The sequence below is a fragment of the Pristis pectinata genome, chromosome 10 (genome assembly GCF_009764475.1).
Source record: "Pristis pectinata isolate sPriPec2 chromosome 10, sPriPec2.1.pri, whole genome shotgun sequence".
Classification (NCBI taxonomy): domain Eukaryota; kingdom Metazoa; phylum Chordata; class Chondrichthyes; order Rhinopristiformes; family Pristidae; genus Pristis; species Pristis pectinata.
This window is the reverse complement of record NC_067414.1, coordinates 63,593,015-63,881,372: the sequence shown is the minus strand read 5'-3', so window position 1 is coordinate 63,881,372 and position 288,358 is coordinate 63,593,015. Positions and strand designations below refer to the sequence as shown.

General features: G+C 39.9%; 1 protein-coding gene across 3 annotated transcripts; it reads left to right on the top strand.

The window, feature by feature from the left end:
- The first annotated feature begins 56,380 nt into the window (after positions 1–56,380).
- On the top strand, positions 56,381–287,063 carry ldah (lipid droplet associated hydrolase). 3 transcript variants are annotated; one of them, XM_052024313.1, is made up of 7 exons: positions 56,381–56,426; positions 75,220–75,384; positions 158,093–158,227; positions 204,591–204,751; positions 243,671–243,911; positions 261,966–262,048; positions 282,810–287,063. In XM_052024313.1, the coding sequence occupies exons 2-7, from the start codon at positions 75,249–75,251 to the stop codon at positions 282,999–283,001; spliced, it is 948 nt and encodes a 315-aa protein (XP_051880273.1). In that variant the 5' UTR covers positions 56,381–56,426; positions 75,220–75,248; the 3' UTR covers positions 283,002–287,063. The 3 variants fall into 3 exon arrangements, with proteins under 3 accessions (XP_051880273.1, XP_051880274.1, XP_051880275.1); XM_052024315.1 differs by lacking the exon at positions 56,381–56,426 and adding an exon at positions 80,437–80,503 and having other exon boundaries at positions 75,275–75,384; XM_052024314.1 differs by lacking the exon at positions 75,220–75,384 and having other exon boundaries at positions 56,401–56,426.
- The last annotated feature ends 1,295 nt before the right edge of the window (positions 287,064–288,358 follow it).

Genomic DNA, 288,358 nt, shown 5'->3' with positions numbered 1-288,358 from the left:
AGAAGAATATTAGAATTGGTCGGGGGTGGGGGAGCAGATGGGAGCAGGAGGCATTGTTGGGAATGTCAGAAGAATAAAATAGGTTAGTGTAGGATTAATGTAAAAATAGGTGGTTGATGGTCATTGTGGACTCGTGGGCTAAAGGACCAGTTTCCATATTGTGCTTTTCTATCACTCTCTGACTCTATAATTTTCATTCTGATCAAATAAGAAGCAAGTAAGTAAGCTTCAATTGAGTTCTATAAAATTTCTTTCACAAACATTGACGTGGTAACCAGGGCACTGTTTCTGCACTGTATGACTCTATGAGGAAGGTTTGTTTCTATGACATGACTTCAGATTCCAGCCTGTGCAGTTCAGCTCTTCCATTATCACCTGCAATTTATTTTTCATAGGAATATTAACAGGAGCATTATCATTTCCCATTATTTTCCTTGGAGGATTTTTAGCTTTAAATCATGCCCTATTATTTTGGTGTTTTTCATTCTGTTCCATTCACATTATGTGGTGTATTCCAAAGCACCTGGAAAAAGTGAAACAACTGGAAACCTCCATCCCTGTAATACCAGACACATTGATCAGATTGGAGTCACAAGAGGCTGCAGATGCTGGAATACAGAGCAAAACAAAAACTGCTGGAAGAACTGAGAGAGTCAGGCAGAATCTGCACAGGGAAATGACCAGTTGACGTCTCAGATCAGGGTCCTTAATCTGGACTGAAAGAGCAGAGGGAAGATCCACCATCACTTGCCAGCTCTTACCCCACCCTCCCCCTCACCTCTTTACACTGACTTTCTCTCCTCCATTGTTTCAGTCCCGATGAAGGTCTCAATCCGAAAAGTTGACTGTCCATTTCCCTCTACAGATGCCTCCTGACACATTGAGTTCTTCCAGCAGTTTGTTTTTTACAATGACCAGATTTTTTTGGAGATGTTTTTTGAAGAAAAAGTTGTAGAGCAATTTAAATTTTTTGTTTTTACATCTTAGCATATAAGTTACTTTATTAACCATCTATGCCAACCCTAGACTGTCCCTCAAGAGGTGATACTGCCATTTGTTAAAAAAGCACAATAAAAGATTCCAGTGGTACTTGGAGGTAATTCAAAAATTTGTTAATCTAAGCAATGAAATGAGACTGGTTCATGTTCACGAAAAGCCTAAATAATTGAAATGATTTTTGGAAGTTGGCTACTACAGCTCATAAAAAAGGGAAAACTAATTGTGTAAACAGTGACAATGGCATTACTGATATGTAGAAATACTGCAAAGTTAGCTACCCTGATTGAGTAGGCAGCTGGAGTCTCCATGGTAGAGCATAAAGAAAAACCATGTAAATATACCATGACAAAAAAAATCATTGGCCAATTTTCCAAATAAAAGGAAGTTAGACACATATTGTTGCTATATTATAACACTTGAAATGGCAATTAAACTTTCAGAATTGGGTTTGAATTTTTTTTTCCACAGGCGTATTAAGGGATCAAAAATGGAAGACAGAGATGAGGTCCAGATCAAGCATCCTTCATTCAAAGAGCAGAGTGGCTTGATGGACTGAATGATCTCATTCTATTCACATGTAAAATATATAAAAGCAAATGATATTGTTCATTGATATTCAGAAAGGTAAATATCTTTATTACATGCTAGACACTAGGTCACAGTTGCATGGCTTCAGTGGATATATAAAATATACAAAAAAGGATCACAGAATGACTACTTTAACACTTGTTCTAGTAACTGTTTTCATTATGTAGACAAGTAAAAAGGAAATATAATTTTTAAAATAATAAACCTTCTACCTATACATCAATCTGAAAAAGAACGTGTGAACCAACCTTTGGTGGGAAGTAATTTCATTCCTTGGTCGCTTAAAAAAAAAGTGTTCATGAAAAAAAAGACAAATTGTGCTTTGTGAGACAGCCAGAAGACTTGCTTATCACTTTTTCTGCTATGACAATGCTTCCAAGCGATGAGATGATGAATTTCAACATAACGTAAGCCATAACATTTCAGGTTTGAAAACACACAACAAATAATTTGACAAACCTTTTTTGCAAGTGTCCTTTTAAATTGTTATCTGCCATAAGAAAAAAATTGCATGGGATAATAAGTAACAATTCAAGCCAGGCTCTCTTCAAACATTGAGAGTTTATTATTTTAATCACTTTTCTCAAAGTAATGTGGCTGTTCAAAGTCTTCTGATCAGTGTTCCATAGACTGAAAAATCACTAAACCAAATACAGGACAGGAAGGAAAACATGAGCAGACAGTACAGTGCTGAAAAGTAGAAAAAGAGTTCTGTGTTTTACCACTTATCAAAACAGAATGCTACAAAACCTGCTGATGTTTTATTTTATTGAAAATAAATACTTAATGAGGATGACTATACAAATGACGCAGCCATTTCTACTGATTTCCCAAAACGTGTTGCTGGATCTGAAAGCTTCTCTTCTCTACAATAGAAGCAGCAGTCATCAGAGTGATGATATTTCCTGATGAATCATATATAGATTAATTAATTTATATTATAATTACCATAAGACAAACAATCAATTAATCTGAAATTATGCTAACACCTGTATTTAGCTCCATGATCTAAGCTTAAACCAGTAAAACTAGATGAAACTGGTTTACATCTCATAATTCTCTCACCACATTTCCTTCATGCAATGTGTTTTGCTTAGGTTATTAAGAAATGAGGTAAAAATAACTAATCAAAAACAAAACAGATGGCCAACACATGCCTTGAAATGACTTCTCCTGTAGTGCACACCACGGTAAACATTTTTTCTCTTGCTCCACATTCCACTCACGTTGTGCAGCTGTTGAGACTTCAGTTCATCCATAGAAAGTCTCCCCTAAACATCATGTTCATTGTAAACAGCAGTGTTGTATACTCTTTTAACCAAACGTTAGTGGCAACAGTAGCGAAAGCAAATATCAGTAATCTGGTAAACTCAAAATCCCTTTGGACACAAATACTTGACTAATGCTCATAGGGATTGCATTCCTTTCAAAAGTGACACTGTTACTTTTGTGTGTGTATGTGTGTGTCTCTGTGCATGCATGTATGCGTGTGCCTGTTTGTGTGTGTATGTGTTGCTTTTAAACACACTTTTGATGTGTAGTTTTTGGTTCAAAATGATCTAACCCTTGCATGGAGCTTGACAGCTCAGGCAGAATATTTCAAGTTTAGATCTTATGCTCACCTATTACTGAAACTTGTTCCTGACAGCAAGTAGTTTTTGACAATCCCCAGCCAGATTCCTAGATAAAGTATGAAGCAGAAATCAGGTTCCCTGGCCAAGGCAAGCGATCGCTGATAACAATGAATTTTCCTCACATTAAATCATGCCTCTTCTTACCAAATTCACAGCCGTTTTCAGCACAGACTCACTATTTTTGTCCAAGTTGAGGTACTCATGATGGAGTAGCTGCGAAGCAGTAAAGAAAAGAACAAAGACATTATCAGTCATCATTTTTTTAATATTCATTTTTGGGATCTGGGCATGACTGTTCAGCATTTATTACCCACCTCTGGTTGCCCTTGAGAAGGTGGTGACAGCTGCCCACTTTAACTTCTGGTGAACATACTCAGAAAGATACAGAACAGGATTAGGCTATTTAATCAATCAAGTTTGTACGACTATTCATCATGATCATGGTTGATCTCTAATTTAACTCCATGTCGCTCTTCCCATAAAAATCAATCAGTACGTCAGGAATTTTTCTTATAATTGTTCTTCATGTAGGCTTAAATTTAGATTTGGGATCCAGAGTGACAGCAGAATTGATTAAATGGTCAAATCCTGTTTCTGTATCCTTCTGAGTATGTTCATCAGAAGTTAAAGCAGGCAGCTTGCCACCACCTTCTCAAGGGCAACAAGAGTGATGCTGCCTGGTGATGCCCAGCTCCCAAAAGTGAATATTAAAAAAAATTATGTACTAATAACAAGGTCTTTGTTCTTGCTGTTTGTCTATTCACTTTACTGCTTAGACTTTACCCAAACTTGTTTTCACCCTGTGGTTAGAGTCTGTGATATGGAGGAGGCTTAATCAAGACTTAATATTTGACAATCAAGACTTAACATTTGACAAAATATCCTCCTGCTATATTGACCAATGTGTTTCCTTCCAAAAATATTAGCTGGTAATGAGAAAGAAAACAGTAGAAAAGTGTACTTTTAGACCAATTGGCAGGCAATATTTAATCTCCTAACATGAGTCCTACTTGGAAAATTGTTTGAGATTTTCTGGGTAATAATTCTGATGATGATTTTCTTTGGAACTGTGTATCTGATTCCATTAATTAAATCACATCTACTTTTACTACTATGGTGAGTTACTTGGCTGATTTATAGTTAGTGCTCATAGAAAATAAAGTTTTGACATTCACAACCTACCCATTTCTGCAGCAGACATACTGTTTTCCAGTTATTACCCTTGGCTCATTTCCTCACATATGTCTAGTTTCTTTACTCACCCTAAGTGTAGTTTCAGGTTCCATTGCAAATGAAGTAGAGTGAAGCATACAGAAAAGAAAACACAGTATGGATGAACATTTTGGATCAATATCCTAATCAGTTGCTTGGTATAAGCGCCACCACTTGAAGGGATTATAGACCATCAATTAGTGAAGTGGTCCCTTAACCCATGATTTTCTGTCCATTCAAATGAATTCAGAGTACTTCCTGTGAGTGCCAATCTTCTCCAGTAGTGACAAATAGAACAGCCCCATATATAGAGAATGTGTGCTCAGAAAGACATTAAGAGCAGGAATCAGACACTGGACAGTTGCACCAAAGGACTTGTGGGAATATTTAGCTAAATGATGGGGAGAGAAGTGAAGGGGATTTGGAGAGGTAGGGGTGATGATTAAGATTTGGGAATGAGGGTAGGAGAAGGCCAGGTTAAGGAAGGTTTGAAGGGGTCAGTCTGGGTGTTCCCAAACTGGAAACCATGGATGAACAGGGAGATCCACTCTCTACTGAAGTCCAGGACTGTAGCGTTCAGATCGGGTAACCCTAACCTATACAAGAAATCGAGGTACAACCTTCATAAAGCTATTAGGGATGCTAAGAGACAATACCAGTCATAAGTCGAGTCCCAGACCAGCCGCTACATGATATAGTGGGCTACAAAACATAATCGGTCAGCATCGCCGATAACAGCGCATCCCTTCCTGATGAGCTCAACGTACTCTGTGCACGTTTTGAACAGAAGGGGAATGGAATGTCACCACCCGCTCCAACAGCCTCCAATGCACCTGAACCCACAGTCACCGTTGTATACGTCAGATCAGTCTTCCAGAGAGTGAAGCCGTGGAAAGCATCTGGCCCAGATGGGGTCCCCAGCCGTGTCCTCAGATCCTGCACAGATCAGCTGGCAGGGGTATTTGCATGCATTTTTAACCTCTCCCTACTTCAGTCTGAGGTTTCTTCCTGCTTTAAGACCACTATCATCCTGGTACCAAAGAAAAATGAGGTAACATGGCTTAATGACTATTGCCCGGTGGTTCTGACATCCACCATTGTGAAGTGCTTCAAGACACTGGTCATGGCATGCATCAACTCCAGCCTCCCAGACAACCTTGACCCACTGAAATTCACCTACTGCCAAAACAGGTCTACAGCGTACGCCATCTCCCTGGCCCTACATGCATCTCTAGAGCACCTGTCCAGTAAAGATACCTATGTTAGATTATTGTTTATTGACTACAGCTCCGCCTTCAATACAATAATTCTGAGCAAACTCATCTCAAAAACATCTGGACCTGGGACTCAACACCTCCCTTTGCAACTGGATCCTTGACTTCCTGACCAACAGACCACAATCAGTAGGGATAGGCAGCAAAACCTCCGCCACAATTATCCTCAACACTGATGCCCCCTACTCTACTCCCTATACACTCAAGACTGCGTGGCCGGATTCTGCTCTAGCTCCATCTACAAGTTTTCAGATGACACCAACATAGTGGGCCAGATCTCAAATAATGACAAGCTGGAGTACAGGTGCCATGACAACAACCTTTCCCTTAATGTCAGCAAAACAAGAGAGTTGACTTCAGGAAGGGGAGGCAGTGCACACCCTTCTGTTTATATCAACGGTGCTGAGGTTTGGAGGGTTGAGAGCTTTAAGTTCCCAGGAGTGAACATCACCAATAGCCTATCCTGGTCCAACCACATAGCTGCCACAGATAACAAAGTACACCAGCGCCTCTACTTCCTCAGGAGGCTAAAGAAATTTGGCATGTCCCCTTTGACACTCACCATCTTTTAGCATGTACCATAGAAACCATCCTATGTACCATAGAAACCATCCTATCCGGATGTATCACGATTTGGTATGGCAACTACTATGCCCAAGACCACAAAAAAATGCAGAGAGTTGTTGGCACAGTTCAGCACATCATGAAAACTAGCCTCCCCTGCATGGACTCTGTCTACATTTCTCGCTGCCTTGGTAAAGAAGCCAACATAATCAAAGACCCCATCTACCTCAGACATTCTTTCTTCTCCCCCCTCCCAATGAGCAGAAGATAGAAAAACCCGAAAGCACATATCACCAGGCTCAAGGACAGCTTCTATCCTGCTGTTATAAGATTCTTGAAGGGTCCCGTAGTATGATAAGATGGATTCTTGCCCTCAATCTAATTTATTATGGCCTTGCACCTTATTGTCTGCCTGCACACCACTTTCTCTGCAGCTATTACACTTTATTCAGCATTTTGCTATTGTTTTCCCTTGTAACTACCTCAATGCACTGTTGTAATGAAATGATCTGTATGGATGGCATGCAAAACCAAGTTTTTCACTGTACCTCTGTACATGTGACAATAATAAACCAATTTACCAATTTAATGTTACCTTGAGTGCCTAAGATAAGTGTCATTGGTCCGAAGAGATATCTGGTATTGTTGTCACTCTCGAACCTCTGATTGAACTTGAACAGGTTCCAAAGATATCATCTATTTGACTTAGTTTGAGACCTGGGACATGTCTGCACTTTCAAAAGATCTAAATAGATTTTAGCTCTGACCCTCGATGAGCACGAGAACATACATAAGTAGAAACTGGAGCAGACAATCCAGCTTCTCATGCCTGCTCCTCCATTCAATATTATCATGGCTGGTCTTTTTCCTCAGTGCCACTTGCCTTCACTGAATCCAAAGCCTTTGATTCCCTTAATATCCAGAAATATACTGATCTCTGTCTTGCAGTGCCTGAACCTCCACAGCTCTACAAAGATTCATCACCTTCAGGGTGAAGAAATCTTCACATCTCAGTCCTGAATGGCTTACCTCTCACTGTAAAACAGTGATCCCTGGTTCTAGTCATCCCAGCTAGGAGAAACATTGACTTCTTTCAAGCTTGACTTTTTTGTTTCCTTTTCAATGAGATCAATTCTCATTTTTCTACATGGATTCTGCTTAATCCTTCCTCATGTAGAAACCCACCATCCCAGAAATCAAACTGATGAACTCTATCACAATTCTTTCCTTCTTTAGGTGAGGAGACCAGACCTGCAGTGCTTTAACGTCAGGGTAGACTGCTTTGACTTGGAGCAAAATAAAATGTGCACCAACACTAAAATCTACTTCAACACTGACGTAAGAAAAGCTCAAATTAGACATTTTGTAGAAAGTGCTTATTTTACGAAGTAGGACGAGTTTTGCAATGATTCTGGTGTAATCCTAACATTTACTTGGAGATATTTTTTTTAATTCCCACCTCCCCCCCCCCCCCCCCAGATGTAAACTGTGAATTCAGCTGGAAAAAAATCATTCAGCAACAGCAGGTTAGAAACTCTAATATGCAACAGACGTGATGAAAAGAAATGTTTGTGAAAATGTGACGATGGCATTCCAACAAATTAAACTTGGTGAATTATACTGAGTTAACAGCCTCTTATGTTTCAGAAGGTCAGATTTGTAAAAAACATGCAGTAAGCAGTCTTCTATGGTTTTATTTTGAGGAGCTAAAACTATTCCATTGAGTCAATAAATTGTCAAAACATTAAAGTTAGAACATTCTTGATTGTGACCTAGAAGTTCATTCTCACAACACTGAAATAAACAGCACTGTGCAGTTGAAAATAGCTTCAGCCGGGACTAAAGCAAAATTGGGCCCATTTTCAGTTCTCTTAGCACATGCTAACAAAATTCAACCCCTAACCTTTCTTTGGGATTTTCTTAGCATTGGCAACATGGTTCCAGTGTGAAATTTGCACATTAACATCAGGAATAATGCAACAACTATTTTTCGATTTCCAGTCTCACTGATTCAAAGCATCTCAGTTCTTGCTGGTCACAAAACAGCCGCCTTCTACTAACAGCAAAAAATAAGCTGCTGGTCAAGAGTTCTGGTGGAGGATCTCAACCCAAAACATTGACCATCCCTTTGCCTCCACAGGCGCACCTCAACCTGCTGGGTTCTTCCGGTGGTTTATTTTTTGCTCCAGATTCCAGAATCTGTAGTGGCTTGAGTCTCCACCTTCTATTAACAGTTTTCCCTGAAACTGATCTATTTGAAATCCCAATCACACTCACAGAACCATAGAACATAGAACAGTTCAGCACAATACAGGCCTTTCGGCCCACAATGTTGTGCTAACCTTTAAACCTCGCCCAAGACTATCAACTCCTTCCTCCCACATATCCCTCTATTTTAAATTCCTCCATATGCCTATCTAGTAATCTCTTGAATTCGACCAATGTACTTGCCTCCACCACCGCCCCAGGCAGCACATTCCATGCCCCAACCACTCTCTGGGTAAAAAACCTTCCTCTGATATCTCCCTTGAACGTCCCATCCCTTACTTTAAAGCCACGCCCTCTTGTATTGAGCATTGCTGCCCTGGGAAAGAGGCGCTGGCTGTCAACTCTACCTATTCCACTTAATATTTTGTACACCTCTATTATGTCTCCTTTCGTCCTCCTTCTCTTCAAAGAGTAAAGCCCTAGCTCCCTTAGTTTCTCCTCATAAGGCATACTCTCTAAAGCAGGCAGCATCCTGGTAAATCTCCTCTGCACCCTTTCCAACGCTTCCACACCCTTCCTATAATGAGGCGACCAGAACTAGACACAGTATTCTAAGTGTGGCTAACCAGAGTTTTATGGAGCTGCATCATTACCTCATGGCTCTTAAACTCGATCCCTCAACTTATGAAAGCTAACACCCCATTAGCTTTCGTAACTACCTGATCCACCTGTGAGGCAATTTTCAGGGATCTGTGGATGTGGACCCCCAGATCCCTCTGCTCCTCCACACTACCCAGAATCCTGCCATTAACCTTGTACTCCGCCTTGGAATTTGTCCTTCCAAAATGTACCACCTCACGCTTCTCCGGATTGAACTCCATCTGCCACTTCTCAGCCCAGCTCTGCATCCTATCAATGTCCCTCTGCAATATTTGACAATCCTCTACACTATCCACAACACCACCAACCTTTGTGTCGTCTGAAAACCTGCCAACCTCTACCCCCCTTATCCAAGTCATTAATAAAAATCACGGAAAGCCAAGGTCCCTGAACTGATTCTTGTGGGACACCACTAGTCACAGCCCTCCAATCTGAATGCATTCCCTCCACCACAACACTCTGCTTTCTACAGGCAAGCCAATTCTGAAACCACATGGCTAAGCTTCCTTGGATCCCATGCCCTTTGACCTTCTGAAGAAGCCGACCATGTGGAACCTTGTCAAACGCCTTACTAAAATCCACGTAGACCACAGCTACTGCACTATCCTCATCAATCTGTCTGGTCACCTCCTCAAAGAACACTATCAAGCTTTGCCCTTCACAAAGCCATGCTGGCTGTCCCTGATCAGACGATGATTCTCTAAATGCCCATAGATCCTATCTCTCAGAATCCTTTCCAACAGCTTCCCTACCCCAGACGTAAAGCTCACTGGTCTAGAATTCCCTGGACTATCCCTACTACCTTTTTTGAATAAGGGGACAACATTTGCCACCCTCCAATCCTCTGGTACCATTCCCATGGACAACGAGGACTCAAAGATCCTAGCCAAAGGCTCAGCAATCTCCTTCCTTGCCTCACGGAGCAGCCTGGGGAATATTCCGTCAGGCCCCAGGGACTTATCTGTCCTAATATTTTCTAATAGCTCCAACACATCCTCTCTCTTGATATCAACATGCTCTAGAACATTAACCTTACCGACACTGTCCTCAGCATCATCAAGGCCCCTCTCCTTGGTGAATACTGTAGAGAAGTATTCATTGAGGACCCCACCCATTTCCACAGCTTCCAGGCACTTCTTCCCACCTTTGTCCCTAATCGGTCCTACCTTTACTCTCGTCATCCTTCTGCTCTTCACATGTGAAAAATGCCTTGGGGTTTTCCTTAACCCTACTCGCAAGGCCTTTTCATGACCCCTTCTTGCTCTCCTCAGCCCCTTCTTAAGTTCCTTCCTTGCTGCCCTATATTCCTCAAGAGACCTATCTGATCCTTGCTGCCTAAACCTATGTATGCTGCCTTCTTCCTCCTAACCAGATGTTCCACCTCCCCTGTCAACCATGGTTCCTTCACCCTGCCATTCCTTCTCTGCCTCACTGGGATAAATTTATCCCAAACATCCTGCAAGAGATCCCTGAACAACAACCACATCTCCATAGTACATTTCCCTTCAAAAACGTCATCCCAATTCACACATGCAAGTTCTAGCCTTACAGCCTCATAATTTGCCCTTCCCCAATTAAATACTTTCCTGTCCTCTTTGCTCCTATCCTTGTCCATGACAATGCTAAATGTTAGGGAGCGGTGGTCACTGTCTCCCAAATGCTCACCCAAATGAACCGGGTCTGTCACCTGACCCGGTTCATTACCTAATACTAGATCGAATGTGGCATTCCCTCTAGTCAGCCTGTCAACATACTGTGACAGGAATCCATCCTAGACACACTTAACAAACTCTGCCCCGTCTAAACCTTTGGCACTAAGCAGGTGTTAATCAATATTTGGGAAGTTGAAGTCTCCCATGATAACAACCTGTTATTTTTGCATCTTTCCAAAATCTGCCTTCCGATCTGCTCCTCAGTATCCTTGCTGCTACCAGGGAGCCTATAGAATACTCCCAGTAAGAGTACCTGCTCCTTTCTTGTTCCTAATTTCTACCCATACTGACTCTAGAGAGGATCCTGCTACATTATCCACCCTTTCTGCTGCTGTAATAGTATCCCTGACCAGTAACACCACCCCTCCTCCTCTTCTCCCCACCTCCCTACCCCTTTTAAAACACTATAATCTGGGAATATTCAGTATCCATTCCTGCCCTGGTGACAGCCAAGTCTCTGCAAGAGCCACAATATCATAGTTCCATGTATTTATCCAAGCTCTCAGTTCATCACCCTTATTCCTGATGCTTCTTGCATTTAAGTAAATGCACCTTAGCCCATCCACCTCACTACTTCTATACCCTAAACTCTGCTCCTCCTTCTTCAAAGCCTCTCTATATGTTAGATCTGGCTTTACTCCATGCACTTCTCCACTGACCTATCCCTCCGGTTCCCATCCCCCTTGAAAACTAGTTTCATCCCCCCCGAACCACCCTAGCAAACCTGCCTGCAAGGATATTGGTCCCCCTCGAGTTCAGGTGTAACCCATCCAATCTGTTCAGGTCCCACCTTCCCCAGAAGAGATCCCAATGATCCAAAAATTTAAAACCTTGCCCCCTGCACCAACTCCTCAGCCACGCATTCATCTGCCATCTCCTCCTATTCTTACCCTCACTATCACGTGGCACTGGCACTATATTCTTCAGCCTTCTGCCTAGCTCCCTAAACTCACTTTTCAGGACCTCATCCCTCTCTCTACCTATGTCATTGGTACCAACATGACTTCTGGCTGCTCTCCCTCCTGCACAAGAATGCTGTGGACCTGATCAGAGACATCCTGGACCCTGGCACCTGGGAGGCAACATACCATCCGGGATTCTCGCTCATGTCCACAGAACCTCCTGTCTGTTCCCCTGACGATCGAGTCCCCTATCACCATTGCCCTCCTCTTCTCCTCCCTTCCCTTCTGAGCAGCAGGACCAGTTCCAGTGCCAGAGACCTGGCTACTGCCACTTGATCCCTGTAGGTCATCCCCCTCAACAGCATCCAAAGCAGAATTCCTGTTTTTGAGGGGAACAGCCTCCAGGGTCCTCTGTTCTGTCTGCCTGTTCCCTTTCTCTTTCTCTCCCCGACAGTCAGCCATCTATCGGCCTCCTGAACTCTAGAAGTACCTGCTCTAAGGGGGGTGACTGCCTTCCAATGCACAGCATCTACATAACTCTCTCCTTCCCTGATGCTTTGCAGTGTTTGAAGCTGCAATTCCAGCTCCAGCCTCAAGCACTTACTGCAGATGTTGTCACCGTGCACCACAGCAGGGTTCACTAGCTCCCACGTCATGCAGCTGCAGCACATTGTCTTGCCCTCCATCTGAACTATTTTTTCCCTACCTAGCTGTAATCTACCTAAAAGTTATAACAATAACAGTAAACCTTACCTTTACTTACCAGCTACTCACCAGTGTTGTTGCAGATGGCCTCCGCCTCTTGTGCTGAAGCCACACACTGTCCACTCCGACAATGGCCACTCCAAAATGGCCGCTCCGCTTGACACGACCTCCTTTTTATTGGCCCTTCTAAATTAGCCTGGACCTGTGAGGGACCCGCTGCTCCTTGGTCTCTCGGCTCCTGATTCACTTCCAAGTAAATGCCAAAGCCTGTTGGTTGAAGATGAGAGGGGACAAGTTTAAAAGGGACCTGAGGGTGGTGTGCATATGGAATGAGCTGCCAGAAGTGGTTGAGGCAGGTAAAATAACAACATTTAAAAGACATTTAGACAAGTACATGGATATGAAAGGTTTAGAGGGATATGGGTCAAACATGGGCAGATGAGACTGACTTAGATGGGATCCTGGATGGCATGATTCCATGTTGTATTACTCTATGATTCTAAACAGCTAATGTCTTTTGCCAAGAATTCCTGTCTTCTGTGTTGCAGAATCTCCATATCTGGGAGGAACACCTGGGGGGGTAATACTATCCAATAAAAGCTCTAGACTGCTGTCCGTGAGCCCGGGTGCACATTCACTCTCCTCTACCTCCTTGTCAGCCATTTCCAGGCAGCACAACAATTTAAAGGTTGTACCAGTGTGGTGTGTGTGTGCCCCTTTAAGGGCTGGCTGCTGTGTTTGTAGCTGCACTTCTAAGTGTCAGCAGCTGTGTAACATTGCGTTAGAGGATTTCAATGATGTGCACTGAACCAGGAGATCAGTACCATTTCACAGTGAAACCTGGCAACGCTTTTTAGTGATGATTAAAAGGTTATACTTTGGAAGATCGCAAAAGTATTAGCACTTGAGAAAACATCAGCTGGTTCAACATTCCCATATCGGATCTGAAGAAATTTTGGGTTGAAGTCTCTAAGATCTTGAATGAAATACATTACAATAGCATTTTTTGTCACCCCTTGTTTATTCAACCTGCAGAGGCCTCTGTCTTCCAAGAATTTAATTCACGGCTATATTAAAATTATTTAAAATTGTACAGTCCAAAACCAACTATAATAAAATTTAAATACATAGGGCCAATTTTTTATTTGTTGACGTTGGCATTCAAACAATCCACAGCTGGTATGGAGTCAGTGTCACTCAAAGTGTTGGCATCCATGCCAGAGCTGATAGTGTTGAGTGTAAAAATGGAAAATGCTGGAAATACTCAGCAGGCTAATCAGTATCTGTGGAGAATGAAGCTGAGTTAAAGTTTCAGGTCCATGAACTTTCATCAGAGCTCAGAAAAAGTAAAGCAAAAGCAAGTTTAGGGTCCAAATGGTCTTGACTGATATTGAGGGGCTTAAGAGTTGCTGGTGCAGTGTCAGCTGTAAAAGTGAAGAGTATTCCACTTCAGTCTTGATTTGAGGTTTGTAGATGGCGGAGAGGCCTTAGGGTGTCAATAGGAAAGTGACTTGCTGCAGGGTACAAAGCCTCTGTACTGCTTTTGTGTCTATCCTATTTTTATGGGTGATCCAGATGAGTTTCTGTTCAATGGTGACCCTCAGGATGTTGATGATTGGGGATTCACTGACACTTAGGTCACTGAATATCAAGGGTAACTGTTTAAACTCTCTTTTTGGAAATGATTATTGCCTGGCATTTCTGTGGCATGAATCAGCCTTGGCACATCAGTCATGCCTGAATATTGTCGAGGTTTTGCTAAATGCAAGCATGGACTGCTTTGTTGCTAAGGATTTGTGAATGGAATAGAACATTGTTTGTTGATGATTGCACGTTCTCATTTCTGACCTTATGATGGAAGAAAGGTCATTGATGAAGCTGCTGGAGACAAGCAAGTCAAGGACACTGCCCTAAGGAATTCCTGCAGTGATGTCCTGGGGCTAGGATGTCTGACATCCAATAAACTGAGTCATCTTCCTTTCTGCAAAGTGTTAATCATTTGCTGTATCCTGTGCACTCAGCTGTTTCTTGATATTACATGGAGTGAATTGAATTGGCTTCTCTGGTGGTGTGGATCTCAGGAGGAAGCCAAGATCGATCATCTATTCGGCTCTTTGAATTTGGTTGTGAATATTTCACCTTCTCTTCAGCACTCATATGCTGGGCAGCAACAGCATCAAGGATGGGGATGTTCTTGGAGCTTCCTCCTCCGATAAGCTGTTTAATTCCCCACTACCACTCACTATTAGATGTTCAACTCAGTGCGGAATCCAAAACCTAAGTGAAACAGGCTAAAAATTGTTGTACATTTTACAACAACTTTATGCTGCAAAAGTGATTTTCTTTGAAACCTGATCCCAAAGTCCACATAGTACAGTCCTATATGTTTGACCTAAGTGTAGGGCATGGATGATTTGATGCTACTTGTGTAAAATTGACACAGATAAAAAAATTAGCTGGCTAACAAGAAACACGAGGAATAAATGGCTCTTATTCTGTGTGGCAGGACGTAAAGAGCGGTATGTCACAGGAATTAGTGCTGGAGCCTCAACTATTTACAAGAGACATAATTCGGTTGGTTAAAAGGCACCAGAAGTATGGTTACTAAATCTGAAGATGATGTAAAGGTCAGTAAGATTGTGAGTTTTGAAGGCGGCACAGGAGGTCACAAAGGGATATGGATAGGTTAAGTGAATGGGCAAAGATCTGGCAAGTGAAGTGTTATGTGGGAATTGTGGATTTTGGTAGGGAAAATTAAAAGAACAAGAATAGTATCTACATGATTGCAGAACCCTGAAATACAGTGGGATCAGGGTTTCCTTGTGTATTATTTGCAAAAGAATAATTACATGTACAGCAAGTACTTAGGAAAGCTAACAAAATGGTAGCATTTATTGCTAGAGCAACTGAATACAAAGGTAGAGAGGCTGTTCTTCAGACATTGGTGAGTACTGTGCACAATCATGGTCTCCTTACTTAAGGAAGGACATTAATGCATTGGAAGCAATTCCAATGAGGTTTACTAGATTAATATTTGGAATTGGGAGGTTGTCTTTTGAAGAAAGGTTGGATAGACCAGGTTTGTGTCCTCTAGAGTTTAGAAGAGATTGAGAATTGAAAAATAGGGTGGATGTAGAAAGGATGTTTCCTCTTGAGAGATAATCTAGAACTAGGGATCATTGTTTAAAAAAATAAGAGATTGGACATATAAGGGATGGATAAGCTAAAATGTATTCTCTCAGAGGATGGTGAGCCTTCAGAACTCTCTTCCTTAAATAATGACGGAAGAAGGAATTCGAACATTTTTAACGATGAGGTGGAAAGATAGTTGAAAAACGAGGGTGACAAGTTAGCATGGGTAGACAGGAATGCAGATTTCAGGTTGCAATCAGATCAACGATGACTTTACAAAATGGCAGTACAGATCTGAGGAGCCAAGGCGGCTACTCCTGCTCCTGATTCATATGTCAAATCCTTCAACACATTATTAGCCCACAAAAGCTGCAAGCCTTTCATACTGAAGCAGGTTTTTACTGGAATTGAGGCCAGCTTTGGCACAAGTTAAAGAAAGCCAACCCCTGCCTTGGACTCCAAAGCATCATTCTTCTTGCAGGTGGGTTCTGGTGTTTGCTCCAATATCTAGCCCTACCATATATAAAATATGTGGTGATCCCCCACTCCCATCCAACATCCTGCTCCAGGGACAGAACCTGATCACATGTCTAACCTCTGATATTCAGAGGTCCCTGATGCCTGATGCTCCCTTCCCTTCAAGCCTGATACCCCATAACCCAATGATTGATGGTTAATTAGCTCTTCCACCAACACCCCTTACATCTAAATACTCAGTGCTCCCTTCAGCCAATTCTCCTGAATCTTAGCTCCAGGATTGATCCTCTCTACCTCTCCTTGGTGTTTTCTCTTGCCAGCATCAACCTCTTCACATCCCCTGCCCCATTCCTTTGACTTCCTCCAATAGTGGAGCCAGCAGAAGGAAGAGCTTTAGGTGCCCAACATGTGCAAAGTCTGTTCTCTTTTGCTTGACCCCTTGCATCATGTGCCCTCAAGTTTCATGTAAGGTTCCTGCACTAAACTGGCATGGGCACCTCACAGAGTGGCACTTCAACACATCTTTCCTGTTGCCGAAGAACTTCTAGCTTGAGGTGACGTTCCTTGAGCTTATATTGAATATCATTGGAACAGCATAGGAGACCAGAGCAGTTAGAGTGGAATACATTGGTAAATTAAAGCGATGGTCAACTGGAAACTGGGGATCATAACTGCATGCTGAATGAAAGTATTCTGCAAAGTAACCTTACAGTCTAAGTTTAGTCTCTTCAATGAAGAGGGGAATTGCATCATGAGCAGTGAATACAATGTACTAAGTTAAGAATACAATTAAATGGCTGCTTCATCCTGAAATTATGCTTAGTCTATAGGTTGTTGGAAGGAAGGAAATAAAAGGGAAGACATTGCATCTAGAGTGGTTTCACAGAAGTATGTTATGGGAGGAGGAGGATTGCTATTCGTAATGGAGGGGTGAAAAAGAATATTCCCCAAAAAATGGCGTATTCTAAATACTGAAAGGGGAGTTGGTGATAAGTATGCCAGGATAGCGGAGGCTGATCCATTCAATATCGAGGCCAGTGGGATGCAAATTCAGGAAAAGGGCTGTGATGTCATTGCAAAACACATTAAGATACAATAATATCTACGTCAAGTATGAGAGAGGTTAATTTGCCAGGCACATGACAACCTAAATCCACAATACAAACAGAAAATGCTGAAAAAATTTAACAGGTCAGGCAGCACTAGCGGAGAGAGAAACAGGATAAATGTTTCAGATCAATAGCCTCTTGTCAGAACTGTGAAAGGCTAGAAAATAAAACAAGTATAATATAGCAGAGAAAGGGGGGAAAGGTGGTGAGAATTAAGGGGAAGGTCCATGATAGCATGTAGGCCAGGAAAGATTGAATGACACAATAACGTTACGGTCGGCTGAAAGAGGGTGGGCAAGGAGGAAGGAAAAGAAATATGCTTCTGAGATAGCTGAGGGTAAATCTGCAAGGGATGCTGTTCTCACCTGACAGCGCAGGGTAGTGGTGTTCCCATGGATAGGATAGACACGGAAAGGATGTTTCTCTTGTGAGAGAATCTAGAATTAGGAGTCACTTTTTAAAAGTAAGTTGTCACCCACTGAAGGCAGAAAGGAGGCAAGCTATTTTTTTTCTCTCAGATGCTTGTGAGTCTTTGAAACTCTTCCTCAAAGAGTGGTATAAGCAGTCTTTGAACATTTTTAAAGTGGAGATAGATAGATACTTGATAATCAAGGGGTGAAAGATTACCATGGGTACATGGGAATGCAGAGTTGAGAACACAGTGAGATCATCCGTGATCTTATTATGTGGCGGAGCTCAAGGGGCCAAGTGGTCTCCTCCTGCTCCTAATTCATATGTTTGTATGTATGTTCCTGCAGTCCTAAATGAGCGAGGCCACACATTTAGGAGGTGTTGTGAAAGAAGTTTTGGACAGTAATTGCACTATATTTTGTAAATGATAGACACTGTAGCCAAAATGCACAATGGTGGACAGAGTGAATGTGCTGGATCGAGCAACTTTCAGCCTGCTGTTTGTGGTTGACCCCTGCACTTCTCCCACTGCTGCACTTACTTTCTCCAGTTCCTGTGGGATCAATCATCCTTAAAGCCAGGCTGCTGTAGCTTTTGCATAATTTTTAAGCATCTATAATTATTAAGGACATTTACAACCTCTTCAAATAGATTGAAGTCATTAAAGAAAATATTTGAAAGACAATAAAAGAAAATCACACTTGATTTGTGACTGTGACAGTTAAAAGGCATTGCAGTGCCAATATGCAAGTCACTCGCCACAGGATACCCAGCCTCCCACCTGTCCCAAAATACTTATGTTGTTTGTCTTTTAAATTTCAGGTCAATGAGGACCCATAGGATGTTGATAGTGGGAGAATCAGTGATGGTAAAGCAGTTGACTGTCAAGGATAGCTGTTGGACCCCTTCTATTGGAAGTGCATATTGCTTGGCATTCATGTAGTGCCACTTATTAGCTCATACCTGAATATCGTCTATGTCTTGCTGCATGCAGGCATGGATTGCTTCATTTTCTGAGGCGGTGCAATCAGTAAATATCAAATCTTATGGTAGAAGGAAGGTCACTGATGAAGCAACTGAAATTGATCAGATCCAGGACACTGCCCTGAGGAATTCCTTTAACCATGTCCTACAATTGTATTAACTGACACATGACCATCTTTGTATGACAGATGAATCTAACCAGTTGAGAGTTTTCTTTGTAATTCCCATTGACTTCATTTTTTAGTAAGTGCACTTGATAGTCTGCTGATTTTGCTAATGATGGGGCAATAACTAACCTATTTAGATTTGTCGCAATTTTAGCACAGCACCTTTCACACTGTCGAGTAGATGCCAATGCTGTAAATGTACTGAAGTAGCCTGACTTGAAGCACAACCTTTTCTGAAACATGTCTTTAACACTAAGGACACCAAGTATTGATGGCATATGAATGGAAACCACATACACCTGAATGTGATTGTTGAATCTACAGAGATATAAGGTTTGAGTAAGAGACTGAGTTATTTTACTTCCAATTTTTATTAGTGTTTATAAAATAAAAACATAAAGAGCTGGAAATACTCAGCAGGTCAGGTAGCATCTACAGGTCAATAATCTTTCTTCAGAATTGGAAAGGTGAGAAAACAAATACATTTTAAGTGGCAGAGAGGGGGAGGGATAGAAAGAACAAAGGGAATGCTGTGATAGGGTGGAAAGCAAACTTGTCCAGGTACACAATGTTTTCAATGCTAGCTAATTAATAGATGAATGTTAGAGAGAGAGGGCAAAGAAAAACAAAAGAACATTTTGGAAATGTGAGATGTAGAACCCCGCAATCCTGGAAATCTGAAACAAAGAGAGTGTCAGAAATCAGGTAGTATCTGTGGCGAAGGAAAAGCTGAATTAATGTTACAGGTGAACAACCCTATATCAGAACTTGTCCATTTTGACACAAGCAGGAAAGGCTGGTCATCTGAGATTGTTGAGTTCAATATTGAGATCCTAGAGCTGCAATGTGCCCAGAGAAAAATTATGGTACTGTTCCTTCAATTTACATTGGGCTTCACTGAAGCCAAACCCAGAGAGGTCAGAGTGGGAATGGAATAGAGGATTAGAGTGCCAGGTAACTGGAACTTCAGGGTTAGCCCTGCAGATTGAATAGAATTGTTCTGTATTTGTTCCCTTGAATGTTGAGGGGACTATATCATGAACACCAAATGCAATATACTAAGTTCAAAGAATTGCATTTGAATTGCTGCTTCAGCTGGAAGAACTGTTTTGGTTCTCTGGATGGCGACTGGCCTGTGAGCATTTCCTGCATTTTCTGCTGTTTTCAGATTTACAACATCAATGAATTTTGCTTGTAAATTAATGTTTAATTTTTTTTAGTCTTCTAAGGTGCTATAAATTTTGTTTTAGAAATACCTTACAAGATTTTTACGTTATTAATTATTTAAATAGATATGACTCACTTTTGATGACTCTGTCAGCCCATTTACTCTAAGCTACCTTGACAGCTGCTGAGATCTTGAAAGGTGCCAGATTAATTCAAGCCACTCTTTGTTTCAAATTAACGAAGATATACCTTATAGATTGAGTAAAAGTACAAAAACACCAAAAGGCCATTTCAGGAGTTTAGGTGTTGTCTCATGATGGTTCGTATAACCTACATCCTACCAATGAAATAATATTTGCAAAGGCAAACATTTAATTTGGCACATCTTAAAATGTCTCCCTTGTTTGTCCCCAAGTCGTAGGAGATCACTCATTCATTTTACTTTCATCCTTCAAACAGTTCTGGCGTCTTGTTTGGCAAGGGCATAAAGTTTTTCTGTACCTCTTCCAGCAGAAATACTTTTCCCATATTTCTACTTGCAGGCAAAATCTTTTTAGTTTTTCACTGTTATATTCCTTAAAGCTACTCTCTTCCTGTTTCATTGCAAGCAATACCATTCACTAAGGGTTGGTGCATCACTGGACAACATCTGTGCCCCCCCCCCAATCAAGCAATCATACACATAGCTATGTTCCCTGTGATCGCTATGCTCACTCCTCGATGCTGCCTGTGCCTGATCTTCTTATGCAGGGACCACATATAGCAGAGAGGAAGGGTGTGCATTACAAAATTCAGCAATCCAGCATCTGTTTCTTCTTGAAAACTCACCCATGCCACAGAGGGCAATCTCCAAATCTAGCAACATCACAAAAACCAGGGTTTATGAATAACATACCCGTCAAACACGCTCCAATTCAAGCTCTAACAATGTACTTCCTTAAAGTCAAAAGCACTTCACACTGATGTAAAGATGCCAGTAAAACTGCAGTTTCATTACACTGCTCTGTTTTTCCTTTTGACACTTGCTACAGAAACTCTTAGTGCCTGGCATTAAACACAATATCTAATTTGAATTTCAAACAAACTAATTTCCATCCAAAGGATGACAGTAGCCCAAGTGACACTTAAAGACTTAGATTTGCTTGTTGCAGAAGAAAATTTCCGTGACAAACCATATGCAATATCAAAGGCTTTGGAATCAGAAATATCAAGTCAAATGACACATTAGGACTCTAAAGAGCCACCTTGAGAGCAGAAACGAACAGTAAAGTTACAATTTTGTGATAGGCAGATTTATTATTATCACTTCATGGCTTATGTAGTTGACTACAACATCCCATGATTTGGAAGAAGGAAAATCATCTACTATCAGTATTCAGGAATCTGTCTTATCCCCTTACCTGATGAAAATGTTGCATGGAAGTAAGTTAAGACTGAACCTTATTTTCACTGCCTTTAACTCTGGGAGATATTCACCTGGTTTCACTGTCACTTGGCATGAAGCAGTGGAATGGTCAGACAGGGCCAAGATAAACTTAATTGTTCCAAAAGGTAGGACATTTCAGGTAAAAACAGAAAATGCTGGAAATATCGGCAGGTCAGGTGGCATCTTTGGAAAGAGAAACAATTAATGTTTCAGGTCTGGGAACCTTCAAAGAAGAAAAACAAGTTTGTTATTAGCAGGAGAGAAGATAGGTAGAACAAAGGGAATACCTCTGGTAGGATGAGTCCAAATGGATTAATGAATACAGTCACAAGCATAGCATTCTTCTTTGTCTATGTAATATGTTTTGAGTTGCGGGACAATGTGGCACAACAGCAAGCCAAGCAACACAAATTTAACAAGAAAAACTCAGGCAAAGTTATGATGGGCAGAAATGGACAGTTCTAATACAGACAGAAAGAAAAAGTGAATTACCTAAAGTTGAAGAATTCGATATTGAATCCAGAAGATGGCAATATGCCCAGATGGAAGTTGAAGCATTGTTTTAGGCCTCTGTTGCCCAACTAACTACCCCACTCTCTATTCCCACTCTGGCATCAGGCACACTGGTGATTACTTTATATGGGCTCCTTTTCCCTCAGGCCTCAAAAAGAGGCCAGCTTCCTCTTTTGTTCTCATTGCCACACGACAGAATTGATCTGGCCAGCTACCTATAGGTCCCCAGGGACACTTGTGTAAACAAGATCTGGCCATTAAGTTCAGGTTGTGCTGTCGCCAATTTCTCCTGAAGCACCAGCTGTCTTGAATTCATGGGATTGGACCCATCTGTGCCCTTTTTAAAGTTGGAGTTTCGAAGTCAAGGCTTCAAGAAGGTGAATGTCCAGTTGGATAAGATGCTAGGGGTGATTTCCCTCTGTCCTTCTATGCAATTATACCCTGCAGTCAGCAACTTCAGGAAATAATGGCACAAGAGAGGATTGTCTGAAAAATAAGGAAAAACTACAATTCAGTTGCTCCAACTACTGTTTGCACCCCAATCAAGATTATTCTCCAGCAGCCGAAGAAAGTAAGTTACCATGAATTTATATTTCATTATTTAATTACCATTTTTACACTCTCCACTGGCAAATCAAGCAAAAAATATTGCCCTCCTCTTTAAAAAGCATCGAGACATATATCAGAAACATATTGAAAGAGCGCCTCTTTTAGGTGACAAGCTTTGGTAATTCAAATCCCTGGGAGTTGCAGTTATTATAGCAACATGAAAAAATTTAATTTAAAAAAAATACTTATGATATTTAGCATATCTATTTTTCAAAAAGTCAATATCATGGCCAAATCACCATTAAATTAGTAGAGTTATAAACATGGCGGAACCTTCCAATAGATCCACCCAGAGACACAAGCCTAATTTATGCCAGTATTGGTTCCTCAAGGAGTTGAACACTATGTATTCTGTAATGAGATTCAATCATAAGTATCACCCCCTGTACCATTACATTCCCTCACACACCATCCCCGAGACATTTAAAAGTATGCACAGAAGTAGGCCAACAGGAGATCTGGTTAAACTCTTACCACTAATCACCAGAGGTCACATCCCTCATCAAATCTGCAGACTTCAATTGTAATTTAAAACATAGTACACCCCGTGGCTCCAGCTGTACATGACAGGCACCAAACATTTGGCTCAACTAAAATATTACTGGAATAATTGTGTTTGTTGCTTTGTGTAGTAACATTGCAACCAGGCTGTTCTTGAATTCATTTGTAATGTTACCAAAATACAGCTCCTCCCCACTTTGAGTTTTCATTCAGGGAACAAACCCTGTCAAATAAATGTGACCAAAATTGGCTCCAGTGAAGCCACTTCAGTTGAAAATGTACTTGTGGATCCACTCTTCACACTGTGAGATAACACAAGGGAATCCTTATCACCTTTGAAGACCAAACATTAAATACAACTGCATCAGGTTTTTCAGACATAAGTCAGTTCTCTGTGAAGCTGCATACCACTTCATATATCAGCTTTTCAATAAGGACATGTTATTAGTCTGCTAGCAAAACAGTTGAAAATGGTATGGCATCTACCCAACTGAAGAATGTTTCTTTTTAGGCTTATATAATCTGTTTGAATGTATTCTTCTGATATTAAATCTCTTGCAGGTTGCTTAAATAAATAGTGCTTTAATAGTAAAAAGTCTGACCTATGGTCTGTTGAACATTCTTTCCATTTTTTTGTGCACACAGTATCAAGTATTTTCTCTTGGCTTCTTTCCATCTTTTACACCTGCATGCTAACTCAGTAAAACACATGAACCATAAAAGATATAATGTCGATTCACTGAATGCAAACTGTGGTGGACAGTGGGGGTGTGTGCAGTGATCAGGAGGTCAGCGTTGGTCGCAGGGAGAGGAGGGAAGCCGTGCCTTCTTCTTCTCCTTTGAAGTACATTTAAAAAGTGAATGGCTTATTCTGCAACAGACATCCTGCAACCTTAGAGAGTGCTTGTCAAACATGACATTATGGAGTACAGTAACATGAAGTAAAGGATGTTAAAACTGCTGTGCATAATGAGCAAGTTCAGCTTTATTCACCATTTGCCAAAAGAAATCAATGTGGCAAAATATATTTAAAAATACTGTTTCTTCATTATATCTAATGCATTGGCTTATGAACATCACATTTAATTAACACACTGGTTAGCTAATTTTATTGTTTGGAAATATTTCCCCTTTCTCTGTGGAGTACAGCTTGTGCTCTTTTTTTTGAAAAGAACATAATTAAAAGTACAACTGGCAAAAAAAGTACTTTATTTCTTGGCTTATGATTCAAAAATTCCACCTAATTTTCAAAAATCCCTGCATCAAAACTAAATTCCAAATAAACTCTTTCTGATGTCACATGGTACAGTTTGTAATAACCAACAGGCATGCCTGTTGTTCTTTATTCTCATCGATAAATCATCATTCCATACCATAGGAGATACACTCAGTGAAGAGAACACGTAACATTGCTACAAACAATCTGCTGGAAGAACTCAATGCGTCAAGCAGCATTCGTGGGAGGAAAGGAATCGTTGAAGTTTCAGGTTGAAACCCTGCATCAGGATTGAGAGTGGAGAGGCGAGATGGCCAGCGTAAAGAAGAGAAGGGGAGCAGTGAGAAAGGAGTCTGAGGTGATTGGTGGACTGAGGAAGGGTGTAAGATGACCAGCAGGTTATGCCAGATTAGGGGGGCAGGGGAGCAAGGGTGGAATTGTGTGAATTGTGTGACCGTATTAAGGTCCCTGGATGGTCATCATTCACCCTATGAGCCGCCACATCCAGCATATCATCCTTCATCACTTCCGCCAGCTGTAACGAGATCTCACCACCTGCCACATCTTCCCCTCTCTCTCCCTATCCACCTTCCACAGGGACCACTTCCTCCGCAACTCCCTGGTCTGTTCATCCCTCCCTGACCCCTGGCACCTTCCCCTGCCCTCTCAGTAGATGTAATACTTGTCCTTACACCTCCTCCCTCACCACCTGCCAGGGACCTAAACAGCCCTTCCAGGTGAGGCAAAGGTTCACGTGCACCTCTTCCAACCTTGTCTACTGCACTTGGTGCTCCCGATGTGGCCTCCTCTACATCGGCGAGACCAAGCACAGAATGGGCGACTGTTTCACAGAGTACCTATGCTTTGTCTGCAATAGCCATCCCGAGCTTCCAGTTACAGACCACTTCAACTCCCCTTCCCATTCCCACACTGACCTGTCCATCTTCAGCCTTCTCTACTGTCAGGATGAAGCCCGACACAAACTAGAGGAGCAACACCTCGTATTTCTCCTGGGTAGTCTACAACCTAATGGCATGAATATTGAGTTTTCCAATTTTGGATGACCCTTTCTTTCCCCCCTTTCCTCCCACCCCTTCCCTCCCCTTCCTTCTAATCCTCTTCTGGTCCTCCCATTTTTGTCCCCTTTCCCTGTCCTGGTGCCACTACACACATCTCCTTTACTTATCAGAATCGAGCACTGGTAGCCTTTGTGTTCCTGCTTATCTCCCTCCAGCAACTGTCTCCAATATTCACACTCCCCTCCCCCCACCTTGCTCCATCTGTTTTTTTCCTCTTTCCTCTCTCTCTTTGTTTGCCTCCATCTATTACTCACCCGCCACTGTCTCCCAATTCCACCCCTGCTCCCCCCCACCCCGCCTGACACAACCTGCCTGTCACTTTACACCCCTCCTCAGTCCACCAATCACCTCAGACTCCTTTCTCACCACTCCCCTTTATACTGAGCCTCTCACCTCCCCACTCTCAGTCCTGATGCAGGGTTTTGACCCGAAACATTGATAATTCCTTACCTCCCACAGATGCTGCTCAACCTGCTGAGTTCTTCCAGCAGCTTGTTAGTTGCTCCAGATTCCAGCATCTGCAGTCTCTTGTGCCTCTATGGAATATGTACTCTCATCTTGAAAGTACTGCAGTCCCAACTGACTATTTTTAACGTGCTGGACCAATTAACGAAAAAGAAAATATGAAACCTAAGTCAAAACTTTAACAATATTCAAGGGATATATTGACCTATGTGCTAAAAATATCTTCTCTTGAACCCTCATATCCTTTCTTTTCTTTTCCAATCTTTTTATTAAATTTCAAATTAATAAACATTAGTAATTATACACATGATACAAAGAGATCAGGATTACAATAATAACAGTTAACATATACAGACACAAAGAGTAAGATATATAATCTGAACCTCCCAATCTCTTGATAATTGAACATGAAAAAGATTTAAAAAGAAATTTGATCGTATGAAAAAACAAAATTAAAAAAAAATAACAAAACAAAAGAAGTGGTAATAATAAACAAAAAACTAACCAAGAACTAAACAAAAGCTGGGCTGTCGTATTTCTTCGGTTAAAAGCATTATTATGTCATTAACTCCGCTCCTCTATATTCGAATAGAAAGTTATTGAAAAGGATTTCGAAAAGGTCAACGTACATCATATGAAAATGCTGGATAAATGGGCTCCAAGTTTCTTCAAATTTAACCGAAGGATCAATAGTACCACTTCTAATTTTTTCTAAGTTTAAACATGTTATCGTTTGGGAAAGAATCCTCATATCCTACAGGAAGATTTTCCTGCAAGAAAAGAAGCATTTTTTTTCACTCACATGAGATGGGACTGTTTTCTCTTATAGTTAAGAGAGTCCCCTATTCTCCCCTCCTCCCCCCCCCCCCCCACCCCCACCACCTATTTAACGATCCTTTATGATTTCTCTAACTTGGTTAAGAGAATACTTTATACATCTCTATAAGATCACTCCTCATTATCCTATGCTCCAGTGAAAAAAGTCCCAACCTGCTCAACCTCTCTCCATAACTCAGTCCCTCAAACCCTAGCAATATCCTCATAAATCTCTTCTGCACCCTTTCCAGCTTAATGGCATCTTTAAGCAGGATGACCAAAACTGGACAGAACATTCCAAATACAGCCTCACCAATATCTTGTACAACTGCAACATAACATCCCAGCTTCTATATCACTGCCCTGATTGATGAAAGCCAGCATGCCAGAAGCCTTCTTCACCACCCTGTCAACCTGCAACGCCACTTTCAGGGAACCATGTACTTGTACTCCGAGGTTCCTCAGTTCTATAATACTCACTAGGGCCCTACCGTTCACTGTGGAAGTCCTACCTTCATTTGTCTTCCCAAACTGCAACACCTTGCAGTTATCTGAATTAAATTCCATTTGCCATTCCTTTGCCCACTTACCCAGCTGATCAAGTTCCCTCTGTAAATCCTGATAACGACCATCACTGTCAACACCACCACCTATTTTAGTGTCATCTGCAAACTTACTGACCATGCCTTGCATATTCTCATTCAAATCATTGATATAGGTGATAAATAGCAATGGGCCTACCACCAAGCCCTGGAGAGCACCACTAGTCACAGGCCTCCAGTCTGAAAAACAATCTTCCATCATCACCCTGTGCTTCCTACCATGAAGCCAATTGTGTATCCAATTAACTAGCGCTCCCTGGATCCCATGCGATCTAACTTTCCATAGCGGCCTACCATGCGGAACCTAATCAAAGGTCTTACTGAAGTCCATATAGACTACATCTACAGCCCTGCCCTCATCGACCTCCTTGGTTACTTCTTCAAGAAACTCAATCAAATTTGTGAGACATGATCTCTCATGCACAAAGCCGTGCTGACTATCCCTAATCAACTCCTGCCTTTTCAAGTGCTTATGTATCTTATTCCTCAGAATCCTCTCTAGTAACTTACCTATCACAGATGTTAGACTTACTGATCTAAAGTTCCCAGGTTTTTCTTTGCAGCCTTTCTTAAATAAAGGTGCAACATTAGCCACCCTCCTGTCTTCCAGCAATTTACCCGTTGCTAACGATTATGCATATATCTCAGCCAGGGCTCCTGCAATTTCTTTTCTAGCTTCCCACTTGATACCCATAATGAAAATAAAGAATTCACAGAGTGACCACCAGCAAGCAAAGGTTAGGCAGCCTTTGGCCAGTTATAGCCTTCCACTCAAGCCGTGGAGAGGAAATTTGAGAAATCTCATCGATGGAGGAAGTTCTTCTATGATCATCCTTATAGGACTTGGAGAACCACTTCTACTCCATTAGACCCTTAATAAGAAAGTTTCAGACAGAAGTGGCAGGTTTCCTCTGCCTTCAGGACTGCTTCCAACTAATAGAAAAGCAATAAAGTCTTCCCCAGGCCAAGGCAATTTGCATCATGGTTCTTTTGATGTAATGAGACATCAACTTGAATATACTTATACAGCTCATGTTAGCTTTAGATAGGGACTTCTCCTGCCTGATAAACCCTGCAAGTTAAATAAGAAATGATCAAGGTCTGAAGGGTGAACATCCGGCTTGTTTTAAACTACACATCCACACAGTCTCCTACTCGGAATGTAGGGCTAAAATAGATTGCAATGTTGTTCCTGAATCTGGGAAATTGTAAAAGATTTAGCCAAAGTGATTTGGCTCCTAATTTTCTCTTCTCTCAGTGTATGGAAAATGCCTCTCCCTTCCTCCTGGGCTTCGACAGTGAAAACTCAGTGCAAAATTGACTGCAGGAAATGAGATGGATGTTTATCCTTACAGAAATCTTTTGAACTGCTCTCCAGCTGGACAAAAACAAAATCACCAGGTTCTGGCACAAATTTTCACTTTATCCATCAAACAAGTATAATTTCCTATTCCTGTGTCTGTGCCATTACTGGAGTTAACTGCTATTTGTACTTGTCCTGTGTTACATGCCATCAATGTTATTTAGATGTAGTTTGTTCTAGGAGGACGATGAACAGCCTCTGCCATAAGTCAAAGCTGCTATCGCTGATTTAATCATGATGTTATTTTGTGTTGCAACTTGCTGAAAGTGCAAGATAAGATTGCACCAAATTAAAGCCAAACACATGGGGCCTAACATTTATTACTACATAGAAGGAGGCCACACAGCACCACTGAGTCCATGCTGATTTCCAGCAGAACAATCCACATGCCCTCTTTCTGTTCCCCTGCAGCTCTGCAACCTATTGTCTCTCACATTCCCAACAACTTCCCCTTTTGATTATTTTACCTGCATCAGGGGCAGTTTATAGCCAATAAACTACCTGCATACCTTTGGGATGTATGAGGAAACCAGAGCATCTGGAAGAGACTCACATGGTCACAGGAAGAAACTACAAACTCCACAAAGTCAGCACCCAAGATCAGGATCAAACGTGGGTCCCCGGAACTGTTACACAGCAGCACTATCTGATATGCAACCATGCCACTCTGGTGAGTGAATAGTTCAAGCATCTGCATGTCTTCTTGACCCAGATTGACGGACTCAGTAATAAACCACATTAGGACTGGGCATGAGGAATAAATTAGAGAATTTAATACTTATCAGACCATTAAATAAATGGCCAAGGCTTTCTGTGATAATCCTAATGTGTATTAAGAGCACAAAAACAGTAACTTCATAACATTCAATGCATTTTAGTAATGAGCCAGACAGTCATGTCCTTTTCACTAGTTAATAGTGAAGCAACATACCTCAGAAAGTAGCTTTTAGATTGCTGCATGCCTTATCTCCTTGCCTGACACTGTTAAGCACTGTTAAATTCGTTGTTATTTTGACAGAAAGTGGCTTTTCCTGATATTCATCAATGAGTTGGAATGGGCCTCTAGGGCACAATTTCAAACTTTTCAGATAACATTAGCATTATAGTTAGTAGCGAAGGAGGGAGTGATAGGCTTCAGGAAGACAAAGACTGATGAGATGGGTAGACAGGTGGCAGATAAAGTTTATGCAGAGAAGTGCAATATGATATATTTTGGTAGGAAGAATGACGAGAGGAAACATAATGTAAAAGACTGCAATAATAGAAAGACGTGCAAATATCTTCATAGATGTAAACGTCACATACAAAAGCAATAAGGTTACATTGAGGCTCTATAAAACACACTTCCAGCTACAAGTGGCAAACTTCATTCCAGCCATTTAATTCACTTCTATTTCAGGTTCTGTTGTAGACAGGATTCTTCAGATAGCAGCTAACCTTCCCCACTTTTTTCCCCTCCTCTCCTGAATATACTGATTTGTCACAAGCAATAGCAACTCTTGGGGACAATATTGTCTTTATCATCTGTACAATGTACATTATCTCATCAGAATGCAAGCAAAAAAATCAAGTAAAAACACCTGGGGAGAGTTTAAACTAGAATTGTTGGGGGGTGGGACCCGTACTGGAGAGACTGGGGAAGAGGTGTTTGGTTCTCAAATAGAGGAGGCTGGGAGTAAGTACCATAGGCAGGTGATAGAGAAGGGACGTGTTCAGACAGGCTTGAGATGTGTCTATTTTAACGCAAGGAGTGTTGTGAACAAGGCGGATGAGTTTAGAGCTTGGGTCGATACTTGGAGCTATGATGTGGTGGCCATTACAGAGACTTGGATGGCTCCGGGGCTGGAATGGTTATTCAAGTGCCGGGTTTTAGATGTTTCAGGAAGGACAGGGAGGGAGGCAAGAGAGGTGGGGGAGTGGCACTGTTGATCAGAGATAGTGTCACGGCTGCGGAAAAGGTGGACCTTGTGGAGAGATTGTCTACGGAGTCTCGGTGGGCGGAGGTTAGGAACAGGAAGGGGTCGATAACTGTGCTGGGTGTTTTTTATAGGCTGCCCAATAGTGACAGGGTTATTGAGGAGCAGATAGGGAAGCAGATCCTAGAAAGGTGTGAGAATAACAAAGTCGTTGTGATGGGGGATTTTAATTTCCCAAACATCAATTGGCATCTCCAGACAGTGAGGGGTTTAGGTGGGGTGGAGTTTGTTAGGTGTGTTCAGGAAGGGTTCTTGACACAGTATGTAGATAGACCTACAAGAGGAGAGGCTGTGCTTGATTTGATATTGGGAAATGAACCTGGTCAGGTGTCAGATCTCTCAGTGGGTGAACATTTTGGTGATAGTGATCATAATTCTATCTCCTTTACGATAGCACTGGAGAGAGATAGGAACAGACAGACTAGAAAGGTGTTTACTTGGAGTAAAGGGAATTATGAGGCTCTCAGGCAGGAAATTGGAAGATTAAATTGGGAACAGATGTTCTCTGGGAAAAGTATGGAAGATATGTGGCAAATATTCAGGGGGTATTTGTGTGGAGTTCTGCATAGACATGTTCCGATGAGACAGGGGAGTCATGATAGGATACAGGAACCGTGGTGTACAAAGGCTATAATAAATCTAGTCAAAAGGAAAAGAAAAGCATACAAAAGGTACAGAGAGCTAGGTAATGTTAGAGATCTGGAGGAGTACAAGGCTAAAAGGAAGGAACTTAAGAAAGAGATTAGGAGAGCCAGAAGGGGACATGAGAAGGCCTAGGCGGCAGGATTAAGGAAAACCCCAAGGTGTTCTACAAATATGTGAAGAGTAAGAGGATGAGATGCGAAAGGATAGGGCCTATCAAGTGCAGCAGTGGGAAAGTGTGTATGGATCCAGAAGGAATAGCGGAGGTACTTAATGAATACTTTACGTCAGTATTCACCACAGAAAAAGATCTGGGGGATTGTGGTGGGAACTTGCAGCGGCCTGAAAAGCTTGAGCATGTAGATATTAAAAAAGAGGTGGTGCTGAAACTTTTGGAAAGCATCAAGTTAGATAAGTCGCCAGGACAGGATGAGATGTACCCCAGGTTGCTGTGGGAGGCAAGGGAGGAGATTGCAGAGCCTCTGAGGATGATCTTTGCATCGTCGATGGAGACGGGAGAGGTTCCGGAAGATTGGAGGGTTGCGGATGTTGTTCCCTTATTGAAGAATGGGAGTAGGGATAGCCCAGGGAATTATAGACCGGTGAGTCTCACCTCAGTGGTTGGTAAGCTGATGGAGAAGATCCTAAGAGGCAGGATTTATGAACATTTGGAGAGGTATAATATGATTAGGAATAGTCAGCATGGCTTTGTCAAGGGCAAGTCCTGTCTTACGAGCCTGATTGAATTTTTTGAGGATGTGACTATGCACATCGATGAAGGGAGAGCAGTAGATGTAGTGTATATGGATTTCAGCAAGGCATTTGATAAGGTACCCCATGCGAGGCTTACAGAGAAGGTGAGGAGACATGGGATCCAAGGGGACATTGCAGTGTAGATCCAGAACTGGCTGGCCCACAGAAGGCAAAGAGTGGTTGTTGAAGGGTCATATTCTGAGTGGAGGTCGGTGACCGGTGGTTTACCTCAGGGATCTGTACTGGGACCCTTACTCTTTGTGATTTTTATAAACGACCTGGATGAGGAAGTGGAGGGGTGGGTTAGTAAGTTTGCAGATGACACGAAGGTTGAGGGTGTTGTAGATAGTTTGGAGGGCTGTCAGAGGTTACAGAGGGACGTAGATAGGATGCAGAGTTGGGCTGAGAAGTGGCAGATGCAGTTCAACCCAGATAAGTGTGAAGTGGTTCATTTTGGTAGGTCAAATATGTTGGCGGAATATAGTATTAATGGTAGGACTCTTGGCAGTGTGGAAGATCAGAGGGATCTTGGGGTCCGAGTCCATAGGACGCTCAAAGCGGCTGACTCTGTGGTTAAGAAGGCATATGGTGTATTGTCCTTCATCAATCGGGGAATTGAATTTAGGAGCCGTGAGGTATTGTTGCAGCTATATAAGTCCCTGGTCAGACCCCACTTGGAGTATTGTGCTCAGTTCTGGTCGCCTCACTACAAGAAAGATGTGAAAGCCATAGAGAGGGTGCAGAGGAGATTTACAAGGATGTTGCCTGGAATGCGGAGCATGCCTTATGAAAGCAGGTTGAGGGAACTGGGCCTTTTCTCCTTGGAGAGATGGAGGATGAGGGGGGACCTAATAGAGGTGTATAAGATGATGAGAGGTATTGATAGGGTAGATAGTCAGAGGCTTTTCCCCAGAGCTGAATTGGTGGCCACAAGAGGACATAGGTTTAAGGTGCTGGGGAGAAGATATAGAGGAGATGTCAGGGGTAAGTTTTTTACTCAGAGAGTGGTGAGTGCATGGAATGGGCTGCCGGAAATGGTGGTGGAGGCGAATACGATAGGGTCTTTCAAGAGACTGTTAGATAGGTACATGGAGCTGAGTAAAATAGAGGGCTATGGGTAAGCCTAGTCATTTCTAGCGTAGGGACATGTTTGGCACAGCTTTGTGGCCAAAGGGCCTGAATTGTGCTGTAGTTTTTCTATGTTCTTGGATTCTTTTCCAATAAACAGATGGAGAGATCAATTCATTCTTTTCACTCTGAGTAATGTCATTGACCATCCAGACTACTTTGTCTGAGTAATTATATATCTTTTATAAACCATACCTTTAACAATGAAATTCCAAAGCCATCTCTGGCTTATTACATATTGATTGATTTGATTGCAAACAGTGAGCCACCACATTTCCTATAAAGTGGTCTTCTGTTTTATACAGCCACTACTTTAGTTCCTCACAAATGGAACTACAGAGGCTTAAAAATAAGTTCTGCTTTTGAAATTATGGGAGAATGGGGCATTCACCTGAGACACTATTTTAGCAGAGACATTACTTTATTCATCTGAGGCAGGAAACAGTGTCAAGCAGAATTTCAAATGAATGTACAGAGTAATTATTCTTTAAAAAACTGCAGTTTCAAAATCTTTATCATATTATGATAGGTTCAATTGAACTGCACATTAAAAGCCACTGGGTAGAAATTAATATGTGCACCTATTTTACATCTTTGGGGTGTAAAATAGGTGCAAGGTAAACCAATTTACCAATGAGATGTCTTGTGCCCAATTTGTACAGCAATAAGACAGTTCTAAATTTGTAAAGTCTTTTCAGTCTGCATCCAAACAATTGCCCAAAATTTCAATTTGCCCAAATTATGTAAATTAGATTAACAGTTATTGGAAGGCACCCTTCCCTAAATTCATGGATAATCAACTCATTCCTCAGCCCAATCCAGGCCTGCATCCACCGCCCCCTAAGATTTACCTAAAGGCTGGGAGGTCACCCATCAATGATGTCTTAATTCCAGCGAATTGCATGTGGAACGTGACAGCTGATGCCCTGTGTGTAAAAGAAGGTTGAGAAGAAACATCAGTGAATCCTTGGATCTCCTAGATGTTTTGTTTGCTCTCTGAGTACCAATCCTAGTTCAAATGCAGGCCAAACACTTAGTCATAAGCTTTCCTGTCCTGTCTTTCAGTCTCTCCAAATTCTCCCATTATGTTAAATCAAGAATCCTGTTCTGACATCCATCCATTAGTAGACACCAAATGTCCAAGAGCTCCACTGATGAAAGTACTTGCACTCAGAGACCAAAAGCAAGTGCATTCTGATAAGATCCAGTGCATCTTCTGTATCTTTACATTCACAACCTCCCCACAACAGACTATAATGCACGGCTACGTCCTTGGAGCAAGAATATTAATAAAACAAAAGAGAATAACAGACATGAAAAAGACTTATAGAGAATGTAACAACTCAAAATAATCTGATCTCCATCTCAGATATCCAAAACTTGCTTCCAAGTGGTCTGAAACCCTGCTTGACCTCCAGATAAGCAATTCTTCACAAAGACACTGCAAGAGTTCAATGAGCAATAACATTTTTTGTCAGCTCAGTAAGGCTAATGTAAACAGACTATTAAATTTCATGTCCAAGTCACTATTCACAGCATGACAGGTGCCAAATGAAATAGGATGAATTGAACTTTAATATATCTAATATTTCAAAAAAGATGACACTTGTTAAGTTTGGTCTGCCAATGGCTGCAATGGTAGCATTGACTGCCCATCACATGTGTCATTGGAATACTAATGATGACCAAGTGATGATGAACAAACAACATTTATGCTTTTGTTGGGGTGATGAGTTACTTGAAAGTGATGGTGTTATCAAGGCTTTGTTGCTCTTGATAACTAAAGTCACAGAGGGAGGGAGGTGTTGAAGTAACCTATGCGAGTTGCTACAGTGGATCCTGTAGAACAACGCCACAGATGTACATGCTCTAAACCTATGACTTCATTCTGGTCCAAGTTCTTTAACCTGGAACTAGCTTTCTAACTGGTCCCTAAATATTGAAATAAGCCCTGATTTTTTTCTTGGTGTGTGAAGTAGAGGTTAAGTTAGATATGATTTCACTTGTATGCATGTTCCGGGTCAATTTCTCATTCAGATGACCAGCTGATGGGTGGCAGCACAACAATGTGCAGTATTTTGACTTAGAAATAGGATTTCAAAAGGGAATTGGGGGGGGGGGGGTGGGGAGGGGGAAGAATCATGCCCATCTTGGGGTCCAAATCCATACCTCCCTGAAAGTGGCAACACAAGTAGATTGAGTGGTAAAGAAGGCATATGGCATGTGTGTCTTCATCGCTAGAGGCATAGAGTATAAGAGTCAGGAAGTCATGTTGCAGTTGTATAAAATATTGGTTAGGCCGCACTTAGAGTATTGCACCTAGTTCTGGTTGCCCCATTACAGGAAGGATGTGAAGGCTTTGGAGAAGGTTCAGAAGAGGATTACCCAGATGTTGCCTAGATTAGAGGGTATTAGCTTGGACAAACTTGGATTATTTTTTCTGGAGCGTCGGAGGCTGAACGGAGACCTGATAGAAGTATATAAAATAATGAGAGGCATAGATAGGGTAGACAGCCACAATCTTTTTCCCAAGGTTGAAATATTGAATACTAGCAGGCATAGCTTTAAAGGTGAGGGGGGAAACTTTAAAGGGTATGTACAGGGCAAGCTTTTTTTTTCACACAGAGAGTGGTAGATGCCTGGAATGGGCTGCAAGGGGTGGTAGTGGAAGCAGATATGATAGTGGCGTACAAGAAGCTTTTAGATAGGTGCATGAATGTGCAGGGATCATATACAGGCAGAAGAGATTAGCTTAGTTTAGCCTCATGCTCGGCACGGACATCATAGGCTGAAGGGCCTGTTCTGCGCTACACTGTTCTATGTTGTAAGGAATCATTCTTGCCCCTCCTGGCCACATAAGTAAAGTTTGGAAAGAAGAATGTACTTTTACATCTGGCCCTGATTCTTCTTTTTGTTTTGGTCACAATGGCTTTCTTGCTCAGCACCCAATTATATTCTCAGAACCCCACCTATGTATTTAAATAACAATTCCATTTTGTCCATCTATCTTCATCAGAAGAGTGGTTTAATAAAAAGTGGACTGTTGGATCAGTGTGTGATATCAGCAATGAATCTCTCAGGCAAATTTTGCCTGGGTTTTTAAGAGTCACCCAGCTGGGCATGGTTAAATTTGTCCCTGTAATCTCTGCTTTAATCACAAGGTCTGTAATACATTCCATAACCTCAAAATCTTCTGAGCAGAAATGTATATCCTACTCACTGTTCTAAATCCCCTAAATTTAAATCCCTTATATCATGTCCTCTCATTTCAAACTCCTCATTTACTGCAAAGATCCAGATTTTGTCTACCCTGCCCCAGTTCTTCTCTTTTAACATCCTCTAATGCTTACGTTATCGAACAAATAAGTTTCTGCCAAATCAATTTATGTACTCAAATCTGCTCCAACACCCCTGGTGTGTGGAGAGTTGATGGGAATGTGACAGAGAATAGATTACAAGGAAATAAGTGAGGGAATGGGACTGATGGGAATCCCTGAGAGCTGGCATAGACTCGATGGGCAGAATGATCTCCTTCTGTGTTGTAAACAGACATATGAATGTAATAAGAGCAGCAGAAACTGGGGTTGTATTATAAGTATAACTGGAACTTGATTAATTGCTTCCCATGTAATTGGATAACTTCTTTCAAGTCAAGGTATTAGTCTCCCACCTCCATCAGAACAGTAAATGTTCTCTGTTGCACAAACTAAATATTCTATGTCCCTCATGAAATTTGGATTTTATTCCTATTGGGCTTTTTGAGAAAGCCACCAAGAAACTTTGATCAGTTATGCAGAAAAAAAATTGATTATTGATTTTCCACTTATTTCTAATGTATCCTTTGTACTTCAAATCATTATTTGTTTGTTTTAACTTAGTTTTTAAGGAAGCAATTCATAATAAGTCCTTACAAATGCAAACTTGAAAGGACCATCCATGGCTTTCAAGGATTTGGTGGTCATGCATTTGGTCATTTAATTTTTTTATATATTCAAGGGTTATTGATTTCTACTTAATATCCTTATTTTATCTGCCTTGTGATAGCACCATAGCATTATTTAATTCCTATTGGAAACCAAGTAGCTTCTCACTGACAAATTGTGCCAATAATCTCAATTCCATGAAATAAAGTTGCATCAAGGACACTTTCTGCAATAGTTCAAAAGCTAAATCATGCAGAAAATGCCGGAAATACTCAGCAGGTAGGAGAAAGAATACTTAAGGTTGATGACCTTTCATCAGATCCAAGAAAAGTTAAAGATAAAAATAATTCTAAGTTGAGGAGAAAGGGAGTGAGGCAGAGACTGCAGAAGGGAAGGTCAAGTTCAGATTCAGATTCAGATTAGTTTATTGTCATATACACCAGGGTGCAATGAAATTCCTTGCTTGCATGAAGCTCACAGAGTAAACAGTGTACATGGTAATAATAAATACAACAATAAATACAGCGAAAGAGGCTGCAGAAGGTTGTAGGCTCAGTCAGCTCCATCATGGACACAACCCTTCCTGCCATCGAGGATATCTTCAAGAGGTGGTGCCTCAAGAAGGCCGCATCAATCATTAAGGACCCTCACCACTCAGGACACGTCCTCTTTGCATTACTACCATCGGGGAGGAGGTACAGGAGCCTGAAGACCTACACTCAATGTTTTAGGAACAGCTTCTTCCCCTCCACTATCAGATTTCTGAACAGTCCATGAACCCATGAACATTACCTCCTTATTCCTCTTTTGCACTATTTATTTATTTTTGCAAGTTATAGTAATTTTTATGTCTTGCACTGTACTGCTGCCGCAAAACAACAAATTTCACAACATATGTCAGTGATAATAAACCTGATTCTGACAACGGAATGGTGCAAAGTATAGCAATGCAAATGAAGGTAGTGTAAAAAGAAATGCTGAAGTGACAATAATGGAAGAGGTAGAATTAGGGGTTTGAGAACATGGCAGCTCCACCAGGAAGGGGATGTGAAAGAGATGATTGGTTCAGAAGTCTGATAGCAGTGGGGAAGAAGCTGTTCTTGAGTCTGGTTGTCTGGGCTTTCAACTTCCTGATTCTTCTCCTAGAAGGTAGAGGAAAGAAAAGGGAATGGTGAGGTCTGTGACATTGTGGAGAGGAGAGATTGACTGACATCACTTAGTGGTGGCTGAAAGTGGGGTAGTAAGGAGAAGTCAATGAAAAAGATAGATTTGGAGGTGTAAATGGGTGAAAAATTAATAAAAGTCGAAACTACCAGAAGAAGAGAAAAAGAAAATGAAAGCTGGAATGTGACATACAAGGCTGTTTATCTGAAATTGTTAAATGCAATGTTAATTATCATTAATGGATTGTATTTCATAGATCGCCAATCAGAATGACAATGCCTAAAGTCATTGAGTCAAACAGTACAGAAACAAGTCCTTTGGCCCACTGGATCTATGCCAACCATCAAGCAACCATCGATACTAAACCCATTTTTCCCCATATCCCATCAACCCCTCCCTTATTCTACCACTTGCCAACACACTGTGGGTAATTTACAGTTGCCAATCAACCTACCAATCCACAAGAATTTGGGATGTGGGAGAAAACCAGAGCGCCCAGGGGAAACGAGTACCAACAAAGGGAGAACACATGAACAACACCAGAAGTCAGGATTGAACACAGGTTTCTGAAGCTGTGAGGCAACAGTTCTGCTAGCTGCACTCACTTATTTCCTTTCAAAACAGTTTTGTAATTATTATCCCATCTCCAAATTTCTTGATAACCTGCTGAATCCTGCCTTGTGAATCTTTTACACCCAGCATGCATATATAACCGAAACACACAATTTTCACTGAACCCAATTATTCCGATTATAATTGCTTGTTCTTGCCATTATCCCTTTGGAAGTAAGTTATAAAATCAGAGATATTTCAGTGTGATACGGGGCTGTTTACTTGATCATTTCTGAGCCATATTAGTTTCTCTCTTCTCCCATTTCTTTTTCATCTGCTGTCATTCAAAATTGCTTTGCTTCTTTTCTACTTCCCTTTCAAGGGTTCCTGAAAATCGATCTTATTAAATCTATCTGCTGCCTATCACATTTTTTTCAAGTAAGCCTCCTGGTCTTTGCAGTCTCTCCTGACTTCATGTCTGTACAACTCAACCCACTTAAACTCCAATCTGATGATGTCCTCCCACTGATCAGCCTGATATCCTGTTTAACCCAATATCTTTCCCAATCACCAGTACCCAATCCCAAAGAACCCATTTATGGTCATTGTTAGAACCTCCATCCTTCCAGCATTCCCAGCCAAAACCTGCTACCTCCCTGACACCCCATAATATCTAGTCTGTATTCATTACCGCTTGATATTCCTCTTCTTTTAAATTGTTACATTCAATGCCAAATACCCTCCCTTTTCAAATCTCTTTCCAGAACGTGTAGAAAAATGGAAGCTTTCACCTCTACACACATTTTCTTTACTCCTGATGGCTGCCAAAAGCAATTCAGGGTGTTGCCTAAATCATTTCCAGTTTTGTGTAAAATGTGCAGTCATCTCAAATCTAAGTGGAGTTTGTTTTATTTCTATTTTTCCTCTTGTTTTTACCCAAACAAAGCTCTTTTGTTTACTTTCTCCCATTCTACAGTGTTTCTCAATTTGTTCAACACTTTGATCTCACTTCTAACGCCAAGTTTTTTTTATTGCTTTTAACTTGTTTCAACATTCTTTTTTATCCAAAATTAGTGAAAAGAATTACTCTTGCAAACAACATGAAATACGGCAGTTCAACCACTCCTAATAAACTACAGGTACAAATTTCTGTTCAAATCCAGACTGCCTTCCACCAACAATTAGGCATTACACTGTCAGGCTAAGATTGTTGTGGAGATGTCTCTAAGTTTGTATGAAAAACTGTCACACTGGCAAAGTTGAAAAAAATAGTCATTTCATTCTATTGGTGATCATTTTTATTTGTATTACCTGTCCATTCATTATTAAAGATGCATTCTTTCTAGAAGAGCAATCATCAGCTACAGTTCAGTGGTCACACTCTTGCCTGCATCGGAAGGTTGAGGGCACAAAGTACTTCTTATAATAGTGGACTTCATTAAAATACAAAGATTATAAAATGTGCTAAATGTGTGACTTCCCTTTTTTTAAGAGGACACTTAGAGTTAACTTGGTGCTTTCAGGCTTTGACCAATCTCATTCTTTCAGCATGTTATGACAGGACCCAAAGTGAAGGATGTTCATTCTTTATCATTGCAGAATGGTGTGTGGTGCAGGAAACCTTTTAGAAGCAATGGTTGCTACTAGTTAATAGTTAATGATCAATATTTTGATTGATCCTTTAACTTAAAATGTTCCTGCAACTTGTGGATTTTCATTGGCAGATCAATTGTTTTATGGTACTGAGAAACTGAAAATCCACTTATATTTCCAAGCAGATGTTTCACCTTCTTTGTTATCTCATCCATTGTCACTATTGGAAGCCTTCTTAATTTTCTGTCACCTTCAATCTATCTATTTTTCTCCTGCAATTATTTTCACCACAGATTCATTGTAGTTAGACAATAGATTTGAACAATAATGCCATCGTTTACAATCAGCGTTAAAGAGATAAATGTGTAAATTAGTGCCTTTACACTTAGTAACAATGGCTAGTTAGTAAGATACTATCTTTTAACATCCACAAAGTAGATATCACCTACTTTGTGTCTTTCCATGGTCCTTCATGTTTTATATTATTTGATTGCAGTGCCTTCATTGTTCATTTAGTAACATCTGGTTTTCATTGGCCTTTCTTTATTCTGGCCAGATTTTCTGAAATTTGTTTTTCACTACAGGTCTAATTGATGTTTTGTTCAAATCAACAACTTATTTAGCTGAGTTCTAGCAGATTTGTGTAACTTAGGGAGGCATCTGAAAACAATGAGAATCAGTCAGAAGAGAACACAAATACCACTTATGAAAATAGACATTTTATATTTTTTAATTGCACCACTTTTACTCTTTTTTGTGGCCAAGCAGCATGAAACAATTGACGAAAGCACCTAGGGAGTAGACGATGAAATACAGAAAGCTTTGCTGAAGGGATGGCTAGCAAAGTACAAATCACATTAATGATCTGGTTTGTAATAAGTGATCGACATATCTCAAATTCATGTATGAAAATATTGTGGAACTTAGGGTCACCACACCGAAAGAAACCACTGAAATGCTTCACTGAAGTACTTCTCTGGGTCATAAGACATGGAGGTTTATTTGTGACTTATCATGTCCATGAAACCAAAAGTTTTCATTTGCTGACATAAGTGCGAAAGGGAGCTATTTCATTTTAACTGCTTTCCCACTGCTTTTCTGATAACCACAGGGTGTGTCATTCCAGTCTTTCTAAAAATATGAATGAAAAACACTATGATACTGGAGGAACTCAGCAGGCCAGGCAGCATCTGTGGAGAAAAACAGACGGTCAAAGTTTTGGGTCAGGACCCTTCTTCAGGACTGAAGATAGGAAAAGGGGAAGCCCAATGTATAGGAGGGAAAAGCAGAGCAGTGATAGGTGGACAAAAGAGGGGAGGCAGGGTGGGCAGTGATAGGTAGTGATAGGTAGATGCAGTTAAGAAATGGTGATGGGCAGTTGTGGGGGAGGAGGAGAGAGCAGATCCACTGGGGGATGGGTCAAAGGTAAGGAGGAAAAGGGGTGTAGAAGAAAGAGAGATAGGCTAGGAAAGGGAAGAAAAGAAGAGGCATGGTTGGGGGTGGGGGGAGAGGGTCTGTGGGGATTACTTAAAGTGGGAGAATTCAATGTTCATGCTGTTGGGCTGCAAGGTTCCAAGATGGAAAATGAGGTGTTGTTCCTCCAGTTTGCGCTTGGAATTCTCCTGGCAGTGGAGGAGGCCGAGGACTGACATATCTATGATACTGTGGGAGGGGAAGTTGAAGCAACTGGCAGTGGGGAGATGCAGATCATGGTGACGGATCAGGTGTTCTGCAAAACCGTCACCTAGTTTGCATTTGGTCTCACCGATAGAGGAGGCCACACTTGGAGCACTGAATGCAATAGATGATATTAAGGGAGGTGCAGGTGAATCTCTGTCTCACCTGAAAGGACTGTTTGGGTCCCTGGATGGAGGTGATGGAAGTGGTGCAGGGGCAGGTGTTACACCTATGGCAGGGGCAATGGAAAGTTCTTGGGGTGGGAGTGGGATGGGTGGGGGGAAAGGAGTGAACTAGGGATTCGTGGAGAGAGCCATTCCCGTGAAAGGTAGAAAGGGGTGGGGAGGGGAAGATATCACATGGCTGTGGAACCGAGTCTGAGTGAGTACATGGTCAAGGAGCTGGACACCACTTCTGCCATCTCCAACGGGACCCCACTACGAAGCATATTTTCCCCTCCCCACCCCTTTTCCAATCTTCAGTCCTAAAGAAGGGTTCTGACCCAACACATTGACCGCTTGCTTTTCTCCACGGATACTGCCTGGCCTGTTGAGTTCCTCCCATGTTTTTCATCCAGATTCTGGCATCTGCAGTCCTTTCTTTCTCTAGTATTACCCTTCCAAAAATATGTTTGCTTGAAGCAACAGATTGACGATCAGGGTACAGAGAGGAACTCCTGGGGTAAAGGTTCAACAAATGACTGAATTGTATTCAAATTCTCAAGAACCCTCTTAACAAGCCTCTCACTGAATTGTAAGGAAAATAGAAAATGCTCGGAAAACTCATCAGATCAGGCAGCAACTGTGGAAAGAGAAAGAGTTAACATTTCAGGTCGAAGACCTTTCATCAGACCTGAGAAAGAGAGAAAGCAAGTTGGTCTAGGTGTCACAGAGGGTAGGGGATGGTAATGGGAGTAGACGATGAAACACAGAAAGCTTTGCTAAAGGGATGACTAGCATAGTGCAAATCACATTAATGATCAGGTTTGCAATAAATGATTGACATGTCTCAAATTCATATGTGAAAAAAATTTGGAATTTAGGGTCATCAAATGCTTCTCTGGGTCAAAGGACACGGAGGTTTATTTGTGACTTATCATGTCCGTGAAACCAAAAGTTTTCATTTGTGCAAAAGGGAGCTGTTAGTCTAGGTATCAGAGACGGTTGGGGGTGGTAATGGGTGGAACAAAGGGAAACTGTAATAGGTTGAAATGACATTGACATTAAATGGACAGTTAAGCTACTTTGTCTGTGTAATGTGTTGGTCATGTTATGAAGTCTGGGTAAGGTTGTACAGTATGGCCTATTGGGACATGTTGAACAGGCCAGAATATACAAATGAAAGAATAAAAAAGAGAGGAATGGCAAGTATTCAACACATCAGAGTGGGAGTGAGATAGTGAACTGAAGTCTCACTCCCACTCTGACATCTCTGCCTGTGGCCTCCTGCACTGTTACAATGAGACCCAATGTAAGTTCAAGCAACAACACTTCATTTTTCATCTGGGAATGTTGCAGCATGCAGGGGTCAATATTGCATTCTCTGACTTCTGATAACTTGCTCTCTCTTTCTGTTTGTATCAGGACTGACCATTTGTGCTTGCCATTCCTCTCTCCCATTCTTTTCTTTCAGCTCTATATTCTGGCCTGCCAGGCATGTCCCAGTGTGCCAGACTATACAATATCACCCAGACTTCACAACATTAGCAACATGTTACACAGACACTGGAGCTTAACTGTCCATTCAATGGCAACATTATTTCACCCTTTTACAGACATGCCCTTGGCTCCACCCATTACCCTGCTACACCCTCTGCCCTACCTCGACAAACTTGCTTTCTCTCTTTCTCAATTCTGATGAAGGGTCTTCGACCTGAAATGTTTCTCTTTCCAAAGTTGCTGCCTGACCTGCTGAATTTTTCCAGCATTTTCTGTTTTTATTTCAATTTCCAGCATCTGCTATGTTTTTGATTGTCATTGACTCTCAATCTGTTGCTTCTGATGTGGTAAGAGCAGGAAGTTTAAATAGTGTTTTTTTTTCCACCTGTACAATAAATTACTTTCAGACGTTGATATTTGCACACAAGATCCTATAATCTGCTTTGAGGTGAACAGCCCATTTAATACTTCTGGTTCAGGGAGGAATGCTGTCATGATAACATACTACTCTGCTTTGAAAAATGCTACCAAAAGAGGCAAAAGGGATCTCTGAAAGCATGTTACCCTGAGAATCAGAAGGACAAGATTGGACTCTATTTCTTGGCTTTATGAGAGCCCTTAGAGGTCCAGCTTGGCATTTGTGGTGAGCATGCACTGCTGTGAGCTGAATCATGCTGGATGACATTATGGATGCACTGAATGTCCATCAGAGGTATGCAGAGCATACAGATCATGATACCAACCTGCATGAAATAGTGATTTTATATAACACCGCCATTTCGAACCTCATTGATCCAGCTAACACCAACTCTTAATCTTGTACAGATGCAGTGAGACTCTACAGCAGGAAGGAAATACGTGCTATTTAAAGGGATTATCCACCACTCACTCCTTGTTTGCCTATTAATTTCTTCCGGACATTGCTTCGATTTTACAAATCCTTGGTGTTTTTTAAAGTTGATTTAAGTTGCAAACTTGACAGAGAGTGTTGTGAACAGTGTTAAAGGATTTTGTTTTGTCTTCAGGATTTTTCCACATACCAATTGTTTGTAGACATCATGTAGTAAACATACATAGTGACAGGGAAAATAAGCAGGGTAGTCCTGACTGTGGGTGAAGAGAGGAGGAGGAGGAAAAGGAGAAGACATTGGTTCAAAGCATACATAGGGTATTTAAGGAGTAATTCTTCTGCTTAAAATTCAATGAGGAAAACTCTATTAAAAGTTTCTGCTTCAATAAGGACATCCTCACTAAGATATTAGTTTCTCCTCCAATAACAACTGCAGCCTTAGAGGATGAGGAAGGGCACTTTGTCAATGGCTGTGAAGATTACTGTGATCATCAATTTTTATGCCAAGATCTTTCCAATTGTTTAGAGTGATTCAAAGTATGCCAACCATCATTGGATTCAAAGACAACTGGCTTCATCTACTTTCCTCTTGCCCGAGACCAGCGAGCAGGTGGAGAAAGATAGTGGATTCATGATAATTCCTTGCAACCCAGGGTGTGGTTTCATTATTTCCAATAAAAATTTCTTCTGTTTTTATCTCTTTGGGGTGCACATTTATTTTTGATAGTTTTAGAAGCTCTTAATATGTTTTATGTATATATCAATAATTTATCTTCACTTTATTAGTTTTCTATTATTCTTTACTGCTTCCTAAAAATCTGCCATTTCTTGGGCTCCTAGCAAACATTAAAAATTTTCTTTTAGTCATATTTAAACATCCTTAGTCAGCCACTCGGGGATCAATTTTCTTGAGGATTTATTATCTTTCAAATGTATATTTTTTGAGAATTTTGAACTGCCTGCCATTGCTTATTTACCAGCATAGTGTACAATCTAAATTATCAATCTACCATAGTCAATATACCACCATACCTACCTGATCAGCTATAATTAAATTCAAGACACCAGCTGACAAATGAGCTGTGTCTTTGTGCTGCAATCAAAACTCTTTGTACCACTCTTTGTAAAGGATCGCTTACTTTGACATTACAAACTAACCATGGTCTCATTACACAAGATAAGTCAAAGTCAAAGTTGAGTTTATTGTCATATGCACAAGTACATGTATGCACAGGTGCAATGAAAAACTTACTTGCAGCAGCATCACAGACACATAGCATTCACAAGAAAAACATAAATTAAACATAAATTACATACATTTTTGACAAGATAAAAAGCACAATTAGAACAAAAAAAAAGTCCATTTTAGTGCAAAGTGATCTGAGTGGTCATGGTGTTGCCAAACTGCAGTGGTGATTTGGGTTTTGCCGGTTGGTTCAAGAACTGAATGATTGAAGGGAAGTAGCTGTTCATAAACCTGGTAGTGTGGGACATCAGGCTTCTGTACCTTCTGCCCGCTGGTAGCTGCAAAAAGATGGCATAGCCCGGATGGTGAGGATCTTTGGTGATGGATGTTGCCTTCTTGAGGCAGCACCTCCCGTAGGAACTGCCACTGGTGGGGAGGGATGTGCCTGTTATGTAATGGGCAGAGTCCAATACGCTCTGCAGCTTCTTATATTCCTGTGCATTCGAATTGCTGTACCAGACCATGATGCAACCAGTCAGGATACTTTCAACAGTACATCTGTAGAAATTTGTGAGAGTGTTAGATGACAAACCAAACCTCATTAACCTCCTAAGAAAGTAAAGATGCTGACGTGCTTTCCTTATGATTGTATCTATGTGCTGGGCCCAGGACAGGTCATCCGACATGTTAATGCCCAGGAATTTAAAGCTGCTGACTCTCTTCACCGCCGATCCCCCAGTGTAGACTGGCGCATGTTTACCCTCCTTCCTCTTCCTGAAGTCAACAATCAGCTCTTTAGTTTTGCTGATGTTGAGCAATAGGTTGTCATTGCAGCAACACTCAACCAGGTGTCGTGTCTCACTCCAGTAAGCTGACTCATTGCCACCTGTGACTCGTCCAACAACAGTAGTGTCATCGGCAAATTTGAAGATGGCATTGGAGTTGTGTTCAGCCACACACATAAGGTCTAAGATACTCTGTCCCACATCTGGTTCCATGACGTATAGTTCCAGGAAATGTTCCAGTTGCATTCTCTGAACTCATTCTCCCAATTACTTCTGCCAATTTGATTTGCCCAGTCTGCATGAAGATTGAATTCTTCCATAATTATTTCATAATCTTTGTTACAATTTTTTTCCTGTGTCTTGATTAATTCTCTCTCTACTTGTTCACTAAAAATGTTAACGATAGCATCAAACTTGAAGGAAAAGCAGAAAATTGTGAATAGACTTGTGTTGGTCAGAAGACTGAACAGAACCTAAAAAATGGCAAAGAATAACTGAAAGATTAATAAGGAAGGTAAAATTGGAGTATGAGTTAAAACCAGTCAGAATATATCCCTCATGATTTTATAAACCTCTGTAAGATCACCCCTCATTCTCCTACGCTCCAAGGAATAAAGACTTAGCCTGGCCAACCTCTCCCTATATGTCAGGCCCTCTAGTCCTGGCAACATCCTCGTGAATCTTTTTTGCACTCTTTCCAGTTTAACCCTGTTTTTCTATAAGAGGGTGACCAAAACTCTACACAGTCAATGCTAATAAAGCTGATTCTGATTCAGTACTCCAAGTGTGGCCTCACCAGCGACTTATACAACTGCAACATAATGTCCTAACTCCAATACTCAATGCCCTGACTGATGAAGGCCAGCATGCTAAACGCCTCTTTCACCACCCTGTCTATCGGTGATGCCACTTTCAACAAACTATGCAATTGTACTCCTAGGTCCCTCTGTCCCATTACACTCCCTAGTCCCCTACCATTCCTAGTATAAGTCTTATGCTGGTTTGACTTTCCAAAATGCATCTCCTCACACTTCTGTGTATTGAAATCCATTTGCCACTCCTTGACCCACTCCCCTAACTGATCAAGATCCCCTTGTAATCTATGATAACTTTCTTTACGTACTATCTAAATGATCAGAGATTGTAGAGCTCTGACATGCAGACAAATCTGAGTATCCTGGTCTGTGATTCACAAAAGGCTAATATGCAAGTATAGCAAGAAATCAGGAAAGCCAACAAAATGGTATTGTTTCTTGCTTGTGGAACTGAATACAAAAGTTAAGAGGTTATGCTTCAGTTGTGAAGAGCATCGGAGAATACACATCTGGAGTACTGTGTACAGTATTGGTCAGTACTGAATGGACAGGTTGTCTTGAGACAGAATTGGACAGGCTAGCTTGTATCCTCTAGAGTTTAGAAGGGTATAAGAGGACTTGATTGAAACAGAAATATCCCAAAGGATCTTATTAGGGTGCACGTGGAAAGGAGGCTTCCTTTTGCGGGAAATTCTAGAACTGGAGACCACTGTTTAAAAATAATGGATCACCCATTTAAGAAAGAGATGAAGCATAATGCATTCTCTCACAGGGTTGTGAGTCTGTCAAACTCTCTTCTTCATAATGCGGTGGAAACAGAGACTCTGAATATTTTTTAAGGCAGAGAGAGGGAGATGCTTGATAAGCAAGTGGGTGGCAGGTTATGTGGATAGACAGAAGTGCAGAATTGGGGTTATAATCAGATCAGCCATGACCTTTTTTCATAGTGGAGCAGCTTGAGGGATGAAGTGGCCGACTCTTACTCCTGATTAATATTTCTGTAGTTGCTGTTAGCGTACCTGTAAGCCACTCCAAACAGCACTGTTTCACTTTTCTCACCCACACTGTTTTTACTTATTAAGCAAATGGGTGAAAGTTTATCTGGGGGAAGCAAGAATGTGGAATTAACATTACGATCAGATTGGCCATGATCACATGAAGTGGTAGAGCAGGATCAAGGGGCCAAGTAGCCTACTCCTGCTCCTAATTTGTATATTCATATGTACTTCCTGTTCTTCTAAACTAAGATCATTCCATGAGTGCCCTAATCCAGTTCTTTATAATCAGAGCAATTCCATTCCAGCCCCCAACTGTCCTCTCCATTGTTCTGTCTTTTCTAAACATTAAATACCTTGACTATTTCACTCCCAGCCATGGTCACCATGAAACCATGTTGTTGTAATTGCTTTTAAGTCAAACCCATTTGTCTATTTGTGCCATAAATTAATTTATTTTGTTACAACTGTTTTCTGCATTCAGATACAATGCCTTTAATTTTAACTTGTAGGCATTTAAAAAAATGGAGGGCTCTCTTTTACTGATATACTACCATCAATGAGCTCTGTCCCTTGCTGCGTTCTGCTTATCATTACCCAAAATGCTACTTTGTGCTTTGGCCTTGACCTTTCTCTAACCCATACCCTGCCCCCACTTTATTAGTTCAAAGCTGTGTCTACAGCAATAGTTATCCATTCTGTCAGAACATAGACCCCAGCCTGGTTAAGTGAATTGTGTTGCAATTAAGTAGCTCTCTCTTCCTTCTGTTCTGGTGCTCGTGTCCCATGGGATAAAACTCCTTTCTCTGATAATACTCTAAACTTTGCTGTTAATACTCTAATCCATTTAAACATGCCAATTTGCATATGGGTCAGGTAACAGAATATTACACCAGAGGTTCTGTGTTTTACTTCGATCTCTTGCTTCCTAAAGTCTCCCAGCACAACCTCACTCCTACTTGTCCCTCTCTACAATGTGGACCACAACAAATGTAATGTCCCGCAGCAAAAAACAAACTCCTGGAGGAACTCAGTGGGTCAAGCAGCATCGGTCGGGAAAAAGGAATTGTCGATATTTTGGGTCAAGACCCTGCATCGGGTCTGAGGCTGGAAAGAGGAGATAGCCAGTATAAAGAGGAGAGCAGAGGAAGGGTTGAGACAGGGGCTGGTAAGTAATAGGTGGACCCAGGAGGAGTGAGGGATGATGGGCAGCCTCTGTCTCCATCTTCACCCTCCATTTTTTTTCCTTGTCTACTTCCACCTCTCACCCAACACCTCTGTCTCCCAACTCCACCCCTCCCCTTCCCTTACTTGGCTCTTACTGCCCATTACCCCTCACCCCTGCTTGGTCCACTTATCACCTTGTCTCACCCCTCCCCCTCTCCTCTTTATATTGGCTATCTCTCCTCTCCCCTCTGAGTCTTGATGCAGGGTCTCGACCTGAATCATTGACAATTCCTTTCCCCTCAGAAATGCTGCTTGAGTTCCTCCAGATTTTCTTTTGTTCGAGAGTCCAGCACTGGCAGTCTCTTGTATCTCTAAATGTATTATTCCCCGGCCCTCCTGTTTCCACTCCAGGAGATGTTCTTAACTCTGACACCTGACAGGCAACATTGCCTTCTGGACTCACCACTCTACCAGTGTTTTGTTCTTTTTCTGCCTTTACTCCTGAATGCAATACTGCATTATGGTGCAATGCTCATCATTCCTGCAGTATTTGTTCACATCAGTTCATCAGTTTCTCACCTTTTATCTGTTGGGCTAGGCCAAAGGCTGAGGCTCCTATGTCACGACTTCCTAGATCCCCATACCCGCCTGTCACACAATTACATTCCTCACTCCCTGAGTTCTGCCCAAATCTAGATTATTACTGAACCTAAGGGGTCTGACTGTCTCCAGGAACAAGCTGTACAGGATTCCCTAATGCCTTGTGATGTTTGGCACTCCAACTCCAGTTCAGCAACTCTGAGCCAAAGTTGCTCAAGATACAAATGTTTATTACAGATGTGGTTGCTGGGGATCTCATTCATCTCCATCAACTCCCACATGCTGCAACTACAACACAGCTGCCCTGCATCCTCATCAAAGCTCGATTTATACTAGTTGATGTTCAAATACACTTGATATTTATTATTTTTTTCTCTAAGCAGTTTACTAAAAGTTAATTAGGCTTCATTATTTATTATTCTAAGTCTACTTTAAGTATTTTCTGCTCTGATTGGAGGAAGACTGCTGACTTTCAGAGCAGCCTGCTGATGGCCTTAGAGTTTGACCTTTATCCGCTCTAGGCCTAGAAGGCTTGGCTGAGACTACATCATCTGAGTCTGGCCGGCATCGCTCTGGGATTGGCTGGCTAGCCTGCAACATCAAGGACTTTGTTAGTATGGGATTGGTGGGGTCATAAATATTTTCATTCTGTTAGAGGACTCCATGGAGCCACTGAAGATGATGCCTCAGCAATCCTGGTTACTGCTGGATTGCTGCAAACTTCTTTGCAAAGAGATTTCAGAGGTACGCTTTCATTTGATCTTACAGTTGTTGGATGCTTCTGATCAGGTCACTGCATTTGTGCTGCAGTGGAACCTGCATCAATGGCCATCAGCTGCAGCATACTGTCTGGATCATGGTTTAGTACCGTGAGACTCAATCTCTTCCCTTGCTTCCCGTAATAACCTTGGATATATCCCATCCGGCCCCAGTGACTTATCTATCCGAGTGTTTTTCAATATTTCCAGCACATCCTCTTTCTTCAAGATGATATGCTCTAGAGTATTAGACTGTTGTATGCCTTCCTCACAAACGTCAAGGTCTCTCTCACTTATGAATATTGAAGCAAAGTATTCATTAAGGACCTCCCCTACCTCTTCTGACTCCAGGCACATTTCGTCTTTTATCCCTGATCGGTCCTACTCTCACTCTAGTCATCTTCCCATTCTTCACATACGTGTAGAACATCTTGGGGTTTTCCTTAACACTACTCACCAAGACCTTCTCATGTGCCCTTCTAGCTCTCCAAAGTCCATTCTTAAGCTCCCTCCTGGCTACCTTGTAACTCTCCAGAGCCCTGTCTGATCATTGCTTTCTAAACCTTAGGTAAGCTTCTTTCTTCCTCTTGACAAGATATTCTGTCTCTTGTCAACCACAGTTCCTTTACTGTACTATCCTTACCCTGCCTCAACGGAACAAAACTATCCAGAAGCCCATGCAAATACTCCCTAAACAACTTCCACATTTCCATTATGCACTTCCCCAAGAACATCTGTTCCCAATTTACGCTCCCAAGTTCCTGCCTAAGAGCATCATAATTCCTCCTCCCCCAATTAAATACTTTCCCATATTGTCTGCTCCTATCCCTCTCCAAGGCTGTGATAAAGGTCAAGGAGTTATGGTCACTGTCTCCAAAATGCTCTCCCACTGAGATCTGAAACCTGATCAGGCTCATTGCCTAGTACCAGGTCCAGTATGGCCTTTCCTTTATAACCTATATAACCTTTATATAGATCTGTATATCCTTTTTCTTTATACCTTCTATATTTTTCTGACTTTGCTTCTGTATTGATAACCTTTAATCCGCCATATATTTTTTGGCTCAGTTTAAATTCTCTGCTCATTCAAGGAATATTTCTATATTTTGTGTAAAATACTCTATCTGATCCCAGATGAACATGTTTCCTATTGTCTTTGTGGGTTTTCTAAACTAATTTTCTTAACCATTTATCTGGGCTTTGTTTTTTTTTATATCATCGAAAATCTCTTTTTTTCCCTGATCAAATACCTTTATCTATCACCAGTACTCATCTTTTTTCAACTCCTACATATCCAGTTTTGTTGCATTAAGAGTGGAACAACTTTGAAGCTACACGTCATACCATATAAAATTTAGGGCCAAGTATATATGTGGCTGGTAGGAGTATAGTTCCTGAACATGCCCACTGCTTTCATTTTCAAAAGATACCAGCATAAATAATGTATTTCCTAAAGAAAAAGTTTGCTTAGGTCATGTTGTGATTCTAAAATTCTAATCAACTGTAGCCTGATAGACAGCTTCAACGTGGCTTGAGTTTGGTTTTCTCACCATTTCTGTGACATATTCTTAGCTATTATTCTCTGCTAACTTTGTGTTGCTTTATTTTGAAGAAGTTGCTAAGAACATCTCTGACAAGATTCCAAACTATTCCTTAAACTCCCTAAATACTGGTGTTTGCACTGACAGAAAAGTGATTGAGACTTTTTGACTTAATGAAAGAATGTTCCTGTCATCTTGACAAACCTCGCAATGCATTGCAATATTGTCCACTTAAGTATGTAGCATTACTTTAGCATAATGTATCCTGCAGAATATTACTATCAGGCATGGCAGAAAGCCAGGTGTGAGCTGTGGAAAGATCAAACATGGAAGGAAAATGCCTAGGAATAATAGATGATCTTTCCTAAGTTCAGTTATGTTTGATTACGTCACCAGTAACAGATGTAGATCAGGGATAAAAAGACCAGAACAACCTGGATTGAGTGTCTCTTTAACAGTCAGAATGTCAGACATCAGTGATGCAGTATATTTCTGGATGAGGTCTGATGGAGTTATTAGATATGTCAATCAAAAGTAAATAACAGAGCTTTATGAACACTGCACAATAAGAGCATTTATTTTGACAAACATAATGCCCCTTGTTGAAAATAATTTTAAGCTTTCATCATTAGATATTAATACAAAAATATAAATAGGTGTTGGGTCAGATACTAGAGAGAAAGAAAAGCAAACAAGATGAATTGACCTTAGCACTAATTAAAGTATTTCTTTGTGTTATGATACATGTATCCCTGAATATTTACTGCTACAAGTCTGTTGTAATTTTGCAGCATATAATCGAACCATTCCCTTTTACAGCGATTGCAAACAACGCCTGCAAACAAACTTTCAAGTCCTTTGCCAGAAGTTGCACACCAGAATGAAAGATGTACTCCTCGAAATTCACAGGAATAAAAATCTAAGTGCCCCTGGAAAAACACACTGAATTGAAGCAGTGCTAAGCTTGCCCTGGTACCATAGGTGTAAAGTTTTATGTGCAAGAAAATGTGCCCTTTGGAAGCATCAATTTCCCTCTATACGTTCAATTTCTTCAGGATTGCATACTTGCTGAAGTAATCTGGCTTTGATTGATGTCACACCTCCATCCCTTAAGGGGAAAGTGACAACTGAATACAACCACTGCTGGACGTCAAATGCAGGTTGTGATCTTCTGCACGAAGGATGGCACCTCATGTTGCTGGCAGAGATGGAAGTTTGCATCACAATTCATGCATGCTGCCCTTGAATTCTTAGGTAAAGCTGTCCTGAAAATTCGGGGTCCTAGGATTTATATCCCACTTGCAGCTCAAGATAAAGCAATCATGAGAGGAAGACGGCTGCCCTGAGGGCTGGGTCCAAGTACTGTAATAAATGTAATAACCTCCCTAGTGTGGTTAAAGTCAGTGAAGGCAGCATAAGATTCTATCTACCAGCACTAACACTACCATGCTCACATATACACCACTGCTTCAATGTTCATGCATATATCTCATGCCCCCCATTCACATACAACGATGATAACTATTTCATATTGATATATCGGTTTATTATTGTCACATGTACCAAGATACCATGAAAAGCTTTTGTTTTGCATATCATCCAGACAGATCATGTCATATATAATTACATCGAGGTAGTAAAAAGAGAGTAGAATGCAAAATATAGTATTGCAGTAATAGAGAAAGTACAGTGCAGGTAGACAAATAAAGTGCAAGGGCCATGATGAGCTAGGTTGGGAGATAGGTTGGGTGATCAAGAGTTCATTTTTAATGTATGAGAGGTCTGTTCATGAGTCTGATAATAGTGGGGTAGAAGCTGTCCTTGAGACTAGTGGTATGTGTTCTCAGGCTTTTGTATCATTTGCCTGACAGGAGAGGGGAGAATAGAGAATGACTGGGGTGGGAGGGGTTGTTGATTATGTTGGCTGCTTTCCTGAGGCAGCAGGAAATGTAGACAGAGTCAATAGAGGGGAGGCTGCTTTTTGTGATGGACCTTGCTGTGTTCACAACTTCCTGCAATTTCTTGCGGTCTTGGGCAGAGCAGTTGCCATACCAAGATGTGATGTGTCCGAATAGGATGCTTTGTATAGTGCATTTATAAAAAACGGTAAGAGTCATCGGGGACAGGCTGAATTTTCTTAACCTTCTGAGGAAGTAGAGGAGCTGATGTGCTTCCTTGGTCATAGTGTCCACGTGACTGGACCAGGACAAATTGTTTGAGATATTTACACCTACGAATTTGAAGCTCTCAACCACCTCAACCTCAGCACCATTAATACAGATAGGAGCGTGTACTCTGCCCTGCTTCCTGAAGTCAATGACCAGCTCCTTCATTTTGCTGATGTTGAGGGAAAGGTTGTTGTCTTGACACCATGTCATTAGGCTATCTTTTTCCTGTAGTCTGTCTCATCATCTCCCAAGGTGATGCAGGAGCATGGTGACTCTTTGCGAGATGGCTTCAGGATATGCACATACGCTGAACCACATTCATCTCCGCCCTCTCTCTTGCAGGGAAGTATAAATTTTAGAGCCATGGTGTGTGAGTGAATGTGGTAGTGCTTGTTTTAGAAGATGGGATTTGAAGCTATTTCTTTTTCCTAAACCATAAAAGTGAAATCATTAAATTTTGTGGTATTGAAACCCAATTGACCAATACAAAAAAACCTTGCTTCACAAGTCACAATGTGTGAGGCATCTGCATTTCAGGAAAGATATCCTCACTAAAATCTGCTGCCTACTATTCCAATAATTCCACTTCAGATAAGGATAAGAGCAGCACTGCAAGTGGCTTTCAAGGTGACTGTGAACTTGTATACACCAGAATCCTTCAAAGCTTGAGTTGGAGAGGTTTGCAATATCTCACAGTTTGCTGTCTGCAATACAAAACTGATGTCAGTGGTACCTTCTTATCGAAGACAACTAAATATGTTTCATTCTCTATTACCAAAGCACTGCTGACAGAGAGAGCACATGGATTCATGAGGTGCACTTCTTCTGGTGCAAGATGCCATTGACTGCACACAAGTCACTTTGCAGCTGCTGAATGTCAACTCAAAGATTAACGGCAGCCAAAAAGAGGGAAGGGACTGAGTGGTCCAGAAATTCACAACACTGATGCTGAAGGTAAGTTTACCCAGAGTAGGCGAAATTACATCTTGCTAGTGCCCACTGGGAAATTCAGCCCATGACTTTCTACCAGGATTTCTGTTAGCACAAAAAACATATTTCCAGCATAAAACTCCCTTAACTGACATCAACAATACAGCAATGTGCAATTTTTCAGAGTGACTTTCAAAATTACAGGTCTGAGACATTTCTTGTTTACACACAGAACAAACAGTTTTATTTTTAATCAATGTCATTTCTCCTTGAGTGGGTGCTATTTAATGGGCCAGCACTCAAACTATAATCTTTGCCGGGCTTCTCTAATGCAACCTATACCATCACTGCCTACTCTGCACACTATTCACGCTGAAGAGTGTGCCTTCTTTACACCTCTGCAGTCAGAACTTACTTCAAATGGGTATTTGTCTTCACTTAACACATGTAGGATGGGCCAATGGCATCAGCGCTATCACAGCACCTCTGAGGACAACATTGGAGGATACACAGAACGTCTTAAGGGTTACACACTTGGAGTTTATCAGAAACCAACTTCTTATCTGGGTACCTCTGAAAGGCCATGGCTAAGAAGGCCAGTTTTCCTTGATGAGATCAGCCATCTCCTGCACCCTCAAATTCAGACTCACCCATATGACTGGACTCAGAGTCGAAGTCAAGGTCACTGTGGCTCTAGCCTCCTAGCCTCAGGGTCATGCAGGTCACTGCCACTAACTTCTGGCGTATCTCACCAAAAAAGGATGGTTTCGTTCAGCACAGGCGATTCAATGCTCGGTGGGCTTTCTCAGATAATCATGCTATTTTAAAAAGATATACGCGTTACTTTAAATAATATGGACAGTACCCTTTTGTGGAAATTGTCTCAAACCAAGAAGTGACGGGAGTTTCGGAGGGAATTGCTGCTGAAAGACAAATGATAATTTGGTTGTTCTGGTCCCGGCGAAATTCTTGTGTTTCGCTCAAGAGCAGCGGGCGGAACCTTCGGACGAGAGCAGGAGGGTGGGGGAAGGAGAGAGACGACGGAGCGGACTGACTGGCCACCGGAAGAGGTAAAAGAGAGAGAATAGAGGAGGGGGATTGAAAAGTGGAGAGGGGAGGGTCGGAGGGGAGGGGGAGGAGAGGGGAGGAGAGGGGAGGAGAGGGAGAGAGGGAGGAGGGAGAGAGAGAGAGAGGGAGAGGGAGAGGGGAGGGGGGAGGAGGGAGAGAGAGGGAGAGGGGAGGGGGGAGGAGGGAGAGAGAGGGAGAGGGGAGGGGGGAGGAGGGAGAGAGAGGGAGAGGGGAGGGGGGAGGAGGGAGAGAGAGGGAGAGGGGAGGGGGGAGGGGGGAGAGGGAGGGAGAGGGGAGGGGGGAGGAGGGAGAGAGAGGGAGAGGGGAGGGGGGAGGAGGGAGAGAGAGGGAGAGTGGGAGGAGGGAGAGAGGGAGGGAAAGGGGAGGGGGGAGGAGGACGGGAGAGAGGGAGGGAGGGAGAGGGGAGGGGGGAGGAGGGAGAGAGAGGAGGGGGAGGAGGGAGAGGGGAGGGGGGGAGGAGGGAGAGGGGAGGGGGGGAGGAGGGAGAGGGGAGGGGGGGAGGAGGGAGAGGGGAGGGGGGGAGGAGGGGGAGGGGGGGAGGAGGGAGAGGGGAGGGGGGGAGGAGGGAGAGGGGAGGGGGGGAGGAGGGAGAGGGGAGGGGGGGAGGAGGGAGAGGGGAGGGGGGGAGGAGGGAGAGGGGAGGGGGGAGGAGGGAGAGGGGAGGGGGGAGGAGGGAGAGGGGAGGGGGGGAGGAGGGAGGGGGGGGAGGAGGGAGGAGGGAGGGGGGAGGGGGGAGGAGGGAGGGGGGAGAGGGGAGGGAGAGGGGAGGGGGGAGGGAGAGGGGAGGGGAGGGGAGGGGAGGGGGAGGGAGAGGGGAGGGGGGAGGGAGAGGGGAGGGGTGGGGGGGAGAGGGGGGTGGGGTGGGGGGGAGAGGGGGGAGGGGAGGGGGGATGGGGAGGGGAGGGGGGGAGGAGGGGGGGGAGAGGGGGGAGGAGGGGGGGAGGGGGGGAGGAGGGGAGGGGAGGGGAGGGGGGGAGGAGAGGGGGGGGGAGGAGAGGGGGGAGGGGAGAGAGGGGAGGGAGAGGGAAGGGTTGGAGGGGAGGAAAAGAAAGTGCAAGGTTTAAGGGGCACAGAAGAGAGTGGGGATAGAGGAGGGGTTAAAGGCAAGTGAGGGGGAATGGGGGAGGTGGAAGAGTGGATCAGGGAGGGAAGGGAGAGGGAAATGTCAAGGAAGTGGAGGAGAGGGAAGGGATGAGGGAGGGGGATAATGGGAAGTGCAGCAGATCATATGGAGCTGGAGGATGGAAGTGGTGGAGAAAGAAAGGGAGGGAGGGATGAGGGGAAAGTGAGAGATGGGAATAAAAATGGAGAGAGGATGGCGACAAGGTTATGGGGAGCAGGAAGAAGTTGAAAAGAGGCAGACGAGATGGAAACAGGCAGGTGTGGAAGGAGTTGAAGAAACGATGGGCAAGGGGAAGAGTTAAATGAAAAGAGAGGCAAGGTTGAGGGAGTGAAAGAGAAGGGACTGGGGCTGAGTGGGTGTAACTGGAGAGGGAGGGTGTAGAGGAAGTATAGTTGAGGCAGTTGGGTGCTCATAAATATGGGAAAGTGAAAGTGGAATAGGATCAAAGTGCAGTGAGGCGACATGTATGGAGAGAGGGATGATTTAGAAATATTTTGCTGATGGAATGTTGGAGAGGGTAGTGAAAGGGACACCAGTGGGGAAAAAAAAAGGAGACAGAGAGGGTTGGCATGACCATGACATAGCCAATAAGGGTGTTAATGTTCATTGTTCCAGCATTTCAGGGATGCTGCTGTGCGTTTATCATAATTATTGTTTGAAATTATTGAGAAGACTACAGATAAATAAACTGGCATGTTATTTTAATAACTATAATGTTGTAGTGTCACTAATAATTTAGAAAATCAAATTATGTCATAATGTTCATACTTTAGAATTAATGTTCAAATAATCATTAATACAGCTTTTAAGATCCATTTACCATTACGTGTTGGCTTTTTAAGTGGGAGATCTGGCTCATACTGCTCTCTGATCCATGATCATTAAAATCATTGAATTATACCATTTTGGTTTAATTAATTTTGCTTTGATTTCTGTGCAATTATGAAAAGAGAATATAGTCAGACATTAAAAAGCACTGTTGTGATGTGTTTATAAGACATCATTCCCACACTGTCCAAAATGTTTATGTAAGCACTGGTGTATTATCAGGGACAGCGTTTTGATAACCAGTATTGTTTCCATAATCACACATGACTAATTGAATATAATGTGACAACATCCAAAGTTATGTGATGAACCCAAGAATACTTTCAATGGTATCTTGATGAAAATTCTCTTTATGGTGTCTGAGGAGTCAGCACAGTGCCCAAGGCATCGCAATTTAGATCAATCTTTTTTAGAAAATGCTAGAAACACTGAGCAGGTGAGGTAGCATCTGTGGAAAGAGAAACAGTTAACATTTCAGACCTGGGACCATTCATAAGGACTTGGAAAAACAGAATACAACTTAGTTTTCAATAGCAGAGAAGGTGGGAAGGAGATGGTGGAACAAAGGGATTATCTCTGATAGGATCAGGACAAATGGCTTAATGTGGCAGTTAGGTCTATATAATGTGTTGCTAATGGTAAAGCTGTAGGAGATGCCCAGCAGGCCAGGTGGTCCAAGCAGGGAAAAAAAGAAACACTGAGTCAAAATGATGATAGGCAGAAATGGCCAGACAGAAAGAAAGAAAGAGTTACCTAAAGTTAGAGAATTTGATATTGACTCCAGAAGACTGGTGTGCCTAGATGGAAGATGAAGTGTTGTTCCTCGGGCTTGTGTTGGGCCTCGATCTAACAGTGCAGGTGGTCACAGACAGAATGGTCAGAATGGGATTGTGAATTAAATGGCAGCAACTGGAAGCTGAGAGTCACTCCTGCGGATTGAATACAGGTGCTTTGCAAAGGACTCTTTCTGCATTTGGTATTTCCAATGTCAAGGAGACTACATTGTGAACACTGAGTGCAGTATGCTGGTTTGGAAGAAATGCAAGTGAATTGCTGTTTCACTTGTAAAGACTGTCTTGGTCCCTGGATGGTGTGAGGGGAAGAGGTGCAAGGACAGGTGTTGCATCTGCTACTGTTGCATGCGGAAGTGCTATAAGACAGGAAGTGGTAGTTGGGGTCAGAAGAGCAGACCAGGGAGTCGCGAAAGGAGCGATCTCTTCGAAATGATGAAAGGGGAGCGGAATATGTGTGTGGTGGTGGAACCTTATTGTAGCTGACAGAAATTTTGGAGGATGGTCCATTGAATGTGGAGGTGGAAGGTAAGGACAAGAGGAAATCTGTTCTTGCTCTGTCCAAGAGGAGAGGGGTGAGAGCAGAAGTGCGAGTAATAGATGAGCTGTGGTCAAGGCCTCTGCCCGTAATGGTAGAGGGTAAACCATGGTTCAGAAAGAAGGAAGACATTTCAAAGACACCCGTGCAGAATCTCTCATTATTGGAGCAAATGCAACAGAGAAGAAGGAACTAGGTTAATGGAACAGAGTCCTTATATGAGGCAGGGTGGGAGGAAGGAGAGTGAAGATAGCTGTGGGAGCCTTTGGGCTTGTAAGCAATGTTTGTGGCTATCCTGTCCTCTGAGTTGGCGAAGGAGAGATCCAGAAATGGATGAGAGTCAGGGATGGACCATGTGAAAGTGAGGTCAGGGTAGAATTTAGCAGCAGAAGCGATGAAATATTTGAGTTCTGTCTGAGTGTATGAAGGAGCACCAAATATTCTTCAGTGTATCAAAGAAAGAGTTGTTTGAGGAGGATTGAAACAAAGACTGTTCCATGTATCCAACAAAAAGACAGGCATATGTTGGGGCTGTGTGAATGTCCATAGCTACACCTTTGATCTGGAGAAAAGAATGGAGTTGAAGGAGAAGTTGTACAATGTGAGGACAAGTTCAGCCAGGTGGATGAGTGTATTGGTGGAGGGGGACTGGTTGGGCCTCTGTTCAAGGGAGAAGTGGAAGGCCCCCAGACCTTCCCGATACGGGGTGGATGTGTGGAAGGATGTCCATGGTGAAGATGAACTAGTTGGGATCAGAGAATTAGAAACACTTTGAGTGGTGGACAGCATCTGTGACGTCCCTGATGTTTTTTTTTCAGTTTTTGGGATCTGGGTGATTATTGCCCCACCCCAATTGTACTTCAACTGTAGCTTACCAGGCTCTTTCAGAGCCAATCACATTGATGGGTCTGGAGTCACATGTAGGCCACGTAGGGGTCACAATGGCAAATTACTAAGAAATGAAATGGCAAAGTATTTGACAGTTTGTAGACTTTTGAAAACGACTGGGAAATATACCAAAATCAGTATGCACAGCATTATTCAGTGATGCACATGGGAAAAAAGCCAGTAAAATATTTAAGTAAAAAATAATGAAATGGATGCCTGAATCTATGAAGCCAAGATATAAGTCACAGTGGAATGGAGTATTCATGTGAGGGTGCAAGGTGAGACGTGACTACTTGAGCAAGATCAGACAAAGGTCAGTTGGATATCTGCAGCAAACATTTGCACAAGCTTCATTATGAAGAGGATGGAAACTAGGAATCTGGGTTTTAGTGCCAGATGGACTGAGGCAGGGTCAAGGGTGGATAGTTTTGTGATGGAAAGTATGGGGGGGTCAGTTGCTCAATGGAGTCAAATAAAGTATTTGACAACCAAAATTGCAACTGCAGGGTTTGACACTTGGCAATGTAACATGGAAACAGTGCTCCAGATGTTACCCTCAAAGTTGCTTCTTGACTTTTAAATAGCATTAAACCAGCATTATGGTTCACCCTGGTGCAGTCTATGAAAACCCCATAATGAGCACGATCCTCAACTGATTGGTCACAGAGCAGCATTCTCAGACTTCCCTGTGGAACTCCACGCTGTGTCAGTTCCAGTGCGACATTCTTCATTGATTTATTGCAATATCTGGCAGCTGCTGGCATTTAGCTTTACAGCTGCAACATTAGCTCCAAGCACTCAAAGGGTCATCTCACAAAACAAAGCAGCACACTGCCAGCCAGATTGAATGGATGCTGCAGCTATGGGAAGAGAGTTGGGGAGTGCTCCCTTGGAGTTAGAAGGATCTAGACATGCAGTTGAGGAATATTGCCTGCAGAAGGCCTGTGCAAGGAAACCAAATGCATCCTTCAGGACTGTAAACAGGTGTTCCTGGCAGGAAGTTGTCAGTGAGATATTTGTAAGAGGTGATGCTACTTGAATGGAGTCTGCATTTTGAGCAAGCCTGCAGTGCAGGTAAATGTCAGGGTCTTCTCTGCCTGTACCTGTGGGCTAAAGGAAAGGAAATGGAGATTTTTCTCCTTAAGTATGACATTTGGAGTTCAGGAACAAGCAACAAACTTACATGCTTGGCCAAGATCAACCTGGAATGATCCTGAGGCTAAGAGGTTGAGAGTGGCTGTGACCCTGACTTCTGAGGGCAAGGCAGTCAAATAACATTGTGAGACTGTGCCTGATGTCACAGGAGATCAGATTTCTCAACAAGGACAAAATTAATGCAGTTTGAATCTTATTCCTTTAAATACCACACTTTGAGTGGGATTAATAAAGCCTGGTCATTCTGTGATCAAGTAAGAACCATCAGCTTTCAGACCAGTACAGTTGAAAATCTCACTGGAGACAAGTTTTACATCTACCACTGCTGTTTTTGTCAATGGGATAAGTTTTAGACTGGATTAAAAATGTTGGGGAAAATAACAATCCCCCTGAATGATCAAGGATTAAATTTTCTTAGTGGGTGCTATAATGTTACTTTCCTCTATTTTAAGCCAATTTTCAACTGCACAGTCCATTTTAGTTTGAGTTGCATAAAGACATTTTTAGGCCTCAGTGTTATATATTGTGGGCTGGCGATGATCGCTTGGGTCTTCCTCGCTGTTTTAACTCATGGATATTGTGACTCTTTCATGACTTTATGTTCAGACAAAGAACCAGAACTAAGTGGAGGTGTTGGGAGAGGAAGAGCTGAGGGGCACAGCACCTGAGGAAAGGAAACCAGTTAAAATGTTAGCACTCTTTCAACCACAGGGCCTGTGTCCTTAACTTTATTGTACAGTATTTGCATCTTAAGAATTTGTTGTCTTCACTAGATGTTCTTAAAGGACAAGGTTCAAGAGATCATAAATTTTTATAATCCTGCATTAAGATTCAAGACCAGATTGCTTCTTAAATTTACAAGTAATTAACTGGAAAAATTAACTTGATTTCCAACCATACTTCATCCAGTCAGGTTCTTTTACAGAAATTTTCCTTAAAGGACTTGCTCTTGGGTTGTTTATATTTAATGATATCTTGACAATGTGACTTGTGCTCCTCAATAAAATTCCACACCACAGATAACTTGATGAGTTTGTCAGTACTCATAATCTGATCAATGGAATTTTTGTGGACAGATAGGGAACTCTTTCTAGTTGAACAACACCCAGTTTTCCATTATCTGACTAGTTTTCCATTATCTGACTAGTTTTCGTGTTAAATATCTCCTGAGAAAGTATTCTGGCATTTTCGAAGTTGATGAAACAGCTTTCTACATAGCAGTGGAAAAAATAAGTATATTGCAAGTACAAAGGAGAGAATATTTGCCCTTGATTCTTGCACAGTTGGGCAATCCAAACCTTAAGGGGATTTTGGATTTTTTTTTAATGCAAGGGGCAGAATTTAGTTTAGTTTCTCATTTTACTCCACTCTGATTCCTGAGATTGCTGTTTCTTTTCTCTCTGCTGTGTGAAGTTGGTGGAAAGTTTTCAGCAGAAGGGAGTGGGATGGAGGAAGAGTTTAAAAACTTGCACAGCACTGAAAATTTAAAATCTTTTTAAGGGAGGAATGAACTAGCTCATTCAGTAAATTTTGTAATGTAACAATTGCTGCAGGTTCTAAAGGACAAGTGCATGGTATTGATTTGGAACACAGAGTCACTAAATTAGATTGAACCTTATTGTTCTGTCTGCTATGTGGATAGTGCCACCTGCTGTTACAGCACCTCTAGCATCCTAAAACCACTCACTGGCTTTAATATGTAATAGATTAATAGCTAGAAACAATCAGAACTTGGTAGACGAGATCAGGAAAAAAAGTGATAAATCCCAGATTCAGATGTATAAAATCTTGGTCAGGTGTAAAGTAAAACTTTTCACAGTTTTATTCTCATAAATGCAGTGTCATATAGTTTTGAGTGTCTGTAATGTTGATTTTGTAAGATAAAGAAAACAGTTTGAAAATTACTTAGAAAAAATGTCATGCTGCAGCAGATTATGGTGTTAACATTTCTCCAGCAGTTGTCATGGTATTGAATGTGGCACAGGGAATGGTTATCTCAGTTTGAGGTTAACTCAGTGAAGAGCAGTTTAAGCCTCCCCAAACATCCAAACCATAGCTCAGGCAAGTGGGTTCATCTTACAGAATTTGTGAAAAAAAAATTTAATCTCAAGAGAAAATGACAGTAGTTTATTCATGCTTTCTAATGAGTGAAATAAAACTTTATATTGCCACTAATCAAGCATTATATTTGTTTCATTTGTTTTGAAGGAATTTTTAATTTAAGCAGTTTAAATTAAATAGGTTAAATTAGTTTTCAAATTAAGTTACGTTAAGTTTTATGTGCTAATGAAGGCCATTCTTATTTGCATAAGATCATGGCAATTTACTCTTTAAGCAATACCTTTTGTTTAATTATAAATTTCCCAAGCTATCTTTGACATACTGTATCTTTGTACAGTATGTTATCCAAAGAAGAAATGTCGAATCAAATGAGGCAACCACAAAAATAAATTTGCACAATTATCATATGGAATAACATAATTAAACAAAAACTGTGTTGGGATCTGTACTCAGAGGAATGAATTCCATCATTCAAACTCCTGTTTGTAAAAGCATAACTAGAGAATGTGGATTAATCAGTATCTTATTATTTCAAATGTATATATATTTTCTTTGATAATTTTTAAAATATCATGCACCAATGTTACTGCTGAAACTTTCTGGGAGAAATTACTGAGCCTGAGTAGAGGGAACTGAATTGACATGTGGTTGAAATGACAAGATCATCAAACCAGTCTGGGTCGACATCTGTTTCTGGTTTGTTAATTTGGCTCCCTCATACGGTTGGACTGGATAATTCCTCAAAGCATTTGCTGGCTGTAATATTATCAGTACCATTCCTCCTCCTCCGTTCGTCGCCCACCCCTCCCCCCCCCAAGGATGACAAACCCGCTTCCTTAACCTTTTAAAAATTTGCCTCAAAATTAGATTGTTGACACATGTGGGCAGAATTTCCTGTAGTATCAGCTTTGGAAAGTTACACCTGCAGTTATGCTAATTTCTTCATTTTTGCCAGTATCCACTTGTACTCAGATTTTTTGGCTAATATTTTAACATGTACTGGAATTTAAACATGGAGATAAACAAAATGTTAAACCTATATGCAGGGCACGTTGTCGAGTGGTGAGCAGACCAAAAAGTGTTGCATGATTTGCCTCTTACCTCATTTGAAGTTCTCTGGTCTGATAGAGTATCCCTATTTCACTCTATCACCTTTTAATCTGCCAGGTCGAGGGTAGTTGATGTCTTAGAGGTCATCACACTTCTGCTCTCACAGTAAGTTGCCCTATCACCCTGATGCCTACATTGACTTTATTACCAAGGACTCAGAGTTGTGGCTGCCTTATCTCAGTCTGCTCTCTCCTGCTTGTTTGGCTGGCAATGGCTTTCCAGATGTCTAGATGTCTGGTGGTGCTATTCCTGTGTGGATGTACAAGCTGTTGGTTTAAAGAAGTGTGATATATGTCAATGCAGCCATTCACCATTAAATCTATTGATATGGATGGAACGTTTCGATATTTACCATTCAGCCTGTTGAGATTATGCCAACTCTCAAAGCACTCCCATCAGTCCCTTTTCCCAACTAACCATCCTGCAATCTATTCTGTCTCACGTGCCCATCAACTGCCCTGTGATTCTCCTGCTACCCATCTCCTTTAGGGAGTCAGTCAACCTTACAGCATGTCTTTGGGATTTGGGTGGAAACTGAAGCACCTCAGGGAAACCCATGCAGTCATGGTAAGAACATACAAATTTCCTAAAGACAGTACCTGAGGTCAAGGTCGAACATGCGTGTCCCATATGACAGTTCTGCCACCCCCATACAAGACAAGCATACTTGGGGCAGTCTTCATACTGAGTTTTCCTGTTGTTAGGGCACTTACTTTCCTTCTCATTTTCTCTTTGTGGTTCTTAAAAAAAATCCATGACCTAGGGTCACTCTAAGGTAAACTGTGTTTGCACATGAGGCAAATGGCAAATGTTCCAGTTGATATTTAGCTCTTTATTTACACTCTGACTGAGCAAAATAGTGGAGGCTGACCTATGTCTTGGTTGTTGTGGATTAGTTGCATTAGCTTGGCAGGTAAAGCTGTTAATAGCAAAGTCCTTTCCTTAAACTGCATTTGCCAGATTGACAGTGTGGATGAAGCTGACAAGTGCATCAAGTCAAGCACGATTGTGGCGACAAAGTTAGAGCAAGCTGAAATGGAACAAATCCATCAAGCATATGAAGGCTAGCAAGGCAGCAGGCCTGGATAACATCCATACTAAACGGATAAAGAAATTCAGCAGTAACAAGAAACCAGCTGTTAAGACTATTTAACTTCTTCATACGGACAAACAGTATTCTCATGTTTTGTATTCAGGTGGATTGGTTGATCATTTGTGGATATATTTTAAAGGATGCTAATACACTTCCTTGTGGTGCACTGTTCTGTTGCAGGTGCCAATGGCTGGACTTTTCCCAGTTTAGCATGGAAGCACCAGTTTGATCAGCTCTCGATTGCATGATCTGCCGGTGCTCCTTCTTCATGTCATAAATTTGCTAAAGCAGTGTTTGATGACTAGCTGTGTGGGTGATGCCGAGAAATTGATGAAAGTATCGTAACTACTTTCATTTCTTAAAAAAATATTGTTTCAGGTGACATTCAACATAATGTATGACTCATTTGGTTGGACACCAGCTTGTTTAAGGATAAATTCTTCTTCCAAAATGGGAGATCTGAGATGCAGAAGTGAGGAAGTTTGGGTCTGAGGAATCCTCACCTGGCTTCAGCAATTGTGACATTGTATTTTTAGATCTTCATCTATATTAATATGTCATTTCTTAGTAATTGAACAGTCTCAGAAGCTGATCCCTCATTGCTGCATGAGTTTCTTCATCTGTTTAGTGTTGATGCATCCAGGTCTGCAGCTTTGTCAGTCTTCATGTTCAGGACAGCTGTTACCAATTCAGCTGTTGTAACTTGTCACCAAAGCTGTTCTTTCCTTGATGTACTTGTTGCAATTTATTTTTGTGCTCTTTGTTAGTTGATTTACTTTTTGGAGATGCCTGTGTGCTACTTAGTTAATTGATACATTGTACAGTAGTAATGTTCTGCTTTCTGTGGGTTTTTGCACAGTCCCTTGGTTGTTGACCAAGTTTGTTGTACATAATGTTTGCTTTTCCAATTAAATCCTGACTTGCATTGTTGATTGGCAATGTAATGGCAGGCTCCTTCTTCTGAAGTTTCCTCTGTGAAGTAGTTGATCCAAATATAATTGTTGTAGATGGTGTCCAGGTCAGATAATATGTGGTTCGTTGAGTAAACCTGTGGGATGCGTCTTCCGGCACTACAGCTTTTGCATAACATTGGCAAGCAGTTCATAATTTTCTAGGTTAGTTTAATGCTTCAGTGAAACCTGCAGTGAATTCATGCCATTTGAAATTGAAGCTAAAAAAAGCTGAAGTTTTGTTGTTAGAGCTGGTTAGATGTGAATTTCAGTGGGATGACATTGAAGTTAGGAGTTTGGGTCATGACTATCTGATAGATTGGCACTGTAAAGCTGTTATTGACAAATCAGGTCAGGATTCTGGTGTCCAGTGTTGTTTATTGAAGAAGCTTGAGCTCATTAGGCTGGATCAGTTGGTTTGCCTTTGGGCAGGTACTCACCAATTCTACTAAATATTGCATGTGCATTTGGCACAGTGTCTGTTAGAGTCACCACTGACAGTTTAAGTTTTGTTTATGTGTCATTGTGTGTTGATTAGATGAATTACATAGCGCATAGAACATTACAGCACAGTACAGGTCCTTCAGCCCACAATATTGTGCCAACGTTTCATCCTGCTCTAAGATCTATCTAACCCTTCCCTCCCACATAGCCCTCCATTTGTCTATCATTCATATGTCTATCTAAGAGTCTCTTATATGTCCTTAATGTATCTGCCTCCACAACCTCAACCACAATTCCACGCACCCACCACTCTCTGTGTAAAACACTTACCCCTGATATCCCCCTTATATCTTCCTCCAATCACCTTAAAATTATGCCCCCTCATATTAGCCATTGTCACCCTGGGAAAAAGTCTCTGACTATCTACTCGATCTATGCCTCTTATCATCTTGTACACCTCTATCAAGTCACCTCTCATCCTCTTTCTCTCCAAAGAGAAAAGTCCTAGCTTGCTCAACCTATCCTCATAAGACATGCTCTCCAATCCAGGCAGCCTCCTGGTAAATCTCCTCTGCACCCTCTCTAAAGCTTCCACATCCTTCCTGTAATGAGGCGACCAGAACTGAACACAATACTCCAAATGTGGTCTAACCAGAGTTCTATAGAGCTGCAACATTACCTTGCGGCTCTTAAACTCAATATCCCGACTAATGAAGGCCAACACTCTATACAACTTCTTAACAACCCTATCGACCTACGCGGCAACCTTGAGGGATCTATGGACGTGGACCCCATTCTTCCACACTGCGAAGAGTTCTGCCATTAACCTTGTATTCTGCCTTCAAATTCAATCTCCCGAAGTGTATCATTTCACACTTTTCCGGGTTGAACTCAAATTTCATTTTGAGTGTTTTGTGAGGACTGAATTTGTTGATATTTCTTTGACGTTAACTTTCAGGATCTCAATGTCATTTACAAGTCATTCATGTTGTCTTGATGGCACATCTGATTTTACAAAGGCTGCTTGGCAGTCAGCATCTTCATCCCAGGCATACAATCTTGAGGCAAGTTTAGTTCTTAATGGTTTACGTGGTATACAGAGCAGGATTTGGAGTCAGAAAGAACCCCAAGATGGTGATGTGATTCCTCTTTATGTCACCCTCTTGTCATTCTTGCCCCTCGGACATAGTAGCATCAAGTCTCTTCTAGGTTATACTTTCTTCCTTTTTCATAAAAAAAAAGCTGTCTGATGTTCACCAAACCAAAGCAAAAATTGAGGAAATTCAAATGCAAATTGCACTCCGGACACATTGGGCTTCGGAATCTTTGCACTAGTTTGAAAACATTGTGTTAGGAAACAGCTCCACCTTGAAACCTGAGTGATCCGACATGATTAAATTAATCACCATTGAGAGTTGCTGCTTATTGGACCTATTTGCAGATTTTCGAGAAGGTTCCTTAAACTGCAGCTACTTCAGGTGCAAGGATATTGTAAATAGCTTAGCATAACACTATTACAGTGCCAGCGACCCAGGTTCAATTCCCACCAATGTCCATAAGGAGTTTGTACGTTCTCTCTGTGTGTCTGCGTAGGTTTCCTCTGGATGCTCTGGTTTCCTCCCACATTCCAAAGACGTACAGGTTAGGAACTGTGGGCATGTTATGTTGGCGCCGGAAGAGTGGTGACACTTGCGGGCTGCCCCAGCACATTCTCAGTAATGCAAAAGGGTGCATTTCATTGTGTGTTGCGACATACAGTACATGTGACGAATAAATAAATATCTTAAAAATATTAAAACGAAATCTGCAAAGAATTGCTTATTAATTTTATAGACTAGATTAAGTAATTTCATTGTGTTAAAATAAAGTTTGCATACGGATGGTGGAGTAGAAATTCTGATTAAAAATCCTTTTCATTGCCCAAGACCTCTATGTCACTGTGCAGTAAGCACTTGCTGGTCATTGATCATTTTAGACAGTGGTTGAAGTTGGAGCTGCTTTAGCAGCAGCACCAGTTTTGTATTGCCAGCTGATGGATGACTGAGAGTCCTAATTTCTACCACCATAGTAGAATATGAATGGATATACTAATATAGGGATCAATTTCCTGCCAGTATGTTTTAAATATCTTGAGAACAAATTGACAAGGAAGCACTCCCAGTCTCTTACCATTATTTAACCCTGCTTTTCACTTATAAAATGTCCATATGGTTCACACCAAAAGATAAATTGAAGACATCAACCTGACTCTGGAGTTATTATTGTCATTTTCGTGTTCCTGCAAACTAAAAATTATGAAAGTAGTAGTACTTAAGCAATCAAGGCTTTCTTTTAAAATTTGCTTCACTTCAAGAGAGAATTTATTATTCATGAATGATTTAACCATCTGCACCAGAGCATGGAACACTTTTGTTTTGATTTTGTTAGATATTTGGCAGGATGACCGTAAAAGTGCTTTCATTTGACAACATATTTCATGACTGGATTAAATCAGAGTACAAACAGCTTTTGCGACTGGGGTTCTATTCAAGACAGGAAATTGTAAAATACATTGGAAATTATAATTAAGAAGGCTTCCTATTCATTGACTCATTGATAAGGCTGCAGTAAAAATAAACTTTTATTTCAAGGTACAGCCTTTCTTCTGCATTTCTGTCGTAAATAGAAGCAATGACAGAGATGCATGTGGGATATATATTTTTTAAAATAATGAACCAGCTATTGAAAGAGGCTAATACAAGGGCATGCTTGTTTGTCATTCCATACTACTAGCTTTGAGATATTTCAAGCTAATTATCTATTACTGAATGAATAAAGAGATTCTGTTATTGGATTTGCTTTGCTACACATTTGGCTTTATTTCTTAAAGCGAAATGTGTCATTCTCTTGAATTATGCATTAAACAGGTTCTTGCTATCAGGGACAGTTAAAAATTGAAGAACTTTTTTAAAACACTAAATGGCAGCCCTGTTGGACAGTTTGCTTTTGCCCCACCCAGGCTAAGGAACAAAACTGATAAATTCTCCGAAATATGTTGATCATTTTTAATTACTGATTTAAAGGATGTTTATAAGACAATAAGCTAACCAACTACAGTTCTCCAATTCCTCTCATCTGCTCCCCTTTTTTATTTCTCCTCCATGTCAAAGTCATTAGTTAATACCCAGATATGTTTCCACATATGGATGTATCTAAATTTGCTATTTGGTTTCCTGTCATGCACCATCAGGACCCAGCACTTCACTCACCCACTGAACTAATAATTACACCCTCTATCTTTGAATGTTCATAAGTGTAGAGATTGTGAAATCTCTTTAAGAAGAAAAAGGAAATGCTGGAAAACACTCACTAGTTTGGGCAGCATCTGTGGAAAGAGAAATAGTTAATAGCCAGAAACTCTCACCTATTTATACTGTGTGAATGCCATCTTGAAAGATTTTCCTCATACAGTAAAATTTGAAATAAGCAGAAGTGTTTTGACATGCTTGTCCCTTCTTTCCATTTGGGTTGCTGAACTGTATTTAACATAAGCAGGAAATTAGTTATAATGTGATCCACATTACAATTTTTTTTAATGCAACTGCCTTACAAATTTCAGACTGATGAGAGATTGTTGCCTTTATTTGTTTTTATGTAGCACCACTGGAATTGGGAGAACATCCATTCCACATGAGTGGATCCTGGTACTAAGTCAAGTGAGCACAAAGAATTTTATTCCGGTTCGCAGTACACAGGAGCACACACTAAAAATTGCTTACATTTTTGCAGTTACAGCTCCAACTTGATATAAATTGAACTCAGTAAGGGTGCTTGTATTTAACAGAAAAAACCAATCTATTATTGATGATCACCCAAAACATTTTAGATGGGGTTTTCTCTTTCAAATACTTTGAATACATAGCACCATCTTGGACAAAACTTCATATGTTTAAAGAATATATAACAAAATTGCATGCTAGTTTACCTATTTCAAATGCCAATTTAAATGCAATAACTTTAATTAATGTGAGGAATAAGGAACTTATTCTTATAATCCAATGGCCAAGACACTTATAGGAAAAGGGACTAAAAGACAAGCTCTAATTTTTTTTTATGTTACACAAGGAATATCATGCACTTAATATAGTCAAAGAGACACAGAGAATGTTTCAGATATGACATTCTTTGTTGGAACATTCTGAAGGAGGGTCTTGGATCTGAAACACTCAACTGTTTCTATTTCCACAGATGCTGCCTGCCCTGCTGAGTCTTTCCAACAGTTTTTTAATATTAATTTACTATAGTGATTATAAGTTATAATGTGCCATTTTATCTTTAGTAATTTTATGTTTCTTTCCTCAAATAGCCACATTTCAAGAAAACTTGTTAACTAATGAACTTTAGATGCACGTACACAATTCAGAACTTTGATATTGTGGCAGATAAAATCTGGAACATCAATTTAAAACAGGGTTCTTACCATTTACAAAATATTTGCTTAATTCTTCAAATTTAAAACATAGAGTTCTCAACTAGTTGATGCCATGCCCATTCAACAAGCATGGGGTTCCAGTAGGGTTAGGGTAAGCTTCCAAGAGAGGAAGTGTTGTTGCAAGCACATGGCATAGACATTCTGCCTTTGTCAGACAGAGGATGGAGAAAATACCGGTGCCATTGTAACAGGTTAAGGGACCAAGGGACAGTTTCTGTTTGTTACACTGGCTCATAAGCAGTATCTGAATTTGCTGCTGCTTCTTCAAGGCACCAAGTCACTAAATTAAAGATTTTTCAGTTGAAGGGTAACAGTCAGAAATTTGGAATAGAACCATGCACTTCAACATTGGGGTTGTTTAAGCTGCAAGTGTCAACTCCAGTAGCCACTACATACTGTTCAGTACAAAAGATATTCATTTGTGCCTCCTGGGCAACCAAGGTGACAGGCAGTCACATTTGGAACAAAATCCTAAGATTAACAACTTTCCCAATTGCAGCTGCCTTTCCTTCACTACATTGAACACCATCTGCATTTTATCAGCAGTGAGTAGGCATTACCAAGATATCCTTCGAAGGAAAGATTTTCTTTATTGATACTTGAACATATGGAGAAGCATCAGAAGAGTCAGATAATAAGGTATTTCATTGCAAACACCTGTTCTCGCCACTATTAGGCTGGTTTAGATTCCATGTGGCAACAATTTCTGTATTATATTTCTTAGAGGGGAAATAGCCATTATCAAACACCATATTATTCCATCACAGGTCTTGCTGAAATTCATTAACTAACCACCACAGCAGAAATTATAGATGGCTACCATAGTAAGGTCCCTAATAATTTACCCTAACTTAAGTGCTTATGGTTTTGCTTGTCAGATTTGTTTCAGTGAATGTTTTTTGCCAGTAGCAGGTTATGTGCGGAGTGATCTGGGGCAACATGGGGGATGTTTAAGAAAAAGAAAAAGCAAAGAAAAATGTAAAGAAAAAGCAAATTGATTTTCAAATGGAAGGAAATTTGAAAAAGAACTCTTTGTCAGGAATAGAATTTAATTTGTTGTCAGATAGAAATAACTGTTTGGAAAAGTGGGTTTGGATTGTAGTCAGATCAAAAGAAGTCAAGTTTATTGACATATGCAGAACTACAGCGTGGTACATTCGCGATGAAAAACCTGCTTGCCGCAGCATCACAGGCATGTAGGTTCAGACAACATACAGAACATATGCAGAAATTATACCAGATAATGAAGGGGAAAAAAGGCTGTGCCTGTTGTGAGCAGACTTGAAGGGTCACTGTAACCCTACTTGGATATGGAAGCATGTTTTCAAAGATGTAGATTCCATACATCGCTGGATTTAGCTTACCATCTCTTAGATAGTCCTTCTGATAATTTTCTTGAGCCTTTTCACAGGGGAGCTCATTTGGTTCCTAAGACTCGAGAGATAAGAAAAGTTCGTCCATAGAAGGGGAACAACAGTAGCTGTAGATTACTCATGGCATTCAACAGTATGGTTTCCCCATTAACAACAATCACACATTTTTACAGTACCTTTAACCTAGAAAATATCTCAGGGTGCTTCATGGATGGTTGGTCAGCCAAATGTTGACAAAGGAGGAAATATAGGAAGGAGTGGTAAAAGTTTGGATTAAGAGAAACATACTTTATGACTCTCATCAAAATGATGTGAATGACCGATGAAGTTGTTGTTAATAAGGGTGGAATAAAAGTTTATGTCAAAAGTTATTATAGGAGAAATGCTCAGTTCTTCAGGGTTTTAGACTGGGTAGTTAGAGATGATGAAGAGCAAGACCATATGAGGGTTTGAACACCAGAATGTGAATTTTAAATTGAAAGCTTTTGGGATCTGGGGTTAATGTATGTCAGTAAACACAGGATGCTGGATGTGCAGGCTAGGATATAGGCATCACAGAGTTGGACACCCTCAAATTTCTAGAGATGAAAGATGACGGTGAACTATGGTAGAACTGACCAGGAGAGATATGACCATCAAGTCTGAAAGTATCAGTAGATTGGACAAGAGTTGGTTTTGGCAGTGAATTGTCTGAGGCATGTACAAAATGGTTAGTGCTATGGAGTGGTATTATGTAGTCTTTGCAATAGAGAGGTATGAGGACAGAAAGTCAAATTGCATTAACGTAAAATGACAATCTGATTCAGCCTGAGACATCAACTGGAAAGAGAGGTGAAATTAATAGTAAAGGAACAGATGTTTGAGGGTGAAGTGAGCTAAATATTATGGCTTTGGTCTCCTCTGCATTGATGCCTATTGAGGGAGTGCTTGTTTCAAACAGTGCCATCCTCTGGTCTTTTTTCATGGAGTGCAATCAGGAAAACACAATCATTTCATTATGATTTATCACAGATGGTGAAAGACTGTACTAGGAATTCTTTTGGATTAAGGTTCAGTGGTAGGCATTTCTTATCCATTCTTCTTTGATTTCCAGTTGGGATGCTCTGAATATGTCTGAAGTTCCAGGGGAAAATCTAGCCTGGTATGCCTTTCAACTGTGCATGTAAAAAGAACCAGCCTTCTGCACTGCCTCTAGCGAAATTAAGGGTAGTGGGCATTAATATTACTAATAATACAATGTTTCAATTTACTGTCACAAACATGAGCATTCCAATATACTACAGGTGCATGCTTTTCTGATCATTTTTGGGCTTCAAAGTATTCTCCATAATCTAGTCATGGAAAGACTGATAGTAATTGAAAAATATTTGTGTAACTATGAAGGAAACCTGAATTGTTTTGTAACTACATGACCTAAAGGACAGGGAGAAAGATTTTTCAGATTATTTGATGATTGTGTATTTCTTAAAAATTTTAAGTGCATGGTAACGAGTCGATCAACAAACTTGACCTCTGAATTATTTCATTGCTAGTGTTTGATTTAGTGTTCAGAATTATTGCAGGATCCCATGAGGAAACAGCTCTAATATTTACCTTGCTTTGTTGTTCTCATTGTTTCATCGCCAGTGAAATAAAATCAATGTTGCTGCAGCTATTATCATTTTTAAAATTCTTCAGTTGGCTTGCACTTCTGTTGTGGTAGCAATCTTCACACAGCTGTGCAATTTGGGCAGCTTTAAGCTTTGAACCTAAGTTTGCTGTCCAATTCAGAGCTGCGCCATCCATTGGGTGATTGGAAGTCTGCCTGCATCCTTTGGGTTTCATGCAGTTGCAATACGTGCTACCTCTAGGCTGCAGAATATTAGATGTGACTTGAAAATCTTAACAAAAGTTAACTATTCACTCGAGCTTTTCCCAGCATTGATGTTGATTGCATGTTTTTGTGATAGGTATAATTTTGCTTTGTTCTGTTTCCACCATGGAGGAAGAACCCCAGGAAGAATTCCTCTATTGCAATGGGGCTGCTACTCAGCTGTTAAAATTGGGATCCCTTGATTGTTGGTCGAATGACGAATCAAATACTTCCTCCAAGGTGTTATTCCTGATTATCCCAGGTAAGGATCCAATGTATTAGGTTTTCAAAAACAAGCAAAAGAAATTCAGAGGTGTTTTCAAATCCTGAATATTGGAACAAAATAGAAGCAATAGGCCCAGATATTTTGCAAAGATGCTCTTCAGATTAATCACAAGTTTAACAATTTCCAGATAACATAGCAGTATCCTAATGGCATGAATGATGTATAATGGACAAAGTAAGTAATGAATTTCTGTTCTATATAAGTGTGTGCTTAATTCTGATGATACAGATTATTCAGCTGAAATTGTTCAGAAATGAGATTGCCAAACAAATATGAGAATACCTGATAGTAGATTTTGTTTCTTTAAGCCTTCCCTATGGTTTGGTAATTAAAAGGGATATGTTGCATTTATTACCCAATATCCTGGGTAGTAGTTATCAAAAAGGTATTTGTTCTTGATTCTTAGCATCTTGCATTTCACTCATTTTAGTTAATTTATATACTCGAATTGAAATTATTTTGTGTTATTATATTCCTAATCCAATGAAAATTACAGTAATGAGAGAAACCATTTATCCTGCCTTAGTTTGTCAATCTGGAAAGTTATGATGCCTGCAATGTTGCTCTCTTTGGCTGATGGTTTCATGGATTTACAGTCATATGTAAAATGCAGAAATTGAATTTTCAAAGATGATAACAGCATTGAGAGTTTATAATTAGTAGGACAGCTTGAATAGGTTAGGACTCCTTACTCTGGAGGAGAAAAGACTGAGAGGTTAACTCTTCAAAACTGGTGGAGGTGAAGCAGATGTTTCTACATCAACAGGTTCAAAACTTGGGTCATAAATATATTATTGTCATCACTAAATCCAGCGGGGAATTCTGGAGCAACTTCCTTACCCAGAAAGTGTTGAAAATGTTGAATTTGCTATTACAGGGGGTAAATAAAGCAAAGAGTATAGATTAATTTAAGAGGAAGCTTGGTATGAGCATGAAAAATGAATTACATCTTGGCAATATAAGACGAAGGTTAGAGGAGCTCATTTGAAGCATAAACACAGGCATAGCCTTGTTAAGCCAGATGTGCCATAAATTCTAAGTAATACATTACATGATATGGCTGCTGTGGCTTCAATCTTTGATTGGCTGGAAATCAGCAATTGCTGAACTCCACATCCTTTCATGAATCTAGAAAATTAACAACTTTTATTCACACTTTAGTTTTATCCATGTAAGCACAATTTGCTGTGACCATGTCCATGTAAATGAATGGATGTGGATATCCAACATTGGAATGTATTTGAAGGCTGCAAGATACATTTTGGGCTTTTGAAAAAAACAAATGAGAATATTCATGTGTTAGTCAAGGAACATCTTTATTACATTTGCCATTTAGCAGACAGTGCTAATGAGTCACCTGAAATTCCTAGTGTTTTTACTGGTTCTCATTTGGTTCTGAATGCAGTATTTCTCAACCTTAATTACACAAGTGCCAGGAGAACACCTATTCATTTTTATCCATTCATATAGATTTTCATAAGTCAGGAATGGTTGTTGTCTGTTGTGGAACTGATGCTGCCCTGTATTTTGGGATTGGATCAAATCATACTTTGTCTTTTTGAGAATGGAATAATTTATTGCAATACTGTGGCCAGTTTATGGATGCCAGGCATGATATTTACTGAAAGTGCAGCTGAATTCCTAGGCTCTATTCCAGAAATTCCATCCAAACGTAACAGATCAGTCAGCTGAAGGAGAACTATGTGTCTTCAAAAGCCTGATCTTGGAGAAGCTCTTGGCCCAAATGGTTTAAAGAGCTTGGGTTATTAAGTCCCCTCTGAGACATAAGCTGCTTCCCTTAACAAGTAATGTGCCTGTCCACAAGAGGAAATCAATCAGACCAAAAACTCCAGAGTGCTGTCAAATGTTTTGGATTATTGTAACAGGCTAAGAAATGTATTTTTAAATGTCTTTAATATGAGCTGGAAGCTGAATCTAGAAAAATGATGGAATATCAGAAAGCTTGCCTATTTTGAGGGTCAAGACATTGATTTTAACCTAATATTGTAGCACACCCCACATTACACTTGAAAATTTTAATATTTCAAATGACTGATTCTTAACGATAAGCATTACAATGGACCCCTGTATAACTTCATTTAAACTCCCAGTTGTTCAATGATTGCACAATTAATTTTTTTGGAAAATAATGGAAACAGTTGCAATTGTGGTAATTATGTGACTTTTGTTCAATAATAACTTCCAGAATGCAAGCAGTTTTTTGGTGATGGCATATACTGTAAAAGTCTGAAGTCGATTTTTATTTTCAGAATTTTGAGTTTTGGGGTCCAATGTACATTTTAGTCTAAAATGAACAATAATTATTACAAGTAATTAGAAAATACATGCACTTCCTTCCTTATGACAGCTACAACCTATTTGCCAATTGTGTAACTTTATTATTTTGTATCAAATACTGACATTTCATTAAAGTTGTGGACAGTTAAAATGTTTTTGATAGTCAAAGTGTTTGTTGTTTTATATTTTACAGTAATTGTAGAGGTACAAATGAATGGAAATCACTGTTCATCTGTCATAATTCAGTTCATGAATGTAATTTACAACATTCATGATCAGATTTTAACTAGAGCTGTAAGAAATTTTACTTTGGCTGTGATTTTTATGTTTTCCAGTAACCCATTTTCCAATCTTACTTTTGTTTGGGCCAGCTATGATGTATTACTTCACTGGGAGTCATTTTGAATCATAATGATGGCCAAAGCTCTGAAGCTTTGTAGTTCCACTTGGATGAAGATACGAAGCTAAAATATTGGCGTTGCTACAACTTTAATTTTAACTAAACTTTGTCCTGTGGGATAGTAAATTCCTTTAAAACATGATAATGCTGGAATTGTCCTTGTATTTAAAAACATAATTGCATAATTTCCATTTGTCAAGGCTCAGAAAGTGCTTGACAGGGACTTGCTTTATTATGTTGAATTTTAACCTTAGAACTGGGATTAAGATATGAATCTATAAACTGGTAAAATCTGTAAGGCTTGCAGATTACAGTTCAACTCAATGCATGGTCAAAAGGTTCTGTAACAATGTGAGACATTTTAACAAGAACACTTATCAAGTACATTTGCTCTTTATGTAGCTTTAATTCAATTAATTCACAACTCCACAATTGAATATTGCAGGGAATGGAGGGATATGGATCGTGTACAGACAGAAGAGATTTAGTTTAATTTGGCATTGTGTTCGGCACAGACATCGTGGGCCGAAGGGCCTGTTCCTGTGCTGTACTGTTCAATGTTTTATGTTCTATCTGGCCTTGACATTACCCCATTTCCAAATAAAATTCATTCCTTTGCTTGATTACCAATTTGGAGCAGATTACATGATCAAAGAGACTTGTCAAATAATGTACTTCCTTTATGGTGATATAGAATCATTGCAGCTTAATGGTTTGCTTCCATCTATACAACTATGTTATATCAAACAAAATGGGAAATTAATTTTCCTTCTGGATTATTGAGGATTATTAAAGTAGCTAGTAAATTGCCCTTTGTGGCAATGATTGCTACGAGAACATTCTAGCCTTTGGATAAATGATTGAATTTCTTACATTTTATGTATCTACAGGTAGAGTGTTAACCTATCCTGTTCACTTAACTCTAATTTTAAGCAGTTTCCTGAAGGAAAGTTAGCTAAATTAATCTTACTGTCAATTAGAAGCAATTTTTATTATTGTTAAAGCTTCCTAGATTGGCAGATTTTTGAATTTTTCCATAATGTTCATAAACTCAAAAAAGGTAAAAAAAAATAACCATGTTTCTTTCTTTGTATATATTTTAAAGACTGACTTGTTAGCGTTTTGCAAAGTCTGATGTCAGGATTGTGATCCTTTCAAAATTTGTACATGAAAGCACATCTGCATATCCAGTTCCAAATGATGATTTTCAGAACAGGTAGCAAAATATTAAAAGATGATGTCCTCCTAAGAAGCTCCAGCTGCTCCATGGGGAACAGCTGGCATTTCCCTACGTAAGTGGCAGGAATTCCCATGCAAGCATGTGTGTATCTCAGTGTTCTGAACTTCTTGAGATGTGCTTGCCAACTGTTTCCTGATTGCACTCATCCATCCGGTGATGGAGCATGAGTTTCCTGCAGTTCCCCAACAGATATAGTGGTAAATCAATCCACTGAGTGTATGTCACGTTGGACTCAATGGAGGTTCATGGACTCCATCCTATTCAATGGAGAAGATTGGCTGCAAAAGGGATCAGTGAGCTTTTGGCAGTTTTTAGGTTAGTGAGATGATTTAATTTTTGATTGTCCTGAATGATCTTGAATGTTTCTGAATATCTGAGCTATTCACAAACATTCCAATTTGTTGATAATTTAAACATTTGCCTTAGTCTGGAGATATGGCTTAACTGGCTATCGGTTCTTTCAGCATTTATGTATGGCTTATCCTGGCCCTGCATGTTATGCTATTTCAATCTGAAGGGTCCTGGTTTGCTTTGGACCCAGTCGTCAAAGTTGAAGTTCACTTTATTGAAGAAGCTATCTCAAACTTTTGGTTATAATATATGCTGATGTAAGTGAATTTCGAGCCTGGGTGGGTTGCCATTGCCAGAAGAATCTGTGCCTTTAATGCGTGTCATCTTTATAAGCCCGAATATAAGATGTTTTGTGATGGTTGAGGGTTCAAATGTTTTTTGTTGTGATCTTAATCTAAGATAATATAGAATCAAGAATAATTCTTCTACGTGTACCTTGTTGGCCATCAAATTACTTATCTGCAAATATGGTTACTCGTTGGACTGATATGCTACAACCACCCAGTTTCAGCAATGCACTAGTGCACTACACTCTGACGGTGCAGTGTTTCAGATAATTCTACTTTGCAGTGCATCATAAGATGTGAATTGGTGTACTGAACACCAGGAAGAATGGTCAAGGAGGAAAGAGTGTTATGTTTGCATTTTGAGGGTAATTGTTATCCTTAGCAAGAGCATTCTGGTGTCCAAAAGTGGATTTAGAAAACCTAATTTGATATATGAATGTTTTCTTCCATAGATTTGCATCAATCTATTGGATAAAAGTCCAGTTAATGTCCAAAAAAATGGGAAAAACTTCAGAACAGGTTTTTGATTTTATAATCCTACTTTGTGCCTTAGTGTTTTGTAAATGTGTGCCAACTTTTCTTTTTGATTCCATTAACCGGGATCATGCTCAACCATACAACAAGTGACCACCTGTTTCAGTATTTAATCAGTACAGTTTTCAGTCCTTTTCCAAACGAACATTCATTAGCTGTTTTTAAGGGTCAAATCTGAGATGGGATTGACTTTTTTTTAAATGCCAAATTTTGACTCCCCCATATTTGCTTATTTGGGGGATTTTTATTGCCAGTCTCTGGGCTTGTTAGCTTCATAGTCATATTCTTCAGCGCAGTGGGTAAAGATATGTTATATATTTATATTTTATAAAAATTATACCTGCATAATTTTTCCTGTTACTTTTCAGACCAATATTTAGTTGATACAGCTGATTTTGTGATTTAGTTTCTCAAATGATGTTGGTGTTTTTGTTTCAACCATCTTTCTTCCTCTTCCTCCCCCTTCCCTCTGCCCCCCACTCAGTTTCTTTTATTAGAATTGCATTATTATTTTATTTTAGGTGGGTGAAGTAAGAATGTATGGGAGTTATTATTTATGATGATTGCCATATTGTAAAGGGGCACTGGAGATGTTGCAGGGAAGAGGTACAAGAATTGTATCAATAAGCTTTTATTTTTCAGGAAATGATGTTCAAGTTGATTCTCTTTTCACTTGAGAAAGGAAGGTTGAAGGGTGACATTATAGATGTCTTTACAATTATGAAAACCAAAAAACTGCAGATGCTGGACATCTGAATGAAAAACAGAAAATGCTGACAACAATGAGCCTGACCTGCTCAGTGTTCTCAGCATATTCTGTTTCTGTTTCTTTAAAATCATGATGAGTTTGATAGAGTGGATAGAGATAAAATGTTTCCTCCTTCGGAGAAGAGCATGTCTAATATAACATAACCACCAAGCAATCCAATAGCAAACTCAGAAACAACTTCTTTATTCCAAGAAATGGTGACAATGTGGAAATCAGTACCACAGAGAGTGGTTCAATTTAAGGGGAGGCAGGACAACTATATGAGGGAGAAGGGAATGGAGAGTTATGCTGATTGATTTAGGTGAGGAAAGGCTTGAGGGGAGCATAAATGCTGGCATGGTTTTTTTCTCTCATGTATGTCCTATGCCATCAATGGTAAACAGCAAATTTAATTATTGTTATTTCTAAAGCAGCATAGTTTACACTCATAGAAAACTGGTCACATAAAATGTGATGTTTTGTTGTAATTTATGTGGTACAATTTACCTTGCTTGGCTTTTGACTGTCCAGTTGTGTCATCAAAACAATATCATATTGTGAGACATCTCAAATTTTGTATTTTCAGGATTGTATTCTCTGAACCTGTTTTCCTTGGATTCTTGTGAACAACTGGAGAGTTGATTTATTAAGTGGCCTTGTCCAATGATTGGCAATAAATTGAGCAAGATCAACCAGAAATTGGGCTGATGTTCCTCATGTAATATCTCCACTCAGTTTTTCAATATTAAGACTGAGGGACATCAAATGATACCTGGAAGCATGTAGGTCAATTATCTAACGGACCTGGTGCATCCCATGTTGAACTACTTGTGTCTCCGACCTGCTGAGTTCCTCCAGCACTTTTTATGTATTGCTGTGTTGAAATCTGTGGTGTTTGTAGTGATATAATACTGGCTTATATATTGGTCTGTATAAAGTGCCTTGAAGGTATATAGCATGAGCTAGGTAGGCAGATATTCATCCTTCTTTTTCTGTTTCTTTGCTATTGACAGCTAAGGAGCTTTGACCCAGTTGTTTAAGCGCTGCCATTTTCCAACTACCATTAATGCAAAAGCACAATACGTTTCCTAAAGTGAAACATTTACTTATTTCCAGTCAGCAATCCTTTGCAGCAATGAAAAAGGGCAGCCTCTAAGGATATCAGTTAAATATACAGTATGTAGATGAGGTATTTTTATCCCCCTTGATAATAATTGAGTAGACCATGCCAGGTTGAAACATCACATACCTGCATTGATCTGGAAGTATCTTGAGAAACATTCGAGTTAAGGATTCAAAACATTGATGATGTGCTGCATGCTTCGCAACTTTGCCCTTCAGAGGAATATCATCAGGAATGTCATTTGATGCGGCAGAAAGCCACCAAGAAGAGCAATTTGAAGAGGATCATACATTGCACTGCTTTTATGGTTCTATCTGCCTAATGTTTATAGCGTTCACACTGTTAGAATCAGCACTGCTTTAAATCCTCCATGCAGCTCGCAAATCTGTATGGCATCTGGTTAAACACTATTCAAACGTTTGAAAACATCCTTGAAACACGACTACTACATTGTAGCCAGATTGTTATTAAATGTGCCTTTGTCAGCACCAGATGTTTGCTTCTGAGGTACTGCTCCTTGGTGATGGTATCATATGTGTGCCCATCCTCATGCTTTACCTGGCTGCTTCCTCAACAGTAGAAATGTCTGGTCCCTTCTGTGTATGCATTATGGTTTCTTGACGCTGAAGATGCAATTATATATTGTGAATGAGTCCTGAGCTGGACAAGCTAATACAGTGATGATCTGCCATGCTTGGAACTTTAGTGGTGCCGAACTGGAAGATTTTGGGGAGAGTGTGGGGACCAGGTCCCCCGTGAGTCTCGAGGAGCAAGAGAAACATTACCTTGTCAGCCACACATGAAATATAGTGTATTAATAGAGTCTTCCTGTATCTATTTCCTCAACAATACAGATCGTTCTTATGTGTTTTTCCATCTTGAGGGGAAGGTAGAAGAGTTAGCATACCACCTATGTATATCCCAGCCTTTTCATGCTGTTGAGCACTCTCTCTCAGTGCCTACTGTTTGCTCTAACAGCAAAAGTACTAACACTAATGCTGTTATTTGAAGCTCTGTCTCACTGGTTCTCTCCAAAGCTCATTGAAACTGGAAATGAGAACTATTCCCCAGCAGAACCTCAGATGTTCACATCAGCAGCTTAAGTGTCCATGGAATATGACTATTGGCCTGTAATGTTTTGATTGCAGTTGTACTTGGAGTTGTTACTTGTCCACAGTGGATGATGATTTTGGCAGCCTTTGCGCAAACAGTTATAATACTTCTTCACTTGAGTCACTATCTCCATCACACTGTCTGGAATGAGCTGCAATACTTTCGCCAGTGTTTAATAATGCTCAGAAACTGTGAGTTCCAGAGTACCATGCTCATCACACAGGATGAAAGATTTCTTCAATGATGGGGCAGCCTCAAAGGGTCATACACCTGGCCTATTACTGCAAGTTTCATTCTCTGTTTTGCTTAGAAAGTAAGATATATAAGAACTTTTAAACTTGAATGCTATTCAGTGCTGCAGTTCTTTGTGGTATCTGTAACTGGTGGTGAGCATTCTGTTCCGTTCTCAGTACATTTGAGGACTGCATCCTAAATGTGAGAACTGCAACTGGATTTTACTGTAGAAATTCTACATTGAACAGCATGAGCAGTTTTTTTTCTGAGAACAATAAAAACTCATTTAAAATCATTCTGGCATTATTTTGGGCAAAACCCGAGGGCAGAAAAATGCAAATGGAAGAGATAAATATCCAGGAAATTACCAATTAGGTAGCTAAATAGGAACATAGGAATAAGAATTTTATTTTGAAAATTATATTACTTTTAAAGAAAATAGATTTATTTCTTCAAAGTTTGTTATTAGTGTTGCAATAATATTCAATCTTTTAAGTTGATTGTCAGGATTTTACAAGAGATTTGGAAACAAAATAATGATTTGAGAAATAGTGGCAATAAGGGAAGATGTATGATTGTGCTACCAAAAGGCCAGCACAGGCACAGGTGGCTGAACAGCCTCCATTATTACTGTGGGTGACAATGATTCTATTAAATATACTAACTGCCTGGCCTTGATGCTCCTTCATTTTTTATTTGTGCATAATCTAACTGTGCCAAGACAGTGAAATTTGACTAAAGTACATGTGAAGAATGTGTAGTCCTAGTTGGAATGGATTTTAATGCTCTCTTGTTAATAATAATCGTTAAAAGTGCCTTCTCCTTAATATAGTCCTCGTGAGTCTGCTTTCTATATTCCTTGCCCCCTGTACTTTTTTGACATTCCTCTTGTTCCATCAATCTTAATCTGGTAGTGTAGCTGATTTGTTAACTTCAAATATACACATTTAAAATCTGAAATGTTACCCATTCCTTACTTATAGTTGGTCACCTCCAAACAGCAGCCTACCAGCAACAGGATAGTGCCAATCAAATTTATGACTTCCCTGCAGTCAACTTAAAGTATAAGCAAGGTGAGATTATTAAGTAAAACTACCCTGAAGTAAAAACAGACAATGCTGGAAATTCTTATTAAGTGAGGAATATGTCAGGACCTTAAAGTGTTAACTCTGTTCTTCTTCTGGCTTTTGAGTATTTGCAACATCTTCTGTTTTTATTTCATATTTCCAGCATTCACTTTTTTTTATTGTATAGCTGTAGAGCACTGACGATCTTCGTTCAGAAAGGAGATTTCCATCATCTGTATTACCTGCTTAAAGAAAGGGTTGAATTTGTATTTACACTCTTAGCATTTTCTAGGTTCTTCACAACCAACATTTTCAGGTGTGTTCATTGTTGTAATGTGGAAAACACAGGAAGACAACTTATGTATAAAAAGTTCCCAGAAGCAGTAATACAGTAATGTTGTTTTATTGATAAATATTGAATAAGTATTGCCAGAGGAGGTGGTAGAGGCAGGGTATGATGACAACATTTAAAATACATTGGATAGGTACATGGAGAGGAAAGGTTTAGAGGAATATAAGACCAAATGCAGACAAATGGGACTAATTCAGGAAGGCAATTTGGTCAGCATGGATAAGTTGGGCCGAAGGGCCTGTTTCCATGCTGTATGATTCTATGAACAGGATGCTGAGGATAACTCCCCCATTCTTCTTCGCAATAATGTTATTGGAATGTTTTATATCCACTCAAGCAGCATGATGAGGCCTCAATTTAGTGATTTATCTGACCCTTCTGTATTGGACTGAGGTGCCAATCTAGCTTCAAGGGGTCAGACTTGAATGCAGAACCAATAATATATTTGATTTCAGAATATCATCTTTATTCGTTATGCTCTGTAGGTTGTACGCTTGGTTAAGCCAGACTGCCATTTCACATCAGTATAGATAGTCTGCATTTTTATGATGAAGATTATTTTTCATCTGTCCTAAATGCCACCTCTAATATATTATTTGGCAGATCATAATTCAATATCACGTCATCTTAATAATTTGTTAATTTTCCAAGTGTCTTGAAATCATCAAAAATAATGCCTTTCTTTCTGTGGATAGCTAAGGGTTATCTCCTTAACAGTGGGATTCCTGAGTCAGAAAATTGAGAGCTCAACACCTGTTTCAGGATCTTGAGTTCATAACCTAGGTGGCATTCCAATTCAGTAATGGTGAAGTGCGGCATCACGGGAGGTGTCAAGTTTCTGATCAGCTGTTAAACCAAGGTCCTAGCTGTCCTGTTGGGTAGATGTAAAACATTTCATAGTTACTATCTGAAAAAGTGTTGTGATCATCATTTACCTCTCAACTAATATCATTCGGGAAGATTGTCCTAGACCTAGCCTGCTGGCTCAACTTGTTGCCCACAATCCTCATCCACTTGGAGTTGCTCTTTCTGGAAACTGACATTTGGACAAGCTGACCCCATGTACCTGATATGTTGTTCACAAAGTGGAATAGGCTCTGAATGGCAGGTTAGCCACTCCTGTTGTTGTTAAAGACTTTCTAACAGTTTGTAATTGTCTGCGTCAATTGGAGGCATTTGGAAACTATTCAAGTTGATTTAAAAAAACAAAATAATAAACCAACTAAAATTAAGACAATAATAATTAAAAGCATATTAAAGCACTAATAAATAATTAAAATAATATAAAGTAAGTAAAGCACTCACATTTAGTTTAAGGATCAGCAATCCTGTTCATCTGAATGGCTTTCCAATCTGAACACCAATCTTTCAGCGTATAACATTAAAAGTGAAATATAAAATGTATGTTATCCCTCTCTTCAGCAAGTCAGTGCCCTGCTGCTGCCCTCATGGTGGAACAGGCATTCAGATGCACTGACATCTGACCTTGAATATACCTCAGACCACTGTATTTGATCATGCATGTGTGGAAGTCCAAGATGTTCTGAGAGGAGAATGGCTAATTGTGGAGGCACTGTCAATCAGAATCAGGTTTATTATCACTGACATATGTCGTGAAATTTGTTGTTTTGTGGCAGCAATACAGTGCAAGACATAAACATTACAATAAATTACAAAAATAAATAAATAGTGCAAAAGAGGAATAACGAAGTATTGTTCCTGGGTTTATGGACTATTCAGAACCATTACCTGGTCGGCATCACGTGCTGTTTGTGATACTTTGCTGTGCTATCATGCTTTCCTTAATAATAATGACGATGATGATTGCAATTCAAAAGAAGATCTTACTTCCCTATAAAACACTTGTGATTGTAAGTGATATTATGCAAAATGAGTCATTCATGTTCTGCAAAAAAAATATATTTGCATATATCCATTTTATCCAATGATATATTTTTTTCTTTCTTGCTAAATCTAATATTTTGGTCATCTTAATGAGAAGCAAAATTTTCCTTATGTTGTGATTAATTTCTAATACTTGAGAATTCAAGTAATTATTTTTGGTGATTTGCTAATTTTAGTGTTTTTGAAGATTATTTGAAATTTTAAAGAGCTAGTATTTGATTGAAGTGGACATAATACACTTTTGATGTCTCAGAGTAAATATTATTACATTCTATCAATGTCTTGCAGACATTCAGTTAATGATCAATTTATTTCATACTACCAGCTTAAAATATTGTACATTACTGAATTCTAACACTGAGCTTACGTGGTCATAGTGCAATGACCAGCTACGTTCCTTTGAAGTAAATCATTGTCTTGTGCAGGCATTTCTCAGCTGTATGATATGGCAAATAAGTTATCAATGGGTCTACATGAGGTTGCATTTCTGATCCTTTGGTATCCCATTTTTTTCCTCAAGTCCCCAAGGTTCATGCTTGTAATTTATACTGTCAGGTTAATTTTAAATTATTGCCATGTAAGTTCTGTTAAACATTTTTTGAGAGACATGTCATGCCCAGCTGCTCTCTATATTTTAAACAACCTGCTGTTCAAGGCATGCACTTGATTTCCAACTGTTCACTTTTATCTACGTTATTAAATAGTCCTAAGTAGAACAGTAAATTATAAGTATAAATATTACTATCCATAAGATTTTAAATATATCCACATTGTTTAACTGTAACCAGAGAGGATGTCTTTTTTAAACCCTTAAACTGTGTTAGGATTTATGGCTTTAATAACAGCTTCAATATTTTAATAAATTCCACTTAAATATAAATGCTGCAATGCCAAGAGAGCATGCTTAAATCTAGCCAATTGTAAAAACCCGTGAAAATAGAACACTGCTGTGAACTGCCAAATGTAACTGAACTTATAATAAATGTGTTCAAATATGTTGTATGTCATTGGCAGTGGTTTCCTTAATGTTGTTTTGTCACTGACACAAATAGCCTGATGGCAATATTTACTGTATGTCACCAGCAGAATAGAGTTCTGAGGCAAGACCACCCTGTGGACTTTAAACTATAACCAATTCTCATCAATTTTATGATGAGGTTTGTCCCATCAGTTTTGCTGTATTTCATAATGCTTCATGATTTCTGTGCTGAACAGGAATACTGAGACACTATGCACTAATGTTGCAATTACATTAATCATGTATTAAGTGATTTTGCTGTAATTCTGTTTATGGTCAAATTTATCCCAACTGGACAAGGAAATTCACATGCCACTTTGGAGCAGGTCATTTTGAATATCAACTGGCAGATGGCGCTATTTCAAAACTGGAGGAGAACTTGCTTTTTATGTTCTGAATCCAAATTAATGCCATGAAATGTTATTATGATATAAAACATTTTCAGTGTTTTCATTGTAAGTTGGTAATTGAAGAATTACCACAGTTTAAGAAGAGGATTGGGATGAAGACATTTATTTGACAGTTCATCGAATATTCTTCATTACATGCAGTTATATCATAAAAGAACTGAAATACAACAATTCAACATAATGCTAGCTATTCTAAAATTTGTTTAGTTGATCTGCAACTTTTAATTTCATATAACTCTATCTTTGCCTTTCTTTCATGTATGTGTATATGGGAATTGAGCCACTAGCCTTAGCATATGTTTTAGTGGGTGGCTGGATTGTGTTGAGGGCAGATAGTGGTGGTGCTGCTGGAGTACCAAGAAAGGAAGTGATACATATTACTGTATGTAACACTATTAACAGTGTTACAATCTGCTGATTGTATTTGTTGTAATTTGTTGATTTCCTTAGCTTGGTATACATAGTCTGTGTGACAGGCAGACCAATAAATCAGAACACAAATTATTTAAGGAAAGGCACTTGTTTTGGAGAGAGCCAATGAACAAAAAAAAGTATTTTTGTCTTGTTAACTTTGTGGTTTTATATATAAGCAGTTTTTTAAGCTAATTACTATGGTATATAATTTGAAGCAAAAGGAGGAGAACTGCTTTTTAAGATTTAAGTACTGATTCTTCAGCTGAGGTAACAGGAGATTTCTTGCAGTTTGCCTATTGATCTAGGGCTGGGGCTCTGCATGGAGAAATCATTCAATATTTCCATTATTGAATGCTTTTCATTGGCTGCAGCAGAATTTTTTATATATTTGAGGACTAGTTAAGAGCTGAGATGGACTTTTGAATTCTTATCACCTACATTCCATCCATGGATCAAAGCTTTCCAACAGGCACATTCCACTTTCACACTCAGGAAATGTCCATTTGCATTAGCCATGGAGTGTTGGCAATGACAAAACTATGCCCCAGAATGGAATTGATACCTTCATAAAAGGACAAGAAATCATCATGATTGTTGATTGAGTATACTTCTCAATCACACAATACCATAATGAATTTCTGTCTTAAATCTCATCTCTAATATGCTTAATTTGAAATAAAGGGGAATGATGTGTAATTTTATTCTTTACAAACTCCTTTATATTTTAAGGGAATGTGAAGGGTAATTATTTTATGAGGAGTTGTTTTCTTTACCACTCTTTGGTCATGCAAGAATATTTAGTTGCATTTGGTGATAGTGGAGCGAATATTTATTGAAGTGTTCAGGTTGGGTTTTAAGTTCACTTTAAAATGAGGAAATATTAGTTTTTAACTTTTCACTCCTTTCCATTTGCTTTAGCAGGATCATTTTGCAAAAATGAAAGCAGGTGCAGAATAATCTAGTTTTAAAGGCTGAATTTTTATAGATTTGAATCTCTTTTCCATTGTAACAAAAAAAATCTCAAAGTTAGCAATACGACAATGAAGTGACAAACAGATGGAGGTTCCACTATCAGCTTTATTTTAAATTGGCCCAGTACTGTGAACACTATTAGCAAAATGATTACTCCCATCCTGCTCATTTACCTGCCCAAATTTCCTTATCCCACTGTTGGGATTGCTGGCAATCCTTTTGTGATGAAAGTACACTTTCTTTGGGATTCTGCATTTGCTTCTTGAAATGTATAACTAACACAAAGCCATCTGACGTTAAGTGGCACGGGCAGGATTGGCTTGTCTTTGCTGGCAGTAAATTCATTTTCAGATTTTCGCAACCATTTCACAGGATGTCAAGTTACAATGTATTCGTGTCAAGCAATGACTGGTAAAATTGGGACATACTGGTCACAGTTTGCAAGAAGTGTTCTCAGTGATAGCAATAATCCTTTGTACATTGTATTTATGCAAGACACAGAACACAATAAATAGCACAAGGACAGTGCGTAGTGCAGACTGTTGTGGCACAGATTCAAAATCTAACATCCCTGAATTCTCAAGGAGCAGGTTGGGCTGTATAGTATAGAGAAAAATACTGAGATAATGTTACGGATGAACAACCTGCAACAGATCTGGCGACTTATGATAAAAAGGGAGAAGTTGTAGAATTCAATCTTGAGTCTGGAAGGCTGTAATGTGCTCAGATGGAAGATGAGCTCCTCAAGCTTACATTGAGCCTCATTATAAGTGCAGGGGGCAACAGATAGATAGATCATTGTGGAGGATTAAACCGGCAGGCAAGAGGAAGCTCAGGGTCATCCCCATGGACCGAGCTCAGGTGTTCCACTAAGCAGTCACCCAATCTGCATTGGTTTCTCCGATGTAGAGGAGACCACGTTTTGAGCACCAAGTACAGTAGACCAGATTGGAAGAAGAGCAAGTGAATTGTTGCTTCCCCTGGAAGGACTTGTGGAGTCCATGGGTGGTGAGAAAGGAAAAGATAAAAGAATAAGTGTTACATCATAGAAGCAGAGAGGTCAGAGAGCTCACAGTTACAGTAAGCATAACTGCTGAATTAACTTAGCTATTGTTAAGAGATATGCTAGGTTAAATTGTTTTTGTTTGAAAGGATTAGTTTATGCAAGTTTTCTTGGTAGATAGTACAGATAGATACAAGGATAAATACACTTAAATGAAATCCTCAGTCATAGTCCTTTACAGGAGCAACTTCCATTTATGTATTGATTCAGATTTTGCCAGCAGTTTCCCTTGTATGTGCCGATCAGTTTGAGTTAGCTGCGCATGTGCTCGTCAACTTGAAAGTTCTGAGCTTTCTGAAAGCCGTACGCCAGCGAATTTCTATGTCTGCTTTGCTGTTGCTCTTTAGGGAGCCCAGCAAGGCAGCACAACATTGTGGCAGTTCTCCACTGCACACGGTGGGGAATCTAGTGCAGGAAGAGCGTCTCCATTAATCTAAATGCAGAGGCGTAGCCCCAAGAGGCTAATAGTTAGTATTAGTTATTTGCCATTTTTGGAGTGTCTGAACGTATCTGAATGCTTTTAGTTTAAGTGCATTTGTTTTGCTTTTTAATTTTTAATAGTTTGAATATTTTAGTAGTTTCTGAATGTTTTTGAATGTTTGTGAATGTCAGAAATATCTTGAACCAGTGTTTTGATAGTTTTGACAGCTGGCAATGTCAAGGCATGTAGCGTAACTCACAGTAACAGTGTTTCTAAGCATTTTTGTGGACTGGTTGTTCTGGCCCAATGATTATGCAGGGTCTCACTGCAATGTGTGGAGCTGGTTTCATTCAGAAAACTTCCCTCTTGAGATCCACACTAGGTAAGTACAGACCAAGTGCATAAAACAACAACATATGCAAGTAGTTTACCACTGCGTGCACATTCTGGACCAGTAACTTGAGCAGAGTATAATGTTCCAAGGTGTTTGACAGAAGTGTTAACAAACAAAAATTAATGTCAAACCACCTGAGGGAAAATTAGGGCAGGTGACAATAAGCTTCATCAAGGAACTTTTTTAAAGGAGGAATGATGGATGGTGAGGTAGAAATGTTTAGGAAGGGAATTCAAAAGTTTTGGGTCTTGGCAGCTGAGGAGAGATTAAAATTTGGGGATGCTGAAGTGGCCAGAATTTGTGGAGTGCAGGTATCTCAGAAAGATGGAGGATATTACAAGGATAGGGAAGGCAAAATCATGGAGAGGTTGAAGAATTCTGCTAATTGTATGTAAATGCACTTTGCAATTAAGGACATGTTGAGCAAAGTTTTGGATGACCTCAGTTTTTAAGGGAGCAGAAGAGGGAGGTCAACCAAGGATCTGTTGGGATAATCAAGTCTTTTGGTAATGAAGGTGCTGATGAGAGGTTTCAGCAACAAATGAGTTAAGACAGGGGCAGAGCTGGGTGAAGTTGCCGAGGTGGAAGTAAGTAATATTAGTGTTGGCATGGATATGTCGTAAGGAGTTTGGCTTAGGGTTGAGTAAAGTGCTGAGACCGTGAGCTGTCTTGCAGTGGGGGTGGGCTTCAAGTTCAGAAAAGCTATTGTCATAAAGGGGGATGGAATCAACAGGGAATGGTGATAGTGATGAGGGCCAAAGATGAAGACAGCTCACTACCATTTGAGGGCACTTGGGGATAGCAGCTTTTGAGTGTTGGCTCCATCTTTTAAGTGCAAAGAACATTTTTTTTAGCAGCTGCTATAAACCTTTTCTTGGTTTTTAGCTCAAATTGATAACTCTCCTAAGCCCCATGCATATCATAGGCTGATATATTAGGTGTGCTGTATATCAAGGAAACCACATTTTGGTTAAAACATTGTCAAACTGAAGTCTTGTCTGCCTGTTATCCTGGTGTAGATGGATGTAAAAAAAATCCCATAACAGTAATTATGCACAAAATTCTTCTGATATTGTGACCAACATTTTTCCTTCAGACTACCCCACCCCATAACCAGAGGTGTTTGCAGTTTCTACTTGAATGTGATTTTCTTTCAGGAATATAGAACATAGAAAAATAGAAGCTGGATAGGCTATTTTGGCCTGCTCTGCCATTACATACGATCATAGCTGATCCAATTTCTCAGCACTATATTCCAGCTCCCTCATCACTCACCTGTCACATCTGTCTTCTTCCTTCTTAGATATATCCACTGCCTTCTGTAGAGAGAATTTCACAGATTCTCCAAAATTTGAGTGAAAAAATTTCCTCTTATCTTAGACCTAAATATCTCCCCCTTATTTTGGCATAATCCCCTTCTAATTATTGCATTCAATAAGGTTTCTGTGATATTTTATGCCAATTCTAAAATCAATATGAATTAAACACCAACTAATTGCACTTATTTGTAGCCCTTTGATGCATCTCTAAATATGAAGATTAACTTATTAACTCATGGTCAATGAAAGATTTTAAGAACTTACCAAGGATCAGAATCAGGTTTATTATCACTGTCTTATATGACATGAAATTTGTTGCTTTGCAGCAGTAGTACAGTGCAAAGACATTAAAAAAAACTATAAATTACAAAATAAATAAATAGTGCCAAAAGGAAGGAATAATGAGGTAGTGTTCATGGACTGTTCAGAAATCTGATGGTAGATGGGAAGAAGCTGTTTCTGAATCATTGAGTGTGTGTCTTCAGGCTCCTGTACCTCTTCTCTGATGGTAGTAACGAGAAAAGGACATGTACTAGATGGTGAGGGTACTTAATGATGGATACCGCCTTCTTGAGGCACCACCTCTGAAGATATCATTGACGGTGGGGAAGATTGTGCCCATGATAGAGCTGGCTGAGTCCACAAGCCATTGCAGCCTCTTGCGATCCTGTGCACTGGAGGCTTCATACCAGGCGGTGATGCAACCAGTCAGAATGCTCTCCACCGTACATCTATAGAAATTTGCAAGAGTCTTTGGTGACATACCAAATCTCCACAAACTCCTAATGAAGTAGAACTGCTGGCGTGCCTTCTTCGTGATTGCATCATTGTGTTGGGCCCAGGACAGATCCTTGGAGATGTTGAAACCCAGGAACTTAAAGCTGCTCACCCTTTCCACTGCTGACCCCTCAATGAGGACTGATGCGTGTTCTCCTGACTTCCACTTCCTGAAGTCAAGGATATGACAACTGAATGCCAATATAGCTGAAAAATAATTGAACGTTTATAAGTTACATTTTATGCAATTAAAAATAGGTTTATTCAGAGATGGTAGATTAACCTGATTTATATTTTTTTAATATTATACAATTAATAAAACATAACAGATTACCAGTCTTAAATAAATCAAGGTATATTTTCAAAGATTTTTCTTTGAAACAGCCTCCAACAATGCTCGATCATGACAAATTCAACAATATTGAAATATGTTAGAGGGGAAACTGTGGGAAGAAGTTTGGGGAATGGATTACCCATTTGGGCATAATTTTGGGTAATGTTTTAATCCAGCATTCTCATTTGTGCCCTGAGTATAAATACTGCCCAACTAATCAATCATTAATTTTTAAAACTCTCCAGTTCCCATTGTTGTGTCTTCATTTGATTATTTTTTTGTTAAAGGAATGCTAAGTATATGATATACTGAGAATGCCATGTTTACTAACAAGTAAAAATTAAATGTTTGGCCTACCTTTTTACAAACCTTCGGGCTTCTGCATGCTACATAAAAGTAAATAGCTAAACCCACATGATCTGGAAGTCCATGGGTTAGAGTGATCTACCTGGATTCTTATCACAATTGATTTGACGGAATGGATTTTCTCCTTCTTCATGTGTGCTTTATTTTTAAAGGAATTACGTGGACATGTTTTGTGGGAAAGGCAAAGATTCTATTGCTGCATATGCATTGTGTTTTGGATAAAACAAATACCTCTTACAGTGATTATAGGCTTTAATGTGAAATCAGCCAACATATATTGCAATGGTTTTCAAAATATGTTGAGTATCCAGATGAAGCCCACTTAACTGTATGCAATTTTTTTGAGTTATAAAGATAATAAAAGGATTCTTTTTAAATGAAGGTCTTGAAAATGACTGCAATAGAATAGAATTTGGTACTGTAGGTGATAAAGCAGTCAGTGGATCTATAGTTTTTGTTTTGAAAATGAGAGTAAGCTTGTGTTTATTTCATGCCTTTTAAACTGCTGCATTGTCCCAAAGCATTGTGTAGCCAACAAATCATCTCTGAAATGTAGTCACTTTTATATTATCGGCAATTAATCTGCAAGTGACAAACATAGTGTTTGGAGTGCTTCCAGTCTGATTTTCTCTGCTGAACTAATTATTAAAAAAAGGTAATTAAAATGCTTTTAAGTATCTACATTTTATAAAGTGTTGAGCAGTAGTATATTCCATTATCTTTACTTTTTAATCTGTTTATTTAATTTATGTATTAGCTATAACTACTAGCTCCCTCAGAAGGCATTTCCTCACACAACAGTAAGAAGAGTAAAAGAACATGGTTTTTAAAAAAGGCATTGTGTTTTGAGAAATTTGTAGCATTGAGAGTTCCACTTTATCTGTAAAATTAACCCAACAACAAAATAAGTAGCCATATCAATCAAGTCTGGCAAGTAAACAAATATTGAACAGTTTCAATTTCTTTCCAAGTCCTTATTTTGTAAATTATGAACACACCAAACTATTGTAGCCTGAACAATAAGTCAGATTGGACAAATCATTCTCACAAATTAGTGGGGATTATATAATTACGCTAAAATTAACTGTACAGTAGGCAATTTCATCTTGGCTTCATTCTAGCAATCAGCTTAAAAAAGAGTTCATTTATAACTTCAGATTGACAGAGAGAATGAATAGCAAGGCCTCACGATCTCTTAGTACACATAAATTGACATTTTGTTCAATAATGTCAATCTTTAACAAGAAAGTCTAGTAATAATTTGCTGTCAGGGATACTGATAATCATGATATGTTAGGCTGCACCTGCAGTATACGTCAGTCCTAAGGTACTTCAGGCCAGATCAGGGTCAGAGCTGCAGGGGGGGATCTGGTTAATGTTCATGGAATGGACTTGCAAAAAAAAAGTTAGAAAATTTATGTAGGAGCTGCTTTGTGTGTGGAAGTTTCTACTTCAAAAGGCAAAGAATAGGATTCTTTCTTGCCAGGTTCAGCAATTTGGAGGAGTAAAAGCAAAATCATTCTTGGTGATCTCATGTTCAATCACACTGAGAAAATGTTCGTCTTCATGTTTTTAATTCTTCTTCCAAATTTTCTAGTTTCTAAGAGCATATTGTTTATCTTAATTTAGTTTAAAATTCTCTTCAGCTTTAGGTTTTGATAAGAATATTTCAGCAGTTTATCTATTGCTATCTAATCTGCTTTCATGCAATGGTTGCAAAAAATTGGTTTATGTTTTATACTGTTTTAAAAGGTATTTGAAGAAAATAAGAATAAATGGCTTTTATCCAAATGATTGTTTACTTCCTGTTGGTTTTCAGATAGTTTAATTTTACCATGTTGTTTGACAGAAGCCTGTTAAATATTATTGAAACCATTTAATTCCCATTATAATAATGAAAAATTAGTGCCTGGTATAAATGTACAACTAGATAACATAATGTGATCTGAAATGTTTGCATAATTCATTTCCTTAGAAGTTCTAAGTTCTGAACATGTAGATAATTTAAAAAGATACACCTGGCTAGAGTCTCTTAATGCTGTTGAATTATGGAAAGATTTTTATTGCTGTTCAGCATTAGATAATAAGGAATGGCAAAATACTGTGTTATGAAAAGATTTTATCATACCGTTTGTTACAAATTCTGGAAAAAAAGTTAAATTATTGTATACTACCAGAGCTGATTTTCATAGCCTTCCTTGAAATCTAATCCAAAGGATGAATAAAGAAAGAAAACTATGAACACCATAAATACACTTAATCCAAAATCAAATTATTTTTTCCCATCAAGTGTTGAGTTATCTGTGAGCAAAAATCAGAGAGATAAATCTTAGTAGGACGGGATCAGCAGCTGGCGCAACTATAAACTACTGCCATTCACCAGCATAAATAGAAGGCTTCAGCACATGCGTATCCAACAAAGAGGTCCTGAACTTGCTGACAGATTCCAAACAGTTGGAGTCGACATGGTCCCCAACAGCAGAGCACAAACTTGCTGAGATTTCCCCACCACTCACCTTGGGGAATCTGCTCATCGATCTGGTGTTAGGTCAGACCTGGCACACGATCCATGCACCCACTAATTTCAAAGAAGATTTCACAACTCTGAGGAAGACAGTAAAGAATCAGATAAGTTGCAGTTTTTTAAATTATTTGTAATGCTTTTTTTTAATCATTGAAGGGTGCTTTTGGTTGACTTAATGAGTTTATTTGAGTTTTAAATATTTTGTTTTGTTTATTTCATTTTTGGTAGATTTTTAAAACTTCTGAGTGTCAAATTTCCTCTGCAGTTTTATTGTCAGTGTTTGTTCTAGCCCACTTATATTTTGAGAGGCCCTGTTGTCAAATAGGGGTTCACTGTTCCTGACCAGCAGATTAGACATTATGGATCTGACCTAGTGTGGGACCCAATCTCAATTGCCTGAGTTATTTCCATATCCCTCTAGCCTTACTCATTCAAGTAACTGTCCAGATGCCTCTTATGTCATTGCTGTTCCTGCCTCAACCACCTCTTCACTCCAGATACCAACTACCCCTTGTGTGAAAAATTTACCCGTCAAATCCCCTTTAAACCTCCTCTCTGTCACCTTAAACCTATGTACTCTAGCTTTAGACACTCTGGCTTATCCCTGCTGCCCTTCTTAAAGAAAAGGCACAACATTAGCTATCCTCCACCTGGTACCTCACTTGTGGCTAACAATACAAAATTCTCTGCCATGGTCCCAGCAATCTCCCCTCATGAGTATATTTAGAGCAGAGGAGATCTCCTCCTGTGAATCTCCTCTTTTCATTGAGTACTAGAATCTTAGCTGCAGATTTATTTTTAAAACTTCCTTGCATCTGACAATAACATTTGGGACTAAGACCAATTTTCTCGTTGAGCTAATCATTTCAATAAAATAATAAAGTTAAGAAAATCTTATTTACTACATCTATGCTCCAAGTTAAATTTGAAAATTCCATACTGGAAAAAAAACCATCGTGTATGCCGTTGTATAATTCCATTAGTGGAAGAGTGAAAACATGGTTGCACTTTAAAAAAGCTTCTCTTCATCCTATCCTATTCCTTTATCTCTTGGAAGATTCAAGCTGTTTTGGTGCATGCAAGTGGATGTGTGGAAGGGAAAGGACAGGAGTGGATTGAGTAGAGTCTGGTGGGAATACCAGTTTTATTTTCAACCAGTGTGAAGTGACATGCAATAAAAGGAGCAATGATAATGTGGAATTTGCTGTATCACTTTTACACCATTATTCATCGTTCTGCTACAGGGAAAGTCAGATGTTTTAATTAGGGGATAAACTAACCCTTTGTCAAATACAATTACTTCATTTAAACAGAGTGTATAGTGGCAAAGCGAACTGAAAAGCCTGATTATTGCAATGAGTCTTCTATTTGCCATAATTCTTATGGGATAAAATATTACATGAGGCAGCATCCTTTCAGACTTGCTGATATAAATGATCCTCACTGCTGAGAAAAGATAAGATCAAATTATGTTTTCTTATTTTGCCATTATTATCATTCTTTAACCGAGGACGTTGATGTACTACATGTGTAAAACCAGCATTTTGGGATCTTAATTATTTTTCAATTGTCATTAGTTTGGGAATTACAGATGTAGAGAAAAGGGGAGTCCTATTTTGTTGTAGCTAGTTTACTTTTTCTTGATGGTGCATTTTCCATTGATCTTCCTCTGGAAAATTGTCAGATGTATCACAGCATGAAAAAAGTTTGTAATCTAATGTTTCAAATAAAGTTGCATAGTTGTCCATGTATCATTTTGCCAACAGGAAACTTCTTATTCAAATGACTTCATATTATTCAAATGACTTTATCAAAAGGAACTATCATAGTATGGCCAGGTTTTATTACCTTGTCTCTACTAATTTTGTACCTGTGTCTTCTGTAAGAATCTTTTTTTTACTTCAACAATTGCTATAGGCTTTCAAAATGATTTGCATTAGATTTACAAAAAGAATTTGCAAATTTTAAATTTTCAATAGATTGTTCACTTTTTTCATAATTTGATGAAAACACCATGCTTTGAACTAACCAGTAAAATGAAAAAGCTAGTAAAGAGTATCTAACACTTCTACTCATGCTAAGAACTACTGTATTATTATGGTTCAATACAGTCTCGTTACCAATAGCTATTACAACTTGGCCTTTGCTTTTCGTCTGCCACTTGAACTGACTGAACTGACATGGATTTTCAGTGGTATTTGATACTTTGACCTGTTGCTCTCTTTAAGGCTTAGAAAGTAAACACCTCTTTCCTTGATTGAATAAAATACCATTAAGGCCTAATAATTTGTCTGGGTCACCATGCAGGCTACATAGTTTCAGTTCATTGTTTTTCCAGCATAAACATTTTCTATTTAGGGTTACTTGAGAAAACTGTCTATAGTATACAAGTTGAAATTTTAAGCCACAAACACTTAAACAAAACAGATTTTTCAGAACAAAATTTTCAAGCTTTGTTCTCCAAAATAAAAGTTTAATTAAGTCAACGATGTGTTGAATCTTATCCATTCAGCTCTCATGGTTAACGTGTATTAAGCATTTCAGTTTCTGAGCATGATTAATGTACTGCAGTCTTCAACGACTTTGTGGGAATTTTCAGAATTTATCGTGTAGCTGCTGAACTAAGTCAATATCTAAGTGAAAGTAGAGGTACTGCCAGAATTGCTTTGTTCAAATGAAGGAATAGTTGAGTGTAGTTCTTTCCAAACAAGATTTTTATCTTTTGTGATTTAGCATAGATTGAAATTGTAAATCCTCTTGACTGAAACTACATTTAAGCTGGTATCTTTGTTCTCTCTCTATGTCTGTAATTGCAGGGTACAATATATGGATCCCAGATCTCTCTTTGCTATTGTTAAGGTTGTCACAGAAAATATTTTTGCAACCAAAATATACTGCACTTAGGACATTTTGTTAGGTAGTTTAATCATTATTGTGTGACCTAATACATAGAAAATTTGCAAACCATTAGTTGATTATCTCCTTCTGAATAATTTTTTGTTAATACCAGCAAACTTGTGTCTAACCCAAGAAAAGATTATTCATTCATGTGAGGAAAAAATTGGCCTGTGGTATTGTTTCTGTGGAATTATGTGTGAAAAGTTAAACAGAGAATTAGAATTTTTTTGAAGGAAGAAAATATAGAAGCTCTCTTGTATTTGTACTGCAATCTTTAACAACATTTGCATTTTTTTCATTTGAGAAAACAAACTTGTGTAAATATACATTGTAATGATTAAGAAAAAGAGTTTTCAAATTTCCATGTTGATTTACCTTTTGAGTTCCAGAAACAAACAAAAATTTGAACCTTGCAAAATGTTACAGGATTTCAGGGTTAGTTCATGACAGTTCTGTTTCCATTGGGATACAAATAGGACAAAGCGGATTATTTTATGGAGACTGGGAGTTAAACTGATATTTGGGTTAATTGCACTTTTATGGGGTGAGAAAAGAATGTTGGCTCAGATTTTACAGTACTAATGAGAATGAAACTATTGCTATTCACCATCAATATTCTATGAAACTGACAGCAATTTCAGAACATTTGCACATGCTTAGTCTAAGAGAGAAATCCCAAAGTTGCTGTCAGTGATTCAGCATTCCTCCACAAGTTGCACCGTTTGCAACCTTCTCCAGTGGATTGACGTGAACTAAAGCTATTTGCAAGTTTGCCTTACTGTAAGATGATCTGAAAACTTAAAGTTTATTGCATTTGGTCTAAGTGAATTTTTATTGGTGTGCAAAGCTATAAATACTGTTTAGCAAATTCTCTGGCTCAAAAGGTCTAATTTTTATGTAGATTTATTGTAATTTCTTCACACAAATATTTCAGAAGGTAATATCTTTTTAAAACAAATTAAAAAGTTTGTTTTTTCAAATTCTACCTCAATCATATGTAGATCTGCCCACCTTTATTTTGCACTCCTTCACGTTTTGCTACTGTGGTTGGCTGCTCAGCTGGTTTAATGGTATTGAAGCTGCTGGACATCAGGATTCCACAGAATTGACTGGGTCATTTGGCGTATTATGCCAATGCCAGTTCTTCAGAAAAGTTACCAATTATTCCCATTCTCCTGTTCTTTCCCCATGGTTGTGCATTTTTTTTTCCTTTTCAAACATTTATTCAGTTCCCCTTTGAAAGTTGCTGTTGAATTTGCTTTCACCGTCCGTTCAGGCAGCAAATTCCAGATGATAACTCAATAGAAGTGAAAAAAGGAAAGTCATTGGAAATCTTAGATTCAAAACAAAAATGAAAAATTTGGGTGTACACACTGAGAAGCTGTCTGAAGGGAAAGTAAAACAATGTTCTATTTTGAAATCTCGCATCTGAACTGTCAAATATTTCTTGTAAATATTGATAACTGTTGCACTTCAATATTTTTACATCTGCCTTGCTATTATATAACCAGATATAAGTAAAAAATTATGAAATAAAGCTGTATATTTTGAAATTAATTTCCATATGCTGTTGTTGGATAGTAATTTTCAAACTGGCCCTTGAACAAAATTTGCAAATGATGCTTTTTCACATGGGACATCTACAAACATACATTTCAACGAATTGATTGTTGTAATACCAGTAAATCTGTGGTTGGTCATGTTTGTATAATAAGCTATAGACCTGATTCTGTTTGTGAATTATTTACTTTAATACTCAAACAATTGAAATCTTGATGATTGAAAAGAAATCTGAGCTAATGGAGTCAAAATGACTCGAGGATCTCTGAAAAATGAAGCATTCTTTAAGATGCTTATGCACGTCTGCTTTAAGTATAGCTTTCAACCTTTTCCAGATGTAATGTGGACACCATAACTATCTGCTTAGCACTTTAGTAGAGAATGATGTCAATCCTTTTGTTTCACGAGCAGTAATGACAACTTTTAGGATCTTCTTATCGCCACCAATAATTGGTCTCTGTGACCATTGATTTGGATAACTGTGAATATTTTGTATGGTTTCTGCACTAAATCTCAGAAAGCTAATAGCATTTGGAAATTTTGAGCTGCAAGAGTTACCATTTTTAAGGATTTAATTCACAACCTATGCTGAACAGTCTCCTAAAAATATTAGTAACCATGCTGTTAGAGGGAAGAGTGTAGTTTATTTTTTTTTCCCAGCTTTCTTCCTCTCTTGAATGGAGGTTCTCTTACCTTGCTCAGATAGCAAGCTATCAGTGTTGAAGTATGATGTCACAGGAGTAGTAGGTAGGTGTTTGTAGATATTTCTTCCCAATCTTTTCTGATTGGCCAAGATATTTGAATAAGGACATAATAGTACAGCTAAGGAATGCAAGTTTAAAATAATTACATCCAAACTAATTACATTGAACAATGTTGACTGGGCAGACAGTGTTTAGATGAATAAGTGATGATATTATTGAAACATATAAGATCCTTAGAAGGCATGGCAAAGTAGGCACTAAGATGATTTCACGAAGGGAGGAGTCTCGAATGAGGGGACATTCTTACAAGGTAAGGGGGCAGCCATTTAAAAGTGCATAGAAGTTTTTGTTAACAGAGTGTGATGAATCTCTGGAATTCTCAACCCTCGAGAGTTCTGGATGCTAGATGACTGGGGGTTTTTAAAGAGGAAGTAGATAATTTTTCTGAAAGATCAGGATTTGAGGGGCATGTGGAAATGGTTCAGAAGACGAGATGAGGCAGACAGTGTTCAGGGCCAGATGGCCAACTCCTTCTGCTATTTTGTGTGTGCTCTTGTGTGCATTAGTATTGTACCATAGAACACCATACCCTAGTGTTACAGGAGAAAACTGTTGGAGGATTGTCATGGTACAAAAACTGACTGAGCCAAAGAACACCCTATTAGGAATAAAAGCTTGACCTAAACAGTAAATTTTAATGAAAGCCCAAAAGGAGGAGAGAAAGGAGGATCAAAATGAGGAGAAGTTGAGTTTTGGAGAGGGAATTCCAGAGTTCAGGGCCTGGACAACTGAAGGCACAGCTACATGCAGTGGGACAAAAGGAGTGGGTGTGCAAAAGAAACTTGGTTGCAGGAACACAGGTTTCTGGTAGGGTTTTGGGTGTGGAGGTTACCTAGATAGAGAGAGGCAAGACTTGGACAGAATTTAAATACAAACATGAACATATAAAATTTGAGACCATGAGAAATTGGATAATCTTAGCATTGTGTCATATAAAAGGCTGCAGGCTAAAAGAAGTGGCAGAATGGGATTAATGGAAGTGGGCAGAAATATCCTTTTCTGTGATCTTAGAGAGGCTAAGTGGTATGCAAAGGTTGATAAGTTAGTTGTTAATAAGGCTTCTAAAGTTTATATGGAGGGAAGAGATTATGATGGATTTGACAGTGAGATAAGAGGAAAGAGAACATGATTTGGGAAGGAGGATGAAATAATCAAGGGCGAAGATTCATCCAATGCACAAGTTAAAAGATACCTGAGTTGATACCCTTTGTGGAGTGCTGGGGTGCAGTTGGGATGGCTTGGAGTTGGAAATAGCAGCGAATGAGAACTTTAAATGTGAGACAAAGGACCAAGATAAGTTGCTTGAAGGAAGAGAAGGTACCTGAGGATTGACAGGTCAGAGCGAGATGCAGTTTGGTGATAAGGGACTTAATGTTCTAAACTTTAAACTTTATGTATATAGCACAGTAACAGGCCCTTCCGGCCCAATAAGCCCACGTCACCCAATTACACCCATGTTAACCTACTAACCTGTATGTCTTTGGAATGTGGGAGGAAACCAGAGCACCCGGAAGAAACCTACGCAGTCATGGGGAGAATGTACAAACTCCTTACAGCCAGCAGCGGGAATTGAACCCTGATCACTGGTGCTGTAATAGCATTACGCTAACGGTGGTGAACAATATGGTGAAGTGGGTAAATCTCAGGAAGTAGGCAAGTTTCTGTTAAAGCCAAGGTGGGAATGCAGTCATCCACTTCAAGTTCATAGATAGCGACTAAGTGGGAGATTGTTAATCTTCAAGATGAATCTGGAAGGAGGGAGTGGGTGGGGTTAAGTGATATAGTAGGAAATGAGTTGGTAAGGGAACTGATGAGATTGACTTAAAGTCAGTCTGTGGAGCAACAACCGAACAATGCTTGCAAATTGATATAGAATTCAACTTGCATTGACATGGCAAAGATTCAGAGAGATATTATTTGTCATTTGGTTGTATTTGGGACAAGCACCATTCAGTTTTAAAAAATCAAAAATACTGAAATTAAAGGCAAAACTGCTTAAAATATTCAGCAAGTCAGGCAGCATCTGTAGTAAATAAAACAGTTAATGTTTCAGATTGGGTATGGTTTGTTTCAAATTGGGAGGCCTTCCAGTTTTGTTTATCATCACTGTTTTGATTAGATGAATCTTACATTCGTTCTTTCTTGCAAAAATTCCTGGATTGATGCTAATTGGTAGGTATTCATGCAGTCTTTACGGCAATGCCCATTGACCTTATTGGATTTCATTGTTGAAACTGAGCTCATTTGGAATTTCCTTTGCAGCAGTAAAATACATTTTTTTTTTACACATGTCATATTTGATTTAATGCTGATTTTCCAGCAGTCATGAATTTGGGAATCAAGAATTTAATGAGAATGGGAAACTGAGGTAATTAATATCTGTAAAGTTAAAGTACTTGAAGAATTTATAGAAATAAAAGTCAGCAAATGCCCTGGACCAGTTTGCCTATATTCTAGAGTTGGCAAAGAGGTCACTCCCAGAGGTAGTAGGTGTTCCTAACTTACAACATTTTCAAGTTTCTGAAGCAGTCCTAGTGAATTGGAAGGTAGTAAATGTAACTCTTATAGTCAGGCAACAAGTGAGAGGGAAACATAGGGAACTATAGATCTGTTAAATCTGTCATCAGGTGTTGGGAAAATGCTGGAATGCATTATTGAGCATATGGTAACAGGGCATTTAGAAAATTAAATGATTAGACAGAGTCAGCATGGTTTGGTGAAACGGAAATTGTGTTTGACAAATCTAATAGCTTTTTGAGGATATGATTAGCAGGGTAGATAAGGGGGAACCAATGCATGTGGTACATCTGGATTTTCAAAAGAGATTTGAGAAGGTGACACATGAAACATGGTTACATAAAATAGGGCTCTTGAGTTCAGGGTAATGTGCCAGCATAATGCAGAGAATCAGAATAAACAAGCCATTTTCAGGTTGGCAGACTCTTACTGATTGGATGTCTCAAGGATCAGCATAAGGGCCTTCACTATTTACAGTCCATTAATGACTTGGATGAAAGAGTCAAATGTAATTAATTTTGCTGCAGATGCAATATTTGTAGGGAATTAAACTTTCAGCAGAATAAAGAATCTCTAAGAGGATTAAGTGAGTGGTGGCAAATGGATTATAATGGGAAAATGTGTGCGTTATAAATTTGAATGAGCTACATGGAGATCAGATCTGTAGATAAAACAGGTCTTCATCACAACAAGCAGGCATGCAGAGGAAACATGGAGGAACAATCTCTTGCAAGAATGTCTGGGAGAACCTGTGGGAAAAACCTCTCCAAATTCAAAGTACATCAATGTTTTACACCCTTTAAGCACAGAGATAACAACAGGTGATTAAATACAGTTTTAATTGTTACAATTACAGAGTTTGCTTCAGTATTTTGGATGTATACCAGTGGTTCTGTAAAATTGCTTGTTTACAATGGGAGCACATCTCCAGTGACAAGACCACTTTTGAGTATTTGAACACCTTTAATGGGAATTCGGACATACAAAACAGCTGACTTTTACCAATATATTTAGGGATGGCTCTCTGGATGTCCAAATGCCCCAAATAGTGAGTGAGAGAACACATATGTCTATGACCATGTGTTAAGTAGCAAGGTAGGCAGTCTGGACCTCTCCTTAATCTCATCATGGGGGTTTCAATGTAGACTGGTAACATAGATATTTATCTGTCACTTCCATTTGTGATTGGCAATCATGCAAAGCTCAGGACGTCCCATGCCTAATAGCTGGTTTCAATGCCCTTGTAGTATCGATGGTCGATAGCTCTTGTAGTCACATTACAGATAACCCATGTGGTACAGCCGTTGGGCAATGGAAATTCGCCCTTACAAAATTCACAAATCACTACCCCAACCCAAATCCTCACGACCCAAAAATTTGAGCTACAGAATAAAATTAACTGACATGGAATTTATGTGATAAAAAATAAATACAAAATTTATTTTTCTTCAACTTGCATTTCTTGACGGATGCATGGATGGCGTGGCTTTGCATGAGAGAAAATCACAATACTGGCAGTTCTCTAGGAACACAATCCCCCTCCCTCCCCCACCCATCTGTACTTAACAAAGTATCCTCATACAAGTGTCAGTAGAAGAGATTGTCTTGTCAGTTTCCAAAGCATATCTCTTAAGTGGCCTTCCACTGTGAGCCAATAGCCTGTTCTCTCCACAGGCAGTGCTGTTCATTCATGCAGCTATCCTGGTGACTTCAATACTAATTATTGCTTGTAGGAATTTATTGGAAAGAGTTTGCAGGTTGATTGTTGTTTGTATTAATAACTGCTACCTCATAACTCCTGATTAAAATTGCTTTCCTTCTAATAGAGGGGTCATTCACTTTGGTAGGAAGAATAAGAAAAACAATATCTTTTAAATGGTAAATGGTGATGTTCAGTGGTATTTGGTATCCTTGTAGACACACAAAAAAAATCATGTCGAGTCAATGAGCAACAAGGAAATCAAATTAACTTCATTGCAATTGAACTGAAAGGGAATAAAAATGTTGCTGCAATTATACACAACTTTTGGGATTTCCACCTGGACTACAGTGTACACTTCTGGTCTCCTTATGTCAAGAAGGATGCATTTGCCATAGAAATGGGGAAAGGAAGGTACACGAGGTTGAAACCGGTTATGGGGGTTGTTCTATTAACAGAGAATGATCGGGATGGGTCTTTTTTTAGGATGGATGTTCAAAGAATGAGAGGTGATGTCTTTGAAGCATAGCCAGTTCAGAGATTGCTAAGCATATGGCTCAAGGGCCAAGAACTAGGAGACAGTCTCGGGTGAAAGCCAGCCATTAGTCATTAGTTTATTGTCATATACGCTTGGATGCAATTAAATTCCTTGCTTGTGTGAGGCTCACAGGGCAAACAGCATACATGGTAAAAATAATAAATACAACAATAAATAAAATGACAAGCACAAAACAACAGAATGGTGGAACGGTTGTAGTGCACTCCTAAGTAGTGCAAAAAGAATTGCTGAAGTGACAATAACAGAATAACCGAGAGAGATAGAATTAAGAGTCCAAGAATGTGACAGCACTACCAGGGAAGAGATGTGAAAGAGGAAATTAGTTCAGAAGTCTGATAGCAGTGGGGAAGAAAGTCAAAGTCGAGTTTATTGTCATATGCACAAGTACGTGCATACACAGGTGCAATGAAAAACAACTTGCAGTAGCATCACAGGCACATAGCATCATATAAGCAGCATTCACAAGAAAAACATACTAGACATAAATTAAACAACTTTTACAAGAAAAAAACACAATTAGAACATAAAACAAAACAAAGTCCATTTTAGTGCAAAGTGATCATAGTGTTTATAGTGTTGCTAAACTGCAGTGATTAGGGTTTTGCAGTTTTACGGTTGAAGCGAAGTAGCTGTTCTTGAACCTGGTGGTGTGGGACTGCAGGCTTCTGTACTTCCTGCCTGATAGTAGCTGTGAAAAGATGGCATGGCCTGAATGGTGGAAATCTTTAATGATGGACGTTGCCTTCTTGAGACAGTGCCTCCTGTAGATACTACCGATGGTTGGGAGCGATGTGCCTGTGATATAGTGGGCAGAGTCCACTACTCTCTGCAATTTCTTACATTCCTGTGCATTCGAATTGGTGTACCAGACCATGATGCAACCAATCAGGATACCATCAACAGTACATCTGTAGAAGTTTGTTAGCGGGGGATGGGGGAGGCACCTTGGTGGAACTTTGTTTTCATAGGGTTATAGGGTCGTGCTCAAAACGGGCGTAGAAGGCATTGAGCTCATCCAGTAGAGATTTGTCATTGCCAGAGATCACTCCTGATTTCAGCTTTAGCCCATCATGGTATTCAGGCCCTGCCACAGTTGCCTGGTATCCGCCTGATTGAATTGAGCCTCTAGCTTGCTCTGATATTTTCTCTTGGCATCGCTGATGGATTTACAGAGCTAATACTTAGCTTTCTTGTCCAGTGCGGGGTCATCCCTCCTGAAAGTCTTGGATCTGAACTTTAGCCGAGAGTGGATCTCTCTGTTCATCCAATGTTTCTGGTTATGATAGACCCTAACTGTCTTCTTTGGAACACAATTGTCAACACATTTCTTAATAAAACTATTGACGGCTGAGGTATACTCATTTAGGTTGGATGAAGTGGTCTTGAACATATTCCAGTCCACCAACTCAACGCAGTCCTGAAGTCGACCCTTAGCCTCCTCAGACTGTAATACTCTTTTCATTGGTGTCTCGCGCTTCAATCTTTATCTGTAAACCACCAAGAGCAGCAGCAGCAGATGATGACTGGCTGAAATGAGGGCCAGGGATGAGGCGATAAGCATGTTTAATGGCGGTGTAGCAGTGACCTAGAGTGTTAACCTCCCCCATGTGGGGCAGGAGACATGCTGGTGGTAGTTAGGGACTCCTGAAGTTTGTTTGATTGAAGTCCCCAGCGATCATGAATAGGGCATCAGAGGCTGCTGTCACAAGAGAGTTGACGGCCGATTATAATTCGTCCAGTGCCACCTTGACGTTGCCTTGAGGTGATATGCAGTTGATAAAAGGGATGGCATTTTATGAATAAGTATTCCAGGCCTGGAAAGCAGAATTAAGCTAAGTCCAATGCATCAGTGCACCACGAAGCATTGATCATAAAGCAAATGCTGCTGTCTTTCTCTTTGCCTGAAGATATCATGCGGTCCATTTAGAATCTTTGAAATTCCATACATCAGAAAGCTGTGGTGGATCCATTTTGAGTGTACTTGAGGTCATAATCTCTAGACTTTTGGATATAATCAAGGGATATGGAGATTGGGTGTGGAAGTAGATTAAAGATCAATGATTAGCCATGATTATTGAATGGAGGAGCAGGCTTAAGGATATATAGCCTAGATCTTCTGAATTCGTGTTTTTGTGATGATGCCCATCCACAATGACATCCATAAAATTTGTTCCCTCTCAATCAGTAGAATATAAGAGGAAGAACAGACCAGTTACACCATCCTTGGGTAGACCCAAGGTGTTCGTACAGGCGATGCCCAATATATCTGCTTTGCTGGTATTGGTTTACTTCATTATTCTGACGTAGGAGGACCTATTTCAACCTACTGGCCCATGACAGCTCCCAAAAGAGCAATATTATTAGTCCCATTCTCCCTCCTATTTAAACCCTGCAACTTATTCTGTCTCACATGTCCATCAAATACCATTTATCCTTTTGTCACTTCATCTGCACCAAAGGATAATTTGCATTAGCCAAATAACTTACCAGCACATATTTGAGATGATTGAGAAAACTGGAGCACCTAACAGAAACTCCACACAACAGCACCTGAGGTCGGAATGGAAGCCAGAGACTGTGAGGCAGCAAAGCCACAGTGCTGCCCGAAGCTGAGGGAGAAAGATTGGCCAGGAACCTGTGGATTTGCTTGCTTATCTTTGAAATGTTCCAACAGATGTTTTAAACAGCAGAGACATAGCTTTGGGTCAACATTTCATCTGAAAGACAGAGCCTCCAGTGACGCAGCACCAAAATGCCCTCTTAAACGATGTATTCAAATTTGTGGTAGGACTTGATCCCAGAAGATTCTGCCTCAGGGGTGGAAGAACTATCACTACACCACACATTCCATCTTGTAATCAGCAGCACAGAGATTACCCCACCTGGTGAGGCATATAGAACATAGAACAGTGCAGCACAGGAACAGGCCCTTTGGCCCACGATGTTGTGCTGAACAAATTAAGCTAATAATGCCCAGTTATACTAATTGCTTCTGTGTGCACATGGTCCATATCCCTCCATTCTCTGCACATTCATGTGCCGATCTGAGAGCCTCTTAAACACCTTACAACCTTACAGCGCCAGCAACCCAGGTTCAATTCCGGCCGCTGTCTGTAAGGAGTTTGTACGTTCTCCACGTGACTGCATGGGTTTCCTCCAGGTGCTCGGGTTTCCTCCCACATTCCAAAGACATAGAGGTTGGGAAGTTGTGGGCATGCTATGTTGGCGACGGAAGCGTGGCGACACTTGCAGGCTGCCCCCAGAACACTCTACGCAAAAAGATGCATTTCACTGTGCGTTTTGATGTACATGTGACTGATAAAGATATCTATTGTTTCTGCCTCCACTACCATCTCCGGCAGTGCATTCCAGGCAGCTACCACTCTCTGTGTAAAAGAAACTTGCCCAGCACATCTCCTTTGAACTTTACCCCTCTCACCTTAAATGCACACCCTCATATGGCATGCGTGAGTACAAATAGGTGCAGTGCAAATGACAGCGCAGGTGATGACTGCAGGACAACTGAGTCGCCTCCAAGCTTCATTGAGCAGGGAGGAAATGTTGACTTTATATCTGTATTGAGTAGTAAACGCACATAGAGTTGCACAGAGTAGTTGAAAGGCTGCCAAGCAGTTGCCCTGTAGTGTGAATCATGGATACTTCATTTTCCGGCTTGTGTTGTGTTTTGTCGTGGGGGTTCAGAACTTTGCAGTTTACTGTGAAACATCTGGTCTCCATATATGCTGCAGCTACACTCAAGCTTCAGGGCCTAAAAATTGCTCCATGCTGGGGTATGTTTGGCATTAAACCAGCATAGTGGGTCACCTCAATGCTGTTTGTCGAAGTTACATAAAAAACCAGAACTCTAAATGTGAAGCGCATGGTATTGTCGGGTTTCCCTGCACTGAACCTGATATTGTTGGCTTCACCCTGGTGTTTCCTCTTGATGTACTGTAAGTTCACGCAGTTATTCCAGTACAAAACAGCAGGTGTAGGCTTTGTTGTCAGCTCTTCAAGGGAGATAAAACTTTACAAGCAGCATTCCCCCAGGTACAATGGAGAGATGTTAATGAATGAATGGATGTTGAAATCATGGGAGGTAGTGAGAGAATGCTCCCATGAGATCAGAGGAAACTGGAGAGTTTGGTGAAGAACAGTGTCCACAAGAGGATGCCCCTCACATTGCTGTTTGTGCATGTGAAGGTGATGGGATACAGAGTTTGTCCAAGCTTAACAGGCATTCCTGGCAGGAAATTGAAGATATGAGTGCAGCTTATGAATGGAGAAACCTATGGGCTGAAGGAAAAGAGGATGACCTTTTCTTTCCATAAGGATAGAACTTGGGTGACTTCACTAATTCCCAGTGATGAGCAGCTATTGTGACAGCAGCCTGGAATAATCCTGAAGCAAGGAAGCTGAGGTTGTCATGACCCTGGTCAAGGGAGACTTATGAAGGTTTATCTGAGACCATCTCGTTGAGAACAAAGAATTTCTTTGCATGCTGGCCCTTTAAATAGCTTGTTTTCAGGGGAAAGTGTAAGTACGAGTGAGTGGAAAGAACTTGTCATTTTTCAGACAAGTGAGACTGAAAATCTTGGAGGATTGTGTGCAGTTTTGTTCTTCTTACCTCAGAAAGATGCTTGCCATAGAAGGACTGCAGTAAGGAATATCAGCTGATGCCTTGGATAGCAGGACTGTTTTATGAGGAGAAATTGGGTCAACTGTGCCTATATTCAGTAACATTTAGAAGACTAAGAGAAGATTTCAGTGAAATGCACATGATTCTCACAGAGCTCAACAAGCTGGGTGCAGGGAGGATATGTTCCTGGGATGAGAAGCAGAGGACCAGGGCCACATTCTTACAATGTAGGACAAGATGGTTAGGACCAAGATGAGGAGAAATTTCTTCATTCAGAGTGTGGTGAACCTGTGGAATTCTTTACCATAGCAATAGAGACCGAGTCACTGAATATCTTTAAGAAGAAAATAAATTTCTAGACACAAGAGCCATGTAGGGTATGAGAAGAGAACATAAACACAAAAGTGGGATAGCAATAGACACAATCAAATTGAATGGCAGAGCAGGCTCAATGGTCTTTGTATTTTTCTGTGTTCCTATGGTCTAAATAATGACAGTTCTAATGAAAAAAATGACCTTTCTAATTGTAACGTCTCACTACAGATGAATTTTACATGTTGCATGACCATTTACATTACTTGCAGCAAAAAATCTGGTTGGAAGAACAAAATCCCAGTGAAAAATGAGGAGCAGAATGTCCTGACTGTCACTAATGCACTCACTTCTGCACCCTCTCTGGCTTAGTCCCAGTAATTTCCACAATTACTTTTGTTGGAATGTGTGAGCAAATTTCTAAACCCAGGAGTAACCAGCCAAGAGCATCTTTGTGGGGTGTATCTTGTGCGGTTGGTAAATAATTCATCTTTTCACACTGGCATTTTGAAAGGCGAAGATCAAAGACAATTGCAATGCCTCCACCTCTTCTACTGTCTCCGCCTCCCTCAACTCCAATTAGTCATTGAGACTGATTATGTCTCTCAGATGATTTTCTCCTTTCTCTTCCCCTATTGATCCAAACTTCTAAAGTTACCCAAGTTGCAAAATCAACAATTTGTACTTATTGAAAATTTAAATAATAAAATGCCTCAAAACATATTACCTTGGCTGCAGACTCTCAGCTTGTTCTTGATTAATTCTAAACCCCCACCCCCAACTCTCCATCCTTATCTACCCAATTAAATCTATTTCATGCCCACTTGACCCAGTTCACACTGAAATATTGATCACCCAGCCTCTTTTCCTGCCTCATTAGTTGATGTTGTTATTGCTTAGCATTCTCTCTACTTAGATTATAGCCTCTTCTAAATATGCACTATGCCTCCTCCTCTGAATAGAAAACAACTTCCATCCTTGAAGGCTATTGAGCCAGCTGTAACTTCTCTTTCCCCTCCTGTTCTTGAATCTTATTATTTGTAGAGTTTCATAGAGTTGTACAGCATGGAAACATGTCCTTTGACCCAACTCATCCACGCTGACCAAGATGCCTATCTATACTAATTCCATTTGCCTGTGTTTGGCCCATATCCCACTAAACCTTTTATGTCCATGCACCTGTCCAAATGTCTTTTAATAGTTGTAATTGTATCTGCCTCTACCACCTCCTCTGGCAGCTCATTCCATATATGCACCACAATCTGTGTGATAAAGTTGCTCCTCAGATCCCCTTTAAATCTTTCCCCTGTCACCTTAAACCTATGCCCTCTAGTTTTAGACCCTCCCCCCCCCCCCCACTGGGAAAAAGACAAACTATCTACCCTATCTGTGCCCCTCATAATTTTATAAACCTCTTTAAGGTCACCCCTCAGCCTGTATTGCTCCAGGGAAAATAATCCCAGCCTATCCAATTGCTCTTTATAATTCAAGCCTGCTAGTCCAGGGTACATTCCTGTGACTCTTTTCTGCACCCTCTCTAGCTTAATCACATTCTTCCTATAGTGTGGTGACCTGAACTTCACACAGTACTCCAAGTGTAGCCTAACCAACAATTTGTAAAACTGTACAACTCCTACAGTATACTCAATGCCTTGGCCGATGAAGGCAGGCATATTATACACCTTCTTCACCACTCTGCCTGCGTGTGTCACCACATTTCAAAGAACTATGTACTTGTACCCCAAGGTCTCACTGTCCAATTACACTTCCCCAGGCCATGCCATTCACTGTGTGCTGCCTGGTTTAACTTCCCGAAATGCATCACCTCACACTTGTCTGAGTTGAATTCTATCAGCCATTCCATTTCCCACTTTCCCTGTTGATCCAGATCCTGACAACATTCTTCACTGTCTACTACACCACTAATTTTGGTGTTATCTGCAAACTTACTAATCATGCCACCTACATTCTCTTCGAAATCATTAATATATATGATGAACAATAAAGGGCCCAGCACCCATCCCTGTGGCATACTGCTGGTTACAGGTCTCCAATATGAATTGCAACCTTCCACTACCACACTCTGCCTCCTACCACCAAGCCAATTTTGTATCCAATTTGCTATCTTACCCTGGATCTCATATATTCTAACCTTCCAGACCAGCCTACCATGCGGGACCTCTTGTTGCCTCCCAAATTCATGGCCACCTTTCCTGGAACTCGTATCACTCCTTCCTGTGTCTTTTCAAAAAGCAGACCATCTCTTTTCAAAGTCAATAATGGGATCTAATGTGCTATTAAGTCATATAACATATGACCTACATAGTCACCATCATGGTGGACGCCATCTCCCTGCCCCTGCACTCACCTCTGGACATCATCTTGACTACAGCTCCGCCGTCAATACTATAATTCCAAGCAAACTCATCTCCAAACTCCTAGATCTGGGACTCAACACCTCCCTTTGCAACTGGATCCTTGACTTCCCGACCAACAGACTGCAATCAGTAAGGATAGGCAGCAACACCTCCGGCAACACCTCAACAGTAGTGCCCCACAAGGCTGCGTCCTCAGCCCCCTACTCTGCTCCCTATACACTCACGACTGCATGGCCAGATTCTGCACTAACTCCATCTCCATGTTTGCAGATGACACAACCATAGTGGACCAAATCTCAAATAATGAGTCAGAGGACAGGAAGTAAATAGAGAGCCTAGTAGCATGGCGTCACGACACCAAGCTTTTCCTCAATGTCAGCAAAACATAAGAGCTGGTCATTGACTTCAGGAAAGGGGGTGGTGCACACACTGCTGTTTACATCAACAGTGCTGAGCTGGAGAGGGTTGAGAGCTTCAAGTTCCTGGGAGTGAACATCACTAATATAGACGTGATGGCCAAGATAGCACACCAGCACCTCTCCTTCTTCAGGAGGCTAAAGAAATTGACCCTCACCAACTTTTATCGATGCACCATAGAAAGCATCTTATCTGGATGCATCACGGCTTGGTATGGCAGCTGCTCTACCCGAGACTACAAGAAACTACAGAGAGTTGTGGACACAGCTCAGCACATCACAGAAACCAGCCTCCCCTATATGGACTCTGTCTACACTTCTCGCTGCCTCGGTAAAGCAGCCAGCATAAGCAAAGACCCCACCCACCCCAGACATTCTCTCTTCTCCCCCATCCCATCAGGCAGAAGATACAAAAGCCTTAAAGCACGTACCATCAGCCTCAAGGACAGCTTCTATCCCACTGTTGTAAGACTATTGAACAGTCCACTAGTGCGATAATATCTCTTGACTTCACAACCTTGTTATGGCCTTGCACCTTATTGCCTGCCTGCACTGCACTTTCTCTGTAACTGTAATACTTTATTCTGCATTCTGTTATTGTCTTCCCTTGTACTACCTTGAAGTACTGATGTGATGAAACGATCTCTATGGATGGCATGCAAAACAAAGTTTTTCACCTTATCTTGGCACATGTGACAATAATAAACCAATTTACCAATTCATCAATTATGGCAAAGATAATCGCTCTCCTCCTAATTTTGCCTGCAGGTTTTGAGATGTCATCCTTCTCCTCTACATGCAAATGTATTCTCTGGATATATTCAAATCTAATTAGTTGTACCCAGTGAATCAGCTTTAATGGCCTCCCTTTTCACACTCACAGCATTTTTTCTGATGTCCTCCGTGGAACGTTTTGTTTCAATGCTGCCCAATTTTCCACATGCTGTGATTGTTTTTTTAATGTTTTCATGGATAGTTGTGTAATGCATGACTCCCTCCAACAAGGAACATCAACTACAACAACAAAAAAAAGCCTTTTCATTTTGACTGCTGGCAGTTATTGGAAAGATAACGCCTTTTCTTTTGACAACAAGGGCATAGTGTCTTTATCAGAACCAGTAGATGCTGGAAGTACTCAGCAAATCAGCGGAACCAGTACTATTCTGATGAAGGATCCTTGACCTGAAACTGTTTCCCTGCCCACTTGTGCTGCCTGACCTGCTGAGTGATTCCATCACTTTTTGCTTTTCTCTCGGATTTCCAGTATGGTGAATGTCTTTTTTGTTACTTTAACATGATTGCAAATAGAGTTGAGGAAGAGGGGCATCAGTAGCAACAGCAGTAATAGCCCAGCTGGCCAGCCACCGACACCAGCACTTGGTGGCTGGCCAGCTGCAATTTCTGGGCATGGTATCCTGCTTGTTGCTGTTATGAAAAGCATGTGCAAGATTACTCCATAGCAGCCTAGGATGCACATAATGCAAATAGGTTAAAGGCAGTAATGACATTCACAGAGGTGGAGTGTGCCCAGTAGGTAGCAGGTCTTCTGACAAAAGGCTGCAAATATATTGTATTTATCTGAGAATCACAGTCTCCTCGCAAAAATCCCATAAGTTCAGACCCCACGAAGAGTGAATAAGGCCTTCTATAAGCAGGTCCGCACCAAGTGCTGCTGCCAGTGGCTTGCCAGCTGGGCTATTGCTGTTGTTATTGATACTCTTCTTCCTCAACTCTATTTGCAACCATGTTAAAGTAACAAAAAAGACTTTCACCATTGACTCTAAGTTTATATTTAGAATATATATGTAAAATAATGTCAGGAATAAAAACACTTCCCAGCTCAACTCTCCTTTAGAAATCCAAAAATTGCAATAATAAACAGATATTTATGATCTTATTACAAGTGAGCTGTCTCTTTAAGTACTCCCTTCAAACACTCTTACAATCCAGTCCCATTGGGTTTTACCCAACAATGTGAGGATTAATGATTTCTTAATTAAAATAATGCCAGGTTCCAAATATTACATGACCATATTTTTTATGTGTTTGTCAGGCACGTTTCAGTTCCTGCTGTGCAGTTAAAATGGTCGTTGATCCAAAAGCAGCAAGAACTTGGCTTTACCTTGGCAGGTCGCTTGATATTAAGCTCTGCCCTAATCATGCAATGTGGGTCTCCCTGGTGTCTGATTGACCTGGGCTATATTGCACCTTTTCATTTAATAATAGACTACTTCAACTAGGTCTTTGTGCTTTCTCTTTCCCAATCACTAATTTACAAAATTCAGTGACATCTTCTAAGATATATTTTGTCCACCATTTTCTTCCATTTCTGCAAAATTGCTTCCATTTTGTAATGCATTTTATTCATTATTTTTTCAATTTACTTAAATATTAAATGAAATAATTTTAGATACTCATTGTACTCAGTTTTCCAAAAACAGAAGTTGGATTCATTTTTAAAACCGGATGCAAGGTATTGTTTTTGATTAATTCCATTTTTGGTGTAGTATAGCACAGAATGATATGAAACAAAGTAAAATCACAGCAAGTAATGCATAGACTATATGAATTGAACCACAATTCTTCATTCATGCATTGAAAAGCAGTGCCCATTGGGCCAAAAATAAATTACTGAGCAGATCTTACACAGCTGCTCCACAATGAAATACAGATGCTTGGATAAAATCAAGTAATTTTCTACAAAGACTACTTTAAAACTATTTAACAGTTCTAAGCTAAAATGTTTGCCCAGTTGGTGGCCTATGATGACTAACACATTAAAATCAAAGCCCAACCTTAGGTCTTTTGCTATTCCATCTCCTACTTCTTATGAAAATGGTCATAATCCAAGACTCTCCTAGATTTACTTAGTTGTTACATATATCCTGGTCCGGTATGACAATTCGAATGCATGGGAATGTAAGAAGCTGCACAGAGTAGTGGACTCTGCCCAATACATCACGGATACTTCCCTCCCCACCATTCGTATTGTCTGCAAGAGGCACTGCCTCAAGAAGGCAACATCTATCATCAAAGATCCCCACCATCAGGGCCATGCCATCTTTTCGCAACTACCATCGGGCAGGAGGTACAGAAGTCTGAAGTCCCGCACCACCAGGTTCAAGAACAACTACTTCCCTTCAACCATTCGGTTCTTGTACCAACCAGCAAAACCCTAATCACTATAGTTTAGCAACACTATGACCACTTTGCACTAAAATGAACTGTATTTTTTTGTTCTAATTGTGTTCTTTCTTGTAAAAATTGTGTATAATTTATTGTAATTTATGCTTTTCTTGTGAATGCTGCGTATATGATTCTATGTGCCTGTGATGCTGCTGCAAGTAAGTTTTTTATTGCACCTATGCATGCATGTACTTGTGCATATGACAATAAATTGACTTTCAGACTTTAAAATAAAGGTTTGTGCTGCAATGTATTATAAAACTGCAAATAGTCTTCAGGTGATGCTGACATCATAAATCATGAGTGAAGCTTGAGCAGTATATCTTGAGTAAGTCATCAGCACCTCAAGGTTGTGCTACAGTGCATAATTCTCAGAAACCCAGCTGTTGTTTGATATTATGTCTTCTGCCATGGCACCTCATTCTCGGAGCCTCTGCAGAAGAAGGGTAGGGGAGGTGGAACACTCATTCCAGCTAAATGGTTCTTCTAAAGTTGTTGTGGGAGTAGTGGATGTGGGAAACAAGTGGATTTGTTAAGGTTAGATGGCACTGAGACTAACCTCATGTTGGATAAGTACAGCATCCATCTTAAGAAGTAATTTCATTTTTAGATAACAAAGAAAATTTCTATCAAACTCCAGAAAACTGAGTAACATGAAAATCAGGTCACCAGTGGTTTTGCAGGATATTCGGCCTTGTGCATAACTCAATATAATCCAGGAAACTTGTGTTAGGTGATGTTTTGCATGATGAAAGATATGTAGAATGTTCCAGCCAATGTATTTCAGAAATAGCACAACAAATTGAGAAAGTTCCCACATTAACAGTATTTTGGCAGAAACCAAAGTAAATAATGTACATGTGAATTTCCTCCAAACCATAACTCACAAAACCTTATACCATAATTCTAATGAAACTTGCCAGGAAATTCCAAATCCATAAGCAACCTTTAAAATTTTTGATTTACTAGTGTTTGGAATTGGCTGTCAAAGTTCTATTGAATGCCATTGCGTTGCATTCGCAGAGACCAAGGTTAACACTTAGGGCATTTTCAAACGCTACTCTGTTATTTATTTTTAAAATTGCTTGTTTTCTTTTGGTGATGGAATCTCCTTTAGTCTTGTGTCGTGATGCGAACTTTAATGGATTAACAACATGCCTTCACGTGTATAGCCTTGAACAGCTCACTAATTCTCACCCAGGCTCATTCCTCTAAGAAGCCCATTACCTAATCATATAATCCCCTCTTGACTAAGCTCCTCACCATTCAATTACTACTGTTTGGTCCAATACTCACTAACATCATCAATCACTCCATTTTTTCAGCTATTATTTTTCTTCCCTCGCTACATTTAATAACTGCTGTCACCACTCCTTTCCTGACAAACTTAATTTAATTCCTGTATTCCCATTTTGACTCCATTTCCAGCCTTCCCTTCCTCTCTAAGGTCTCCAGATGTGCCATCATCACCAAATACCACATGTAATAGACCTCGTCAAAATCTCTTTCTTTTTATTTCCATCCCATTCAAAACTTTGAGACCAACTGATCTAAGTTATCAATGATATCAGTCTTGATTGCAACAGCTTCAAGTAATTCCGTATGCTCCTCAATCTTTTTTATTGTTACCATCTCTCCACTGTCGTCTGTCCCCAAGGCTTTTATCCAACACTTCTACCAATCATTATGGGTGTGTTGCTTATTCTTCCAGGCATCATAGCACTTTGGAACATCTTGAGGTCAACAAATATGCTGAGTCTCCTTGTCACCTTCATCCCAGCATGCATTCTCCATGTTCCTAATTCTAGTTCCAATTTGCACATCCTGTTATCTATTATATAGGGCCATGATGTTACCCTCTGAAACTCTAATCTCAAATTCTTTCCCACAAAAATCATAGGATTTCCAAACGTCTCTTTTAATTTGTTTACTTTTGTTGTTTCCTCTTTCTCTTCCTGTGTTTGCTCAGGTTATCTATTAAACCTTGCTTTCATACACCTTCGACAAGGTGACTAGACAATCTATTTCAGTGATGTAGGTTCAGGGATAAGTAATGGACAGTAGTTTTTCTGCTCTTTAAGTAGTGTCGTGGAATCATTAATCTCTACCCACGAAGACCAATGGACATTGGTTTATTGGATTACTGTAAATCTGTTGCAAAGTGACTAATAAAGTTAATGTACATGATGCATCTGCATTAAAGTCTAATTTAGTATGTGCACTACTTCTCTTTTTAGCCTTGACATTGTTGTGCCCTTTATGGTGGTGCCATTTTCACCTCAATTTCTTGACAATCTTTGTAAAAAGTCTAAAATTTAAAAATTGTAACAATGTTGTAATTTGAAATTTGTCTTCCATGCATAAAGGCTATTGTGTGAATACTTCATCCATTGCTTTATATTTTCAAGTGTGGCAAGGTAATGTTTCTGACTGTACTGGTAAATTGTAACATGCACTAATCAGAAAGTAAACAATAATTCATCTGGTTGACATTGGCAGATACATTTATAGTAAAGTGCAAACATTGACTTCCACAAAGATAAGATCATATTTACTTTTGGAAAGAGAATTCGTTCCTGTTTATACAACGATAAATTTTCAACCATTTGCTTGCATTCATCAGCCAAGTTGCTACTGGGCTTAGAACTTGTGGATTCTGCAGAAATCCAGCTAACAACTTACAGTTTAGGACTAGCCTCCAATAAATTTTGATTAAAATTCACAAAGGTGCTCTACACTATCAGGTTCACTTTTAAGATTTTCACAAAGCACCTGATTTTCTCAGTTATCAGCTTAATTCCCTTGCTACATAGAATAATTTTAAAAGGTGGTTGCCAGGGGTCAGTCTTCTTTGTGGGTTTTTAGACCTTCATGATTGCCCCAGAGTATCCAGAAATTAATATAAAAATATATATTGCTGCAGGAAGCAACCAACAGAAAAATCAAAAAGTTGTCAACATTTCTTATTTTCTTAAAATGCTTTGTTTATTAGTTATAAAATTGTTGTGAATGCATTACTATCATGCATCATCTCATTGAGCAATGAATTCTGTTTATTCGCCAACTGGCACAGGAAGTTGATGCCTTGTGAGAATTTGTCTGTTGCTTTATCATTAGTGGAAACATTTGCAATTTGAGGTCGGGGTGATGAAATTGACATGAATACATCCAGCTGGACTGGCAACCCAACTTATCTGATTATCTTTGGCAAAAAAGGGAGCAAGAACACAAGTAAAATGGCCATCTGTGCTAATTATCCAAGCATTCTGTGACATTTCTGTGATTTAAATTCAAAATTATGGAAGGCAATTGAGAGAATATTCCCTGAAATTCACCTCTTTAACCGGAAAATGTGAATATCACATCAAAATGATGCAACACTCAGAGTCACGCAGCAGAAAAGCAGCCCCTTCGGCCCAACTGGTCCATGCCAACCAAGATTCCCATCGAAGCTCGTCCCATTTGCCCACTTTTGGCCCATATCCCCCTAAACCTTTCCTATCCATGTATCTGTCCAAGTGTCTTTAAAAGTTGTTAATGTTCCTCCCTCAACCACTTCCTTTGGCAGCTTATTCCATATACTGACCACTCTCTGGGTGAAAAAGTTGCCCTTCCGATTCCTGTTAAATCTCTCCCCTCTCACCTTAAACCTGTATCCTCTAGTTCTTGATTCCCCAACCCTGGGAAAAAGACTGTGTGCATTCACCCTATCTATGCCCCTCATGATTTTATACACCCTGCATATATTCTGTAAGATCACCCCTCATTCTCCTATGCTCCAATGAATAAAATCCCAGTCTGCTCAACCTCTCTCCATAACTCAGTCCCTCGAATACCAGAAACATCCTCGTAAATTTCCTCTGCACGCTTTGCAGCTTAATGACATCTTTCCTATAGCAGGGTAACCAAAATTGAACACAATATTCCAAATGCGGCCTCACCAATGTCCTGTACAACTACAACACAGCATCCCAACTTCTATACTCAATGCCCTGACTGATGAAGGCCAGCGTGCCAAAAGCCTTCTTCACCACCCTGTCTACCTGTGATGATTTAACAATGTCGTTTTATTTTTGCAACATCAGACATAGGAACAGAATTAGGCTATTCGGCCCATCGAGTCTACTCCGCCTTTGGATCATGGCTGATTTATTTTTCCCTCTATAACCCCATTCTCCTGCCTTTTCCCTGTGACCTTTGATGCCCTTACTCATCAAGAACCTATTAGCCTCTGCTTTAAATATACCCAATGACTTGGCCTCCACAGCCGTCTGTGGCAATGACTTTCACAGATTCACCACCCTCTGCCCAGAGAAATTCCTCCTCATCTCTGTTCTGAAGGGACATCCTTCTATTCTAAGGCTGTGCCCACTACTGGAAACATCCTCTCCATGTCCACTCTATCCAGGCCTTTCAATATTCCATAGGTTTCAATGAGAACCCCCCTCATCCTTCTAAACTCCAGCGAGTACAGGCTAGGGCCATGAAACGTTCCTCATATGTTAACCCTTCCATTCCCAGGGTCATTCTTGTAAACCTCCTCTGGACCCTCTCCAATGCCAGCACATCCTTAGATATGGGGCCCAAAACTGCTCACGATACTCCAAATGTGGTCTGACCGATGCCTTATAAAGCCTCAGCATTACATCCTTGCTTTTATATTCTAGTCCTCGTGTACCATATAACACGTACCATATATGCTGGAGTCTTGTTTGCTAAGAGATTGTAGGCTTTACAATTGTATGCAGTTTTATTTGAAATCTAAAACACATCTTTCAATCATCATGGTAGCAATTTATCTTATGGAAATAAGGCAGTAAATGGTCAGTGCTGTCAACGTTTTTCATACCTGCTAATGCTAATGATTTTCTAGCAGGTAAGAAAGCTCTTTTGCTGAGTTGACCAGCAACAATTCCTGCAACAACTGGACCTTTGCTGACTGAGCAGCTAAGCAACAGAGTAGGGAGTGCCAGAGGGACACACAATGGGCACAACCTATGCAGTTGGGTTTATATGCTGTGTGTCCTTGACACTTCTGAAATCCAGTGTCTTAGGAGACTCGGATTGTATCATCAGGCAGTGATGAGCATCTGAAGACTTCCAGAGAATATCCTTAAAATTGGTGCAATGTAAGTGGATCTGAGGACTGTTTGACAAGGTAAGTTTGAGAGAGCAGCATTGGTGGGGGAGGGTGGTGTTGGGATCTTACATGTATCAGGATGTCGATGAATGTAGTACTGGACTCCCCTTTCTTGATCTTGCTAAGACATTAAATTCCTTTCTGTACTGCATTGAAAATTATGCCAGATCACCTGTTAGGGCCTCACTTTAATGTTTCATCCAGAAGGCTTCATCTGCCATTTTGTACCTTTTCTTGTCCTGCAAAGAAGTGCCACCTTGGACTATGTGCATAATCCTTGAGTGGAGTCCAAACCTCAATGTTGAGTCCTACTAACTGAGCCAAGTTGTTAAACCTTTGATTAATAACTAATGATGAGAGATCTTCCCATACTGGAAAATGACGTTCAGCAGAGTTACCATTTGCCAATCTACACCGTTGGCAGGGAAGGCTTTTTAATATATCTGCAAAAAGTTATTGCCTAGAAGTCATGCAAATTTATGAAGCTTGTCAACGAGTGAGCTTCAAGTGGTCCTTCAGACCTACTCCTGAAGGATTTAAGTATAAGCCCTTTTTTTTCTTTCATATGAATTCACAGCAGAGTCTATCGTTGCATTAAAAAAATAGGAATTGAGTATTTCCGTTCAAAATAAGGCATTTCATACATCATTTTATTTGATGACAAAACATAATTATGAAGAGTAATCTATACATCACTGAACATTATTTTAACAACTGCCTTGGAGTCCTGGATCATTTTTCAGAATGGGAAAGTAGTACTGCACCCATTCATGTTTTATATAAACAATACCTGAAAAACTTTATAAACATTATTTGGAACATTAACTCTCTTTCCACTGATACTGTCTGACCTGCTATGTGTTGCCAGCTTTTTTATTTTTATTTCAGATTTACAGCATCAGCAGTTTTTGATTCCCATTGATGTTTTATCTAGACTTCCTGATTAATATATGTGATATTCCGATTGGATTTAAGTTGCTTTAGGATAAACAATATGCTTTGTCTGTATTGAGTATGATTGTGAGTTCGAATTATTGTTTGGAGCGAATATAAAATCTCTTCAGAAAAAAAGTTGCAGAGAAATTCACTCCCAGTTGGTAATGTGAAACATTACACAGTTGTGTCAGTATGTTGTACTTAACCTCTGAAATTCGTTCGATTATCCAGTGTCAACAATAAGCTCCATTAGTATCCTGATGCCACAGCTTTATTTATTCACCAGCTCTATTGATTGCTCCACAGTCCTGATTTGTTTTGTTTTTATGTTTGGCATTCAGTGTTGGAAGAGCTGAAATTTGCTCCAACTAATTATCAGGATGACTGCGGCTGTTGTATCTGGTCCATACTGGAAACTCTGTTCTCTGGCAAACTGTTTCAAGCCCTGGAAGGTGTCTGAAGCCAAACTAGATCACTTGCAAATTGAATTGGTGTTGTGTTTCATTATGTAATGGGCTCCCAAGCACAATACTACTCCATCACCAAAACTGGTTACTTCTACCTCACCAATGTCACCTGACTCCTAAGCTGGCTCAGCTCATTTCCTTCCAAATTTCTCATAGAACTTCCATTTCAAAGCTAAGCTGGCCACACTTCTCCCCCGGCATAAAGTTCCACTCACTTAAAACTTTACTCTGCCCTAATTTGTACCAAGTCTTATTTCCATCACCTCTGTGTTTGCTTGCCTACAATGCTCTGGCAGCACCTTAGTTTTTAAATCACCACCTTTGTTTTCATGGTCTTGTCCCTTTCAGTCTCCTACAAACTTTTGAGTTACTTGCATTTTCCAATTCTAACATCTTACAATTATGAAGTGTTACACTATTGGCAGATTACCTTAGCCCTAACTTCTGTAATTCCCTCCCTAAACCTCTGTCTTTCTGTCTGACCCTCCTTTAAGGTGCTGCTTTTAACCAAATGTTTATCTGATTTGGTGCACAAAATGCTTTTATTGATAATGCCTTTGTTAAGTCCTTGGCATGTTTTGCTAGGTTGAAGATACCTTATAAGTGCAAGTTCTTCACATTGAGTTGTGGTACTGGAGATTCTACTTAGCTTTGCTTTGCTCTGCGCTCAGTTTTCCTGGAGTGTGTATTTCAGGGTATATCACCTTGGTCAGACTTGTTTATGCACTTTCCAATTTCTAATTTGTTTTGCCCCTTAAATTGCTGGAACTGATATTGGTGCAGCAAGGATGATAGAGTATCTGGGAATTCATTGAATGGCAAATTCAATAGGGGAGGAGAGGAGTGTACCAAAGAGGAAGATCTGTAATGCATGGAAGATATGATTAAGTGACAAAGGATAACAAAGTATTCACTTCCAGGCAATAACTTTTTGAAGATATATTAAACAAAGCCCAGTGAGGGTGAAAATGCAGATCTGAAATTACTAAAGGTATTCAGAAGGAATGCTGGAAATCTGAAATGAAAATCCTGAAAATGCTCAATATGTGAAATTTTTGAACTCTATATCAATTCCAGAACATTGATGTGTCTAGTCAGAAATTGAGGTGCTTATCCTTAAGCTTATATTGAAATACATTGAAGCAGTGTACATGGCTGAGAATGGAGATGTCAGAGTAGGAATAAGAGAGAGAATTAAAGTGGTGCTTGAATGGAAGCTCAGGGTCATTCTTGCAGACTGAATAGAAGTGTTGTGCAAATTGGTTACCCAACTTTTGTCTCCTCAGTATGGAAATGACCATATTGTAAGCAATGAAAATTGTACATAAATTGAAAGCAAAAATCACTGCTTTACAAGGAAATAGAGTGTGGATCCTGGATAGCAGAGGAGGTATAAAAAAAGTGTGTCTTCTGCAGTTACACAGGATTGTACTCCAGGAAGGTGAATGGTTATTGGTGGAATAATTTAGAGAGAATAGGCAGTAGTGATTCCTTTGGAATTCTGGAAGAGGAGGGCAAGATATGTTTGGTGGTGGCATCACTTTGGAATGCCAAGTGCAGATGGAGAGTAGGAAACCACGTGGTGCATGGTGGGTAGTTTGCTAGATTCTGCATTTATATTACATTTCCCCTGTCCACCTTCTTCTCTCACCTTGAACGACTGCAGGAAGTAGCAATGTGAGTTCAGTGTAGGTATTAGTTTATGAGGTGCCATCTGAAAGGAAGCAATCGTAGAGCTCATCTTTTCGAGATGATTAGTAATTTGAGCCATAGATTAAGGAACTTTGCCTTTAAAAGAGAAGATAGTTTAGATTTGTGATTGGTGCTATTTTAATGACTAGCTTTAGTATTAAATAATGGGTTAATTCTGGATAAGATTAGCACTGATGAAAAGATCTAAGTGAATGAAATGGGCACCATTCAGTTTCTATTATGAGATATTTATTTCTGGCATTAATCCACTAAGTTTATACTTTGAATCATCTGGATGAATATTTCATTAACTTGTGGGTTTCCTTTTATCATTTTTACAATTTTTATTTTTCGTAACCTCTTACATTTTTCCTTTCCAAAATATTCAGTCAGATTGTGAGTTGGAATCTGATGCATTTATTTCAGAGGATAAAAATGTTGACCCATGTTCAGCTATGCTACTGTTATTGTCTTTGTCATGAGGTACAAATTCCAGGGGTATAAATTACTTTCATATCATAAAGAATGTACTCTGCAAACAAATGACACTAAAAGTAAATTGACTTTAAAAAATGATTCTTGTATTTGCGAGTGCATATCATAATATAGCAGAATTTTGTCGCTAATTCAAAATGCTGAAATATTCCCGTGTCCATTGTCAATCCGGTCTGGGTATTCTTCACCTTCCTTCATTTCTGCTGGCTCTTGGTTACATTCATACTAATCTCAAAACTGTAATCCTGCTCCAACATCATAACAGTGGCAATACCTTTCTTCTGATACATCAAATCTTTTTTTTGATGCAACACTTTGCCAATTGTTTGTAGGCTCCTATGCTCCTTTCTCTATATTAGTGCAGTTGGAAAGTACACTAATTGGTGGAAGTAGTGAAGTGATGCATATCCAAGAAATGGTGTATCAAAAGGGCTCAGGAGCAGAGGATGTCCCTGCTGAAGTTATGAATCTTGGTGGAGAGAAGCTTCACTAACAAAGTCTCAGTCTCACCTCCCAAATCTGAGAAGAGTAATGCCATAATTATGACCATCTTCAAGAAAGGAGACATATCCAATTGTCATAACTACAGAATGGTCTTCTTGTAGTCTATCACAAGGAAAGTCATTGCAAGAGTCCTCCTCAATCACCTCTTCCCTCCAGTGGGCAAAAGTTCATTGTGGATTCCATCCATCTAGAATTTATGTGATCTTCATCATATAACAACTCCAAGAGAAATGCAAGGATTAGTCTCAATCACATGACCTTTATTTGACCCATAGAAGCCCTTGACTCCATAAATCATGAGGTACTGTGGCATATCATTCTTAAATTTGCCTTCCCTCAGAAATTCAACTCCATCTTGGATCTGCTACGGATGGCATGCAAGTTATATTCTTAACCACCAGGTCCACAACTGACCCAGTCTCAGGGCAAGGCTTTATCAGCATCACAATACTTTTCTCGACTATCAATCCTATTGCAATTCCAAAAAGCTTCCTGCTGGAGTTGAACTAATCTATAGAATTAATAGAACCAAAGTCACTCCAACTCTGTCACTGAAATGCAATATCCATTTTTTCAGAGGCTGTGCTCCAAGTCCTTATCAACTTGTTCACTAAAGTGTAAAAGAGGATGGACCTTCCACTGAACATCTGCAAAACTAAGGCTCTCGACTAACCTCTCCCCACCACACAGCAACACTCCCCAGCCCTGCCCCTCCCCCTCCCCATGATAAAGGCTCACATTGAGACCCAGGAAAACACTAGGCATTTGCAATGCCTTAGGAGCTACCTTTCAGAAAAGGCAGACATTAGTGATGAAATTCATCATTGTCTATGGCATACCAGCAGAGCTTTGGCTGTCTGGAGGAAACTGTTTGAAGATTAAGAACTCAAACCAGCCACAAAGCTTATGTCTACTCCACAGCAGTGATCCCTGCCTTCCTAGATGCTTCTGAGACATGGACTACCCACAACAGACACCAGCACTGGAGAAGTATCTTCAATGCTGTCTCTTCAAAATTCTCCAAATCCACTAATAGGATAAGCAAACCAACATCACCATCCTCTCCCAAGCCATCAACCCGAACATTGAAGCTGTGGTTATGCAGAGTCAACTCAATTGGGCGGACAACATCTCCTTCATAGTTGACACCAGACTCCCACAGTACATAAAATACTTCAAGTTCCATTACGCCAAGAGATTACTGGATGGGCAGAGGAAATAATTCAAGGATGTTCTCAAAGTCTCCTTGAAAAGGTTTAACATCCTCATTGATTTGTGGAAATACTCGACCCATAATTGCTGAAGATGTATAAGAAGCTTCTGGTTTGACACTGAGAACCTCAAGCCTCTTCATTGGGAGCATTAAGCAGCCCATCATAAACAGCAACATGGTTGCGACACTGCCGACCCCATCTGGCTTCTCAATGTTGGCAGGTCCCACTTTGGCCTCATCAACCACTTCAGAACCCACAGAACTGAAATGAACCAAGCCATCTCAATTCCAAGGGACTGTCTAAGAAGAAAATCCAGCAAAAATGTGGCAATGCGCAACCATTGGACTGAGCTAATGATGCTATTGGCAACTGGAAATCAGACTCCTTCTCCGTCCCATCAACTAAGTCATGAAACTGGGTTAAAACACCATTATGAGTTACAGCTACTGTTCATCTGCTTCCTGCACACATAAGTTAGGGATCCTATTTGCTCCCCTCATTTATGACATCAGTTACAAAGATCAGGAGTAACAGCGCAGCCCCCACTGGAAATCCCACCAACTGATGTTAATGACCCAACCACAGTTCTTTCTGTGGTAAATATTTGGCTGTCTCAAAAGCAGCCCAGACCCATTGCGCAGTATGAGATTTTTGGCCCAAGAAAATTCAACAACCATGAATGCCAGCTATTAAAGGGTAACATTGTTTTTATTTCAATTCTCTAGAGTTAATGCACATACCTGCCTTAAACAGAGGTAGCCACATAAGTCTGAAAGCTTTGATTTTCCATGCATTATTCATGTGCAGCACAATTAATTATCAAAGTCATTGTTCACCTGAATACTGTGGCTTTTGAAGTTGAAGGAAATTACAAATATAATGTTTAAAATTCTCCTTTAAATAACATGCAATTTTGCAACATTCTATCAATTATGCTCCACACAATGTTAATTTCTATTCCAGATAAAGTTCAACATACTGGAGTTATTAGTTTGCCTAGATATTCAGTTTAGCCTCTTCATCTACAAAAAAATTGACGTAAGGTACTTTAGTTTGTTTTAGAATCCCAGCTTTGGTCCTAGCAGTTAGTAATGATGTATTATGTAGTATTGAAAGTTCTGTGACTAAGAAGGTCCCAAGATTGCTCAGGTGGAATTGTAAATGCTAAATTACTTGATCTCTGGCAGTGGTGATGAAAGGACACTGGAGCTGGGGTCTGAACCCACATGCCATGGACAAGAGAAGGTAGCCGAAGGTGCAGTACTTGATCATTATTCAGTAACCCTTGCTGGAAATGCGTGGTTGCCATTTATGGATGGACAGTGATAATTGACTATTTTGCTGGTGTTCCTCAATACTGCAGTTTAGGTTCCCAAAAGAAGAATGGGTATTTTACACAAAGGATGTTGGTTTGAATATTACTCCAGCATCTATTGTTGCTATTGGAAAAACGATGCAATGGAAAAATAAGAGGAATATTTAAGGAGATAATACCACTTTTGGTAACGGTTTACTTTAAACATTACAGGATTGTCTGGTGAAAGCTTGAGGGAAATAGAGGAATGTAGACAGGTGATGAAACAATTACAGTTATTCAATTTTAGACATGTTTTTAAATAAAGTCCATAGGGTGCTGAGTGATTATCATCAGTTATAGTAAAGCCACTAAATTCTTTTGAACTCAGAAATCAAGCTATTTTAATGTGTTTGTTTTATGTTGTACAGTTGTGTCCTTTTAGTGACTTTTGTCAAAAAATAAGGCAAGCCTTCACCACTGAAGAATTTCTGCTGTGGAATGCAGAAGAGATTCTGATTCAGTATACGATTTTAGCTAAAAGGAGAGGTTATATAAATATTTGAAAATAAGGATCACAGTTCTAGCCAGTCTATCCATTTAGAAACTAAAGTGTCAAAATGAAGATTTTTAAGCTTTTAAGTTTGATACTGTAGTTGGTTTTGCATGACATAAATCCACAGCAATGTGCATTCCAGTAAGGCTGATCTGCTTTTGAAACTTCACCAATTGCAGAATAACCTGTACTGCATTGCTCTGGTTTCACTGTATTTTTTCTGCTGTCAGATAAACCTTTGAGTAATTTAAAAAAAAACTAGGCTGCTGTGGTTTAGTTAAAGGTTTTGCATCATTTCATATCAGACAAAGGTTGGCTGTCTGCAAATTGATCCCAGTCGAATTCTACGTAATGTACTTCCTTTATTTTGTTCTTGTGCTTTTGGTAAAGTTCTTTCATTACTAAACATCAAATTCTTCTCCTTATATTGTCTCTTTTTGGCCTAAGTGTCATCATATTTCAGTTTTTATCCAATAGGGAGGATAGTGTGAATCACAGATTTGTCCAAAGTTGTGGTCAGAGTGGTCAATAAATGGATGGTTAGTTATTACTTGCTGGGACAATGTGCAAGCTCTAACTTTTTCAAGACACATTCCTGGAATATTTTCTAATGGATCTTTGCTGCACTTTGTCTCTTGTTTTCATATCTTTTGTGGTTGCTTAAGACACTTTAAAACTTCCAATTCTCTCTGAGATCTTGTTCAATGAAAGGGAACTTGCCATCAGGATCAATCTGGAATGTTTAGTACAAGTGTCTGGACGAAACAACTTCATGGGGTTCTCTTGAGTTTGCCAGGGTTGCAGATGCTTGGGGCCAAAGACATAGCTTCTGGGGTGGGGAAATGACAGCTAGTGCACAATTCTCTACCATAATTTATTGCTACACAGAACAGTTTTGTTTTAAATATTATCCTATTCACCTGAATTAGGTCCGCATCATTCTAAGCCTTGCCTATTTAAGTGTCTTTCTTAATGCCTCTCAAACATAGTAATTGTATCTGATTCCACCACCTTCTCTGGCAGCATGTTACAGATATCAACCACTCTCTGTGTAAAAAAAATCTTTCGCCTCAAATCCTCTTTAAAACTTCTTCCTGTCACCTTAAACTTATGTCCTCTTATTTTTGATACCCCAACCTTGGAAAAAAAGATTCTATCTACCCTGTCTATGCCTCTCATAATCTTATATACCTCTGTCAGATTACACCTCAGCCTCCTTCACTCCAGGGAAAACAAGCCTAGCCTATCCAATCTATCCCCATAAGTCCTCCAATCCAGGCAGCATCGCAGGGAATCTCCACTGCACTTTCTCCAACACAATCACATCCTTCCTGCAGTGTGGCAACCGAAACAGCACATGATATTCCATTGCATCATTTGTTTGAGTGGTACTGTCTCTCTTTGCATTCTGAAGAAGAGTACACACAACAGCAATGGTGCACTGGTGGTGGGGGGAATTAAAGTTCAGGCTGGTGTATTAGGTGCCAACCAAGCAAACTGCTTTGTCCTTGCATGGTGTTGTGGTTCTTGAGTGTTGTTGGTGAAGATGGTAAGACTTATTCTATTTCCCATGTCTTGGTGCCCCAAGATTCTGGTGGTGGGCCACCTTGAATCATTGTAGTTTGTGGGCAGATGATACTGGCTGATGCAGATAGGAAGAATGAAAAGAGACAATGAACAGTATAACTGAAAAGGAGATGCAGGAACAGACACACTGGATATATGTGTATAAAACTTTCAGGATGGTAGTCCAGATTGCAAAAGTAATTTTTAAGACATGTCTTTGGGATCCTGGTCTTTATAACTGGAGGCAGAGTACAAAAACTCGGATGCTATGGAGATTTGTATCCAGTTCAAGTCACCACATTTTTGGAAGCCAGTGGAGTTCTTAAGGAAGTTTCAAAGTAGATTTACTCAAATGATTCCAGGAATGAGGCAGTTAAACAGGAGGGTATGGGGACTCTGGAATTATTCTGCTTATAGCAGAGAAAACTGAAACGAAATGTAAAGGCGATGTTCAAAATAATGGTTTCAGATGGAGTAGATAAAGAGAAAGTGTCCCCTTTCTGGAAGCAATGAAAATCAGAAGGGACAAATGCAGTGACCAGTAAATCCGATGATTTGGCATAAATCTTTAGATGTGGCAATTGTAATGATTAATGTTGAGTTTGTTGACAAGGTTGCTAATACAGCTTGATCCTGCGTGCAGTTTGAGCTTCTCTAGTGTAACTGGAGCTGTTCTTATCATATGAGTGTTAAGTCTACCATAACATTCCTGAGCTGAACCAGGCAGAAGATGGAAAGCTTTGAAGGTTCAGGAAATGAACAACTTGAGATAATTCATAATTGTTGCTTTGCACTTGTGGGTGGCCTGGTTAATTTTTCATTCCCTGGATGTTGATGATGGAATCTTATTGATAAATATATCATCTGGGATGATTCAACAGAGTGAAAGAAACATTGTCCTTGTGGCAGGGACATATCCATATCTAACAACTCCAGAAAAACTATAGATTGGTCATTTTCAGGATCCATGCAGTGCTGGTGAGGCCAACAATTCTTACCCATCCTAATTACCGCGAGAAGGTGATTGTGAGCTGTTTTCTCAAACTGCTATACTCCCACAGTGATGTTTGCATGGTGAGTTCCAAGATTTGAGAGGAGCTGCAACAACAGCCTCCCGCTCAACATCAGTAAAACTAAAGAGCTGATTGTTGACATCAGGAAGTGGAAGGAGGGCAAACTTTTGCCAGTCTACATTGAGGGATCGGCAGTGGAGAGAGTCAGCAGCTTTAAATTCCTGGGCATTAACATATCAGATGACCTGTCCTGGGCCCAGCATATAGATGCAGTCATAAGGAAGGCATGCCAGCATCGTTATTTTCTTAGGAGGTTCGGCTTGTCAACGAACACTCCAACAAACTTCGACAGATGTACTGTTGAAAGTATCCTGACTGGTTGTATCATGGTCTGGTACGACAATTCGAATGTGCAAGAATGTAAGGAGCTGCAGAGTAGTGGACTCTGCCCAATACATCACAGATATATCCCTCCCCACCATTGGTAGTATCTATAGGAGGCGCTGCCTCAAGAAGGCAACATCCATCATCAAAGATCCTCATCATTCGGGCCATGCCATCTTCTCGCAGCTACCGTCGAGCAGGAGATGCAGAAGCCTGAAGTCCTGCACCACCAGGTTCAAGAACAGCTACTTCCCTTCAATCATTCGGTTTTTTGAACCAACCGGCACAACTCTAATCACTACAATTTAGCAACACTGATCACTTTGCGCTAAAATAAACTTTATTTTTTGTTCTAATTGTGTTCTTTCTTGTAAAAATTATGTAAAATTTAAGTCCAATTTATGTTTTCCTTGTGAATGCTGCTTATATGATGCTTTGTGCCTGTGATGCTGCTCCAGGTAAGTTTTTCATTGCACCTGTGCATTCATGTACTTGTGCACATGACAATAAACTCAACTTTGATTTTGACTTTGAGCAATGATGAATGATTGGCAATACCTTTCCAGGTCAGAATGGAGTGAGACTTGGGGGAAGACAGCAGTGTTCCCATATGACAGTTACCCTTGACAGTTGTGTTTGTGGAATTGGGAGTCGCTGTTGGAATAGCCTAGGAGAGTAGCAGGTTGTAGGTTATACATACTGCAACCACTGTGCTCCAGTAGTAGCGGGAATAAATGTGGTGGATGGAGTGCCATTCAAGGTGGCTGCTTTGTCTGGATAATGTTGAACTTCTTCTGAGTTGTTGGCACTGCACTCACCCAGGCATGTGGAGAGTGTTCCATCATACTGTTGTCATGTGTCTTGTACTTGATGTAAAGGTCTTGGGGAATCAGGAAGTGAGTCACTCACCACAGGAGACCAAGACTGTGACCTCCACGTGGGTGCCTGGTCCCCTGGAGTTTCCAGTCAAGTGATGACTGCGCAGATGATGGTTGGGGACTCCAAGTTGGTTATCCCATTGAACATCTAGAGTAGATGGTTAGACTCTCTCTTTTTAAGGATAGTCATTGCTTGGCACTTCTGTAGTGTGAAGATTAATTACCACTTATCAGTCCATGCCTGTGTGTTGTCCAGGTCTTGTAGCATGCAGTCACAGACTGCTTCATTAACCATGGATTTGCAAATAATCAGAGAACACCCCCACTTTTGATCTCATTATGAAAGAAAGGTCATTGATGAAGCAGCAGACTTGCCTTGAGGAATTCATGCAGTTGTGTCCGGGAGCTGGGATGACTGAACTCTGACAACAATAATCAACTTCCTTTGTCTAAGGTATGACTCCAATCACTGGGGTGTTATTTTTTGAAGCTTATTAAATTCATTTTTATCAGTGGACTTTGATGCCACCTTAGCAGGAGGTAGGGGTTACCCGAAAATGGAAAATTCAGTGTTCATACCATTGGGTTGTAGACTACCCAGGTGGAATATGAGATGTAACAAACAATCTGCTGGAGGAACTCAGCAGGTAGAGCAGTGTCTTTGGGAGGAAATATGAGGAGTTGTTCCTCTGGTTTGCGTTAGGCCTCACCCTGGCAGTGGAGAAGGCCAACAATGGACAGGTCGGTGTAGGTGTGGTAATGGGAAGGGGAGTTTAAATGGAATGCAATGGGGAGCTGGGGATAGCCATTGAGGACAGAGCACAAGTGCTCTGCAAGTCATGTGCCAAGTCTGCGCTTGGTCTCACTGACAAAGTGAATGTTAGGAAGAATCCAAAGAGATTTTATAAGTATAAGGTAAAAAGAGTAACTAGAGAGAGAACAGGGCCCCTCAAAGACCAAAGTGGACATGTTTGCGTGGAGCCACAGAATATGGGTATTTCCCATCTCCTGCGAGAATGAATATTTCTCCTCTTTTTTTACCATGGAGAAGGACATGAAGACTTTGGAATTTGAGATAGTTAATGGGGATGTCTTGGGGATGGTCCACATTACAGCAGAGGAGGTACTTAAAGCATATGAAGGTAGATAAATCTCCAGCACCGGATCAGATATATCCAAGAACACTGTGGGAAGCTGGAGAAAAAATAGCGGGAGCCCTGGCTGAGGTGTGTATATCTCTACATCTATCTATCTATATATCTGTATATATATATATAAAATTCTTAATTCTTAGCAACGTGTGAAGTGCCAGAGGAGGGTGGTTAATGCTGGTGCCTTTATTTCACAAGGGTTGCAAAAAAAACTGGGAACTATAGACCAGTAAACCTAACATCTGTGGCAGGTAAATTACTCAAGGGGATTCGAAGGGATACGATATACAAGCATTTGGAAAAATAGGTTGATTAGGGAGAGTCGGCATGGCTTTTTGCGTGGGAGATCATGTCTCACAAATTTGATTGAGTTTTTTGAAGAAATAACCAAGAAGCTTGATGAGGGCAGGGCAGTATACGTAGTCCATATGGACTTCGGTAAGTCCTTTGATAAGGTTCTGCATAGTAGGCTACTATAGAAAGTTAGATGGCATGGGATCCAGGGAGAGCTAGCTAATTGGATGCACAATTGGCTTGATGGTAGAAAGCAGAGGATCATGGTGGAAGATTGTTTTTTGGACTGGAGGCCCGTGACTAGTACTGTTCCCTAATGGTCAGTGCAAGGCCCATTGCTTTTTGTCATCTCTATCAATGATTTGGATGAGAATATACAAGGCACGGTTAGAAATTTTGCAAATGATATTAAAATAGGTGGTGTCATTGATAGTGAAGATGGTTACTGGGATTTACAGAGGGATCTTAATCAGCTGGGTAAGTGGGCCAAGGAATGGCAAATGGGGTTTAATTCGGATAAGTGTGAGGTGTTGTATTTTGGGAGGACAAATGAAGGTAGTGAACAGTAGGGCCCTGGGGAGTGTTGTAGAACAGAGGGACATGCAAACATTTTAGGGGGGCTTAACAGGGTAGATGTTTCCCCTGGCTGGCATGTCCAGTACCAAGGTCTCAGTCTTAATAAATGGGTTCCACTTTTCAAAAATGAAATGAAACTTCCTGTATAATTCAACAAGATCTTCTCTTACTCGTCTAGGGAATATAAGCCCACGCTGGTTAATTAAGACAGTATACCACATCCCAAAATCAATCTGGTGAACCTTTGTTGCATTTCCTCTGTTACAAGTATATCTTTTCTGAGGTAGGAAGACTGCACCCCTACATTATATATCAGTTTCAGTCTCACCAGTGCCCTATATAATTGTAGTTTAATATCTTTATTCTTGCACTCAGATTCTTTTGCAATTAAAGCCTATGTGCAACTTACCTTCTCATTTGCTCACTGTATCTATAATGTTCCATTGAACACTTTCTATCTCTAAACATTTTAGAAAAAATCCTGTGCTTCACTCTTTTTTTCTACCAAAGTGGATGACCCCACATTTTTCCATCTACCAAATCCTCACCCATTCACTTTGTCTATCTATAGTCCTCCTGAAGCCCCTCTCTATCTTCCTCATAATTATCACTGCCACCCAGCAGTCTCATCAGCAAACCGGGATATATTACACAGGTCCCCTCATCCAAATCATTGGTAGCAATTCTGAACAGGTGGGTCAAGCACCAGTCCCTGCAGCACCCCACTTGAGACAGTCTCCCAGTTCAACCTATTGTCCATTAACCAATTTTCAATCCAGACCAGTTGCTTGCCCCATACCATGTTCCCTAAATTTGTTTAATAATCTCTTGTGCAGTACATCATTGAAGGCTTTCGGAAATTCAAGTATGCCACATCCTCTGGAATGCCCTTATCTACTCTGTTAGTTATAAATCCACAAACGCCAGTAAATTTCATAAGTTTGTACTGACTCTACCCAAGCCTATAAAATATGTTCTTAAATTCACTGTTGCTGTTTCCTTAATAATAGACTTTAGCATTTTCGTACAACAGATGTCAGGCTAACTGTAGAATCATGGAATCATAGAATCAAAGAACAGTACGGCACAATACAGGCCCTTCAGCCCACAATGTTGTGCCGACCTTTAAACCTCGCCTAAGACTACTTAACCTCTACCTCCCCCATATCCCCCTATTTTAAATTCCTCCATATGCTGATCTAACAATCTCTTGAATTTGACCAATGTACCTGCCTCCACCACCACCCCAGACAGCGCAGTCCATGCCCCAACCACTCTCTGGGTAAAAGATTTTCCTCTGATATCTCCCTTGAACTTCCCACCCATTAGTTTAAATCCATGCCCTCTTGTATTGAGCATTGGTGCCCTGGGAAAGAGGCACTTGCTGTCTACTCTATCTATTCCCCTTAATATCTTGTACACCTCTATCACGTCTCCCCTTATCCTCCTCCTCTCCAAAGAGTAAAGCCCTAGCTCCCTTCAACTCTCCTCATAATCCATACTCTCCAAACCAGGCAGCATCCTGGTAAATCTCCTCTGCACCCTTTCCAACACTTCCACATCCTTCTTATAACGAGGCGACCAGAACTGGACACAGTACTCTAAGTGTGGTCTAAACAGAGTTTTATGGAGCTGCATCATAACCTCGCGGCTCCTAAACTCGATCCCATGACTTATGAATGTTAACACCCCATATGCTTTCTTAACTACCCTATCCACCTGCAAGGTAACTTTCAGTGATCTGTGGATATGAACCCCCCAGATCCCTCTGCTCCTCCACACTACCCAGAATCCTGCCATTTACCTTGTACTCTGCCTGGGAGTTTGTCCTTCCAAAGTGTACCACCTCACGCTTCTCTGGATTGAATTCCATCTGCCACTTCTCAGCCCATCTCTGCATCCTATCAATGTCCCTCTGCAATCTTCGACGATCCCCTACACTATCCACAACGCCACCAACCTTTGTGTCGTCTGCAAACTTGCCAACCCACCCTTCTACCCCCTCATCCAAGTCATTAATAAAAATCATGAAAAGCAGAGGTCCCAGAACCAATCCTTGCAGGATACCACTAGTCACAGCCCTCCAATCTGAATGCAGTCCCTCTACCCAACTCTCTGCTTTTCTACAGGGCAAGCCAATTCTGAATTCACATGGCCAAGCTCCCCTGGATCCCATGCCCCCTGACATTCTGAAGAAGCCCACCATGTGGAACCTTGTCAAATACCTTACTAAAATCCATGTAGACCACATCTACTACCACTACCCTCATCAATCTGTCTGGTCACCTCCTCAAAGAACACTATCAGGCTTGTGAGACATGATCTGCCCTTCACAAAGCCATGCTGGCTGTCCCTGATCAGACCATGATTCTCTAACTGCCCAAAGATCCTATCTCTTAGAATCCTTTCCAACAGCTTGCCCACCACAGACGTAAGGCTCACTGGTCTATAATTCCTTGGATTATCCCTACTACCTTTTTTGAATAAGGGGACAACATTTGCCACCCTCCAATCCTCCAGTACCATTCCCGTGGACAATGAGGACTCAAAGATCCCGGCCAATGGTTCAGCAATCTCCTCCCTCACCTCTCACAGCAGCCTGGGGAATATTCCATCAGGCCCCAGGGACTTATCTGTCCTAATATTTTCTAATAGCTCCAACACATCCTCTCTCTTGATATCAACGTGCTCTAGAACATTAACCTTACCAACACTGTCCTCAGCATCATCAAGGCCCCTCTCCTTGGTGAATTCTGAAGAGAAGTATTCATTGAGGACCTCACCCACTTCCACAGCTTCCAGGCACATCTTCCCATCTTTGTCTCTAATCAGTCCTACCTTTACTCTCGTCATCCTTCTGCTCTTCACGTAAGTGAAAAGTGCCTTGGGATTTTCCTTAACCCTACTCGCCAAGGCCTTTTCATGACCCCTTCTTGCCCTCCTCAGCCCCTTCTTAAGTTCCTTCCTTGCTGCCCTATATTCCTCATGAGCCCTATCTGATCCTTGCTGCCTACACCTTATGTATGCTGCCTTCTTCCTCCTAAATAGATGTTCCACCTCTCTTGTCAACCATGGTTCCTTCACCCTGCCATTCCTTCTCTGCCTCACCAGGACAAATTTATCCCTAACATCCTGCAAGAGATCCCTGAACAACAACCACATCTCCATAGTACATTTCCCTTCAAAAATGTCATCCCAATTTACACTCGCAAGTTCTAGCTTTATAGCATCATAATTTGCCCTTCCCCAATTAAATATTTTCCTGTCCTCTTTGCTCCTATCCTTGTCCATGACAATGCTAAATGTTATGGAGCGATGGTCACTATCCCCCAAATGCTCACCCACTGATAGATCTGTCACCTGACCCGGTTCATGATGATCTAATATGACATTCCCTCTAGTCGGCTTGTCAACATACTGTGACAGAAATCCGTCCTGGACACACTTAACAAACTCTGCCCCGTCTAAACCTTTGGTACTAAGCAGGTGCCAATCAGTATTTGGGAAGTTGAAGTCTCCCATGATAACAACCATGTTATTCTTTCACCTTTCCAAAATCTGCCTCCCAATCTGCTCCTCAGTATCCTTGCTGCTACCACGGGGGCCTATAGAAATCTCCCAGTAGAGCAACTGCTCCTTTCTTGTTCCTAACTTCCACCCATACTGACTGTAGAGAGGATCCTGCTACATTATCCACCCTTTCTGCTGCTGTAATAGTATCCCTGACCAGTAACGCCACCCCTCCTCCTCTTCTCCTTCCCTCCCTATCCCTTTTAAAACACTGAAATCCGGGAATATTCAGTATCCATTCCTGCCCTGGTGGCAGCCAAGTCTCTGCAACCATGTATTTATCCAAGCTCTCAGTTCATCACCCTTATTCCTGATGCTTATTACATTTAAGTAAGTGCACCTTAGCCCATCCACTCTACTACTTTTATACCCTATACTCTGCTTCTCCTTCCTCAAAGCCTCTCTATATGTTCTGTAGTTCCGTAGTTTCCTATTTTCCTTCCCTTCCCTTCTTAAATAGTGGTTTATGTTTGTTGTCTTCCTAGTCGTAAGAACCATTTTACAATCTATGGAATTTTAGAAGGTAACAATAAGTGCTTCCACTATCTCCGTCACCCACATCTTTAAAGGTGTCACAATGTAGTCATCAGGTCCTGGAAATTTATTAAATTTCAATCCAATTAATATTGGTATCGGTATTGGTTTATTATTGTCACTTGTACTGAGGTACAGTGAAGAACCTGTCTTGCATACTGTTCATACAGATCAATTCATTACACAGTGCAGATACATTGAGTTAGTACAGAGTGCATTGAGGTAGTACAGGTAAAAACAATAATAGAGTACAGAGTAAAGTGTCACAGCTGTCCTGCACAATGTCAATTTCAAAACTATCATGAAGAATGTCTTCTACCACATTTGAGAAATTCAAGGACCAATTAAATCAAGTTTAAAAAATCCACAACAAATCACAACGGAGAGACTCTTTAAATCTGCATATGTTGTGTTGCATCAACCACTTGTCAAATGTAACAATTAAGATATATGCTTGATGTACTTTATACTCCCCTTCAATATGGCCAGACATACCCCAGAATTGCTTTGACATTACCAGGCTAAACCGGCTGTCAAAACTTTTAAAGCACTTTGGATGTCAATCAACATTGGACATTCAAAGATGTTGATAAATAAACAAACGTGATAAATATGATTAATTAATGATAATTAATCAACCATCAAAAATTAAATTAAAAAAGAAATTGAGAGTTTTGAGAAGAATTTAAAAGAATTTGAAGACATTTAAACAAGTAATTTATGTTAATTAAATGATTTTAAAACAAACTTTGTTAATTTAAAAATGCAAATCACCTTAAAATTTCCTATCCCCCTTAGAATCATTTCTCTCCATTGAAATGACCAGTCACAGATCTTAAAACAGGTTTTGTTGGACCTTTTCCCAGCAGTTGCTTTAGGAAGCTGACGTTCCACAAGGGACTTCATGTGGTGTCCAAACCTGGGTGCAATTGAAATGACAGCGGTAAGAAAATGTCCAGAGATTTGGGACATGTATTGGTATTTCTTTATTATTGTCGCTTGTTACCGAGGTACAGTGAAGAACCTGTCTTGCATACCGTTCGTACAGATCAATTCTTCGCACAGTGCTTTGAGGTAGTACAGGGTAAAAACAATAACAGAATACAGAGTAAAGTGTCACAGCTACAGAGCAAGTGCAGTGCAGGTAGACCAAAAGGTGCAAGGTCATAACAAGGTAGATTGTGAGGTCAAGAATCCATCTCATCGTATAAGGGAACCGTTCAATAGTCTTATCACAGTGGAATAGAAGCTGTCCTGGAGCCTGGTGGTATGTGCCCTCAGGCTGCTGTATCTTCTGGCTGATGGGAAAGGAGAGAACAGAGAATGACCTGGGTGGGTGGGGTCTTTGATTATGCTGGCTGCTTCACCAAGCCAGCAAGAAATATAGACAGAGTCCATGGCGGGTAGGCTGGTTTCCGTGTTGCGCCTATACCTCTCACTGCCTTGGTGAAGCAGCCAGATATCCCTAGTACTACAGTTTTTACTCATGCTAATTTCTTTCAGCTCCTCATTCACTCGGAACCTGTTGTTCTCTGCTATTTCTGGAAAATGTTTTATGTTAATGTGAAGACTGACACAACATATTTGTTTAATTTCTCTGCCATAGAATCCATCCCTTTTTATACAACAGGAATAATTCTATAACAACAGACAACTGAAAATCGTGATTTCTTTCAACTTCATTTCTGACCACTAGATCAGGGAACTAGAACTAAGGATAACTTGTAAAAGTCAGGAATGAGATGAGAAGATTCCATGGACGTAGCTGAAAGAAGTTTCAGCTTCTGGCTTCAGCAGCATCGTTTACATTTGCCACATGGAGAGCTGCCTGCCAAATAGCCAATAAAATCGTCCAATGTAGGTGGTTATCAGCACCATCAAGCTCACTGTTTCTGTTTAAATTTCATCTTCCATTCAGGGCTTCATTACCATCCCTCCCGCAATTCCAAGATTTAACAGGACCAATGAATTGTTAGAATTGTGCCTGGTGGAAAGTACCCACCAGTTTCCATATAAGCCTCTCATAGAATTGGTTAACCTTTTTAAATACATGGGCCCCCCTAACAATAACAAAGCCTTAGCAGCAGATCTCCTTAGTGCACATCATTCTTTGCTCTCATGCAGTTATCATGCCATTTGATTATATGTTCAGTCTCTGGCTATAGTGTTTCTCATGTCAGCTGTTCCCTTATTACAGATGTTTAGTTTCACCTCTGCTCCAGTTCACTGCAGAAGGCATTAATCCTTATAGACTTCTTAACTGAGGAAACTGAGTTCATTCTGTAATCATTAAACATTTTATGTCTGCAGTTACAAAACTGAAAATTAGTAGGTGATAGTTAGAAATTTTATGGTAGGTTATTGATAGAAAATGAAAAATTGTATTTTCCTTCAGATTAATTTTGGTTTTTCCATTATTGTATTTTTGTTTGGGCTTTGGCTGCTTCAACGTGCTGCACTGCATTCCTGACCTGAGCAGGTTTAAAAGGTGACCTACTTTTTTGGTTTTTGCCACCTTGAAGCTGCCATTAAAGTGGTGTAAAATGACCCGCTTGACATTATTTGGCTTTCTTTCACATAGCCATTATCTTGCTTTTACAGCAGTGCTCAGTGTAAAAAAAATCTGCAATGTTAGGAATTGTAGCCACAAGCCAGTATCCTGCAACTGCACTGTGTAGTATGCTGACATATCGACACCCAATTTGCTGGGCTTGGCTGCAAGGCTTTTAGTCAATCTTAATGTAACTCTGTGTGTGTATTCACATGTTCTTAGTTGATTTAGTGCTTGCTATCTTGTTACTTGATACTTAAGATGGAACTTATGAATTAGAACTAAAGTAAATTACAGGTCCTCACCAAATCAAAACTTTATGAAATTGAACACACTGATCATGATGAAATCAACATAGATGGCATCTTGCTCAGCTGATACATGTTAATGGTGTCTTTAGACTATCCTACTGTAATGGAAATATAGGTTGTAAGTCTCAATTATGACACTTTCATATAAGTGTGGATGCAGGTCAAGTGTGTGCAGTGGTGTGAAATCTGTAATATTACTAAATCGATCATAAGCCTGAACTGCTGTACATAGCCAACACAGCATTCTTTATAATAGTGTTCATGGATAATGTTGCTTTTGAAATGTATATTTTCAACATTTTGGCGGTAGGTAAAATATTTAGAGCTAAGTTCCTTTTGCTCATAGTCATTTTATTAGTTCACCAGCAATGTTTACATTTGCCACACGGGGAGCTGTCATATAATGGTGACTTACTCTTTTGTTCAGAAAGTCATACTTGTGTATATTTCTTGGCAAATCTAATGGAACAGAAGAAACAGTATACTCAAGACAGCTAGGATTCCCCGATACATACAGGAATATCCTTCGCCAAAGGCAGATGGAAAAGATCATATAGAAATGTAAGCTTGAAAAGTAGGAACTATTAATGCATACGTGAGGCAATTGAAAAATTGGGGCTGTGGTTCTGATACCCTAGTAATTATGGTGCAAGGTTAATAACCCAGAGGTAGCAAGTCTGACTATGACAATCTTGAAATTGAATAAATCTGTTCACTTATAGGATATCGTCAGAAATTGACCAACTTCTGCCATTTCATTGTTGGAGAGCCACAGCTGGTCTGATCTGTATGTGAATCCTGTCCATTATCTTTTACACCCTCAAACTAACGAGAGTTAGGTTAACACAGACTTGCCACTGTCACCACAATCCAAGAATAAGCTGTTTTTTTATTTGTCTCACTTCCCTTCTCAACAGCAGCAACATGTATTAATATAGTAACTTTAATTAACTAAAACATTCCAAGGCGACTTCATAGGAATGTTATCAAGCAAAATTTCACACCAAGCCACAGAGACGGGTTGGGTTACTATGTAAATTGGCATAGATTCAATGGGCTGAATAGCCTCCTTCTAGGTCATGAGGAAATATGGTAGGAAACAACTTTTCTAAAACACAAGAGCTAAGGCGACGTAAAAAAAATTGGGCTATATTAATGATGTTAGACAATGAACATAGGCTGTCTCAGATTTGGCAAGATATGAGGTCAGGCCATCACTAGAGAAATGGACTGGGACATTGCAGTTAGGGAACGGACAGAGTTTGAAGTCAATGTTTACCAATATTTAGTCAGAGGAAATTTCTGCTCATTTAATACTGGATGGTGAACACACAGACAATGCAAGACTAAAGGGATCAAGAAGCAATGTCACCAGGATAGAACTGGACACTGAGGCTGTTTTGGATCATCACCAAAGTGAAAACTAGGACAGAGTCATGAGACACAGCCTCTTTGGGGACATCAGAGGTAATGATGTGAGAACAGGAAGAGAAACCTTTCCAGGTAATTTATGGCTGCAGCCAGATAGACAGGATTGGGAAAAGATGATTGCTGTCCCATCCAGCTAGATGACTGAAAGGGGGAACGGAGGAGGGTGGTCAATTGCTGTAAAGTCCAAAAACAGCTTGAGAAGGACAGAGCATTGTTTACTATTGTCATGATCACTGGGTGTCATCTGTGACTTTGTACAAAAACAGAATTTTTGGCAGAAACCAGATTGGAAGGATTCAGACATGGAGATTTGGAAAAGGAGAGGTAAAAGGTTCCTGATAAAAGAAAGCCTTAAACAATATCTGCTAACATGGAGGCCAAAAAGGCACATTGGATGATCAGCAATTTGACAGGAATAGGATCTCGTTGGAAAACAAAAGTTAGAGAGAACATGAGAGGAGATGAAGAAACTAGAAAAAAGACATGAAGACAGGGTTAAACTGTAATGAACTTTGGAGTAGGTTTGACGCATTTGGGAATAGGCAGCGAGAAAAGCAGCAAAGGCAGCTGGTTGAATGGTTTGAAACAAGCTGGCAAATATATCTATTGGCTCATTGCACATTTGGAAGTCAGGGTGGGGAAGACAAGGGAGTAACAGTTTATTTCTCCTCTTCTGATATTTCAGATTTCATTCCTCTCTTCCTCAAATTTTAAATCTCTCAGATTTTCTTATGATGTAGAAGATCATTTGGCCCAGCAAGTCCATGCCGGCTCTCAGAGCATTCCCATTGGTCCCATTCCCCTATTTAGTTCTTTGTAACCTATTCTCTCTCACATACCATCAACATCCACTGAGTCTCCTACCTCCTACTGCATTGGAGGCACTTTACAAGAGCCAATTGACCTAACAACAAGCACATCTTTGGGATATGAGAGAAAAACATAGCATTTGGGGGAAACCCACATGGCCACAGGAAGAATATGCAATCTCGACACAGGCAGCACCCAAGGCTACTTTTGAACACAGGTCACTGGAGGTATGCAGTAGCATCACTAACTACTGCACCAGTGTGATATCTTCTCCTTTTGTTGTTCGCTGGCCTTTCCCATCCTCTTTCAGCCATCACCCTCGCCATGTGTAACTCAATCCCTCCTTGTATTCACCCTATCGCAGACTTTCTCTTTGATTCTTTCCACCCCTTCTCCCTTTTTCTGCAACTTTAAACCTGTTTTCTTTCTAACGTTTTTGAGTCTGATGAAAGGCCATTGACCTGTTGTTGCCTGATCTACTCAGTATTTCTAGCATTTTCTGTTTTTCAGTTTAAAATTTTGTTGGTGAATTTAAGAAACCCTGCAATGAAGAAAAGGGTGACAGTTATCATTGCAATTCAGTATCATTCTGGATTAGTGAGCAGCTGTGACAGACAGAAACAAGACCCAACTGTTTATGTTGTCTAACTATACCTACTGATGATCATATAAACCAGTTGCCCACTGTATCTCTTCAAGTTTGATAACCAGGATAAGAGAGGAAAATGGTTTTAATAACTAGGGCATCAATATTTTAGGTGAGAGTTTAGCTGATTTGGCTGGTAATTGCAGAAACACTGTAGTGAATGGAGAGCTAAAGGCCGGAAAATTGAGATTTTTAAAGAACATTTGTAAAAACATAATTTTTTTTTTAACTTGGGAGAAGGCACCAAGCAAAGACATGGTTGCAGAGGGGAAGGGGAAAATTGATGGAGAGGTACATAATGCAGTGATCTGAGATGGCCTTATCTCTGCCATGCATTAAGGGAGTAATAATAGATGACATGGTCCAGAGGATGTCCATGACCATGGATAGGGAAGTCTGTGTGCAGGGAAAGATCAAGAGAATATTACAGTGATTTCAGAGGAGAGCAGGGCTGGAGATAGAAATTGGAGGACGAGAAGTTCCTCAGTGGAGAAGTTGAGGGAGGAGTGACATTGTCTTGCTGTGAATTGGTATGAAACTTGGTTATATAATTCAGAATGAAGTGTTTAGTTGAGAGTGGGAAGGGTGAAACTGGATGCAATACTCAACCAATACTCAGTACAGGGAGAGTATTAGAGTAGGGGAACAGTCAAAGGTATGATTTGTTGGTAAAAGCTGCACTGCTGCTGTGATGGTCTCGATGGGGAAAGTGTGGAAAGGTATAGCCAGGAAAGGAGAAATCATTCAGGAGGAGGTATTATTGCTGCTCAGTGTATTGATGGAGTGATCCACAATAAATTCATGAATGGTAATGGATTATTCTCTGGAAAACAAAAAAGACGTACTGGAGTGTTGGTAGAATCCAGTTGCTTAGAATTACAGTAGAGTTGCTTCAGATGAAAAAGAGGTAGGCTTGGAGTAACCCCAGGAGATGTACTGCATGGAAAGGCCGACAAGTAGATCCTGAAAACTGCAAGTATTTTCTGGTGTTGGACACAGTACATTATAACAAAGAACATAGAACATAGAACAGTACAGTACAGGTACTGGCCCTTTAGCCGATAATGTCTGTGCCAACTATGATGACAAATTAAACTAATCCCATCTGCCTGCACATGGTCTATATCCCTCCATTCCCTGCCTGTTTATGTGCTTGTCTAAATGCCTCTTAAATGTTGTTATCATATCTGCTTCCACCACCTCCGCGTTCCAGGCACCTACCACACTCTGTGTAAAACAAAACTTGCCTTTTAAATCTCCTTTACACTTTCCCCTTCTCACATTAAAGCTATGCCCTCAAGTATTTGACATTTCTAACCTGGGAAAAAGACTATCTACCCTGAACAAATGCATTCTGACACTTACTGGTCTTACAAAAACAAAATTTATCAGTTTGGGTTACTATCATGTTTCTCTCTTTTTTCCCTTAACATCTCCCTTTTACAGCCTTTTTATGTTCTTTGTTTCAAGTGAAGTGTGCTGGTGACATGCTATGAGATAATGGAGAAATAGCCATCGAGGAGATTTGCAGTAGTGGCTTGAAGGACAACTACAGAGTGCAGGTCTTAGTGGCTCCTTCCCAGTACTCAGGCTTGTCCACATATCTCAGTCCTATGTGCCCCTATCACTTGGTTTTCTAGCTATTCTTTCTCTCCTACCACCCACTTTCTGCCATTGCCTATACCTCCTTTCCTTCAAAATAGCAACTCAATTTATATGGATTTTTCATTACCACAAGTGCAGAATTAGAAAATCAACTATTTTCTGTTTACATAGTGGTTTTGACTTGCCACTTTTAGGTCAAAGCACACTACAAACAAAACTACCATATAGCTTAAGTCCACATTTCTAAGTATTCTTCAAAGCATCACACTAATACCTTTTGCATATGCCCCAGAAGATCAACTCATCCATTAAACAGTTACATACAAATTGTATTCCCCAAATGAAATTAGTTCTCATCTTTTCTTTGCACTGTTGTGACTCACTGACCAGCCTTTCATAATGATAACACTCTTAAATTGCACTTTACAATGCTGGTGGCCAGCAAACATGCTTCACAAACCTGCTGCCTATGATTGTGGCCACTCCATAGCGTTGGATTGCCTTTATGCTGCCAGTACTTGCCATAGGTTTGAAATACTTGCTGTGTTATTTTGGCACCTCACTCAAGATACTAAGTGGAACTGATAGGGTAGATTGAGAGAAACAATTTCCACTGGTTGGAGAATTTAGGACTGCAGGTCATTATCAAAATAATTAAATCCAGATCTTTAAGGAGTGAAGTTAGGAAACTTTTGAACATTCAGAGGACGGTGGGTTTATAATATTTACCGGTAAGTAAGGAGAAAATTAAGAGTTAAACTTAGCCAAGAACATTCCGTTTCTAATTGCTAGAAAATCTTAGTAATGGATTCCACCTGAAAATAATGGATGTCACTGCATAATGGATGTCACTGGGCATGTGCATGACTTCAGCAAGGTACAGTTTGGTTCTTAGAATAAACTAACCATGTGCTCCAAAATAAGCAGGAAGTCCTGTGAATTCAGTCTTATGCAGCCCGTGAATCATTTCTGAAGAGGGATCTTAAAACAGTGTTCAGGAAAGCTAAACTTGAAACATTCTTCAGATTCAAAGATATGATAATTTAGAAAAAAAATTAACTTGATGCATTTTTGTTTCTATTAGCAATTGATAGCTACTGAGTCACTAATCTTCATATTTGGACTTGCGCAGTTGAGCATAGCTGGCTTTTTCTACAACCAAGGAGGCATTACAGATAAACATGATTAAAGAAGTACTCAGGAGGTTAGGAAGCATTTGTGCAGACAGAAAAACAGATAATGACGTTTTTTTGAGAGTTATTACATAGAACAGAGAACAGTACAGCACAGGAACAGTCCCTTCAGCCAACTGTGTTTGTACTGAACATGATGCCAAATTAAACTAATCCCTTCTGCCTGTACATAAACCATATCCCTCCATTCTATGCATATTCATGTACCTATCTAAAAGCCTCTTTAATGCCAGTATTGTATCTGCGTTCCCTGACAGCATGTTCCAGGCACCCACAACTCTGTGTAAAAAAAAACCTTGCCCTGCACATCTCCTTTAAACTTTCCCCCTCTCACCTTAAATGCATGTCCTCTAGTATTTGACATTTCTACCCTCAGAAAAAGGTCTGAACGCGGAGGTGGTGGAAGCAGATATGATAACAACATTTAAGAGGCATTTAGACAAGCACATAAACAGGCAGGGAATGGAGGGATATAGACCATGTGCAGGCAGATGGGATTAGTTAAATTTGTCATCATATTCGGCACAGACATTATCGGCTAAAGGGCCAGTTCCTGTGCTGTACTGTTCTATGTTCTTTGTTATAATGTACTGTGTCCAACACCAGAAAATACTTGCTGTCTACCCAATTTATGCCTATCATAATTTTACAAGTTTCCATCAGGTCTCCCCTCAGCCTCCGACACTCAAGGGAAAACAATACAAGTTTGTCCAACCTCTCCTTACAACTACTACCCTCTGGTCTGGATAGCATCCTGGTGAACCTCTTCTGCACTCACTGCAAAGCCTCCACATCCCTTCTGTAATGGGACGACTAGAACGGCACACACTATTGTTCATGTGAAAGGTCTTTGGAGTATCGTTTCTGTTTCACTCTCCAAAGTTCAGCCTGATTTGCTGATTTTATCTAATTTTTTTTGGTTTTATTTGTGATTTACAGCATCTGCAGTATTTTGCTGTTTTAGTAATTATTTTTCCCCTGATATCCACACATGCTTACCTCCAAAGAATTTTTTAAACTTTTATTTACAGTGTGGTAACAGGCCCTTCCGGCCCAATGAGTCCACGCCGCCCATTTTAAACCCAAATTAACCTACCCGTACATCTTTTGGAATGTGGGAGGAAACCGGAGCACCCAGAGGAAACCCACGCAGACACGGGAGAACGTACAAACTCCTTACAGACAGCGACAGGAATCGAACCCCGATCGCTGGTGCTGTAATAGCATTGTGCTAACTGCTACGCTACCGTGCCATCCATATTTACTTCCATTCCCCCACCCCACCCTTAGCATGGGAAAAGAGACAAATTGCAGTACCCAAGTGCCTCAGATGATAGCAGAGACTGTAGATAAAGATTGGATCAGTCTTGGGTCCTACAGGGATCTTTTATTCCCTCAACTTGTGAGTGCAATTATAACACAGTTTGTATTTTTTAAATTTCTTTGTTGTATTTGGTACTTTATGTTCTCAGAGGTTTTATGTGGAGTTTGATTTGGCAATTACTCAGCTGCACAAGAACCACTAGCCATCTTTAGTGAAAGCAAGTAAAACGGAGATTTTATTTTAAACTAAAAAATAGGCAAACTAAACCTTTACAGGTCAGCACCATGGCAAAAGAGAGAGAGAGAGAGAGAGATGTATTGTGCTGTCATTTCCATTTGTCAGTGACATGTAAATTGGTACTAATTAACAGTATTGTACTGCTTTATTTATTAAATTTCATTTTAAAATCTTTATCAGTGGTGAGCATGATAATACAAAGATTTCAGTGGTTGCCAGCTTCAGAGCTTCAGGGTAATTCATCATTTTAATGTGTTTAAACCAAGCTTCTAGGTTACAATAATAGTTTGTCACAACTGCAACTTTTGAATTTTTCTTTCAGGAACCACTGACCCTCACCTGTGTTTCTTTTATTTAATGTTAATTATCTTTCCAAAAATTTAAATAAATTGTTTTCCTGACTTTTTCCCTCAGTTTTGAATGAGATGATTGCATAGACAGCCTATTTGTCCAGAAATTAGATCCACTTATGTTGATTTTGTTTTGTGCATTTTGTGCCAGTTTTGAAGTGTTTGCACCCACTTCCTATAGAAATCCCACCCATTAAGAAATTGGACCTAGTACTTTCTGTTGCATTTCACCCTGATGCAGGTTTCATCCCCCCCCTCCCCTGTCCATTCGTATCTTCCATGTCCGATGGCATCATCAATATACATTGCATGTTTTAATTAGTTAATAATAGAAAATGAATGAAAAGGTTGCCACTGATGACCTACTTTCTCCTTCACCTCCATGGCAACTGCCTGATGCGGATGTTTCACAAAGTAGCTGCAGCATCATTCACATGAAGACCCACAGCAAGTCAAAATGGTTCAGCAGCTGCCATACGGTCATAGAATACTACAGCACAGAAACAGCTCCTTCGGCCTACCTAGTCCATGCCAACCTAATCTTCTGCCTCGTCCCATTTACCTGCACCCGTATCAATTCCCTCCAATCCCCTCCCATCCATGTACCTATCCAAACCTCTCTTAAATGTTACAATTGCACCTATCAGCTCGTTCCACACTCGCACCACCCTCTGAGTGAAGAAGTTCCCCCTCAGATTCCCCTAAAATATTTCACCTTAACCCGAAACCTATGTCCTCTAGTTCTAGTCTCACCCAACCTTTGGAGGAAAAGCCTGCATGGATTCACTATATCTCTACCCCTCATAATTTTGTATACCTGCACACAATACACAGAACTCCACACAATACTCCAAATTGCGCCTCACCAACGTCTTGTACAACTTCAACATAACATGCCAACTCCTGTACTCAATGCACAAATTTATGAAGGCCAAAGTGCCAAAAGCTCTCTTTATGACCCTGTCTACCTGTGACAGCACCTTCAAGGAACTATGGATCTGTATCCCCAGGTCCCTTTGTACTACCGCACACCTCATAGCCCTACCAATCGCTGTATAATTTGTTCTCCTAAAGTGCAGCACCTCGCACTTGTCTGCATTAAATTCCATCTGCCATTTTTCAGCCCATTTTCTGAGCTGATCAGGATCACGCTGTAAGCTTAGACGGCCTTCCTCGCTATCCAGTACGCCCCCAATCTTGGTGTCATCCACAAATGTGCTGATCCAGTTGACCACATTATCATCTAAATCATTACTATAGATGATAAACAACAATGGGCCCAGCTCCAATCCCTGCAGCACACCACTAGTCACAGGCCTCCAGTCAGAGAGACAACCATCTACTACCTCTCTCTGCCTTCTCCCACTAAGCCAATGTTAAATCCAATTGGCTACCTCATTCTGAATGCCAAGCGACTGTTCTCTTTTACCGTGTCTGCCAGAGCAACCTCGTGTTTTTGTTTTGCCCTTCTGTTTTCTCTCTTGTGATTTCTTGCGTTTCTTATACTCCTAAAGTGACTCATTTTATCCCAACTCCCTATACCTGATATGCACTACCTTTTTCTTTACTAGGGCCTCAATATCCCTCGATAACCAAGGTTTCCTAAACCTGTTAGCATTGCCTTTTGTTCTAACAGGAACATACAGGTTCTGTACTCTCAATATTTCACTTTTGAAAGCCTCCCACTTACCAAGCATTTCTTTGCCAGAAAACAACCTATCCCAATCCATGCCTCCCAGATCCCTACTGATGCCATCAAAATTGGCTTTACACCAATTTAGAATTTCAACCCAAGAACCAGTCCTATCCTTCTCCATAATTATCTTGAAAATAATGGAATTATGATCACTAGATCCAAAGTGTTCCCCTACACACACTTCTGTCACCTGCCCTGTCTCGTTCTCTAAGAAGGGATCCAATATTGTGCTCTCTCTAGTTGGGACCTCTACATATTGATTAAGGAAACTTTCCTGAACACATTTGACAAACTTTATCCCATCCGATCCCTTTACAGTCTTGGAGTCCCAGTCAACATGTGGAAAGTTAAAATCACCTACCATCACAACCTTTTTTCTTGCAACTGTCTGCTATCTCTCTACAAATTTGTTCCTCTAAATCCCACTGACTGTTGGGAGGTCTCTGATATAGACCCATTAACGTGGTCATCCCTTTCTTATTCCTCATTTCCACTCATACTGCCTCAGTGGACGAGCCCTCCAGTATGTCCTCTCTGAGCACTGCTGTGATATTTTCCCTGATGAGTAATGGCACCCCTACCCCTTTAGTACCTCTCTCTCTATCATGTCTAAAACATCGGAACCCCGGAACATTGAGCTGCCTGTCTCACTAATGGCTACAACATCATAATTCCACATGCCGATCCATGCTGTAAGTTCCTGTGCCATCTTTGAAACATGCATGTCAAGTTTTATTGCTTTAAAATTGGAGCACACCACAACGCCACAATAATGATTCCTTAAAGCAAGGATGTTCCCATTGCACAATTTTATTTGTGACTTCCACTTTGGCATTAATTCTATATACAGCCTTCATTTAGTGCGCCTCAAAAATATTTTAAGTTCCAAACAACTGTGTTATTTGATGGACTATAATTAAATGTAAATTGATAAGCCTGCTCCAAATCAGCAAATAGGTAAATGAAAATCAAATTGAACTTAAGTTTTTAGCAAAGAAAAGTCAAATAAAATGGAATTTTGATTCACTGTTATGATAAAGGTGCTTAGCCCCCTTCCTGTAGTGACTAATAGAAACTGGAAAGTAATTTGATCTCTCACCAGTACTCTGTTCCTCTGCATCTGTCAGAGCTGAACAGCTAAGCAAATCTGTCCATATGTTGATTTCCAACCCTAACCATCAGACCTGTGAGCCATCAAAATTGTTCTCTGAATGCCAACTCCACCCATCCCCAAATTACACATATAATATCAGGGCAGCCACACCCAGCAACTCCACCTGCAACTCTAATCTCAGTGGAGCTGTTGATTTGGAGGCCTGAGCAGACTAATGTTACTTGCTATACATTGTGCTCATATTGCCCAAACACATTTCCAGAAATTCATGAAACTTGTGTGCAGAAATTCTTGTTGATAATTGATAAAGAAGGATAATTAGACTCTGGGTAATGACTGAAGAGAGCACAAACCAGGATTTATATGAAAAATATAAAATTGTATACAAATTGTATCACTGCTATCATAACTCACACCTGTGGATCTTAATCACTGTAAGATGATAAAACATCTGTTTACAACCTTTTCAAGAACTTATTATTAAAATCACACATCAGTTCACATGTACCGTAATTAGATGTAAAATTTCCACTATCCCACCCAAACAGGCTTAAACTTCAACCTCAGCACTTCTCATTGTTTCTCATGTGACATCTTGCAGATTTCTATAGGAGGAGCTCTGCACTTAATAGATTGAGTCTGCCAATTAATTTTGAATTGTTGGACAATGTAACTGAATGTCCAAATCCATTCTACTCTTTCAGCTCCAGCAGCTTGATTTATGTAAGAATACTAGAAAAACTAGATCAACAGTCACAGTGTTTCACTCTTAAATTTAATAATATCTTTAATGCAATAAACTTTCTCATGGCTTTGCACAAGAATGTAAGCTTCAGAGGGTATACTCTAAATGGAAGAACACATGGATACCAACATGGGAAGTGGGTGCTGCATAAGAGTCCAGAGTTTGGGGAAGATTTATTTCTAAGAAGGTTACATAGATGGAGGAGGTTAGAGAGAAAAAAAAGGGGTGGGAGGAGGGTGGAAGAGGTGAGGCCATGGTTGTACTTGAACACAGGATGTTTATTGAAAAATTAAGAGATTGGTCAACAGAGAGTTAGTTTAGATCAAGGGTAAATGAGTCGGGTTTGATGTGTGAGAAATTAATGTTCCTACACGTAGATATTCAGTGATTTATGTCTAAGAACACGTAGGTCCACTCAATATCAGCCAGACCTTACTGCTTGCAACTTCAGAATCCCAACCGGTCCCTTACTGTTATTGTCTATCATCTTCATCTTCATCAATTTCCTGGTCACCTGCTGCTGAATTGTGAGGTCTACCCAGGCTTAGACTTTCAGCAAGTCGATAAAGTCCTTGCTTTAATCCTGCCATCAGATTTCTCAACGGTCCATGAATCCATGAACACTACTTCGTTATTCCTCTTTTGCACCATTTATTTATTTTTGTAATATGATAATTTTTATATCTTTATGTCATGCACTCTACTGCTGCCACAAAACAACAAATTTCATGACATATGTCAGTGATAATAAACCTGATTCTGATTCTGATTCTGAAATGGCTGGAGTATTTACGGACATATTCAACCTCTCGCTTCTACGGTCTGAGGTTCCCACCTGCTTCAAAAAGGCATCTATTGTACCAGTGCCCAAGAATAGCGTGGTGACCTGCCTAAAGGACTACCATCAGGTAGTGCTTGCGTCAACCGTAATGAAGTGCGTCGATAGGTTGGTTTTGGCACGAATCAACTCCTGCCTCAGAAATGAGCTGGATCTGCTTCATTTTGTTTACTGCCACAACAGGTCAACAACAGATATGATTTCTTTGGCTGTTCACTCTGCTCTGGACCATCTGGACAACAGGAACTCATACATCAGTATGCTGTTCCTCGACTGCAGCTCAGTGTTCAACACAATCATCCCATGAAAACTAATCATCAAACTTCAAGACCTGGGCCTCTCTACCTTCCTCTGCAACTGAATACTTGACTTCCTCAATGGCAGACCTCAAACAGTGTGGAATGGTAACAACATCTCTTCGCTGACCATCAACACAGGTGTACCTCAAGGCTCCATGCTTAGCCCCCTGCTCTACCCTCTATACACACATGACTGAGTGGCTAAACACAGCTCCAATACCACATACAAATTCATCGATGACACCACTGTTGTTGGATGGATCACGGGTGGTGATGAGTCAGCTTACCAGAGCGAGATAGGACATCTGGTTGAGCGATGCCACAACAACAACCTCTCAGTCAGCATCAATAAAACTAAAGAGCTGATTGTTGACTTCAGGAAGGGGAAGGAGGGTGAATATGTGCCAGTCTACATTGGGAGATCGGCAGTGGAGAGAGTCAGCAGCTTTAAATTCCTGGGCATTAACATATTGGATGACCTGTCCTGGACCCTCCAATCACAAGGAAAGCACGCAAGTGTCCTTACTTTCTTAGGAGGTTAAGGAGGTTCAGCTTGTCCCTGAACGCTCCAACAAACTTCAGCAGGTGTGCTGTTGAAAGTGACCTGACTGGTTGCATCATAGTCTGGTATGGCAATTCAAATGCGCAAGAACGTAAGAAGCTGCAGAGAGTAGTGGACTCAGCCCAATACATCATTGACACATCCCTCCCCACCAGTGGCAGTACCTACAGGAGGTGCTGCCTCAAGAAGGCAGCATCCATCACCAAAGATCCCCACCATCCAGGCCATGCCATCTTTTCGCAGCTACCATCGGGCAGGAGGTACAGAAGCCTGAAGTCCCACACCACCAGGTTCAAGAACAGCTACTTCCTTTCAACCATTCGGTTCTTGACAACTGACAAAACCATGATCACTACAGTTTAGCAACACTCACCACTTTGATCACTTTGCACTAAAATGCACTTTTTTTTTGTTCTGATTGTGTTCTTTCTTGTAAAAATTGTGTTTAATTTATGTTTATGTTTTTCTTGTGAATGCTGCTTATATGATGCGATGTGCCCGTGATGCTGCTGCAAGCAAGTTTTTCATTGCGCCTGTGCATTCATGTACTTGTGCATATGACAATAACCTCGACTTTGACTTTGTACCAATCAATCATAGCAAAAGTTTTTTTCTTTTCAAATTCTTTTGTAAGTCCAGGAATTGCCTTTAATCTAAGAAACTGACAGACGACTAACAAGGAATTTCTGCATAAAACATTATTCCCTTGAATATATTGTCTACCCTAAACTACAGTATTCCCTTTCACTTCAACCTGCAACCCAACACCCCAACTTGAAAGGACTTTAGCACCATGGCCAGTTACCCACCCATCCTGCAGGCACTGCTCTATTACGCAAGACTGAGGATACATAAGCTTAATACTGTTCATCAAGTATAATAAATAACATTTAGCATATTGGTTAAACAGACAATAACTAATTGTGTTTTCTCTTCAAGAATAGAAAATGGGCATCTTTCTGAGCAGGAGCATCTAAGGATGAGCTTTGAGTAAGGAAAAGACTCCCTCAGACATGCAATTAAGGCTCTCATCTCCTGGTCCGAATTTGTGTGTAATTCTGGTAACAGAATAGTGGTGTGTGAAAATCTATAACAAACCTCCATTGGACTGGATATACTGCATTGTAACTAAGTTTGTTCAGCATTGTTCTCAATCTATTTTAATGCAGCAGTCATCATTTTCACCCATCCTGTGCTGGTAGTATTGACTCAAGTGAAAACAGCCTAACTGGCACCTAACCCAGTTGGTGTTTGTTAGATGACCTAAGGAATTTTGACTTTTTTCTCCACTTGAGGTGATGTGGTCTTAACAAGTGGCATTGATGAGAAGCTTGTGTATCTTGCTGTTATAGCTAATTGACATTCAGAGGTGGATTTCTAAATGCAAGTGTTAACCAAGCTGCTCCCAGAGTTGCTTTAGGATGCATATACTTTATTTTTTTGGAAATGGGACATAATATGCAATATGTATTTTCAAAAAAAATACATGCTACATTTCTACAATATTTTAAATCTACAAAATAAAAAAATTGTGATTGTTATGCCTATCATATAAGTTAAGTGTATTTGAAGTGCAAAAGGTGCAACAGAGATTAAATTATTTTTTCTGCTTAGAGAGCATATAGGATCTGGAATTCACTATTTTTGGAGGTGGTGGAAATGGAATCAGTCAATGCCTTGTAAAGGAAATTGGATGGGCACAGAAGAAAGAATAATTTGCAGTCTTATGGGGAAAGAGATGCAGAACTAGATTGACGGGATTACTCTGCTCGGAGCCAGAATAGATTTGATGGGATCTTTCTATCAGTAACAACTCTGTGATTCAGTGCTATTAATCTTATGAACTATGATAATTCAGATAAAAGGCTATTCTTTTCATATTTTAGACTTCAATTGTTTTGAATATGCTGATACAAGATAAATATGCTGTTATTTGTTTCAAAATTACACATTTTATATTTTGCTGATTTCCTGCAGGATACTTAACTTCTTACTTAATCATCAATTTCTCCCTCCATTGCATGGTTTATGATTCCAAAACTGAATATGTAGCCTGTTACCTTCCATTTTAACACATTTTTCTAATAAGCTTGTTGTCTTTTGTGTATTTCCACAGGGAATCCAGGAATTGTTTGTTACTATAAAATCTTCATGAAAATTTTACACAAGATCCTGATTCAGAAGTATCCCATCTGGGCCATAAGCCACGCAGGCCATTGTGTTCCTCCAGAAGGCATGGAGATGATGGAAGGTATTGTACATGGTTTGGAGTCCTTTAAAAAAAAGTCATCTTCTTTCTTGTCCCACTTAGTTACATATAATTCCCTGAACAAATGCACCTTCTGCACATGGTCTTTTTATTGTAAATTACATATTTTATGAAATTACAAGTATAATTTATCTACAGTAGAAATTTACTTGAAGTCCTTTATGTAAAGCTTGAAAAATAATTTGCAAAGCCACTCCATACTTGTACCAAGTGATGTTCTACTCTGCAGATAACTAATCATCATTTTCAAGTTTTGTAATGTCATATTAGACAGGGTTTGGTTCTAATCGTTCAATTGGATATTTAAAGCGAAGCTATCCAATGAGACATTTCAATCTGTACTTGGGCGAGGAGCCTGTGGAATTTCCTGCAGAGGCTGGAAATCTGGATACATTGGCTGCAAACTGAAATTGGCTCAAGGAGATTTGTAATGAATTATGTGAACTTCATTATTTGATTCTGTTTTAATTTTCATATTCTGTATGAAATACCATATGCTTGCTATTTCTTAATCATACCAGTCATAAATGTGCACTCAGTTTGTAAATATTGGAGTGAATTGAAGAGAATGTTTTCTCTGCAACACTGACCTTTCACTACTTTTTCTGGGAACTTAAAACACTTATTTAAGTTTCTTGTGCTCTAACAGAGGTATTGCCCTTAAAAAAATCATAGCCAGCAATTTACCATTGTGACTAAAATGGAAGTTTTCAAAATTGGGAAGTACAGTAGCACTTGTACCTTGTCTGAATCTGTAATGCATCAAACTCCAATATAGAAATAAAAACAGAAAATGCTGAAAATACTCAGCAGGTCAAACAGCAACTGTAAAGGGGGAAGCATGATTAATATTTCATATTGATGATTCTTCATCAGAACACTCATTGTGATGGAGGGTCATTGCCCTGAAACATTAACTCTGTTTCTTTCCCCACAAATCCTACCTGACCTGCTGAGAATTTCCGGCATTTTCTGTTTTCCTTTCTGATCTCCGGATCTGAAGTTTTTTTTAATGTTTTTGAACTCCATTAAAATGTTACTTTACTGTTAAGCAGGTTGCAACTACTGACACTTAAACCTTTGACTTGTTGAGGTGTTGGCTAAGATGTTGAACTCACCTTGTTGCCATATTTTTTATATTCTGACTGTGCACTACAGACTAACAAGTTAACTGGAATTATGATGAATGAAGAGTATCCCCACCTGGTTTTCATCCAGAAGTAATACACTATGCATAGTCCTATCCTACAGTGTAATATGCTTAAGGCGTTTTTATGGCATTTTTTTGTGCAGAAAGACCTTGCCTAAACCTCTTCTAGATTAAGATAATTATGCCCAGATGTATAAGGTAGATGTAGAACTGGTTTTGCTGAACTGACTGAATGCAGTGCTGCAGTTCATTGTAAGGAGAGAAGGAATGGGCTCAGTTAATATATGAAACACATGTTCAGCAATAAAGATGGCAAATGCAAACAGTGAGCCATTTATTACCTTCTTCTTGTGACACATTACTCAACTGAAAGGAAAAAGTGGTAGCTGAGGAACAAATGGTCCTGAATGATTTAAATGGGGTCAAGTCGGGAAGGTTGAGAGGATGATCTGCAAGACGAGCCTTAACCCCATTAGTCAGACCAAACACACAGAGACAGTGTAATTGAGGTCTGTGAATAACATATGACAGTGCTACCTTAGTCTTCCCTAGATTTACTTGTTGCCATGAATACGGTTTTGATATGCTGCTGTTACTCATTTAAAGATGTAAGGATTGTGCTGAAGTCTTGAAACTGTGGTTTGAAGAAATTAATAATAGATATAGTTTTGGGCTATAAAGATATTGGCCTACAAAATGGTTCATTCCTGAATTTCACCTTCAAGTGTCCAGTGTGGTATGTTTCATCACAGCAAATCAGTCCGTCAGCTTCAACTACATTTGTGGCTCCAGAAGTAATCAGCTCCGGGGTCTAGAATGAGATTGCAAATGAGTGAAATTCAGAGGGGTGAATCACAAAAAGTTAGTTGGCAATAGAACAAGTAATTATGAAGGCAAATAGCATGTTGGTCTTTATTGCAAAGGAATTGGAGTTTAGAATAGGGAGGTTTTGTTGAAGCGGTACACGGTGTTGGTGAGGCCATACCTGCAATACTGCATACAGTTTGGGTTCCCTTATCTATATAAGGATATAGTAGCATTGGAGGCAGTCCAAAGATTCACCCACCTAGTTGCTGGGATGGGAAGGTTGTCCTTTCAAGAGAGGCTTGACAGTTTGTGTTGGTATTCCTTGGAGTTTAGAAGAATGAAGGATGACCTTATTCAAGCATACGAGATGCTAAGGAGGCTTGACAGGGGTTGATGTTGAGATGCTTCCAATAGTGAGGAAGTCACAGACAAGGGTATATAGCTATAAAGGGGCCAGCCATTTAAAACTGAGCTGTGTAGAATTTTCTTTCTCTCATATGGTAGTGAATCTCTGGAATTCTCTGCCCATGAAAGTGGTGGAGGCCAGATCATTAAAAAAAAATTAAGGATGCCACGATAGTGTAGCGGTTAGCGTAACGCTATTACAGCGCCAGCGACCCGGGTTCAATTCCCGCCGCTGTCTGTAAGGAGTTTGTACGTTCTCCCCGTGTCTGCATGGGTTTCCTCCGGGTGCTCCCGTTTCCTCCCACATTCTAAAGACGTACAGGTTAGGAAGTTGTGGGCATGCTATTGTTGGCGCCGGAAGCGTGGCGACGCATGGCCAAGAACATTCTACGCAAAGATGCATTTCACTGTGTGTTTCAATGTACATGTGACTAATAAAGAAATCTTATCATTAGAAGTATTTAAGGTGGAGAAAGAGAAATACAGGGACTCCCCGGGTTATGAATGAACTGACTTACAGAAATCCAACTGTAGGGAAATTCTCCCATACACTTTAAAGGATTTTTCAAGCTAGTAATAATAATAATAAAATGTTTCATGGTATTCATTATGACTAGATATAGTATAGATTCCATTAGTTTAATTATGGGTAATGTTAGGGCGATTATTGAATGAAATGAAAGAATTATAGCAAATGTAGATAGGGAGATACTATATGGGTTCTGACTTACAGAGAAATCGGCAGTTCCCAGAAGTGGAGGCCTTATGTAACTTGGGGACTGCCTGTATTTGAAAGATCGAGGGATTGAGGGTTATGGGGAACAGGCACAGAAGAAGAGTTGAGGCTGGCATACCTCGGGCATAATCATATTGAAAGGTGGGACAGGTTTGAGGGGCTGAGTGGCCTACTCCTGCTTCTATGTTCTTGTGTTCTTACACAAAATGCTGGAGGAACTCAGCAGGTCAGGCAGCATCTATGGAGGGAAATAAACAGTCGACGTTTCAGGTCGAGACCCTTCATCAGGACTGGAAAGGAAGAGGGCAGAAGCCAGAATAAGTAGGTTGGGGGAGGGGAAGGAGCACAGACTGGCTGATGATAGGTGAGTCCAGGTGAGAAGGGGAAGGTGGGTGGGGCAAGAATGAAAGAGAGTGATGTAAGAAGTTGAGAGGTGATAGGTAGAAAATGCAAAGGGGTGAAGAAGATGAAATCCAATAGGAGAAGACAGTAGACCATGGAATAAAGGGAAGGAGGTGGGGAATAGATGGGCAGGTCATGAGGGCAAGGGAGGAGGGAAAGAGAAGGGCTGAGGGAGCAACAGGAATGAGGGAAAACCAAGGGGGGGAAGAGGGGGGGGGTTACCAGAAGTTAGAGAAATCAATGTTGAGGCCGTCAGGTTGGAGACTCCCAAGGTGGAATATGAGGTGTTACTCCTCCAGCCTGCATCTGGCCTCAACGTGGCAGTAGAGGAGGCTGTGGATACACATGTCATTATGGGGGTGGGATGTGGAATTGAAGTGGCGGGCCACTGGAAGATCCTTGCTTTTGCGGCTGACGGAGCGAAAGTTCTCGACGAAGCGGTCACTCAATCTGCATTGGGTCTCACCGATGCAGAGGAGGCCACACCGGGAGCACCGGATGCAATAAATGATACCCTTGGATTCACAGGTGAAGCAGTGCCTCACCTGGAAGGATTGTCTGGGGCCCTGAATAGTGCTGAGGGAGGAGGTGTAGGGAGAGGTGTAGCACTTTGCACAGTTGCAGGGATAAATGCTGGGAGGGTCATTGGTGGGGAGGGATCAGTGGACAAGGGAATTACAGAAAGCACAATCCCTGCAGAAAGCAGAGGAGGGGAAGGGGAAAATGTGCCTGGTGGTGGGATCCCATTGGAGGTGGCAGTGCCATGTTGAGGCCAGATGCAGGTTGAAGTAGCAACACCTCTTATTCCGCCTTGGTAGTCTCCAACCTGACGGCCTCAACACCAATTTCTCTAACTTCTGGTAACCTCTCCCCTCTTTCTCCCCCTTTTTCCCCCCTTTGTTTTCCCTCATTCCTGTGGCCCCCTCACCACTTCTCTTTCCCCTTCACTGCCCTCATGATCTGCCCATCCATTCCCCACTTCCCTTTATTCCATGATCTACTGTTCTCTCCAACTGGATTCCTTCTTCTTCAGCCCTTTGCCTCTTTTACCTATCACCTCTCAGCTTCTTACATCTCCCCCCTCCCCCACCCACCTACCTTCCCCCTCTCACCTGGACTCACCTATCACTGGCCAGCTTGTGCTCCTCCCCCTCCCCCAACCTTCTTATTCTGGCTTCTGCCCTTCCTTTCCGGTCCTGATGAAGGATCTCGACCCGAAATGTCGGCTGTTTATTTCCCTCCATAGATGCTGCCTGACCTGCTGAGGTCCTCCAGCATTTTGTGTGTGCTGCACCAGATTGCAGCATCTGAAGAATCTCTTATGTCTCTCTTGTGTTCTTATGTTCTTGCCGCGAAGAACCACCAACTAGGTTGACTACCAAGGGTCTATGCTGATTCTATAGTGAAGAAAATAAAAAGAGTTTAGTGGAGTTTTTATGTGGATCTTTAAAAATCATAGGCTTGGCTTCTTCGTGCCTGAAGAAACTGATCATGGCATGTAAGGTGAACCGCATGTTGGGTCCATTGGTGCTAATTTCATGTCTTTTACAAGCCAATCGTTTGGTCTTCCTGAGGTGTTCAGAACAGATTTGGATATAACTAACATTGGAGAAGGCTAGAGTTAGTTGGATAGGATTGTCCTGTCACATGCAAAAAAAAATTAGCACTCCATGTTTCACACTTTTTGTTTTGTATGACCAGATTTAGTCAGGTTAAAGATTTTCCGGAATCGTCAAGACTGAGATGGAAATAAAGATGGATGCCTAAAAGCTGGACCTATAGCTGGAGATTTTATGCATTATTTACAAATAGGAGCTGTTTTGCCCATGTTAGCTTCTGCTAGTGGTCATTTTAAAATGAAGTAAGGAACAAGATTAACAAATAACCTAGAAAGAGGCATAGAATATCTTGACCCTTTCATTAATCACTATTGTTGTTTTCAAAATTGTGTCAAAAGATTGTAGAATTTTCAAAACACCTTTCCTTTTAGTTTATATGCCAGGGACAAGGTTTAATAACTAGTTAGCTGCTTTCATAAAGATTATAGATTAAGATAAAGGTAGTTACAGAGCAGAAATTCTTGCATTAGCACTATAAATCTTAGAAATATCTCAGAGTATGTTCTATTTTTTAAAGTACAATGGTTACATATACAAATTTGGCAACCGTGCATCAAATGTGGCAAAAAGCACAGCAAGAAGATGAGTTACCAATTATTCTGTCACATGATAATGTTCATGTTATGCCTGGTGATTTTTAACAACCACCTGAATAGCCAAGATAGGTTTATCACTGTGATTAAAAATCAGTGATGCTGGAGATCTGAATTAAAGACAAAAAATGATGAACACCTGATGAAGGGTCTCTGACCTGAAATGTTAACTCTGTTTCTCCTTCCATGGATGCAGCCTAACTTTCTGAGTGTTTCTATAATTTCCTTTTATTTAGATTTTTTACTGTCATCTCTGAAGAATGACACTTTTGATGAGATTGCAGTTCTGCAGCACAGCACTGTAGGGTCACCATAAATTCCTGGATTTTTGTTTAGTTGAGATGGTAGCAATTCTTTCATTGTGCTGGAAGGTTATAGGTTCAAGAAACCTTCCGCAAATAAGTAAAATGATACTCTACTGAAATCAGAGGGATAGCTACATTGTCAGAGGTGCCTATTGTTGGATGAGATGTAAAATCAAGGCCTTGTTTCAATAAAAGACCTCAGCTTATGATTAAACGAGCAGCAAGTAACTTACCTTGTGTCCAGGCCAGCATTTCCCTCTTCTACCAACACCACCAGATTTGCTTACATCATGAGTGTAACTATACTTAAGAAGTTATTCTTTGGACAAATATTACTCGACATATGGTGAAGATGTGAGAGGTGCTTTGTAATCTCATGTTCTTGATCTGGATTTATAAGCACAATTTTCAAATCCAAGTCATTGATTAACGATGGAAATTAGGGTTTTGTTCATATTGCAAAATGTTAAGATCCGGAATACATTGTCTGAAAGTAAAGTGGAAGTACAGCAAATTCAAAAGTAACCATTAACTGGGAATTAAATCTAAGCCTAAAAAGTGCAAATTTATAGAGCCATGTGGAAGCAAATAGGGGAGTGGCTATGACTGGCACTTTCAAAAGTGTAAGCAGAAAAGATAGTTTGAATGGCTTCCTTCTATGAAGTAATGTTCTTTGAGCACCTTTAAGTCATTAGCCTATAGTGTTAACTCTGTTTCTTTCTTAAGAGATGCTGTTATTTTCAGGACTTTCGAGATTTATTTCAAATTTCCATGAGATAGTTGATGCATTAACATGCAAGTTTCTTTTTCTGTATTGCCTTAGAGTTAAGGCGTTATATTGATTTAAACAAGGCAGTCTTTTAATTTAATGAATATGTTGCCGAAACCAAAATTCCCAAATAAAAAATCTTATATTTCTATAAAACACTTGCACTTGCAATGTGTATTTCAATGAGATCACCCCTCATCATTGTTACACCCAGTGCAGCAATACCATCTTTCATTTGAATGGAGAAGAATGACTGCAAGAGAGCAAGATAACTATCCCGTCAGATAGAATTTTTTGAATTAGTTGAGTTTGGTTAAATCATTTTAATTATTTCTAAATGTCCTGAAGTATTTTCTCTGTTTTTTCTTTTCTTGTGGGTTGGACTTAAATAGACAGTTATATGCAAATGAACCTATCACCATGCAGCGTTTACAATTGTGGATTGAGCTGACACTAAGCAGCAAGTTGACACTGAGGGTCCACAATAGTGATGTTCATACTTTTATATTGCTTCTATGGCAGACATGGACAGTTCACCTCTGATAGGAAATTCTGAGCAGTAATTTTGTTCTCGACTCGTGACTATTGAACGGTCTCCTTGTATAATAAGATGGACTCTTGACCTCACAATCTACCTCGTTGTGGCCTTGCACCTTATTGTCTGCCTGCACTGCACTTTCTCTGTAACTGTAACACTTTATTTTGCATTCTGTTATTGCTTTCCCTTGTACTACCTTAATGCACTGTTGTAGTGAAATGATCTGTATGGATGGCATGCAAAACAAAGTTTTTCACTGTATCTCAGTACATGTGACAATAATAAACCAATTTACCAATTTATCAAATTTTAAGTCATTATCTTTTACTCTTGGGAGTTCCAGGTATTTAAATGTGGAGTAGATTTTATTTGGCAAGGTGCAGAAAGAGGATGGTAAACTTTTAAGAGAACCTTAAAAAGTCCAATTGGGTACATGTTACTTCTGATCTGTTGATTGATTACAGTTGAATTACTTTAATACATAATGAAAGTCTGCAGAAAACATTGCAGATAATGAGAATTCTTTCAATGCATTGAATTATCTAAATACTTACCATAGTGTTATTATTTTGAGTAAAAAAAACTCTACCATATTCCACATTTTGTTCAGAATTTTTCTGAAATTCCCAAGATATCTCTGTTTCAGAGTAACACGATTTGAATTGAAAAGAGGATGACTTTCTTGATTTCCAAATGCTTATCCAGAAAAGACATACAAATAGGAATACTTGTGTCTGATCGCTGTTCTCAGTTAAGTAGAATAGGAAAATACAAAATTGTATTCATTTAACACCTTTTTTTAACCTCAAGGTGTCCCAAAACACATTCAAGCCAATTTCCTGAAATGTAGTCTCTGTTGTAAATTAAGAAATGCAGAAGCCAGTTTGCACATGGCAAAGCCTCCTAAGCAACAAACTGATGCTGATTGATCAGATAATCTGTTTTATTGTCTTGCTTAAGAGCTAAGTATTAGGAAAAATATTGGTGGAGAACACTACTGCTGTTCTTTATAATTGTTCCAGAGATCTTTTATATATACCCCTGTGAGCAGATGGGGCGAAGTTTAAAATCTCATCCCACACTGCCATTGATGCAGCGATGCGTCATTACTTCACTGGAGTTCTAGCCCAGATATTTAGCTGAAGTTTCTGGAGCAGGACTGTTACCATGAATTTGAGGGGAGAAATTTAACTAGGGTTTCCGTTCTTGTTCACTGTCCCCTACTGAAAGAGTTATTGGGTGTTGATGGAATTGGGCTGCAACATGATGCCCCCATGACCAAGTAACCAGCAGAGACTCAACGTCTTGGCTCGTAGATGAAAAAAGGAGTCAAGACGGTATATGTTTCTGTCTGCTGGAGGATAACAGTGGAACTGAAGCCAGGCAGGGGAGCCAGTGCTGTCAGGAAAGGAGCAAAGGAAGAAATTTGGTGAAGAAAAATAATGAACAGTATTTTCTTAGCATATAATAGTTCTATATGAATTACGGATTATTTGCTTTTCCTTAAAATTGCACAAATACAAACCAGTGTGTTATTGTATCTCCTGCACTCCAATTTCAGAACATAAGCAATTTATTGAATTGCCCTTAAGATTACAGACATGTGCAGGTATTCTAAGAGTGACATTTTCCTAACAAATGGTTTTATTATACCATGAATTCAAAACAAAATAATTAAAATCTAAGTACAACGTGAGCAACAGAACTTGTTTTTACAGTTAATGCCGGAAGTTGCTGACAAAGCGCTATTTTCAGTTTGGTTGATTTGTTTTCTGTTACAATATTTTCCTTTCATAATATGGTTATTAACTGTTTTTCTATGCTGGATACTTATTGACAAAATGGGTGTTTTTGTGCCTACTACCTTAACAAATTAGTTTGATACATGCTAATAATAGGTTTAAGCAAAGATATTTTAACTTGAACCACTGAAAAAACTACGAGCTGAGGGCAGTTGTTGAAATTATTTTCTTACATCTCTTTCAATGTAGAAACATGCATGCTTTCCCAGCTCAGTGTTTTTGATTACAAAAAATGTTTTAAGAGGAAAAATAGGAGGAATGGTGTGCACTTGCCAATGTAAATATAAACTTTAAAAAGGTGTGTAGTTAAATGTAGAATTTTCAATTATTTGACCCATGTGATAAAGAGTGTTGAATGAAATCAAGTGGCACTTTCATGTTGGAAGGTCTAGAATGTTAATAGCCTGGAGTACCAGCTGATTAACACAGTATGTCTAAATTCTCCTGTTATTCTTTTGCAACTGTGGTGGTGGGTGGAGGTCTAAGCAGGGTCAGAGGGAGGAGGGAAATGCAGCTGGAACAAAAAAAGTGCCACTGCACTGTTTTAATGAATCAAAATGTAGTTATTACTAGTACATTTACTCGTGTAATAAATTAACATTCCAAGTGACACTTGGAATGTTAAGAGGTGTTAATGACAGAGGTGAAAAGACATCTGTTAATTGAGTTGTATTTTTCATGCCAATGGGTTTTCAAGGGTAAAGGAGCAGTGCCTTGCTGAGTGACCAAATGGCTGAAACATTGTCATGTCAGATTTTTAAGACCTTACAAAAAAAAACTTGACATTGAATTACATACATACTTAACATTCTTTTTATTTTCTTTTGGGCCACATTTAAGAATGCTCTTCCTTTGAAACAAAACATATTTTGATGTTTTTAGGTCAACTACCAATGGGCAAAGTTGATTTTTATCTATACTAGGCTGTGCAATTTTTCCTAAAGTTCCAAAATCCTGTCATATATTTTCTGCGGAATTGGAAATAGATGTCTCATAGTACTCAAGGTTCAATTCTCCCTACTTTGAAGAAAAGTTCTTGCTGAAGACTGGTGAAAGACATGTTTCTTTTTTTAGAATGTATGAATCCTAACTGTAATTATTTTCTTTCTTTTTGTTCAGTACTATTTGTTTTCAAGGATCCTTGGTTTTATTTTTCATCCTAAAGCAGCCCAGTTTCTCATTCTTTATCTGTTTACATCTTCAGTTTTTAGGCTGAAACGTTGACTGCTGATAGTTTTTTTTGTGGAGAGTGTTATGTTGAAGCTTATGAGTAGAGAAACAACTATAACCTTGTCAGATGTACACATTCCCCAGCAGGTCATTGAATAGCAATCAATGGTTGCATTGCCGGACAATATTGTTTCTTTCCCTTTCATTGTTGGGGCTTTGAGGCCACAGGGGCACTAGACCCAGCATGGTGCCATTCTTGTTGCTGCACCTGACATTGGTTAACTCCATATAGAATATTGAATTGGGAACATCCCTGGCCTGCATAGCTCAGTATTATTTAGGGTGGCACACTATCAGCTGAGTTATTGGTGGCGATAAGTTTGTTTTCTTAACAGCAAAGCCTGCTAAGCCATGCACAGTAAGCTGAAATTTAAATGTTTGCTTTAGGAACCACAATATACCATTGAGGAGTATGAAGGTTTTGCATTCGAAAAAACTTTTAGATGGTGTCACCAACAATAAATATGTTACAATTATCTCAGAGGCACTTATGTACAAATATATATAGTTAGTTATAGCAACTCAAATATTGCATTATGTCATATAAAAGAATCAGCCTTGTTTACTTGCTGAGAAATTTACACTGCATTTATTATTATGGTAAATTGACTTTTGCAGGAAAAGGAATAGTAGAGCCAAAAACAAGATCTTTTCTGATCTAGAATAAGCAAATTTGAATTTAAGCTTTTACCAATGATTATAAGAATCACATACAAAAGAGTGTCCAAAATGTGATCTGAAGATATACCTGGCATAACAACCTATGTTGATCCAATTTGTTGTTACTTTTTTCTTTGCAAGCTTGTGTTTCCTGCAAAATTACATCTTGAAATCTGGCTAATGATGGTCCAGGATTTAGTAACTTTTACAAATCTCTATTTATTGGCTAATCTAGAATTTGTACCAGTTTGTTCATATTAGGGTGATTCCTTCCACTGCTCTTTACAGTTCCTCAGTTGGAAAGATTAGGTACTCTCAGACAAGCAGATTAAAACCAATGTTAGTTGCAGATAATCTCTTAGAAGTCATAATTCAATATAAAATTAATTTAGAAATGTATAGCTTAAGGACAGCAAACATAAATTTGTTAAAGGCTATTGTATTCAACATTTTTTTAATATAGCATTTTGAAGAGGTGAAGGTGAAAGGGAATGCAATAAATGAAACATATATGCACTTCCATAGAGTCATAGAGTCACACAGCACTGAAATGGGCCCTACAACCCACCAAGTCCATGCCAGTCATCAGACACCCATCTTCACCAATCCTATGTTCATCCCATTTTATTCTCCCACAGCAGTCAAGCAAAGAAGACTCAGTGTTTAGCATTCTCACCTCCTTTTATGTAAAGAAATTTGTTGGTCGTTTGAGATTCAACCTTACCCAGGAATAATAAATGTCATGTATATTTAATATTTGTAACGATTTTTTGAATCGTTTACCAGCTGATAGATTTAAAAATGTAGTGAAAGTTATTATATCTGAGTAGACAATTACAGAAGTCTTCTCTGACATGTGTTGGAATGATGTTTGTAATATATTGTAATTGATGCGAATTAAAACAATTTATATTGTACAAATGCAATTTCTGCATCAAAGCATGGATTTTAAATCCAAATAATTATATGACAAGTAAGATACTCAGTGTTCTCTACCTAACTTTGTAAAAGTAATTGTTCTGAATTACCCTGGGGTAAAACTGATGCAGTAGTTTCTACTTGAGAAATACTTGACTACACCTTAAATGATTGTTCTCTGTTCTGAGATCAAATTGAAATGAACAGGAATTAGTCTTCACCTAACAACTGTAAAGTGTTGTATAGGAAGTGTTATAATCCCCTAAAATGTGGTTACTGACCTTCACTCAAGAACCCTTTGCTGTTAATGTAGCATGAGTTGAACCTACCTCAGTCAAACAAAGTGACTAGGTTAACAAGACCTGTAAAACAGTACAGTGGTTTTACAGTCTTAAGGAGCTCAGGCGTGAAAGTTTGTGACCCTGAACTTTTAAATGGAATGCTCCCAGCATAAATAACTTTGTGGCAGGTTTTCTGAGACCACTGTGAATAATGTAGGTAACTGTTAACTTTTGCAGCCTTTCTTTTAATTAACTGCCACAATTTACTGCATGGATTCTTGTATTTGTGGGGTGATAATCTAGTATCTAGAAGATATTTTATACATATCTGAGGAATACCACTTTTCTGCCTTGTTTAAGAAACATTCACCAGCTCTCAAAGTGAGATGAGAGTGCTATTTTAGTTTTCAGTATGCTAACAGAAGTGTGCCTGGTATTGCTCTGCATTCTAATCAGTTGAAAGTGCTTTCATCTTTCAAAACTAACTAAATCATATTTAGCAAAAATAGGTGAATCAATTTGGATCTTGAAACCACTAAAATTCAAAGCTGATCAAAATGTTCTCACAATTAACTTACTATTCCCTCCAAAGTCCACTTCAAAATTAGAAATTGTTAGTTTGAAATGCTACCTTTGACATTTTACTCTTAATGCAAGTGCTCTATTTGTGTAATTGTCCACTCTGTTACAAATGCTGCTGCAGATATCAATAGTGATTTCTGCTGTCCTTTAAAATTGGAATTTTGGCAGTAACATTCACCTTATTACATTTATAACTAAACTGCAGATCTGATTTTTATCAACTATTTGTAAATTTTCTAAATGGCCTTCAATCATGGAGCTAGAAATTTCCAGTAGCTCTATAATCCACTTAAAAGAAACTAATCAGATTTATGGCCAAAGAGCTGCTTGCATGATGGAGCAGAGTAAAAACAGATCTGATAGCCATTGAAGTAACTCAACAAATCATGAAGTAAATGGCCGTGTGAGTAACTATTTCTTTGCTTTGCATGTCTTTTGAAAATGTATAGCAAGCAATTTATACAGCAGTTTATACTGTAAATCTGCAGAGTGCAGGACAAAATATATTTGTTAAAATATTTGTGTTTTTTTCAAACATTTTAATCAAAGGTCAAATTCTGAATTGATTTTGTTTCCTCAAATGAATTCAGTTCCGAAGAGTAAAATTTCAGATAATAGTCAACCAAAAGTATTTAAAATTAAACTGAGTCAAAAGACACCATGAGCATTATTGAAGCATCTGAGTTTTCTATGTTTTTAATCAACAGAAAGGAAAGAAAACTGGCATATCCTCAATACATCCCAAAATGTTGCCCAGTCACTAATTTATATTTGGCAGCCAATTTACGTACAGAAACAGCCGGCAATTGAGTCAAATGATTGCATAATATGTTTTGGGAGCATTGGGTAAAGATAAGCATTGCCCAAGATCCTGGGAGAACACTTCTCCCAGGACTTTGAATAAAACTATAATGTCTTTTACATCCATCTAAAATGATTATCATTGCAAATTTGAGGTAATATCCACTGATTGAAATATGTTTGGTATCCAAATTATAACTGATTATTTTGTTAATTCTTCTTTCAAGCTGCAAGAACAAAAATTTCATAAGATTTTTACACTGTTCTTAAGAAGTTGGTTTGCATAACTCCATGTTTTTATCATGAAGCAAATTCCTGTGAAAAAAAACTTGAATGAAAATTGGGGCTTTATTTCAAAGGTCATGGTCTGCCATTTGTGCACAACTGTGAACATTTAGGCCGCTGTGCAAATTTGAATGCCACTTCCAGGTTTTAAAGTTTAAAGGTTTAGAAAGTTTAAGGTTGAAACATTACATTACTGTAGTTAGTACACCATTTTTGGCTTCCCACCTATAATTTCTAGTGAAAAGAGATTTATTCCAGCATTGGACTCCATTAATATTTGCTGACTTTGTGTTTAGTTCTATTTTTAAAAAAACTTTATTTTCACCCTTTGTAAGATTCAGGGGTTGTACTTATCTCATTCCTCATGAGAATTTTTCTGATTATGAGTGGTCAGGGTTTGAGGGTGCAGGAGTGTGCTTCAGAGAGTAATGAGGCTCACGAAAAGGATGAGACTGGCATAACCACAAACAAGGATTGCCTGTTGAACAGGCAGCAGTCAGAAAGGTGACCTGAATGATAGATACTATTCAGGTTATGTGGGTGGACCACAGATATAGGGAAAGTACCAACCAATATCTAAGCACAAAAACATGGCCTACAGAGAAAATTATAGATACCAGAGCCAAAGTTCTCAATTGAAGCAAAAAACTGCAGATCCTGAAAATTCACAACAAAAGACAGGCTTGTTTTCTCACTTGAAACTTCTACGTTATCTTGTGTATTTTTTTGTCCATGTTCTCACTTTCTAACTGCTCCCATTCACTCATTGAGCAGATAACCTTATTTACAGCTTATCCCCATGGTCACCTCAGTTTTACCCTATCAGAGACATTCCCCCACTTTCGATGCAGCTTAACAAGCTTCTTTTCTCTCCTCCCCAGTTCTGGTGAAGGGTCTTAGACCTGAAACATTAACTTAACTTTGTTACGGCCTGATCTGCTGAGTATTTCTAGAATATTTTGGTTTCTCGCTTCGCAATTGAAATCTCCTTCCCTGAAAATGTAAACTCTGTTTCTCTCCTTTTCTATGCTGAGTGCTTCCTATGTTCTCTTTGTGTTCCAAAGTTCTCAGTGACTGATAATTCCTCCATGTTGAGGATTAACTTCAGAAAGCTTGTATACCAAAAAAAATTTGGAGAGAATGGAGAGGTTATCAGATGGTTTTCCTTCACCAACATATGGCAAGATGATTACATGTTATTTTTATTCATTCCTCCAGAAGGATTCTGTGAGATTTCCTGTTGTTACTTGCATCATTTGAGGGTTTTCTCTACTGTATCTGGAAATACATTGAAACCATTGTCTGATCTTGCTATATCTTCAAAATCTTCCTTCCCCCTTTTGTAGCAGAATTTAGTAGAGGTTGTTTTACAACTTCTTTTACTTTTAATATGTTTGTTTTATAAGGAAAATAATTGAGTCATTAGATTTTTCCTACACTCACAAACATTAGAAGAATATAAGTGAATGCATAACAGAAAATTGAGTCCAGAGGCACCATTGCTTAATCCTGTGATACCTTGCCAATGCCTGAAAGACTTATAAACGGCCAAGGGTCAGTATTGTTATAAGATCAAGAAGATAACATTGGAAACTATAGTTGGACTATACAACTACTTGGTTTTGTGGATCTCTCTGCAAGAATTCTAATATTTACTTCGGATCTTAATAGCAACAAGTGTGTAGAATGAAATGGTCGTTTATTCTGGCATAAGTGGTGCACCTCATATGGGGTGATAATATACGTTTGTGGCCTTTTAACTAGACATTTAGTCAGCTTTGGATCAGAATAAATTTGTTTCATTTTTGTGGTGAAAGTGCTGAAAAAACTGGCCATAGCAGTATCAAAACTGGTGAATCTACTGGTAAAATATAAATCTTTGGCCGTAGCAATTTCATTCGGCTCCCGTCCTAAGATAAACTGTGTTTCCCAGTTTATTTGATCATAAGTTCGATATAACAATTGGAGGTTTAATTCTTGAACTTATCATAAAAGTTTTTGAAGCAAATGCTGTGTTTGAATGTATTTTCTGAGCAATAAGGGTGATATTTTTGGAGGTTTATGTGAAACGTTGGAAACCAAAATTGACATCTAACCTGTCTGGTTTAAGGATAGACTCACTTGAAATTCTGCAGTGGATTAGATCCAGAATTTTGTTCCTGGGGATCAATTTCAGCCTTTTGCCCTGTGACATAGGTATGCTCAGTAGCTGACACATTGCTTCTAATTACACACAGATGGCTATGTTTAAAAGGTACCTAAGAATGTGACTCTCAAGAAAGCACAGAGAGCAAATTTAGAGTTGTTACTTTTGTGTCCCACACCTGAAGCTAATTCATTACTGTGCGTATTTCTTGTAAACAGACAAATGTTGATGATTTGATTCATAAATCTGCAATTTGACAAAGTACACAACATTAAGTTAAATATAAATTTTAATAAAGAACAAGGTTTTATGACAAACAAAAAAATATTATAAGTATGGTTGTTCAGAATTTCACATAAGGTAAACTCAGAAAGATGTTTCAGTCTAAGAGATTAGACTATTATTTTTCTTCTCAGATACTGAAAGGGCTATTCTTTCTTCCTATCAGTTTTGCTTTAGTATTATGCTCAGATTTGTTCCAACATCATACATATATTAAAACAATGAGACTTCTGTGTACTTGTGTTACAACCTTCCGTAAACTACAAGCAGACAAATACCATTTACTAATCTGATAAGAGTAGTATATTTGATGGTTTAATTTTTATGGCCAGTTCAACATTTTGTTTAATTTAACATTAGTAAGATCACAGCTGGTGTATTAAGCAATTTTGAGCTTCACATTATGCAAAGTGTCCAGACAATATAGAAAGGGTATGTTGCATAATTGGCACTGTTTTCAGTAGAACTGGGAAAATTATGTAATAATGTGAAAGAGGTGTTTAAAATATTAAAGGGGTGGGTGAACAGGTAGACGCAAACTATCTCCCATGAATTTGTGGTTTAGAATGAGGAGGGTGTGGATACAAGATAAAGTGTGAGAGATTTAGAACAGAGAGTAAAAGAACATACAGGGTTGAATGACTGCGGAAAACATTACTGGAATGACGAAGGGTGTGTGTTTATATAATGTTTTTCGTTATCTCAGGATTTCCAGAAGTAGTTCATAGCCAATGAAATTCTTGTGAAGCATTGATATTGTTACTAAGAAATGAGAAGTGCAGCAGTCAAATTACACACAACAGTGAATAATAGTGACCAGGTAATCTCTTTTATGTATTGTTGGTTGAGAGATAAATCTGGCCCAGAAGTCTAGAAAAGCTCCACTTCTTTAATTAGTCCCATGGTACTTTTTGCAGTCACTAGAATTCAACCAAAACACAACATCTCTGTGGGTGCAGCACTCACTCAGTTCTGCTTTGAATTGATGGCCTTGGTTACGTGCTCTGGAGTTGAGTGCCTTTCTAATTCAGAGATAAGAATATTGCCAATAGGCCAAGGATGACACTTAGCTATTGAAACAGAATCAATGATAGCTTATTGGAATAGGTTAGATCAGCAAATGTATAGGCAGACTACTTAAAAAGATTTGTAATTAGCAAGCAAAAAATTTGAACTTCTGCTGCCAGGAAAGATGAACACTGTTATGCAATAGGCAGACTAAATGTCTTGCTTCCATGTTGCTCTTCTTATCAGATTCCTGCTCCAAATAGTTCAAAGGAGAACAAAAAATGCCAGAAGCATTCAACAGGCCAAGAAGGGAATCATGAAGAAGGGAAGACCATTGTCACTTCATGTCCTGGATCTTCCATCAGAACTGGAAAAGTGTGAAAATGCATTATGTCCAGTCTGATGGAGGGACCTTGACCTGAGACATTGACTCTGCTTTTCTCCCTACTGATGCTGCTTTACCCACCGAGTGTTTCCAGCATGTTTTGGATTTCCAGCACCTGAAGTTTCTTTGCTTCAAAAAGTTGAATATTGCTGACATGGTCCAATGTAATATTATTTTCTGGAAGTATACTTTATCACAATCTGTTTATCTTCAGACAAAAGCAGGTTTTCTTCCTCTTTATGTAAAATTTAGCAGTATAACTAAAAGATTTATGTCAGCATCAAATTTAACAACAAGTGCAAACCAGGCTGATGTGAAAGCTTTGGGCATCTTGAAGGGGAAGCCATCAATATATTTGTCTTTACTGGTACCCATGCATTGTTTGTATGTCACTTGCTTGGGCTTTGTTAATGACACCTTTATTAGAAGAGAAATTTGAATTCTATTTCCATTGATAATATACTTTTCTTAAAAATGATGTATAAGGTTCTTTTCTGATTCGTTTGGCTGTTATTTTTGCCCCAGTTGATATCTGAGTAAACCTAAATTTTTATTTATCACACCGGCCCAAAATTTGCTGTAAAATTAACAGGCTGATGGTGCAAGATACTACTTAGCATCAAATACAGCAGCAACTTAAACAGAATTTGCAGTTATTAATATTGATGAAACATTATTCTTCACTTTGCCTCATGCAAATGATTCTTACCGTCTGATTCACAAAGCAAATACTTCAAGTGGCATAAAGTTCCTGTGTTTGCACTGTAGACAAGAAGTAAACTTGTCTGAATATTTAAGTTAAGTCACCTAATCTATGTCCCCACTTAAAGATTTCATAAGTATTGATTTAATTTAATTATTATGAGATATTGGAAGTGTTACTCTGACATTGAGATTAACTGCAATAAGTGTGGAGATCTATAATTGTTGCAGATTTTTAAAACAGATCTTTTGAAATAAAAGATAATCTACTTTCTGGGCTCCCCACCACCCCGCCCCTCACCTCTCCTCTCCCACTTAATTCCGTCTATTTTTTATCTTTTCTGTGTCTCATTGACATTGAAATCACCCATTTCCCTTTCATTCTTTGTGCTGTTAGTTTTAGAATCTTTTAAATTGATTAGTTAAGGATGTAAGCAGTTGCATGGCCTGCTCTCTCACTCCCATATATCTTTATCTCTTGTTGCATCATTACCAGCTCACACCTCTTGTGATTTAGAGTCAAAGAGCCATTGATTCATACAGCATAGAAACAGGCCCTTCAGCCCACTCCATCCACATAGACCTTTTTGCCCAGTTACACTAATCCCATTTGCCTGCATTCGATCTGTATCTTTCTATGCTTTGCCTATTCTAAATGTCTCTAAATGTAGTAATTGTGTCTGATTCCACTATCTTCCCTGGGAGCTTGTTCCACATATCAACCATTCTCAATCCAGTCAACATCCTGATGAGTTTCTCCAGTGCAGTCACTTCCTTCCCAGAGTATGGCAACACAATGCTCCAAGTGCGATCTAACCAGTGTTTTGTAAAATTGCAACATAGCCTCCCAGCTTTTATATTCTGAGCCCTGACCAATGAAGGCAAGCATGCCATATACGTTCTTCACCACCCTATCTACATATGTTGCTGGTTTCACAAAATGATGGACTTGAACCCCAAAGTTCCTCTGTTCATCAACATTCCTTAAAGCCCTACCAATTATTGTCTGTGTGCTACCCCTATTTGACTTCCCAAAATACATCATCTCGCACTTGTCAGGATCAAATTCTGTCTGCCGATGCTCCGACCAATGACCTGTAACCTTAGACAACCTTCCTCGCTATCCACAACACTCACTAATCATACCTCCTACATTTGCATCCAAGTCATTAAGATACATCACAAACAACAAGGGTCCCAGCACCAATCCCTGTGGTGCACCACCGGTCACAGGCTTCCAATCCAAAAAGCATTCTTCCACCACTACCCTCTGCCTCCTATCGCCAGCATAGTTTGGATCCCATTGACCAGCTCACCTTGGATCCTATGTCCCTTAACATTCTGGATCAGTTTACCATGTGGGAATATGTCAAATCACTTACTTAAAGTCCATGGAGACAACATTTCCTGCCCTGCCTTCGTCAGTGTTCTTCAAGTTTGCTTTTGATTCACTTTCCACTTTTGAATATTAAATTTCCTTTGAACTGGGAACACGAAAAAAAGTCCCTATTTTTACAGAAGGAGGACAGAAGTAAAGCTGCACCCTTGTAATGCCTCCAGTCCCTGGCATTGATTTCAGTCAGAAGATTTGATTGTAGATTGCTTTAAGTAATGTAATTGCTTATATTGTGGCCAATCCAACATAATGCAAATGGCCTTTACTACAGTACACTGTGGTCTGAAATCCAAAATATATGATGTGAAAAGTAAGAACAGAGCAACACCTGCACCAGCATGGTGTTTTTAACATTTTACGTTATTCCAAGGAGCTTCATAAAAGTAATTGTGGGGAGAAAATGTTCAGCACTCAACAGGGATTGGGAAAGGAGCTGCATGAAGGCATAATTTCAAGGTCAGATTTTGAGGAAGTTTGTAAGGTGTGTATGTGTGTGTGTGTGTGTGTGTATGTATCACAAAACATGTTTGTCATCAATAATTGGATATAGAAGGAAAATAATGGTGAATTTAGAAAGTAAATTTGTGAAATGGGATAGAAGGATGGAGATTTTTGCAACAAGCCCATGGAAATATTTGCAAGTGGTAAAAGGATTTTGAAATAGTAGCACAGGAAATAAGCCATTGAAAGGTCATCAAATCTGATTAATAGGTGAACAGCACATGGTAGACTATGCTTTGTAAACAGGAAAGTCCCAAATAAGTTGGAATTTGTATAACATGAAAGTTGGAAGACCAGCAAGAAGACCTTTGGAGAAGATGAATAACAAACATTTGGATAAGAGTTTTGATGACAAGATAAACATGAATGCAGGCAATAATCTGTGGCTGGATGTGGCACTTGCTCCCAGTAGAGAAGTAAATTGGTGTTTGAATTCAGTTTATGTTTGAGCAGGTGTCTGAGATTGCACCTATTGTGTTCATTTTGAGCGAAGACTTCATTTCTGGGATTTTAAAGGAAGCAGGTAAGCTCATTGCAAATGTTCAATCTATGATCTTCCTAAGGGAAGGGTGAAAAACACTCTGATGCTGGAGGAACTCATAATCTTCCTAAAGCTGTTTTGATTCAGGAACAGTTCCTTTGTACTTAAGACAGTGCATATCACTCTGCTATTTCAGGAACATGAGAATGAGAAACCAGGAAATTATAGACCAGTTGGCTGACATCCCATATCAGGAAATTACTAGAATCTATGTTAACTTTAAAGTGATTATTTTAAAAGTTTTCAACAATTTAGAGAGAGCCAATATAGATTTGTCATGGGTAGATGATTTAAGGTGAGATTGATTCAAGTTTTTGACAAGGCGACTATTGTAGTATACATTGGATTTCATGTATGTGCTCTCAGTAGCCATTTGATAATGACTCTCACCAAGGACAGTTCCCTAAAAGTTGAAATTCACCAAATTAAAAGCAAATTGTTGGCTTGATTGGGAAATCAGTTGAGCAGCAGAGTACAAGATTATGGGTAATCGGCTCCAAATGGTAGGCTTTGTCTGGCATTGTTTCACAATGGTATGTGTTGGAACTACGTTTATTCTGCAGGTTATTAAATATTGAATTATTGGAAAGCCATGTATCACAGTTTTCAAATGTTATAAAGAAGGCAGCATTACAAACAGTGTAGGTGAGAAGCATAATCTATGACACATGATTTGATTAAATTGAAATTCACTTTTGATATTTAATTATTATGAGATATTGAAAGTATTGCAAATAGCCAAAAATCTGTAGTGATAGAATTCAGACGCATATAATTGCAGATGCTCAACTATGGAGCAACAAACAAGATGCTGGAGGAACTCAGCAGGTCAGGCAGCATCTGTTGAGGGGAATGGACAGTCAACGTTTCGGGTCAAAACCCTTCATCTGGACTAGAATTCATTGCAGATAAATGTGAGGTATTTCACTTTAGACTAAAAAGATAGGAAAGAGTACTTACTAAATAGTGAAAAGCTGGGAACAGAGCAAGTTCAAAAGACTTGGCATACCATGTACATGGATTGTTAAACTGTCATACACAGGTAGTGAAAATAATCAAAAAGGCACATGGAATGTTGGCCTTGGAATTAAAAATCATGCTACAATCATACACGGACCTGGTTAGACGACAGCTGTGCTTCAATTGCACCTCATCTCAAGCATGATATATTGGCCTTTGAATGAGCACAGAATTGGATTGTCAGAATAATACATGGATTCAAATGTTAAGCTATTGGGAGAGACTGCACATACTAGGATTTCATTTGCTGGAATGTGGAAGGGTAAGGTGTTATTTTATTGAAATTTTTGGACGATTGCAGAAATAGAGGACAAATTCTTTGATTGGGCTGTCTAAGAATAGGTAGTAAGGTCTAAAATTTAAGAGTCACACCTTTCAGTAAAGTTAGCAGATGTTTTTACATGCAGTGAGTGGCAGAATTTTGGTGTATTGTTCCAGAAGTGGCAATTGATATCTGGTCTTTTGCTAATTTTAAATCAGATTGATGGGCCTTTATTAACCAAACATATTAAGGAATATGGGGAAAAACTATAGAGTTCAGTCATAGATCTACCATGATCTTATTGATTGCTTGAACAGGCTCAGGAGACTAAGTGGTCTAATCCTCTCAAATATGTCTATTCCTAACGAGAGCACAATTGCTTCAGACTTTTCCGTAACTAATTGGAGGCAGCTTTGGCTCATGTACAACTTGATTTCAAACAGGCAGCTATTGTGGAGTTTAGGGTGGCAATAAGGAGGGAAAGCTGGGGGTTTCAGTGTGATGATGGAAGCTGATTTGATGCGTATGGACACCAGAATGAAGTTATCCATTTCAATTAAAACAGTTGTGCTCTGTTTACAGGCAGTTACTAGACTATTGTTCTTTGTTCTCTGTGACTAATTTGGTAAATAGATTTCCTGAATTCAGATAAGGTGCTTAGTTTTGATTTGGCCATGTAACACTAACAATGTATGAGTCATTTTGAACTTGCAACAAGATTAATTGAAACTCATAACATGATTGCAGACTACCTATCTGCTGAAAGGTTTATGACCAGGAAACCCAGGGGTCAGATGAGAACCACTGATGAGGTTTCCAACTAACAAATTAGTCAACCATGTTTATGGTTGTAAAAACTGCTGACTCATAAAAGCAGGTTAATTGAGGTATTTTGAATGTGTATATAGGTATATTTGGTGGTTGGAAGGGGGTGAATTGGGTGTTGATAATTATCAATTTGACTTAAAGGGTTTCTCTTAAATACCTGGAACTCCAGCAGTAATTTTAAGTACAAAACAGCAGCATATTTCCTTAGAAAAGGGATTGTTTTAAAAAATCTGCCCCAATAATAACTTCCTCTTAAACCATCAATGATCATATAATAATGAGATGAAATGGAATAGCAGTTTTATCAGCTATAATCTAATTTATAAACTGTTCAGTTATTCAGAATGTTTCACCCATTTAATTGCAATTTAGTAAATATGAACAGTAATATGAAGAAGGCTGTTAGACATAATCATATAGTTCCTAATGAATAGATTAGTAGTGCAGAAAGAATGCAGATTGGCATGCTTTTTTACATAGCACACTGAAAACAGAAATAAAAATTAATGCAATATTTATTGCCAGCCACTAGATGTCACCTGCCCATTTTGCAACTATGAGACCAGAAAGTTCAGTGCAACATCGCAGCATCTCACTGTACTCCATTTTGAGTCTGGCCATGTCCTACGTTGGATTCATAAACTGAGTGGATTGCCGGTTTCAGGATCTTGAACTTAACTATGATAGAGCATGGATTAATTTGATTCCAAAAGTTAATGAACTAATAAGAGAAATTGCTTCTAGAGGAACTAATTGAATGGGGAAAGAAAGAAAGGAAGATTGTCACTTTTCACACCTTGATATGTCTCAAAACACTTCATACTCAATGAAGTACTTTTTGACATACAGTTAGTTTTGTAATGTAGAACTTTGAATTTGATGGCTAAAGAAGAAACCTATCAATTACCTAGTATGCTGTTGTAATATTCACTGACAGTAACAAGCAAATCATCTATCTTTCTTCCCCAAATGCAGTATTTGAATTTCTGGCACATGCTCCCCATCACAAAGCCCGCCTATTCCTACTCAGTACCATCAGCCTGCTCACCCCTTCCCTCACTTGGTGATGCCTTTGTTACTTGCATACAGTATTTCACTATTCCAATGTAGTATTAGCCAGCTTTTCATATTCCACCATCTGTAATTTCCAGCTCACCCACTACCTCACTATCTGTAACCAACCACTTCTAAAGTCCTGCTCACCTGTGACTTCACTAATGTACAAGTGTTTACCTAGTGCTCCCATTTTAAAATTCTCGCTGCATTTTGCCCTCACCGTCCCTCGTTCTATGAGCTTTCCCAGTCCTACAGTGGCTACCATCCACCATTCCAAATTCTCTATTACTCCAAAAAGCCATAGCTAAGTTCCCCTTCCCCTTCTCCATGATTGTGGCTGGATCTTCAGATATATAATGTTTAAGTTACCAAATTCTTCCACCTCAGCACCTTTCCCTTTCATTTCTCCTTTTGAATGCTCCTGAAAATCTACCTCTTTGGATTAAGTCTTCATCCATTCTAAAATCACCTTGGCTCAATGTCTATTTGTGGATAATTACACATCTGTATATAATTGACATGTTTTTCATTGTTAAAAAGTGCTGTTTGATGCTAGTTGCAGCATCCATTGTAATGTGCTGAACTTGTATGAATTATTTTTATCTGCCACTATTCAGCATCCCTATATATTTGTTCAGTTCGTCTATATCTTCTGAGTTGTCACACCTCATTCTACCTTTCGCTGAGTCACATGTTAATTAGGAATGCAAATAGTCCCAAAATGGAGCATTGGACCAGCCCATTCTGATTCCAATTACCATAACTTAGACCAATCCTTCTAATGAACAGCAGCATATTCATAAACCTGCCTGAACCTCCTCAGTGTTGAACTTCTTGAGTTAGAGCTACAGTTATCCAGACAAGTGAGAGGTATTCCATCACATTGCTGACTCATGCCTTGTCGATGGTAGATTTTGAAGAGTCATGAGGTGAGACATGAGCTGTGGAATAACTAACCGCTGACCCGTTGTGGTGGCCAATATACCTTTATGGCTGATCCAGTCAAGTTGTTAATCAGTGGTAGCACCAAGGATGTTTTTTTCTCTGTTAAGCAACTCTTATCCACACTGGTATATTACTTTCAAATCCATGTTCAACAACTTCCTATTGGGATCTTATAGAAAGCCCTCTGAAAATCCAAGCACATTACATCCAATGATTCCCCCTCATTCACTCTACTAGATACATCTTTAAACTCATGTAGGTTAGTCAAAGGTAATTTCCCTTTCATACATCCATGTTGATTCTGTTCAATGATATTGTTATTTTCTAAGTGTCTTGATGGCACATTCTTTATTGTAGATTCCACCAATTTCTCTACTGCTGTTGTCAAACTGCCAGGCCAGTAGTTTACTATTTCCTCTCTTCTTTATTAAATAACGGGAACATGTTTGCTATCCTCCAATCTGTAGGAATTGTTCCAACATCTGTAGTATTTGGAAAATGATAACCACAGCATTCACTGTGGATATAACCATCTCCTTCAGAAGTCCTGGACACAGATCGAGTCTTTGGGATTTATCGGTTTTCAGGCTCATGATCCTCTCTCGTAGTTTTTGTTTGGGTCAAGGTCACGGCCTTGAAAGCTCCTGCAGCAATGTTCTGGGCCCAAGAAGATTGACCTTCAAGAACCACATCCATATTCCTTAGTGCTAGCTGTGACCCCAGTGGGGCACTTTTCATTTCTCCCTTGAGGTACTTATCCAAGATATTTTTCCTATTTCTCGAATCTTAGTTTTTGTTTATTGGTTTTGAGTCACGACTGTTTAATTTGAACATGTCAGTTTTGGGAAAATGTTTATACTGTACAGTCAACCTATTGCCTTTAAGTATATTCTGAGTCATTTATTGCTGAAGCATTGTCGTGGGACCTTCAACCATCTGTTTACCTTTGATTTTGCCTCCTTGCATAACTACTGTACTGACTTCTGGACTCAAGTATTTCTGATTTCCAGACTGCTTAAAGCCTCATCTTTCTGTGATCGTTGTCTCTAGGGGAGCTAATGTACGAGTTTTCTGAGTCTTTTATGAATCCCAGGGAAGATGAAAACAATATTGTGTGTCCCTTCTTTGATGTACTATGTCAAGAAATTTTATTGACTCTAAATCAATTGGGTTTTCCCAATTTACATTGAACAGTTTGGAATTTACCATTAAAATAACATCCATGTTCTCATATATCCTCATATTTGTTCATTTGTCCTCCTTATGAAGTTGGTGGTCTGATTCATACTAATGCTGATGTTTGAGCATAGTGCAACAGATGGTAAAAAGCCTTTCTGCTTTGAATCTTTTCTATGCACTAATCGGAAAAGTGAAAGGAAACTCCAAGAATGAGAGTTTATCGCTTTATAATTGATGGAATGTGCCATATATTGTAAGAGTCAGGATTTCCAGTATTTATATTTGAATTTTTGAATCCCTAATTATCCCAGGAGTCTATCCTGGCTACTTTTATCAGCCATGAATTCTTTTTGAAAGGAATGTTTCTTGCTCCCCATAGATCCTAAGCTGCTTACAGTATTTTTCCAAAGATCAGATGCCTCTGAAACAGCATACTTGTTAGGTTAAAGTAATGAGCTCTTGGAATCAAAAGAGATGGGCTTTTCAGCATGTGAAAAAAAAATTGGAGATTTAAACCACTGCTCTTGTGAATATCAATCCTTGTGTTTAAATTTGCATGTCTTTTATATATTGTCTATTACTATAACCAATTAAAAAACTTTAAATTTTACCCAATTGACTGTACAAAATGATTTAAAAACACTTCAAAAGTATAAATGTAGGTTGTTGGGAAATTAAGGTTGCTACAAGTGTGTTTTACTGTAGATGCATGGGCATATCGCATATGGACATTTTGTTGTGCCTTTGCTGCTTTTCAAACTTGAGATTTGCCTTCAAAATCAAGACTGCTTACAACAAAGTATAGCACCCGGGATCAAAGATAGATGTCACTTGGGATCAAAGGGAAAACCTGAAATTGTGTCTGAAACAATAGATAATAGTTATAGTTGACAGAGCTTCAGCACATGACTGCAGTTGTTCCTTCGGACAATATCACTCACCCAACCATCTCCAATGGTTGAACACGTTAATATCATCATAACACAAGAATAGGGCAGTGGCAATTATACAATCTTTCATTTCCTTTCACTTCTGCAAGAATGAAGAACCAGAACCAGATGATAGCCAGGCTTGGGCTTACAAATTAAAGATAACATTCATATCACACAAGCATTATATATTTACCATCTCAAAAGAAGAGAAAGACCAGCCAATATGCCTTCACCTTCAGTTTCACCACTATCACCAATTTCCCCACAATCAATACTTTGGAGCAGATTAAAAGCTGAATGAATTCAGTCTTATCAACACAGTATCAACAGCACCAAGGCAGAGACAGAGTGCTATGGGATAAATGGTTCATCTTTTTATCTCCCACAGAAAGTAATGAAATAATTACCACTTGCCTAGATGTGTGCAGTTGAAAAAATTCTCTGAGCTCTTCATCCACAGCAAAGCAGTTTTCCCAGTCATTAGATTCAGTAAGCAATCCATCCATCAACAAAAGACTGTATGTTTACATTCTGCAGAGTGCACTGCCGTTATTTGCTGGATCTTTTTTGCAACTCCCTTTCCTGGAAACTCCACCACTGAGTGAGTGACTGTACCAATTACCTCAAATTATCCTTAAAGTCACTAACTGTCCAACTTGAAAATATATCATTGTAGTTTATTGCAGCTAGATAAATTTCCTGGACTTCCTTATTTCACACCATTTTTGGAGTGCCATAATGATCGGCACAATTTGGCAATAAATGGAACAAATAAAATAAATCAGCCCAGAAATTGATTGGTGCTGGGGGAGGCACGCTGATGGGTCATTGTTCAAAAAGTAAATGACAGCAGAATTCATTAGCACCCAAGGTGTCGATGCTGAAGAATGTTCTTAAGCTCATTACTTCACATCCCAACTCAGACCTCAAGGCTTTCTTCTCTGTAGCCTTCCCAGACAACGACCAGGCATAGGTCTTGGACTTAACTAATATTTTCAGTCTGGTGCTCTAAATTGGGACCATAGCCAAGGACCTGACTGGGGAGTTGGATCATTCAGGGAGTCAATGAGGGGGACTCTCAGTTGAGGACAGGCTTTAGAATTACAGTTGGGTAGTCAGGTGATTGTGTCAAGGGATATAATGGAGGTGGTGATTGGGATTAGTAGGCAGGTGCGTCAGTATGGTGATAGAGGATGCAAATCTTCCAGGCAATGTGGGAAATATACACCTTCCCTGTGCATATGATAAGGAAATCATGTTATTTAATATCCTGCTGTTACAACTTTTGCTCAGTCTTCACCAGATATTCTAATTCTGTTATGTTCTATGTCATCTAGGATGCCCATAAGTGGACCTCTTGGCTTCTGTCAGCTGGAGTATAGCAGCTTAATCCAAAGATTTTAGTACATTGGATATACTGTATACCACAATCTTGCACATGTTGCCACTTACAGAGGTGTTAAAGGACAGCTGAGGATGATGAAATTTTAAAATATCCAACTGCATTGCTTCATATCAATAAATGATACCTAATCTTGATTAAATCAGTTTGGTGAAGTTGGTTGAAGGATAAGCATAGGCCAATAAATGAGATGAATTCTGCCTCTTTTCATGAAATAACAAATTGCAGTCTTTCATATCTGCTGCAGCAGGCAGACAAAGCTTTGTCTTATCTGAGAAACAGCACCAAATACAGTGCTCCACAGTCTCTGAGTATGACACTGCAGTTTCAAACTGGATTGAGATATGATCCAACGATCTTCTGACTCAAGCAAGGGTGCCATCACTGAGCAAAAACAAATATTTACCAATATATACTCTTTCAAAGCACCCTCATAATCTGTTGTTTAAAATTCCATTTTGTCTGGCCCTAATTAGCCTACGTTTCTCCAATTGAACAATTTTCCTTCTATACTTTAAAGTTGAGCAATTGACCAACAACTGAGGTGCAACCAACAGAGTTTCCTTTCCTTTTGTCACTGTCTATTTTAAAGAATTTCCCATATAGCCCTCCATTGTAGTTATTCTTTCATAGAATTTTGGACATTCATTGCCAGGATTCCAAGACTAAAGATAATTCAATTGCTTCTGAAGAACCTTTCACAAGCTTTTCATTGTTTTCCATTGCATACTAATTTTTTTATGGTTTCATTAACTTCTCTAATCTTTCTTGCCAATTCCCATGTTTGATGGGAAACCTCAGAACACAAGATTGACAAGAGCTACTGCCAGCCGCTTTGGACAATGTTTGTCTCATGATAAGGACAGCTACTAAACTCAAGTATAAATCTGTGCAGTTACATAAAAGATATTGCTTTTCCATTCCTCCTCACTGATGCCAAACGCTGACAACTTTGGTGCCTTTTACCAAACTTAAACGTATATACATTGTCTGTTGTGAAATGTGCCAAATTGCATTCTGATGCTTTCAGCAAGAGACACAGTTAGGACCCATCTGCATGGCAGCTGGAAAGCCAGTGGGTTGCCATATTAGATAGAAGGTACTAACATTTATTGTGTATTTACCATGGCAGGAACCAAGTAACTATTGCTTCAGACATGCATCAGGACCTGGCATCTGATTTACTTTGTAATAGTGGATCTCATCTGAAGCATACAATTCTGGAGCTTCTTGCCACCGTTGTTGAAAGGTGTTCCCTGTAATCTGGGCATGGAACCCTGCATTCAAACCGTGTTCAAAAGCTTGCACTGTTGGCTTCCAGAGAGGTCACTCCTGCTGAAGTTCTTCACTTCAAATTGATGGCACTGTTGTCCGTTAGGAAATAGCTCATGACAGAAGGATATCCATTAAGATATAGTTTGTGTTTGATTTGCAACATAGGCAAGTTGCCTTCTTAAATGTGGTGACATAATAGAATTCCTGATTTTACTTGCATTTGATTTGGGTGGATGTCACACATCTGAGCTGTTACTTTGACTATATGTTGCAGGAATATTCTTGATTCTCTTGTAAAATTGCTCTCAATACTTCAACTGCATTAAAAGAAAAAATAATTTGTTATGTAAGTTATTTTGCAAAAACAATGAGGGTGTTTTAGAATGTTTTTCTTTTAATGGCATTAAATTTGGGACTGATAAGTAACCTAAATTCATTTTCAGCAATGGCTGATCAAGCTAACAGTAATGGTATGTTCTTTTGCTGTTCTAAAAAACTTTAAACAATTCACCTCTCAACTAAATAATATTACTGATCATATGTGTAATTTCCTTACCTCCAGTCTCACACTACATCTGCATATTATTGGATTGATCTAATGTCTGCCTCCCACAGAATAGAGTATATCCCCATGTTACAGAGGGGATGTGTCCCTAGAAAACCATCCATGTTGTGATTTTCTGTATTACAAAACCTTGACAAAATTTGTCGTTTCTTTCACATTTTGTGTTACTTAGTTATTTTTTTCTTACATAAATTCCATAAGAGCAAATTTTTATTCCGTATCTCAAATTTTTTGGCAGTGAATCGTGAATTCCTTGGAGCGAATTTCTGTTTCTCGAACTGCCGTAATGTGGGGAGTACACTCTATCCAGAATTTAAGTGCACTCTGTTATCAGTCCTATTTTATCAGCTCAATCCTAGCAAAAAGATTCATGTGTCATTGGCTCCTGGTGAGAATTCATAATTGAGGTTAACAAGCTATGCAGATTTTTCCACCAATGGGTGGAAAATATTGAAGGATTCAACTATCTGCAGGATCATTCCTGAATTCTTGATGTATATTCCCAATGCAAGAAACTCAGCAAATTTATGATATTAACCTTCTAATTCAGTGCTAGATTTTTGAAATTTTTTGATTTATTCCTCTGGTATAATTGCTTTTGTTATTTTGATCCTTAATATCTGCATCTGTCAAGCAATTGATATTACTTTAGTTTGCTATAGAAGCTTAGTCCTGACTGTTCTCCTTCTGTATGATTTGGCACTTATTGAATGCTTCAAGCATGCTTGTCATTCTCATATTTCTATTAAAATATTACCTTGCAATCCCACATGATGCCCGCATCAGTTTGCAAAATCTTAAACTTACTTTTTCTTTGTTCATTATATCTGTGAGCTCATGGCTTGAACAGCTAAATGTCATATTATTGAAAAGAAATACTAATTGCTGTTTGCCAGCTTTTCCAGAAACAGCTCCTTCCAATCACTTGCAAACTTTCTTCTTTCTTCTGTGCGTTCCCTTTCCAGTCATCATCTTGCAATTGAAAGACTGTCCCTTATTGCTTCAGTCTCTCAATTAATTAATTCATTCAAGGGATATGGATATCACTAGCTATGCTGGTATTTATTGTACATGCTTAATTGCCCTGAAATAAGGAGGCAGTTAAGAGTCAACCATGATAGAAGGTCTGGAGTTGCATATGTGGTAGACCGGGTGGTAAGGCAAATTTAGTGAACCAAATGAGATTTTACAACAATTCAGTAATTTTATGGTTACTATTACTGAGGCTAAACTGTTTATTTTAGGTTCCAGGGGTATTTAATTTCTTGAATTTCAATTCCCCAGCTGTTATGGTGGGATTTGAATTCCCTCTTCCTCTGGATCAATGGTCCAGATTTGTGACCGCTAGTCTGGTAATTTAACTACTGTGCTGATGCGATGGCTCAACTCTATTTTGAATTTTATTTCTGAGTTCTCCAGAATTCCTCCTATTTCCATTACTTTCCTTGTTATGCCAATAATTTCCCTCAAGTACCACTGAATCTAATCCACTTTTTTTTCCTGAACATTTGAACCTACTTTCAGCAATTTCCTTTTCATCATATGTTCTGTGGTGATGAAGTAGTTGAAACACAACATCCAGATCTTTTCCCTGGCCTTTGATGAAGTACTGAATCATTTTTTACACAATTTCAGAAACAATTTCTTCATATTTCTCACTCTTACTTTTTACAGACTACATCTTGCTATCGATACTGTTGACCTCAATTTTGTCGTCTGATCCCAAACCACAATTAGATGTCCTATATATCTCCACTGTTAAAAGAGCCTCACCAAGTTCAGATTCCTCTTTTGTGCCAAATATTTTTGCTTCAAATAGCCACTTCCAAGAGTATATCAAAGGAACAATGTGGCTAAAATGGAATAGCAATCCTAGAACACAGTTGAATCACTTTAATGACCTAATATTACTTAATTCAACGTGCAATTCAGTGTGTTGCACAACTTTTTTTTGTTCCATTTTTGCCACATTGTCAATGTGAGCCTTAAGTTTCTTATCTGCTCTACATTGGTCTCTGACAAATTGAAATAAAAGTTTTGCATTACTTCAGACAATCATGAAGATGACCAAAATGTCATTGGTACCAGGGTAAGGACACAACAGTTACAACATTGAAATCAATATCAGTATCTAATTTAACAAGCACAATAATATTTATGATAAAAATGTACAGTTATATCTTCTAATATCTTATCCTTACAAATTTGTTCTTTGATCATGTTCTATGTTGATATGTGAACGTATGTTATATTATAAATTTAATCAAAGTTACAAGAGGCAATCAATCTATATTTGAAGTCCTTCTGAGATACAATTTTTAGTTGTAACTATCCTGAAATATACTGTAAACATTCTCTGTGGGTGCAATGTATGCAAGTAGATTTTGGCAATATTTTGACTTTTCTGGTTCATAGTTAGCGACAATACCAAATGTATAACAAATGTTAGCTTAAAAGTTATTGCTGCCCACAACAAAACCTTCGCCAAGACTAGTGGATGTGACCAGCATCTATTTTGCCAAAAACACTTTATCCATAACAGAAGAGTAGAGTCACATTGGTTCCTCTGTGAGGCATACTGGAAAGAAATTGACCACATATCCTCAGGGAGATGACTGACTCCACGGCTGTATTCCACACTTGAGCTGCTTTGGCATTTTTCAGATCATGCATGGACAGCCTCACAGCAATATGTCCTTATGATGAAAATGATCCTAGTGAAAGGGAGGAATGTCTGATACGAAGGACGATTTGGGTCTTCAACAAAATGAGTAACTCCTCTTTTCAAGGGAAGCTCAATATGAGTACAAGTTAGGGTACTTGCACACAATAGCAATAATTGCCCATTTCTACATGATGCCGGTATTGAAGGTCTGTGCTTGGCATCTTGTGAAAACATGATAGTGACAGGATTGAGCTAACATCAGTGGAACTATCTTAGCTTTGAAGAATCAGAATCAGGTTTGTTATCACTGACATATGTCATGAAATTTGTTGTTTTGCGGCAGCAGTACAGTGCAAGACATAAAGACATAAACTTACTATAAGTTACAAAAATAAATGGTGCAGAAGAGGAATAACGAGGTAGTGTTCATAGGTTCATGGACCATTCAGAAATCTAATGGCAGAGGGGAAGAAGCTGTTCCTGAAATATTGAGTGCGGGTCTTCAGGCTCCTGTACCTCCTCCCCAATGGTAGTAACATGAAGAGGCCATGTCCCAGATGGTAAGGGTCTTTAATGATGGATGCTGCTTTTTTGAGGCACCGCCTCTTGAAGATGTCCTCAATGGCGGGGAGGGTGGTGCCCGTGATGGAGCTGGCTGAGTCCTCAACCCTCTGCAGCCTCTTCTGATCCTGCACATTGGAGCCTCCATACCAGGCAGTGATGCAACCAGTCAGAATCCTCTCCACTGTACATCTGTAGAAATTTGCAAGAGTCTTTGGTGGCATACCAAATCTCCTCAAACTCCTAATGAAGTAGAGCTGCTGGCGTGCCTTCTTTGTGATTGCATCAATGTGTTGGGCCCAAGATAGATCCTCTGAGATGTAGATGCCCAGGAATTTGAAGCTGGTCACCCTTTCCATCACTGACCCCTCAATGAAGACTGGTGTGTGTTCTCGCGACTTCCCCTTCCTGAAGTCCACAATCAATTCCTTGGTCTTGCCGACGTTGAGTGCGAGGTTGTTGTTGTGACACCACTCAACCAGCTGATCTATCTCACTCCTGTACACTTCCTTATTGCCATCTGAGATTCTGCCAACAACAGTGGTGTCATCGGCAAATTTATAGATGACGTTTGAGCTGTGCTTAGCCACACAGTCATGAATGTAGAGAGAGTAGAGCAGTGGGCTAAGCACACATCCTTGAGGTGCACCTATGTTGATTGCCAGTGAGGAGGAGGTGTTACTACCAATCCACACTGACTGTGGTCTCCTGATAATGAAGTCGAGGATCCAGTTGCAGAGAGAGGTCCTGAGGCCCAGGTTTTGAAGCTTGTTGATTAGTACTGAGGGGATGATGGTGTTGAATGCCAATCGATAAACAGCAGCCTGACATATGTTTTGCTGTTGTCTAGGTGCTCCAAATCCAAGTGGAGAGCCAGTGAGATTGCTTCCGCTGCAGACCTGTTGTGGCAGTGGGCAAATTGCAGCAGGTCCAGGTCCTTACTCAGGCAGGAGTTGTCAAATGTCAGGTTTCTGAGGTTTGCCAATTTGAGAAGTTCCCATGGAAACTTCCTGCAGAGCCTATATGATCTTTTCTATTATGTTGTGGGAATTATTGCAAGATTAAAGTAGATGTCACCCACCACATGGAAAACTAATTGGAGAAAGGTATATCTGATTAAATGACAACAGCAGAACTTTAAGATAAACTTACAGTTTTCTCCAGTTGCAGCAGGGGGGAGGAGCCAGTTTTTTTTCAAAGTTGTGTGATTGGCTAAGTGTGTGGCAACTCAGCCAATAAAAGGAAGGCAGGGTAAAATGGAGTGGCCATTGTGAGAGTGGGCCAGTGTAGGAGTGGGAATCTGAAGCTTTGGCTTAGTTAAATAAAAAGACATCAAATTATAACTAATTAAATGAAGTAGGGATGCAGGATCAGGTGATGTGTTGTAGGTGCATGATGTAGGAGCGAGTGGACGCCTTTGTGGTTCCTGGTGACCACATCTGCAGCAAGTATTGGTTGCTCGAGGAACTCAGGCTCAAAGTTGATAACCTCCAGTCTGAGCTTCAAACACTGCGACGCATCAGGGAGGGGAAGAGTTACCTGGACACTGTGTTTCAGGAGGCAGTCACACCCATTAGATTAACTGCTTCAAATTTGGTCTGTGGTCAAGGACAAGAGGGTGTGATTGTGAGTGAGGGAGGTAGGGGGACCCAAGAGGTAGTGCTGGAGGATCGTCAGCCCTTGAGCTTGTCCAACAGGTCTGAGATTCTTGCTCCTTGTGTGGATGAGAGTGGGGGCTGTAGGAAGGATGAGCAACTGAACTGTGGCACCATGGTTCAGGGAGCCATTCAAGAGGGGCAGAGAAGAGAAATGTAGTTGTGATTGGGGATAGTATAGTTAGGGGAATAGACACTATTCTCTGTCGCGAGGGTCGAGAGACCCGAAGGCTGTGGTGCCTGCCTGGTGCCCGGGTTCAGGACATCTCATCTGACCTGCAAAGGAATTTGGAATGGGAGGGGAAAGATCCAGTTGTTGTGGTCCATGTGGGTACCAACGACGTAGGTAGAACAAGGAAAGAGGATCTGCTGAGGGAATTTGAGCAGCTACGGACTAAATTGAAAAAGCAAAACCAAAAAGGTAATAATCTCCGGATTGGTACCTGAGCCGTGTGCAAATCAGCACAGGATAAATAAGATCAGAGAGTCAAATGCCTGGCTCAAAGATTGGTGTGGGAGAAGTAGGCTTGAATTCGTGGGATATTGGCACCAGTATTGGGGAAGGAGGGAGCTGTTCCAATGGGACAGGCTCCACCTGAACCACACTGGGACCAGGGTCCTGGCAAATCACATAACTAGGTCTGTAGATAAGGCTTTAAACTAAATAGTAAGGGGTGGGTTCAACAGATTGGAAGAGTATGGATAAAGTGAAAGTTGGTCAGACCACATTTGGAGTATTTTGAGCAGTTTTGGGCCCCATATCTAAGGAAGGATGTGCTGGCATTGGAGAGGGTCCAGAGGAGGTTTACAAGAAAGATCCTGGGAATTAAAGGGTTAATGTATGAGGAGCATTTGATGGCTCTGGGCCTGTACTCACTGGAGTTTAGAAGGATGAGAGGGGATCTCATTGAAACCTACCGAATATTGAAAGGCCTGGATAGAGTGGATGTGGAGAGGATGTTTCCAGCAGTGGGAGAGTCCAGGACCAGAGGGCACAGCCTCAGAATAGAAGGACATCCCTTTAGAACAGAGATGAGGAGCAATTTTGTCAGCCAGAGGGTGGTGAATCTGTGGAATTCATTGCCACAGGAGGCCATAGAGGCCAAGTCATTGGGTATATTTAAAGCGGAGGTTGAAAGGTTCTTGATGAGTCAAAGGTTATGGGGACAAGGCAGGAGAATGGGGTTGAAAGGGAAAAATACATCAGCCATGATTGAATGGCAGACCAGACTCAAAGGGTCGAATGGCCTAGTTCTGCTCCTATGTCTTATGGTCTAATATTGTAAGCCTGCGGTTTAATGTTTAACACAATAGACAAAGTTCCTTTTAAATTGTCTTATTTTTATCTCAACTGAAACATGTTAGTCAATGTGCCACTGTTATAGAGTGATAATGGTTCCATCAAATCTTATCAAACCCCAAGTTTTGATATATTACTGTTCTGAATTGGTGAACTCTTTGTGATCCTGTCAAAATCCCAACATATTAGGAAAAGCTTAAAAATGCTTCTCTCAACGAGGACTTAGAACAGAGATTGGAATGGAATGTGTGCATTAATATGTGTGTATCGGCAAAAATCCATTAAGATTGAATCAATTCAAAGTCATTTCTTGCTATAAAATTGCCATGTGTGCTATGCCAGATCAGTGTCTCACAAAAGTTAAAGAATTTTCAAGAGATTCAGTCACTCCATGCTTAACTGTAGACTGCAATAATTTCAAGATGCTGGTGCCTTGAGTTTTGATATCACCCACTTTTGCAACTCTTCAACATCATTGCTTTTCGCACTAGCGGCAGGTCAGGTCTCACTCTAAAAATCACGAGGTTGGTCAGAAACAAGTTTGAAACTGCACTAGTGTGGTTTATACCCAGAAAGAAAGTTTAAAATGGGATCTGCACACTCCTGATAGAACTGCACTTAACTTAGCGCAGCTGCCAACATTTTGCTGAACAGCAATCAGGGAAAGGTGTCAGCACTTACAGGCCCACACCCCACAGCAGCCAGATGAGAGGAGAGAGACTTCCATGCCTTTCTGGGAAGATATAGAAGTCCTGGTCAATTAAATATATTTCAAGGTGAAGATCCTGATTTTGGTAAGTAGTGCTGGGGATGCAGTGGATATTCCAAGTAACTCACCAGGCCCACCACTGGAAGAATCTGACGGGAAAGAGTCGTCTCCTTACTTGGGCAATGTTAGAAGTCAAAGTGAGATATATATCCATGAAAACATTTTTCTCCCATTCAGATGCAAGCACACACTCACCCTGTAAGCTTAAAAAAAACTGCTACTCCATCCACACCCTTCACGTGTCACCATCATCTCCTGCACCACCATCCCCAACCTCACCACATTGAACTTCAGTCCCCTGTACCTCCACACAGAACTCAGGTTTCCATAGGTAGGCAGAGCCGCCAATGAAAACTTCTTTCAATGTTGTTTACCTCCCTGATTTATTATAACAAAAAAAAATCACAGAATAGAAAGGGGGCCATCCACAGGGGAACAAATGTCTTGTAAGAGTAGCACTTCTCCAAACACAACCATCCTCCTCCTCCTCCTCCTCCTCCTCCTGGACAAAGGGGCCTCAGTGCAATCCACTTGAGCAAAATTATGATCACTACATCCCCTTTGATTTGATCAATGGTAGACACTGTCATATAAAGCTGCATCACCATAAAGGTATTTTGGCTCAGCTTACCAGGGCAACCACCTGTTTTTCTTTGCAGAACATCAGGGGAGGCTTCCTATTTCCCTTTCCTCAGAACACAACCATTCAGAATAGGAGATATAGGAGGGGGATTATGATGATAATGAACAATGATCAAAGTGGGCAATTGCATCTAACATGTCCTAACACCATCCAGAGCCTGGCACTACAGGGGATGAGCAAACTAGGTTAGGGGGATGCACGTTTGTAGTGAGATCTACCAGCACCTGTAGAATGCAGTCTGACCCAAGAGGTGAGAAACCTGGTGCAGGAGTTTGCTGGAGGGCAGATATGCTACTACTCAGAGGACTTGGAGGAGAATCATAATTAGGATACTTTCATGATGTCTGATATGGATGCAGAATGAGATGGCTAGCCTGCTTGGTCAAATGATGAAGATGATAAAAAAAACAGGAGTCCATCCTCATGCCCTCACAGGAACTCATAGAGTCGGGAGACTATGACCTCCATTCTTTAGGTCATGTGCATTTCTCCACAAGAGCTCAGCCACCATCATGTCACATACTGCTTACTAATGCGGGTGATAGCTGCTGTTAAGACATTGACCGAGGCCAATTTTCTATGCTGTCTCACAGTATTCCATAAAATGGTCTGATTTCTGCCATGTGGGAGCAGCTTGGAGCTTTTATGGAACAACAGCTTGCCAGCATGGAACAGTGTGCTTCCCTCATTGAACAGAGAGATGCCATTGGTGAGCAGGTCATTTTTTCCCATTGAACTGCGCAGTCCCATTTGTAAGCAGTTTGCTGCATTTGGTGGACACTGGCATGCAACCCATGACTGCCCTGCTGTTCTCCAGGTGGGAAGGGATGCTATGTGTGAGTAGCTGGCTCTTCCTTGTGAACAGAGCAGCTTCACATCAGCAGGTCGCTCATCTACATTGGCAGGGAGATGCCATGCAATAGTATCTTGTTCTTTAGGAGCAGAGATGTGCCACATAGAAAAGAAATGCCTGTTTCATGCACAGAGATTTACGGACCACACCCACTCCTATAGCTCTTCATCAGGAGCAGAATCCTACTCAGATTACACAAAGAGCGGACCCTCTGGATAAGAGCCCATGAGCCAGAGCAGCCATGGGTCTGGAGGTTGAAATAATGGTACTAAAGGTCATGATGGTAATAATGGAAATAAAGGTCATTGTGCCATTTTGTACCCAGCTCTCTGAGAGGTTGCCTGGTGTGCAGGATCATAATATAGCTGTTCCCCTCACAAAGGCACCAATTCACCTTGCATCCTCTCAGGCAACAGGCTCAGCCATGTCCCAGAGTGAGATACCTCAGGCTGCTCCTTCAGTTCCGGGCCAGCAGTCTGAAACTGGCCTATCTAACAGCTAGAGCAAGGGCTTCTTGTGGGTCAACAAGGGCACAAGGTGAGAGGAAGCAGCCTTCCAGCAGCCAGACTGCAGCCACACAGTCTGGATGAATTCATTCCTCTGAGAGTAAAGAGTCCGAGTGACATCCAAAGCTGTGATGAGCAGCAAGTTAAAAAGTATGGCATATAGTTGCAGCTAGTATGGCCTGGAATGACCCAGTGACCAGGAAATTGACAATCACTTTGTCACCTTGGCTTCAGTGCATGAGCAAGAACCTGGCTTAAGGTCATCCTACAAATTCCATGTATCTTTGTAACGACTGCCTTGGAAAACCTGAACTTGCACATGCATTGTTCGTCAGACAGGTGCATGAAGGCTCTGTGGGAATACACTCTTTGCAGGTGGGCACATCTTTGCCTCCTGTCCAGAGAGGTCTGCGACCGTCCTTAAGTAATCCGTCATTGTCTGTCCCAATGGAGTGCTGCCAACAGTGCCACCACTGTGGAGGACATTGAATGAGAACCTCAGCAGCAAAGTACTGTAAAAAGGACTCGGTGCTAGTTATCGCACACTCTGTGAATTTCGGAAGGTGTTTGAGTGGACTGCAGTCAGTTGTCACGCTGTCCAGTGAGGTCTCCCAATGTCAGCAGAGTGTATCTTTAATACCAAGATAAGCAATAACTGAGTGTGATGTGCTTTTAGGTCATACCTTGACTTCTGAATAACTATCACGTGAATAGTGTTGATATTAGGAATGCAACTGATGTTGGGTAAAGATCAGGCTCACTGCCATGTATTGTGGCTGGGTGCCCAGTCCAATTTATTGATTACCCAAAAAAGATTACTGGTGCAATTTACTCCAGGTAATTTTTGAATCACATAATAAGCTTAAGTTCATGTGCATTTGCTTTATCATAAATGCTATCTTTCAAGTATGTTCTGCTTCAGTTTCTCAGTCTTTGAATCGTATAAATTTATGGTAATCTTTCATATCCTATGGTTTCAATTTCTCTGAGAGATAGCTAGATGTTGACTTTTCCTCAAGCACATTAAAGCAGTGCTGGCTATCCAATTTCTAGGCTCAGATGCTGTGCTAACTGACCTGCAGTTCCTTGATTTCCCCCTCTCACATTTCATTAACAAGGGAGAGATGTGTACAGTTTTCCAGTCTGCTACTTGCACAGTGATCATGTAGATTGTATTTTTTGAGAAATTACCACTTGGCACCATTATGGATGTGCCTCTAATCTTGTCATTTGAAAGGAATCAGGAAAGGTCACCATTTATAGCTATCTCTCAAAGAAAGTAAAACCACAGGGCATGAGAGATTAATCTGTGTGATTCAAAGATTGAGAATCTGAAGTAGAAAATACTTGAAATATAAAATTTATGATAAAGCAAATGTACATAAATTTAAGATTATTATTTAATAAATAGTTTATCTCTAAAATTAGGCAAATATATTATGAGCTATGAATTCAGCTTACACATAATAGGGCTTGAAGTTAATTAGGTCTGTTTCCTCAGCTAGGATCCCAAGGAATTTTAACTTCTTACAAACTTATGACCGAGCATGTGTGTATTTAAGTTGTAATTGCAACATGCAGAATGCACAATAAACAAAGTCAATGGGCAGATAGGTTTTACAAAAAGTAAAAATAATAATTATGAGACAAGTGAAGCGAGATGAGTAACATCAACAATATAATGGAAACTTCTTTGCTCTATTTCTCTTTTCCTCTATTTATTGGGCCTAAGCTGGTTGGGAAATGTGCAGAACAGCTTTCATTTAACACCCTCGCCCCATAACTGTCTTGAAGTTCGGGACTCACAGGCAATCACGAAGAACCAAACCTGGTGACCCCTCTTTGCTGGGAACTTCCAGGCTGTCTTTTGATATTGGACTCCTCCAATGATGGAGTGTGAGTTTGCTACAACTCCCCAGTATTTACACTGGGTAATCTGCTAGATAAAGATGCCTTAAATTCAATCTGATACAACAAGTTCATTCATTCAATTAGATACTCACATGATTTACACTTTCCTGGGAGCTGAATATACAGCAAATCCAAAACGTTTCGACTGCAAGTGCTTTCCTGCAGTTGATGTAGAACTTATTGAGTCAATTGCAGAATTTTAGCATTTTAATTGTGTATTGGAATAAATTTGCTGATGGTGAGAATAGAATTTTCAAACGCAGTATGTTGAACACAAGTCAAAGCAGAATATGCAGAACAGTTCTCAATTTTTATCTCCGGAGATATATTTTTCTTTTGAAAAGAGACAATGAGGCAGGTGTTCACTTTGTTGAAAAATTGAATTTACCCAGCATTTTCACTGCTCACTGCAGGTATGATGCAAGTCTAACAATACATCCTCTCCCAGAGGGGTGATGACATTTTGCTAATGAGTGAATTTAGTTCAAAGGTTTCTCCACAAAGAAGGGGGACTCTCTTTTGAGAATGCTGAGCGACTGAATTTATTGCATTAGTGAAAACAACCTATTTTACTATGTTATGAAGTCGTGTGAAAACTAGGATGAGGAATATGCCATCCAGATCTATTAACCTAATCTGCCATTCAATTAGATCAGACTAATCTGTATCTTAATTATTTTAAATTATATTGGTCAAAGACATAATCATCAATGTCTTAATGTCAGAAAAATCTATCAAGTGAATTATAATGGTCTTACTTATGAACCAGAGGAAATGCCCATGTAAAGAATGCATATTACTCAAAAACAATTTGTGGTAATCACATTGCCTGTAATGCTGACATAAGGAGAATGGCAGTGGATAACTTGAGTGATGAAATCATGTTTAAGTTATTTATAACATTACTCCAGAGAATCCATCTAATAAACTTTTTTTCTGGATTAAATTTGTCATACATTCAGAAACGTTAGAAAAAAATCACTAAGATCTGGACCAACATTAAATATCTACTCGCTAAAGAAAAAAGTTCTATCATCAAACAAATTACTTCCATCTGAAGAAAAACATTTTTGTTAATACACTTTGCTGAACCTGTTCACTGAACAATTTAGAGAGTTTTGGATGTATGGTTGTTGTCAGTAACTGCTGTGAGATTTGTGCTGCCAAATTTAAGCTGTATTTTAGCTCTTAAATACTTGCTGTCAGTTAATAGTCAATCCCTAGGTCTGCATTTTGTCAGGAGATTACTTTGTTTTACTATCTTTGTTCTGATGGATGGTCATTGGTTCAAATGATTGCATTCCCTGGAGAGAACAAAAAAAAATCTTGTTATTCAGTGACTATGGCTAATGTAGTTACTGAATCAATTAATTGTTTACAAGTATTTTTTGTTTGGTTAATTGCATTGTACATTTGAAAATAATTGGTACAAAATACATATACACTATCAAAATAATTTTCCCATGACTATTCCAATGTTCTGGTAGTTTTAGTTTGTTTGTTGGAACCAATTGTACATTACTTCCTCTTAAATAGTGTGTAGTTTATAGGTTAATGGTTCAATGGAAATCCCTGTTTTGTAGAAGATTGCTGAAAGTAACTTTACCTGGTTGTTAAATGTAAGCAAGACTGTCCATATGAAATGACAAATAGAGCATGCATGCCAACTGTACAACATGCTCTAAAGAAAAGATCTATCTACATAATGTGACAATTCTTATATTTATACAAGTATGTAGTGACCATTGATAAAAGTGTTCCATTACCTAGTAGTTTGCTCAGATCAAACTTTATAATTCCTATATTTTAGGTTATGCTGTATCACTCATGGTATGGGTTAACTTTTGCTCATGTTGATTAGTTTGGACCAGGACACTGGGGGAGCTCTTTGCTCTGATCTGGTAAAGCCACAAATGACATGAATCACGAGACAGCTAGGGATTTGACATAACAGAGTGGATGTTCACTTAGTGGGCTTCTGACTTATGGCATGCCATCTGACTGTCCAGTAGACCAGGTAAAAGGTCATATCTATTTTGAGGCACAAGAGATTCTGCAGATGCTGGGATCTGGAGCAACACACACAAAATGCTGGAGGAATTCAGCAGGTCAGGCAGCATCTATGGAGGGAAATAAACAGATGACATTTCAGGTTGAGGCCCTTCATCTGGACTGGTAAGGAAGAGGGCAGAAGCCAGAATAAAAAGATTGGGAGAGGGGGAGGAGTACATGCGGGCAGGTGATAGGTGAGTTCAGGTGAGAAGCCAAGTTCAATTTTTCCATTTAGTTGGTGAGTTGAAAGAGTAAACAGGAACCAGCACTCTCCTGAAATAGCATACAAAACCCTGTCAACCTTACAGAGCCCTAATTTGCATTTTAGTTGAGCCTGTGATCTTTTGCAGTCATAACAACATTGGTAAGTCATAACTTTCAGGACACTGCCTTTCCATTCCATTAAATCATGAGAATTCTACCCAAATATCTACCCAATATCTAAAACATTTGTTGACCTCTGCATTGAATATACTCAACAACAAAGCCTCTGCTGCTCCCTAGAGTAGAGAATTCCAAAGATTCATTAAACTCTGCATGAAGTAATTTTTGCTCATCTCTACCCTGAATGGCCTACCTCCTTATTCTGAGATGTGATCCTGGTTCCAGATACCCCAACTAGGGAAACATCATCATCCATGTACCTACCCAGTCAAGCTCCTCATGAATCTCATATGCTTCAATGAGATAACCTTTTCTTCTTCTAAAATTATTATATAAAATCATCAGAGGCATACACAGGGTAGATTGTCAGAGTCTTTTTTCCCTGTGTGCACAGAGAGTTAGGTGCCTAGAATACACTGCCAGGGAAGGCAGTGGAAGCAGATACAATAGCAACATTTAAGAGGCATTTAGACAGGCACATACAGAGGCAGAGAATGGAGGGATATAGACCATGTGCAGGCAGATGGGATTAGTTCAATTTGGCATCGTGGTTGACACAGATATCATGGACCGAAGGGACTATTCCTATGCTGAACTGTTCTGCGTTCTATCAGCCCATTCTGCTCGATTTCTCCTCTTATCCCAGAGCTTCACTGCTTTACCTCCATCGTAAGTATATCCTTCCTTAGCTAGAGAGTTCAGACTTGTTCCAGATGAGACTTGTCAAGGAGCTCTATAATTGAAGCAGCATGTCCCTACTCTTGTACTCAAATCCAGTTGGGATAAAGCCAAAATACCATCTGCCTTCCTAATTGCTTTCTGTACCTGCATGATCATTTTCAGTGATTTGTGTATAAGAACACCCATGCCCATCTGGACCACACTTTTCAACCTCTTATCATTTAAAAAATACTCTGCCTTTCTTATTTTTTGTGCATTTTTGACAGTATATTCCATCAGCCATGGCCTCAGCCATTCACTGGACTTGTTTCTGTCCTCCAAACAGTCTGTGCTGCTATCCTCCTTTGTATCCTAAGCAAACTTGTACATGTTACACTTGATCCCCTCATCAAAATCATTAACATGGATTGTGAAAAGCTGAGACCCACACTCCCTACTTCTAAGCCAAAACCAATCCACTTATTCCTATTTTGTTTTCTGTCTGTCTAACCAAACCTCAGTTCATGTTTGTGAATTATCCTCAACGCCGTGTGCTCTTATTTTGTTTAATAACAAACATTACTTTCCCTTAAACAAATCCATGTTGGTTATGCCTAGTCCTGTTATTATTTTTGAAATGGTCGGTTTCTATTTCCTTAATAACAGATTCCAGAACTTTCCCTATTAGATTCAAACTAACTGGTCTATAGCTCCCCTGTTTTCTCTCCCTGTCCTTTCTTAAATAGAGAGGTGACATTTGCTACCTTTCATCTTTGGGTCTATTGTAGAATCGATGATATTATGGAAGTTGATGACAAATGGATCTCTCTTGTTTTCTGTCTTTCCCAATTCTGACGATGAGTCTTTGACCTGAAATGTTAACCCTGTTTCTCATTTTACAGGTGCTGCCGATCTGCTAAGTATTTCCAGCATTTTCTGCATTTTTATTTTAATTTCTTGGAACTTGTGTGAAATTTGGCCATGGGATTCACAACCCCCTCCTGTATTTTTGGCCTCCTTGGGAATTAACCATTACTCGAGATTATGGGGCCAAGACATAACAATGCACGGAATCCAAGATGGTCTCTTTTCCTAACCTCCATAAAGAAGCATACATGCAAAAAATGCTGAAAATTCACCCACTTCAAGCCAGACAAAATGACTTTGTGGAATGACATCTCACCAGATAACTCCCAATAACAGAGTGGAGGAAAGAAAATAGGTCATTAATGAGGAATCAAGCATTATAGTGATAGGGCAGGAAAATGGCATTGACACAGAAAACCAGGCATGGTCTAGCAGAGCAGGCTAGAGGTGCTGAATGCCCACCTCCTTCTCTTGTTTTGCTTGTATTAGAACAATGCCTCCAGAAAGATTATTCTTTTCTAAGTGTCATTAATCTCATGCATCATTTTGGATTAATATTTATTGCCTTGCTTGGGGAGTACTTGATTCTTCAGTATTAGTTTTGACATTCAAATTTTGCATCAGTAGGATTATCGGATATTTAACATCATAAAGATCCCAGTTCAGAAATAATCACATGAAAATTTATTTCTGTGCTATTGCAGTCACTTAGATAATTTCCTGGGATAAGATTTTCCATAAATATTAACTGATCTACAACTGAATGGGGCAGATTTGCATCCTGGTGAATTGTAAGTCATCTGTGGTAAATAGGAAGTTTAATGGGCTGCTCATTGCAGTCTTGCAATCTTTATATTACTGAACAGCTTTACGTGTAACCTGATTAAAGTTTTAATATAATAATTCACTTACGTCTTAATACATTTAGTTATTTAAAGAGTGAACCTTAATTTATTCAATAACTTTCATTTTTATCTACTTCTAGTCAAGTCTTATGCTCCACTTATTCCAAACTGCTACAGAGCCAATCTCAGGTTATGTTTGTGTGCTTCTGATTTTAATTAAGTTTGTATTGGCAACTCTTATTTTTAATTCATATTGGAGAAAGTTGAGGTTGTGTTATAATAAGCTGTACAATATAATAATGCTGTCACTGGTGTGTATTTTTAACATGGCAAGTTTAGTTAGTTTATTGATTTTTTTTCTTGCAGATATCAAGCTGGAGGATATCTTTGGACTGAATGGACAAATAGCACATAAATTAGCTTTTCTCAGGAAAAAAGTGCCAAAGGATATCAAGCTTGTGCTGATTGGCCATTCTATTGGCTGCCATATGATACTTGAAATGATGAAACAAGAACCAGAATTACAGGTGAAGTGTTTTGATTGGATGATTGCACATAGCTAATGTAGATCATTTTTAGACTGTACACTTGTAAGATATTACCAGTCAAGGTTTGAGAAATGTGTGCACAATCTGGCCTGCTGTGTGCTCTTTTTTAAAAAAAATGAATTTAGTCATCATTATTCCAATAGTTTATGAAAATATTAATATGTTGTGCTAAAGGCATTTTGTTACATATGTAGAGAACTGATGGTGCAATACATGGTCTCAAGAAAAGCCTACAGCTCATATATTCAATCAGCATTGTAACAATCACTCTGCACAGCAAACAAATGATCTGAATTGAATATGAACAGATCAGATTTTGATTTCCCTCAAGTCAAGTCTCACCACACGAAATACCTCAGTTGAGGCAGCAAACAACGCACTCGATTCCTTGGCTTCTACTGATGTCATTATCAGGAAAACTTGGCACAGACCACTTTTTAGATCAGCAAATGAAATGGAAATGTCATAACATAACTGAAGACAAGAACCATGTAAGAAGAGTAGGATTTCTGTTGAATTTAAATGTAATGTAGTATTTTTACCATTTTGTTCCTATTATAATAGCCATAGTTTGGACCTTTCATCTGAGTCACAATGTTTTACTTACTTTTTATGATTTTTTTGCCCAAAGCTCACCAAGTATGTATTATTTTTGGCCCTTTTGCATCTATATCTATTGCTGCTTAACGCTCAATTCTGTTTTAAAATTTAATAGAACTGCCACACAGCCTCCTGTTGATGCTGTTCCCCACTGGACCAATTTCTTCAGCTGTGGGTATGCAATAAGAAATTAAACTGTTGGGCCATGTTGCCTAAAGACAGAATACCAATTTGCATCAAAGAAGCATCTGTTTTTCTTTATTAAGGAGATAGCCTAGAAGTCAGCTTGCTTGTCCTCTCCTTAACAAAATCATAAATATTTCAGGTCAGTTCAGAAAATGACCCAAAGGCTGTTGAATCAGCATAACTTACTGAATAGGACATTTAGGACATGTGGTTGAAGTTGCTTGTATCATCTCGTAGAATTGGTAAATTGGTTTATTATTGTCATATGAACCGAGGTACAGTGAAAAGCTCATCTTGCATTATGTTCATACAAGGTAAGCAATAACAGAACGCAGAATAAAATGTTACTGTTACAGAGAAAGTGCAGTGCTGGTAGAGACTAAGGTGCAAGGTCATAACAAGGTAGGTTGTGAAGTAAAGAGTCCATCTTATCACACTAGGGAACCATTCAATAGTCTTATAACAGTGGGATAGAAGCTGTCCTTGAGCCTGGTTGAAGCAAGCACATTGGGTCACTTGTACTGTAAAAGGAAGCAATGCTGTTCCTTGTTTTGCCACTACTCAAAAGAATAAGGTTTGAAAACCCTATGAATCTCTAAGTAAAAATCACTTGATATAATTTATGCAGTATATCTAAGAAGGTGGCTAACAATTACATTGTTGTTTGCAGAGATGAAAGTGCAATACTTGGTATATTTTGCTCTTAGCCTGTTTTCATCCGCAATGATTTAGTGCAAAGGTGTTCACATTGATCTTTGTGAACCATATATTAACCCCAACCCTTGGCAATGAGATTCCAGAGCTTAGACAATCAGTTGTATTTGCACTTATGTTTCTAGTTGGTTAGTTTGAAATTTGTGGTTCAGGAAGAGTGGCAATTATTGGTGGAACTGTTAACATCAGAATATGTAAAAAGCAAGTTAGTCAATATATGAATAAAATCTGTACATGTGGTTCTTGATGTCACTGATGTTCTTTGTGTAAAAGGAGAGGCAATGTGACATTTATAGATGTGGATTATCGTTTAAATTGGGGTCTGTGCTAATTGTATCTGATCGTGTATTCATAAGACCCACTTACCTTTCATCCTACTAAGTTTAAAACTGGAACCTAAAAATTGTGCATCAGCGTGTGAAAATTTGCTGGAGTGTAAGCAGACAGTGGAGGGACAGAAAATTGGAATGCAACCAGATAATACCAAGTTCCAGCCTTTATTTCTGGCTTAAAGAGGGTTTGGAGCATAGTTGGCACGTTTCATCTTCAGCCACCCATCCTGGTGTGGTGGGGTCTACGGCAGAGCTAGTAGGATTCCAGGCTTCTCTGAAAATCCAGCCACTCATCCCTTCTACTCATCTAAAAATAAGTAACCCAACAGGACAATATGTAGACCTTGCACATTGTGTACACATGATAATTGATCCAAAAAATATTTTTTGCTGGCAAGGGAGCAAACTTTTACATCTGAAATATTTAGCAGCCAATATCAGCTCTTTCCCTTTCTCTTCCCTGACCCTCCAAACAAGGGGACTACAGGTGCTTCCTGAAATTCACTTGGTTATAATTCAAATAACACTTTACTTAAGTTGTAGGATGAGCTTGTGGCAAATACAGATGGATGTGAAAAAGTCCCTCCCTACTTCATTTCCAGCAGCATAGCATGGGTTCTTGTCACTTCCAAAGAAATGTGGAATTAACTTCCTTCTATAATAGGTCAGAAGTTTATAACAGAAGCAGCCAAAATGAATAACGTTTCTGTTTCAGAGGCTGGAGAACCAATTATCAACAGTCAACTCTGATCCAGGTAATTTAGCTAATTAATTCACAAAAGTACTTATATTTTTTACAATTTATGGTGCTATCACTTCCAGTGCTGAAAAAGTTGAATGCATTTCCTATGCATTTAAAGTCTCATCACTATGCCCCATCTTAACTTTGGAATGAATTACTGTTATATTGTACGCTCAGTTTAACCATCTAAAGGAAAAGAAGGCAAATAATGCAAAGAGCTAAGATGAAGGAATGAGGCCTAGAAATACAATCACATAGCATTGTTTATTTCAGCAATAGACAATTGAAAATGTACTTACCATTGGAATGAAAAGCATGCTAGACCTTTCTGGATTTCTGCATCAATCTTCTCTGTCCAGCAATCCGACTGATCAGGGATTTTCCTACCACCCCTCCACCTGGCAAATTATTGTTGATCCGAATCCAACCATAGGACCCATTGGCCATTGGCACACAGCTGCACTGACTGTATAGTGCCTCAGTTAGGACATTTAAGTATTTCCAGGAGTGAGTGTGTACCTTATTTCTTTCAATGTCATTTCTCACCAAATGTGGTTCGTCTTAAATTACCCATGAACCTTAACAAATTTCCTTGTAACATTTATACCAAGGCAAGAGAAAATGTTGGAGGAATTATCATTCTGGGTGGAGGGATGGGGGTGTATGAATGTGGTGGATATTTGTTACCTCATGCCAAAATGGTAGTATGAAAGCAAACCCTATCATGCATTAGCTCTTTTGTTAATCTTTATGATTTGCACACAATGAAAAACATTTAGAAAACCCTTTGGCAAAGTGTCAAAACAATGTTACTCGAGTCAATCCTGAAACAAAGGCTTTCAGTGAACATTTCAAATTGGAAACATACTTCTATTTTAAAGGGACAGTATTGCTTTTGTCCATCTATATACTGGCTAAACTTCTCTTCTGTATCAAATACCGAAACTCAAACCTCACAATTATTATGTTGCACTGCTTTTCATTTAAACCATAGCTTTGCATGAGCTGTCATCGTTGTAGTAATGTACAAATTACTTAGTGATGTTCAGATTTATTTGAAACCAACTCAATGAATTTATGTTGAACTTCAGGGTAAGTTGGAAATCCTATTGTGTGGATGTTTTTTTCTAAGTTTTAAATAGGACATCCTGATGGTAAGCCAACAGAAATACTGGCCGAAAATCTTGACTGTATAGCACTGTTATATGAACACATAAGGTGCCAGTTTTGTTCCAAAATAGTGAATGATGTACATGCAGATTTATAATGTAAGTAGCTGTGGTCAATATATTGGGAAGGAAGCTGTTGCGTGCAACACTCTCGCATACCAAGTGCATAAAAAGTAGGCAGATCGCTAGCAGGATGTGAGCAATGCCAAACTGGATCTCAGTGATGCAACTGTATGGAGCATGTACCATTTAACATTGCTTTCTCTGTGTACTGTTTAAAGGGCTAGTCAATTGCTTGCTGATCACTTTGCAAAGTGTTTGCTGGAGGAATGTACCACCTATTGTTTCTCCAGACCTTGTTGCAATTTATAGTCTACTGTGAAGAAGCATTGAACATCTTCACTTAAAGGCTTTAGCCAATCTCCATTGCTCCCAGTCATGGAGCACAGCCTTTTTTGGGAGAATGAGGAGATGCACACAGAAAAGGGCAACTTGCTGAAAGAGAGGATGAATGGTGAAGCAGAGAGGGAAAGGGTCTCTAACAGGATGTCCAATCTAGCAAAGGGCTTAAGCGAACACATCTCTTAAGTGTAAGGAGGAGATTCTATCCAAAATATCTCGCAAATTAATTACAGAACCAAGTCAAAACCATATTGCTAACACTATTAAGGCAGCCATCATTTTTACACTCCTAGCTTTCTACTGGATGGAGCAAAATATATAATTGGATTAGAAAGGCCATTGACTTTGTTTACTCCCAGAAAATGGAATTTATTTCATCTTCCCTTGACAGAAAGCAGCAGGAGGCTCAAGCACATAGACTAGTGAGGATTGTGAGCTTCCCTATATGGAAGAGTGCCATTGGCTGCATGAATATTGCATCGAAAGTGCCTCGTGTGAATCTGGAGATGCCCCCCATCTACTAACTGAGTTCATCTGATACATTACCATACCCAGGACATCAAGATGACCACTGTCCATTATCTAGGAGGCAGTCTCAATGCTTTAATTTTTGCACTGGTCTGCTGTGCCCTCTATCTTAGAGTCACCATGCAAAACTAAAAGGTGGTGTTGAGAGACAGGGATTATTCTCTGACCACCTGGCTCTTGACTCCAGTGCAGAATGCAAGCACAAGACAAAATGCATGTAACAAAAGCCAATCTATCACCTGCACTCTGAGAGAACAAACCATTTGTACTGCTGAGTGACACTTCTGCTGCTGGGAAGCTCTAGAAAAGCCATGAGTATACAGCAAGATGGATCTCATTTGCTCGCTTACCTCTACCTTTCATAACTACCGCATGTCTTGAAATGGGTTACAGATTACTTTTGAAATATAGCCACTGTTGTAATGCTAGAATTTCATCTTTTAATGATGCTTCAGTGAGTGCTGTACCCCCTCAGTTTTAGACTGGAGTGCCAGCCTGGATATTGACCTCTGATCTTAGTAATTAGTCCTGAACCTACAACCTTAAAAACAAGAGTATCAGCAACTGAGCCATGGCTGATACTGAAATAAGCTGGTGGAAAGGTAGGAGAAGAGGACAGACCTTAATGAAATTTAGCTCATATTATGATCAATAACTTCAGTGTTGTATAAAGCCTTTATCCACAATATATTAAGTAATATAACCTATTCATTATAGAAATGTTGACTTGCAATAAACTTCTAGAGAAGTGTCCATCTCTACCACATTGGAGAAATGTTCCTGGGTTCTTGGAGTTTTCTAAGCCCATGACTAGGAAGCATTATAAAATTTCTAATCATTAATTGAAACGTATCTCTTTATCCCATGAATGCAAGAGTTCAGTGTAGCCAGAAATCAATTTTTGCATCAGCCCAAAAATTTTGTGTGCCATTTATCCTGACTGGATTTTTTTTTCATTGCCTCTTAACACAGTTCCTTATTTCTGCACAAACAAATGCAGAGGTAACTGAGACCTGCTGAACCAACATTGTTGGAGTGTGCACTAATCTATAGACTTTGCTCTCAAGGTCTTGCTGTGCCTTAATCAACCACCAGAGTAAATATTGCAGTCAGTTACTTCCATCTGTATCTTGTTACTGAGCTGCTTTTCATAGAAAATAAATCACTGATGTTGAGTTCAAGCCAGTATCATTGTACTCTTAACAGTTTATTTTAAAACGGAAACACTCTTGAATGAAATATGGATATTCAACAAAATTTGTAACCACATTATTGTTTTTGTTTCATTTACAAATGTTACCATATTATTTATGTACAATTGTGTTCATTTGAATATAATGCTGAAAACTAACATTTTTTTTATTTTTATTTTCATTCTTGTTTATTCCGTAAAAATATTTTTGATTTCACCAACTTAAAATCTATCATTTTACTTCTCCAAGCATCTTGAGTTTCAGATGGAAATGTTGGCTCAGATTATGCTGACGTTATGTTGACATGAGCCTGCCACCCACAATCACCACCCATGGTCACCCCACGCCTGAACTTACCTGATCCAGATGTGCACAGCCCATCTTGTTGGCCCTCGTGCCCCAGAGCCTAACAATGGGACTCTGAGAGCAGGAGAACTTCAAATATTGCAGTGCAGAAGTTTTGCACCAGCCTCCTTCAAATCTCACCTAACAACTTTGACAATCAGTAATGCCCACCTCATCTGGGGAATCTCAGCAAGACAAGGTAGTGCTGCTGGACACCAATTGGGAGAGCAGAGTGAGACATATTGATACATAAAATACCAATTAATGATGAGTAAGTTCAGGACAACCACATTACACCAGCAAATTCCAGATCATTAATTAGTAATTATATCTGATGGGCTTGATCATTAGCAAAACAAAATGAAAGGCCAAGTGTCTTGCAGTATACCATTGTAAAAAAAGATGTGGCAGTTAGTGCTGAACTGAAAGGTAACCCCACAGAGTATTTGAGGTTTGGTTTCAATCTTGATTAGTTAACATGGTCGGGGAGGAATGATTTGGACTCTGTCAAGCCTTCTTTGCAGTACACCAATTGTGGGCCATGAATTCTGTATGAATGAAGTATGCTGTCTGCCTATTTGGAAATGAGACACCTGCCCAAAGAACTTTAGGATACAAGAATGTCTGGATCCAGGTCATAATGTCTATATTTAAGACTGGTGTGACAGCTCATCACTGCTAGGCAATGCAGGGCCAATGCATTCTTTACTCTGTATTTATAGGTTTTCAGCAACCTGACCCATGGTCCTTAAAGCAATGCCACCCACAAAAAAAAGTCATTTTTATACTTGAGAAACAAAGGACTGCAGATTCTGGAATCTAGATGAAAAGCACTATGAAGCTGGAGGAACTCAGCGGGCCAGGCAGCACTCGTGGAGAAAAGCAGGCAGTCAATGTTTTGGGTCAGGACCCTTCTTCAGGACTGAAGATAGGAAAAGGGGAAGACCAATATATCGGAGGGAAAAGCAGAGCAGTGAAAGGTGGACCATAGAGGGGAGGCAGGGTGCGCACAAGGTGGTGATAGGTAGAACCAGGGTAAGATATAGTGATAGGCAGGTGTGGGGGAGGTGAGGAGAGCAGATCCACTGGGGGATGGGTCAAAGGTAAGAGGAGAAAGGAAAAAACAAAAAGAGATAGGCTAGGAAAGGGAAGAATAGAGAAGCATGGTGGGGGAGGGAAGGTGTGTGGGGATTACTTAAAGTGGGAAAATTGAACATTTTCTCCCACTTTAAGTAATCCCCACACCCCTTCCCCACACATCCCCAACCATCTTCCCTTTCCTAGCCTACCTCTCTTCTTTCTACCTCTTGCTTTTCCTTTCTCTCCTTACCTTTGACCCATCCCCGGGTGGATCTGCTCTCCCCTCCTCCCCGTGCCTATCACTATCTCTTACTTGCATCTACCTATCACTACCTTGTGCACACCTTGCCTCCCCTCTTTGGTCCACCTTTCACTGCTCTGCTTTTCCCTCCGATATATTGGGCTTCCCCTTTTCTTATCTTCAGTCCTGAAGAAGGGTCCTGACCCGAAATATTGACAGCCTGCTTTTCTCCTCGGATTCTGCCTGGCCTGCTGAGTTCCTCCAGCATCATAGTCTTTTTCATTTTTATACTTTCCCTTCTGTATATTCAGGAGGAGCAGATCCTCCCCACACAACCCTTCTCCCAAGACGTGTTTTTTTCAGGCCAACTCAGTGTCAAACTGGAGACATTTTCCATTGACTGTATGAACAGGAGGCACAACTGGCACCACAGCTCACCAGTTTTATGCAGATGAGACTTGGGGTCCATTACCCCATGAACTTCAAACCAATGTCTTCAAGTGCATGTTGCAACTACAAAGCTTGTATCAAGCATATTTCCTGCATTCCTTCAATTTCATGGCCAATATATTGAACAAAATTATAATCATTTTGTTTAAAAAATTGTGTCAAGAAGAATATGAGAACAACTTGAAATAATTGACAGTGCCCAATGCAAATTCCCTCCTTAATGTGAAGATAATGATAAGCCGAATCAAACCTATCGATCATGCATATATTTCATCCACTAACACAGCTGAAAGTTTCATCGTCTGATTCTAAACAATTCTATTATTTGTTCGTGAAGATACTGACTTAATTTAGCCTCATGTCTTAGAATACCATTGTCCAACCTGACCATAAATCTCAAGGTTGCCAGCAAATATTTAAAATCGGTGTTGGATCCTCTTTCATGTTATTTTTGCATGAGTATTAGGTGATCCAGGACAAGAATTTATTGTTTGTTAATTTATTGGTTTAATTATTAATTTACCATGCATTAATCATAGTCAAAGCCCTCACTATTTGGTTTATAATTGCAATTCTTACTCTTGCCTGCCAATTCATTGAGCTAATATACCATTAATTTCATATGCATTTACGATATTCTTTAAAATCCTCAAATAAAGAATCAAATGCCTTCCAAATTTACAAGTATTTTATACATATAGGGTAATTTAAATTCACTGGTTTAGATTGACAGGACCTGAGCATTTCTTTTCATGTGACTAATTGCTTCCATAATCAAGTTTACCTCCCTCTTATTTTCTTCAGGTAAGCATCAATATTCAGTTAAAAAGCTCCACTGCTGCACGTGCCCAAGGCACAATTACTGTGAGTAAGATGAATAAGGTGCAATACCAAGCATAAATTTGTGAATACTGCTGAGAACAGCATTCTACCCCCCTTTTCTACCAAAGAATATATTTGTAGTGGAATACCTACTTACCACAAATGTAAGTTATCAGTAAATTATTTTCAAAAGCATGGTGCAGTTTGTGTCGAAGTGAGTTCAGATATTTTGGTGAATTTTCTGTCACAAGTTCTCAAATTTAAAACAGCTCATGCATCAAAGTTGTTGACAGCAGATAACCCAAAAATCATAAGCAATCCTGCAGATGTTTTTAATAAAGATTTGTACAGTCTCTCTGTGTCAGTGAAAGGAGAACAGTATTCATTGTGATGAAGTCCGTCATTGGTCACTGAGTTTGTTCTAGTTGAGGCCTGCTGTTTGTCTGGTTTAGTGTTTTGTGCGGCTCTAATCAAAAATTGCAAGAAAGGCAATGGGAAGGGTGATGATTTATTAACCAGTTTTCAACTCAACTGCCTTAAACCAGTATGCATTATCGGTATCCTATTTCATATTGATGGATGTAAGAAGATGAATTGTGGCTATGTTCTGTGGAGGGAATAAGTATGTGTTTCAGAAGGAAGTCAATATAAAATATTGCAACAGACAATTTTCATTTCTGTTTGGTGTTATTCCTGATCTGTTTAATACCTTGAGTACTTCCCAGAGCAAACATATTTCAGTGATTATTTTAAACAAGGTGTTTGAGATTTGAATCTGTTTTGGCCAGTTTATACTTTATGAATTGAGTAGCATTCTGTTCTTTATTGTTGTATTCTTTATGACTGATCCTGTGGGCAGACTTAATGTAGCAGTCATATGAACAAGGTTGCTAAGTGTGAAAGGCAGACAGAGTAAGGTAATAGACATGGCTCATTGCCAAGATTTATTGGGTGCAAAAATTGATTCAGTCGCAGCCGTTTGGGGGGCTGAGAATGTCCTTTTGGGATCAACATGATATTCAATTCTACTGCATATCAAGCTGTCAACATGCATAGAATGCAAGTAGCCAATGTCCTCTGGAAGTATGAAGATCAAGTAGATACCACATGAGTGCTGTTATTTTGGAGTTCAGAGCTCCAACTGGTGTCCTCTCTTAACCTTGGACAACTGAACACACATCAAGCATAACAAACATCCCACCAGTGCTACCTAAAAGGATCATTAACTTCTATTGGTTTAGTTGCTAGTTGATTTCTTTTGCTGTGGGTACAATTCTACAAGGGTTTGGTGCTTTCTACAGTTGTTTTAAGTTACACACGTCCACAGAGAGTTATGCGGCACTTGTTGAAGGAATTTGCTGATTTCAAAGATTCTGCATAAAACAGTTTCTTCCATACATGAATGAACTAGGCCTTTTCCTTGAAATGGAGCATGACTGGGAGAATACATGATAAACTACTAGAAAATTGGAGAGTAGGAGGGGAAAGGATACAGTAGCAGAAATAACCCCCATCAACCTGGCCTAACTATAAAAAATCTACTTTATAATGATATAACCTGAATTTACAACTAACAGGCCTTCACTTTCTTCCATCCTTCTGTCCGGGTTAAAACATCCTATTTAGATCATCTGAGAGCAACTTTAAAGTCAATGAAGTATTTTGTTGAAGCGTAGTGACGGGTGTACTGTAAGAAACACGGCAAACAGGTTGTATGTAACAACCTTCCACAAACAACAATGTCATAATAACCAGATAATCTGTTTTATAATTGATAATTGAGGGAGAAATATTGACCAGTCCATCAGAGATAACTCCTCTGTTCCTCCTCAAAATAGTGCCATAGGATCTTTTAAATCCACCTGTGAGACCAGACAAGAACTTGGTCCAGCATGGCTAATGGTGTAATGAAAATGTGCCATCTACCACAGAATGAACATTCCAATCCAAATTTCTAATTGAAATCATGCCATTTTGCATAAAAATGCAAAATGATCACCCTTGTGCATTCACTTGATTGCATATCATCCTTGTGCTTTTGATTGAACTAATGCTTTCCCAACCAGAAGCTCTGAATGAACCAGGAGATTCGCAATCTGCTGAGGGCTAGATCTGTGACATTTACAGCTGGTGACCCAGAGGCATTTTAGAAGTCCAGGTATGACCTCTGGAAGATCATTGCAGGCGCAAGGAGGCAATTTCAGACTAAACTGGAATCACAGATGGATGCTCGACAGCTGTGGCAGGGCTTACACAATATTACTCCCTACAAGGCGAGATCAGGTAGCTTAAGTGGCAATGATCCAACATTCCCGGATGAGCTAAATGCCTTTTAAGCATGCTTTGATAGAGAGAACTATGACAAACCGACATGAGCCCCACATCCCCAGTTGACCCTGTAGTCTCAGTGTCTGAGGCCGACGCCTGGGCATCCTTCAAGAGGGTGACACCACGAAAAGCATCTGGTCCAGATGGCGTACCTGGCCAAGTACTAAAGATCTATGAGGACCAACTGGCTGGAATATTTACAGATATCTGCGGTCTTTGGTTCCCACCTGCTTCAAATAGACATCTATTGTGCAGTGCCCAAGAAGAGTGTGGTGACCTGCCTCAATGACTACCATCTGGTAGCACTTACATCAGCCACAATGAGTTCCTTCGAGAGGTTGGTTATGGCACAAATCAACTCTTGCCTTAGAAGTGTCCTGGATTTGCATCAATTTGCCTACCGCCACAACAGGTCAACAGCAGATGCAATTTCTCTGGCTCTTCACTCTGCTCTGGACAACAAAAACCGATACATTAGGCTAATGTTCATTGACTACAACTTGGCGTTCAACACAATCGTCCCATACAAACTTATCATCAAGCTTCAAGACCTGGGCCTCTCTACCTCCCTATGCAACTGGATCCTCAACTTCCTCATTGGCAGACCTCAGTGAGGATTGGTAACAACATCTCCTCCTCGCTGACCATCAACCCAGGCACACCTCAAGACTACGTGCTTAGCCCCCTGCTCTACTCTTTATACACACATGACTGTGTGGCTAAGCATAGCTCCAATGCCATATACAAATTCGCCAACGACACCACTGTTGTTGGACGAATCACGAGTGGTAATGAATCAGCATATGGGAGCGAGATAGGATACTTGATTGAGTGGTACCCCAACAACAACCTTTCTCTCAGCATCAGCAAAACTAGAGAGCTGATTGTTGACCAGAAAGGGGAAGGATGATGAACATGCGCCAATCTACATTGGTGGATCGGCCGTGGAGAGGGTCAGCAGCCTTAAATTCTTGGGCATTAACATGTCGAATGATCTGTCCTGGGCCCAGCGCATAGTTGTAATCACAAGGAAGGTGCACCAGCATCTCTACTTTCTTAGAAGGTTAAGGAACTTTGACATGTCACCGAACACTCCAACAGACTTCTAGAGATGTACTGTTGAAAGTATCCTGACTGGTTGCATCATGATCTGGTACGGCAATTCAAACGCACAGGAACCTAAGAAGCTGCAGAGAGTAGCGGACTCAGCCCAATACATCACGGGCACATCCCTCCTCACCATCAAGAGTATCTACATGAGGCACTGCCTGAAGAAGGCAACATTTATCATCAAAGTTCCCCACCATCTGGGCCATGCCATCTACTTGCAACTACCATCGGGCTACAGAAGCCTGAAGTCCTACACCACCAGGTTCAAGAACAGCAATTCAATTATTTGGTTCTTGAATCAATCTGCATAACCCTAATCACTTCCTCAGGAGAGCAGCACGATGACTGCTTTGCACTACAATGAACTTTGTTTTCTTTTGTTCTAATTGTGTTCTTTCTTGTATAATTTCTATAATTTATGTTTAATTAATGTTGTTCTTGTGAATATTGTGTCTTTAATACTATGTGCCTGTGATGCTGCTGCAAGTAAGTTTTTCATTGCACCTGTGCATACATGTACTTGTGCATGTGAGAATAAACTCAAGTTTTTTACTTTTTGTCTCTTACACGGTGTGATCCAATTAATTGTAGCTAGGCATATGTGAGCCTGCCAATTTTCAGTGGAGAAATTTACTATGCCATTTGAGGATACCTTGAACAACTCAGGGCCTAAATAGCTTCAGGTTAGAACTCACCATCTTGCGATAGCTGGCAGAAATCTGGACTGGCTAGCTGACATGTAACAACAATGATAGTAGTGGAGAAGCAGGAATGTGAACACCAGTGTTGGTCTCCTGAGAAGGGACAGCAGATTTGTACTCTGCGAAAACTTGACACTCCCACAAGGCAACACCCATCTAATCCTACTGATTTGTTGGGTGCGGTTTAGCAGTATGCTGTAATACACATTACAAAACACCCCATTGAATGCTATTTTCCATTGTCAAGCAGACAGTTGTTTGAGCAATGTCTGCTCAATAAGTGACAGCAAGCACACTTCAATGAGTGAAGCCTGAGGTTATGTAGCAGCAAGCTAACTCTCTTAGACTTCTGCTGAAACTGTCAGCCTTCCTGAAGGTTGTGCTATAAAAGGTTGTGCCTTCTTGAAGGCATGTGCTATAAAAGAACAGGCATATCAACCATGCACCATAATTGGGTCTACAAGTGTGCTAATGGAGTTGCTCATCATTTCCTTGGAGCCATTTCCTTGCTAGGCAAGGAAATGGCTCCAAGCCCTGCACAAAGCGCTGTATGATGATGCTGTCAGTATCTTCTATGATACTTAATACTGAATACAAACTGACTGGCACACTTTGTGAAGCACCATGGATTCCATCGAGTGTGCACATCCGCTGCTTTCTGATCTCTGCTCCCTCAAAGTCTCTGCAGCAAAACCCATGCACAATTTTGCCTTTCTGGGAGCAACATCCATGTTCCCTGCCCTGAGTTATGACTGCAAGTCTGAAGTCAAGTGACAAAGTATCTTTGTCTTCACTATTCTTCACAGCCTGGCTAAGGTTCACATTTTGAGTATCTGAAAGGAAAAAAGCACAAAGGTGAGATAGGAATGAGGGAATGGAGCCAAAAGTGCATGTTTGCATTATCTACAAACTAAGTCAAAAGGTGTTGTGGGATTCAGAAGAAGTGGGCTGTTAGGAGGAGGATGGATACAGTCATCTTCAGTTGCTTAAGTTTTGCTGCAGGCCAAGGGCTCAACAATTTCCATTCCAGTAATGGCCGGCACTGTCTCCAAACATGCCGATATTCCTTTCCTGACTGGTTACCTCGCATTACCTCTGGTTGTTCACTGTCATCTCCTGCAAGATAGAGAGCAGTATGCCAGTCAATAACAATGCAATCTCCTTGGATAATGTGACTTTTGTGGTTGAATAAGTAAGTGTGCATAAGATGCAGTTGTGAGCCTTGCAACATGTGTAAGTGCAGTTTGGAGTATGTGAATAATTGCTCAAGCTTCTTAGATGATGAATAACATGGCTTAGTTGATTTGAGCAGTGCCTGGTGGTGCAGTTGGTAGTATATAACATTTGATGATTTATTCATTAACTCTAACCACATTGAATTTTTTGTGATACTTCATCTAAGTCCTCAGGTCTAGACTCCTAGCATTGACCTGCAGATCTGTCTGCTCCCATTGCCTTCTGGGAGTATGCCTAGAAGGCCTTATATCCCCTTGTGGGGAGATCTCCTGCTCACCACCTTTTCCAACAAGGCCTTTGGTGCAGCTCCGAAACGTCTTGGAAACTGCTCTTTCCCACATTTTACCATTGTTTACTATTTTTACAGGTCAGATTTGCTTTCTGTGCAACTGCCAGCACCTGCTGCACCACAATGCAGCTCCTCTTTCAGGGGTGCAGATAAACTTTATGAAGTGCAGGCTGGCTTGAAGAAGTTGCAATTCTGGACTACCTGCTCATTAGAATGACTATGCAGCCAGCAGTAACAACATTGTTCATTGGATCTGCACAGCAAACATGCCAGTTAGAAGTTGGCACACTGCCTGCATCTCAGTTAACAGTCTTGGATTAATTGTGCATCACAATCTGGGTGCCAATTTTTGAGGGCTAACTAATTTACTCCCACTGTTTCCAAAGTAAATATATTGGCAATTGCATCAAAGACTGCTTCAGCACTGTAAATCTTTAATTCTTTGCAGACAAATGTGGCTTATGTGAAATGTAGCACCAAAATCTTTTGCCATCTGAGCTTTTTTGGGACCTAAAATCAAAGAATTTTCTTTCTCTAGTCTGGAAATTTGAATAGAAATCATCTCAGATGATTTCCTGACTGCAGCAAATTTTATCCATCTACTCCTTATCCTCTGCAACGTTCTTCCTGAATTTACAACTACCCTTCCTCTGAGCTGCCAGGTCACAATTTAAATATTTAAATGAGTCCCATTTCAAACTTTTACTCTCAGAATACAATAAGTTATAAAGTGAGACTTACAAAGAACAGCTGTTTGTCAAAATGAGCTATAACAGGCCAAAGTGAAGAAGTTTTGATTCTGAAGACTTGAGGATTTTAAACCGTGATTGTTGCAGTCAGAAATTACTTTTCAGAGAAGTGTGTTTAGTTTTGGCATTTATAGCCTTATGTTAGCTTCTGACCAGCTGCGAAGGTGTGAATCCATTATAGCATGGCCAGGGTGAAATAAGGCCATTCAGCAAAAGTGGGTTGCTGAATTTCCCAAGACTCCCAGCTGTTATTGGACAGCAGATAGAAGATACCTGGTGGTATCACTCTCTTCAAGTGGAGGAATTGGTTTTTAAGGTTTTGCAGTTATAATCTGATATGCCTAGTTTGTCCCTCTGCTTTAATAATTTGCCTTGTGGGGAGGTTATTGTGCATCTTTTAGTTTCAAAGGGTGAAATGTATTGTAGTGCCCTTCCCTTATTTTGCCTGATCAAATTATTTAATATTCTTGCGTTACTGATATGCAGTTCCAGTGCCACCTCCAGTCACATATTTGCAACTTCCTCCATTGGCAGTGTAACAGTTTGTTTCTGCTATTAGTCTCCTTGAAGTGGGATGTGAGTAGGGGGAGGAGGTTGGGTAGGGTGATGGTTTGAAATAGTGTCTTTGATTGTCCCTTCTTTGACAGCCTATATCAGATCATACAACAGAAGGTAATGCGACTTAGTCACACTAGCCCAGTGTAGCCATCCGGCAGTGCCTTGAGTAATCCAAATGTTTCACATCTTTGCTTGCTACCCTCCCAGTCTGTTGCCACAAATTTTCAGCCAGATGAAGGTTTTAGTGTCTGAACTCAAATTTCCAAGCACCTACATTGCATGTTATGGCTGTTTTACATGAGCTACTCTGGATATCCTCCAATAAATATGTAATGCACATCATCCTGCCAGATTCTGCTCTGTAGAGCATCGATGGCACCTCTCCAGCTCCATTGGCACGAATCCGGTGCAACTTACCATGTGGAATTTTAGAGTTGATATGCTTAGTGCAGTATCTGAATTTGGCATTTTCTAATAAAATATTATGACAGGCAAAGCTGCTTTGTATTAACTATAGATGGCAGTATGACATGATTGCATGGAATACACCTGGACCAAATAATATCTATAATGAAATGCTCACACCTTCCAGTCCTTTGAAGGAATTTCAGGCATCCTGCTTTTCACCATCTTAGGGTTACATACAGTCAATTTCAAAAAGCATTATTTTCAAATACTGGGGTCTTTAATTCAGTGCAACATTAATTTGAAGATTTAGGATTACAGTTTAAGCATGAAATGAGAGAACAGGTTTTGTTGTGATACACTGCCTTCCCAATTCACTGTAGCATCAGTGAAGGCTCTGTTGGAAGCACCCTTCCCTCTTTGACAGAAGGTTGTGGGTTTAAGTCCCACTCCAGAGATTTGTGCAAAAGAAATTTAGGTTGATGCTTCAGTGCAAAGCTAAAGGAATCCTTTGCATGAGACATTAGTTCAACATCTGCTCTTTCCAGTGGACATGAGCTACCCCATGTTGAAATGTTAAAGAGCAGGATGGTCAGCCTGGTGCTCAATCAGCATCAACAGAGAAACATTATCAGCCCACTGTCATGTGGTAGTTTATAAGAGTGTACGGTTTGCGAATTGACTGCCTCATTTCTTCCAGAAAACATTGACAGTGCTTCAAAATAAATGTACTTGATGGGCTGTAAAGTGCTTTAAGACACCCTAGGGTTATTAAAGGTATTATAGAATTACAAAACTTTTCATTTTATTGTTACTTCCATATAGATGTTGCAGTAAACTCAGATCTAGTTAAGTCTGAAGTTAGTTCTATGATACATCTCCATTCAAGTTCAGACTTTCATTGTAACAGTGCCGAATTCCATGTGTGCCTGCTGAGTTAACAAAGCATCATTATCATTTGGCACTGGGCTATCTCTGTCTAAAACATTATGTGCACTCCCTCTGCAAAAAGATCAACTCTCAGAAATACTGGAACATTCAAAACAAATTCCTTAAAATACTTTTCACATTGATAGAGTAGAATCAATTGTGCAAATTCTTTATCATTTTGTTTATCTGACATATTTATCTAGAAATATCAATTGCTCCATTGCAAGTATGGCAGTCTCACAGCTGCACTTAAAGTTTTACTGCCACTCTTAGAACCATAGAACAAAACGGCACAATACAGGCCCTTCGGCCCACCATGTTGTGCTGCCCTTCAAACCACACCTAAGACTATCTAACCCCTTCCTCCCACATATCCCTCTAACTTAAATTCCTCCATATGCTTATCTAACAATCTCTTGAACTTGTCCAATGTATCAGCCTCCACCACCACCCCAGGCAGCGCATTCCATGCACCAACCACTCTCTGGGTGAAAAACCTCCCTCTGATATCACCCTTGAACTTCCCACCCAATACCTTAAAGCCAAGTCCTCTTGTTTTGAGCATTGGCGCCCTAGGAAAGAGGCGCTGGCTGTCCACTCTATCTATTCCTCTCAATATCTTGTATACCTCTATCATGTCTCCCCTCATCCTCCTTCTCCTCAGTGAGAACAGCCCTAGCTCCTTTAGTCTCCTCATAATCCGTACTCTCTAATCCAGGCAGCATCCTGGTAAATCTCCTCTGCACCCTTTCCAACGCCTCCACATCCTTCCCATAATGAGGTGACCAGAACTGGACACAGTACTCTAAGTGTGGCCTAACCAGAGTTTTGTAAAGCTGCATCATCACTTCGTGGCTCTTAAACTCGATCCCCCAACTTATGAAAGCTAACATCCCATAAGCTTTCTTAACTACCCTATCCACCTGCGAGGTAACTTTCAGTGATCTGTGGATATGAACCCCTAGATCCCTCTGCTCCCCTACACTGCCCAGAATCCTGCCATTTACCTAGTACTCCGCCTTGGAGTTTGTCCTTCCAAAGTGTACTACCTCACACTTCTCTGGATTGAACTCAATCTGCCACTTCTCAGCCCAGCTCTGCATCCTATCAATATCCCTCTGCAAGCTTCGACAGCCTCCACACTATCCACAACACCACCGATCTTTGTGTCATCTGCAAACTTGCCAACCCAGCCTTCCACCCCCTCATCTAAGTCGTTAATAAATATCACAAAAAGTAGAGGTCCCAGAACCGATCCCTGTGGGACCCCACTAGTCACAGCCCTCCAATCCAAATGCACTCCGTCCACCACAACCCTCTGCTTTCTACGGGCAAGCCAATTTTGAATCCACACAGCCGAGCTTCCCCGGATCCCTTGGCCTCTGACCTTCTGAAGAAGCCTACCATGCAGAACTCTTGTTAGTTATTTATTTTTGCAAAGTTACCTGCAACCTCACCTGTTTAATCTTACGAAAGAAAGTTATCAGTAAAAGTTCCATGATCCACAAAAAGGATATGGTAGTGCAATCATGTTCATAGACCAGTACTGTAGAGGCCTGTAATAATGATCCAATGTAGTGAGTTCAGATCTTTGCATGCATTCTTCTGATATTCTGTGGATGAGGAAAAGATTTTTGTACTGACAACCCACATCAAAAAGTCTGCTTGAATCTAAATCACGTACTCTTTAATAGAGTTATGATGATTTATAAAATGTCCTTTCCATCTTTATCCAGTGAAAATAAGTTCAAAACTCACCACACAGATTAAAGCTCCAAGACAAGAAATGTAGTTTTCATTTTCCCTCCAGTCCATGAATGTAATTTTTAATGGAATTCCTCATCAATTGGCACAACTTACAGTGTAACAGAACAAAAAGGACCAACTCCAGCCATCAGCTTTCTAAAAAAGACAACTACAGTCAGGAGGAATTGTGTGAAACTTTGCCACTGTTTCTCCTTCTACTCTTTTGGGTTGAAGCAAAATTTTGAGGGACAACTACATCAGTTCTTTGCCTCTAATACACTATCATTAATTAAATTTCTACAAAAAATAAAACAATTGAAGATCAGAGATTGTTATGTGGATTGTGAAGTCTGATTTTCCTTTCTGTTCTGCGATACATCTGACACACTAATTCATAGACATAAATGGACATGATTATTACGTCCAGCACATGAATGATGCCAGTTTTGCAATTTTCATTGATGCCTGCATCATAGGTCACGCATGTAGAAGAAGTACCTTGCCGTTTTCATGAATTTCAAGACTGGCTTCACTCTTAAGATTGGTGCCACATTTATTGTCCAACTCTTTTTATTTATGTGGTCTGCCTGCTGATTCTCAGGAAGTTTGAATATGCTGATGACCTGGTGTTAACTACAGAAGATAAGACTAAAAGTGATAAAGAACAAATTGATGTTGGATCTGTCAATAACTGCAGAGTATTTCTGCAAGGGGAGATTGCAGCCCGATCCGGCTAAATTGATTGTTTCAGCCTTTCACCTCAAAACCGCAAACCCATGTTCATCTCAACCTAACCTTCTGTGGCAAAAAATACAAAGTAATCCAAGTCCAACCTATGTAGATGAGACACTCAACTAAGTCTTGGCCTTTCTTAACCATCTTTGAAAAATAACTGCAAAGCTCAGTTGATGGGGGAACATGGTGTGGAACCTGTCAAAGTAAGCTTGGCCATGTACTGTTCCCTGTCTGGGGTGCTTGCATTACTACCAGATTTGTGAATGTCCAGTTAAATTCCACAATGCATCCTCTCATTGGAAAAGTATATCATTCATAGCCTTCCATATTTGATGCAATGTGGGGAAACCAGGAGGCTTTACTGTTGGATCACCAGTGACAGGCAATATTGCTCCTCCAGAGATTCATCACAGCGAGGCTGCATTTAGCAAGGTTGCCTGCATGAGTGATTTAACTAATTTCCTTACTCACTGTTTGGTCTGATGGAGAGCTTTGTACTCTCACCCATGAGGAACACAGCACTGCAGCAGTTTGGAGGGAAGTATAGAATGAAACCACCATCCGAAATAAACATCTAATTTCTGACCCAACAATAGAACCACTTTGCATAAAATATGGAAGGCTATAAATCATATATGAATGGAATATGACCTCTCTGGTCACAATGCCCAAATCCTGACTCCGAAATGGAGCGTAATTCCCTTCATCCTTTCCAGCTGTAAATCCTGAAAGTTCCTATCCAACAGCATTGTGGAAATATCTTCGTCATAAGGAATAGCAGTTCAAGAAGATGGCTTACCCCTACCTCCTTAAGAGCAATTAGAGATGGAGGTTAAATGCTGAGAGATGAATAAATAAAACAAAATGGCGTATCAGGAGACCTGCAGAGTGTAATTGCATCAATACTGATTAAACTGTTGACTGCATAACAAAACCCTGCCCTCTATACAAATTTGACAGTCACGTTATGAAACATACACTCTTCTCCCAGAGCATTAGACTGCTTAACTGTAAGTGACATAACTGCTATCTCTTAAACTGGATTTCTAGTTGTTCCAAATCAGCCATACAAAGAAGGAGACTTTCACAGTACCTGTGAGACTATCTCCTCACTACCTGTAGGAAACCTGCCAGACTAGATCCCAACATTGTACTGGGAACCCAACTCCACCTCCTTACTGATCAATCACACTCCTTGACCACAGATCACACACCAACAACCAATCCTAGCAGCTTTCCTCATCCAGATTTCTCCAAATTTCTCTTGTACTAATTACTCCTGACTGATATCTTTTCTCCTGACTGCTTTTAAAACAATCTTACCATTTATTTATCCCAGCATATATCAGATTTCATTATGGAACTGAGAAGCTAAATAGTTAGAATTGAAGAGACTTTACAGTAATCACTGTTTATTCATTCTAAACTATTTTAACATGGATGATCAGCTGTTAAAGCACAAAGAGAAAACCTGCATAATTTTCAACTGAAATATATTTAAGGTATTCCTGATGAACTGATTATTTCTCCACCCATCTACTGAATTGAGGCTATGGTGTCTGATGAAATGGGAGAACTGGTTTTGTTGTGACACACTGCCTTCCCAAACCACTGTAGCAACATTGCCTTCCCAGTCCACTGAAGAACTGTCATATGAATTATGTCACTTATCACTTATCAAGCTGAACTCGCTTTAAAACAAAATGTGAGACTTTGTGTTTCTTGTGCGTTCAGATCTGCCATATAAAATCATATGTAGGACTTATACAGTGAATGGTAACACCCTGGGAGTGTTGTGGAACTGAGGGACCTAGGAGTACAGGTATAAAGTTCACTCAAAGTGACTTCACAGATAGACAGGATGGTGAAGAAGGAGTTTGGCGTTCCGGCCTTCATCAGTCAGGGCATTGCGTATAGGAGTTAGGATGTTATGTTGCAGTTGTACAAGATGTTGGTGAGGTCACACCTGGAGTATTGTGTACAGTTTTGGTCACCTTGTTATAAGAAGGATGTCATTAAGCTGGAAAGAGTACAAAGAGGATTTAGGAGAATGTTGCCAGGACTCAAGGGCCTGAGTTGCAGGGAGAGGTTGGGCAGGCTAGGACTTTATTCCTTAGAGCATAGGACACTAAGGGGTGACCTTATAGAGGTGAATAAAATCATGAGGGTCATAGATAGGGTGAATGCCCACAGTTTTTTTCCCAGGGAATGGAACCAAAAATTAGAGAGCATAGGTTGAAGGTGAGAGGGGAAAAATTTTAAATGGACCTGAGTGACATCTTTTCCAGGCAGAGGGTGGTGTGTATATGGAACGAGCTGCCAGAGAAAGTAGTTTAGGCAGGTACAATAACAACGTTTAAGAGACATTTGGATAAGTATATGGATAGGGAAGGTTTGGAGGTATACAGGTCAAACACAGACAAATGGGATTAACTTAGGTGGTCACCTTGATTGACATAAATGAGTTGGGCTGAAGGCCCTATTTCTGTGCTGTATTACTCTTTGTGTATAGATATTTCTCATAAATCATTAGTTTCTTTGAAATTATGTAGATCTGGCACTTAGATTTGGTTATTTTCTGGAATAAAGGAGTAAGCGAGTTGTGGAAGTGAAGATCCAATTAATGATTTTGTCGTTATTAATTCCCAAGCCTTTTGAAGATCTCTATAACTTTTTAACTTGCTTGTAACACGAGGACCTCAAGGAGGGTTCCTCTCAAAGATCTAACTATCTTGGTGGCAAAAATTTTCCCTTTCTGATATCAGTTGCTGTTGGGTATTAGGAGTCCCTGGCATAGTAGCAATGATGAACATTAAAGAAACCAGACAACAGGAACTCCTTAAGAATTATCTAAGTGCCAAGTAAGAGCATATTTTAACTTAGTTATGCATCTTCTGCATTAATAATACTGAAAGGATAACAAGTGATGGGTGGTGGAAACAGGGTCAATTAAAGTTCTGAAAAGGAAATTAGATACACACTTAAGGGAAAGTAATTTGTAGGTCTATGGGGTAAAAGCTGGAGAATGGGATTGACAAGATTGAGTGATATAAGAAGTTGGCCTGAGCTCAATGGGCCAAATGGGTTCCTTCGGTCATAATAATTCATTGATTTAGAGGAACAAAATTTCCACAGATTTAATGCACCAAGTGTAGCCATGTGTATTGGTGACATCCTCACATGCCAACAATTGTTTTAAATAGAAGCAGAAAATGCTGGAAACCTCTCAGCAAATCAGGCAACATCTATGAACTCTCCACAGATGCTGCCTGATCTGCTGAGTATTCCCAGCATATTTCAGACTTAAGGCATCAGCAGTATTTTGCCTGTCATTTTAAAGTATTTATAATTTCTCTGTTACTTGTGGCTTAACATTCAGTTTGCATGCAGAATTTTCATTTTCTTGCACTCTTTATTCTCAATTTCTTTGCATTTCATTTTTTTCTGTTTTCTTTCTAAACCTCCTTAAAAGTGATACTACTTATCCCTGTTTTGTCAGTGCAGATGAAACATTGCAAGAATTCAATTTGCCAAAGTGAGTGCACACATACACCACTTAGACTTACTTGACATTTCTTGCCCCAAATGAAACCAAATCGACATATTTAAAAGTTATTTTGAAGCCTAGTTTCAACTAGGCAGGCCAGTAATTATATGTAATATCAGCAAATACGTTTTAAAGACCAGTTCAATGATTACTTCAGTAATCTTTAACCTAAAAAAAGATGCTATTAACAGTTGAGAAGAAATTTTAGCTCTAATCACTGCCATGATCTGTTGGAACTTCATTGAAGAAAGATGGATGTCCTACAGTTTTGGTCTCCTTCCTGTGGAAGGAATTACTTGCTTTGGAGGAAGTTTGAGGAAGGTTCGCCAGATTGATTTCTAGGATGTAGGGTTTGTATCATGACAAAGCCTGTATTCCCAAGAAATCAGAAGAATGAGAGGTGACCACATTAAAATATAGATAATTTTTAAGGAGGATTAGCAAGGCAGATGCTGGGATGATGTTAATCACTGCCACATAGGGGGAATCGCAGTCTCAAACTAAGGGATTGACTATTTAGGGATGAAATGAAGAGAAAATTCTTTTCACATTGAGATGTAAATCCTTGGAATTCTCTATGCCAGATATCTATAAATGTTCACCGGTTGAGTATATTTCAAGGCAAGGACCTACCAGATTCATGAAATCGAGGAGAGCAGTGATCTGGCAGGAATTCAGGTTCAGAGTCAGATTAGTTTATTGTCATATACATCAGGGTACGATGAACTTCCTTGCTCATGTGAAGCTCAGAGTAAACAGTGTACATGATAATAATAAATAGAACATTAAATACAGCAATGAGCACAAAAACAATGACAGAAAGGTGCAAAGAAATATAGTAGTGCAAACTGAGGTAATTCAAAAACTAATGCTAAAGTAAATGTAGAAATGAGGTCGCCACAAGCATACCGAAAGGCTTATTTTTATAGACTTCTTATGTTCCTTCTTTATCACATTGGTAACACTTTTGGGATTTTTAGCCTCTTTTAAGAGTCTTGAATCTGAGTTGTCTTTTTAATTGTTTACTGTTAAATTAAATATTAGTGTTATTTCTTCTCAGAGAGCAAAATATTTATCTTTGCCCAGTTCTAAAGCACAAGACTTAAGAAACAGGAGCGGGAGTAGGCCATTCAACCCTTGGCCTGCTCCATCATTCAATAAGATCATGGTTGATCTAACATTCCTTGATCACTTTCCCACCCTATTCCAATGATCCTTGATTAAAATTCTATCTCGCGGCTTTGAATATATTCAAGAATTCAGCCTCCACTGCTTTCTCAGGCATGGAATTTCAAAGACTCGCAACCCTTTCAGAGAAGAAATACTTTCGTCATCTCAAATGGGAGTCCCCTTATTCGGGGACTCTGGTGCCTTATCCCAGTCTCTCCACAAAGACAAACATCCTCCAATATTTACCCTATCGAGCTCCTAAGAATCTTACATGTTTTAATAAAATTGCCTCTCCTAATCTGTATTGAGTACAGACCCAACCTTTTGAACTTTTCCTCATAAGACAAGGGATCATCCTAGTGAACCTTCTTTGAATTCATCTAATGATAATATATCTTCCCTCAAATAAGGGGACCAAAGCTGCACACAACCCCTCAATGTGATTTCAACAATGCCTTGTACAACTGAGCTAGGATTTCCTTACTCTTATACTTCAACCCCTCCCCAAAATAGAAGCCAGTATTCCGTTAGCATTCCTGATTTCCTGTTGCACCTGTATGCTAGTTTTCAGTGCTTCATGCACAAGGGCCCCCAAATCTCTCTGTGATTCAGGTTTCTGTTCTAATACATTCTTCCTTCCAAAGTGAGCAACTTCACATTTTCCCATATCATCAAAGTCAAAGTCGAGATTATTATCATATGCACAAATACATGTATGCATAGGAGCAATGCAAAACTTACTTGCAGCAGACACATTTACAAGAAAAAACATAAATGAAGCATAAATTATACAAAATTATTTAAAAAAAAGGCACACAGTCAGAAGAAAAATAAAGTGGTGCAAAGTGGTTATGTGTTGCTATACTGAAGGTTGTGCAGGTTGGTTCAAGAACCGAATGGTTGAAGGGAAGTAGCTGTTCTTGAACCTGGTAGTGTGGGACTTCAGGCTTCTGTACCTTCTGCCGGGTGATAGCTGCAAGAAGATGGCATGGCCTGGTTAGTGGAGATCTTTGATGATAGATGTTGCCTTCTTGAGGCAACACCTCATGTAGATACCACCGATGGTGGGGAGGGATATGCCAGTGATGTATTGGGCAGAGTCCACTTCTCTCTGCAGCTTCTTGTGTTCCTGTGCATTTGAATTGCAATTCCAGACCATGATGCAACCAGTCAGGATACTTTCAACAGTACATCTGTCGAAGTTTGTGAGAGTGTTCAGTGAGAAGCTGAACCTCCTTAAGCTTCTAAGAAAGTAAAGCGCGCTTTCCTTGCATCCATATTTCATCTGCCAATTTTTTGCCCACTCACTTAACCTAACAATATTTCTCTGTAAATTTTTTTGGATCCTTCTCACAACTTGTCTTCCCCTAGCACCTCTCCATTTTATATAATCCGTAAATTTGGCTGAAGAACATACACTTCCTTCATCTAAAATCATTAATATACATTATAAACAGCTACCACCCCAGCAGTGACCCCAGTAGCACCCCACTAATTACAGGTTGCCAACCTAAAAATGACACCCTTCTCCCTATACACTGCTCCTTGCTAGTTAGATGAGATGATGTTTGTTCATTTTTCCACCAGCACAGGAACATATAGGACATATGTAAAGGGTGGGGAGAAGAGAATCCGCACAGCGTAGTATGTTCAAATCAGCAGCAACACCCTCTGTAATTTTCATTCAGTCAGAAAATGCATAAAATCCTTATTTTTTTACTTTCATATTTTCCATTCATTTATTAGAAAGATCCACACTTGCTGGAAACATACTGTAAATTCAAAACCAAATTCCATGCTGACCTTATGATGAAATGTTGTGTGAGCGTGTTGAAGGCAAATGTATATCATTTAGTTCTTGTAAAGATAAGACAAACATACACCTGGCATTCATGTCTTGAACCTTAAAAGGGAAGAAAACCTTAATGAAAGCAGCAATCAAAGTTAAATTGCTATTGGTCCTTGTTCCACCTAGTGACAACATTTGGTATAATCCCCATCAGCAAAATTGAACATAGCTGTCCTATATTTGCTACAACAACAACAATTTTATGATAAATTTTGATTCAAAATAATATTACAAAGCATGACAATCACACTAGAAATGAAAATCGAGAAAGGTATGTGCAGCACAAATGAACTAATATTGCCCATCTATCATCTAAAATCAAAATTAATCCTCTTAAATGTTTAGTTCCTGTGCGATGTACATGTCTTCCACCAGACCAAAATTGTGGTTTCACTTACTATCAGGTATCAAAAACAGACCCTTTGAAATCGGTAGAGAGGACAAATTTAGTTTCAGTTTTGGAAATTAAATAATTGAAGAAAATGCTTGGAGGAAGATTATAATGTCTGGATAAAAATATTTTTTTTAGTTTCTGAGTTTTCATATTATTTTAAAATACAGCCCTCTTTGTTCACAGGTTTTCCATTCATTTTAACACAATTTCTGCTTTGTAAACATTGGGCAGCAAACCAGGTTCTCCCTTAAGGGGCAAGCCAACATTAGAGTGAAAAGTGTGATTAAATTTGGTAGCTCACAAAAATGGATGCAGGCATCACAATAAGGGATCTATTTCTGGCAAAGAGGCAGCACACCACCTTGTGCAATGAGGGGCCAACATCAGTTATAGCTGGCTTAGAGCAAGGCTTGAGTACCTTGAGGGAACTGCATTATAGCTGCAATAGTGTGGGCAGCTGTCCAGGAAGTGAATCTGACCAGGAAACAGTAAAGGATGGCACAATGTGAGAGCAAGTGGTTTTCACCAAGGTATTCAAACTGGAGGCCTTGGTAGTAGTGACAGAGTGGAGAAAAGGTGCCCTGTATCTGCAGAGGGCCCTCCATACATATACTCAGAAGGCAATGGGAGATGATAGCTCTGACATTTAATGCCACTAGTCAAATTTAAAGGGCCTGGATCCACTGTTGCAAGAATTTCAACAACCTCTTAGAAGAGGTCGAGGTCAGCAAATGGATGTCCAAATGTCATATCCTACCAACTGCACTAATGGACTGGTACTACTCAACTTACCTCAGCCCTTTCACCCAGGACTTGTATAAAATGTCTGTATGGTTCACCTCACTGCCCTGCAGGTAACACTGTTCAAATGTCGTATCCACATTTTACAGCTTGCACATACAGCCAGCTATTCAGCCATGACATCCAATCAGCTAAATAGACATCAGGAGATGCTTTCCTCTGCCACAGAGGGAAGAATGGTGCACAACCTGAGACAACAAGAGTAAACCAAAAGAGGATAGACACACCTGCATGCTTTAATCATCCAGGGGAGATCATTATTAGGATAGGAATTACTGATTTCATGGCCAACAGCTGTGTTGGATCAGTTGAAGACAGTTTCCTCACTCCCTCCTGGCCCAGTGATCTCTTCTGCTTTCCAAACTGCAGGTTATTAAAAATGCATCTTCTACTCCCTACCCCATTTCCCTGCAACTGTCCTCAACAAATCTTATCCTTATGCCTCTCTCCTTTCAGAAAACTAAGAAATGTAAGTTGGCCATTTGCAACAACAGGAAGACAGACTCACTTAATTTCACACCTGCAATTGTCAGATACTGGCAGTGAGTGTAATTTAGAGGATAGATTGCAGATGGCAACTGCATATGCTTAGATACCAACCACAAGTGGGTTGCAGCAAGAGAACAAGAGCACTGCAGGTGCTTGTCCAGGTTGCACACCAGTTTTTTTTTACATAACTTAGCTAATGCCTTTTTGAAGGGTTAGGCTACAGAAGAATGTTGATAGGCATACACAATAAAATTCATGGTGCTCTGGGAAATATGTCCTAAAAAAGTCTGCATTCATTGTCAAGAAGCAAGGACTCCAGCACCAACTTGGCACAGGGCATTGCACGGAGGCTATATTTTCCTGCATGGATGCAGTGCCAGCTTTGTTTCAACACTTGCAAATCAAATAATTATTCACCATCTGATGGCCAATGTCTTAGCTTCTGTTGCAGCATAAGGTTTAAGTGCTGCAGTGGAGGGTCAGACTGCTCTCATGCAAGCCAGCTTGCTACCATCACAGCCACGTTTAATAGTGCACAAGGGATTAGCAGCTGTCCCTCTCCTCCAAAAGAATACTGGGATCAATGAAGCATTGGCCCAAGGAGCTTGTAGAAAATGGCACAGATCAGACCAAACACCAACATTTATAAAAATGTCACTTTGCAATGGCATGGCCCCTTGCTATGGTTCTCAGTCACACTCAGAATGATAACTTTTGCATTTATTAATCTTGGAGCTTTTAATAAGTCCCTAATAGGACCAATGCCTCGTCTCAGCAGTTCCAGTGTATATAGAGGGTTTTTTGGACACTTTGTCAAGCTGTTGATTGAATACTGTTTAAGCTGGACAAGGGAATCGACACTCAAATGGTTTGAGTTTTCCTAAGCAATTTGGCCAGATTGAAATTCTAGCTCATCTTCAGATTCTGCACTAAACTACAATCTCTGCAGCCGTGCAAGTGAATTTCATTACTCTACAGTTTTGTTTTATTTTTAGGTGGCCTCTGATCCATGCAGAACTAAAAAGCAAAATGCTGCTCTGTGTTTTATTGAGGATGATCTGTGAGTCCATGCCATAAAGCTCTGAAGAAACCTTGCAAACAATGGGGAAAAGACTATTCCCAACACCCACAGACCCACCTTCCCCCAATAAATCTAATGTACTTTCGTCATTTGGAAAGCTAAATGTTAAAGCACTTGAAGATGCCCAGACACAAGACTAGAGACAGTAACCAATCCGTTCACGGGAGGTTGGTGGCTGTGCAAATATTTTGAGGCAGCATGTCTTAATTTTAATCTTTTTTTTAAAACTACTATTGCCTGGAGTTTCAGAGGTGTTGGGTAACCAAACAGGTAAATGGAAATGGACTCCATATGGCCCAGGAAGAACAGGAACATTTTCCTCCTAGCCCAGTCATCTTAACTAAATTTCCCACCAGGGCATCCCCATAAATATTACCTTCCAGCTGCGCTCTGGGTCCCATCCCAGATGCCATCTCTAACTCAATGAACTCTGACTCTCAAGTCTCTGACTGCTTTCAATCTCTCACTGATGCTCCCCATCCACCCATCTCTTCCTTCTACTTCCTGACCCCTCCCAATCTCTGCCTTCAGTCTCTCCCAACCCCCATGCAATCACTTCCAAACGTCTAAATATTGTAATCAGTCCCCCTCAACCCACTCACTATCTGAACCCCCAGCACTCCCAAACTTAACCGTTCTTTGGTGCGGTCCGTTCTGCAATTAGGTAGCAAATAAGGATAACATTCAGACAGGTATTTCGTTAAAACTCCAAGTCATTGAACACAAATTTCCAAGTTTCCTGGATATTTACTCCTCCCAAAGTTGAGAAATCTTGCCTCAATAAATCTTGTGCCCATTTTGTTGATGCAATGTAAATTGATTTCTGATGGGCAAAATATACTGAGGACATAAAATCAGAAAGTACACTTGTTTATCTATAAACATCGCCACAGAACAATAATGAACAGTGATCTAATTTTCACCTCTGGATTTTTGATGATTTCACTTGAAAGGTTACTGTCATTCCTGTTAAATTAAATTTAGCTCGCAAGAGATTAATGCTGCAGACCATCTGCTTGCTGATACATGTGGTTTAGGTTTAAAGTGGTGCTTCACAACTTTTCTGGGGGGAGGTCTGATTCAACAATCTGAATCACTTCTGAAGACCACATGTGCTAGCACACTATCTGGATGCATCATGGTTTGGTATGGCAACTGCTCTGCCAGGACTGCAAGAAAATGCAGAGAGTTGTGGACACAGCCCAGCACATCACAGAAACCAGCCTCCCCTCCAGAACTCCGTCTATACCTCTCACTGCCTTGGTGAAGCAGCCAGCATAATCAAAGACACCACCCACGTGGGTCATTCTCTCTTCTCCCTCCTCCCATCAGGCAGAAGATACAGGAGCCTGAGGGCACATACCGCCAAGCTCAAGAACAGCTTCTGTCTCACTGTTATAAGACCATTGAATGGTTCCCTTATACGATGAGATGGACTCTTGACCTCACAATCTAACTTGTTATGACCTTGCACCTTATGGTCTACCTGCACTGCACTTCCTCTGTAGCTGTGACACTTTACTCTGTATTCTGTTATTGTTTTTACCCTGTACTACCTCAATGCACTGTGTGATGAATTGATCTGTACCAACAGTATGCAAGACAGGTTCTTCACTGTACCTCGGTACAAGTGACAATAATAAATAAATACCAATACATGTCCCAAATCTCCTGACATATTATTACTGCTGTCATTTCAATTGCACCCAGGTTTGGACACCACATGAAGTCCCTTGTGGAATATCAGCTTCCTAAAGCAACTGCTGGGAAAAGGTCCAACAAAACCTGTTTCAAGATCTGTGACTCTGGTCATTTCAATGGACAGGAATGATTCTAAGGGGGATAGGAAATTTTAAGGTGATTTGCATTTTTAAATTAACAAAGTTTATTTTAAAATCATTTAATTAACATAAATTACTTATTTAAATGTTTTCAAACTCTTTTAAATTCTTATCAAAACTCTCAATTTCTTTTTTAATTTAATTTTCAATGGTTGATTAATTATCATTAATTAATCATATTTATCACGTTTGTTTATTTATCAACATCTTTGAATGTCCAATGTTGACTGACATCCAAAGTGTTTTAAAAGTTTTGACAACCGGTTTAGCCTGGTAATGTCAAAGCAATTCTGGGGTATGTCTGGCCATATTGAAGGGGAGTATAAAGTACATCAAGCATATATCTTAATTGTTACATTTGACAAGTGGTTGATGCAACACAACATATGCAGATTTAAAGAGTCTCTCCGTTGTGATTTGTTGTGGATTTTTTAACCTTGATTTAATTGGTCCTTGAATTTCTCAAATGTGGTATAAAGACATTCTTCATGATAGTTTTGAAATTGACATTGTGCAGGATGTGCTAATTCAAAACCATCTTCTTGGGCCAAGTGCTGCTGTAACTGAGCTGGTGTGAGAGAGCAGCAAGCACACGCCACTCACTGAGGTCACATAGACCACAGTCCCACTGCTGTATATAATCATCTTAGACAAACTGGTGAATGAAGAATTGCACCCTAACTTTCACTTCAGCTTGAAAAATTAAAGTCTTTTCGACAGTCCTATAAGTATTCACGTCCATGTTAATAGCATGGCCCCATCCAGTTGTGTCAGTAGAGTTAGTTACAGCAACCCCATATCCAAGAAGAATAGCAGCTCATTTAACAGTACCAATCCCCAGGCGCAGGGAGTTGAAAGAGGGTCATTGGTCAATACGCAGTTTCCTACCTAGCTAGGAAACAAAGGAGATAATAATAATTTTCAGATTGAAAGATCTAGAACAGATTAACAAGGAGATGGTTGTCCTTGAGGTTATACTGACCATGTTCAGAAGGATTATAAGCATGTACTTATTGAGCCCAATAACAGAAACAATAGTGCTGGGTCGGTCAACTTAGCCCTTGCCATCTGATAGCCCCAAGCTAATGGCACAGTTGCATTAAATCTTTGTGGCCATACACCGCCTAAGTCTGGCATCACTGCCTCAGTTATTTCACAAGGCCAGAGCGGGGCATGAGCAGCAACTAGGCTGGAAATAAGCTGGAATTCATTGTATTTGTTATTCTCATTGCTCCACTTTTTAGTGGAATAAATCAAATTGTCAATTTATATTTGTCCCCATCTCAGTGAAATGTTCATCACTTCACCCACAGGAAGGGTGGAGAAGCACACATGTGGTTTTACAGTATCCAGAGAAATGATGGGTAAGTGCCCTGACCTCAGCAATGCTGCTTGTAGGTTTTTGTGAACAGTCTGAAAGAAATTTTGATTAATGTGACATTCTGTCAAATTGGACTGCAGTTCACCATTAAGTATATCATTATGCTGTCTTTGAAAAATGTAAAGGATTTTTATTGGTATATAATAGGTATGAACTACATCAAGCATATATCTTAACTGTTACATTTGACAAGTGGTTGATGCAACACAACATATGCAGATTTAAAGAGTCTCTCCGTTGTGATTTGTTATGGATTTTTTAAACTTGATTTAATTAGTCCTTGAATTTCTCAAATGTGGTATAAAGACATTCTTCATGATAGTTTTGAAATTGACAAGTGTGGTTTAGCAGAAATCAAAAAAAAATCAAAATTATTCTGGCTTCTGCCCTCTTCTTTTCCAGTCCTGATGAAGGGTCTGTTCCCTAAACATCGACTGTTTATTTCCCTCCATAGCTGCTGCCTGACTTGCTGAGTTCCTCCAGCACTTTTTGTGTACTTCCCCAGTTATCATTGCTCAGATGTTTTGATTTCTTTCTCTAACTGTGTTGGTGCTGGTGGGCCACTTTTACTTTTCATTATATGAACGTTTCAGTGTCTCTGCAAAAACTTAAAAATGTTACACTGAATTTGAAGTTGTTTACCCACCAAATCTTGGAGAAGCTTCATGAGATTTAGTTCACTAGTTCCTGAACATGGATGTAGGGATTCCCTTGCACAATTAACCTATGCCCATTGATTAAAATGCAGGCAGCATAATGCCTTTGTGGTGCCAGTTTATTAGAATGATTGCTGTGTTGCAATATCCTTCACATGAATGCTTCAGTAGGGGGCCCAAGAGTGATGCTTTCTAGATTTTCTGAAGCCAGCCTGCACTGCTTAAACCAAGTCTGTAGCTTTCAAAGGGGAGTCACGTTATTCTTGATCAGGCATTGTGCAAGAAGTGAATCTGAACTTGAAAACAATGCAAAAGGTATAATGTGTGTGAGCATCTGGAGCTTCAAATTTTTCAGGCACTGCACTGGGGGTCTTGGTGGAGAAGGAAGGAGAAGTTTCCTGTAATCACAGGAAAGCCCCCGGATACATGGTCACAAGGCAATGAGACCAGATGCCTGTGGAGATCAGTGCCAAGAATCATGCCGTGAGGAGCTGGATGAAGTGCCAATAGTTCAGTATTCACACATAACAGGTCAAAATCAGTCTCCAACAATCTCTATCAATCGAGACCTATACCTAACATAGTTATGTTTTATCCCACCCTCACAAACAATGCTGTGGCAAGGCTCAGGTCCATACCTCACAACCTGCACACTCCACCAACCATTTATAGGTTGCAAGGGGCCTGGCAATGCACTTCCCTTTCTCCTGCAAAGCAAAGTAGTGCACAAAGTAGCTGGTAAGGCACAGGCAGGTTTATATTTCCAAGCCCTCATGGAGGATATAGAGTCAAAAAGCCATACAGCATGAAAGCAGGTACTTCAGCCCACCCTGACAGTGCTAGCCTTCAAGCACCTACCTATAACCAATTGCATTTCCCAGCACTCACCTGTAGCCTTCAATGCCATGGCATTTCAGGTGCTCATCTGAATACCTACTAAATGTTATGAGAGTTCCTGCCTGCATCACCTTCTCAGGCAGTATGTTCCAGATTTCAACCACCCTCTGGATGAAAAAGTTCCTTCTCAAACCTCCTCAAAATCTCCTACCCCTTATCTATGCTCTCTGTTAATAGAGATCTCTGCTAAAGGAAAAAGTTTCTTACTACCTATCATACTGTATCTATGCCCCTCCTAATTTTATATACTTCACTGAAGACAAACTGCACCCTTGTCTACTCCAAAACAAAACATTTACTCTCTCATAGCCGAAACAGTCCATCCCAGATGAATCCTGGTGAATCTCCTCTGCACCTCTTCCAGTGCAATCGTCTCCTTCTAGTAGTATGGTGACCAGAACTTCACTCAGTACTCCCTGCTGTGACCTAACTAATGTCTTATATAGTTATACAGTAATTTCCCTGCTTTTTTATTCTATGTCCTGGCTATGAAAGCAAGTATCCTGTAGGTATCTATCTGTGCTGCTACCTTCACGGATCCTCTGTACTTCTAAGGGTCCTACCATTCATTGTGTATATCCTAGCCTTGCTACTCCTCCCAAAATGTAATGCCTCACACTTAATAGCAGATTAAATTCCATCTGCCATTTCTCTGTCTATCTTACCGAATGATCAACTGGTTGTCCTCAACATTAGTGTCCCACAACTCTACGCCCTATACACTCATGACTGCGTTGCCAGATTCTGCTCTAACTCCATCTGCAAGTTTGCAGATGACACCAACGTAGTGGGCCGAATCTCAAATAACAATGAGTCAGAGTATAGGAAGGAGATAGAGAGCCTAGTGACATGGTGTCATGACAACAACCTTGCCCTCACTGTTAGCAAAACTACAGATCTAGTCATTGACTTCAGGAAGGAGAGCAGTGCACATGCTGCTGTTTAAATCAATGGTGCTGAGGTTGAGAGGGTTGAAAACTTGGTTCCTAGGAGTGAACATCACCAGTAGCGTCTCCTGGTCCAACCACATAGACGCTGTGGTCAAGAAAGCACAATAGTACCTCTCCTTCCTCAGGAAGCTAAAGAAATTTGGCAAGTCCCCTTTGACCCTCACCAATTTTTATCAATGCACCATAGAAAGCATCACAACTTGATATGACAACTGCTCTGTCTGAGAGCGCAAGAAACTGCAAAGGGTTGTGGACACAGCTCAGTATATCACGGAAACCAGCCTCCCCTCCATGGACTCTGTCTACACTTTTCGCTGCCTCGGTAAAGCAGCCAACATAATCAAAGATCCCACCCACCCTGGACATTCTCTTTTCTGTCCCCTCCTATCGGGCAGAAGATACAAAAGCCTGAAAGCATGTACCAGCAGTCTCAAGGACAGCTCCCCTAGTAAGATAAAATGGACTCTTGACCTCACAATCTACCTCATCATGGCCTTGAACCTTATTGTCTACCTGCACTGCACTTCCTCTGTAACTGTAGCACTTTATTCTGCATTCTGTTATTGTTTTCCCTTGTACTACCTCAATGTAATATTGTAATGAAATGATCTATGTGGGTGGCATGCAAAACAAAGTTTTCACTGTATCTCGGTACATGTGACAATAGTAAACCAATTTACCAATTTAGTCAAAGACTACCTTCTTCACTAATCCATATCATCACCAATCTTCAGTCATCTGCGAACATACCTCCTGCATTCACATCCAGGTCATTGATGTATATAACAAAAAGCAAGGTACACCATTGGCCACAGGCATCCAATCACAAAAACAACCCTCAACCATTACACCCTGCCTCCTATCACCAAGCCAATTTTTGGTCCAATTTGCTACATTGTCCAAGATTCCATGGGCTCCTATCTTTTTGACCAGTCCCCCATGCGGGATCTTGTCAAAGGCCTTGGTGAAGTCCATGTAGACTACATCAACTGCAATACCCTCATCAACACACTTAGTCACCTCCTCAAAAAAATTAGTCAGACAAGACTTCTCCTCAGCAAAGCCATGCTGACTATCCTTGATCAATCCCTGCCTCTCCTGTCCCTCAGAATTTTTCCCAATTATTTCCCCTTACCAACTTTTAATTACCTGGCTTCTCCCTGCTGCTCTTCTTGGTTAACTGTACCACAATCACTGTCCTCCAGTCATTATATGGCATTTGTCCTATGGCCAGAGAAGATTTTGAAATGATTATCAGAGTCCCAGCAATCTCCATCCTTACCACCAATAGCAGCCTGTGATCCAGACCCTGGGGATTGGTGGATATGATGGAATGGGGATATCGTGCCAAGCATTAAAGGAACAGCTATCGCTAATGCTGTGACCAGTGATGAAGCTGAAATGTCTCACATGACAGCATCTTTGTTTATAACTGTCATCTCACACCCCATCTTCTCTTCACATTCGCATCTGAATTACAGAGCATCTCTTGCTTCCCACTCTCAGTACACCAAACACTTGCAAGACTGTATCAGCAGTCAAAAGAACTTGATCAGCAACTGACCAACACATTATTGATGATTCTTTAAACAGTGTTGCTGCTTAATGTGTGTCCAGTTATACAAGGTAACTGAGAGTGATGGCTGGAAAATTGAAACACAGTAAGTTGCTGGTCATGCTATACAAATCAGCATTATGTATTGACACCATGATCTGCCTCATCCACATATATCAGTGTTACTTTCACAGGCCTTAATACTTTCACCAAGATGGCATCCAGTGTAATTTGCAACAGAATTGTGTGTGTGTGTTTGTGTGTGTGTGTGTGTGTGTGTGTGTCTCTCTCTCTCTGTGTATGTGTTCTCAAACAGTGGTTGCTACCAAGCCAAGATTGTTGCTTATCAACTCATCAATCCCTGGAGTCCTTTTAAAATTCTGCACCTAAACAACTTTCTGCTGTTCAAGAATAAGATGATATCTGTCAGATTCTGACCAATTTTGTTAATTTTCTTATACTGGCTCAGGGTATTTGATTTTGTTTGTGAGGAAAAAATGGCTTGCACAGTGGATGCACAGTCTGTAATGGGCTACCTGCAATTTCACTAACTTAGCGATTTCCCCAGGTTCAATACTCATATCCAGCTCTCCATCTTTTGGATTTTTAAAATAGTTAGACTTCCTTAGGATAATGAATTTCTGTCAGTAACCTGTACTCGAGCTCTTTGATCTGTTATCTTGACATCCTGCATTTGGTGAAATAATGGTTTCCACCTCCAATCATTTTCTGGAAACCACGCCTACTTCAGATTAACTCCATAAACCCTGACATGCAGACTTCACAATTTAACTCATTCTGTATCCAGTGATCAGTGGATCCAACTGCCATAAGTGGGACAGTAACAGCCTAAAAATGGTTTCTCACCGGCTCACTTATGGTACTGTGACAGCTGTGGACAGGGACCTTGGATAGCCAGTTGTAGCATCTGTCAGTTTCAGTCAGGTAGTCACTAGAGGTGTGCAAATCTGGATCCCATAAGGTACAAACCACCCAAAATGCACCATTAAGATATAAATAGACCTCGTGTGCATGGTATGTGCTCCTTCTATCTATACTGATGTTCAGCAATATATCCACCTAATCCAAGAGTGATAAGTGACTGCTAAGTGCACTTCTCAGAGGGGCAGCTAGTATAAGTGGGCTGGAGCTGTCTGACAGTATGCTTTAATATAACACCAATTTTCCTCCTTTTATTATTTTTCCCTCCTTTTAATGTTTTTTCTGTCACCTTGATATCTCAGATCACGGAGAGAATATGTATATTTGTCCCTTCCATGATGTCTCCTACTCCTCTGTTTCTTACCACACTTTCAGGATCTCAATTTCCCTTTTCTTTTGCTTTGTCTCTGCCCTTTCAAGTTGATGGAGGCTATTCAGCCAGGACCCCAGACTGGTAATGGGGAACAAGAAAGATCTGGCCAAGCCTGCAGATGGACATTGGAAACAGGAGAGGAACTTGACTCAGAAAATATTTCAATGAGAGCAGCAAAAGGTACTTCAATAACATGGGCAGGAAGAGAGATTGGCCTAGCAGATTGCTTCACTCATTTACAGGCTCCCTAGAAACTTCAGTAATTTGAAAGAATTACATTGTATATTGTAGATATTTAGAAAATTAATGAAAATGCAAAATATTCCAGAGAGGGTTCTGTTGGCTCCTGTCAGAGGCAAAAGTTCCCATTTCATTGAGCATCATTCAGGTGGTGTAAAGACTAATCAATGATGGAAATGTCTGGCAAGAACTCGGAAGCCTCCAACCTCTCTGTGTATGGGGAGATATAATTTAAGTCCATTGTGCAGGTGAGGCAGCCAGACATTATCATGGCCATGTCATGTGACAGAGTTTTACTTCTTAGAAGTATAGAAAGTAAGGAAGGAAGTGCTAGGAAGATTTTCCATGACTGTTTGATGAATAAGTAATTATTAGAGCTACTTCCTCTCCTTTAATCTTTTCAACAATTTTACAGATATGTAGAGTTGTTCCCTCAGAACGAAGCACGTTCAACATATTCTGCAAACCTATACTTATCATACATCACAATCGTTTGAAGTAGGTAATCTTTGCCTCCAAGTGAATTGAAGCAAAATTGAGGGAACAGTTAGTACAATTCATCTATCTTTAAGAACATACATGACCATAAGAAATAGAAGCAGGAAAAGGCCACTCGGCCCCTTGACCTGCTCTGCCATTCAGTAAGATCATGGCTGATCTTTCACATGATTTCTTGTCCTAACCCCATATCCCACAATTCCCTTAATATCCAAAAATTTCATAGTACTTATTGAATAATGGAAGCTTATGATTATTTCACAATGAACCAATTACTTTTCTGGCACTTGCTTTAAACAGAAGATGTAGCTGATTGCAATGCTATTAAAATTTATTTGGAAAACATAAAAAAGAATGATCCAGTGTTTCTGCGCATTGTCTCCTGTGGCAGTTCAATACCTCCTAAATTAGTAAGTTATGAACCATTTTTCTTTGGAATTTGACAACAGCTTTCAGTGTTACCAAGCTACCAGTTTATCTAGTTCAGGCATTTCAAGCAGCCTGTAATTATGTGCAAAGGTTATTAATGTACCTGACAAACCTCACTTCACTTCAAAAGAAGGGGGGAAACAAGGGCATGGTTCCAGAATTTGATAGTGCCAGAGGCTTTACTTATTTGTGTTTTCTCTCACTGGTTCCGCAGGTTCTGAAAGCGATATTACTTTTTCCAACAATTGAACGCATGGCTGAGTCACCGCAAGGCAAGCTTATGACACCAGTACTTCAGAATCTTCGCTTCCTGATATATGTTCCGATCTACTTCCTTTCATTTTTGCCAGAAAGTATCAAGGCCTCATTGGTGAAGTGGGCGCTGCAGGGTTTGCAACCACTAGATGAAGCTACTGTCTCCGCTTCTCTTAATCTCTTCAGTGTCGATTGTGCAGGTGAGATGAATCACCCCCTCCCAACCATTTTCACCTTTAACATTCAACTTCCCTGGTTTTGAACAGATTTATGCATTTTCTAAGGAAATCAGCTGCATAATCCGCTCAAAAGGATCTTTTCTACCTGTGAAACCTTGTTTATCCATAGTTCACATCATACAACATTCACATTATTGAAGTACACAAAAGAAATACATTGCATAGATCTGGTTATATCGTACATGTAAACAAAATGACAACGCCGTTCTATTTAGTCACTATTACAACAAAGCTCAGAACAAGAAGCAACAAGAGTCCTTTCCTGTCTTAACTAGCCAGTCTATTGAGTAGACTGGCTATTTTTTTATAAAAATGCTAAGATCCTATTGGAATGGAGTGTAAAACAACATTTCTGAAAACTGTAGACACTTTAATATTACCAAGTAATGGCAGTATATGCTGTAATACTGATAAAGATTCATGTGAATTTCTGGATTCTTTCAGACTGAGTTATAAAATGTGTACCACAGTAAATTATTTGGCTCCATATCTAAAGACATGAGATTTAAATTTGAATTTCATCATGGCAGCTGAGAAATTTAAGTTCATGTAACCTGAAATAAAAATCTGGGATCAGTAACGATGACCACAAAACTCAAAGATTGTGAACAAAAGCTCATCTGGTTCATCAATGTTTTTCAGGGACAGAATCTTCCATGTTTACCCCATCTGGCCTATATGTGTTTTTGGACCCAAACTATGTAGTTGTCCTCTGAAGTAGTCTGCAGACCACACAATTCAGGGGCAATTACAAATGGGCAGTACATGCTGGCTTTGTCATAAATGAATATAACCATTTATGAAAGCTCCCACATTAGTTTGGACTGGAAAGGAACTTTAAGATAGATGATGCTTCATTTTCACCCATACTTCAATGTGAAAATTGACAGAAAATAAAATGCTTTGACTATTTTGGATTCTTTGTAACATTTTAAAATGGGCTGCTGATGGTAGCATATTTATGAAGGGCAAAGCTAACTCTTCTGATGGCAGTGTGGATAAATGAGACTGGGACATTGGTCCCAGAGATACTTCACTGACTTAATCTTGGTTCTGGTCCCAGGGTTAATTACATGGAAAATGCAAGCTTCCTGGCCTTCATTTTTGACTGCTGCCATTATGAGTTTGAATCTGTGCTTTATTACAGCTGCTATTAGCACTTAAGTATGAACACAAGGGAACAATAATCAGTCTAAGATTTTGAGAGAATAAGTACCAGGAAACAGAGGAATAAGATACAGATAATGTTTTGGATGAATTACAGATGATGGAAGTCAGCTCAGTCAAGTCTAGAGGTGAGAAATCCATGGATAAGGGTTTCAGTAAAAGAAGAATTGAGGATTTGTTGGGACTACAAACAAACACATCTTTATCTCCTGTTTCATTTCACTTGTAGGAACATAGGAACTGGATTAGAGTCATTTCGCCCATCAAACCTGATGGGTCAAGAGTCCATCTTATTGTACTAGAGGACCATTCAATAGTCTTATAACAGTGGGATGGAAGCTGTCCTTGAGCCTGGTGGTATGTGCTTTCAAGCTTTTGTGTCTTGTTCACCCCTCCTATTGGGCAAAAGATACAAAAGCCTGAAAGCATGTACCACCAGGCTCAAGAACAGCTTCTACCACACTGTTATAAGACTATTAAACGGTTACCTAGAACGATAAGATGGACTCTTGACCTCACACTCTACCTCGTTATGACCTTACATCTTATTGTCTACCTGCACTGCACTTTTTCTGTAACTGTAACACTTTATTCTGCATTCTTTTATTGTTTTCCCTTGTACTACCTCAATGCACTGTGGTAATGAAATGATCTTTATGGATGGCAAGCAAAACAAAGTTTTTCACTGTACTGTGGTACATGTGATGATAATAAACCAATTTACCTGATGGTGGCTGATCAGTGAACTTGCTCAATGTACCCTTTCCGTATATCCCTTAATAGTTTTGGTTATCAAAAAGTCATCAATTTCAGATTTTAAATTAATAATTCACCCAATAATTATTGCTGTTTGTGGAAGATAGTTCCAAATTTCCACCATGCTGTGCATGTAGAAGAGTTTCTTAACTTCACTCCTGAAAGATCTGGCTCTAATTTTTTAGGCTGCCCTCTAAGTCTGAGACTCCCAAAGCAATGGAAATATTTTTCTCTTTATCTGCCCCATCATTCCCCTTGATACCCTGTAAGTTTCAATCAAATTTACACTTAACTTTCTAAATACTACGGAGTGCACCTCTCCTCATAATCCAATCCCTGAGTGCAGGTCTCTTTTTGGTTAATCTGTGCTGGACTCCCTTCAGAGTCCATGTATCCTTCCAATGTTGTGTTGCCCAGAAGTGCTCACAAAACTCAAGGATTCCAGCCATCCTAGATCATGTCTCAGTGAAGTTGCCAATTGGTACTCTTTCTTGGGTAGTTTTATTTGAGCCAAAGTTTCAATCGTGGAAAGTAATGCACCTGTGAAAATACATTAAAAATGTTAAAAATATTTTTACTTGTATATTCATCAGAGTAAATTCTATAAAGAAATCATAAAACAATACATATAGTTTGTTTCTCATGAATATTTTCTAATCACATTCACATTCAACTAAGCAATCCGCCTCCTCTAGACTTGTTCATTCCAGTGAAATTTTTACCAAAAATAACCACAACAAATCCTAATCTCAAAATGAGCTAAATCGTGCTGTCAAGTGCCATAGTCAAAGAATATTTCAAAAATAGATTTGGAAAATAGATTTGGTACACTTCTCGCCCTACAGTAAGGTTTTTAACCTTTCCCACTTCAACAGTATACTCTATTGAGTATTCATTAAGCTCATCTGTTAACTTGCTGGTCAAGCAAGTTTATAAAGGTGGAGATCATCACTTCAGCTACGTGACAGTTCTACTCAACCTACACTAAATTCTCCACTTGGCATAAGAAGGCTTTTGCCTTTAGCATAGGTATTATGTCACCTCTTACCTCTGTCTTCTAAAATAAAGTACTAATATCAATGGAACAAAGGTAATTTAAAAAGACTGTTCAAATATAGGATGATGTTATTCCCTGTGTCACATTCTCATGAGAACATTGAAGGGGAACTTGGACCATATTGGCCTGGGGCTGCCCTGCTTTAAGAACACCCGTGACAGCAGTGCCAGATGGGACAACTGCGTGATGAAAATTACTTACCTATACTCTTGTGCATTCCCCCCCCCCATTGAACAAAAATGACAGTGTACTGCCCCTTTACATTTGATCTCCCAAAGTGCAGCACCTCACATTTGGCCAGATTAAACTCCATTTACCATTTCTGTGCCCATATCATTGTTTAAGACTGAGAGGGCAGCACAAAGGGAGGTTCTCCTGGAACCCTAAACAAAGCTACATAGTCGTTTCTGTGGAGTACTGAAATGACACAACATACAATTGGTTGCATTGATGTCTTACTATTTACCTGCACATGTTACAGGTATATACGTGTGGTTGCTTGGTGAGGCCAAGGTAGGGCTCGGTCATGATACAGTCACACTCCTTTCCAAAACTTGCTGCCCATACTTAGCTAACCTATTGGTAGCTAGCAACCCAGGACTGGAATTCCAGAAAAGAGTCAAAACATCAGTGAGGAAATCAATCCAAATATAATGGAAAGTCCTGAAGTATTAAACCATCGAAGAATTACTGTGAACAATTTGCATGGATTGTATTATGGCAGGTATAATCTCTCATCTTTTCCAACCACTGTGTTATGGAGTATAAAGTATAAACCAGATACTTTCATGTTGGGGAGAAAGACAGCCTTGGGTTCAAGGGACAGCTCTGAGATCCTTTCTCAGTAGCTGGCTTGTGTGGCATTGAACCTGCTTTCCTAGCTTCAGGTGAATGATTATGTTGGTACAACTTTGCTAGTGAAACAGAATCGTATCTTCAAAATTAGTTTCGTTACCAGACAGTTCACTATATTTCTGTATCGATTTAAAACTGGTGAAGATCAGCTAAGTTTTTCACAATTTGTTTCCTGATTTCTGCACAAGATATTTGTTGTTATGCATTTAGTATCCAATAATAGAATGCAGAGGAAAAGAATGAATTTTTTACATATGGATGCATTTAGTAATGGTAGTTTATTGCAAGAATGGGCACTTCTAATTTGCCAGAACTTTCTCATGCATTAAATAATATGCACAAGCTAAAAATGTCTGTGCAAATAATGACATCTGATCCATTCAAATGTAAGTTTCCATCACAGTATTACCCAATTATATCAAGAAAATTCATGAAACACAGTGAGCTCCAAGATATGAAATCCTTCACCTAACTTGAAGTCATGATTTCCCGCATGATAACATCATTGCTATCCTGTTTCGCATTTCCTGTCTGGATAAATTTAATAAGAGTGTAAGATGTTATCAGAATATTCCAATATGTGGTCCAGAAATTACCAGTAATATATGCTATTTATGTTGCTGAATTTGACAGATTATACAATAAAACTTAGAGGAAGAACTGGGAAACAAATTTCTGGGTTACTTGCCTGGTGCTTGTGCATTATTTTTGGTTAAATAATAAACTGGTATTTAAGTAACATTGGTCTGACTCTCAGGATATGTGCTTCAGCTATGGAATTGCTTTTGAAGTGTAATCACTGTTGATTTTCAACCAAACCTGCCAGCCAATTTGCAAAGAGGTGGGTGCTTCAGACAGCAATGCTATAAATTGCCACTTTTTAAAGGTGACAATTCAGGGATGAACGTTGGCCAGGCAACCAAGAGAACACAGCTGTCTTCAAATTGTACCCGAGTAGGTTCAGCTTAATATCTTGTCCTGAAAATAGTTCCTCTGACAAAGCGGCTTTCCCTCAATAGTGCAAAATAAGGTTGATTTTGTGTTAGCTCCCTGGGGTAGAACTTGAACCCATGACCTTCTGTCTCATAGGCAAGAATGTTGCCACTGGGCTCAAGCTGATACATAAATTTTAAGCCAACAAATGTTGTCACATCTCCTCATAGCACAACATTTATTAGTAAATTGTGTAGATTTATTTTCATCCTGTACTTTGCTGCTAAATTTTCCCTTGCCTTGTTTGAACCCTACTGAGTCCATTAAAAGAACAGCTTTAAGCATTTCAGAACATAAATTTAAGATTTTGAGCAGCAGGCTAGGAAGAGAAATCCCAGCCCCCCAGAACACCACTTGAAGCTGTCAGCGCATCATCCACTGAAACTGCAGGGTTTTGATAGCACTTTTCTCGTTAAAAGCTTTTTAGGGGCTTGATGACCTGGTGTCCTGACACAGACTTTAATATGTTTCCTCAGTGCAGGTGCAATGATCACAAACAGCAGAAGGAATGCTTGTCTGGGCTGTGGACCTTGCAATCGATCTCATTCCTTTGCTCTTTGATTCTTATCTCTCATCTGTGGCTAGTTAGTTGCATGGAATGCTATGTAAGATAATGTGAATTATCTTACCACACACCAATTTAGCTGTTTAGAGCCTGGCAGGAGTCAAAAAATGTAACAAGATTTTATCCCAAGATTTCTCACTGCTCTACCTTAAACTTTTTTGGGCACTGGGAGTCTTACTCCAGTTTTCAAATACATTAACTTTTTTTGAACATCAGTAAATTGATGAAGTACATTTCTGAATGTCATGAAGTAGAACTGGAAAAATGTATTGAAGTGCAAAGAATTCACTCTTTAACCAACAATCTTTAGCATTCAAAATATATTTTTTTACCCTCTCTACTCAGCTTTGGTTCTACAGTGGATTCATTAAATGACTCTTTACTTATGACAATTTTATACCGAAGTGCAGAATTATACACGTTAATATGCGCTTCCTTTCCTGTAAAAATGATCAGCAAAGGCACAGAGGAAGGAGGAGAGATAGAAGTGCAAAGTTTTATTTTCATGATAATACTTATAATGAAAAGGAAAGTTCGTTGGCTATAACACAAGATGATATCAACTTCTTTCCTTTCATATATGCACATGCAAGGTTGAGATTTCCTCTCTTACTTCTCTTTGCTAAAGGTTGCATGAAAAACCTGGAGGAAATTCAGCCCACCCCCTCCCCTCAAACTCTTGGCCCATGGAGCGAAAAATCAACTTCATCAGACAATGACATTTTCAAAACAAAACTGCAGATGCTGGAAATCTGAAATAAAAGCAGAAAACGCAGGAAGCACTCAGCAGGGGCTGGAAGTGTTGTCTGACCTGCTGAGTGTTTCCAGCATTTTGTGTTTTTATTTCAACTTCATCAGACACTATATTTGAGGACTGTGCTGGCAAGGGCAAAAAGGTTAATGCTGGGACTGGAAGCATATTTAATACAGAGTCAGGTAGAAGACTGAATTCTTCTTTTATTTGCAAGACCTGTTCATTCCAACTAATGCAAGGCCCCTCTGACCCTCTGGCTGATTGGGGCTTGCACCTCATTGCTATGGCCATTTCTCCTCCCCATTTGTGAATTATGGTACCGCAGTAATATCTCTAAACATCTGGAACTTGGAACAGTACAGCACAAGAACAGGCCTATTGGCCCACGATGTCTGCGCCGAACACAATGCTGAATTAAACTATATGTCTTCTGCCTGTACGTGATCCATATCCCACCATTCCCTGCATATTCATGTGCCTACCTAAGAGCCTCTGAAACGCCACTATTTTATCTCCTTCCACTACTACCCCTGGTAGCATGGGGTAGTAGTGGAAGCAGATCTACCACTCTGTGTAAAATAAGCTTGCCCTGCACATCTCCTTCAAACTTTCACCCCTCACCTTAAATGCTTGCCCTCTGGTATTTGACATTTCTACCCTAGGAAAAAGATTCTGACTGTCTACCCCATCTATACTTCTCATAATTTTATTAACTTCAATCAGGTGTCCTCTCAGCCTCTGCACTCCAGGGAAACAACCCAAGTCTGTCCACAACAGAACTGCCCTACATCTCCGCATTGCACTTAGCTGTACTTCAGTGGCCAGAGACGGGATACAAGCCACTATGAGCCAACATGGTCAGGAACTCAACCAGCACAGGACATTTAATCTAGGCCCACAAAACAATAGGAAAACTTATCTTAAAGTATTTTCATAATGAAACACTTTCAGCTAGTCCTTGTGTGTCATTCTGTGTTGTTCTTCTGTGTTCGAAACTACACCAGGCCTCTGGATTCACCCTGCATCAATAATACCATATCACAGCACATCCGTTCTGCAAATTGTTCACAGTAACCTTATCGAGTAGAGATTAAAAGCTAGTAATAGTAGGATCTCCAACCATTTTCCACACCTAAACCACACCATTGCCATTCCTTGCCATGGTTTTTTCTCTGTTGTACAAATGTATCCTCCAAGCAGATACATGTGACTGAAACATTGCAAGTTTAACTGGCACCAACAAAAGCACACAGCACTTATCTGTCACTGTTTTCTAAATGAATGCAGCATCTTCAGAATAATCTTCTCGTGATGTTTAGATGGTTCAGCGTAAAACTATTTTGGGTTATGAAAATACAGTTTGTGGCATGAATATTTGAAGTGGCTATTTGGCATTGAATAATATATTTCGACTGCTTTTCATCATTAATTTTCTTCCAAACCTATGTCCAGACGTAGTAGAGCCTGGAAACTGCAGTAATATTAACAGCAATCTGCTCCCAAATTTGATCAACAGCTCATTTTCAAGGGGTGTGTCCATCTGTCCAGAACAGAATTGCCCTACTTCCCCATATTCCATGGATAAGCATCCTTAATACATGATTGTCAAATCTGATTAATGTTGCTGAACTAGCCAATATTCTATGGGAAAACAGTTGAGGAAACACCTTCTCTCTTAGAGCCTGCACTAATGCAAAGGTGTAAATAATTGCTGCCCAATCTGCTGAGTGTTCCTGCATTTTCTATTTTTATTTCAGATTTCCAGCATCTGCAGATTTTTGATTTTCAGTTTTGAAGTTTAGTCGCACTTTTGATGTGGGATTTTATGCATAAATTCGTATCAACAACAGTATGTCAATACCCCAGTATTTTTTTGTGACGTTGATATATTCAAGATGAGCCAATTCCAACAATCGCCTATTGTTGGTCTTTTCCACTTTTACAGTTAGTATTTGTTTCTTTGTTTTGTTCGTGGATGAGAGAAGCCAAAATATCCTTTGGGCCTCTGCCAACTTGCAGGCACCAGTATTAAATCAGTGGGCCTATTAAATTCTTTTTAATAATTCCTTACTTATATTTCATGTAATTGGATTGGCTTACTCTGTCCTTTGCAAACTTCCACAAGCCCAATGTTCTTTACCAATGTAGGGGATATTCCCACAGAAATATTCTGGTGACACAGAAATATTCTGGTGACACTTTATAATCAATGCAGGGATAAAAACACAAAGCAGAGCTGCAAAAAACCACCCTTGATACTGAAATAAACATCATGCTGGAGATGATGCTTGCATATGAGTTAATAACAAGCTTTCTTCACCCGTATCAAGGATAGTTTTCACATGACAATGTGATAGGTGTAACTGGTTGTGTTTCCTCATTCCAGGGCTGCCAGTGAGTCTGTTTTCTATAATTTGTGCAAATATTTTGTTCAAATATAATCTTGGCTCAGTTAGCTGTGCATCTGTCCTTTGAGTCAGAAGTTGTGGATTTAATTTTCACTCCAACTTTTGAACACTAAATTGAGGTTGACATTTCATGTACTGAGGGAATGCTGCATTGCTGGAGATATTTTTGCAATGTGATGCTACACTAAAGCCCTGTCTAGCTATCAGGTAAGGATAAGAGATCCCCCTGCCATGTTTGAAGAAAAGTAAGGGTATTCTCCAGTGGTCTAACCAACATTTAACTTTTATTCTATTCCAGCAAAAAGACTACAAGGCCCTTCATCTTATACACTACGCTTGAGAGTAACTGTGCACAAATTTGCCGCCTTATTTGCCAACATAGAGAAAAAAACTGCAAAACTAATTAATCAGATGTGCAGTGCTTGAGGATATTTGGTGAATGTAATAATTGCAAGTTCATTTACATTCTTTAGCAAAGGTATTTTAACCATTTTCACTTTCTTGCCTTCCATTTCCTAAACATTGCAACCAATACATATTTTATCTCTATCCAAGGAAGCACTATATTTAAAACAGAACCTAAGTTGAAATGGTTCATTGATTAAAGCAACATTAATTTATGGCAGAAATATTGCTAATTTTAGAGTTATGCAGTGAAAATTATTTACATTGCAGTTTATTTTCTCTATATTTGGTATAATTCATATTATTTGTCATCTACTTTTCTCTGTTTTCAAATGCAAATAATCATAGAGTTGTAGAGCACAGAAATGGGCCCTTCAGCCCATAATGCCCATGCTGACCTTTTTGCCCATCTACACTAATTCCATTTGCCTGCATTAGGACCATATTACATAGAGACTGACCTTTCAGCCTATCATCTTTCCAGCTCTCAGATCATTCGCATTAGTCCCATTCCCTCACTTACTTTCTGTAATCTATTTTCTTTCATATGCCCATAACACTAAAGGGGAATTTTACCAAAGGCCATTAACCTTCCAATAGATCTTGGGGATGTAAGAGGAAACTGGAGCACCCACGAGAACATAGACATCCCACACAGAGAGCACCCAAGGTCAGGATTGAACCCTGGAGCCAGAGTGAAAGACAGCAGCTCTAACTGTTGCATCTCCTATTCATTGGTTTCGTATTTCTGCTGTTCCTTTGATTTTCTTTTCTCTAACAATGTTTTTCTTTCGATGTTGTTTCTCCCAAATTTCTAAATAATTCCTTGAGCTACATGCTGTTTTTTAAAACATTACTTAAGACTGCTTGAAGTGGTTTTAAATGCTTCTGTTTATTATGGACATTTAAGAACAGTTCCAAGGCCTTTGATAAAGGTGAGCTTTCATAAGACCAACTGGGCACTGCAAGGATGCAGCCTTGGGGATTCCAACTTGTGACCCCAATGCTTCAAGGGAGGATCCTTGCACATGGCCAGCCCTCCATATTTAGAACAATGTAGTATATAGGGGCAGGTGCTAAAGGCAGCAAGTTCAGGTGGTGGGCTAGATCCAAGAAATCCAGCCCATTTCAGGTGAGTGACCTTTCTTATGAAACCTGAAACATGAAACATTCACCCTGCTTTGCTCCCCATATTAATATTTTTTCAATTTTGTTTTTTGAATCATAGAGTGGTACTACACAAAAACAGGCCATTTGGCTAACCACATCCACACTGATCATTGCAGCCATCTATACTAATCCCATTTACCCACATTAAGTCTATAGCCTTCTAAAACTGACAAATCTGGATTGTGAGGGACAATGCTAAAGTGTGATAAGGGTCAAGTACAGCAGAATATTTTAGCTTAAAATGTTTCCATTTCAGATCTGCCAACACATATAAATAGAGAAAATGCCAGGGTATTGAACAGCTTTACTCTCTGACTGTTTCAAGTATTACTTCTCGGAAATAATTCTCCATTCAGAGCCTGAATGGTTCACATCTGTAAACGATATTGACTGTGAGGTCAACTGCAAATAATATTTTTTCTGCATGAATATCACCGCATATAAATGGTTATTTGTTTAGAAATATTTCCAGAACAAAATAAAACCATCTTTATTGCTGTAACTTTTAAGGAAGCTTGTTTACTTCCTGTGATCACTTCCAAGAAGTTAGTCTTCCCAGAGAAAAAGAGGAAATGCTGGGAATACTCAGCAGCTCTGGTGGGCAGGACAGATGTGGAGCCTTCACCAAAATATCAGCTAAACCTTAAACAAGTGTGGTAATAATTTGTGTCTCCAGCATATACCAGGTTGATGTGGCATGTGCCTCAACCTTTAAAACAGGCGGCAAAAAGAGCAATCTATTTTTTTTCAATTTTCACAACTTGAGGACAGATCTTCAATTAGGAGAGCAAGAAATCTATCCTGCTTGAAGACAGCGTGCAGCCCGATAAAAAAGGAGGTAGTCTTTTAAAAAGTGGAGAATGACTAATTGATGCAACAGGCAACATGCCTGTTGCCTGAAGGTCTCCAAATACTTCACACCCATGTAGATGCTTATAAAGTAAGTGAACAAGAAAAAGAAAATCCTCTTCCCCTCCACTGTCCCATGCTAATTTATCCACCAGTAATGGGAAGCAGTGACTGAGCAACTCAATGACAGCAGTTTTTGTCGAAAGTCCTGTGTCTAGTGCAAGAAGAAATTAAACATTTTGACTTGGTGAGAGTTCACTTACATTTTGTCAGTCTTATTATATCTCCTTGTGACTCATTTTTGTTTACCCCAATGCTAGCAGTTTGTTAATCTTCTTGCTTCCTACATTCACTACAAATGTAACTGTCATTTCACTGCACATCATCCTTGCATTCATGCGATTAACAACCCACAAGAGTTCTTCCATCTTGCTGCCCTTGCTGCCATTCTTGCTGCTTCTTCTAGTCATCATTCACACCATGGTAACCTTCCTCCCGTGACTTTAAAAGGGACTCAAACTTACCCATGGAGTTGTCATCCAACCAAAGGGTGACATCATGAACACAATGATGCCCCACAATCCTACTAACACTGTGTTCAGATAGCAAAACCACTGGCAGAGACAATGCATGTAACAGTGAAGTTGATCAAGTTGGAGGTGGTTTCCAGTAGTGGTTGGGAGTATCTCCTCAACGTCCCAATCCATAGATCTCTCCCATGAATATACGCTCAACAGGGCAACTTTCTGTATCACTAATCACTTGTTGTTAACCCTTGCAACTACTTGTGATCTCTCCATTCCCTCCATCATCCACTCCCATGATTATCATGGTGCTCCAGCCTCCTCCTTCTCAGGCAGTTCCTTGGAATTGAGGATGACTTATTTCCACTTTGGTTCTGCTGAAGAGGCCAATATGAGTGCTGTAAATTCTGCTACAGGTGGGCAGGTGGTGGGTAATTTGGGAGCTGGGGGCACTCACTCCACCATTTACACTGGGATACTGCCTGCTGCTGCCAAATGGACTCAACATTCTCGATGCCAACCTGAATGCTCATTCTCCATTTTGAATGGTCATGGGCCAGGGATTCCCATAAATTGGTGGGGATGCTACAGTCTTTCAAGGCTGCTTTGAGAACATCTTTGAACCTTTCCCTGATCATGTGCAAATCTTTTGCCGTGATGGAGCTTAGAATAAAGTGTATATTTAGGGAGTCCAGTGTTGGTGATGCAAACATTGTGGCTTGCCTATTAGAACTGACTGAGTGTAAGTCAGGCCTTAGTGCTGAGAACGTCAGTCTGGGAGAGAACATTAGCATTGGTTTGTTACTTCTGCCGAACGATATGGAGGGTTACATGGAAACAGTGTGAATGGTATCTCTCCAGTGCTTTGAAGTGCCTGCTGTAGGTAGTCCATGTCTCAGAAGCTTGAGGGAGGGTAGGGATCAATAGGTTTGGGGTCTGGATCAGATAGCTACAGGTTTTGCTGATATACTGGTGAATTTCATCATCAATGTTTGTCTTCATTGAGAGGTAGCTCCCAAGATATGGGAAATGATCCTCATTTTCCCAGTTGTCCTTATGGATCTTCATTGACAGAGAACAGTGTTGTACAGTGAGGTAGATTTGTAGACATTAAGTCTCAGGTCCATTTTCTCAGATGTTTCAGTGATTTGGAGCTCAAGCACCAAAGGTGCTAGGTGCAAGCAGCATTTGCATACAGGAACTCGATGGCTTAAGTTGGAATAAGATGAAAATTTCCCATTTGTCCCAAGATCAGGTCTGTTGTGGTTATGCCTTGCATTCTATCATGTAGCAGATGTAAGATGGCAAATTTCTGCCCACAGTCAGTACTGAGAAGGATACTCCACAATCCCTCACAGTTGAAGGAATCAAGGGCTTTTGTAAAGTCAAAAAGCTTAAATATAAGGATTGATGTTGCTCTCCGTGCTTCTCTTGGAGTTCTTCAGGAATTCAGGAATACTCTTCAGGAAGAGGAGAACCTAAGCAATGATTTTCCAAGTGACCAACTGCAAGAAGTCTTCTCTGTAATTACCACAATCAGATTTGTCCCCTTTCTTAAATATGATCACAATTATGGGATCCTGAGGTATCCTAACTTGCCCTCCACTTCCCAGACATGGAAGATGATGTTGTGACAACTCCTGGGTAGATATTTGTAACTGAGGTTCCTTTCTGCCAAGCTTGAGCACAGATGTTATCTGCTCTGGAGCCCTTGTTTTTTTGGTGTTAAGTGGCCTTACCAAATCTAGTCTGTCACTTGTAGTGGCAAAGCTGGATTTGATAGAATGCTATGGAATGGAGTCAAGGGCATTTATTCAAACACAGATTCAGAATTGAAGAGTCCTTCAAAGTATTCCTTACAATGGCACTGACTATTTCTTTGTGCTTGATAAGTTCACCTCATTCTTAGCTCTCGGAAGGGTGAGCGCTTGGGTGCTTCAGCCAGAGATGGTCTTGACAGTGCTGAAAAATCTATGCAAGTTACCAAACCTCCTGAGTCATTCCACCCACCAGCAGTTTTTTAGGTCACAGGTTTTCCATTGGACCTCAGCCTTTGGGAACCTGTAGAACTGTTTCATTTCATTTCATGGCATGGTGGAACATCCAGTGCAATTCAATCCAATTCAAGAATGCCGTTTATTTTCAATCAATTAGCTCCTGGATCTCATACCCTTGGTGTGTCATTGGTAGCTATACTACAGTAACTTACCAAGACTTCTTTGGTAGGACCTCCCAAATCGGTGACTTCCACTGTCTGGAAAGGTAAGCACTGTAGGTACATTGGAACATCATCACTGCCAAGTTCACTTTCAAGTCACACAACATTTGCCCTGAATAAACATTATTATTTCTTCTTTGCCACTGGGCAAAAATATGGTAACTGTTTATTTATGGTATTCTGAGAACACCTTCAACGCGTGTTCTACAGCAGTTTAGGAAAATAGTCTGTTATTACCTTCCTAAGGACAGCTAGGAGTAAGTAATAAATTCTGACTTAACAGCAACACCCAAAAATGGACACAGAGAAAGTATTTTTCTTGTCAAGCAAGCTTGAAAGTCGAAAGATAGAATGAATCTCAGCATGTCATCTCAAAAGAGAGCAAACATATTCTATATCTGTTATGACAACTCCTGGGTAGGATATAGGTTTCCTTCAAACCTATTTGGGAGATATCTGCCAGGGAAAAGGTTTCCTTTTGGTTCAACAAATTGTCTTGTCTTGAAGGCAAGGAACATCTTGGTACTCCAAGCTGCATGGAGAATTTAGGACTGAAAAATGCAGTACTAATTTCTGAACTCCTGAAGTAATTCACTTTCAAATTGTAAAATCTGGTTGAATTAATGAGCAAGGATTGCCAGAGATGAGGACCCTCCAGTTTTAAAAGACAGACATATTCCTTCATTCACAGTTCCCAACCAACCTAATTCTATCAAATCAGGTCATGCCTAATTTTTTTTAGAATTAAATTCCTCACGCTGTCAACTGTGGTATCATAAAGACTTCCAGTCAGGTAATTAGTGCTGCGTATCAGAATGAGCCAACCCATGCCACTGAGTAGGGACATACCATATGACTGAATTGGCAGTGCAGGACATCTTAATTTCTTAAAGAGAGTCATCCTTAAATATGTTTTCCCTCGTTCAAATTGACCACAAATTCAAACCACATAGATTTGAACATCCAAGAAGGAGAATGATCCCTGAATGCAATGTGAAACCGAACCAAAAGCTGTTGCTGATGTTCTTTTTCTGTTATCTCTCCAGTTGATTTTATTCAGGATAGTCTTATAAGCCGTAATTTCTCATGCAATGAGAATTTAAGTATGGGCAGGAGGATAATGTGAAAAGTCTAAACAAGTACACGCAGAACTTTATCAGTAAACGATGCTTACAGTTCTTATATACTTTTTGCCAACAAATAAACCTAGCATAAATGAAACAAATTGCACAGATTGTTTCAGACAATTACCTGTACTGGTTCTTGGTACAGTGCATGCTTCTGATTTGACTGCTCTAAGTGGAAGAATGTGAAGATTTGAGCTATAAAGTATTTCTGAAGCATTGCTACAGTCCCGAATGTGTAATATATAATTCTTCAAAGTGATTAGCTAAATTAATACAGTTATTAGTTGGGCAACTATAAATTGAGTTCTTATGAGCCAAGAGGAAAGAATATTTTATAGCTTGAAAGAGCCAGTAGATTTTTGGTTCCATTTTTTTTATATTTGTATATGCTATAATAAATTAGATGTTATTTCTTTAAGCAACTAATCATGTGAGACCACATTTTAAAAGTGGGCCGAAACACTTGGCTTGGGGTCCGAACATTCTGTTTTGCATGTTTAGCCTGTGTTTATTCACAAGCACTGATTCAAGATGGTCTTTTTGGTGCGTGCAACACAATACCGTCATTCAGAGCTCACAAACAGATTCTGTTACTAATGAAATGTTTCTGCTGTGGAACAGAAGCTAAGTGGTGTTTCAATAGTGTGACACCCGCTGCTCAAACATCACTAATGGATTCCATTAAGACAAAAAGTATAAATCATCGAACTCTTGCAGGAGGAAATCACTAAGTTGCTTACTTCAAAATCAAGTGCAGAAATGGGTGCAGTTGGCAGTACCATATGTTTAAGACATGCTGTTGTTTAATGCTTCCCCCTTCTTTTATTCTGTTTTTCTCTTTTCCACAGTTAGTTTCTTCTGAATTCCAAACTGCAAATTTGAGGTTAACCTTATGTACTCAGTTGTATACATCACGCATTTAATTTTGTTAATTGACATGGGACTAATATTTTTTAATGATTTTTCATACTCTGATCAATAATGTAAAACAAATGTTCCACAGAGGAAACTTTTTATTGGCAAAATGCCATTTTATAAAACACTGTAGGGAAGCAAAATCTTTAAGAGCATACTTATGGTCAGACTAACACAACACAGATTCACGACAGAGGGACAATCCCCCTTACTGTAAACCGCCTATCTTTCTTGCTCAGAATTGAAATTTATTGCAACATGTTACTTTTAAAAAAAAGTTCCGTAGGGATTTTTATTGTAGCTACAGATGATGCCTGCAGTCTAAGTTTGAACAACATGGGGGCCTTTTATAGCATGGAGTTTATCTTAAACTGTTCAACCTAGGAGCAGAAAAAAACAAATTAGTTACCCATATAAAAGTGAAAATTGTAAGATTTCTGCAATGGGCAAGTGAGCTACATGACCAGCTTTGTGCCAGGCAGAAAGTTGAACATCTACCTCAGACTGTCTCAGTGATCTTGCAGGCTGGAATAAAATAGCCTGTTAATGTCTGAGTAGATTTGGTGTACACTAACATACTGAAATTTTATCATACATTAAGGAATTCAAACTATTTGCATTAAAGACATGTTACTTGTTGAATGTTCACTGCCTCCACAACGTAACAGGTAAATTTATTAAAAGGTAAAATGAGTATAATTCCTTAGAATGTCCTATCACCCTCTAAGAAATGTTTATTAACGTTGACAAATTGTGAGACTGATTGTTATTGTAATCAGTTTCCAAATAAAGTCATTGGGAAGATTGCATTGGTCAGTTTAATCTGCCATACACACTTATAGCACATGTTGATTGCAATTTTGTTACTCGTTGTTAAAAATTGTTTGATAAACCAAATAAATTTACCAAATTTTATAGCTTTTTTTAATGTTTTTTTAGGAAAAGTATGGAAGGAGCTTTGGAAATTATTTTAAGGATTCTCTTGAAAGCAAGTTGCTGTTCTTAACTAAAAAAATTACCAAGTGGCAAGACATTTGTTTGGTGGCAGAAGAAATCAAAAGATTGATCCGCCATTTACTGATGAACCACAACCTTTTGGTCTATGTTCAAGAATTTGAAGTTGTATGCAGGTTAACTCTCACAGTGACCAGGTGCCTGACAATCTGGAGGAATATAGAAAAGAAGTGCAGGGAAGAAATTTAGGTCAACAGACCAGATGTTCTTAGCCACATAGACGCAAAGCCCAGGTTTGATTCAGGTTCCTTAAGACAACCTAAGCTAAAAGCAGCTATTCAAATGCTACAGTGTAAATTCTGCTAAATGTGGCAGGGAACTCCATAGTTTTACAAGACTTTGCACAAAGACATTTCTTTGGCTTTCTGTTCAAAAACATATTGGCCCAGATTTTCCTGGCAAGTGCAAACAAGACAGAAGTTCCATGCTTGCTTAGTTAAACATGAAAGTCCCAGACTTGCACTTTGCTGCAATTCCCCTACATTTACACCAGAGAATCATTACTCAGGTTAGACCTGACACAGTATCTGAAACCCCATTTATTTCAATGGGGGTTGTATATTTATGGACACAGAAGGAGAAAGTATGAATGTTTTAACTATTTTGGTTTGATTCAATATGTCTATTTATAACTGTTCCTGATGTTCTTAGATTCTTTAAAAAATATATACCTCAATTTTCATAGCTCCGAATTGTCTCAAGATGTCAGACATTTAAATCTCTAAAAGCTTAGACAGCCAGCATAGCTGGGCGTAAGGGTCCCTCAGTGTGCCTTTGGAGGTCCTGGTAGTGCTTAGGCCACACTGCTGGAGCCTGGCCTGCTTTAGGCCAGCAGGTTAGACCTTCCACAGGTAAGTATGAGACTGGAGCAATTATACACCAGGAGCAATTATTCCAGGCAGCAACTGTGAGGAGCAGGCCTGTATCAGCAAGACTTGACCCATAGACTTCCTAGATTACAAACTGTTGGAAGCTGCTTTGATCTATCAGAACCATGTGTTCATATTTCTGAACATTTCTATTGTATTACCCTATACTCTCTGTTCCGATGGTGAGAAAAAGCCGCAGCATGGATGTAATCTAATAAGTGTTTTAATGAAGATTATGTTCTTCCCATCTATGCTGACATTTAAATTGAAATAGTTTTGCTATTGTTTTTATGATAAAGAACTTCTTATGAAGTAGTCTGTTTAATATCACGATAACATGCTCATTTGATAATTCTGGTTTCTCTGCAGCTAATGCCATGTATATGGGAAGCCAGGAAATGGCGCAAGTTGTGCAAAGGGATGATTCCACTATAAAACGCTTTTTGAATAAGGTACTGCTGTTTCAAACTTGTAATCAAAATACTGCTGGCTTATTTTCGAAATCAATATTTCAAATACAGGAGGTTAAAAACGTTGTTCCAAATGGATCATCCCACCAGGTTTCAGATTGCTCCAATTGTGGAGTTTTCATAGTAGGAGATTCTAGGAATAACATGGTCAGCATAAAGGTTGATTAATTCTTTAACTGCTGAGATTATTCATAAAGCTGTATGTTATAAATCAATTGGAGGGTATGCATGTCCACTGAAAGTATCTCTTAATTGTATCCGTGGAATCATTTAATGGTAGATATGAACAGTACTGGATAGAAAGCATATCATCTACAATATCAAGACAAAATGCAGACATTATCAGCCTATTAGGCACAAGAAATATAGTAAACAAAGTAAGATTAATGTGTCACAGATTTTTATAGTAGTTGCAACCTAAACTAAATGCAGGTTCATTTTGAACTATTTTGAAAACATAAAACACATTCCCTTCTGACAAACTCTAATCCCCCACTACCAATTAAATGTAAATTGTGTTTAATGTAGATTATGGACTGCTGCTACGGTTGAAAGAAATGTTTGCATCAAAATCTTGCAATCTTTCTTCAAGGACAATATACAATCTTGAGCTTTGCCATTTCTACTAACTTTTACCCTTCAGTCATCTTCTTAGGAAGTTTTTGTCTGAATTTTTATTGTTCATCAAGGTAAGCAATTTATTGCTGCCATTAAGTATCAGCAGCAAGCACTCCCAGGTCTAGTAAGGCACTACTGAATGTAGCATAAAGCCCCCACTCAGAGAAAAGCTTTGACCCTGCACCCTGTTATTGGACCCCCTAAACTAGACTGCTTTCCACTTTAAGCGAGAACTTCTGGGCCTTTGCTTCATGAAGGAAATTTCGGATTTCGAACCTCTCATCACAATCAACAAGCTGCCTGTCAACGCAGCCTACCAGTTTTATTGGAATGAGGCCTGATCACAATAAGGGATTGGCTTTCCAGTCACCACATTGGGGAGGTGGAGCAAATGTTCCCTTCGTCACCTATCCGCTACCAAAACCTAACCCAGGAAATTCCAGTGCAGGCAGTTACCTTGCTTTCCTTTAGATTGTACTGTTCTGAAAAAGTATCAAATGAGTAATCAGGTAAATCTTCAGATTTTGTGTTAGCCTCTTCAATGAATTTGATTTTGTTAATGTGTTCTAATTATTATAGAACATAGAACAATACAGCACAGGAATACGCACTTCTGCCCACAATGTTGTGCTGAACTAATTAAGCTAGTAATTAAATGTACTAAACTCGTCCCTTCTGCCTACACAAGTCCATATCCCTCCATTCTCTGCACATCCATGTGCCTATCTAAGAGCCTCTTAAACACCTCTATTGTATTTGCCTCCACTACCACCCTGGCCGCATATTCCAGGCACCCACCACTCTCTGTGTGAAAAAACTTGCTCCACACATCTCCTTATTGTATTGTTAAACTTGAAACATTTATGTTCAAAGTTAATGGGGATTCCTAGAAATGGCTGCTGTCAAATGACTATATGCAAAGATTTGCATTTTAGTTAATGTTGCAAGAACGATCCTTCTGCCAGGTTTGAGCACATTTAGAATAGGTTATGATCTGAAACATGACTCTGTACCTTCTTGAATTTATGGTTTAAAATCTAAAAGCAGCCCGCTGGTGTTGATTGAGTGTCACATCCCCAAGATTAACTTCGTGTGTTTAATGGTGGCAGACCTATGGGTGAATTAAAAGAAATCTTTTTCCACCATTATAGCTGTTAAGACAAACACAGGCAACTCTAAGATAGACACATTCCTCATTGTAATTAAACAACTCTGAAAGAATCTGAAAAAGTAAGACCTCCCACTAAATACAATGCTTAACATTTAATGGACTCTATCCCAGAGAAGTTGCTATGAAAAATCATTGAAATTTGAGCACATACAACCGTTCAGCTGATTATGACAATGGTTTGACAAGTTCTTTGTCAGTGTTATCCACTATCATCACATTTCTTTACTCCTTCCTTATATGCTGCAGTTATTACCTAGGTTCTAGTTTGATGCAGGTTCTACAGGGTGAGTCGTATAAAGGGACAGCATGCACTCATAATCCTTCTATCACTGTCTGCTCAATTAAAATAGAACTGCTTACTATTAAGGGCATGGCATTCTGGTATTTGCCATTAGTTGTTGAGAAAACACACCAGATGAAACGAGGGCTGGTACATCCAGATGTTAGTGAATTATTATCAAACAACCTGCCATGAAAAGTTAATTTTACAGTTGTGCAGTCACATTCCTTCAGGATTTTATTATTGTTGGAAATTTAGCAGTAATACTCATACCAAGTACTACACTCAGTGCTGCCCAAACGCCAGTAAAATTTTAATGATATGAAAAGATGTAGTATTCTTTAGGCAGTTCTCTGGCATTAGATTTAGTGCAGCAGAATGGCTGGTTAATAGTTAAACTTAAACATAAAATATGAAAATTTGCCTAATATGATTAAATTAAACAGATATCATATTGAAGATCATTTTTCTTGTTTCTTTATGCTGATGATTATAACCCTGCAAGTAACATGTATTTGCAATCTTTAAAGAGTTCAGTAACCCATTTTTCATTCTTCCAGAGTGTATGCAGGATTTCTTTATTAAATTTGATTTCAAAAATTGTTGCTTGCGATAAACTTGTTTCTATTTACCCAAAAGCTGTTGTCGCCATTCACCACACTGACTCTCCTTGATTCTTTGTGCATCGATGTATTATTGTTGGACATGGCTATCTGATCCACTTGGTACAAGGAGTCAGTAGCATCTGTGATCAGCTAAAAAAAAGGACTTCAGCCAATCAGCCTTTCAGACCATATGGATCAGTTGGAGTGGCAGTTGAACTCACTGAGGAGCACACAGGAGGCAGAAAGTATTATAGATAGGAGGTGGTTACACCAGGTTCAGCCAGATAGGTGACTACCAGGAGGGGCAGTCAGGCAATGCAGGAATTACCTGTGGCTATCCTCTCTCTAACAGGTATACCGTTTTGAGTATTGTTGGGAAGATAGCCTCTCAGGGGAAGCAGCAGAAGCCAGATCAGTGGTGCCACATCTAGCTCTGTTGTGCAGCAGGGAAGAACAAAGACACAAACGAGCAGTAGTGATAGGGGACTTAATAGTCAGGGAGTCAGACAGGCTGCAAGCGTAACTTCAGGATGCTGTGTTGCCTCCGTAGTGCCAGGGTCAAGGATGTTTGGGTGTAGAACATTCTGAAGGGGGAGGATGAGCAGCCAGAAGTTATGGTCCATGTCAGTACTAACGACATAGGTAGAGACAAGGTCCTGAAAAGGGAATTTAGGGAGTTAGGTAGAAAGTTGGAAAGCAGAATCTCTAGGGTAGTAATCTCAGGATGACTCATTTTGCCACGAGGTAGTGAGTTTAGAATTAGGAAGATAGAACAGCTAAATGCATGGCTCAGGAGCTGGGGCAGGCCTTCAGATATTTGGAATCTCTTCTGGGGCAGGGTAACCTGCACAAGAAGGACAGATCTCCCTGAACTGGAGGGGGACCAATATTCTGGCAGGGAGGTTTTCCAGTGCTGCTCAGTGTGGTTTAAACTTGAGACGTGGGGGATGGCACGCAAAATGCAGCAGGAGGGGAGCAAGAAGCATATGTAGTAAATGGAGCAAGCAAGTCTCATGGGCAGAGCAGCCAGAGATGGGTGGGGAGGCATAAGAGACCTGTAGGCTTAACTGCATTTACTTTAATGCACAGGAGCCTTGCAGGTAAGGTGCATAAGCTTGAGAGCATGGATCAGCATGTGGGAATATGATATTGTGGCCATCACAGAAATGTGGCCAAGGGAAGGACAGGAATGGCAGCTCAGTGTTTCTGGGTATAATATTTTCAAGGGTGACGGGGGTGAGGAGGAGGTGTTGCAGTGGTGATCGGGGAGAGTGTTACAGCAGTACTCGGTGAGAATGTCCTGGAGGGATCGCAAATGAGGCTAAATGAAACTTAGAAATAAGAAAGGGGTGATCACTTTGATGGGATTATACCAGAGGCCTCCAAATAGTCAGCAGGATTTGGAAGAACAACTATGCAGACATAAGAGCTTAAGAATTGCAGTTATGGGGATTTAACTTCCCAATATTGACTGAGATTGCCCTTAGTGTAAGGGGCCCAAATGGGGTGGAATTGTTAAATGCATCCAGGAAGGGTTCTTAAAGCAGTATGTAGAGAGTCCTACTAGGGAGGGAACTGTCCTCGACCTTATTTTAGGGATATGAGCATGGGCAAGTGGTGGAAGTGTCTTTGGAGGAAGCCTTTGCAAACAGTGACTACAATTCAGTAAGCTTTAAGGTAGTCATGGAAAAGGATAAGTTAGACCTAGAGTTAAGTTCACAAACTGGGGGAGAGCTGACTTCAATAATATAAGAAAGGACTGGTGAAAGGATATTGGGAGCAGCTGCTAGAGGGAAAAATAACAGCCAATAAGAGGGATGCTTTTTTAAAGAAGAATAGTAAGAGTTCAGAGACAGCATGTCCCTGTAACGGTAAGATGCAAAGAAACTTTGGGATTAAGGAACCTTGGTCAACAAAGGAAATTGAGGGTTTGATTGGGAACAGGAGGAAGCATACATCAGGTATAGGAAATTGTTATCAAGTGAGTCCATTGAGGTTTATAGAGGAAATAGGAGAGATCTTAAGAAAACTTGGTATGGCAACTGCTCTGCCCAAGACCGCAAGAAGCTGCAGAGAGTTATGGACACAGCCCAGCACATTACAGACACCAGTCTCCCCTCCTTGGACTCTGTCTTTACCTCTCGTTGTCTTGGTGTAGCAGCCAGCATAATCAAAGACCCCACCCACCCGGGACATTCTCTCTTCTCTCCTCTTCCATCGGGTAGAAGATACAGGAGCCTGAGGGCACGTACCACCAGACTTAAGGACAGCTTCTACCCCACAGTGATAAGACTATTGAACAGTTCCCTTATACAATGAGATGGACTATGACCTATGGCCTCATGACCTCACGATCTACCTTGTTGTGACCTTGCACCTTATTGCACTGCACTTTCTCTGTAGCTGTGACACTTTACTCTGCACTGTTATTGTTTTTTTTTACCTGTACTACATCAATGCACTCTGTACTAACTTAATGTAACTGCACTGTGTAATGAATTGACCTGTAAGATCGGTTTGTAAGACAAGTTTTTCACTGTACCTCGGTACAAGTGACAATAATAAACCAATACCAATACCAAAGCAGTTAGGAGAGCAAAAGGAGACATGAAATGGCCCTGGCCACCAGAATTAAAGAGAATTCCAAAACTTTTTATGTATATTTGAAGCAAGAGGATATCTAGGGAAAGAGTAGGTACCCTCAGGGACCATAAGGGGAGTCTTTGTGTGGACCCAGGGAATATGTGTGGTATCCTGAATGAATACTTTGCATCAGTATTCACCAGGGGGAAGAATGGAGATGAAGGGGAAGTGAATGCTAATAGTCTGGAATGTGTGTATATTAGGAAAGAGGAAGTGTTTGAGATATTGACATGCATTAAGGTGAACAGATCCCCAGGGCCTGATGAAATCTATCCCAGGGTGTTATGGGAAGCAAGGGAGGAGGCTGCTGGAGCTCTGACAGAAACATTTGCATCATCTTTAGCCAAGGGTAAAGTCCCGGAAGAATGGAATGTAGCTAACGTTGTTCCTATATCAAGAAGGGCAGTAGGGATAAGCCAGGAAGCTACAGGCAGTGACCCAATATCAGTAGTAGGGAAACTACTGGACAAAATTCTTAGGGATAGGATTTATGATTTGGAAAGGTAGGGACTGCTTTGGGGGAAGTCAGCATGATTTTGTGCATGGGACATCCTGCCTCACAAATCTGACTGAGCTTCATGATCAGGTTACTAAGAAAATTGATGAAGGCAAGGTGGTAGACATGGTACACATGGACTTTAACAAGGCTTTTGACAAGATTCCACACAGTAGGCAGGTCCATAAAGTTAGTGCACGTGCCGTCCAAGATGTTTTGCAAACTGGATCCATAATTAGTTTGGTGTTAGGAGGCAGAGGGTAATGGTGGAGGGTTGTTTTCTAACTGGAAATCTGTAACCTCAGGGATCGGTGCTGAGACTTGTTGTTTGTCTTATATATAAATGACTTGGATGAGATGCCTGAGGTCTGATAAGTAAGTTTGCTGATGACACAAAGATTGGTGAAGTTGTAGGTAGCGAGGATGGTTGCCTAAGGATACAGAGTGAAATGGATCAGCTGGAAAGTTGGGCAGAGCAGTTGCAGATGGAATTTAATCCAGACGAGTGTGAGGTAATGTATTTTGGGTCATCAAATATTGACAGGACATAGACAGTAAATGGCAGGAACCTGAGGAACGTTGATGTACAGAGTGACCTTAGGGTGCATGTTCATATCTCCCTGGAAATAATGACATGGGTGGATAGTGAAGAAGACATTCAGCCTGTTTGCCTTCATGGTCAGGCAAATTTAGTCTTAGAGTTGGGACATAATGTTGCAGCTGTACATGACATTGGTTAGGCCACACTAGGAATATCATGTGCAATTCCCTTCACCACACTAGAGAAAAGATGTGGTAGCGCTGGAAAGAGTGCAGAAGAGATTTACCAAGATGTTACCTGGAGTGGAGGACTTTTAGTTACAAGGAGAGATTGGATAGACTGGGACATTCTCAGTCGAGTGCAGGAAGCTGAGAGGTGACGTTATAGAGGTTTAGAAAATTATGAGGGGCATAGATAAGGCAGGGTAAGGGAGTTTAAAACTGGAGGGCATAGGTTTAAGATGAGAGGGAAAATAGTTAATGCAAATGTAAAACTAAGTTTTCAAGGCAGATTGTTTGATAATAATTCATTAATATCTGGATGAACTAACCCTCTGTCAATCAGTGTGTTTTGTCGATAACTGATGGCAAATACAGAGTGCCATGCACTTACATGGATTTCAACATCAATTCTGTTGGTGAGATGTCGGTGGAAGTCAGCTCATGGAGACTGTGGTAATTTGGGCTGCTTTGACCAGATACCCTGCTTAACTGTGCATGTACAGATTCCAGAAGTCGCCATTCAATTTGAGCATAAGAACATTGAGTGGTATTAGCTCATCGTTATTCTAAATACAGACCCAAGACCATTGTTTGTCTTATCCTGTGCAGTGAATTTTATTAATTCTTTGGAACCAAAATGGGAAGTTTCATCTTCTCATAAATCAGTCTCCAGGTTCACATTGTTCTGGACAGCAACTTTCTAGGAAGTCCCTTTCAACTGTTTGCCTGGATTGAATTTTTAAATTTTGAGTTTATTTAAATATTTTTGTATTCTTGAATTTTTTTTGTAAATCAAGTTGTAGTTTTGGAATGTTTCTGAATGCTATATCCTCTTAATTGCAAGAAGTTAATACACCTTATAGAAGTGTTTAAAATTATGAGAGGCAGAGATAAGGTGGACGGTAACAGTCTTTTCCCCAGGGTAGGGGAGTCCGAAACTAGGGGGCATGGATTTAGGGTGAGGGGGAAAGATTTAAAAGGGACCCGAGGGGCAACTTTTTCACACAGAGGATGGTGAGTATATGGAATGAGCTGCCAGAGAAAGTGGGTGAGGCAGGTACAACAGTATCATTTAAGAAGCACTTGGACAGGTACATGGAGGGACGGGGCTTGGAGGGATATGGGCCGAACGCAGGAAATTGGGACTAGCTGGGTGTGCACTGTGGACGGCATGGACTGGTTGGGCTGAAGGGCCTGTATCCATGCCGTACTGCTCTGTGACTCTATAACATCCACTCTTTCCTGTCCTTTCCTCAAGATCCACCAAGGGTGGTGGAATATGATGATAAGCAGGAAGACTGGAGAGACACAGTGAGTGCTTAGTGAACTGTGATGATGCGTGTACATAGTGTTCCTCTCTTGTTTTCTTCAAATGCACAGACATGCCCACCCACACACACACAAACACAGATTCACATCCACAAATATATACGTGCCCACAAACACAGGCACACACATGCAGACTCCCACAAGCACACACAGCCACAAACACACCACACATACACACTCAAAGACTCATTGAGGCAGCACCAGAGAAATTATGTATGGTGGCCACCTTCAGAGGTACAGGGAGAACAAGCGCAGGTAAACAGATGCGGTTACATATATCGCGCAATAGGTGACAGCGCTACCTTATCAGTTCTTTGGTGAGGTCCACGCTTATGTACAATAGGACATGTCTGCTGAGACCCACCAGAACTGCTAGCAGTAATCTCATAACTAGCCAATTCCCAGGCATGGGCCAAAGGGCAGCCTTTGTTTTCGCAGAGCACTAGCTCTGGGAAACTTGCACTGTACCAGTCGACTTCTGTAGACTTCCCAGCTTTCAGGCTGGGAAATGCACTGGCCAGCAGGCCTGTTAAAAGGAATGGAAAAGATAAGTAAAGCTTTTTATTTGACTTATTAAGTTAGCTTAAATATTGTAATTGTTTTTAAGTGCATGTGTATTTTTTTTAGGTTTCAAGTTGTAAATTTTTTGCTAGTAATTTTAATTCTTTTGACATCTTCCATGTTTCTAGAAGGTCCAGGGTGCTTTTGAATGTTTGTGACCACATTGGCTGTCAAAGCCATTCTGTCAGTGCAGCTGATCACTTGAAGTTGGTGAGCCCCTGCACTGCAATACCCTGTGCTAAACTTTTCCAGTGGCTGAGAGCCAGGCTAACTGGCAAAGCCTGTGTCCTGAACCACATTGGATGAAACACTATGGTCTGGATCAGGCAATCAGGAGTCTTGAGCCTCTAAGGACCTTATACAACCAGTATTGCTTCTGTGTTCTATGAGTGTAAGATCTGGTGGGATCCATTTTCCTAACTTCCACATAACCTATTCTCTTCTCACATGCCCATCAGCTTTCCCCGATTCTCCTACTGCTCACTTATTTTAAGAGTAGTTTATAACAGCCTTTTAATCGACCAACCAGCATGTCTTTTGGGTGTCAGACAAGACTGGGGTATCTTGAGGAAAGCCACTCAATGCAGGGACAATATGCAGACAGCATCGGTGGTCAGGATTGAACCCGGGTTGTTGGAGCTGTGAAGCAGCAGCAAAAGCTGCTGCTCCACTGTGCCACCCCTGCTTTCACACACCTTCATTCCCTTAACTGAGGTTGTGGGGCCACTTGAAGAAGACCACCAGTTGACCTTGACCATCGACAAAAGGATCCTGGCAACAGCAACCGTATTATTCATTACCAGTGTATCCTATGTGTCAATGTAGAGGAGGACTAGCTGGGTCCGCACAGAGTGGATTAAAAGAGAATCAGAGAGGGTTTATGTGGGAATGGGATTAATGAGATTGCTCTGAGAGCTGGCATAGACTCAAAGGACCAAATGGTCTCCTTTAGTGTCATGAAATGAAAAAAAATATGAGAATGCCAAAAAAGAACTGAAATAGGTTGTTCCCAGCTGAAGAAATCGCAATTGCACCTCTCTACACTCTGAAGGCTCAGAAAATCCCTTGTTTCCACCCATCTCAGCTAAACATAAAAACAGCTGTAGTTTGAAACTCAGAGGCTAATTTACCCTAAAATGAACATAAAAACAGGAAACTTGGCTTTGTAGCTCTACTGGCCCCCATTATTTTTCCAGATAGATCGTGAGAAAGTCTAAAAGGATGATGGAATTTGGGCTGGAAAACCACAAAGAAACCTTGCTTGCCTCAATTATATATTGAAATTCCATCAAGAGTGTTGTAGAATATTTAGACCTGAGTTCTGAAGATTATTTTACCAGTAGGTTGCATGTTAAACAACTCTCCCAAGTTGGGGAAAAATGAGAACAATGCAAGCAGGTGTACACAGGTACAGAACATCAAAGCAGAATATTTTATATGTGGTGAGAAATTGGATAATGTTGATTTTCATAGGGACCAAGTGTGCACAAATTAATTTCGGTCTGCTTCACCAAAAAGAGGAACTACAGGAAAAATTCACTCGACTGGTTCCAAGGATGGTGGTTTTGCTATATGAGGAGAGATTAAGTAGACTCAGCTTATATTCTCCAGAGCTTAGAAGAATGGCAGGCGATCTCATTGAAACTCAAAAAATTCTTTCAAGGTTTTAACATCTGGATACAGACTGGATGTTTCTCCTGGCTAAGGATGTGGAACCAGGAATCACAGTCTAAAATAAGGGATAGGCCTTTTCAGACTGAAACGAGGAGAAATTTCTTCATGCAGGGCCGAATCTTTGGAATTCTTCACCTCAGAGGGCTGTGATTCAGTCACTGAGTTGATTCAAAACAGTGTCTGACAGATTTCTGGACATTAGGAGAATCAAGGAACGGGGGATAGTATGAGAAAATGGCCTGGAGTGAAGATTGCCCATGACCTTGAAGAATGGCAGAGCAGGCTCAAAAGGACAAATGGCCTACTCCTGTTCCTATTTTTTATGTTCTTATAAAAGGTAGCATTGTTTGTTGTGAAGAAAGCAGTTATTTATGTAATTGTTATATTGACCAATAGATTGTATACTGCTGTATTCTTTTATTAGGTACCTGTTACAAAAACACTTACAAATACACAATGGTGTTACTGTTAATTTTTTTGTGCATGTGTACCAGCTACCCAATTATGGCTTTTGCAACTTTCATTAGATATTCCTTTGCCAATCTTTATTTTTTTCCCGTTTTGTGTAAGTTTTGTACTTCCATCAATTTCATGATAGCCTTTCTGTTTGTGCAAACCTCACCATCAATATATCCCACACTGGCATTTTCCCAGTATATCCAAAGCACAAAGATTGCAGAGCCCCATATCTAACATGGCTTCTTTACTCTCTCCTGCCACTGCTAGTTTCCAACCACATCGCAGCATCAGGTTGAAACCCATTCTCTTTAAGGCACAGATCCCAGCCCCCTGTTTTTGCTCCCACATAGATCCAAATGACTATCTTCCTTTCATGAACTAGTATTTTCTCTCAATCCCTGTCTCATAGTAAACTCCAGATTCGCTAATGCAAGATAGTGCCATGGTTCCTGATCCACTACCACCGTGGCAGAAAAGCCACTTCATCTAGGGTTGAAGTACTGCTAAACTGGGCATTGAACAGTAAAATATATTACCTCAATCAGTTAATGAAGAAAAGGTTTTAAAATCTATATAGAGAAGAAAGAAGGTCTTTCAGAAAGAGAGGGAGTCAGTAAGGCAGAGGTTTGTTGGTGAGAGCTGAGTTATGATATTGAGTAGCAATCAGGAATAAAGTGTATTCAACAAAAAGAAAACAACTTGGGAAACAGAATGACAGAGAAGGAGAAGAGAAAGGAGACAATAACAAGAAGGAGTCATAGTTTTGTTTTATTTTGACCACATGCTGCACCAAAGACCAAACTATTGACATAAATTCTATTTACATGGCTACAACGAAACCTCACATAAAAACAAGTCGGTTGCAATGATGCAACCAGAGCCTTCTGACCAAGTAACTCTAGTGATGCTTATGAGAAAATTTGTCTTGGAATTATGAGGTTTTGAAATTTTATTTGCAATATTTAACTATTTAGAAAAGATCCTCAAATGCACTCCATAGATTTTTTTGTGATATAGTGCCTGGATTTAAGCCAGATGGATAACAGCTGGAAGCATGCAGTAGTTCTCGAGGCACCCTAATCACTTCTAGTGATAGATGCAACTCATTGTATTCCCCAAGAGTGCTTTCCATTACCAAATGTAATTGACCATTTTCAAACTTGTCTTTCATCTAGGTATGGAATGTTTATTAGCAATATTTCTGCACCAGTTGCTTGATTTCTTCAAAATAAACAGCCACAACCTTGATAATTAACTTCCTATTTCTGGTGGAAGTTTTATTTTTCCTTCTGTTATTTAAGGTTTAATCTTACAAATGTGGGTCATGTTAGTCCTTTCTTGGGCATTAACCATTTAGTTAAATACCCCTTGATTAGCAATTTAATTCTTTTTTAACAGTTGTGCTTCAGAATCCATGAACCTAAGATTTATAAATAACCAATATAAAATAGCAAGGATTTTTCTTTTCACAGAGGAAACATAATCTCATTTTTTGGTATACTTTCACATTCTGCATTATTGATGGATCCAAATTGCTCTGTTAATTCACTGTATGAATGACATAAAAAGATTTTGTATATGACCTACATTAGCATCAATTTTCTTGGAATTTCCTCAACTTTTACCATAAAGTGTGTAGCTCAAAAAATTGCAGAATTTTGGAAGTAAATGAGTTTCTCACTGAACTACAATATACCCAAGTCTCTCCAACCTTTATGCTCATTTATCAAACCATAAGACTAAACTAATCTCTGCCCATAAAAGTGGCCAATCTCCTGCCTCCCAAGTGTGATTATTCTCCAGTTGTGTACATTCAGGGTGAGTTTCTCAACTATACATCCAATTTTAAATGCCATGCTGATACAAAGATATTTTCTGATTTTTTAATTGCTATTTTTGACAGCATATTTTAAAAATGTACACCAGCCCCTGAGATCTGCATATTAACTTTTTTATTTTAATCCAATGTGATGGCAATGTATAGGTTGCATCAAAATTTGAAAAGGATACCCAGTTGGATATCCAAAAGAGTACTTAAAAAAAGCTGTGTTTGAAATGCATGGCTGATGATAAAATGGATAGAAAAGGTAAAATTTCATACCGCTGGAGGTAATATACATTTGGGCATATCTTAGAAGAATAGGTAGATACTTGGGCATTTTTTTGACATTGACAAGATGGGATTAGGGTCACTCTGACAGGAAATATTAAGCCATTGTAGCGGCTGCTACTGCGATGTGAAAACAAGACACTAGTCGAAGGGTTTCAGAACAAGAACTGGTTTATCTTCCCGCCTTGCGCGGGCCTTTTAAGAGAGACTGTTCCTGCCCACTTAAAATGGCAATGACGTATATGCTACATCATCAAACTTTTCCCGCACGTTGGTTCTCCCTGTCGCTCGGGGAAGACGAAGGCCCAATGCCATCTTGGGCCTCGCCGCTCCAACGACGTGCGACCTGACCGCCGAGCCAGAACCGGCGATACGGTCCCCAAGGTCTGCGGGCTGTGTTAGCCGTTGCTTAGGAGGTCGGCTTAGGAGGTCAATTTTCCTGGAATTCCCTCAACTTTTACCATAAAGTGTGTAGCTCAAAAAATTACAGAATTTTGGAAGTAAATGAGTTTCTCACTGAACTACAATATACCCAAGTCTCTCCAACGGTGCTGGAACCTCAACTGGTTGTTGTAGATCTAAATGGGCCGGTTTGGGGTGGTCCATCGTGAAGACCTGTTCCTTGCCCCCAATGTCCAAATAAAGGTGGACCCATTATTCCTGATGACTCAGAACGGCCCCTTGTATGGTCGTTGCAACGGTGCCCGAGGTGTGCCCCTGCGAGTGAAAACAAACTTACAGTCTCATAGTTCCTTGGGCTCACAGGATGGGGCTTGACCATGCCACGAAGTGGGAATCGGTGCCAAGTTGCCGAGCCTCTCGCGCAGTCTTTGCAGGACTGCCGTGGGTTGTTCCTCTTGGTCCTGAGCGGCGGGTATGAAATCCCCTGGGATGACCAGGGGCGCCCCGTACACAAGTTCAGCTGACGAAGCATGGAGGTCTTCCTTGGGGGCAGTGCATATGCCAAGCAGGACCCAAGGCAGTTCGTCGACCCAGTTAGGACCCTTCAGGCGGGATATCAAGGCTGATTTTAGATGGCGGTGGAAACGTTCCACTAACCCGTTTGATTGAGGGTGGTAGGCCGTGGTGGTGTGCAGCTGCGCCCCCAGCATGTTCGCTAATGCAGAACAGAGGCTGGAGGTAAATTGGGTGCCCCTGTCTGAAGTGATGTGGGCCAGAACACCAAAACGTGAGATCCAAGTTGTGAGCAGTGCCCGGGCACAGGAATCAGTCGTGATGTCAGATAGAGGGGTTGCCTCTGGCAACCTCGTGAACCGGTCCACGATGGTAAGGAGGTACCGGGCTCCTCTTGAAACTGGCAGAGGACCAACGAGGTCGACGTGGATGTGGTCGAACCTTCTATGGGTAGGCAAGAACTGCTGTGGCAGGACCTTGTTGTGTCGTTGGATTTTTGATGTCTGGCAGTGTGGACAAGTCCTGGCCCACTCACTGACCTGTTTGCGCAGGCCATGCCAGACGAACCTACTGGCGACCAGTCGGACAGTTGATCTGATGGACGGGTGCGCCAACCCATGTATCAAGTCGAAAACACGTTTCCTCCAGGCTGTAGGAACTATAGGGCGGGGTTGACCTGTTGCGATGTCGCAAAGGAGGGTCTGCTAACCTGGACTGACCAAGAAATCTTGGAGCTGCAGGCCCGAGACTGCAGTTCTGTAGCTGGGCAGCTCGTCATCGGCTTGCTGTGCGTCAGCCAGGGCCGTGTAGTCGACACCCAGGGACAGGCTGTGGATGGTTGGTCTGGAAAGTGCGTCGGCAGCGACATTGTCCTTTCCGGAGAAATGTTGGATATCCGTTGTGAATTCGGAAATGTAGGATAAATGTCTCTGCTGATGAGCTGACCAGGGATCGGAGACTTTGGAGAAGGCGAAGGACAAAGGCTTATGGTCAGTGAAAGCGGTGAAAGGCCTGCCTTCTAGAAAGTACCAGAAATGCCGGACCGCCAGATACAGCGCCAGAAGTTCCCGATCAAAAGCGCTGTACTTCAGTTTGGGTGGTCTAAGGTGCCTGCTAAAAAATGCCAAGGGTTGCCAACGGCCTCTGATTAGTTGTTCCAGTACTCCACCAACCGCGGTGTTGGATGCGTCCACCGTGAGGGCAGTTGGGACGTCTGTCTTAGGGTGTACAAGCATCGTGGCATCTGCCAGGGCGTCCTTGGCCTTAACGAAGGCAGCCACAGCCTCGTCGTTCCAAGCAATGTCCTTGCCCTTACCAGCCATCAGCGAGAACAAAGGGCGCATAATACGGGCTGCTGTAGGGATGAAACGATGGTAAAAGTTGACCATCCCCAGGAATTCCTGTAGGCCTTTGACCGTGTTAGGGCGGGCAAAATGGCGGATAGTGTCTACCTTGGCGGGTAGGGGTGTTGCTCCGTCGCTGGTGATTTTGTGGCCGAGGAAATCGATAGAGTCAAGTCCAAATTGGCACTTGGCCGGGTTGATCGTGAGGCCGAAATCACGGAGACGGGAATACAGTTGGTGGAGGTGGGAAAGGTGTTCTTGTCGGTTACGGCTGGCGATTAGCATGTCATCTAAGTAAATGAACACGAAGTCCAGGTCTCGGCCTACCGCGTCCATCAGCCGCTGGAAAGTCTGTGCAGCGTTCTTAAGGCCGAACGGCATTCGAAGGAATTCGAAGAGGCCGAATGGAGTGATAAGCGCAGTTTTGGGGACGTCGTCAGGGTGGACCGGGATTTGGTGGTATCCCCGAACAAGGTCCACCTTGGAGAAGATGCGGGCCCCATGTAGGTTTGCTGCAAAGTCCTGGATGTGAGGGATGGGGTAGCGGTCTGGGGTGGTGGCATCATTCAGCCTGCAGTAGTCGCCGCAGGGCCTCCACCCACCGGTGGCTTTGGGGACCATGTGCGGGGGGAGGCCCAGGGGCTGTCTGACCTGCGAACGATCCCCAGCTCCTCCATGCGACGGAACTCTTCCTTTGCTAGGCGGAGCTTGTCTGGAGGTAGTCGTTGGGCTCATGGCCTGGCGATTTGGCCGAAGGACAAACCGCTCTCGCGTTTGGCCTTCCACAGGACATCTGCCCGGGCAGCCACCTCACATGGGTTGCTGAAATCGGTGTCGGCCAACAGCAGGTGAATGTCATCAGGTAGTTGTTCGAGGAAGGCCTGTTCGAACATGAGACAGGGCTTGTGTCCCTCAGCCAATGCCAGCATCTCATTCATTAGGGCGGATGGGGATCTGTCCCCCAAGCCATTGAGATGAAACAGGTGGGCGGCGCGCTCACAATGGGAGAGGCCGAAGGTCCGAATCAGAAGGTCTTTGAAAGCCGGGTACTTATCCTCCTCCGGAGGAGACTGGATGAAGTCTCTGACCTGGGCGGCCGTCTCCTGGTCCAGAGAGCTGACCACATGGTAGTACTTTGTGGAGTCGGAGGTGATCTGCCGAAGGTGGAATTGTGCTTCAGCCTGGTCGAACCAGATGCTGGGAAGAAACGTCCAAAAGGTGGGCAGCTTGAGTGCCACTGCGTTGGCTGCTGCGTTGTCGTCCATTGTGCGGGTCCAAAATCCATTTGGACCGTCGGGGTCACCAATGTAGCGGCTGCTACCGCAATGTGAAAGCAAGACACTAGTCGAAGGGTTTCAGAACAAGAACTGGTTTATTTTCCCGCCTTGCGCGGGCCTTTTAAGAGAGACTGTTCCCGCCCACTTAAAATGGCAATGACGTATACGCTACGTCATCAAACCTTTCCTGCGTGCGGGTTCTCCCTGTCGCTCAGGGAAGACAAAGGCCCAACGCCATCTTGGGCCTCGCTGCTCCGACGACATGCAACCTGACCGCCGAGCCGGTTCGCTTGCTCGGACGGTGAGTCGCTACACCATCATCTTTAATTGTATCCTGTACCATTGTTCCGAATATTTTTCATTACAAAGCTTTTTATTTAACTGCATTTATAAAATTAAGCATTGATTGCTGCATTGGAAGAAAAAACAATTAATCATGATTTAAGCCATTTGAAACAGGCTGATATGTGTAAATTGATGAAGATTGAACTCAGTATCACTACTCTTGTAAGGATTGGACAGCAGTTCCACCTCTTACAAGGCCAAAAGGAAATTCCTGCAGACATCAGGAACTCAGTGCAACAAGGTCCCTGCCATTTCAAAGTAGGTTCAAACAGAACCGTGCAAGATGTTTGGCAGTGCTCACTGGAATAAATTCAGGGCACACTTGTTTATATATATAAGAATGACATGATATTATTGTCAGTGTTGTTTCAAAAAACAAACCACATAGATGCTGCTTTCGCTTTCCTATATTGTGATGGTATCCAGGATCCAATGAGACAAGTTATTTCTCTAATAACATGTAGAGCAACTTCAATGTGCAGCTGTTCCAGCAGGGTATACTTGCAGAGCATGAGAAGAGTTCTCCCAAGCTAGAAAATAGATCCATTATGAATGACCGCTGCTGAATTATCACAGACTATCTCCAATCAATGGCATTGATATCCTCATGAGACTGGTATCATCACCTGTGTGAAGTTGATATTATTTATCAGATCTTAGCCTAAGACTAAGTATTACCCAGGTATTGCTGGTTGCAGACATGGAATTACTCGGAGCCAGAGACTCTCACATAAAACAGTTTCAATAACCACTTGGCTCCCATCAACCATACGAGCTTTGGATGCAAGAGTATTATCTCTCTGTAGGTCTTGTCTATGGTATCTCAAAGAATTCACAACCTAAAGCATTATTGGTTATTTCTAAGCATGCATTAGCTAGTCATCTTGATTCTTGAAATAATAATGGCACTTCATTATCATAAAATAAAAAAAACATAACAGTCTCTAGATTCTCAGGTAATAACCTTAATAGTTCTGTGCCTTCATGTTGGCTTATATTTCAAAGGGGTGAAGTACAATGGTACAAAAGTCTTATTGCAACTCAAGCACTAGTGAAACCATATCTAGAGTATTGCAAACAGCTTTTGGTCAGCTGACTGGGGAAAACCAGCCTGCCATGTTGTAGTTCTGTATTCAGACCAAGAACTGCTATCTTTCACCCTTTGGACCTCCCTGGTCCTAAACCTGCTGTTTTTTCTCTGCTTTAATTTAGCCCACATGAGGTGGAATCTGAGCACACACCACCCTAGCAAATACGCCCACCAAGCTCAAATGCCTCACTCATAACCAGAAGAGGTTATGAACAATAATTGAAATGCCCAAAAAGGTTTTCTTTCCCTGAAACATGCCAGTCTGGATGCTTGTCAGATCCCCGTCCTGCATCTTCCATCGGGACTGTGCTGTGAATTTAATCTGCTGAATATGAAGTTTAGATCATTAGTGTAAATTTAACATGTACTCCATCCCTTCCACCCAGTCTAGATAAAAAAAAACTCAAATCCCAATGTCTTCTTTCATCTTATATCACTTTAAAGTCAGTGAGCATCATTATCTTTAATGGGATTTGACAAACACCACGGGGCTCTTCATTTGTTCCCCCATGGGCTCCTGTGAAACCAGGAACTCTTGTTTCCAAACTTTTCCTGCTGAAATTACACAAATGCTACTATTACAGATGATGCTCAGCAGAAATATTTTAGCTTTTTTATTGGTCTCCCATAAGTATGATGCCCTGATAGGAGAAAGACTTTTAAAATGAGCAGTTTTATTCACAAGCATGCTGTAGAAATAAAGCCAAAACCAGAAATTAGAAATTCAAAGTAGTTAAAATGTTTTGGCTCTTTTAAGAGTCCCATCGTTCATGGAGCTTACTGTCGACGTACACCACGTGGGCATAATCCAATCCTGTTCGAAACAAATGGGTTTAATTATAGTGTGTTATTATATTCAAATGCAGTCATGTTGCCTTCTCAGCAAGACCAACCAGTCTAAAAGGCTGCTGGAAAATTGCACCTGGCACAAAAATCTGATAAATCTGGTCTTGTGGATTTGGGCCAAGTTTTCAGTTCCCTCGGCACCTGTTCTACCCCTGTGCCACTGGATTTAGCGCCTAGAAAATGAACCCCCTTGTCTGTCACTAGCTATTAACCTTTGAACTCTGATTTATGGTAAGATTTGAATCTACTAAAAGTAATTTTGTATACCATACTTACTGGAGAATTGCACTTAATATTTTTAAAATGGCATTTCATAAGTATTTGGTTTCATTTGAATTAAAAATGCAAATGTTTTGCTAAAAGCTGTAAATCTATACTTTGTTGTACTCCTCTTCTAAAGGCGCCCAATAAATCACATTCTTTTTTTATGGATTAAAAGTGAATTGTGGATCAACTTATACTCATTTTAAATAGGCACACATTTTGGGTTCCAAGAATGGCCTAAATCTGTCCAAGAATAATATCAGTGTTGAGATGTAATAATTCCAAACCCTGCCCAGTGATGTATTCTGACAACATTCTAATCCATTTCTTGGCCAAGTACCTAGTCATCTGGGCACACTGTAAATTCTGAACTTTTGGTCACTTGTTTCCAAAGCAACTGTAGTAAATAATATTTAATTTTTTCCTGCTAGAAGTTAAGTATATTATTCCGAATAATTTCAAAAAATAAATGTAAGGTTTAATAAATGATTAAATACTTAACATCTTAAAGTACTTTGGTGATTACTTATTAAGTGCTCAGAAACAGTTTTGTCAAGCCAGCTGCTGTTTCCCTGTCATTAGAATTGTGAACCTGAACCTACAATATAAAATAAGCAATCTACATATGAGAAAAGTTGCTAAGCTTTTCATAATTACAGCTTTCAAATTATACTTTTTTGTGGAACGATTCCTTGAATGTTGTAAAAAAAGTTCCTGTAAATATTTCACAAAGTTTTGTTTTAAGAATCTTCAGAGTTTTCCAACTAGAATTTCTTAAACTGAACTACTCAATGTTGCCTTCACTGAACTGAAGTTTCCAAGCTCAGCTTCAAACAGAATATATTGTAAATAGTTCTTTTCAGCTTAATCTTCCATGCAATTATAGTTGCAAAGTTTCCAGTGCCTTCATAAGTAATGAAAATTTTGAAAATATATTCACAAGCTTTATGAAAGCCAACACGGTAAAATAATTTATAAGGTCACCTGAATAAAACTGAAGAAAATGATGTGCCAAGCACAGTGATAAATAGGATGTGATGCTTTTCGAAACTGTATTTAGAAAGTTTATTTTTAGAAGTGGATACCACCTTACTTGATATCTTATGATGTGAGCAGATTTTCAAGAAATCGTATAATCTGTTCCAGTGGATCCTAACATGGAAATTCAATCACATAACGCTGTTTCTTTTTTCAACATCATGCAGTTTCAAATAGTATTTCTTCCAGGAGTGAAATGTGATAACAAACATTTCTATGACATTTTGCTTCACTCTGGAAATTTGATAGGTCACCCTTACTCTCTCAGCTACATTTCTGAGGCAGGGGTGCACCAAATGACATCAATCCCTGAGCAACAGTTCTTTTGAAGAAAGCAGGGGAACCTGGACTATGCTGTCCTGGGAGCAACCCTCAGGCAACTCAGTCCTCCCAGTGCTGCACTGGATTATGACCTCTGGTAGGTAAGACCCTGACTCAAGCTTCGGACCCTTTCCCATCCACTTCAATACTGACTCAAGATACAGCCCCTCCTCCCATCTCAATTCAAGCACAAGCCTGATCTCCTCCTTCATGATTTTTCCCACTACATTTGTCAAACCCACATTGAACTAGAAATTTGTCAATTATCAGATTAACCTGTAAAATACTTTCAAAAGTAGGAACCTCAATTCAAAATGCAAGCTCTATACTTCCCCCGAATCTCCCCAAGCTCAATTCAAGGTACAGGCCTGAACTTCTGCCCCATCCCCTCCCAATCTCCCCAACTCAAGTCAAGGCACAGACCTGAATCCTTCCCCACCTCCCATTCTAGGCATCAAAATGTAATATTGAAAATCATGTCTTAAGATGGTTTCAAAGTATGTCACAGTCCAGTGTTATATATTTCATCAAAGAAATAGCTGTGAATTTGGTAACTAAATCTTTACTGATGGTCTGTAATTGTGTCTTCATTTTAGCTTATCTTTTACTATGGATCAAATGATCACTGGTGCCCTGTTACATATTATGAAGATATGAAGAGAAGCTTTCCTGAAGGAACTATTCTCCTTTGCCAAAAGGGAATTCGTCATGCCTTTGTTTTGGATGCCAATGTAGAGATGGCTCAAATGGTTATAGAGTGGTTAAGGACAGATCTTGCACATTTGTAATAGGACATAGTATGTGTATGATGTGAAATATAAATATTTTTTCCTTAAATAACGTGTTAATACTCTTGGTATTCCAATGTGTTCTAGAACAGAACTATGCCTAGATTATTTAAACAAAATACATTAAATTTTAGACATATCTCCCAGGCAGACTTGGAAAATTATTTGCTTGAATGAATAATTGGTAGCTAAAGCTTTCAAAATATTTGTGATTGCAGTGTAATTTTTATATCTATGTATAGCCCTGAGTAAGTAAATCTGTTTTATATCAGGGTCATTTTTACAGTCTAATGATTGTTAGCATTCACTGTCAACTTGTAGTTCATTAGGTTAGTTTTATTTCTCAATCAAAGGAACATTTTAGGTTTGTAGAAAAGCATAGATGCAACTTTTCCAAGCTCTGCCAAACTCTGGCAAGGGAAACTATTACAATATGCTTTAAGATCATTATTCTGTATTTGTCAAACTATCATCTATCAAATCTCATCTAACTAGAAGCCTGTCAAGAACAAATCAGTAATTAAGATATTTCCAGAGTGGGAAGCACTGTGTAATTGTATCTGGAGTCTATTAAAGGAACTAACATTTGTCTCAAATAAAATACCCCACTTGTAAAGATTCCATCACCAACTTCTCCCAACCTCACCCTATCACCACTGTCAGAACTTCAATGATTTGCCCCTTTCTCATCCCCAGAATAAAAACTCCTCTGTTTTCTTTCATTTGGAGAACCTTTATTGGCAACACCACCACCGTAATGACAGCACTGAAGAGAATGGGAACTCACTTTGAATTTGTGCTGCCTTGCCACTTCACCATGGGGAGCGGCACAGGCACAAATTTACTTGTTAATACAACTTGCAGCCTCCCTGCCACTTACCACTCTCCTTTGCTACATTGCTCCCATTTATTGGTGGAATATAAGTTTCAAACGCCCAAAATTGTATACACTTAAATTGAAATGGGGTAAATACAATTTTCATGTATTTCTATCTGTGCTTCAGTTGTATGTTGAGAAAATCTGTAAAGCCCCAGTGGCTCGTGTTAAAGTAACTAAGATGTGTGCCTGTGGTTCCAATGACGAAAGCCCTAGAAAGGTAACCACACCACAGCTGTGCATATATTTATCCACCAGTCAAAACTTTACAGCAAATAGCTTGTAAGCAGCATCTATCTGTTACAGCAGCAGTCCCCTGAGACACCCTGCAACGATTTTCTAGCCTCAAGTTAATCTCGCACAACCCTCCAAAACAAAGCAGTGAATCCATTCAACTGTTCCAGAGTGGGTTCCACAGAAATAGCAAATCTGTGTCTTCTAAACGATAATTTCCTTCTCCAAGATTTCTAAGGCAAGCTTGACTAACAATTTTTACTGCATTGCTATTATTTAGGGTTTCAATTTTGCCTCCTATAGGCCAAACATTCCTTCCGATCCACATGATGAGACCATACCTGAAGTGCCTACAACCCCACTATGCAACTTGGAGCTGGTTGCAGTGCAGGAGTGCATTGCATTTCCAGAGTGGGTTCCTGACAATACGGCAATCCCTTGACTCAGGCTGGTAATGGACCCCTCCATGCTCCTTGACGTTTCTTACATTCCATCATTCAGCCCAGTTCCTCCAGCATCATAGTGTTTTTCATCTAGATTTTCCAGCATCTGCAGTCCTTTGTTTCTCCAACACACCAGGTATTTGGCGATGCATGCACATCACCTTTTCCATGTATACTCAACGTAGTACACTGCATCAGGTCCCTCTAGAGCAACACCGATGCCCAAACTCTCCCTCTGGGAACTCGCATACCAGCTTCGCTTTACATCTGAATTGACTGTAACCCACTGGTGACAGTGATCTTTCAATGTGAGGTGCTCCCCTCTGACCTGCTTCTTCTGTCCTCTGTACCAGGATCTGAGGTGGTTCCTTTGCAGGGTCAAGGAGAGAATAACAGAGTCTCTCCTCCCTCTTCTTCCCCAACTGGTGTTCCTGAGCCAGGTGGTGGGTGAAACTTATGAGGGTGTTGTGTTGTGCTGATCAATGAGCTTCTTCTGATAGCCTGCAATGATTAGGACTCAAAGTAGAGCATTGTAATGGTTAGTCTGAGGTACTATTAATGGGACTGTCCAGCACCCAAGCAGATATGTGCAGCCATGAGAGGAAGATAGGTAGTGAATGGACCTAAGATATTTGAATACAAGGAAGATTCTGTGAGCATCCTCAACTGCTTCAGGTACCCTGAATACTGGCAATGATCATCAGAAGAAAAACTTTCTTTTCCAGTCTTGTGAGGCTCTGAACATGAAAGAGACTGTTCTTTCTTAAGAAAGGCTTCTATTTCCTGCAAACTTAACTTGGAAAAATTATTTAAAGTGCCCTGTATTTGTCTGTGAACACTCAACTTTGACTTGGTCAGGTCATAGAATTTCTTTGGGTATTGCTCCCAAGTATGGGGTGAGTGACTGCACGCAGTCAGTATTTTGCCACTTCCTGCCAGCTCACCATCATGTTTGCCCAGGATGTCTTCCTGGCATCCTGGTGCAGAGAATATTCCTCCACTGCTCCTCCCCTCTCCACCATGATGTTCGTGAGGACCAAACCGCTGGAGAGGCACATCCACCAGCGTTTTCTTGGAACAAATCTTCATTCTCCTGAAACAGAACTCTGTTGTTGGGCCATCAGTTGGGGGTTTTATAGTTCAGTCAAATCAGGGTTCATCAGACCATTATTGCTAGTTGTGAGCTCCACCACTTTGCCCTAAAATGAGCAACAAAGAGTAGAAAGACAGCAAAAAAAAACTGAATGCTATTGCTTTCTGAATGAGTTTCTCAAATTAGTGCAAGTGTCATACAAGATATAATCGAACAAAAGTTTCATTATTAGCCTTTTCATGTCAAGGCAGAACATCACTGCCCTTACTGCACAACCCGTATCCCCTAATGAGCCCCACCTCATTATTCATCCCTTCCAACATAAGCTCCATCCTCAATCCAAATAAAGCTTCTTTTCTGTTGGATCAGCCTGTATATCACTACATGTGGATGCAATCTCCTTGTTACTCAGTGATCTGTGAGTCACTAGTTGTGTGTCCTTTTCTTCCTAATCTTGCCCACCTCTCATGTGTTCCTCCAGTGAGAAGTGACAGCAAGATGAATGGATCCCAACTACCTCCAATGGAAGTGATTAGTCAGTTCCTAATAATCTGAGGATAACACTTCAAGTGATGGCATCATATTTACTGATGAAGAGATTTTGTTTTCAATAACTACTGCAATCATTGGAGTGAGGAGGCATAGATATTGGAATACGCTATGCCCTTAGAGACAGGAGCGATGACTGTCCGAAATCAGTATTTCTGCTTCACCACCGCCCTCTAAAATTGCATGTGGAAACTTTTAGAAGGGAATAAAATAATTAGTTAATCCAAAGGTCTGAATTGATGTAAGTTGAAGATCCACAGCACCAGTCAAAATATTTGTGAGAGATGTTAAGGCATAGAGCCTAGACCAAGGCATTCTCCACAATAAATGGAGAAGAGTTGCACCATCCTCAGTTGCCTGCAGCTCAGCATGGCAGATACAAGCTATTATATTCCTCCTTCCGGAAGCCAAAATTGTATAAGGTGTGTGGCACAGTTTTAAATTACTCCATGTAGTCCTGCTTTTGAACTACACCAGAACATATTAAGCTAAACCTATAAAGTTCAAACTCCTTGGCACAAAAGTTGACAAAGCCCTTATACTCAGACTCATCTTTCTCATAATTCCATCCACATGTTTTTAACCTCTCTCATGCTCAGTGCCTCATCAAACATTACCTCTGCCAACCTCTCGACCCCACCTGAAGTGGATATATCCATGCTGATGCATTCCATTATGTTTTCTTTAATTACATTTTTGTTATATATGTTCAGCAAAATGATCTATTATTTGTTATCCATGCATTCACCTTGTGTTGAACATTTCTTTCCTCTTGCCAGAATCTTAAAATTATATTGATTGTAAAATAAAGAACTGCATAGCAAAACATTGTTGCTTATTGAAAATTAAATTTTGTTGTAACCTTTCTCTAAAAGGCCAATTGTTTGTTGCATCTACAACATGGAAGAACTCCATCACATTTTAACTAATTTGTATATTTTAATTGCATTTCCAGTTGCTGATTGAAGGAAAAATTATCAATACAATGTACCAGTTCTGTTGTTACATCCACTACTAATGTAGAGGAAGGGGGAAAGAAGTTACGCAAGTCATGTTAGAGACCTGTCTTACAAATGGATCGACACAAGGAATCACAAAGAAGATGCTGTGTGATAACAGTGTGACACTTGTAAAGATAAGAATAATTTGGATCAGGATGTGTGCAAGCTTAGTTCAATGACAATCCAGCAAATGTGATTTATTGCACTGTAAATCAAATTAAGCTTCCACCATATGGCATTCCATACTTCATTTAAATTCCTACCCCAAGGAAGCAGACTAGTCCACTAAAAAAGAATTGTGGAACCAATCACACCTTTTATAGTAACTTTTGGAATATGTACTAGTTGTACAGTTTAATTGATCTTATTGCAGAAGGCATCCAGTGACCACTTCCTGTGAAATCTCATTTTGAGACAATATATTCTGTACTCATATGTTAAGCTAAAAGACATGGCAATTAATTCTAATATTTCATTAGATATCACAGACAATCTGCTCACAATGTGACAGTCCATATATTTGGATAACCATGGACAAGTTGTTTATGAATAATACATTTGTGCATAATATTCTTTCTTCTTCACAGCTCTATGCTGAGGAATTGCAACCTGTAAACCACTAAAGATTAAAACAAATTGAGCTGATTTATCCATTATTAACTGACCCAAAATCAAGGATAAAGGTGGTGGCAAAAGAAATTTAATCAGGTGATAAGGTTCACCATCCTGTTGCTGCCATGACTTCCATCACCCTGATCAGGATGACTGACATTTGTCCCTCCCAGAGCAGATGTTAATTGTCTGGTGGGGCCACAGCCAGCTTCCAAGCCAACCTGCCTCACCTAACCGTCACTCCCTAAGAACATCTGACAGAAAATGACAGAAGGGCTGGGATACCTATACAAAGTACCAACCTTTTGATCGAGGTTTAGACCTTCCTCTCCTATCAAAATGATTCAATCCACCTTCCAGTGGAATTGAACAAACATTTGAACCCTTTTTGGGACCCTTCCAGTGCTTTAAATCTACATCTGTCTTTTTTGTCATGATATTGTTAATTGCATTGCAGCAGTCAGAAGTTTGCTCCCATGCAGTGGCACATTGGACATACCACCAAGAATCTTCAAGGAGTAAGAAATTACCCTGAACCATAAAGATGT

What these genes read in the sequence shown, in the direction of transcription:
- ldah (XM_052024313.1), top strand. Translation starts at nt 75,249, where the DNA reads ATGGAGGAAGAACCCCAGGAAGAATTCCTCTATTGCAATGGGGCTGCT. An exon ending in AACAAGAACCAGAATTACAG is followed by an intron (nt 204,752 to 243,670) that starts GTGAAGTGTTTT and finishes CTGGTTCCGCAG; the next exon opens with GTTCTGAAAGCGATATTACT. An exon ending in CTTCAGTGTCGATTGTGCAG is followed by an intron (nt 243,912 to 261,965) that starts GTGAGATGAATC and finishes GTTTCTCTGCAG; the next exon opens with CTAATGCCATGTATATGGGA.